The sequence below is a fragment of the Neopsephotus bourkii genome, unplaced genomic scaffold, assembly GCF_033783945.1.
Source record: "Neopsephotus bourkii isolate Nb327-2 ecotype Australia unplaced genomic scaffold, CSIRO-AGI_Nbou_v1 NB_1036, whole genome shotgun sequence".
NCBI lineage: Eukaryota > Metazoa > Chordata > Aves > Psittaciformes > Psittacidae > Neopsephotus > Neopsephotus bourkii.
The window spans coordinates 2,979,831-3,223,623 of record NW_026901525.1 but is presented as its reverse complement, the minus strand read 5'-3'; the positions used below and the strand labels follow the sequence as shown (position 1 = coordinate 3,223,623).

Below are 243,793 nucleotides of genomic sequence, written 5' to 3'. Positions count from 1 at the left end.
TGCTGCCCCTTCACAGGACCCATCACTCAGGACATCCAAACCCTGACACCAAAGGGACTCCTTTGGACAAAATAAGGGACCAGGCAAGCTGTGCAGTGTCCAGATGATCCAATGCCCATTCAAAGAACCTGAACCAACAGCAGCAGCGCTCTCTTGCACCTTACACTCAGGCATAAATGTACAAAGGTGCTGGAGCTGCCAGCTCCTGTGGCCGTGGGGAAGAGCTATCAACTTCAAGCTCCTCTGTGGATCTGTGCCTTCATGCTATGTAAAGTGCTTTGAGAATGGAATGGCTGACTGCAGTTTCTGGCAGAGGAAGTTGATTTTCCAATACCTAACGGCACGTGGTGCGTGTATCTGACACAACAGCGGGTGCTACAGCCTGGCCTCGCTTGCCAATTCAAGGAACACAGGAAATTCTGTTGCAGCCTGAACATCTGTGAGCATACAGCCCAGCACCCCCTCCACACTGCAGTGTTTGTACACCCTAACAGCAGAACAGGCTCGGCTTGCTGGTGAACGAACTTCCAAGCCTTTAGCCCGAGTTTTGGTTTTCATCCTGTGGCCTTGCCCCTGGCTGGGAACACTGCTGGCATTTCTGGATTCCTTTTCTCCTATGAAAAGCTTACCCCTGTTGCAATTTAATGGTCATCCCCTTCCAAGAGGGGATCATGAGTCTGCTGGAGGAAGAGAAGCTGCAGAAAGGCCACATGAATCTGCCAGGACTGCATGATGCCACTGCTCTCTGACAAATGCCAGCCCCAAAACAGCTCTCCTGCATCACCCCTTTGCATCAAGCTTGTGTTTTACCAGTAGCTGCATTAACTGCAGGAGGCCAGTTAATTTGACAGCAATACTATGCACTTATCTCAGGCTGAATTTTAAACACCTCTTCTTAAGGACAGCATTTAACAGTAAATCAGTGGACTCCAATTCTGGTCATAAAAACATGGATTCAGATTTGAATAGACTGGAGCTTTTGTGGACTTTGAGCACAACCTAATGTCACACTTAGAAACTGAGTGTAGAAAGAGTCCCCAGGGGAATACGAAAGACATCACCTTATGAAAAAAGCCTCAGAATGAACCTGTGAAATCTAAAGCCACCAGACAATCGTCTTCTACAGGAAATGGAAGGAGCAGTAGAAGAATATAATAACATCTTAAACAGTCAGTGAGTCAGTCTGAATGTACAGGGGCACTAGATCCCTACAGATCTGCGATGAAAGCTAATGGCCAAAACCAGCTGGTCCCCTCCAGTCCCAAAGGGAGCCTGGGCTCTCGTTCACTCTTCACCAGCTGGAAGATTGTCTTCAATCCGCCTGATGAATTTCATCCTTATTTCTGTGACACTGTCACCCTTCAGTGTGTCCTGGACAAACTTGACATCCACAGCCATCTGGACCTAGGGGATGGAAGAGGAAAAGGAGCTGTTAACCCCCTTGCAACACCACCTGATCATGACACACCAGCTTAAGGACTGTGAGGACAAGACATGCAACACAGCTCTAAGATCACATTCTCCTTGTACATTGTGGCCTACATGGTGGACAGTGGGCACCTTTCCTCAGCAACATACCTCCTACAAAATTCAAGGAGATACTAGTGCTTGGACTTGGGCTGTGAGATGAAGGGGCTCTGGACTAAGAGCTGCCACATGTAACAGCAGCCGAGCACCCCTGTGGCTCTGCTCTTCTCTTGGGAATCAGTTTCAAGCCCAAAGCAAACATGGCAGTCATGAACACAGACTAGATATCGAAGTACCTGCTGGTACCTCAGCTATCCATCTATCTCACTGGAAAAGAGACCTTAGCTCACCATTTCCAGGGCACCTCGCAGCACTCCACACAGCAAGTTGGAATAGATGAGCGATGAGTGGTTGTCAGGGAGCTCAACAAAGTCCACCAAGGGGTTGTTTTCCAAGATGAGGGAGAACTCATCGCCTCCAGGACTCCAGTTGGTGATGCTCGGAGTGATGCCCAGGTACATTTTAAATGCTATCTGTTATGTCAGAGTATGAACAAGAACACATCCCATGAAGCAATAGCACAGCTTTGATCTTTATAAAATTACTAAAGGGTTTTGAAAACACCACCCATTTCTCCCAGTTCCTACCAGTCAGCACTAGTCTGGGATCTGATTCTCTTTCCTGCCTAGATTCTCAGTCAAACTCTCAGCAAAGTTCTGGGAATAGCAAATACCCTATCCTCACATGCAAAACCAGGAGCACACCTGACAAAGCCACGCTTTGACAATCACCTTTGCAATCACATCTGCAGTTTCACGGAAATCATGGCATCTTCCAACATTGGACCTGGCCAGGAAGTCTTCTATTAGCCGAACACCTATGTTGTAACCCCTGTGAATGCACCAAAGAGGAACAGGTAGAGTGGGCAGAGCACAGCTTTAGAAAGACAACCATTTATAAAAGAAGGCTGTGGAGGAAAAAATTCCATCTGAGGAATATCAGCATTAAATAACGTTTGATCTGCCGGGTTTTTACTCGCAGAGCAGCACATCAAGACGTTCCTGCTGTGATCCTGAGCTCTACAAGGCTCTGCTGCAGCAGACCCACTTACATTTTGTCCAGCTGCTTGTTGACATCCTCGTCGTTCTCGTAGTCCTTGCACAGCTGGGTGACCAGGGCGCCGTACGTCAGCGTGAAGAGCTCCGAGTTCTAGACAGAGGCAAAAGGGATTTAGCACAAGTCAAAGGGAAACCTGACTGAGCGCTGCTGCATCTGTGTCCAGCGCCGCTTCCGCTGGCCTGGAGAGGGGGAACAGAAACCTGCTGTCTCAAAGGAATTTGCTGCTTAATAAGGAGAGATCCCCGTCTGCATTTTGGCAAGGCGACCTCGGTTTCCTTGGAGAGAGAAATCCTCTTTGACTAGCAACGACTGCGTGCTTTCCCTCCCTCTCTCCATGCACACAGCATTTCCCATTAAAGTGTCTGGAATCTGACCTGCAGAGGCAAACCAGGAGCTGCTCACACTCTGGCCACTCTGAGACACCCATTAGCACCACTGTGCTTTAACGAGGGAGCCCACAGATAACTGGAGTGACACCTCCAGGTCATTTGGTGCTACCGGCACTCCCAGGTGGCTAAACCTGCACTGGAACTGGCTCTAACTGCTGCCTGCGCTCATACACGTGCTGCAAATGGGCAACATTTGTTAGGCTCCAATTTTGGTCCTTGAACAGGACAAGAAACGTTCATCCATTCATGGAATTACTGCATTCTGCTACCAAGAAAAGAGCCAAGACTCATCTGGTCCCTTGGAACTCCTCTAGGCACATAATTTGCTTTATACACTAAAATCAGCTCCTCAGACCTAGAAGAGGAACAGCAAGGATGGCTTCGGATCAGCTCAGCAGATCCACGGCGTGTATTTACTCTCTGTGCCTGGCTAAGATCAAAGTTACTTGGGTTTTCTTTGCACAGTGGCCAGGGAAGGGGTCTCCTCTCCCAGCCACCACCTTCACCCATCTCTGTCCAAGTGGAGCCATTAAGCCACACCAGTGACTAACAAAGTCGTTGAAAGCTGCAAAACAAAGAGCTGCAAGGGGCTTTAGCTTCTCACAGAACAAAGGAACCATCATACTTTATTTCTGCTTTCAGTTTTAGCATGCAGACCCATTAGTCTAATCTCAGATTAAAAGCCTATCACCTACCATGAGATGCATAGATGCAGAAGGTGAAATGAATGGCAAATACCAATACTACAGAATGAAAGCAGCAGGCAGGCAGAAAGGAAGGGAAAAGAGACAACAGAGTTAAGTGACAACACTGATCACACTTCATTCTAAACAAGTTTACACAAAGCCAAGGCAAACAGAAGGAAGAATCACTCCCAAACATTCAACAAGTAGAAATCAGGTTAGAAGACACCGGGAATTCCACCTTGTCACTGTAATTCATGAGGACAACAGCAATTAGTAGCCAAAAGGCTCCGAGCATCCAAAAAGCACCAGTTGTGCTCCCTGCTTCTTTTGCCCCATTCTAGAGCTAAAGAATGGATTCTTTTGGGGTTTTTTTTACTTACAACCCTGCTTTTGCCCTGGAGAGGAAAAGGCTGGGGAGCTCCCATGGCTCAGGAGGGCCTGACAAGGCGGAAATCTCCTAGAGCTCAACTGGCAGAGTCAGACGTTGGGCAGAGAATTTAACAAACATGCAGAAAAGGTTATGCTGGGTTTAAGGATTTCGGTCATTTTTAGTAGAGATGGGGCTTGGCAGCTGGGAAGAGAAGGGGTGAATGCATGAAGGAAATCCAGCTGTTACCAGTCCAAGATGCTGGCATTTACTGGGTAAAGCCACGATGCCTTCACCTACTGTTATGAGCCCCGCAGCGACCTGGTGTTGGCCACAGCGATGCTGCTATTGGGGTAACTTCAAACCCCAATATAACATGGGTTATAACTAGGTTATAACAAGGCAAACTTCTCATTTTGTATTTGCAACCGAACTCTTCATTTTCAATCCCTCTAATGGCATCGAAGTGCCTGAGACATGCTCCGTTCTTTATGTTATTTCATGTTTCAGATTAGTGCAGAGGCTCAACACTATATAACTGTTCTGTGCCTACAGAAAATGTCGGATTAATAGAACACCACCGATTCCTTCAATAAAAGTCACTGCATCGAAGGAGCTGAACCCCTATAATGGGAACCCCTTGTGGCGCTGAGCAGGCAGCCGCCTGACCCGCACGGCCGAAGAGGGGGCAAACCCGGACGTTACGGTTTATTCCCTGCTTTCAACCATCCATATTGCACCAAAAATGACCGAATTCGGTCTGCTCTGACCCGCAATGAGGCCCCGGCTCTGCGGGCTCGTTCTCCATCCCTCCCACCGCGCCTCAGCCGCGCCGGGAACACCGAGCGGGCTTGGGGAAGGGAAAAGCGAGAGAGACGCAGCCGGAACCGTATCGTGACCGCACCGGCCCTCCGGTAACGGGCTCTGGGGGAGGGCAGGGCCCGCCGAGCCCTCTCCGCCACCCGAGCGGGCAGCGCGGCCCAGCGGCAGCGGGAGGGCACAGCCGGGCGCTACTGCAGGCCTGGGCCTGGCAGCCGGGCCGGGCCTCCGCCCCCTCCGGGCTCCCCCACACCCCGCTCTGCCCCGGGCCCGCCAGGCCCCTCCGGTCACCACCGGGGTCCCTCCGGGGCCCGCCCGGCCCCTCCGGTTACCATTTTCTTGCTCTCGGTGCCGCGGCCGGCCTGGCGCGACATCCTGCCCGCTCCGCACCCGGCCCAGCGCCGCCGCCTGCCGCTGCGCGCCGCGGGGCACGCCGGAACCCGTAGTTCCGCCGCCGGACTACAACTCCCAGAGTGCACCGCGGCCCCGCGTGACCGACGGCAGCCTACAAATCCCGGCGTGCAGGGAGGGTCACCTGACTACGCGCTGGGGTGGGGCGCGCGCCGCCAGGGGGCGACTCCGAACACCGGCTCGGTCCCTCTGCTGCCGGGACCGGGATCGGGATCGGGATCGGGATCGGGATCGGGATCGGGATCGGGATCGGGATCGGGATCGGGATAGGGATGGGGATGGGGACCGGGATCGGGATCGGGATGGGGACCGGGACCGGGACCGGGATCGAAATCGGGACCCTCCGGTTGTTCCGGCCGGAGCAGCTTCCGCGGGCCTCACTTCCCCCGGTGCCTGCTGGGGGTGGTGCCTGCGGTGGCCGCTGTGTCCGGTCCCTGGACGGCGGCTGCCGGGGTGCCCCGGCCCCGGTGGCGGCGCTCCGAGGGGTTTCCGCTGGATGGGTCGCCTCTCGCAGAAGGGGCCGCTGCCAGAGCAAGGGCCTGTCCGTGGGGAAGCTTCTCCGGGTCTTGCCTCTGCTCGTCCCACCCTGGCCCCGGTGTTAGGCACAAACCGGGGTCCCCCGGGGCGGCTGGAGCTGGCCCTGGGCGCGCTGCAGTAACTGCTGGGACATCCGAGCTAGTCCTGAGCCTCGCAGCTGCCCGAGCACTGGCCTCTGCCCGCAGGCACTCACTGCCTGCACTTAGGTACTTCTCTGGGTACGTCTTCAGTGCAGGCACTGTCACTGCGCTGTGCCCCAGGGTGGCTCCGGGTGATGCAGGCTCTGCTCCCGGCGCAGAGGAAGCCGGACCCTGCTCAGGAATCCAGCAGCTGGGAGATCCCTTCCCGTCACCACGGAGCAGCGGTGCCGGGAGCGCAGGGGCCGGCGGGGCTCCCCACGGACACAGCCGCCCTGCTGGCATTGCCTTACATGGCTGCATCCCTGGAACGGCGCAGCCTGTGCTCACTGGGCTGCGAGCCCCTCGGCCTGGTACCAGCCTCACCCAGGCTGGGGAGCTGCCAGCATCGCCTCCGTCCCTCGCAGGAGTAGGTCACGGTGCCAGCAAGACGATGAGGTCTCTGTGCTGCCCCATCTCCCAGCCCTAAAGCACAGGGAGCAGCCTGGAAGTGCTGCTGTGCTCCTGGTCCTGGTCCCACCACTGTGCTGGTGGGCAGAGGGATCTTTTGTGCTCTTCTCTTGCCTGCTGTGCACCTCCCAGCTGGGGAGCTATGTCCAGGGGGTGGCAAGACACAGTGTCCAGTGCTACGGATGTGATGCTGGAGGTGGGCATGAGCCTCTTGAGGTGGGTGGCCACCAAACCCACATGGAGACACAGGGCTGCCCAGTGCCAAGCCAAAGCCTGCTGTGTGCTGAGAAACCAGCTCACTCTGACTGAGGTGTCAGGGTTTTAGAGAGGGACAAAGCCGATGAAACAAAAGCAACAGCACTGGGTGAGTGACCGTAGCCAGAGGTGTGCCAATTACCACTCTAATGCAAGTTTATATACCTTCATCATTGTGTCAGACACATACATATTCATGATCTCATTTACATATTCCTAGAACTAATTTACATTTTCCCTCCCTTATCCTGCCTTCTTAGAGCATGAGCTGTTTCTCTGAGTGGGGCTCTGAGGTGGCTCCTGGGATGAAGTCAGAACTGTTCCTCGAGGTGACCTTAACTGGTGGGTTCTGGGCGAGTTCCACCGTTGGTTTTCCCACTTTGTTCGTTAAATGTCACCTCGCCAAATGAACGATTTAGTTCCTGGTATTGCATTGCTCATCACATGATTACACCAGCATAGCAACACCCACAGCTGTGAAAGCCAATATTCTCCTATATGTCTATCACAGTGGGAAAGCCACAGAGCAGACATTGCCATGTGCTGCTCCTGGTGATGCCCTGCTGGCCCTTGCTGGCTGGGACATGTGCCAGGCCCAGCCACATCCCTGCTGGTGTGCCCGTGCCGGAGCCACCACCCGGCCCTGTGCTGTGTCCGCAGGCTGCAGGGGTGGGACGTGGTGGCATGGTCAGGAGGACCAGAAGCTTTGGCCTCCAGGCACCATGAGTGTGACCACGGCCACTGTGGCTGCTGGAGGTACCACGTCCCTGGTGACCGTGTGGGTCCCTGGCAGTGTCCCACCGTGGTGAGGTGAGCGGGCACTGTGGGTCGCGCACCAGCATCGCAGGCTGCGGCTCTCGTTAAAGCGCGGTGTCTGATGAACCCCATCCCATCACTGCTCAGGGCTGGGACTGGAGCAGCAGTGGCACAACCGGGAGCCGGTGTGGCCGCACCGGGCAGCTCTCCCGTTTCCCACTCACCGACGTGCCCGCGCCGGGAGGTGCTCGGGGGAGCGTGGGCACCAAAACACCTCGACCTGGCTGCTCGGAGCCCCGTGCTCCGGTGCCCCCGGCCGGGACTCCCGTTCGTTCGGGGGGAAGCGGCCGGAGCCCAGCAGCACCCCGGGACCCCCCGTCCCGTCCCGTCCCGCCGCGCTCCGCCCCATCCGGTGCGCACGGGACCGAGGTGCAGCGCGCCCCGCTCCGCCCCGGCGCGCCCATCGCCCGTGGGCTCGGCCGGGCTGATCCCGGGATCCGAGCCGGGCCATGCCGCGCAGAGCCGCTTCCCCTGCGCCCGGCCCTGGAGCGGCTGCAGCGGGGCTGGCGGGGCTCCGGGCCGCCGCCGCGCTGCTGTGCGCGGTGCTGTGCGCCCGGCCGGGCCGAGCGGAGCCTTTCCCATTCCCCTTTCCCTTCCAGGACCCGGCGCTGCCCTGGCACCGCCGCCTCGACGACCTCCTGGGCCGGCTGAGCCCCAGCGAGCTGGTGCTGCAGGTAGCGAGGGGGGGTGCGCTGGGGAACGGCCCCGCGCCCCCCATCCCGAGGCTGGGAATCGCGCCCTATAACTGGAACACCGAGTGTCTGCGCGGCGATGGGGAGGCACCCGGCTGGGCCACGGCCTTCCCCCAGGCACTGGGGCTCGCTGCTGCCTTCAGGTGCTGGCATCGGGGCACCGGGACCCCCTTGGGATGGGGCCCCTGGGGATCCATCCCCGAACACAGCCCCGTGAGGTGCCCCCGCGCTCTCCCCGCAGCCCGGAGCTCATCTACCGGGTGGCCAACGCCACTGCCACCGAGGTGAGAGCCAAGCACAACGCCTTCGCCGCCGCTGGCCGCTACGGGGACCACACAGGGCTCAGCTGCTTCAGCCCTGTCCTGAACATCATGAGGCACCCGCTGTGGGGCAGGAACCAGGTGCCAGCACAGCAGGGTGTGGGGACCGCAGGGCTCGGGCCACCCTGGACCATGTCTGTCCAGCCAGAGGGTGACAGCAGCTCCATGGGGTGGTGGTGGTGGTGTGTGGGGCTCGTGGGCATGGCCATGACCTGCCTGCACCTCAACCAGGAGACCTATGGGGAGGACCCGTTCCTGAGCGGGGAGCTGGCCCGCAGCTTCGTGCAGGGGCTGCAGGGCCCGCACCCCCGCTACATCAAGGCCAGCGCTGGCTGCAAGCACTTCAGCGTGCACGGGGGCCCCGAGAACATCCCCGTGTCCAGGCTCAGCTTCGATGCCAAGGTGAGGGCAGCGGAGCCAGGGGATGGCGAGCGGCTCCCCCCGGCACTGACCCCGCTCCACCGTGGTGCCTGCAGGTGCTGGAGCGGGACTTGCGCACCACCTTCCTGCCCCAGTTCCAGGCGTGCGTGCGTGCTGGCTCCTACAGCTTCATGTGCAGCTACAACAGGTACCGAGCATGGTGGCGGCCGCAGAGCCCAAGGGGTGGTGGTGCCTGCCTGTCCCTGCTGCCGCATCCCCTCTCCAACAGGATCAACGGCGTTCCTGCCTGCGCCAACAAGAAGCTGCTGACGGACATCCTGCGTGGCGAGTGGGGGTTCGAGGGCTATGTAGTGAGCGATGAGGGGGCCCTGGAGCTCATCATGCTGGGGCACCACTACACACGCACCTTCCTGGAGACGGCGGTCGGTGAGCTCACGGGACAGGGGGGCCCCGGGCACCGCGCAGCCATGATGGGTGATTTCCCTTCTCACTGGCACGGCAGCATCAATGAACGCTGGCTGCAACCTGGAGCTGTCCTATGGCGTGAGGAACAACGTCTTCATGCGCATCCCACAGGCTCTGGCCATGGGGAACATCACGCTGCAGGTGAGCTGGGGCTGGGAGCACAGGAGCCAGGGCTGTCCCCCCCCGAGCACAGCCACGGTTTTGGTGTTGGGGTCTTCACAGATGCTGCGTGACCGGGTCCGGCCCCTCTTCTACACCCGGATGCGGCTGGGGGAGTTCGACCCCCCGGCCATGAACCCCTACAGCGCCCTGGACCTGAGCGTCGTGCAGAGCCCCGAGCACCGAAACCTCTCGCTGGAAGCTGCCCTCAAGAGCTTTGTGCTGCTCAAGAACTCCCGGGGGACGCTGCCCCTCCGGGCCCAGGACCTGCCTGGCAAGCGCCTTGCGGTGAGCACCGAGCACAGCGGCGGGCAGGGGGATGCGGTCACCGTGGGGCTCTGGCTCCATCCGCCGGGCACGCAGGCAGGGAGCGCTGCGCAGGCTGCAGTGCTCACCCTCACCCCTCTGCCTTGCAGGTCGTGGGTCCCTTCGCTGACAACCCCCGGGTGCTGTTTGGGGACTACGCTCCGGTGCCGGAGCCGGGGTACATCTACACCCCGCGGTGAGACAGCGCGGCGCTGCCGTGCACCCTGCACTGGGCACGGGGCGGGGGGGGGTCCCCGCGGTGCCACCATCCTGCGCTCTGCCCTGGCCCAGGAGGGGGCTGCAGACGCTGCCGGTGAACGTCAGCTTTGCAGCGGGATGCCAAGAGCCGCGGTGCCAGCGCTACTCACGGGCAGAGGTGGTGGGGGCCGCGGGGGCCGCCGATGTGGTGGTGGTGTGCCTGGGGACAGGTAGGAGCCAGCCCCCCCCTCAGGCAGTGCCCCTCTGCCCTGCCCCGGGTGGGGTTAAGGGGCTGTCCCTTGGCTGTCCCCACGCAGGGACGGATGTGGAGACGGAGGCAAGGGACCGGAGTGACCTGTCCTTGCCAGGCCACCAGCTGGAGCTGCTGCAGGACGCAGTGCAGGCAGGTAGGGGCTCAATGCGGCTCTGCTTTGTGAAGAGGGACCGGGGGGTGGTGACGGGCTGTGGTGCGGGGACCCCAGGTCCGTCCAAGCAGCACCCATGTGGGGCTCTTGGTGACACCCATCTCCCTGCAGCCGCCGGGCGCCCTCTGATCCTGCTGCTGTTCAACGCGGGGCCCCTGGACGTGAGCTGGGCGCAGGCACACGAGGCCGTGGGGGCCATCCTGGCCTGCTTCTTCCCTGCCCAGGCCGCCGGCCTCGCCATCGCCAGGGTGCTGCTGGGGGAGGCTGGGGCCAACCCCGCTGCCAGGCTGCCGGCCACATGGCCCGCGGGCATGCACCAGGTAGGGGCAGGGCAGCACCCATAGCCCTTCCCTATCGCAGTGGCTGGGGGCCATGGGATGAAGGGCTGATGCTTGACCATGCCCTGCTGCACCATCGCCACGTCCTGCAGGTGCCACCGATGGAGAACTACACCATGGAGGGACGGACATACCGGTACTACGGGCAGGAGCCCCCTCTTTACCCCTTCGGTTATGGGTTGTCCTACACCACCTTCCGCTACCGGGACCTGGCGCTGATCCCCCCGGTGCTGCCCATCTGTGCCAACCTCTCCGTGTCCGTGGTGCTGGAGAACACGGGGCAGCGGGATGGCGAGGAGGTGAGCACGGCCGCTCCGCACGGATGCGGCTGGAGGGGGTCCGGATGCAGGGGGTCCCGCTGGCGCTGACCCCATGGCTCTGGTTAGGTGGTGCAGCTGTACCTGCGGTGGGAGCAGCCGTCCGTGCCCGTGCCGCGCTGGCAGCTGGTGGCTTTCCAGCGCGTGGCCGTGCGGGCGGGCCGGGACACCAAGCTGGCGCTGCGGGTGCTGGCGGAGCAGCGCGCTGTGTGGGCACAGGGCTGGCGCCTCGAGCCCGGCTCCTTCACCCTCTTCGCTGGTGGGCAGCAGCCGGGGCAGCAGCTGCGGGTGCCCTCGGAGGTGCTGAGTGCCCAGTTCACTGTCACCGGTGCAGCCCGGCCCCTGCGTGAGTGCTAGGGGTGGGGACAGCCATGGAGGCACAGAGGGGTTTGGGTTGGAAAGGAGCTCAAGGTCACCCGGTTCCAACCCACTGCCATGGGCACGGACACCTCACACTGGCCCGAGTCACCCAAGGCTCTGACCAGCCTGGCCTTGAACACTGCCAGGGATGGAGCATTCACAACCTCTCTGGGCACCCAGTGCCTCAGCACCCTCACAGTAAAGAACTTCTTCCTTATCTCCAATCTGAGCTTCCCCTGTTTCAGTCTGAACCCATCACCCCTTGTCCTATCACTACAGTCCCTGATGAAGGGTCCCCCTCCACCATCCTTGCAGCCCCCTTCAGACACTGGAAGCTGCTCTGCGGTCTCCATCAGCCTCTCTTCTCCAGCCTGAACAGCCCCAGTGTTCTCAGCCTGGCTCCATATGGAGGTGCTCCAGCCCCTCATCATCCATGGGGAAGGGCAGCCCTGGGTGCTGGTGTCTGTGTGCCGTGGGGAGCAGGGCTGGGTGCCTCCCTGCAACAGAACAACAGGGATCTTACCCTCCTGCCCCACACCCTGCCTGTGCCCCACACCGGCCATAGGGCAGCAGCCACTCAGACCCACATGTGTGCTCCATCCAGCACACGCCTGTGCTTCCCACTCTATTTATAGCTGCCAGGGCTGCTCCAGCACATTCCCTGTGCTGAGAGGGGGGCACTGGTGAAGCTGCCTTCACCTCCCCTTGGGGGCTCACTCGGGACTGGTTGCAGGCAGGATCTGTCCCCAGGAGGAGCAGGCAGGATGCTGGCAGCATGGAGGGAGCGGAGATGCAGCAGTGGGAGCTCCTAGAGGGCCAGATCCAGCCCTCCGGTGCTGCAGGACAGGATGGGATGGGGGTCCAGCAGCAATGGTGGGGAGCACTGGTAGCCAGGACAGGGCTGGAGCTCCTTGGGATGGTTTTGGGGGGCTGGGATCTTCAAGCATGGGGCCAGAGGCCAAGGTGGGGCTGGCAGGGAGCTGGTGGGACTGCCCAGGCCTGATACCATGACATCAGGACACTAATTACAGCTGCAGCTTGGGATAATTACAGAGCTGGGAAAGGCTGCGGCAAGGCAGGGCAGGGCTCAGCCCATCGCTGGCCCATTTGTCACCTGCGCCCACAGGGACCGTCCTGCAGCACTGGGGCTTTGTGGCTGGCTGCAATGCTGGCCCCGTGGCAAGATGCTCCAGGCTGGTGGCTAACCCAGCACACCGCCAGAGACAGGCTGGTACGGCAGCAGTGTGCTCCAGGGCAGGATGCGGGGACACCCGCACCCCTGGGCTCCTCCTGCGTCACTGCCCCATGGGTAGTGGGGGTCTGCTGGAGTTCACATCAGCCCTCATGGCCATGGTACTGGTGACCGGCATTGGCACCGAAACCACCCCACACAGCAGCAGGATGGGGGCAAAGTCCTGGGGCTGGAGGAGGGAGATGTGGGGCAGAGGGGTGGGAAGCGGGTGGGATTAGGAGGATATCCATGCAGTCCAGTGATGCCGGTGGGGTTTGTTTGCCATCCTCATCCCTGTTTGCACCCAGCCTCCTGCAGGGCCTGCTCCCGCTGGCCAAGCCATAACTGTAAGTGTTCATTGATTCTGCGGTGCTTGGCACCCCGTTGGCTCCCTGCAAGCAGCATCAGGGCAAGGCTCTGGGCATGCAGAGGGGCTAGAGCCATGGCTGCTCCCCAGCCCCTTGCATGCATCCCTCTCTGAGGGCCGGCCTGCGGGAGCTGTTCCACCCCACGCCGAGGGGCTGAGGAGCACGGGGAGCTCCGGGCATGCAGCTGCTGGGGCTGGGCAATGTGCTCGTCATGAGCTCATCGGATTTTCCATCACTGCGGGGCGGGCGGCTGCTCCCTCCCAGCGCTGCAGGGACCGGGGGGGGCGGCCCCAGGAGCCCTGGTGCAGCAGAGTGTGCAGCAGAGCGATCGATCCGGGCTCTCCTGCTTGTATAAGCCCATCGACTCGGGCTGGCATTGGCAGCCGGGAGCCATCCGCATCGCTGCCCGCACCAGGAGCATCGGCGGAGCATAGCCCTGTGCACCCATGGGTGCCCCTGCCTCACCGTGCCCCCAGCTCCAGGCTGGCCCCATGGTGTGAAGGACCATAAGCATGGCTGTACCCAACGCCGAGCTGTGCCAGGGTGTCACGAGGTTTGTCCTTTTGGGTGGTGCTGTGCCAGACCCCTCGCCCGCCCCGCTGGGACCCACAGGACCGTGGCAAAAGGCTTTTGAAGCCACCTCCCAACACCCTTGGGGCAAGGCATTGGGTTCCCCATTCTGCTCTGCCCAGTCCATGTGTGCCATGGAAATAAGCAGGGCTGTTCCCTGTGTCCCTGTGTCTGTGGGTCCAACAGGACACGCTCCTGCTCCACATCCGCTCCTGTCCCCCGGGGCTGCCCAGCTGCCACGGTGACGGTGGCTGAGCCATGCGGCATTCCCGGGCCCGGGAGTCAGGCAGTGGGTGAGGCCGGGGGGAGGATTTGGGAAGGCTCTGCTCTGGCTGAGCAGGGTGAGCAGGGCCGGGGCTGCGGGGAGGCGATGGCTCAGCCGCCGCAGTTGGGGCCTCTGGGGTGTTTGGGGTGTTTGGGAGGCAGGGTCACCCCTGCAGCAGCACAGAGCGGGGCCGCCCCGTCTGCAAGGAGCCCTCTGCCCGCTCCGCATCCCCTGAGTCAGAGCTTCCGGAGGAGAGGGCCGGGATTTCGGGAAACCTGTTTGCCGGGTAGGTGAGGCAGGAGGGGTGGCAGGGGATGTCCTGGCCCTGCGGTGACATCATCCCCAAAGCAGGCATCCCTGATGGGTGCTGCCAGGCTGCTCAGCAACACGTTCCGGGAACCCAGAGATGGGCACTTTGTGGGATGCCTGGACCGGGCCGGCTGCACGGGGAATGGGGACACGTCCTTGGCTCCTGCTGCCCCTACAAAGCCCTAAGTGGTGTTTCCCAGGCCTGTTCCTGCTGCTGACACCCATGTGCCCCTTGACTTGGATGTGCTGCTGCAGTGGGCAGCCCCCATACCCTGGTGCCTTTGCTCCAGGATGCTGCCTGGGGCAGGGACTGGCTCTGTGCTCCTCTTCTTGCGAGGCCAAGAGGAGTTTCAGCCCGGAGCAGGGTTGAGCCAAGCCCTCTGCTCCTGTCCCGGGAGGCCTCTCGTTATCTGCCTGTTATCGAGGCAGGGTGGGATGTGTGGGGTGAAACCCTCACCCTGGGAGCTGCTGCTGGCAGTGACTAAAGCTCACGTGTGACGGGTGGGTGCTGGGGAAGAAGCTTCAAGGCCTCACAAGGAGCCACGGTGGGGATTGGGGGTGGGGAATCAACGCTTCTTTGGGGTGCTTGGCAACTGGGGTGATCCGAGTGGCACTGGCTGTGCATTGTGGCAGTGACCAGAGATGTAGGGGCTACGGGGGGTGTCTGCTGCAGGGCCAGTGCTTACAGATGATGGGAAGGAGCACGGTGAAATGAGGGTGGTGGGGAGGGTGGGTGCAGCCCCAACATTTGGGAGAGAAGGGGTTGTGCATGGCCCGAGGGAAGCTGGGGGGATGCTGGGAGCAGGCCTGAGGCTGGGGTGATGGGCGGGGGGGTCCCGGCTGAGGGAGGGTGGCTGAGAGCGGGGTCGGGGCCGTGCTGTGGGTAGGGGAGAGGCAGAGCATCCCCTGCCCGCCCGCTCCCCCCCCCCCCGCACAGCCCGGGGCCGCGGGGCCGGGCGGGATGCGCGGCCGGGGCGGGGAGCGCTGAGCGTCCTCCCCCGCCGGGCCGGGGGGAGCGGGGCGGCGCGGCTCGGCTCGGCTCGGCTGGGCCAGCCCCCTGCGCCTCCCCGCCACGCCATGGAGAGGAGCCGCGCTGGGCGGGAGCCGCAGCCCCAGCCCCAGCCCCAGCCCCAGCCGGCCCAGGGTAAGGCTTCGCGGCGGGGACCGGCTCCGGCAGCGATGGGCGCCGGGGACCCTGCCCGAGCCGGGGTTGGGATGCCGGATGCGGGATGCGGGATGCGGGATGCGGCCGAGGGGGAGCCGGGAGCGGTGGGGAGCGGGATCCGGCCGGGGGATGCGGCGGTGCCGGGGGATGCGGCGGGGCCGCCCGCGGAGCCGCTCTGGCGGGGGCCCGGAGGCGGTGGAGGAGCCCGGGGCCGGGGCGGCTTCCCGGGAGGGACAAAGCCCGAGCGCGGCCCCTCCATCTTGGGGCGGGCCGGAGCGGCGCCGACCCCGGCCCCGTCGAGGGAGCTGCCCTTGGGGAGCCCTCCCGGGCGCGGCCCCGCCATGGTGGGGGGGGGGGAACCGGGGCGGCGGCGCTTGCCCGTGCTCGGGCTCGTCCTCGCCAACCGGAGGGCGATGCCGGCCTGGTCCTGAGCCCCCCCCCCCCGCCCCGAGCCTCTCTGCCGGGGGTCCCGACGGGCAGGGCCCCGCTGCTCCCTATGGTGCCGGTCCCGCATCCCCGCTTGCAGCGCTCGTGTTGGGGGGTGTTGGTGGCCGGGGTCGCCTCTTGGGCGAGCGGAGGTGCTGGTGGGTTGGGGGGTTCCGGTTTTGCGCCCCGTTTGCCCGCGCTCGCCCCCGCCATGGGCATGTCCTGGCCCATCCAGTGCCGGCGCTGCTCCGGGATGAACTCCAGCACCGGCCCCGGCTCGGCGAACCGGGGCGGGCGGCAGCCGGCAGGGCCGAGTCCTGGGGCTCGGGTTTGTTTTGGCTCTTGCCCGCTGCAGGGCTCCAGCCAAGCGCTCTTCGGTCCCACTGGGCCACTCGCTCTGGGCTGTGACTAAGCACAGCTCGGTGCTGGAGCCGCTTCCCACCGATGGAGGAAGAGGAGAGGCAGTTCCCTTCCCCCTCGTCCCCGGTGCCCGCCGCCGCGCCGTGATTCACCGCCCATGGCCGCCCGGGCCCCGGCATCGCCGCTCGCCCTTTATCCGATCGCTGCAGACATGTTGTGTGTGCAGCCCGGCCCGGCCTGGCCTGCCCCCTCCATGCCGCCGCTGCCCGGGGGTTTGGTTCCCATGTACCGGGGGGCCTTGGCTGCTCCACCATGAGAGGATGGTGCTGGGATGTGCGTGCACCGCATCCTGCCCTAGGGACCACATCCCGCTCCAGGGACCACATCCCACCCCAGGGACCATCCCTGATCCCTCTCATTTGGGCAGCCTGCATGGAGGCTGCTCCCTATTCTGCTTCCCAGCATGGGTTGAAGCCCCCACACTCCCCAGTGTGCTGTATCCTGGCTGCCAGCAGGGATGGGGTTTCACTCCAGGGACTGGGACCCACAGCAGTGTGGGGCAGCTGGTGGCATTGGGGGGGCAGGAGCAGAGTGTGGCCCCATGGAGCTGCATGGCTGGGATGCTGCCCTGTGGATGGGCACAGGGGGGAGGACCAAGGCAGGGAGCAGGTTTGCCCTTGTCCATGTTTCCCCTGGCTTCTCCAGCCCCATTCCCTCCTGCACAGCGGAGAGGGAGGGTGCAGGGTGAGCTGGGTGCCAGCCAGCTCCTGTGTTTGGGAGCAGGCGGCTCGGGAGCTCTTGCAGCACAGGGATGCCAGCAGAGCCGCTGCTGTGAAGCCATGAGAGCAACGTGATGCGACGTGCGGAGGGAGCGGGGATGTGACAGTCCCGTGGTGCCGTGTCCAAAATAGTTAGCACAGCTCTCGCCTGTCGCAGGGCTCCGAGCAGGGACGGACACCACGGAGCCGGATCCTGCACGGCCCCGGCCCTGGTAGGTGCCTGCATCCGCGTTGCGGGGCTCAGGACGTGGTTCTGGCGGTGCGGAGCTTGCCCCGTGCCCTGCCTCGGGGCCAGGTTTCTGTTGGGATGCTGGCAGATGGGATCTGGGGAGCGCGGCTCCGCGCAGGTCGCCCCAAGGACGCGGGCACCTCTTGTCGCACTGGTGCTGCCCAGATGGATGAGGGGCAGGTGCTGCCCTCGCTCTGTGTGTGCTGCGGGGGTGCTGGGGGGCAGCAGCAGCCCCGGCCCTTCCCTCCGTGTGTATTTTAAACCCTGGAAACCCCCCAGCTCCGGCTCCGCTCTGCCCACGAGATCCCATCTCCCAGGTTCCCCTTGTTGCTCCCTGGCTTGGCACATCCACTGCTGGCGCCGGGCTGGGCCACATGAGCTTGGTGGCCTCTGCCACGGCCTGGAGCCTGGCGCGGTTCCCCCAGGGCTGCCTCCGTGTGCCCTTGGAAGGGTCTGGGACCCCCATGCAGTGCTGCGTGGAGCACTGGGTGCAGCCCTGAGCCAAGCCAGTGCTGCCAGGAGCGGGTGCAAAGGCAGCGCGGTCCCAGCCAGGCGGGCAATGCCCCATCGTGCCCCTTCCTCCTGCCTGGTACCCACTGTGGGCATCTGGCTGTGGCATCCCTTGTGCCCCTCCTGCCCTGCCCATGTCTGTCCCTGGAGCTGAGGGCAGTGCATGCAGAGCCATGGGATGATGCCTGACGTGCCCCGGCTGCCTTCTGCTGGCTCTGAGCCTGAGCCCAGCCTCAGGATACAGCACTCACGCTGCCTGGGGCCAGGGTGCTGCCCGGGGCCAGGGTGCGGGTGGCTGTGGGCAGCACCCCCACAGGACCCCCTCCATGGGGAATGGGGTGTCAGTGCTGTTGGTGGCTGACAGGGGGGCCCTGACCACCCCTGTGGTGCAGGCTGCTGGTGCATGCTTGCTCGGAGCATTGCCCATGTCTCCCTGCCCATGCATGTGAGGCAAGGCTTGGACGTGCTGGGGATGTGCCAGGGGTGCTTGCTCACCATCCCTGTCATCAGGTGCTGCAGTGCCCGGGAATCCCAGAATTCGGGTGGGACCAGGTAGGGCTCGGCTCTGAAGCACATCTGAGACATGGTGAGGTGGGGTGGGATGGTGGACAGCACTGGGAAGGGCCCAAGGGTGCACCACGGGCTATGGTGAGCAGCCCTGCAGAGCCAGTGGTGGGTCTCAGGGCTGTGGCTCCCCTTGGGATCTTGTCCCTGGGCATGGCCATGGCCAGGGTGGGCCGGGCGCAGTGACACCAGCCCCAGTGGGTGGATTTGCAGTGGCCACACGGCACCCACCAGCCCCTCTCTCCTCTCCTCCTGGGGTAACGATGGGCCACATCCGATGCCCACATCCCCGGGCAGGTTCCGCACGTGGAGCAGCCCCAATCGTGCCACAGAGCAGGGACCTGAGGTTACGGTGGATGGGGGGAGCTGAGGTTAAAGCAGGCGGGTGCCCCCCCCGTCCTCATGGGGAGCACCCCGCGGGGATGCGCAGCGGATGGATGGGTATCGGAGGCTGCTCGGCCACAGCGCCCTGCAGGGCCTCGATGTGCTCTCGCTTCACGGCACCAGGGATTTGCCTCTGCCTGGCTGAGCATCCCCAGCCATGTGCTGGCCACGGGGTGCTGGTGGTGCTCGGTGGCGCTGGTGCCACAGGGACCCATGGGATGGGCTGGGATGCGCTGGGTGACGGGCATCGAGGGGCAGCCCCATGGTTGGTTCCAGTGGGACCAGCGCTGCGCAGGCTCGGCCGGGCTGGGGGCTGCAGGGGAGCCGTGCCTGCACGTCTGGGGGGCCGGGAGCTAATCCCTGTGGAATGCCGCGGCCAGGGGACAGGGGACGCCCGCGCCGGCCGGGTGCAGGCAGCGTTGGGTTTCAGGGCAGCTGCCGTGCTGGAGCAGCGACAGGGACAGATGGAGCGGGGCTGGCCCCAGCCTGTGCAGGCAGCCCTGCCCTGGCCATGGGCACTGCTGTCCCCCCGGGTGGATCCTGCCCTGGCCATGGGCACTGCTGTCCCTCGGATGGATCCTGCCCTGGCCATGGGCACTGCTGTCCCTCGGATGGATCCTGCCCTGGCCATGGGCACTGCTATCCCCCCGGGTGGATCCTGCCCTGGCCATGGGCACTGCTGTCCCTCGGATGGATCCTGCCCTGGCCATGGGCACTGCTGTCCCTCGGATGGATCCTGCCCTGGCCATGGGCACTGCTGTCCCCCCGGATGGATCCTGCCCTGGCCATGGGCACTGCTGTCCCCCCGGATGGATCCTGCCCTGGCCATGGGCACTGCTATCCCCCCGGGTGGATCCTGCCCTGGCCATGGGCACTGCTATCCCCCCGGGTGGATCCTGCCCTGGCCATGGGCACTGCTATCCCCCCGGATGGGTCCTGCCCAGGGCTCTGTGTGTGCCCCATGGCGCAGGGTGGCCGGAGGCTGCCGCCATCCCCCACCATTGCTCCCTACACATCCAGGGCTCCAGAGACATTTCCCTCTGCTCAGGGCACCAGGCACCCATGGGCAGCACTCAGAGGGTCACCTCTCCCAGCTGGGACACGTGTGGTGCCACCACGGGTATTGTCCTTAGAGCTGGTCCCTGTCCTGTGGGTGATGATTGGGGCTGGCCCTGGCGGGTCGGGGCAGGGGAGCCCCGAACTGCAGCCCCGGCACCTCCCCAGGCACACATGAGCTGATGTCTGCGTCGAGGGGTGCAGAGATGGGGATGTGGAGGGTGCAGCAAGGGGGATATGGGGGGTGCAGCAATGGGGATGTGGGGGATGCAGCGATGGGGATGTGGAGGGTGCAGCAATGGGGATATGGGGGGTGCAGCAATGGGGATGTGGGGGGTGCAGAGATGGGGATGTGGGGGGTGCAGCAATGGGGATATGGGGGGTGCAGTGATGGGGATATGGGGGGTGCAGCAATGGGGATATGGGGGGTGCAGCAATGGGATATGGGGGGGTGCAGCAATGGGGATATGGGATGTGCAGGACCAGGGCCAGGGGATGGGCTGGCTTCCTGCAGCAGAAAATACCCGGAAGGCTGCCGGGGTCTGCGGGGGGGCCGGGGCTGGATGAGTCCCCTGCAGAGCATGGAGAAGGGTGAACCCTGCAGGCAGGAGCCCCCCCAGCGTGCCATGGGGCTGCAGCAGGACCCCAGCCCCTCCGTGGGCAGGCGGGTGCTGCTGTGGGTGCTGTGTCCAGGGGACCTGGGGTGCAGCCGTGCCTATGGCAGGGAGCGGGGCTGTGCAGCGGGGTGAGGAGCGGCGCCGGGCCCTGTTTGCGGAGCCCACACTTTGCCCCTCGCTGATGACTGTGGAGAGCTCTGCAAACACGGCCCAGCCCCGTGTCTGATATCGCCCTGCGGTCACCACTGTGGTCACCGCGCACCAGCGGAGATGGGGCCAGGCACTGCAGTGCTGCCCGGGGGGGCTGGAGTGCATTGGGCATCATTCCCTGCAGGAATGCCGATGGGGCGTGCGGCTGGGGTCTTGGTACGTGCTCCAAGGTGTGTTTGCAGAGGGCTGGTTGATGGGGTCGGGGCATCACCACGTGCATCACGTCCTGTGGCACGCAGGGCGGTTGGCACCAGGTCTCCATCCCTAGCACCGGTTGCGTGCAGCGGTCCCCGGTGTCCCCATGGGCTGGCGGCGATGGGGAGCGATCCCGGTGCTGCTCCCTTGGGGTGCCCCTCACCTGCCCCACGCCAGGGGGGGCTGTTCTGCCCCGTGTCCTCGCGTGCATTCCTGGGCCATGAGTTCATGGCTGCAGGCGGGGGGGACCATGGGCGCTGCGGTGACGTCAGGGCACGGAGCCCGCGCCCATCCTGCCCCATCCACGAAGCCAGCGGCGGCGGAAGCGGTTCCGCATCCCCCGGGGCCGGCGGCCGTGGGTCCGCAGCCCCGTGGGGCCGGGCTGGCAGCTGGCAGAGGAAGAAGGGCGGCTTTGTGGCAGCGGTGCCTGGTGCAGCGCCGGCCGGTCCGGTCCCTCTGTGCATTGTGCATCCGGAGCCTGGCACCCCGCGGGGGTGCCCCCCAAAACCAGGGCAGCGGCAGGGCTCGTTGCAGGGACAGCCTGGCTCCCGAGGGCCGGGTCTGGGGGCACAGGGCTGCCCCCGGCTCTGCCATTGACTGTTTGCTCTGCTCTGCTGTGTTCCAGGGAAGCCACCGTCCCCGATGGGAGACAGCGTTCCCCTCCCGGCCTCGCCTGCGGGTGCCCTGCAGGGGGAGCGCACCCCCCCGCACCATGACCTGCCCGTCCCTGCGGCCGTGGTCCCCTCGGCGCAGCCCCTGTCTCCCATCCCTGTATCCATCACCCCTTCGGAAGAGCCCGTCTCAGCCGCCCCTGCAGCCCTGACCCCCCCCCAGCACCCCATCGGTCCCCACACCGTCGGGAGCACCCCCCCGCAGCGTGACCACCCCGTTCCTGCAGCCGCTGCACTGCCAGGGCAGCCCGGGCCCCCCAGCCCTGCAGCCTCCTCAGCAGAGAGTGCCCCCCCTCGGCCCCTGCCCGCACCCCCCCTGCCCATGACGGAGCACCCCAAGGCAGAGGCATCACCCCCCGCCCCCAGCCAGCCGGTCCCCATCCACGCTGCTGCCCCTTGCCCAGCAGAGACCCTGCCCCATGGGAGCGAACCCCCAGCCCCCGCTGCCAGTGAAGGGCCCCCCCCCAGTGCCAAGACCCCCGTGTGTGGCACAGCCGGGCCCTCGAAGGATGCCCCCCCCCGGAGCGACCGCCCCACTGCGGCTGCAGCCTCACCAGCAAGTGCCGCCAGCCCCAGGCCCAAGCAAGGTGGGTGCTGGGGGGGTCAAGGGGGCTGTGGTGATGCTGGCACCCCATGGGCGCTGCTCTGATGCTGTCTCCCCACTGCAGATGCCCAGAAAGCACAGGCGAGGCACAAGCAGGCAAAGGAGCGGCGCGAGGAGCGAGCCAAGTACCTGGGTATGGGGCTGGGAGCGGGGTGGGAAGCGGGGCTGGCAGATCCTGGGTGCGTGCCGGGAGGGAAAGTGGATGCCGGAGGAAGGCAAGAGCTAAGCAGCTTTGCTGGGTCACGGGCAATCCCATTAACTGCAATGAGCTGAGCCCGGGCAGCTCTGCACCCCCAGCACATCGCTGTGTTGCTGCTGCTGCTCCCCATGGTGCGGGCATGGGTGCCCTCAGGTCCATGGGTGCCCCCCGATCTGTTCATGTCCCCCCAGCGCAGCGCCCAGCTCTGCTGTGTGCAGGCAGCAGCAGCTCGGGGTGCCAGGCCCCTGCACTGCACATGGGGCCTCCTCGTCCCCGCGCTCTTTCCACCCTCATTCCCCCATTGTTCGCTCCGCGGGCTCCCGGCCTCCCTTTTGTCCTTGCCCAAACCCCTCCCTCGCCGGCCCCGGTGCCGCCTGCCCCGCGTGCTCCGGGTGCTCCGGGCGCAGGCAGCGCTCAGCCCCACGCTGCCGCCATGGGCACGGGTGCCCAGTGCGGGGATCAGCGGGGCTGCACCCCCGGTGTGACCCCGCCGCCACGGCTCCATCCTGCAGCTGCCAAGCGGGCGCTGTGGCTGGAGAAGGAGGAGAAGGCCAGGCTGCTGCGGGAGAAGCAGCTGGAGGAGCGCCGCAAGCGCCTGGAGGAGCAGCGGCTGAAGGCAGAGAAGCGCCGCGCGGTGCTGGAGGAGCGGCAGAGGCAGAAGATGGAGAAGAACAAGGTGGGGATGGGGAAGTGCGGGTGCGGTGGGGATGGGGACGGGGATGCGCTCCCCGGGGTCACCCTGTGGCTCCAGCAGCCGCTTTGGGAGCTTCCCACTGTGCCCATCCTCTGTGCATCCTTTATGGTGCTGAGCCTCTGTGGTACCTGGCTCCCTGGGCACAGCTTCCCACCGTGGCCATCCTCCGTGCATCCTTTATAGTGCAGAGCCTCCTTGGTACCCAGGTCCTTGGGCACAGCTTCCCACCATGCCTGTCCTCTGTGCATCCTTTATAGTGCAAACCCTCTGTGGTACCTGGCTCCCTGGGCACAGTCTCCCACTGTGCCCATCCTCTGTGCATCCTTTATAGTACAGAGTCTCCGTGGTACCCGGCTCCCTGGGCACAGTTTCCCACTGTGCTCATCCTCCTTTCATCCTTTATAGTGCAGAGCCTCCTCGGTACCCAGGCCCTTGGGCACAGCTTCTCACTGTGCCCATCCTCCGTGCATCCTTTATAGTACAGAGCCTCCGTGGTACCCGGCTCCCTGGGCACAGCTTCCCACCATGCCTGTCCTCTGTGCATCCTTTATAGTGCAAACCCTCTGTGGTACCCGGCTCCCTGGGCACAGCTTCCCACCGTGCCCATCCTCCGTGCATCCTTTATGGTGCGGAGCCCCTGTGGTACCCAGCTCCTTGGGCACATGTGCCCTGGCTGGGCCAGGCATCACTTCCACATCTCCTCCAAGCATCCCATCACTGCGGTAGCCTCACGGCACGAGGCTCCAGCCAGTGCCAGCCCCGTGCTCCAAGCCCTTGGCCTCACCCTGTCCTTCTCCCTCGGGCAGGAGCGCTACGAGGCAGCGATCCAGCGCTCGGCCAAGAAGACGTGGGCAGAGATCCGGCAGCAGCGGTGGTCCTGGGCTGGAGCCCTGCACCACGGTTCTCCTGCACACAAGGATGGTGAGTGCCGGGCTGGGTGCGGGCACCGGGGCTCTGTGCCGGCTGGGCATGGCTCTGCGGTGCTCTGTGCAAGGAGGGTGAGACCCCAAAGCCCAGCTCAGCCCCGTGCTGCTGTGGGCCGTGCTGCTGTCACCCTGGGCTGTGCCAGGGCCTGATGGGGACCCTTGGTGTCCCTTGGCTTTTCCCTGCTGTCACAGGGGGGGTGAGCTGAAGGCCGTGCGTGGTCACTGCTGTGTGCGAGGGGATGTGCCTGGGGATGCTGTGGCCATGCTGCCCGGGTCTCCAGCTGTGGAGATGTGGAGGCTGTGGCCATCTCCCACTGGGGTCTGTGCTGCAGCTGGTCCCCTGTTCCCTGCCTGGGCAGGGGCTGGGGCAGTGCTTGGCCCCTCCAGCTCTGGCACCGGGGTGCCCGTGCCTGCGTTGTGCCCGGCTGTGCGTGGCTGTGCCATGCCCTGGGGTGGCTGCTGGAGGCTCAGCAGAGCCAGTGTCCCACAGCCGACACTGAGCCCTTCCGGGGGGTGTCTGGGGGACACCCTGTGGGGTTCGGCACCGGGGTTGGGCATGGGGAGGTCTCCTTTGACCGCCGAGGGGACAGGGACATGCAGGTGGGTGCTGGTGCTGCCTGGTGTGTGCGAGGCATAGAGGGGAGCGGGATCTGCCCCACTTGTGCCATGGGGCTGCTGTGGCAGCCTTGGTTGTGCCTGCCTGGCCAGGTTGTGTGTACCAGCACCACGTGTGTACAGGTGTTGTGTGCCAGGCTGTGTGTATCAGCACCACGTGTGTACAGGTGTTGTGTGCCAGGCTGTGTGTATCAGCACCACGTGTGTACAGGTGTTGCGTGCTGGGCTATATGTACCAGCATCACATGTGTACAGGTGTTGTGTGCCAGGCTATATGTACCAGCATCACATGTGTACAGGTGTTGTGTGCCAGGCTATATGTACCAGCATCACATGTGTACAGGTGTTGTGTGCCCAGCTGTATGTGCCGGCACCACATGTGTACAGATGTGTGCCGGGCTGTGTGTACCAGCACCACGTGTGTACAGATGTTGTGTGCCGGGCTCTATGTACCGGCATCACATGTGTACAGGTGTTGCGTGCCCAGCTGTATGTGCCGGCACCACGTGTACAGATGTGTACCGGGCTGTGTGTACGAGCACCATGTGTGTACAGGTGTTGTGTGCCGGGCTCTATGTACCGGCATCACATGTGTACAGGTGTTGCGTGCCCAGCTGTGTGTACTGGCACATGCGTACAGATGTGTGCCGGGCTGTATCAGCACCACATGTGTACAGGCGTGTACCCAGCTGTATGTACCAGCACCACGTGTGTACAGACATGTGCCGGGCTGTGTGTATCAGCACCACATGTGTACAGGCGTGTACCCAGCTGTATGTACCAGCACCACGTGTACAGGTGTTGTGTGCCCGGCTGTACCTGGCCAAGCTGAGTGTACAGGCGCTGTGTTCTGGTTGTGCCTGTCTGGGCTGCGTGTCCTGGTGCCGTGTGTCCGGCTGTGGCACACTCTGGGGCAGGCCTGTGTGTCCATGGTGCAGCGCATGGCACGGTCCGGCAAGGGGACCCCTTCCCCTGCCTGCTCTCTCTGGGATGTGCTCCAGCACTGGCCCTCACTGGGGTCCTGCTGCCACCTGCACCAGCAGGGAGCTGCCTGGGGCATTTTCTCCAGAGGAGCCCATGGAGCTGGTGCCGGCACTGCCCCAGTGACCCAGCACCGGTGTCAGCGCTGGCCTGTGTGCGTCTGGACCTGCTGCCCTCAATCCACTCGCGCGGTGCTGCCGAGGTCCTCGGCCTCCCAGCTCCCAGGACTGCTCCTGGGGACACCCTTTCAGCAGGGCCCAGAAGCCACCCTGGCTCCCAAAGGATGAGATCCCTGCATGATCCCAGCATGACCGCCCTGGGGCTCGCTCGGGCACCGCGCCATGCCGGATGCCAGTGCCATGGGTCGTGTTCCTGGACACCAGCATCTCCTGATCCCACTCTCCGTGCTGCATCCTCCTGCCCCGGTGCCCCGGCACGGCCGTGCATGCTGCATGTGGGGGGCCCAGCCCCAGCCCCAGCCCCGGGACCTTAATGCCCTTGTGTCTTTTCCCTTCTCCAGGTGCGAGCCGGTGCTCGGTGTCCGCTGTAAACCTCCCCAAACACGTCGACTCTATAATCAACAAGCGGCTCTCCAAATCCTCCGCCACCCTCTGGAACTCTCCCAGTAGAAGTAAGAGCCCTTTGTGTTTGCCCCAGCGCAGCGCTGGGGACCCCCGAGGCCAGGGTCCCCCCGTCCCCAGGCCCTGCCTTGCAGCACGGTGCCCGCGGAGAGAGGAGAAGCCGTTTGCTGTTTGCAGGAGGAGGCTCCTTGAGGATGTGTGCAGGGAGGAGGAGGTGTTGGCACCCCGAGGGGCACCAGGATGGGGACGGGAGCCCTGGCTCCCTGCCCCAGGGCAGCTCTGTGGGTGCAGGTGCAGCTGCACTTGGTCACCAGACCCTCCTTGGGGCTGGTGCCACCGCGTCGCCCGCGGGTGCGATCCTGCGTCGGGTGCTGCGAGGTCGTCCCGGCCCTTGTGAGCGGCCGGGGGCTGACGTCCGCGCCGAGGGGATGCGTCCAGCGCCGGCGCTGCTGTTGTGTTTCGGAGTTGCCTGGTGATGGCTGGTTATAAATAGCCCGAGCAGCTGACGCGCGCGGCTGCGGGCGCTGGTGACGCAGGCGGCTCCCAGTGTCCCCATACTGGGGGCTCAGCCCAGGGACAGGCACCCAGGGGCTGTCAGCACCGCACGGGTGGGAGCAGCAGCTCCTTGGACCGGTGCTGGACCTGGCGTCCTGTCCCGCTGCACCCATGGCTCTGTTTGCTCCCCTCCTGGCACCAGGACCCCTAAGCGGGGGCTGCGATGGAAAGGGGCAGAGGGGTCTTGTCAATGTGGGTGCTTCCTGAGGTGTTTGGTGCTGGTGATGCTCAGTGGATGTGTCCTGCTGGGCCAGCATCGTGGCTGGGGACCACTGTCCGTTGGGTGCCCTGAGCCTGGCCCGGCTCCTGCGGCATGTTTGGTGACTTTGGCACAGCTCCCTTGGGGTGAGGGTGTGCTGGGGGCTTGATCACACCAGGATGAAGGGACACGTCAGCAAGGAGAGGGCCAGAGTGGACAGGGCTGCTCTCAGTGGGGTTGCACCCCGTGGGTACCGCTCGCTGCGGGTGCATGGTGGCTGGGGTGACCGTGGGGCATGGGGACACCGTCGTTGTCACGCAGCTGCGCCGTGCCGTGGGTGCTCAGGCACCCCCCTACTCCTGCGCCCGCATGGCCCCGTGTCCTGCGCAGCCGAGAGCTTCGGGCACTCCGGGGGCTGTGCATGCGCCCCGGCCTTGCTGCAACCGCATGGCTGCTCCCTCGCAGCGGGCAGGGGCCGGTGCTGTGGGCTCCGAGCTGTGCTAACGGCTCCTCTCCTTCCACAGACCGGAGCCTGCAGCTCAGCCCGTGGGAGAGCAGCATCGTGGACCGGCTGATGACACCCACCCTGTCCTTCCTCGCACGCAGCCGCAGCGCCGTGACGCTGGCTGGGAACGGCAAGGAGCAGGGTGAGCACCCACGGCCACGTGGATCCCGGCACAAGGGAGCCTGGTGACCAGCCCTGACCCGGTGGTTTCTCCTGCCCCCAGTGCCCGTGTGCCCGCGCTCGGCCTCCGCCAGCCCCCTCAGCCCCTGCCACAACCACCGCCTGCAGCACCGCTGCTGGGACAGGCGGAAGGGGACCACGGTCAGCCCCGATGTGACGCCGCGCCGCAGGACCGAGGCCTCGCCGGTGAGTGCCATCCATCCATCCCCTGCGCGGCCATGGGGCACGGCCTGGCTCTGGGTTGGGCCTTGCACCCGGTGCTGACGCTGTCTCTGTCTCTGTCCCTGTCTCTGTCTCTGTCTCTGTCTCTGTCTCTGTCTCTGTCTCTGTCTCTGCCCGACCGGAGCAGAAGAAGAAGGAGAAGAAGGAGAAGGATCGGGAGAACGCCAAGGAGCGCAGCGCCCTGTCCCGCGAGCGCAGCTTCAAGAAGCGGCAGACGCTGCCGGCGGCACAGCCCCGGCTCCTGCCCGCTGCCGACAGCAGGTAGGGACCCAGCACCACCGGCCCCTCGCCCCGCTGCCATGGGGGCAGCCCCAGCCCCACTAACACCGTCTCTTGCTCCTTTCGCAGCCCCGGCCCCAAGAACCGCCCCTCATCCCCTGCCACCCCCAAAACCCGTCCGGCGTCCCCCAGCCCGGCCCTCGGCTCTCCCCACAAGCCGCCCCTGCCCCGCAGCACCCACTCCTCTCCCAAGGTGCGGGCCAGGGCTCGGGAGGAGCGGGGGGAGCAGGAGAACCAGGTGAAGGTGCGGGACAGGAAGGAGGAGGAGCGGGGCCCGGCCCCCCCGGCCCTCCCCGAGCCCCCCAAGGCTCCGGCAGAGCCAGCAGCAGGTGGGTACCGGTGGCTGGGGGGCAGCGGGGAGCAGGGGCAGCACTGATGCTGTGTGCACCCCACAGCCCCCCCGGCCCCTGCAGCCCCCAGCCCCGCTCCAGCCACCCCCCCGGGCAGAGCCCCCGCCGGCACCACGGACCGGGAGGAGGCTGCGCGGCTGCTGGCGGAGAAGCGGCGCCAGGCGCGGGAGCAGCGGGAGCGGGAGGAGCGGGAGCGCCGGGAGCAGGAGGAGCAGCAGAGGTGGGTGCTGGCCCCATCCCCTGCGCCCACTCCCCCCGCTCTGTGCTGAGGGCCCCGTCCCCGCAGGCGGCTGCAGGAGGAGCGGGCGCAGCGGGCGGCCGAGGAGCAGGCGCGCAGGGAGGCCCTGGCGCGGCAGCGGGAGGAGGAGCGGCGGCTGCAGGAGGAGCGGGAGGCCCAGGAGAGAGCACGGGCGGAGCGGGAGGAGACGGAGCGGCTGCAGAGACAGGTGAGGGGTGCGGGATGGGGAGGAAGAGGTGGGATTGGGAGGAAGGCAGGGATGGGCGAGCGCGGGCTGGAACAGCTCCATATGGAGCCAGGCTGGGAACATTGGGGAAGAGAGGCTGATGGAGACCTCAGAGCAGCTTCCAGTGTCTGAAGGGGGCTGCAAGGATGCTGGAGGGGGACCCTTCATCAGGGACTGTAGCGACAGGACAAGGGGTGATGGGTTCAGAATGAAACAGGGGAAGCTCAGATTGGAGATAAGGAAGAAGTTCTTTACTGTGAGGGTGCTGAGGCGCTGGGTGCCCAGAGAGGTTGTGAATGCTCCATCCCTGGCAGTGTTCAAGGCCAGGTTGGTCAGAGCCTTGGGTGACTCGGGCTAGTGTGAGGCTTCCCTGCCTCAACGCCCAGGGTGGAGGAAGGGGACACGGGGCACGGCTGTGCTGAGCTGCCTGGGCACTGTGTCCCCACCGCCCCTGCCCCATCCCATCCGTCCCTGCCACCCTGCTGTGCCGCAGAGGGAAGAGGCCGAGGCCAGAGCACGCGAAGAGGCCGAGCGGCAGCGGCTGGAGCGCGAGAAGCACTTCCAGCGCGAGGAGCAGGAGCGGCTCGAGAGGAAGAAGGTGAGGGCTGGGGACACAGCAGGGGCGTCCCTGCAGGGGTCCTGCCCAGCGCCCAGCGCGGCTCTGGCTGCTGAGGGCTGTGCATGAGCCCCTCTCTGCCCCGCAGCGCCTGGAGGAGATCATGAAGAGGACGCGCAAGTCCGACGCAGCAGATGCCAAGGTGGGTGCTTGTCCCTTGTGTGGATGCACCTCAGGACATGGGGGACTATGCAGAGCCCTCCTGGCCCGAGCCACCCCTGCCCCTCACGGCTCTCCTCTCCCTGCAGAAGAAGGAGGACAAGAAGGCGGTGAATGGCAAAGCAGCCGAGCAGGATGATGCCTCAGGTGCGCGGCCCCTTCCACCCCCTGCTGCCCCTTGTGGTGCCTGCTCCTGTCCCAGCCATGCTCCTGCCCAGGGCCATGGCTGAGCTGGGCTCTGCTGACATCCCCAGGCCGCGAGAAGCACGCGGGGCCCATGTCAAAGCAGGAGGAGCTCCCCGAGATGGAGACACCGAGCGCAGGGACCCCGGGGGGGCTGAAGGGCCTGGTGGGTGAAGGGCTGCAGCCAAGGTGAGCACAGGATGGCCTGAAGGGATGGGGGGGGGCAGCAGGGTCCTGGCTGACCCCAGCCCCCCTGCCCCACAGCTCCCCAGCCAAGGAGGTGGCGGCCCCGGCTGCCCTGGTGAATGGCGTGCAGCCCGGCAAGCACGAGAACGGCTTCTCGGGCCCGGAGGGCTCCAAGGAGCTGCTGGAGCTCTCCCACCACAGCAGCAGCCCCGGCAGCATCATCCCCTTCGGTGACAAGGAGCCCTTCCTCAAGCAGGCCGTGGTGAAGCCCCCCCAGGTCACAGGTGAGAGAGGGGAGGCTTGTGGGGCTGGGGCTGTGCTGCGCCCACCCCAGGCTCAACACCTCCCCTTTGCCCGCAGAGGTGCTGTGAGGCCGGGGCTGGGGTCTGTCCCCGCTGGGCCACCCAGCCGGACCCGTGGCTGTTGTCAGAAGAAACCGCCTCGCTCCCGGCCCTGCCGTGCTGCGGGGGGGGCCCGGGCGCTGCGGGGCCGCCTGGGTTCTCGTTGTTCTTTGTTCCTCTTTCAGTTTTGTTTCATTTGTTAAATATGCACCTTATCAGACACCCTCCTCCCCCCCGCCGGAGCCGCCCCAGACGTGTGCTGTAATAATGTAGTTATTTAACTTGCTGGGTACAATGTATGTGAATACTGTAAATAGAGCTCGGCCACACACGGGGGACGCCGCCTGGCCCGGCCCTGCGTGGGCCAGGGGGGTTTGGGGTGCGCAGCTCAGGCAGGAAGGCTCAGCCCGGCCCGGGGATGACGCGGGGCGGGGGGGGATTGTTCCCTATGCCCATGTCCCCACGCATGCCCCCGGAGCACCAGCACCGGGCCCGGGCGGTGCCGCGCTGCTCTCCGTGCCGTTGTGACAGTGTTATGCATCCAGACAACCTCTGCGAACAATAAAGTGGACAACTGCCCTCGCCTCGCCTCGTTATGTCCTGGGGGGGGACCGCGCTGCCGGCGGGCGGGTGGCCGGGCTCAGCGTGGGGCCGGTTAACCCCCGGCAGGGACCAGCCGCCCTGCACCCCCCTATGGCAGCGGGGAACCGGACGGGGCGGAGGAAGAAAAACAACCTCCAACTCCGGCACCGCTGTCGCCACCGCCGCCATTTTCCACCTCAGCGGAAGCCGCACCCTCCGCGTGGCGTGAGGGGCGGAGTGAGCAGTGACGTACCCCCGTGCGCTGTGCCCGCTGGGAGTTGTAGTCCAGCCTGTATACCCAGACAATCGGTTAACGCCGGCATTGGACTACAGCTCCCGGCAGCCTCCAGGGCGGGCGGCGGGCGGGCGCGAAGCGGAAGTGCGTGAGAGGGAGGTGGTAGGCGCCTGGTTGCTGAGGAGGCCGCGGGCGGAGCGGGGCCCGGTGAGTACGGGTAGGCCCAGTTCGTCCCGTCCCGTCCCGTCCCGTCCCGTCCCGTCCCGTCCCGTCCCGTGCCGTCCCGTCCCTCCGCCGCCGGGCTCTTCTTCTCTTCCCTTCTCCTGCCTCTCACCGAGCGCCCTCCGCGGCAGCTCTTCACAGCCCGGCCGCGCTTTGCCCCCCCCGCCATCTCCTCCCGGGCCTCAGCGCTGCCCACCTTGCTCACCCGTCCCCCGGCGGCCGCCATGTGCCGGGCGCGGCCCCGCGTGTCCCCCACCCCCCGGGCGCTGCTCCATCGCGGCGCTCCCGGCACCGCCCTCGGCTTGGCCTTGTGGCAGGGCCGGGCCTCACACCGCGGCCTGTCCCGGGGACTCACCCTCTCCTCCCGGCCCAGCCTCTTCCCGCAGGTTCCCGCTCTCCGCCAAGGCCTCTGCACCCGTTCCTGGAGGTTCTTCGTTCCCTTCGGGCCGTCCCCAAGGGTTTCCTTCCGTCGCGGGGTCAGGGCTGTGTCCGCTGGCGGCGTCCTCCCTGGGCCCCGGCGGTCTGTGGTTCTCGCAGGGCGCACGCCCCGGCGCTCAGCACCGTGCGCCGCACGGTGCAGCGGGACGGGTTCATCCACTCGCGTTTCCCACTCTGCATCTTGTGTGGAAGTGGAGTTGGGCAGGACCTGGGGGAGGCGGTGGAATGGGCTTTGCAGTGGCACAGAGGCACTCGTGAGCCTTGAATCCTTTTCACCAGGCTCATGAGGGTTTGTTTCCTTCAGTCTTGTTTAGGGGAGTTAAATGCGTTTGAAGGCTCTGTAAGTATAATCCAGAGTGTCCACTAGGTAATGGTCACTGTAATTGCCTCACGAGTTACTTTCTGGGTGCATTTATGTGCCAGAAGGTGACGCGGTAAGTTTGGAATAAGCCGCGTAGCAGCTTTGGGAGGCGCAGCTTAACTTCTGTTTCCTTGTGTGTGTGAGTGAGTGAGGATGCCCTAGACGTGGAGTGGGTGGTGGTGTGTGTGCAACAGCATTTCCTTGGGACTAGGCAGAGGTGGGATACTCATTTCTTAAGTATACCGTAATGTGGCAGATGCGGCGGCATAAGAACAGAGTTGGTCATTGAAATAATCTGTAAAACCGTTTGGAAAACCTTAGAAGTTGCCTCACAGCTGACAGAGAGCAGCCTTTATCTGCTGCGTCTGCTGCAGTGGCAGCACAGAGCTCCTGTAAGAGGCTGCAGGGTCACATCAGCAAATGGACGTTTTCAGGATGCTCATCCCTAAGAGCTCAATTAAATCATCCAATTACTCTCTGCAAAGGGCGCTTGCAGTATTCCTTCCCGCTAGGAGCACAGGCAGGTGGTTATGTCAGTGGTTGTGGCATGGCCAACGTGATGTTTTGGGTGTGTTTTTAATGTGCCTTTTGTGTGGCCGCTGCCCTGGAGTGCTGCGGCTGAAGAGGAGATCTGTTCCTTGGGTTTCTGTTGCATAACCTGCATTCATTTGAAAAGAGATGTTCCAAAGCTGAGCCTCTCAGGTTGCCTTTAAGGGAGCGTGTTGTAGAGACGGGATAAAAGAGTGTTTAAGCACGACAGTGCTTTCTCCTGGAGCATTTGGCCGTTCATCCTCTTGCTCTGGCACTTTGTAGGTGCTCAGCACATGGCTGACCTTGTGACACAATCAAACAGCAGATAAGAGGATAAACTGATGCAGTTACAGCAGAGACCTGTCTAAAACACATGGCTTAGTGACATGGGATCCTCTGTAGAGCCTGGGACCTTATGATTACATCTACCTTCAGTTTAGATCCTGCTTTATGGTTTTGTTTTATATCCTCTGCACTATGAATTACTTGTTCGTGGTTTAGCGGGCCCAGGGAGGGGCACACATGACAAGTTAGTTTGAAGCCTTTCAAACTTGGTTGAGCCTGAAGATGCTTTGAATTGTGAAACTGTGGTGTTCCCTTCGTAGTTGTATCACTGGCTCCCTAAAAAAACAGTGCAATTTTGCCAGAAGCTTGATTATTTGTATTTTTTTTTTTAGCTCTCTGGCCTTTGTCTTTGCAAAATGACAATTTGCCATATCAGACTTAATAGTTTAAGCAGCTCTGTAGCTGTTGAACTGTTTTCCATATCTGGAAAAGTTTACAGTATACTGAGCTGGATGTGCCAGTACAGTAACGTGGGGTTTAGGTCGTATGGTTTCCTCTGAATTTCAATGGTACAGGGAGTTCTTCTGTGTGGCAGGATTCCTGCTGTATATTTAGCCATATCATTTAGGCCCCAGGCATTGAAAGAGGGCAGAAACTGCCCTGGCTCCCTGGGGAGCTTGTGCAAGGTAATCCTGCAGTGCTGAGTAAACAGCGAAGGGTAGGCACCAAGGTCTAACCTTGTGCATAACAGCTCTGATTTGTGCTTTGAGCTGACCCCTGTTCCTGGCCTGATAGGCTCTGGTTCAGCAAACATTCCCTGGGAGCATGGCTTAAAATGGCTGTGTGGGTTTCTGTAATGGGTCCCAAGATGAGGAGAAGGCGTTAGGTTCAGCACAAGAACTCATCTTGTCTCCTCTGTTCCTGCTAGAGTCAAAGTGATGCCTGGGAACAAGTTGGTGCCATTTTGTTTGTGGATGGCAGTCTGGTTCCTGGCTCCGGAGTCTCTCTTGCCGTAAAGGAAAATATCCTTCCCCTCTTCCCAGTGAAATGAGAGTATTGGCAAGGGCTAAACAGGGGAGGTAGTCACTGCTATTAGGTTTGAGAAAGTGAAGAGGTCCTGCTTAATTTAGCTTTATCATGTCAGCGCTATGAATAGTAAAATCATGGGATTCCGTTTCATGCCAGCTGGGAATGGTGTTTGCGCTGTTGCACTCCATGGTAACCGGAAGCTCTGGTGTCCATTAAAAGAAGGACTCATGCTGGCACCCAGAGGTGACACCCAGCCCTGCTGCGGGGGGCCTGGCAGGGGGTGGTGGTGGTGGTGTGTGTGTGTGTCCTTTCCTAAGGAAGTTTTCAGTCAGTGTCCTTTTTTCCTATCCTATATGCAAATACTTTGTACATCTCTCCCCTGTCCTCTGTTGCAGGAGAGCATGGCCTCTTTGCAAAGCCCTGCTCACAGCTACTACTCCTTTAATACAAGAGCAAAGGGACTGCTCATAATTTCATCTTCAGATTTGTCACCCAGCCATTTTTAGCCTGCCATGATTTACAGTGTGAGGTGGCTGTACAAACCCCCCCAAAGTCCCTGCTGTAACACAGGGTTTGCACAGTCCTCCCTGCTGCTGCCTGCCTTTCACTTGAGTGAAAGGAAGAAGGGAAAGCTTGGCAAGGAACCCCAGGTGTTTCTGTGCTCTGAGAGCACAAAAGGTGATGGCTTGAGGGTATGGGGGGTATTGAGCCAAAATCCTGTTTTCAGGGGAATTAAGCTCTGTATTAATGATGTTAAGTTCACAGAAGGCTGCGCACATGATATCTTGTGGGCATTGTGTACCTGATTATTTCAGGCCCTTTGTATCTGTGTAGATTATCACAGTTAGTTGCTCCTATAAGGCTGTGGATGAGATCGGTTTTCTGAGCTAAGGATCTGTGCATGCACTATCTGATTAGATTAAGTAATTTTGTCAGCCTTATTTTACTGAGAAGTGATGCTGGGGTGAATGGCTAAAACCAGAATGCTTCCCTATGCTTGTAAAATGGGAGGATTTGCCAGTATCTTGGTTGTCTTAAATTTGTTTTTCTCTTTTTTTACTTAGGTGAGAGTTCAGTCGCTTCTAATAAAGCAGATTCAGAAACATCATTGATGGGAGACTTATTCAAGGTATGTGAACACAGCACTGAAAACTTTGAATAAGATTATTCCATACATACAGGATTTCCATATGCAGGCACTTACCTCTGTTTCATAGCTCAGCAGAGTGTAGGGGTAGCCTGTTCTGATGGCTTGTGCTTATAATAGCTCTGTGATTTTAAAAGCTTTTAAAGAACTTTTAATGTTATACCAAGTTATGGAAGTAATTTTCCTTATTTTCCCCTGAGGTTACAGGATTCAAGTTAAGGTAGACAGAAATCAAGCACTGTCTTGAGAATAAACATGGGAATGATTTCACTTTTTGCACCTTACAAATGCAACTTGCTGGAGTTCGTCTTTTCATAGGTTAAATGTGTGAGGAGCAGTAATTCTTTAGGACAGATTCAGTTTTGGCTGCAACTACGCTGTGTATTTCAGAAGACATTCCAAAGAGCTCCAGCTTCAGTTGTTTTTTACATTATTTCCATGTTTTTGGAAGTGCATTGCAGGCACTGTAATAAAGGAGATGTTGGTGTGCAGAACCTGCTGGGTTCTTTGGAGAAAGATCTGATTTTTCTCTTCCTCTGTTCCCAGGTTGGATAGGTTTGAAAGCAGAAAGGTGATGAAATAGGTTTTTCTTTTTGTTTTTTTTTCCTCTTGTTATTATGGATGTTTTTCTTCTGTGTTTAACAGAAGATCCAAGTGCCCGACTCGTAACAAAATCATCCAGGTTTCTAAGCAGCTTTTTCTTACATTTGTATTCTCTGAGCTCCCTGTCACTAAGCTGAATGTCAACACAAGACATTTTAAGCTCAAAGATACAGAAAATACTTTTTTATCCGGTAACTAGGATCAAAATTCAAGTAGTAATTGGTGTCTAGAGCTGGCCAGACTTTGGGAAGGATTGTTGAGCACTGCATTCTGTACAGTCAGTCCTTTTGGGAAGATCCTGTAGCTAAGTCTTCCAACCCCTCTATAGAACCTGCTTCTAAGCAGAACCCAGCACTGGAGCTCAGTGTTAAACTTCTTTAGGGATTAGTTTAATTGTGTGAAGGAAAGTAATCTTAATTTTAAAGGCATACAGACTAGAGAGAAGTTGGAAGTGCTGTTGACAAGTTAGTACCTCTCTTGCTGTGGCAGAGTAATCAGAATGTTTCCCCACGGCATGTTTGGCATGTGTTAAAATAGAACACACTGGTTTGCGTTTATTTAATTGTTTCTTTGGTTTTAGCAGTGTTGTCCAGGAAAAGTTTTGTTGAGGAGGTTGGTAGGTGTAGTTGTAGGCTTTAGTGGAACTTGTGTCCTTAATCTGCTGAAAACATACATTGGATACTTGATCTAGAAAGGGAAATCGTTCTGGTTTTTGTTACCCGAAGGAAATTTGAACTGCTTGATGTAGAAATAGCATTTTAATTTGCAAGCCAATGGGCTGGCAAGGGGAGCTATGCAGATGGCTCTTTTTTCTTCCTCTGAAGTGCTCTGTTGCTATCAAGACCATTCAGGTTTGATCTTGCACCAGAAAATAGCTTGAAAAGGAAGTATTCAGTAGAAAGTGCGATGATTAGACTTTGATTTCTAAACTTGCAAAGCCACCATGTGCTTTTTGTACTCTCTGCGTTGCTGCTGGCACTCCCAGTGTGCTCTGACATGTAGATAGCAGCAACTTTTTTTCCACTTCAAGTAAGTTCACAGTAAACCCTCGTGCAGCTGCAGTCCAAAGCTTGTTGGGAAATAGATTTTACATAGCTGTCATGCATGGCAAGGTTCGTTTGTCATGCTCCTGGGCTGCTCTTTTAGAGCAGGAGCTTTAGTTCACTGCAGTGTATCAGTGGTTGTCAAACTTCACGGATGTAGGAATACCCTTTTCAACTTTTAAGCTAATGTAGGAATTTGTGGTTATTTGATTTGCTTTTTGATAAAGGCAATAGGTCTGGGACCTGCAAGGGGAGAGCAGGTGCCGTGTGCCTTTGTGCTCACCATGGGTGGGTTGGAGCGAGGCAGGTTTTGGGGCTTGCTCTGCATGAGCTGCCAGTGGCAGCCTCAACAGGTGTAAGTGCTGCAGTTCCTTCCAGGGAATTCATGTGTGCTATGAGAAATATCCTTCTGCAGGAGGAGAAAGAACAGCTCTTCTGTTCTTTGCCAGATCCATGTCTAGAAAACAAAGCTCGCTCTGATCTGACACCAGTGTCTGGCTGCTCTTGCTAAATGTATTATTAAGCCTGAGTGCAAGAGGAAGTACTATGTTAGATCAGACTTATTGCATGTATTCTTCACATGAGCCCAGTAGTTCACATTTGGCTTTTTTAACCATTTTTGCCATATTGCTGGTGTTTGGTGTTCAGGTAGCAGTTTGGTGCTGGGCACAGTGCAACTCCTGTGCTGTAGGGAGTTACTCAAACCAGATCGTGCTGGAATTAGTTTTAGAAGATGCTGACAGTTACTCTTGTGTTTTATTTGACATGTTTTAGTTCCTATAGTTTGTTATTGTATCTTAACTATTATACTACTGATAATATTACAGGTGTCACTTACCTCCTCTACTGCTCTGGGGGGCAGGAGAATTAAAATGCACAATAACAGTGACTTTTACAGGGTTGTGAGTTACAAGATCACATATAGGACTGGGTTTTGAAGTGCTTTTGATTTCCTGCCTCTGCTAGGCCTGGGTTTAGGCGATTTCTACTGTTTAAGTTTATCAGTAGCTAATTTTCTTACTTTCAGTGCTTTCTAAAAGAGCACAGTGCTGACACTTCTGTTTGAGTCACCATTTTGCAGTATCTTTGATATCTTTGTCAAGTATGAATCGGGATGTAGGGTGAATCAGCAATAAATAATTTTTATCTTCTGAGGGTTTAAGTTGTAAGGAGGCAGTTTTTTGATAGGACAAAGGCTGCCACTGTTTAAATTGATGTAAGGCTTTTAGGTGTCTTATCCAAGCATTGAAAAGCTTGTTTTGTGGGAAAGAAACTGTTTCTACTATGTATTTCTGTGACTTTTTTCTAAGTGTACTTTTGTAGTGGTCGCTGCTGCCTCATTATGCAGCGTAAGATGTTCTGTGGGATTTTTTTTTCCTCTTCTTTAGAATGAACTAATCTTGTTTGGGTTTTGGAGCTCAGGATTAGGAAGTGTAGGGCCAGCTGAAGGAGAATTAATAGTTTTGTTCCCTGATAATGAAAGCTGTCAGGAGCAAATACTGCAGCACTTGGGCTGCTTCTCCCAAACCGCATGCTTAAATGCATGCAGCTCTAAATGGGTGCCACGGTGCCCAGGCAGGAATGTTTTCTGTACCAAGGTGCTATCTTGTTTGCTTTGGGTCTTACAGCAAAACAAACTGCAGCAGTTTCATTAAATGCTGGCCAGAAAGAAACAAGATCATTGTTGTTTTCCTACCACAATTACACAGAGCTTTCTAGAGATGCTTTTACAAAACCAGTTAATATTTGCAAGTGTCTGGTTTATAAACACTGATAAAGTGAAACTACTGTAATAGGTTTCACAGTGCTGGACACGCTTCTGAGGTATGCACATAGACCATTCAACTTGTTTCCAAATGTTCCTAGTGTTTATGCTCAGGGTATTATAGGCAGATAAGAAGACAAATCAACTGCTACTTGTGGCAGGGACACCTCTCGTGTTTGTCTCTAAGCTGGCAAGTTGTGGTGTTACGTGGTGTAGCAGTCCTCAATGACATGCGGGAGATGGAGTGATTTCAGCTGTAACGTTCTGTGAGGTGGCTTTTCTGTACATGGCTGTGGTGGTTCTGTTCTGCTTTAACATCTGAGAGGTCTGAAATAATGGTGAGTCCTGCTTGAAAGACTTCAAGCAAAGGAGTGGAAGATGGAAAGAGACAGTCACAGAGCAACAGAGGCCAGCTGGAAACAGGAAACAAATTCCTGGAAAAAGGAATTGTGAAAACTAGAAATGTTCTGCATTTGACCCAAGTCTTGGCATATAGAAATGTTCTTTACAGTGTTCTGGAATAAGAAACTCTTGGACTATATCTGCTCCATCAGAGAGCGTTGAGCACGTTTCCTGCTTTTCTTTCCATATCTGGAAGAAAGGTTAGCTCTTCTTGCTTGTTGTCAGTTGTCTTGGGTCACTATTTTTTGTAGTGGTGCTCTAAACATGGGAAGGGAATTGTTCTACAAAAGAGAATTCGGCTGTTTATCTGGATGTCACCTGTGTGCAGTGGGAATGTTGGCGCTTGGGGAAGAGGCAAAAAAACCCATACAAACACCAAGTGTTTTACCACAAAGCAGGACGTGATGGTTCTGGCAGTTTCGTTTTCCTGGTAGCCATTGTGAAAGGCTGAATGTCAAGGGTCTTGTTAAAGTAAAAGACAGGATTTCTCTCTTCTGTGGAGGTTTAGATGGATGGATGCGACAACAGCAAAATCAAATCTGTGGTATGGTGTTCTTTATTTGGCTATTTCCAAAGGTTGGTAAGTGTGATTTAGAGCACACTAAACATCTTGGGTGAGAATAGGATGAAATCACCATTCCAGAGAAAGTCTGATCTTCAGGTAGCCTTGAAACCTTCTTCAGTGAAGTAAATGAAGAAATCAATGGCTTTAAAGAAGTTTATATTATGGTTGAACCAGAGTAAATGACATTCTTGCTCTTAGGGCAGAGGTTTAATAACATGAAGTGGGTTATGAGTGTTTACTGTTGTTTTCTCTTTTAAAACTTTCAACCCTCTCACAGTGTGTGGAAGGACACTGAAATATAATTGCAGACCTGTCAAAACAGCTCTCAGTGGACTGGTGACCCCTGGAAGATGGAGATATGCTGTTGCATGAATTTATTAGGAAAACAATTGTTTCTCTTGGCTTGTGGATTCTCTTTACAATATGGGGAAATCCTTAGTCCCAAATCCAGTAAGACTGTGTAAATGAGCTAAGAGAAGTTAACTTCCATACGGCTGTACAGATGTAATGATAGCAATTAGCATGTATGTAACAGGAAAGGGGATGGGAGGAGGAGGAGGAAGGAACAAGTAGACTTAAAATTGTGAAAGCTTGAATAACCATTTAAAAACCTCTGTTCTTCGTAAAAGCACATGAATATTCATGGTAAAGTGGGTGATGAACCTTTGCAACGTATGTGCTCTGTTGAAATACTTCAGCTCCGATGGACATTTTGGGTACAGCACTGGGTGCCAGCTTAAGGAAGCTCGACTCCTGTTGATTGGGGTGGCAGCAGGTACAGCATTGTATGTACAAAGATGCTTCAGTGCATTTTCTTCTCATTTCAGGTTTGCTTCTGGATTTCATAACTGACAGAGCTGAGACGGTGAAACCTGACTGTTGCAGGGTGCAAGGTGTGAACCTGCTCAAGCAGGTAGGGACACAACGGAAAAGAACACCTTCAAAAGTGCTAGAACTGCCTGTTTTGGAATATGCCTTCTTATATCCCTTCTATCCTGGCCATACAGCAAGTTGACCTGTATCAGTTGAATTCTTTTTTGATTGTTAATGTTGCTGTGTAAAAAAGACTTAAACAGGTTGGAATTGTAGAATCATAGCATAGTTAGGGTTGGAAAGGACCTTAAGATCATCTAGTTCCAACCCCCCTGCCGTTTCTTCTGAAGAAGAAACTCATCTTCACTTCTAGAATGTTTTTGGCTTCTCTTTCCAAATAGCTGGTAAATATAAGGGTAAAATAGATCAACTTTGTGAAATAATGTGGGATTCCTGGAAAAAGTGACCATAAAAATTCTCCATAACTATTCTGAATAATAAATTTCTGAAGCTGTGGTAGCTGTGGAAGTATCCAGCAGTAAGAGACTCTTGACAGTGACTTCTTTTCATTGCTGTGGAGCAGAGTTGGGTTCTGTTGGGAGACTTCAAACAGGTAAAACATTAACTTCCCTGGCAGTGCTTCATGAGAAAAGTTTGTTCTCTGGGCAAAGTCCATTCTGGTGGCTTCCTAGGAGCATTTGCTCTTGTATCATTTTCAACTTTGAGTGGTGTGATGATTGCCATGAGGATTTAGAAACAGAGAAGGCAAACTTTGCTGCTTGGAATTGACTCCAAATTTTGGGAAACACTTCTTGTGAGGGGCTTCCAGGCTGCTGGTTCTCCATTTCACGCCCCCTTGTTTATCAGCAGGGCTTGTAAGAATGGGGTCACAGGATTAACCTGGATTAAGAGTATTCTTGTAAAACAGAACATTAGTAACCTCTGTCATGGCATGGAGTAAGTTTAGGTTGTAGATGATTAATTCATTGTACTGGCAAGTTGGGAACTTTCTACATGGGCCTTATTGCTAAGGTAGTAATTATTCAAACTACATATTGACAGAAATATCCTGAGAGACATCTGTGTTAATTTTCATTCTAGTTCTTTTAAGGAGTAGAAGTGGATCTGCAGAAATCATCCACAAAGGTTACTGTTAAACATCAAAGAGGGCTGACTTTGGCCATTGTCTCCAGTTGTTAGATGACTTTTGTTGCTTACAATTAGCAGCATGGGTCCTGTTTGGATGAGATCCTTAGAAACCAGGACTTTATTGCTTTTTCTCTGTAGATTTTAAAGAGTCACAACAGTTTTGTAATGACAAAAGTCTTTTAGTTCTGGAACAGAACTCATTCTCTACTGTATTGCCACCTCTGTAAGAGTCTTCCCTCTCTGAATGGCACCATTTGTAGCATGGCAAAAAAAAGTTCTTTTAAAGCAGCTCAAGAACTTCCAGAATGAAGTAGGTTCTATTAGAAGTGCTGGTAAAACACCATGCAGGACTGCTCAGCTTGTGTTGCCTGCTTTACTTGACAAGAAAGAGGTTTGAAGAGTTTGTATGCCTTTGGGATCAGGGTGGGAAGTCTTTGATGATCAGAAGGGGGATAGCAGCAATGTGGCAATGTGAGAAGTGAAATTCACTTCAGTTACTGATTGCTGTCAAAGACTTTCATAGCTCAAGAAATCCTCTTCCTTTATTTTCCCTAATCTTTGGAAGAAGGACTCAAAACAGTTGAATCATAGAATCGTTAGGGTTGGAAAGGACCTTAAGATCATCTAGAGATGTTTCCCAGTTTGAGTCTTGCTGTTCAGTGCACTGGCAATGCACTTTGAGCAGACTAACCAGCTGGTTGTTAGATTGACTCTTTGCTCCACTGACCAGCTTCAGTGGTTTCAGATCTGACTTGTAGTAAATGCAGCTGCTTTTAAAGCTGTGTCATAGGAGTGCATTTAGCAAACTAATTTGGAATACAAATTGTTTCTTCAGGCTTGGTGTGTGTTGAATTACGAGGTATGTTACACAGTCTAGTTTTATGGCAGATAAACAAGCTGTCAAGTGTCTGGTTTCCAGTAGGGTAGTGCTTTACCAGCAGTTTTAAACTCGACACACTTAGGATCAGTGCTGGTATTTCGGGATGTGAGACTGCAGTGCTTGGGAAGATCTACTGGACAGCTTGGAAGTGGCACTTCAGAAAAGACAAACTGTAAGAGCCCCCATTCTGAAAACTCCTGGCAGTGTTTCCAGGAGTCCTGGATCAGGCAGCAGGGATCACCAGTGTCCTTCCTAAGGTAGAGGTGGAGTCGGTGTCATGGGAAGGCAGTTGTGTAGCTGTAGGCAGGAAGAAAATACGACTTCTAGCAGAGGAGACTGCTAACCACAAGTCTCTGTAGCACTGTGAATGCTTCTGCTGCAGTCCCCACTCAGGAGCAGACACATTCTACTTTCTAGAGTTTCAAAAAGCAGCATCGTCCCCTGTGAGCTCTGTGGGGCTGGATGCAGTTGTGATCTGGGGGCACAGCATCATGGTGGGTGGAAGATCTAAATGGGGAGGTGATCACAGCTGCCATTGCTTTCAGAGTTTGCTGCATTTAAAATCAGAGCACTCCTTGGGGTGTTTCATAAGAACAGATTCTTTCAGCACAGTTGGGCTTTTTCTGCTTACCAGCTGAACACGTTTTATCCGAGTCAGTCATTAATTCTTAGAACAACTAGATGTGTATCACAGTGCCTTTACAAGTGCAGTGTTGACACAGGGGAGCTGAAATGACTCCAACATTGAGTTTGTTTAACCTTTTGAGTGCTGATAGAGCATAGCAACTCGGTTTCTATTCTAGTAGGAGTTACCTCAGCTGGTAGGAATGAATCAGCTTTAAAAATATTGACAAAGATAAACCCTTCCATGACAAGAGAGCTTTTGGCCCACGTCACACATTCCAAACTCGTGTTTGGCCAGTAAGTGCTGGGGATCAAAGTAAAATACAAAGACTTCAACAGCCCAAAGCAAGTGATACTTTAAAGTCTTTTTTTGGGCCTTCTCAGGATTTACTGAGAGTTGTGGCCACTTTTGCACTGCTCGGTCAGCTCTGAGAATGTGATTTTTCTTGGAAAAATGAGTTATTTCAGAGAGATGCAGCAGAGGGGAGCTGTGGTGAAAGCTCTAACCGTATTAGTCTAGTAAGGTATTCCAAGCAGTACAGTGTCAATAAAGGTATTACAGATGATAGTACGTTGCAGTGTAGTTTGTTCTTGAATTCCAGGGTTCTCAGTAGAGAGCTGTCCTGAAATTACACAGTTTATGGGGTATATTTCTAATATCTTTACAGAATATAGTGCTTTTTTCCTCCCCTTGGTTTTAATGTATCAATAATACTGACTCAGAGAGGCAATTCAGATCCTTTCATCCATTCTTTCCCTGGAAAAAGGACCATGCGTTTGATTTTAATCCCTGGTGCAATTTATTTTTTCCTAGTAGAACAACCGTTAGGACACATATTTCTTCCCCTGCATGCTTTCTAGTGTGGAATATATTAAACTACTTCAGTTGGATTGATAGAGCACCTTAGGACAGTGAAAGGGAAGAACAGGAGCATGTAACATGGTCTTTATAATAAAAGCCAGCTTCCTGTTTCTGTTCCTGAAAGTGCCCTGGCAGTAGCTGGAATATTTGCTCACCATATATGTCATTTGGCTTTGGGGAGTGACTCAAAGTGAAGACGTTGCAAGTCAGGCCACTGGAATGTGCTTAAAATGGATGCAGCAGCAGCAGAACTTGATGGGGTTCTTTACCTCAATGTCTCTATTGTAATCAGTAGTTGGAAAAAAAAAGGATTAAATTGTCCTAATAGAGTTCCTTTTTTCTTTCTGGATTCATTAGTCACTTCTGCTGCAAAGTTTATTGTAACCTTTATGCAATGCTGAGTTAATGCAAATCTTGTCTTTACAAACCTTTACCTAATTCCCAGAACAGTCTCAAGTTTTTTCCCTCTTTTGGAGTGTGGGCGATGAGCATTGCAGAGCATTTGTTTCACAGATGCTCAGGTTTTGGCAGTTTGCTGTCAAAATGCCTCTTTGTTCATTTCATTGTTTGAGATGCTTTTTAGCCATTGAAATAAGTAATTAAAGTAACTTCCAGTGCCTGATCTCTGGACCCGTACAGCAACTACAGCTTTGCTGTTGAACATGCACAGATAGAAGCAGAACTGTAGATCTACCAGTACACTGGTGTTTTTTTCCTCTGCCCAAATTACTTGCAGTTATGCAATATTTTACTAAGTTTGAGGGAGAGAAAATGTAATTTCTTATAGAAATTCTGAAGGAATTCTGTTAAATGCTAAATAAATTGCTTCTGATACTGTGAATGAAACTTAGCTATTGTGTAAAGAGAGCAGATTTTCTTCTCAGCTTCAGCAGCTATCTCTGGAGTTGCAGAGATCTTGATACCAACTGCTAGTATGGAATACTCGACGATCCAGACACGACTCAAACTACCACTTAGTCCCTTTCCCAACCCACTACTGAAACATCCCATTTCTAGGAATGGAAGTAGGAAGGAGTCTGGGACCTTAATCTAAGAAGTGGAGTCCCTTCCTCCTTGCCAAATCAGTGCCCAAAGCATTTTCCATTTAAGCTGAAGAATTATACTGGAACCAACAGGGATTCCAAAGCTGGAGCACATTTTGCAGCATGATCAACCTTTAAATTGTAAGGAATTTTGTTTGTGGCTGGATCCAGTGCTGAAGTAGGTCAGCTATTAACTACGGCTGAGAAGCACTGTAATGGCTGGGTGGAAGAGGCTCTACAGCTCTCCCAGCCCATCTCCAGCATGCTGGGTTTGCTTCCACAGCCACTGCTGGGTGGGGAGGTTGCAGAAGGAGGTTGTTGGTAGCAGGAAGGGGAAGGCTTGGGAAGGTCCCTGTCAGAAGCTGCAGAACTGTGTTATGAATTTCATTCTTTTGGATGCTGACAGGAAAATCTGGCTGAAAGAATGAAGCAGCTTGGATTTCATCAATATTTGTACCAGCCTTTGGATGTAAACCCTGTGACACACACAGCCCCCTCTTAGTAGTCCTCAATATTTTTCTTCCCCTGGAGGTAAGGTAATGAAAATCCATTAGGAAGTCTTGCTCATTGATACAAAGTCGATGTTTACAAGCAAGCAGATCAGGTAGGATGTAACTGAAGCAATTACATGCTCAAACTATTCCCTGAAACATCTTTTAAGGGTCTCTTTACCTGGACACGTGCCTGAACTCATAATTATAGCTATTCAGAGTCATTTAATGCTACAGCGTAATCTCTTTGGTGTCTGTGAATACTTGGAAGGACCTCTGAATTATTTTGGCTGCAACAGAACTCCTCCCTGGATGATACACGCTGGTAACTGATCATAGCAACTGCATAAACTCCACAGGCAGACAGGACACGTACGGCCAGGGTTTAACCTGGGTGTTCAGTGCGAGGCAGACCTGTGCAAACAGGATTATATTCCTGAATCTTGGATTATCATTTGTGTTCATGATTCCCTCCTGAAAAATTATAGAAGACTTTGGGGTTGGGTTTTTAGTTTTTTGACGGTAAGCCTTTGGGTTTCCTCACTGTTCTTTAACCCAGCTTTGCTCTCTTGACAGTGATGCGACTGAAATGAAATGGGTTGTCTGTGTAAAGGTGTTCCTGCTTGAGTGAGCAGCATGGCCTCTGCCTGTTCCTGGGCTTTGCACTAACTTGCTGCTGTCAACTCTAGCACTTGTGTTTGTAATTACTCTGAGGTGAAAGCCTGTTATCCTTTTGCAGATTTCCTCCTGAAGTACTCCTTCTATTCTGAGCCTGACACCATTCATCTGTTATTTAGGCAGCCACTTCCACCATTTGCATTTCCAGCCTTACCCAGTTTCATTTCACTCTGGAGTTGGTCAGGCTGCCCATGTCCCCTCAAATCTGACTTCATTTTTCACGTACTTTCTCATTCAGGTACAGCTGACGGGTGCTTGCAAAGATGTCTAAAACTAACAAGTCCAAATCTGGATCCCGCTCTTCCCGTTCGAGGTCGGGATCGAGATCCCGCTCACGATCCTTCTCCAAATCCCGCTCCCGTTCTCGTTCTGTCTCACGGTCAAGAAAGCGCAGACTTAGGTAAGTGCCTGCAGCTCTGGAGCCAAAGGGTGTAACTGCTGTTCCTTTCTGTCCTGTTCAGATGGTTTGTCACTTAATTCTTTCCCAGGGAAAGGCTTTAATTAGATTCTAGGACAGATAGCATCCTGTTTCCTGCCAGCCTGTACTGTTCTGAAGTGTTTTCAATGAGCTAGGAGAATGAATTGTTAAGATACTTCTTTTGAGCTCTTAATCTGGTCTCTGTAGCGTGTTTTTAGTGAGCAATAACTTTTTCCCTGATGTAAATACGAAGAGATACTCTAATGCACAGTTTAATCAGAAGGCGGTTTGGTTAATATAGTTCATTTTGTTGGGGGGGGGGTGTTGTTAAAGACCTTTTTAGACTGGTCCCTTAGAGAAGACTTCTGTACTTTGTTTCTCCTCAAAAGTATTAATAGAAGCCTATGTCAAAACGCATGTGGGTTTCTTCCCACATTCTTCTGCAGTTCTGAACTGCTGTGTGTAACAGGATAGCCTGTTGGGCTTTCCCTAATGCGAAGTAGAGACAATCTCTGAGCTCCAGTTGCCTGTGTTAAAAGTATTCATGGCTAATGATGATGTCTGAAATTACCAAAACAGGACACAGTGCAGAAAATGCTAGCTTTTTATCCTGGCTTGAGATCATTTTGAGATTTTGCTTTTGATCAGATGTTTGCTTTAGTGCTGTGAGAGAGTTTAAGTGCGTGTTTCACAGTCAAAGTAGGCAAGAAGAGTTGGGAAGGTCCATAGCAAAACATGCTCCTTTGTGGTGTTAAACATCTCTGGCTGTTTTTTTTTAATCTGTTAATGTAATTGATCCCAGACTTTGCAGCTATTGCGTGTTTTCCCCCTCTTTCTAAAACCTGATTGAAATGAGTTTTAATGTCCATTTAATATACTGCTGTTACTTGACAGCTGTGATTGTTCTGGATGGATAAAGTAGATAAATTTCACTACAGTTGATTTGGAGAACTCATTAATGTTTGTAATAGTTGTTCTTGCCTCCTGGAATTGCTTCTGATCAGGCTCATGTCTTCTCTGGATATCAGGATATCTGTGTTTTCCTTTTCTTTTGGCTAAGCATTATGTAGCTGGCAGAGGCGTTCCAGTTGGACTGGGTATGATGGTGTTCAGCTGCTCTCTCACTGATCTTTAATTAATAACACATATCATTAGACTGCAAACACATGCAACTGCTAACAGTTAAAGAGAGGTTTAAAACGCAGAGGCTGTAATAAATGTAAAGTTGGAGGGAGAAGGACATGGCAAAAGTGAATTAGAGGCGGAGTCTTGAGTCAAACCAAGTTCTTGCAGAAGGAAGCTGGAATGCTGGAAGAGACACAGTCATTTGGGACTATCTGCCTAGCTGTGAAGGAGCTTTGACAGTTGAAAACAAGGGCACCCTGTGCAAGCGTGATTGTTTCCTCTGTGCTGCTCCTGAATCCACTTGTGCTTTGTAAATAAGAACCAAAATGGAAGGGGTTAGTACAGACAAGTCACCCTGTATGGCGTTAGGATATCTTCTGAGGTAGGTCTTGTGGTATTTTGGCATGAAAGTCCATTATCATGTACTTCAGCATACACCACAACATGTTTGACTCTTCCTTTGGTAGGTTTGCTGTTTGTTCTAAGTCGTATTGCCATGTTGGAGGCTGCCTAATATTTCTTGTTTTCTTTCTGGCTTTATTTTACCTGTTGTAAGATCGGGGGTGCTTCACAACTGGAGCTGTGTGCGTTGGCTGTGGCTGGCAGAGTGAAATCTCCCTGCTGCAGCCTCTCTAAAACCATAGAGCAGATTTGGGAAGCTGTGTTCAACGCGTCCCTTGCTGGTAATTGATCACAAATGCAGCAGTTGTCTGAAAATAGGAGTGTGTGTGGTGTTAGTGCTTTTGACTGGGGCTCATTACAGTTGTTTTCCCATCTGCCTCTATGCTTTTCCTTCTTATTGTTGCTCAAGCGATGAAGTGTCTCAGAGAGGTTGTTTAGCTCGTTTGGTTGTTTCAAGCAGAGGATGAAGCATATGTTAAAATTACCATTAAGCTATTTGCTAGCAATAACTACGGTGTGAACAGACAGCTTCCTGCTAAACTGTAATGTGTATTTGATAGGTGGAAGAAATAAACACAGAACTGAAGTCCCTCTCTGCATGCATTTATGCTCATCTGGTAGGAATTCTAACAGCAGCGTTGTATTCCCTCACATTATGGGGGTTTGGGGTGTGAGCAGAGAGGGGGCAGCAGTGAGTTGTGCATTGCCAATCTGTGAAAGAGCCAATACACATGTGTTGGAGTATGACCAATGAGACCAAGAAGTGAAAATGGAAAGTGGGAATAGTTTCAGTGAATATTAGTTACTCAGATTCCATTTGGAAAAATGTCTTTCTCTGTTTAACTGTACTAGTTTGGGCACTTCCTCTGTTTTACCAAGGCAAGTTTGCTAAAATCTCAGGCTTTCAGCAGGTTTGTTTTTCCAACAGCTGTGAAATGCTGTAAGGCTGGCATTTAATCCTGAGCTACAGTGGGGCTTTGAAACAGTCCCACAGCTGCAGCTCTGAAACTTGCATGGGAGGGACTACTGGAACGATGAGCCTTTGACGTTTTGCCACTTGACTCCATTCTCACAGGTTTTGGGTTCAGTTTTGTTCTCCGAGTGTTCTCGTTTGGGGCCCAGGCGAGGAGTGGGACACTGAGCAGTGCCATCTTGCGGCCTCAGCCTGGAAATGAGTGCATCCATCTGCTGTCCCGCTTCTTTGGAGTTCCAGCTTCTGAACTGGGGCAAGGGCTGCACCTTTTGAATCTTAAAACTATAGAGCAGTGTGCTGTTTGCTGCAGTGCTGCTCCCCTCATGTTGAGATGTTGTGATTTATATAACTCACCTGGCAAAGAAGTGGGATTTCATCCTGATTGTCGGGATTTCAAAAGCACATGAGAACTTGGGACACAAGAAGATGATCTTGGATCATGTCTCATAGCATGACATCCACAAAGAAAGAGAGAGGTCTATGGCGGGGTATAACCTTGACTTTGAGCTGTAAAGGGCTGGAAGTTTGCGACATGTCACTTTTTCCTGAAGCTGGTTGACAGCCATGTTCATCCTAGAAAAGCTAAGCAGTAGTTATCGTGTCTCTGCAGTGATCCTGAATGTTTGTTTGGTGGTATCACAGATATGAGTTATTTCCACAGCAGTTTATTGAGGGCAAAGTGTAATACCTCAACTGGACGAGGCCAAACCAAAGAAATCAGTGTTAAACCTTGAGAAATGCCATTTTCAGCTACTTTTCTAGAAAACTTCCAATAAAAAGTTGTGACAGAAGAAGAAACCTTGAAGTATTTGTGTAATTTTTTTCTTTTTCTCAGTTCTAGGTCCCGTTCAAGATCGTATTCTCCATCTCATAACAGGGAGAGGAACCATCCGAGAGTCTATCAGAGCCGGGATTTCCGAGGTCATAATAGAGGCTACAGGAGACCATATTATTTTCGAGGCCGAAATCGAGGGTTTTATCCCTGGGGCCAGTATAATCGAGGAGGATATGGGAATTACCGGTCAAACTGGCAAAACTACCGCCAAGCGTATAGCCCTCGTAGAGGGAGGTCGCGCTCTCGTTCCCCCAAGAGAAGGTCTCCTTCGCCCAGGTCTAGAAGTCGGTCTAGGAATTCTGATAAGTCATCTTCTGACCGGTCCAGGAGGTCTTCCTCTTCCCGGTCTTCCTCAAACCACAGCCGGGTGGAGTCTTCTAAGCGTAAATCCGGAAAGGAGAAGAAGTCATCTTCCAAGGATAACCGGGCATCTCAGCCTGCAGGAGATAATCAAGGAGATGAGTCTAAGGAGCAGCCGTTTTCAGGAGCAGTGGCTCAAGATGTCAAGGCATCTGAGGGATCGAAACCATGGCAGGAGATGACCACCTATGGTACAAGTTCAGCATCGAGAGCTTCTGTGTCTGAGCTTAGCCCAAGGGAACGCAGTCCTGCCCTAAAAAGCCCTCTCCAGTCAGTTGTGGTGAGGCGGCGTTCTCCTCGGCCGAGTCCATTGCAAAAGTCGAGCCCTCCACTATCCAACCCATCCCAGATGAGCTCTGCTTTACAGAGCAGCAGCAGCAGCACCTCCTTTCAGGCAGGCTCACATCAGAGTCCCTTTGACCACGGCTCGGCAGGTTTGAGCCCAACAAGGAAGAGTCCTGTGTGTAAAAGTCCAACACCAGTCAGTTCCATGTACAGTACATCTCAGAAGGAGGAAGCCACAGCTCCTGGAGGAGGAGCCTTCTCAAAAAGGCAAGTGATGTGTGTGTTGTGCTGTGATGGTTCTGTGTAGACACTCTCCAGGAGCACTGCAGGGGTTCTCCCTGTGCAGGCCCCAGCTGGAATGAGCCCCAGGGTGTGCAGGGTGCCATCCTAGCAGGCTGCCAGCTCTTTGGCCCTCGTATTGTCTGAATTACAGAATGAAATACAGACCTTGCCCTGTGTTGTAGAAAGCTGGAGTTACTTTTGTGTCCTGGATAGTTGCTAAAGTGTTCGTAGCTTGTGAACACTTGAAGATGTGCTGGATGAGGTTTTCTGGCAATTTAACAGTGCCTACTGGAAGCTTGCATTTCTGTGTTACTTTCCACTTATAGTATTGCATTCTTGAATTGCATTAGATACTATAAAGTAGAAAAAATGTAATGAAATCTCACTGCATGTCCTGGTGCAAAGCAACCTAAGGCATTTGTAGTTGCAGTGTTTGTGCCTGTGGTTGTGGGTTAAAGCACCAAGCTTATTATTAAATTTAAGGCATCTTTCCATAGGGAAGCTTCCCATGTTGGTTCGCCTGGTGAGTCCACTGCAGATTCATGTGTAGCACTTTGTTTTAAAAGGTGTGGTAACATTCACAAGTGCTTTTAAAGCTTTTACTATTTTTAAAGTTATTTTGAACTGATTCTATATCAAAGATGCCTGAAACTGAAAAAGAAAGGGGGGGAAAAAGCTGTAACTCTTGTTTGGACTTTCCAAAGCACTGAACTAATGTCTGAGGGCTTTACTTCTGTTTCTTCATGAATGCTTTAAAACACAGTTCTGATGCTTTAACCTGTTCTCACTACAAGTGTTTTGTCTTCTCCAAGCAGAATAAATATTCTCCTCTGTTAACCTTTTTGCTTTTATTTGTATTTACAGTCTGTCAGGAAATATTTAGCTTACCTATGAAACTTGCATCCAAAATTTGAAGTAGCTTTTGAGGCTTTTATTTCCAGTGTGTTGTTTAAAGCAGAACAGCCCAGTTTGAAAGTTTTGATGTGTTGTTCTCCTGAACCAGGTTTGTAAGTAAATAAACCGAGTGGGTAAGATGTTACTATTTTCCTTCAAATGACTCTGTGGGTAAGCTGTTTGTTATTTGTTCTTAAGCCTCATCTCACCAGTTCTGCATATCCATTTTCTTCTACATTTGCTGAATTTATTGAGAACTAGAAGTCTAAATCCAGGATGTGTAAATCTGTGTTATCTTTTAACTGTTTTAGGGCCTAGACACAGCTTTCTGTCCATGCGTAGCTTGGTGTGCTCTAAAATTTGACTGCTTTCAACTGATGAGTGAACCCTTTGATTTTTTTAATAAGAGATCTACTTAAATGTCTGTTTTATGAACAGGTATCTGGAAGAGCAGAAGCCTGAGAATGGGAAAGACAAAGAACAGAAAGTAACAAATGTTGAAAAAGAAAAAAATAAAGAAAAAGGGAATTTCTCTGAGGTGGGATCAGCAGATGGAAAGGCAAAATCTGACTCCTATACATCCAAAGCCGACTCGGAGAAGGGATATCGCGGCAGCCAGTCGCCCAAGCGTTACAAGTTCCGGGATGACTTTGACAAGCCAAAGGCCCCAGAGTTCCACAAGGAAGGCCATTATGGCAAAGAGGAAACAGATGATCAGGAAAAGAAAGACAAGGCAAAGGGCCGAAAAGATTCGGAATTTGAGGAAGAGCCCAAATTTATGTCTAAAGTTGTAGCAACTTCAAGTAAAAATCAAGAGGAGGAGAGATCAGGAAAATGGGAAGGTGTGGTGTTCTTGCCACCGGGAAAAGAGAAGCAGAGGAAACCTGATGAAATGGAGGAGGAAAGCTATTCAGAAAGATCAAAGAAAGAGGAGAGACCAGCATCCAAGAGAGCTGAACCAGGTCACAGGGGCTTTGTTCCTGAGAAGAATTTCAGAGTGACCACTTACAAATCAAGCCAGGAGAAAAGTTCTTCCCCCCCACCAAGGAAGACTTCTGAGGTGAAGGAGAAACCAGGCACCAAAGTAGAAGGGCTAACTCCTAGCAAATCTTCCTTTTCTATTACCCGTGAGGCCCAGGTCAATATTCGAATGGATTCCTTTGATGAAGACCTTGCACGGTAAGTACAAATACAAATAGTGGTGTTTTCCTGTTTCTCTTCCTGAGATCCTCATAGACTTGCCAAGTGTGAGGGAGGCTGAATAATATTGTGTCACAATTTACACGTTTTAGAGATAGAGATGAATTTTTTTCTGGCATTATACTACTTGTGTGACCCTTTTATTTTGTGGTGGGAGGTTACAGGGGTTACCAGTTTGCAGATGGTGAAAGTATAGCATGGGGGTTAAGGAACTTTTCCTCATGTCTTCTACAACTAGATGTAGGATTGTTTCAGAATGTAAATGCTTCTGTGTCAGGTTCAGGGAAGAGTTAGGTACTCGGTGTCTTCTTGCTGCTAGAAGCTTAGTGGTACACTAAAGATACAGTGCTGCTTCACTGGTATTTGATTCTCTGGAGTGTGTTTAGCTGCTCGCATTCTCCATGAAACTCTGAACACTGAAACTCTGAGACACACTTTAGCATTGCTTCAAGAAATCTTAAGACAGGAATGTTAGATGGGATGTTAGAGGTAAATCTAGAATTCATGAAGTGTTTCCCAGGATGTCAGGGGTTCATACCTGCACTCCATACAGAGTAACAAGTGACCTGAATTATCCCAGTAACCCAGACCAGTGTATTTTAGAGATGTTTAAATAAGTCCTGCACGTGCTGTTTTAAGGCCTGAGATGCCTTCATAAGACAACATAAAGTAATGCAGTCAGCTTCCAACTTGGGGAACATTAATCATCTTACACTGCTTCCCTTTTACCCTGTTCTTGTATTTCATGTGGTCTGTTCTTTTTCTAGTCCAAGTGGCATATTGGCTCAGGAACGCAAGCTGTGTCGTGACCTTGTGCACAGCAACAAAAAAGAGCAGGAATTCCGTTCGATTTTCCATCATATTCAGTCTGCTCAGTCTCAGCGAAGTCTTTCTGAACTGTTTGCTCAGCATATAGTGACTATAGTCCATCATGTAAGAGGTAGGTGAGAAGTCCGTGTGACCTCAGCTGAACGTTTGCTCCTCCTTTGTTCAAATGAATGAGTTTTGTGCACTCTAGTTAATGCTCAAAGAGTTGTTTTCCAGCAGATATGCCATAGATGAGAATAGCAGCCTGATGGTACAATTTTCTTCTGAAGAGGCGTTCTTGGTTTTACCTGAGCAATGTTCAGAGAGGCTATGACTTAAAATCTGTGTATTCTAGTGAAATTGTGAGTCAAGGAAATGGTTAATTCCGAGACTGAGATTTGCCAGCAACGTTAGTTAGAGCTCCTCAGCAGTGCTTCATGTTACCTGCCTTGAGTTTAACCAAGCTGTAGGACCAATGTGCTTTGTCTTTTTACCAAAATGGGACTAATATTTTGGCGTTGTTCACTCAAACCCCCAACAGAGCATCACTTTGGGTCTTCAGGAATGACACTGAATGAACGCTTTACCAAATATCTAAAGAAAGGAATGGAACAAGATGCAGCTAAAAACAAAAAGAGCCCTGAAATCCACAGGTTGGTGCGGTCTTAACATTTTGGGGGCATTTCAGATTTTGTTTTCTTAAACTCTGGAATAATTCCAGAATAATTCAAGTATGTAACGAGCTTCAGGGGGAAAAGGGAAAAATATGGGCAGTTTCATGTACCTCTGGAAACACTGGTCTGGTTTAAATGCCATTTGCTTTAAAAGCTTCAGATTCTTCCTGTGATCAAGATTATATCTGTGTACTTTCTTTACATTTTAGGAGGATAGATATATCTCCCAGTACTTTTAGAAAACATGGATTCTCTCAAGAGGAATCGAAAAGCTCCCGAGATCCTGGCTTCAAGGTGAACTGTTACTCTGACTAGTTTAATTCAACAAAATGAGTGCATTGGGCATGAACTTAACAGTGTTGTTTTTGTTTAAATTACTCTCTACTTAAGTTTGTGTTTTTCTTTTAAGGATGGGCATAATTCTAAAAATGAACTACAAAGGGTTAATTTTTAATAAAAATGTATCAACAACCTTTGTGAAGTGGTTAGACTATGGTAAATGACCCCAAAGTCAATTGAGGTGAGCTTGAGAGAAAAAAAGAGAGGATTTTTGGAACAAGTGCCCATGATGAGAGAAGAAACTTTTTGTGATATTTTTCTGCTTGTAAGTATGATTAAATCAATTGTATACATGCAATATTTCCAACCATGTTTTCAAACAGACATGCATGTCAAAAAGAGGAAAGTAAAACTAAATACTTATCTAAACCAAATACACTATTAAGCAGATGATGAATTTTGTTCTAACAACTTACTGTATCGTTGCTGTTGATTGCTGTTACTTTAACATTCAGCACTTGTTTGAGTAGAGCCAGACCATTTGGAATTGAGTGTATTAGCTTTTCTGAATAGATGAATGTTAAACCATTGCACTCACTGTAAACGATCATAAAAATGGCTTCACATGAAATGTTTGGGATTTTAACCTTTGTTTATTCACCTTCATACATATTTACATTGAAGAGATTTTAACCAGTCCTGCTGAAACCTTACTTGTTTCATATTTGTTTCATATTTTTTTCCAAACACACTTATGGCTTGACATGGACGATGGTGAGATGGATTTGATGGGCCTGAACTCTGAGCATCAGCTTGGCAGAGTGTATTATAAACGTGGTTTCCAAACAGCTCGCCAGCCTTCCGTGAAACAGACGTGCCCTCACAAACCCAAATAGGTGTTTGCTGTACCACATAAGGGAGCTGCTGCTGATTTTGTCACTTATCTGTCATCCATCGTGTTGGGAGCAGTTTTATTCTCAGAGTAGAAATAAAAGTTCTTTGCCTGGGGAAAGTAGAAGAGCAAAATACCAAAACAAAACGCCTGCTCTCACTCCTGCGTTATTTGACATATTTATTTAAACAAAAAAGTGTTTAGAAACTCATGTAAGTAAAAAAATTTCATAGCTAGAGAATTACTAATCCTTTTGTATTTAATTCAAGACAATTAATATGATGTATGTTGCATATAAAGTCATACAGTTCCCGAGATTAGCATTGTGTGAATGAGGTAGCAAACCCTGGAGGCTCTATGTTGTTGATAGCAATGTCTGTACAGGCTTCCTGCAGACACACTGCTACTGTTAAATGTTTGTCAGAACCACAGCCACTGTCAGTTTGCCGCTCTTGTGTGTGCAATCAGCAGAACCACATCCAGGTGCCACTGGTCTTAAGTGTATGCAGGTAACACACCCTCTCACTTTGCAAAGAAACTATCTTAATCCATTACTTAAGTGGGAATTTCAACAGAACTCGAAGCAAATGTTACCAGATCTTTTTTAAATTGACACTAAAGAAAAAGCTGTTTGTGGAGTGTTTTTCATACACCTGATTGGTTTTTGCTTTGTGGAACACCAGGGTCAGCTCGCATTAGCAGACTTGCTAGGATTGCGTGGAGGAATGCATGCCTCCGTCTGCGGTGACTTCTTGGCACCTTTTCACATGGTGCCTTCCAGTCAGGGGGGAAGGAGGGCTCTAGGTGACATCTGCCACACACTAAATCTTGATAGATATATTAAAGGCTACATCCCAGTGGGATGTTGGCGTTTTCCCACATGCACCTGGCTGCTGCATTTCAGTGGCCTCCATCTCTTACACTTTGATCAGTAATCATGATTTTTGATGTCTCCAAGCAGCAGACAGCTGCTTCTTAAGGATTGCCTCCAGATATGGCTTTTAAAGTCCCTTCCACCCCACTAGGTGATGTCTGTCAGCAGGACAGGGAGCATGCTGCTGTTCAGTAACACCCACAGGCTGTTAGACACTTTCCACATGCTGTAGTTCTGATGCATAGTCAGTTGAATTTCCAAGTTCTCATCTCCCACTGGCTGTGGTGTACAATAAGTGTCAGCTTTGTGTTTCTCCCTTCCCTATTATCAGGCTGTTTGTTCTAATGCTGTTTAAAGAGGAGAATGAAAGTTGAAATACTTAGCAGTAGGAAAATTGCAGTCTGACAAATGAGAATCCAGTAGTGCATTATTTTACATTTTAAGATGGAATATTGATTAGTACTCAGATAAACTCCTGTTCTCCAGAAGTCTGTGCAGTCAATAGCAAAGTAATGGTGCTGAACTGGGACGCTGTAAACCTTTGTATTAAACTCCCCTCTTCCCTGCATTTGTAGGCTGAAGGGAAGTATAAGGATGACCCTGTTGACCTGCGCCTTGATATTGAGCGCCGTAAAAAACATAAGGAAAGAGATCTTAAACGTGATAAATCCAGAGAATCGGTGGACTCGAGGGATTCAAGTCACTCAAGGGAAAGATCAACTGAGAAAACGGAGAAAAGTCACAAAGGCTCAAAGAAAAAGTATGTATGAAACCTAAGCCATTTCCTTCTGCCTTTCATGTTTCTGCTGTTAAGGTTGGAGATGACATCGTGCACATACATTTGTGCACCTATTGACATAACTTCTCCAGTGGCATGAATTATCCCTCTGTGTGTCTTCTTGATAGCATTATAGCTATCTGAAACACTAAATAATTGTTAAAGGTAAATGAGAAGGCTCCATGTGTTGGAATGGGTGAGTCACTTCCTTCTTGTTCCTGTTGTAGAGAACAGCCACATTTAAATGACTTTGCTCTAATGTTAATTTAATTCTTATCTATTCACTTAATTGTTCGGTTTTACTAAAACTGAAGATGCACGCTTTATCTCATAGTAGATCACGTAAACACCTTCCAAGCAACAAGTTCTTTATGGGGAAAACTTGGGCTCTGTTAGAGCTGTATGGTTTAGCTGATCCTGAGCTCTTACTGTAGCTTTTCCTTTTCGGAGTAGGAAAAGGAGAGCACTGCACTGATAGAGAGTGATAAAGAAACGGTTCTACAGCAAGCAAGACACAACTGAGTTACTAACCTTGTCGGTGTCCCACTCACCTCCATTTCCTATCACTGAAACAGGAAGCACCGAAGGGTACGTGAGAGATCCAGATCCAGTTCATCATCTTCGTGGTCCTCTCATTCAGTCAAAGCGGAGGAATATCCTGAGGAGACTGAGGAGAGAGAGGAAAGCAGCACAGGCTTTGACAAGTCCCGACTTGGGACTAAAGAATTTCCTGGTCCCAATGAACGAGGAAGAGCTAGAGGGACCTTTGTAAGTGATCTCCACTCCCCCACACCCTGGTATCGATTCCCAAAGTGATCAAACAGTCGCTTTTGTGCTTTGCTCTTTCACAGTCAAAGCATACCATGAAGGAGAAACCCCAAAGACATTGTCTGGTTGTGGATGCTGAGCCAAATATGATTGCTCTGGGTCTGGAGCACAAACCAGGGTGCTGAGAATATAGTCTGGGCAGTTGAACTCAAGATGTGTGGAGCAAAATGAAGCCTGGAAGCTTTTGTGGATTAGGAATTGCTGAGCGCTCTGGAAATGCCTCTACATGATCTTAATCAGCTTTATAGCAACTGTGATGCACTGTGTGATCAGATGATGTAGAAAACCCTAAAATATACTGACCTCTTACTTTAATGATGGGTTAAAGTTGCTCTTGGATGGTAGAGAAGTGACGAGGTATCTTCTGGTAGCCCTGGAAGCTCTCTGGGGGTGGGAGGGCATTGCCACTGCAACCGTTTGACTTTTCTTTTGTGTTTTGCTGTTGCAGCAATTCAGAGCAAGAGGGAGAGGATGGGGCAGAGGCAACTTTTCAGGCAACAATAACAGCAACAGTGGTGGCAATAATGACTTCCAGAAGAGAAGCAGAGATGAGGAGTGGGATCCAGAGTACACACCGAAGAGCAAGAAGTACTACTTGGTATGTATCTGTCTTTAGTACTGAAACACATGCGTATGCTTGAGGTATATCTGGTCTTAAATGTTTGAGAGGTGGAAGTGCCAGCTGTCCTTAAACTGTCTAGTCCACCAGGTGAAGGCTTCATGAGGCACTTCATAAGAAGCTTCTGGCTTATGATGACTAAAGAGGACTTCTTTCTGTTCATTGTAGACTGGTTTGCCATAAGTGAAATGCTAAAGGCCAGTTAGAGAGCATGTGTTTCACAAGGTTGTGGGAAATGCAGCTTAAATGTTAGTCTGTGTTGCAGATGGCCTCTGTTTCTTGGTGGCTTTATCCCCATCCAGTGTCCACCTTCCCGGATGGGTTAGTACTGTTCCTTTTTCTTTCTGGTGACAGCAGTCTGCCTTGCTAAGGGGCTTTAGTCTGGGGGAGTTCTGTGTGACCGTGTTCTTTGAAAGAAGGGTAGTTTCAAACAGACACAAACTCCTTTTGTCTCTTCCTGATTTGGGGTTCTTGAGATCCCCAATCTTCTCATTAAATAATGCAGTATTTCAGCCTTGTACTTCAAACAAGAAAACCTTCATGGTTTTTACTGCATTTTTCTTCAGTCTTATTGAAGGCAGAACTGTATACTAAACTAAATACTCTATAGAGAGCTTCCTGCCAGCAAGGAGAGGCTGCCATGCACAGAGCCTGGGTGGTGATGGGTTCATCTGCTGTGTTTCTTCCCCGGAGCAGCCAGTGTTTCTCTTTAGATGAGAGGCTGGTCCGTGCTGCAGGGTTCTGTGTCACCAGCCAGGGTTCTCCCACCCTCACACAGCGAGCAGTCAGTGTTTTGTTTGAGCTGGTCTCCTTGGCTTCCTCCTGTGCAGCACGATGACCGGGAGGGCGAAGGCGCGGACAAGTGGGTGAACCGCGGCCGTGGTCGAGGTGCCTTCCCCCGGGGCAGAGGCCGCTTCATGTTCCGGAAGTCGAGCACCAGCCCCAAGTGGGCTCATGACAAATTCAGTGGAGAAGAAGGAGAAATCGAAGACGATGAAAGTGGAGCAGAAACCAGAGAGGAAAAGGACAACCTGCAGACGACGGCTGAGTAGGCGCAGGGCCCGCGTGTTTCCGAGAGCCCTGGCAGCAGGGAAGGGGTTCGGTGCTGGGTTGTCAGGGTGCTCCTGACGTGCTGAGCAGAGCCCTGGAGAGGAGCTCGGAAACAATCCCGATGTTAACTGCATTGCCAGAGTTCAGCCTCCCTTAAGCGTGGACTAGAACTGACCAATCATTTATGCTCGGATCCACTCACGGAGTTTATCTTCCCAAAGACTTCCCTGCTGGACTGAGTAAGGTCAAGTACTGGGTGAGACCAGAGGATTTTCTCTCATCTGTGACCTTATTGAATGGTCGGTTATTTTTTTGGTAACAGGCTTTGAAGGCAGCGTGGAGTTTGGTTTGTGCCCATCTTGCCCCGGTAGTCTTGACGTTTTTGGTTCTCTTTTATAAATTGCAATGGCTCTGGTTGGGGTTGATTCACCCCTGCAAGGTTTTTTTTTTCCCCCTGTTGTGTATTCAGTTTTTTAAATCCGTACTTTCCTTTAGGCCTTTCTGTAGTAACACCAAGTAAATGATAATTTTGGAAACTCTTTTTGGTTCTTACCCCTAAGAAAACAATGAAGCATGTGAATAAACATCTAAATGTTAACTCCTTGGGACCAAACTCCGATGACTTCTGTTCTTTTTTAAACATTTTTTTTTATGTAACTGTTGAGTTTTAGGGCCTTTAAAAAAAAAGAAAGAAAATGTTTTCCTTTTGTGTTGAAAGTTAACAAAATTAGCATGGTTTAAAGAGAAAAAACATGACACCCTACTTCTCACCACTGTTTGTGTACACTGTTAGGCCTGGTGTGTGCTGGAGCCCCAAACCGCTTGTAGGCATTTTGTGTATCCTCTTTGCAGCTGGTTGTGAACTCGAGTGCTCTTTCCAAGGTACCATAGTTTTCTAAGAAACTTTGGAATTCTACTGGGTTAAAAATACAAAAGGAGATGAGAATTTTTTCAATATTTTTTATTAATCTTTTTATATAAAACGAAAAAAAAAAAGAAGCCAAACCCCGAAGTCCCTCCTGTGCTGGCTGAGGATGGCTGGGACCGTGGTGTTCTTATCCTCCACTTCCCTGTACTCTGAAGGGGTTTGCGAGCAGCTCTCGGGCCGGGTGAGTCCCTCGTAGCAGGAGAGGCATGGCCATGCACCCACCCTGCGTGTGCACGTGCTGCAGGCACCGCTCTCCCTCCCTGCCTTCCCTCCCCATGGATTGCTGTGCTGTTTTCCCCGCACACACCAACTAGCGTTTGGTTTGGTTTGACTTGAACAGTTCCTGTTTAGCAAAGCCCTCCAGTTTGTTTATGCAAATAAAACCCAATAAATGAAGTAGTAGGTGTAACTCTTTGTTCTGTGTGCTGAGTCCGGGGCTCCTGGTGGCTTCTGTGGTCAGGGGTGAGGCCACAAGAACCAAATGGCCTTGGACAGCCCTGCTGTGGCCACCAACGAGCTGCTGGGAGGGGAAGCTTTGAGCTGGAAGCATCCTGCAAGAGCAAATGGGCCAGGGAGTAGCCTGGAAGAGGAAGCTCAGCCCCTGCTGTCAGAAAGCATCGTGGGCAAGGGGTGACTCCTGGAGCAGGGCCCAAGGTGATTCCTGGTTCATGTGGGTATCCAGGCAGGGAATGCAGGCAGCAAAACTGCCCTCACAGCACAGGCATTACTGAGGTTCAAAGAGACCTTTGAGATCGTTGAATCCAGCTGTTAACCGTGTCCTGTCCACCACTGAACCATGGCCATAGGTGCCACATCTACATGGGTAAATGCCTCCAGGGATGGTGACTCAACCCTGTCCTGGGCACCTGGGGTGTGTGTTCTACCCTTGGCCTCTTGTGCTCTTAAATTAGTGGCTAAAACCAGCTTAGTCCTGGCTTTCAAACACTTAATAGAGCTTTTAGCCTGTGGTGATGATTGCATGGGGGGAAGAGGAGGTGACAGCCACAGCTCCCATGCCCAGGCCATGCAGGGACTGTATCACCCCGGAACAGCAAGGACAGCTCCATCCATGCTCTGAAAGTGGAGAGCATGGCTATAGGTGCATGGTTTTATACCAGCACTAAACCCTATTTAGGGTAAATCAGCCATTGCCTTTGCTGGCACCGGGCAGCAGATGCTTTTCCATTGCTGCTCCCTCAAAGGAAGCTTGATCCTTGCTGCCTGAGAGCTATGGGCCTTGCTGAGCCTGCAGCCCCCATGGTGAATGCAGGGGGCTGCCTGCGTGCTAGGGAAGAGCTCCTGCCCGCCATTGGTCAATGCTGTTGGCCAAGAGCAGTTGAGACAGCGATGTGGGGTAACGGCTCGTGCTTCCCTTCATGGTTCATGTTCCCCTTCGTGTGAGGTCATTGAATCAAGTGGGTTGGAAGAGACCTTTAAGATCATCGAGCGCACCCATTCCCCCCGGGCTGCCAAGTCACCACTACATCGTGTCACTGAGAGCCTTGTGGCTGCTGCCACTCAAACCCAGGTTCTAGACTGTGAAGGCCACGTTACTAAAAGAGGTTGATTCCGTACAAACCCTGCCTTACCGGACCCGTTCTAATTTAGAGAGTAAGTATGAAAGCAGCAAGACCTATATAGTCCATTCTGAGACCTTTAAGCTAAACCTCAGCATATTGGAGCCCTTGAGCCAGCTGGAGAGGAGCCTGGGGCTGGGTGCCTGGGGCTGGACCGGCTGAACCCAGGGATGAGCAGTGCTGCTCCCCGGTGCTGGTCCCCTTGGGGTCAAACGCACCTGACCCAAGGGAGCGCTGGTGCTGAGCGCCTGCACTGGGCATGGACCAGCACCGCAGGTACCGACCGCAGGCACTCAGCGGCGCGGGCGCGCTCGGGGGATGCGGTTGGGGTTTCACTTCCCCCTCGCCACCGAGGAGACCTGAGGGTGCTCCGAGTCCTGCCCGGCGGCTCCGCTCCCGCAGCCCTGCCCCTGCTGCCTGCTCCCGAGCACGGCCCAGGTAGGGATGCGCTGTGTGAGCGGTGGGGAGCACTGGGCACCGGGAGCTGCCTCTGGGTGCTGCCCCGCGGCTCAGTGCTCAGCACCCGTCCTGCAGCCAGGGCTGGGGGAGGCTCCATTGCCATGGGCTGGGGGGGCCCCGTGAGCTCCATCCTGCCCTTCCCGCACAGAGCCGGGCCCTGTTTGCGTTCAGCCCGGAGCTGCATCCAGGGGGATGTCACTGGGGTCCTGAGCGAGGGGAGGGCACACGGGGACAGGGGCACCAGAGAGGGCTCTTCCCCTGCAGCTTCATGGAGCTCCTGCTGGAGCCCACAGTAAGCGGGGGCTGCACCAAGGCCATGCAGGACTCGTGTGGATGGACCCTGCCCGCGCCTTGGTGGGCTCCACGGTGCCAAAGCCCGGTGCCTGTGGGGCTGTGCCACGGCCCCATCCTCACCCAGCCCCTCTCCATCAGCTGAAGCCATTGATGCCCTCCTGGGATGCGGAGCCCGTTCAGCCCGGCCAAGCTGGGCACCCAGCCCCGGCGGCCTCAGTGCCCCAGCGGGCAGCCCCACGGCCCGGTGTGAGGTGGGTTGGGGCAGCCCAGGAGCCGGCCGTGCCGGGGGGCAGGAGGAGCCCCGTGGGGAGCGAGGATGCGGCGTGGACCGGCCCCGAGATGCTCTCGGCTTCGACTTCCTTCCCAGCGCGGTTTCCTCCGGCATCACGTGCGTGGTGCGGGGCCGCAGCAGCCGGGGGAGCCGGGCACAGCACCACGGTGCTCGGCCTCGGGGGCAGCCCCGCACCAGCAGGTAGGATGGAGCCGGGGTCCTGCGCTCAGTCCCCAGCCCAGGGCAGCAGCAGTGTGGGGCCGCACAGTCCTGGGCTGTGCCCAAGGGCAGCTCTGGGTACCACCAACCTCGCGCTTTGAGAGCGATGGAGCCCTGGGGCCTGCGGAGCAGCTCCCTGCACCCCTGGGGCCGGGTGCCCTCATCCCTGCCCTCATCCCCCATGGCTGCAGCCGTCTCTTTGGGAGGACAAAACCCACTGGGAGTTTTGGGGCCTGAGAGGCTGCCACAGTGAGGGCCCTGCTGGTGGCGGCAGGGACCAGAGAGCATCAGGGATGCTGGTGGCACTGGGGACAGCGTGGCCCATCACAGGGACAGGATGGTTCATGGGCACATACCTGTGGTTGGATGCCCCATATTCTCTGCCAGAGGGCTCCATCCTGGTGGGACCTCAAGGCTCGGTGGCAGAGGGAGGGATGCTGCTGCGCCATAGGGACAGCATCCTGCCCGTGCCGTGCTGCTGGTGCTCCGGGGGAGGTTTGCAGCCGCCTGCTCCGCCACACACAGAGGAAACACGACCACAGTGGGGCTGCCATGGGGCTGGGTGTGGGGCTGGCAGGAGGGGCGGCTGTTCCTGGGCACACGGTGCTGGGGTGATGATGGGGCAGAGCCGCCATGGGGCTGGTTGGGTACCACTGAGCATCGCTACGGCCATGGAGGGAGCCATGAGCCCAGGAGCACCACAGGACCTTGTGCTCCACTGGTCCTGCCTGTGGGTGCCTCCTTCCCCAGCAGGGAAGGGGCGAGCCAGGGATGGAGCCCACGTCTGGGGGGTGGCCCCGAGAGGGGCTGTAACAAGGGTCCTTCCTGCAGCACCTGAGCCCCTTTCTCCCTGCAGCCTGGAAGAGAGCAAAGGACGAGGAGGGGGAGCATCCGGGTGAGTCCTGGGCCAGGGCAGGAAGGAGGAATGGCGATGGGGATGGGAATGGGAATGGGGATGGTGATGGGGATGGGAATGGGAATGGCGATGGGAATGGGGATGGGAATGGGGATGGCGATGGGAATGGGGATGGGGATGGGGATGGGGATGGGGATGGGGATGGGGATGGGGATGGGAATGGGGATGGGGATGGGAATGGGGATGGGGATGGGGATGGGAATGGGGATGGGGATGGGGATGGGAATGGGGATGGGAATGGGGATGGGGATGGGATGGGGATGGGGATGGGGATGGGAATGGGGATGGGGATGGGGATGGGAATGGGGATGGGGATGGGGATGGGAATGGGGATGGGAATGGGGATGGGGATGGGGATGGGGATGGGATGGGATGGGAATGGGGATGGGGATGGGAATGGGGATGGGGATGGGAATGGGGATGGGAATGGGGATGGGGATGGGATGGGGATGGGGGATGGGATGGGAATGGGGATGGGGAGGGGATGGGAATGAATGGGAATGGGAATTGGGTGGATGGGAATGGGGATGGGAATGAATGGGATGGGAATGGGGATAGAATTGGAATGGGAATAGGATGGGGATGGGATGGGAATGGGAATGAATGGGAATGGGATGGGATCGGAATGAATGGGAATGAATGAGATGGGAATGGGGATGGGAATGGGAATGGGATGGGGATAGGATGGGAATGGGGATGGGAATGGGAATGAATGGGAATGGGAATGGGGATGAATGGGGATGGGAATGGGGATGGGGATAGGGATGGGAATGGGAATGTGGGAATGGGGATGGGGATGGGATGGGGATGGGGATGGGAATGGGGATGGGGATGGGGATGGGAATGGGGATGGGAATGGGGATGGGGATGGGAATGGGGATGGGGATGGATGGAATGGGGATGGGAATGGGAATGGGGATGGGGATGGGGATGGGAATGGGAATGGGGATGGGAATGGGAATGGGGATGGAAATGGAGATAGAATGGGGATGGGGATGGGGATGGGAATGGGGATGGGGATGGAAATGGGAATGGGAATGGGGATGGGAATGGGAATGGGGATGGGAATGGGGATGGGGATGGGGATGGGATGGATGGGGATGGGAATGGGAATGGGGATGGGAATGGGAATGGGATGGAATGGGAATGGGGGGATGGGGATGGGAATGGGGATGGGGATGGGAATGGGGATGGGAATGGGGATGGGGATGGGAATGGGAATGGGATGGGGATGGGGATGGGGATGGGGATGGGAATGGGGATGGCGATGGGAATGGGAATGGCGATGGGAATGGGAATGGGGATGGGAATGGGAATGGGGATGGGGATGGGAATGGGGATGGGGATGGGAATGGGGATGGGAATGGGAATGGGGATGGGAATGGGGATGGGGATGGGAATGGGGATAGGGATGGGAATGGGATGGGGATGGGAATGGGGATGGGAATGGGAATGGGGATGGGGATGGGAATGGGGATGGGGATGGGAATGGGGATGGGAATGGGAATGGGGATGGGAATGGGAATGGGGATGGGAATGGGAATGGGGATGGGGATGGGAATGGGGATGGGGATGGGAATGGGGATGGGAATGGGGATGGGGATGGGAATGGGAATGGGGATGGGAATGGGAATGGGGATGGGGATGGGGATGGGAATGGGGATGGGATGGGAATGGGAATGGGATGGGAATGGGAATGGGGATGGGAATGGGAATGGGGATGGGGATGGGAATGGGGATGGGGATGGGAATGGGGATGGGAATGGGGATGGCGATGGGAATGGGAATGGCGATGGGAATGGGAATGGTGATGGGAATGGGGATGGGGATGGGAATGGGGATGGCGATGGGAATGGGAATGGCGATGGGAATGGGAATGGTGATGGGAATGGGGATGGGGATGGGGATGGTGATGGGAATGGGATGGGCCATGCCCAGGACAGGAGCCCCATTGCTCTGGGCAGGTCCCGGTGCAGGGCCATGGCCATGGCTGCGGTTCCCCGGCAGGAAGCGCTTCCTGCCCCGCTCTCACCGCCTGTGCTGCTCGGCCCCGGCCCCGGCCCCAGCCCTGCTCCTGCTTCTCTGCCCCAGAGCTCCCAGCACCGCTGAGGATGGAGCCGGCCAAGCAGCCCCATAGCAAGAGGATGGCTCCTGCTCCCCCCGTCCCTGGCAAGGCCAAACCAGTCCCCCCAGTGACAAGCAAGTAAGACTCACACGGGGGCTCCGGGGCATCGGAGCTGCAGTGATGCCCCCAGCACCGGGGCGGAGCTGATGCAGAACATCCCCGCTTGGTCCATTCTGGGCCACTTCACCGCCTCTGCTGTCCCCAGGCCTGGTGGTCCCCAGCCCAGCGCCTCAGACACAGAGCGGGGCAGAGCCGGTGATCCAGGTAGGAGCTGCAGCCACGCGGGGCCATGCCTTGTGCCAACAACACCAGGCACTGAGATCTTTGCCACCTCTTTGGCATCCCTTTGGCATCTCTTTGGTACCTCTTTGCCATCTCTTTTTCAGCTCTTTGCCATCTCTTTGCCATCCCTTTGCCATCTCTTTGCCATCTCTTTGCCATCCCTTTGGCGTCGCTTTGGTACCTCTTTTCCATCCCTTTGCCATCCCTTTGCCACCTCTTTGGCAGATGCTGACTGCTTCAACGCTGTGCCGGTCACCACAGCCCGGCTCAGCCACCCCACAGCCACCCGCCCGCGGGTGCCGGGCCAGCGGCCTCCCAGCCTCAGCCCGGGGGGTCCCTGTGTTGGGGAGCACCCCCCGGGGCCACCGCTCAGCGGCGCGGGGCAGGCGCCGGCCCCGGCCCCACCGTGGAGCCCGGAGGTGCCGGTGGCTCCGTGCCCGGTGGCCCTGGGGGACCTGAAGGCGGAGGTGCGGTCCCTGCACATCCTGGTGGACCTGATGCGGGTGCAGCACCTGTGAGTGGGGCCGGGGGGGGGCCAGGGGGGGTCCCCATGGTTCAGCAGCACCCTGAGCCCCCCCCCCTGCGCTGCAGGCGGGACCTGCAGGACCTGAGGCTGGAGCTGGGGCAGGAGCGGGCCGAGCGCCGGGCGCTGCAGGTGAGTCCCGGTGCGGGGCTGCCCCGTGCAGGGCCCCCGGTGCCCCCCCCGCTGCTCACAGCATCTCCCCGCAGGCAGAGATCGAGCGGGTGCGGAAGGCGCTGCCCTGCTGAGCGCGGCGGGGGGGGGCTGCGGGGCTGGGGCTGGGGCTGTGCCCGGCAGGATGCTCCCCCCGCAGCCCAGCACCGCCTCCTGCGGCCCGGACAGCGGCACTGGGATGGGGTCTGGAATAAACGGGTTTGGGTACCCCCAGAGGGGCTCTGCTGTGCGCTGCCGGGTCCCTGTGGGGTGGGCAGAGCTGGGCTGGGGTCCCCAGGCACGGGACAGCCATCAGAGCACAAAGATCCCACCATGGCCCACGGGTCCCGTCAGGCTGGGCAGCGCCTTCTCTTCCTCCTCCTCCTCCCGCACCATTTCCCATCCCAGCCCCATCGCATCCTGGCCTCCAGCCACCGGCGTGGGGCTGGGAGAACATCTGGAAAACATCTGGATCCTGGCGGGACCGGCCTGGGAAGGAGCTATTTATACAGGGGGCTGGGGAGGGGGCAGCGGGGCCCCCGCGGGGCTGGGATCGCGCCGGGAGCAGGGGGCAGGAAGTGACCCAGCCCCGCGGGGAGCAGCCCCACATCCCTGGGGGGGGGGGGGGAGCATCCGGCAGGGTCCGGCCCAGGGCGGTGCCGGAAAGGATCCGGATCGGTTGAGCGGGGTCACGGGAAAGGCTTCGGCTTGGGAAAGCGGCGGCTGAACCCCCCCCCCCCCAGCACCACCACACTGAGCCCCGGGGTGGGGGGGTGGGGGTAGAACAGCACCATGTTTGTGGGGCAGGACCCCCAAAGCTTACATGGGAACAGCCGGATGTGACCCATGGGGACGGCCAGCGATGGCCCTGTCCTTGTCCTGGTCCTGGTCCCTGTCCCGTAGGTCCCGGTGCCCGCAGTCGTACCAATGGCTCAAAGTGCATGGGGGGTCCAGCAGGGAGCGGCCCCTCCTCACCCTCCTGGGTGACTCCCGGGCTCAGTAGTAGCGGACGCGGCCCAGGGTGCCGGTGCCGGTGCCGGTGCCCAGCAGGTCGGGCTGCCCGTTGCGCCAGATCTCGCGGATGATGCGCTCCCGCTCCTCCAGCCGCTGCGCCTGCTCCAGCTCCTCCGCAGATGTGAACACGTTGATGGCCGCAGCTCCATCACCGGGGCCGTGGGGCTCCAGCGGGATCTCGGTCACCGGCAGCAGCGACTCGGACGCTGCGCGGTCAACGGTGTCCTCCTCCTCCTCATCCTCGTCTTCATCCTCATCCTCATCCTCGTCCTCATCGCTGGGGTGCCTGGGGCGGCGCGGGGGGGGCCCGCAGGACAGGCGCAGCACCAGCAGGCACAGGGTCAGCACCAGCCCGAAGCAGACGCCCAGCACAAAGTAGAGCCCGAAGCTCTCGGGGTTGGCTGTGGGGAGAGCAGAGGGGATGTGGAACTGGTCCACGATGGCCCCAGTGCCCCCCAGGACGTGTCCGCGCTGGGCCGGGCTCACCTCGGATGTGTGCGTACGCGGCCATGCTGTTGCTCAGCAGCTCCATGTCCCGCCGGCGGCTCTCCATCCTGTCCCGGGCTCTCAGGCTCTCAGGGGATGGCTCTTGCTCGGCATCTGCGGACACAGGGGCTGAGCGGGGGCTGCTGGGGACCCCCCGAGTTCCTTGTCCCGCTCAGGCCCATGCCAGGGGGTGACCATGCCCCAGGGGACCCCGCTTGGCATCACCCAGGGGATGGTGCCGGGTCCAGGCTGCTCCATCCAAGGCTGCGCCCCAGCGGTGCCAAACCGGAGCCATCCCACCCCGCTGCCCTCGGCCTTCCTGCGGGGCCGGGACGGACGTGGCTCCTCCAGGACGCTCGGATCCGCATCCCCTGCCCATGGGCACAGGGCTCAGGGCTGGGCCGCGGGGCGGAGCTCTCGGGGTCCCAGCGCATCCCCCGGTGCCCATCGCTCCCCTCGCAGTGCACTGGGGGCTCCCCATGGCGCGGGGCAGGGCAGGAGCTGGAGCAGCCGCAGCCGGGCCCGGCCCGAGCTCAGCTCCCAGGACCGCTGCTGGAGGGGCGCAGGGCAGGGGCTGACACAGCAGCAGCGCCGGGCCCAGCCGCGGGGCCGCTCCCAGCCGGGCCGTCAGGGTCCAGCAGCGGCACCCCCAGGGGCTCCGGGTGCCCCCCCCATGGGGCGGTTTCGCCTCCAGCCCCTGCAATGGGGCCCGCGGAGCCCTGCTCTGGGGCTGGAGGGGCAGAGCCCCCCGGTGGGGATCCCCCAGAGCCCCTCTAAGGGCAGAGCTGGCCCTAGGGCCATGGGGTGCCCTTGGCCACGGGCCGGGGGGGTCCGGGGCTGTGGCTGGCACAGGGTGCGAGGGAACCCGGGGGCAGGCGGCCGGAGCTGGGCAGGAGAGCGCCGGGATCCCCCCTGGAGCCTGCTCCGGACCCCTGCAATGGGATCACCCCGGGATGTGGCCGTGGGCACAGCCCCAGAGCGCTCAGCCCCGAGCCCTGCGCTCCCCAAGCCCCCATCCCTGCATCCCGAGCCCCGCGCTCCCCAAGCCCCCATCCCCGCATCCCGAGCCCTGCGCCCTCCGCCCCGGACCCCGCGTTCCCCACCCCAGCCCTGGAGCGCCCCGAGCAAGGGTCAGGGCAGAGCCGGGGCACCCGGAGGTGGCCCCCGTGGCGCCGGGACCCCTCGGGCCGCCCCATGCGCCCCTCGCCGGGGCCGGTACTCACCGGAGCGCGCTGCGGAGAGCGGAGAGGGAGCGGGGTCTGCTCCGCGTTAACGCCGCAGCAACAGGAAATGGTTCGGAGGCCGCTGGCGGTCAGCGCTCCCCGCCGGAGCCAATGGCAGCCCCGGGCCGGCTGCGCGGGGCCGGGAGCCGGGAGCGTCCCGCTCCCCCGGGGCACCGCGCTCGGAGCCGCCCCGGCTGGGAAGCGCCAAACCCGGCCCGGCCCCCGCAGCGCAGGGAGGTGCGGGACCGGCAGCGGTGCCCGGGCTGGACCCGGCCTTGGAGGTCTTGTACGGCCGCGCTGGTGCTGCTGTGGGGCAGCCCAGGAGGGCGGCAGCATCCCGGGGCCACCGGAGCCTTCACCGCGTTGGAGCAGCAGAGGGCAAGGGCTCTACCCCACTCCTGTCAGCCTTGGACGCAGCCGAGCTGGTGGGGCCGTGTCCCAGTGGTGATGCTGGGTTCAGCCCCATGGCCAAGCAAAGGTCCCCATGGGCCCCCTCTGAACTGCGCTGCTGCATCCCCTACACCCCAGTCCCCACCCCGGTCCCCATGGGCCCCCTCTGAACTGCGCTGCTGCATCCCCTACACCCCAGTTCCCCCCCTCCGGTCCCCATGGGCCCCCTCTGAACTGCGCTGCTGCATCCCCTACACCCCAGTCCCCATGGGCCCCCTCTGAACTGCGCTGCTGCATCCCCTACACCCCAGTCCCCCCGCCCCGGTCCCCACGGGCGCTCAGGGCTCCGGTCTGAAGTTTTATTGCCGCCATGCAGGGGTCGGGTCGATGTTGTACAAAAATAACGGCTTTATACAAAGAGCTTTTCCTCGATTTTTTTTTTTCTTTCTCTTTTTTTAACTCTTACAACAGGCTCCGCCCCCCCCGCGGCCCCTCCACCCCCCCAGCCCCTCCTGCCTCCCCTCTTCCAGTTCAATACACGCGAGTTACCGGTGCGCAGGAACACTGGGCATGGTTGAGCCCTGCAGAGCCCCAATATTGCTTTAACTCTGGGGGAAAACCCAACAAGAACACCAGAGGTGGGAGCGGGATGGGAGAAACCAGATTGGAGAGAGCAGGACCCCAAGGGGGGAGTCCCTGCGCTGCTGCTGGTGGCACAGGGGGGGCGATGGGCACCCATTGGGGTGTGCTGGGCCAGACCCATGGGTACAATAAATAAGGCTAAGACTTGAGGCTACTGGCTCAGCTGGCCGGGGCTGGGGCCACTGGTGGAGTCTGTATTAGTGTTCACGAGTCCCTGCCCGCCCGCTGCCGCGTGGCTCCGGCCAGGGCGCAGGCAGGATGTAATGCCCGATGCTGCCAAGGGGGTTCAGGTCAATCCCTCTATCCCCACAAGGACACCTGCAGCTGGCCCAGGCTTAGACACAGTCCCCATCACCAGCCCGGGGCAAGAGAAGGCAACAACACGCTACAAAGAGATCTGCTACTCGCTCCCTGGTGGGGCTGGCCCCACAGAGCAGGGTCAGCCCCACAGCCGAGGCCAAAGCAGCTTCCTCCCCCCCCCACTGCTCACCCAGATCCTGGTGCTGGGGGTGATGCTGGAGCTGGGAGCAGGCAGGGAAGCGCTGCCTTGAGCAAGGAGCCCTGGCTGGGCACTGCGAGGGCCTCTGTGTGAGAACAGTTTGTCTGGCAAGACAGGCATCCAGTTCACAGAATGAGGCTCAGAAACAATCGCTCCTGTTCTCAGCACAGGCCCACGCTCTCCCAGTGGCAGCAGGTGACAAACTGGGACATCCTTCCCCCGCCTCAGCGCCGTGCGGGGTGAGGCTGGGATGGCAAGATGAGCTGGGCAACAAATACAGCAGAGACTTCAGCCAGCCCCTTCCTAATTCTAGGCAGATTATTTTGGGAAGCCTTTTCACATTATAACTCATATATTATATCTGTACCACAACTGAAGTGTGAAAACGCTAAATCAGAATTAATGCAATTTTAACTGCACCTTAGGTAAGCTACTGAAAAATAAGATTAAATCAGATAATCCTTATGAAACTAAAGAATCAGTGAAAGGGGGAAAGGGGCCACAGCCGGCCAAGTCCTGGGGAACCTCTGAGGACAGGAGCCGATCTCTGCCTCGTGCCCGAGGCAGCCCTGGTGACACCAGGGAACACGAAGGCCTTGGCGTGGTGCGGGGTCAGACAACCCGGCTGAGGCAGGTGGCACGATGGGGACAGGAGGGAGATTTGATGCAGATGAAGGGGAGGGGAGGTTTCAAGGAGCTCTTCCTCTCGAGAAACCCCGGTAAATGTGAGCTTATTCAAACCATTGGGAGCGAACGCCACCGCGCCGACTCTCCGCGCCACGGAGCCGCGACAGGGGCCGGCAAACCAGCTTCACCCTCGGTCGTCTTCTCCTTTCCCACAGGCTTTGCTCGATCCAGAGAACAGCATGGTTAAAAAGACAAGAGAGGTAGATTACAGTCATGATTAAAAGCAGATTAGTCATCTAGGCGTCGATTTAAAAAACAGATTCCAGAAGATGCCAAGAGGTTGCTGCTTCCAAAACTAGCTTTTCCCAAGAGTCTTCTCCCTCCAGAGTGAGTGTGAGTGTCCCTGAACAGAGCTCAGAAGAATTGCTACATTACTCTCCATCACGGGACACGGGTATTGCTGTTGAGCTGTAGTAGGCGACGTGAAAGGCAGTCTGCAGGATGGTGCTTGTGCTCTCGGATGGGCAGGAAGCTACTTCCGAAGGTACCTCTGGGCCAGGATCGCCGCGTCCAAAGGGTTCATGGGCTGAGCATCGTGGCCCAGGCGTCGCACTGGGGGGATGTTCCCAAACTGCCGCTTCTGGAGGAAGCTCTTGGCCTCATGCAGTGTGTTCTTCTCCTCAGCCAAGAGCAGCTGCTGCCTCATGTAGTTCTCAAACTCGTACTGCGAGCACTCCTCCGTCACCTTCACCTGCAGAGAGCCACCGTCAGAGCCACAGCAACGGGCCCACAACTCCCCTCCGGTGGCCCTGAGGACAACTGGAGTGCTAATGCAGGAACAGGACCTGCTGCCTCACCCACAGTCAGTAGTGCCACCAGGAGCAGAGGTTTGGGAACAGCTCATCCCAATCCTGCCGGCCATACAGAGGCTGCAGCTGCCTGACCCCAGCGCTCGCATCCCCCCAAGCCCAGCGGAGGGATTGCTGGTGGCAACCCTGCAGCATCAGAGGCAAAAGCTCCTCCACGGCTGTCCCCAGGCAGTGAGGTCACCAGAGCTGTCCCTTCCAGCAGAGAACATGCTGGCAGTAAAGCAGGATGTTTGCTCCCATCTCAGAGCTCACCAGGGAGCCTGAGCCAACCCTGCTGCCTCTTCCCAGCTCTCCCTGCACATGCGAGCTCTCAGCTGTGTGTGAGGGAGTGAGTGCTGCTTGCAGAGGAGCAAACTGCCCCTCAACCAGCGCTGGTGCCAGCGAGCTCGCTGCCAGGCAGCACGGATGTGACTCTGGCCCCAGCAGCATGAGCCTTTCCTTCCAGTGCACAAGGTGGTGCTGGACTCGGCTGCCCCACAGAGCAGCAGTCACATCTGGGTCCTCACCCCCTCACCACAGCTCAGGGGCCACACGGTGCTGCCACCTCTTGCCATTACAGACAGACTTGGCACGGAAAAGCAGTTCCATGGAAAGGGAAAGAGGAAAACCTACCTCTTGAGGGTTTTCTGGGTTAGCCACTTGGTCGTCGATGTCTGGCACCACTTGCAAAGGGCCACTCAGCGAGGACATTGACTGCCTGGGGGGAGAGCACAGTGTCAGGGACATAGAGTATGGAACCCAGCACCCCAGCCAGGGCAATCCCTCCTGGCTGCCCCATAGCTGGACACCAGAGTGTGGCACAGCCCTGCCTGGCTGCCACACCAGCTACTGCTGGTACTGCCCTAGGACTGCCCCCCACTCCCCTTTACTGCTTTGTTTTAAACAGGATGTGGAACTCGAACTCCTGCATAGGTAGGAGAGAAAACAGCCACAGCTCCAGAAATCACAGACCTCACCTGCTGACTCAACAGGCAGCGCAAGAACCTTGCCTGGGCATGCTGAGCAGCAGACAGAAGGTCACAGGGCTGACAAGGGAGAGCTGCACCAAGCAAACACCACCAGGATTGGTTTATGCTGGAGCGTGCTACTGGGATCTCATCCCGGTTGGTCCATGCCAGTCCTGGAGTCAGATTTACCCTCAAAAGCATCTGCTGCTGCATGTGTAGTGTTCCCACCTGCAATGGCATCTCCTGCTCTTCCACTCTGGATACCTCATGCTTGCTTTTACTTAGCAGAGAACACAGTACTAATTACTTGCAGGAAGCGTGTGTATTTGGCTGCATGTTTCTATATGGAAGTTATCCCTGCCCATTGCACTTCCTTTAAAAAATCAGATCTGGGGAGCAAAGGGGGGCCCAGCACCAAAGGGCTCCTGTACCCCAGCCCTTCTCTGTAGTGCTCCTGCTTTACAGACTCCAGCCTTGGTCACAATGGCAAGCATTTTGTACAGCCAGGGGCTGAGACACAAGATCTAAAGAGTTCCTCTGCAGTTCTCACAGCCTCTCCTCTGGTGTCCTCTTGGCAGCAGTCTGCTGGCCACAGCTGGAATAACACCGCCTGTGGCCAGAGACACCATGTTCCTGTCTCTCTGCTCTAGCACATACCAGGATGCTATGATGGAGCTGAGGGAATCCAGCACTTCAGAAGCTGTCAGACGCTGCTGCGGATCCAAGACCAGCAGCTTTCGGATCAAGCACACAGTGTTTTCTGAGACCCGTCCATCCCTGCAAGACAGAACCCATGAGGAGCCTGAGAGCCCGACAGCGGCAGAGGCAGCAGGAGCATGGACATGCTGAGAGCACAGGTAAAACAGCCTCCATCACTCTGACCAACAGATCCCAGAATTAACCAGGAGCTTGATTCCCTCTCCCTGCACCACCCAGCGCCTTCCTCACCATTGCACGAGACGTCCCAGGCTCCTTGGTGTCTACTGCATGCAGTCTGTTCTCATCACTGCTGTGACCCTCAGGGGCTTTGCGTGAAGCCCCCACCAGCTCTGGCTGTCCCAGAGCACCTCCTGCACAGGGACCAGGCTGTACTCACTCAGGGATGTTGTACTCGGCAGCCTTGATTTTGCGGAAGAGCTCCTGAGGTATGCTGTCGTAGAAGGGGAACTGGCCATAGAGCATGGTGAAGAGCACCACTCCCAAAGCCCACATGTCACTGGGTTTTCCACGGTATGGCCGTCCTGCAGGGAGCAAGGAGACACAGAGCAAGAGGCTTCACAACGCTGCTCACCTCTGAGGCCCTCCACCACCAGCAAAGGCTCTCAAGTAACCTCTCGTGATCCTTTTCCCTAAGCATTCATTGAAACGCTCAAGAACTCCTATTACAACACACCACAAAATCTTCCTAAGCTGCATCCTTTGGGAATCAGCAAACTGTTCACCTCCACACGGGTCTCTTTCCCCTTTCCACACAGAGCAGGGCTATTCCTGCTGAATCCAAGAGCATCAAATAATGGGAGCCAGCACAGTATGCAGAGGAATTCCCACTTCACTCCGCCTCACCATCCCTGCAGACTGGCACTGCCAGGAGCCCCTGAGGCTCCACAGATGCATCCTGATGAGAGCCTGGGTCCAAGGAGAAGGGAATTTAAGAGCCAGTGAGTACAAGGCAAGGCGAGGCAGGAAAGAAAGCCCAAGGACAAGTGGACTTTTAGTGAAGAGTAGTCCAAGCTTAATGCCAGCGTCACTGCATGGGAGGCTGGTGTGAAGTGCAGACTAAGACCCCCTGATTGAGCCCATCAAGGTGGGACTCTGCCTCTGGGATGGATCCAGCAAGTGGCCACTGGAGCCTGCTGTGGAGCCATGGAGAGTGCAGGAAGCTGCCTCCTCCAGAGGCATTCCCAAAAGCTGCTGCAGCCCCAGCACGCCCTGGGGCTCACTCAATGGAAACACTGGTTTAAAACCCCTTCAATCACACCGCAAGCCAGCGAATGGCAGCATGCACAAGGGTCAGAAATTAAACTCCAGTGCTGTGCCCCAGCCCAGGACTGAGGGAATGACTTCCTCTGAGTCACTCAGTGAGTCACTGCTGCAGCATTTGTTATTTGTACTAATTATTCTTTGCTTTATATGCTCAAAAAAAGGCACCTCTCCCTCCTCCTCCAGCTTTTCCTGCTGTAACATTTCAGCAGCCACAGAATGCAAACCATCTCCTAGCAGAAGACAGATTCTCGTGAAGACTTCAAACAATGATTAATTCTTCAGGTGTTTTAGCTTCCTCTTGCACAGAAGCATTAGCAACAGAAACAGAGGGTTTCAGAGTCTGAAGGTGGTGGTGAAGCCTGGAATGTCCTCACGTTAACTCTTCCCTCGGTGCTTGGAGAACTGCAGACTGAGCCATTCTGGAACAATGTTTGCAAGAGCAGAGGATGTGGCTGTAGATGCCCTGCAAGGAAGATCTCAGACCAGGTGGTGCTGGATCAGGATGCAGTCCTGTAACTAAGGCTGTACCATGCAGGGTCGTGAACAGCCTCAGCTGTCAGAGGAGTCAGCAAAGAGCCTGCTCAGTTCCTTGTGCTTCATGGCCCAGAGACAGGCCAGTCAATCCACCAACAAGAGAGCTGTGAGAACAAAGTGGGTGCTTGCAGGCAAGCTGTGCTGGCAGGGGGGGTGGAAGGGATGCAGTCCAGGACAGAAGAGTACCCTGGATGAGCAGGAAGGAGCAGCCTTTACCAGCCACCAGCCACATGAGCTGCAAGTGCTCCAAGCTCCTGCAGAGCAGTTGGCTCGTGTCATCCCTCTGGTTACAGGGGCCTCAGGATATCCTGCAGAACAGGAAAGGCCTGCAAAAAGCACATGTTCCACCTCCCCGCCTGCCTCTGCTCCCTTCCTGGCTCGGTCCTGCCCAGGAGGGAAGCAGCTTCAGACCTGCCTGGCAGATGAGGACGGAAGAGCTCAGCAGTGCTTGGTGCTGCTGCCTGTAAACCTGACAACAAACTCACACAGGGGAGTCCATTGGGTGTGGAGATTCCAGGACTACCTCCCTCCGAGGGCACTGCTGAAATACAAGAGCTTGGGATGCACAAATGAACAGCTCAAGTCTTCAGAGTGTTTTCAGTACTCCAGATGCCATCCTTGCATAGATAAATGCACTGGCAAGGATTCTTCACTTCACTGGCAAGGGCTTTCACACTACATGCACACCAGTGGGTGCTGCCCAATGCACTGCTTGTCCAGAAAGCGGTTGATGCTGATAAGCTACTGTCCAGAGTTTCAGGTATCATCCAAACACTGGCTGGGCACTTTGGATGGATAACCCTTGGTGGGATGCACTGGACATGATTTTGGACCGCAATGTGTGGTTCAGCTTCATCAAAGGGAATTTTATCTGAACAATATGAGACAATGCACCATAACTGGAGTGTACAGAGATGCTTTATAGGCACAGTCCCAGCTGTAAATACACCCTTCAACACTAGTCCAGCTCACCTGGATGAGAAGAAACTTCCCCTCAGTTACACTGCCAAACAGCACCACGACTTGGCTACTACCAGCACAAAAGCTATTACAGTAGCAGACCTTAAAGCTCATGTAAAAGCAACCTCCTGAAGCAACCACATCTGTTTCTTAAAGTCTCCTGCACTGGAAACAGTTAAAAGGTGGGAGGACATTAAGGAAAACCGTTCTTTGCCAGACTCCTGCTTAAGGCCTCTACTGGAGACAAGACACAGCCCAAACAGAACTGCTGGGCTGGCCTGGTGTCATCATCCCTTTACTTTTAAGTAACTCCTTTCCATCGGGTCAATAGTTCCCTTTGGAAACAAGCAGCAGCTGCAGCAACTGCTCCTCTTAGCGTAAGGCCTGAAATAAGCTGACACTGTGGTGGGATTTGGACTGAATGCCTCTTAGGCCCAGGGATTTACCTGCAGCTTAAGCAAAGCCTCAGGAACAAGACAGAGACATGGGAAACAGAACATCCTGTCTGCAGTCAGGCTCAGCAACAGGCAGGGAGCTTCTCATTAGCTCTGAAGCTCAGACTAGCCTTAAGAAAGAAGTTACACTCGCTCCTTCCCTCCATATACTTTCCCAGTTGGAAAAACAGAGCAAGTCTCATAACTGGACCCTAATTAAGAGGCTCTCACAGGAGGCAGGTTACATATGGGAACAGAACTAGGGTTTCTTTTATTGTCAAGAGCCACAGATAAGTGAACCAAGTGTGAAGTGTGGGGCTGAGGGCATTGCCTACCACTGAGCACATCTGGGCTGATGTAGGCAGGGCTCCCTCGCTGGTCCTTCAGCAGGTCATCCTCACTCACCAGGTGCTTCCCGAGACAGAAGTTTGTTATGGTTATCCGATGAGTCCTGCGGAGAATCAGAAGGCATCAGTGAACAAGGAGCATCCTGCACAAGCCAAACTGCACAGAGGAGCGTGTCTATGGGGCTTCTGGGGAAGCTTGAAGCCCTGGGAATAGGTAAAGGCTGCTGCAAGATCAGCTCCATCCCAAAGGGGAGGGATTCCACACTCATCCACATAGACTGCAAGGCTCTTACAGGGGGAATAAGAGAATCTCTTTTACAGCTGTGACAATGTCTACATCCAACCTGAGTGGCATGAGGCTGTAAGCACAGGGTGCTCCTGTAACTTGTTCACCTTGCAGCCACGCAACTGCCTCCACAGTACCCTGCAGGCAACCCCAGCACCAGGACCTGCACTCGTGTGCTTGCTGACCACTGCAGGGCAAGAGTGTTGAAGGAGAACTTTAACTGCTGTTTCTCTCCTCTGCTTACCAACCATCTCTAAAAGCATCTTCTCCACACAACACCTTCTGGGAGCTGAGGGAAAATCCCCTAAAGAAGGACTACCCACATCCTTTGCTTATGTGTCAGCAGCAGATGAGCTGCAGGACCTTTGATCAGACAGAGTACAACCACTTCTGTGTTACCCAACAGTCCTGCAGCAGGACTGTGCTGGCTGCTCTACCTGATCTGCAGGACCGTTCTTCACACCCAAGTATGCAGAGCAGAGAAAGTCTCATCAACACCCAAAAAACCTCCTACAGAAAAGGCGAGAACTGCAGGCACACACAATGTCTCTATTAAGATACCCCTGCTTCCCTAAGGTACTGCCAGCACCAGTTAATCAACGTGAGCTCATTACAAAACTATTACATCTTCCATGTCACTTGGATAATTTGGGTTTTAATGTACAACTGAAAGGACTGAGTAGCAAAACACTGTCTGGAAGATTTCTGTATTCTTCAGAAGTTGAAGAACACAACTAGAGCCTGAGAATGAATTAAACCCAGTCACAATAACCAAGAAGTATTTCCAGCAAGTCTACCAGACAAGTGAAATAAAACCAAGCGTGGGCTGGCAGGGGAGAGCTGATTATTAAGACAGACTTGTGTTTAAGAAGTGTTAGCTTCAACTGTCAAGAGACTTCCCTGGCTGAATAACAATCTGCAGGATTTAAAAGACTAAGTGTTCTAAAGGACACCAAAATGTTCAGGGCTGTTTGGTTGTATTTAGTCACTGAAATCTGAGCTAATCTGTAACCATCCAAGTGGCTAATGGAAAAACCTGTGAGGCTTTCACATCCCCATCTTGTGGGTGACAATGAATGAGGGACCTTCATTAGCTCAGGGTGTAACTGGCCTGGTTTGGATGTTGCAGTGATCTGTAGCTACCTTCCTCCCCCGCCAAGAGGAAAGACCTGCCTCTGTTGTGAGCACGGCTAGAACAGAACAAACACTTCTGATCGGCCCAAATGGCTGGTCCTCTCTCTCCATGGTGATCTATTCTTACGTCTCACCCACCCTTTCTTATGACTCACTGCTGTAGAGGCTACAGTTTTCCTCACCAAAGCTGATGGTCTTGCTAGTAAAAAGCCAAAATATAGTATGCAATGATAAGAGAATGCCTTTGAAAGTGTGTTCACAAAGCTTCGAATCCCTCCCCCTTCCTGGTAGTGGGGGCCCCGTGTGCAGTTCTCAGTGGGATGGATGCTCCACTGCACCCTTTGCCAAGAGAAGAAGGGAAGCCTCTTTTGTCTGCCTCTGCCTAGCAAGGAGAATCAAAGCAGCAAGCAGCAGATAACAAAAGCAGATCTACAGAAACAAAACTAGTTACAGGTGGCCCTGAGAAGCATTAGATGCTCTGCATGTGTGTATGGGGGGAACCAAGAAGTTCACCCCAGTAGATAAAATGTTTGCTTTCAAATAGTAGTAGAAAGAAGAAAGAAGCAAGCTGTGACCACAGTGAACCTGCTGCAGACCTACAGCCTTCCAGCTTTTTAGTTGTTCCACAAACCCAGACAGTGTGAAAAGACAACGAATTCCACTCATTCCTGAAGTTAGTGCAAAATATTTAGGCAGTAATGTAATACTGAAGGACACAGCGGAATATCTGAAATGGGACTTGCCAACTAAATCACTGCATAACCCAAGACAACCAAAAAACTCCAAGGAGCCACCAAGCAAAGCATCTGCTACCACCACACCTCTTACTTGTGTTAAACTCCTGCCCCACTGGGCTGGTCCCTCCTGTGCCTGCGCAGCACCCCAGACACCAGTGCGTTAGAAACTGAGGCTTGCATCAACCCCACTACTAGGAACAAGGAAGCTATTTCAAGCACAAATACAGACGAGACAGAAGCACTTTTGTTTAGATAAGTAAATATTTTACTGCTAGCAAAAACACAGCAGCGCAGGAGTCAAAGATCGAACACTGCTGTGATTCTAGTACAGGCTGCAGCGGTGGGAATTCCTTTAGCACGATGGAAAGTGAATTCTGGGAACAGAACCACTTACCACATTCGGATTTGTTTTAATAAGGATAAAATCCCTCTTGCAGATTTCTGAGTAAAGTTTAGTTTTCAGAAGCTAGAATCCTCAAAGAAGTGCTCACACGGGGTCACTAAGCTTGGTGGAAGAGTGAACTATCCTGGTTGGGCTCAATTCATTTTTGGAGATGAACTCCTGTAACACTGTGCTGGATTTCAGCTTGCTTCCATTTCCCTCACCTTTCACATGTGAGCACTCAAGCGCTGCCTTTGTGTTTGTAAGAAACAAAATTAGCACAGGGCAACTGCCAGCTCTGCAGACTTACCTTTTGTTTAGCACCATGTTTCCTAGTTTCAAGTCTCTGTGCACAATATTTTTCTGTAAAATACATAACAGCACAACATGAGCAAACCCATATTTGTCACAGAAGTACAAATTCAGTAGCTGATGAAAGCACTCGGTATCTTTTGAAATCACGTCATCTTCACTCTCAGAAATAACCCTGATCAAGGTTCCAAGTCAGGCTGCATCCCAGGTGCTTTGTGCACTTCATTTTGGATTCTGCTTAGAACAGAACAAGCAAATCTGCTGCTTTGAACACAAGGACAGACTTGACTGCAACCAAGAGACCTGAAACTGAAGTGCCCAGGCTCAGTAAGAGCAGTACCATGACCATTCCCTCAGATGACACGTGCTTTACTGCTCTGCCAAGGAAGGATGGGTGTCCCTTCTCAGAGGGTGAGAAGGCAAAAGGCAGCAGAGCCTATTTTTGTTACAGTACTTTCTAGTTCATTGATCTCATTCTGCCCTCAGAAATCAATTCTTACATTATGATTTATTTTGCTTCAAAAGGAAATAGCTTGAAGTGCTTCCTGCATTTGATTAGCCTCTGCTCTTCTCGTTGACCACCCCTTTCTGAGGTTAACAACACTGTAGTTCACCCGATCTGCATTCAGTCCAGCTGGCCCCTCTCCACTGTCAACACATGCTGTGTTATCATCCAGCAACTTGAAGGGAGGGGAAGGGAACGCTCTTTTATGGCTTGGGGCATGAGGTCTTTACGCAGAACACTCTTAGAGGGAAACAGCTGAAACATCCATCCCCTGTAACCTCACCACTGCCCGCACCAGGAAGTTTTACAACGTCTATTATACTAACGTGGGAAAGCACAAGGGGTAACAAGGACCTTACCTTATGTAATGCTTCTACCACTCGTACCACATCATAAAATATCACTACTGTCTCCCGCTCACTGAGTCTCTTCTCTTTAATGACATAATGCTGCAGATTGATCAGATCTGCTGTTTTGTCACTGAAATCATGGGCACAGAGACAGTCTAACACGAGACAAATGCGCTTCTTCATTTTCCTGACCATTCTGTTTGCTTCTAGATCTTCTATAATTTCACAAGCTCGGTCCTAAGTGAGGCAAACAAATGAGCAATAGTTCAGGGAAGCTCTCTGGGATTATGTACTTACATACAGAGCACTGGAGAATCAGTAACTATGTGGTGATCTCAAAACAAGCAAACGCAATCATACTGCTAGATCTTTGCCCTGAGTTGGGATTGCAAAGAGAAGATACATCATCTCTGCTTAAAAAAGACAGAGAAACTCTGACTGGCTTCTGTCAGCGCTGATACTGTTTATACACACAGAGCTTTTGATAAGACCTAAAATAACTGTATATTGGTGCACACTCTGAATACCAGGGATCCAACATGTTAGTAATGAGAACAGGAAGCTTAAGACACAGGAATTAGCAGTTCTTCCATAACATGAAGCAGGACACAGCAGAGTTGGACATTTGTCTGCTGAAGTTATAGTACAGATGACCTCAAGTGAAAAGTGTGTCGGTAAGATTTAACCAGCAAGCACAGCAACACCAACATCCAAACCAGGAATCCCTAGCAGCCCACTGCATCCATGAACAGCTCTGAAGGCATTATCAGCAACACAGCTCACTCACACGAGACCCTGATGGGCACATTGACTAGTTTAACCTGATGAAACAGTTTCTTGGCAGTTTCTCCCCTCTTCCAAGTCACCATAAGCCAGTACAAAAAAGCACAAATTCAGTTCCAAAGGGTGCTCTGTGGGCACAGATTAATTTGCCAGTGAAGCAGCTACTGCCCTCTTTGAAGAGGATGCTCCTGAGCACCCGCCCCATCTTTAAATGTCCTCACATTTCCCAAATCCCAAACCCTGTTACGTCCCATTTAACTCTCAAAAGCCCCTTCCACCCACTTGTTTGAAGCAGCAGTGATTAACCTCAGTGTGTGCTGGTAATTCTTTACACACAAGAATGGGGTCAGCACGAACTGTACATTAAACAAAAGCAACTCAAGCCTAAAGCAAGCACTGGCATTCCCCCAACGTGGATGGTGACCAGCTGTACCTGAAAGAGCCCGTGGTGATGAACCACTCCTTCCTGATTATGGAGCAGGGAAAGGAGAGAATACTCCGTGTGCAGCAGCATCTTGCCCTGTCGCTCCTCCTGGGTTTCTATTCCTTTATCACCCCTTTCTTCTAAAGTGAGAATCTTCAGGAAAAGGGAAAAGACCTTTACAGTTCCCAGAAAAAAACAAATGCCCCCAAACCACTCTCATTTTAGGTATTCCCATGTGTTTAACAGCTGATGCAGCTGCTCTCATGTTCGCATACTGGCCACACAACGTCTGAACTAACATCTGTGCAGAATGCACAGCACGAGCTTGATCTGGGGGATTGGTGCTAGATGATTTAAGGTCCCTGCCAACCCATCCCATTCCATGATTCTATGATTTAACACAGAGAAGCAGGTCAGGTGCTTTTTGCAAAGATCCCAGGTGATTTTTACTCCCCATTGGAGTCACTCCCATTTCAGGCCAGTGGAGCAGATCAGAGGAGAGCAGCACAGCAGCCACAGAGGCCTCATCTCAGGGCTAACCTTGACACCAGATCTAAGCTTGGCAGAACTGCAGCCGTTTCTGACAGCACCCTGGTGCAGCCTACACCACACACCACTGCAGTGCTTCTGCTGAAGAAAGCCCAAAAGATCTGGAAACCCCCCGTTTGCTTACCTTCAGCTGGTAAAAGTCATCTGTCCCATCCTTTCTTGCCAAACACTGAACAATACTTGGCACAGGGGAGTTACCTAAACGTGGACCTAACAGCACAAAGCAAAAACAGACTTGTTTTCCTTTAAGCAGCAATGACTAATTCAGGGTTACATCAGTAGGCAAGTGTCACGCACTTTAGGTTACTTTAAGTTCCTTTTTCTTTCCCCAGAGATCAAGCACATTTCCACAAATCGCTGTCTGAAGAAAAGAAACTGGTACTGAACTCAGAGCTTTCTGCACAAGGTTTCATTTGTTCACTGGAGAAACACTGAACAAGAGCCCACACAGGGCAGAGCTGCTTTCAGAAATTCAAATTTCTGCATGCCTGAACCATAAGGCTTCCCCATTTACCAGCAACACCCATGGCAACCGCTGTTACCACACCTCTGAACGCAACTGCCACCTCTGCACAGGGTGCAGATTACCCCAACTGCAAGTTAACACAGCCTCCACTCTTCAGTCTAGATCAATGAGCTTCCAGTTGATTATCCATTGGTTTCCGCTGTGAAGGCCATCAGGGTTTTGACAGCTCTTAAAAGCTAGCGGAGTGGTCTGGCCTTGGCACATACCACTTATAAGGACCACCAGGGCATTATTAAGACGCCCACATGCTGATCTGACAGCACATTCCAGGCAAGCAGGGTCAAACACCTCCATGGAGCTCTAATCAAAAAGTTCCCTCAATGAATTTACTCTCTGACAAAGTTTAAAGCCATGCCTGCCCTGTGGTGTTCATATTACAGATCTCCTCAGCATGACCAGAGCTGCAGAAGCTCCAAGGGCTGCTGCTCTTCTCCATCAAGTGAATTGTACTCTAAGATGCTACATTTCGCATCTGCTTTGCCTTTATCATCAGCCTTGGAATCAGTAGCTACACTGAAGAACCACCTCCCCTCCCTGCTTACCTAGTATAAAAGGGCCCGCTCTCTTGGCATTATTTCCAGAAATCCCTGTACAAAGAGCTTTTGCCTTAGTGGATGTTTCCCCAGCTCCTCTGTCTGATGCTCGCCGCTTCATCCTTGGCTCTTGGAAGAAAAAGAAGATCACATTTGATGAGCAACCGAGTCGGTATGTTCCACTACCCCTTATGTTGCACTGGAAGGCTTTCACCTCCTGACGCACTCGTGTCTCTGCCTACTTGTGTTTCTACAAAAAAGCTATGGCTCATTACTGATAGACCAGTTGTGGGCTGGAGGCTTAATGCATTTTGGAAGGTATAAACCAGCCTCGTCTCCTACAACACTTGTTTGAGACACATAGTGGGAACAAGTCAAAATAATTGAAGCTTGTTTTACAGCAAAAACAAGTTTGCAAATTAACATATGCCAAAAAAACTCTGGAAGAAAATGCCTAAGTTATCCTTCAGTGGGGACGCCTGCTTCTGACTCAGCCTATCGGCTTCTGGGGGGTCATTCGTGGAAGACTGCCTACCAGCATCGCCATCAGCTCACCGAGTAACTGAAGGCTCAAATCTGTTCCTCAAACAGCCAAGAATACACAAAACTGACCACAAAGAGAACACCTTTCACCTTTTCCAGCAAGGTGGTGGAAGACAAAAATGCCATTTACTGCGAGATTCAGTTCATTTAACAGGGATTTACCCACAGATGTATGCTGAGTCTTAAAATAAGTCCCCCCTCTCTATTTATCCCTCTTTAGGCTCTAACCCTTTTATCACATCTCCATCTATCTGCATCCAACACAGCTGAAACTTGGAATCCAGCATCCAAAACTATCCCTTCGGGCCCCATGTGCAGGAGTCAATGCAGACTATTACCTGCCTTCAATGAATATCCCAACGAAAGGAAACACTGTGGTGCCAACACATGTGCTCCCTCGCCCCACCACTGCATGCAAAGAACAATTTAACCTATTAAATGTGAATCTCATGATTTGCATCCAAGTATCCAAGGTCCACACATCACTACAACTCAATGCAAACAAGTACAAGCTTGACTCACTCCTACTTATGGCAGAAAACCTGATTTCCAACATGCATTTTGTGCTGCTTGGAAATCTAGAGTTTGTGGTGGCACTGCAGAACCAATACCTACTTGAACTTGACTACGGCACCTTTTCCCCAAAGGAAAGCCTTGTTTCAGTTCAGCAGGATAAAACCTGCCGGCCTGGCCTTCACACACTGCATCAACCAGCTCCATCAAACTCAAGTTTTGTTCCCAATACACCTCCTCTTCACCTTTATCTCTTGGAAAAGGGTTTCAAAGACTTTCACAAAGCTCTAGCCACTAAATGCTGCTGCTCCAACTGTTCAAAGGGATTTTTATTGGGGTGGGGGGGAGAGGAGGAACTGCGCACAGATCCATTTCCTTACTCTGAGCAAGTCAAAGCCAAGCCCCGGAGTCTTCCCTTAGAGGTTACTACAGCAGGCAGGGAAAATATTTTGGGGTTGCACTTAAGAGTCCCAGTGTTTCATCACGTAAGGGACTGATAAATCACTGTGCTTTGAATGAAGTTCACCCTCTGGCAGTCCCACCCTTTCTGTGGACACAAGCGTGATCTCATTGCATTAATTCATCTAGTACCTGTCACCCAGATCAGAGATAGCAACAGATAAGGTGAGAAGTCTTGCAGCAGACTTGGCATCTCTGCACTACAAGCTTCCACTGACAGAGGAGCACTGCCAGGCCCAGCCAGTTGAACAGAACAAAGTCCCGAGCCCCACATGCTCCTTGTTCTGTTCATTCCCCATCCCTGACCTCATATTTGATTATGCCTTATAAAATTCTCCACTCCTTGCAACATCACCAGCATCATCCCTGCTGGAAACGGATGAGTAATATCTCCACTGGAGAAACCCCACTGCACAGCAGCTCTGAGGTAATGACCCTTGTGCAATCCAAGCTGGATCGGGATCCCTGGTGCAAACGGCGTTATCGTAAACAACATAATCGGAGGACTCACGTAGTTCAGCATCAACTGTATCCTTATTCTTCTTCCAAACTAGGTTTTCCAACGCCTCAGGAGACTGGAGTCATCACCTTGGAGAAGGCTGGATGGTCGAGAGGTCCAGGACTCTGTAATGTGAAATGAGATACACTTGATGCTGCGGTTCTGGATTATTCTTGATTACGATAACGTGGGATGCACCAAAACTCCTCAGCTTGAACCATCTGTGTTTATTTGGGCTTAGAAAAGGCCTGAAGCTCCCAGTATCATGTGAGAGAGTAAAAGGGTTCCTCAGGTTCAGTCCCTGAAGAGTCACAGACGCATGGCCCTGCGCAGCAAGACAAATACAGCATCAGTGACCTCCAAAGGCATTTCGTGATGTGGGAGCATCAGCAACAGAGCAGAAGCAAGCACGCTCTCCTTTTTAACCTCCACCACATGGTACTTGCTTGCCTAGTTTTAACAGTATCTTCAATAGAGCCAGGTTAGCAACAGTGCCACAGCAGAACCTTCACCACTGGAAGCAGTTTTTAATCAGGGTAAAAGTTAATGCTTAGAGTCTCGAACAGAAGGATTTCTGCAAACGGCAGAGAATAATACACTGGATTTTATTCTTATCAAATCCCCACTGCAAGTTAATTCCTCTTCATAATTTATCTTTGGTCTCAAAAAAGATAACTCAAACTAATTCTACTTAAATTCAGTGCTGCTCAGGAGCTCCATCTGGCCCCACTGAAAAGGAGAAATTCAGGATTGCCATCAGACACCCTAGAACTGAATCCACACCACCTCTACCAAATGCTTAGTTTAACCCTCTGCTAAACCAAGCTCCTTTACTTCACGCTGTATCCAGTTAGATCAAATGTCAAAAGCACAAGGAACATTTGGGGCATGGGGACTGCATTCCCAACACTACCCCAAAGCAAACAGCACCATCACCTGGTGCTGGGGCAGCTACCAAAGGTCTTCCTGAGTTAAAGTACTGAGGCTACCTGTGTTTTGATGAACAACACTCCCAGGCTCTGCTGCTGGCAGCCCCGTGCCAGCTATCCAGTGCTTTCAGAATGAGTTGTCTTGGCACTGGGAGTGAGTGGAGGTGTCCCAGTCCCTTAAAGGGCATCCACCGACCGAAACATCCCAGCTCCCTCACACAATACTCCTAAGAGCAAGAAAAGCACCAACACAAACAAGTATTTGGCTATTGAAGAGAAACCCATGCCACTCACAGCACTGTCAACCCCATCTCCCTGCTCCCTACGTGGTTCCTGCTGCATCACAAGGGCGGCAGAGCCCCACAGAAGCCTCAGGGGCCCTCAGCAGCACCCAGAGGGTTTCAGCGAGCACTTCAGGATCCTCTTGAGACTGGAAAGAAGGGTGGCTGGGTAGAAGGAAGGTCCCAAAGGGAAGCAAACCAGGGCAGCTGCTGTGAAAAAGCAGGAAGACTGTTCCCTTTTCTGCACATTGTGTAACCCCAGGCAGAGCAAGGAAATTGGTTAAAAGGGCACAGGCTTCCCTGGGGCAGCCTCCTGCAGAGCAAGTGACCAGCCTCTAAGCACAGGATGGCCACTAGGAACAGGATCTTGAGGCTGGGCTTAAGGCAGATCTTAGAACAAGAACAGCAATGATGGAGGATGCCCCTCTGCAGCTGTGAGCAGAAGCATCACCCCTGAGCAGGACCTGTTGAGATGGGTCCTGTGCCATGAGCAGTGTGTGCTGAAGCCATCTGGCCATGCACCGCTCCCTGTCCCACCATCTGTAACAAAAATGATCTCTCACAGAGATAATGGAGTTACAAATCTAGCACTAAAATTCATTGCTTAACACACAACACATCCAGCATCTCACTGGAGAGGTGTCTAAGGCGCCTTGCTGTGCTAGCTCTGACTTTAATACAATTATTAATCAAACCATTTGGAAACCAAAGATGTCTTTTAATTCCATCGCTTAAGGAAACGGTCTCATTCCCAAATTACTGCAGGACATTCCAGCGCCCAGCAAAACAAAGGCTGAAAAGAGAAGAGGAAACTGACCTTTTCATCCCGGCTTAAAGAGCAAGCAGGTCCCGCAGCCCAGCAGGACAAAGAAAGCACCTTTGGGGCGTTCACAGGATTACTCAGAGCACAGGAACGAGTTAAGGCACTGGAACGGCTGATACAGAGGGTGAAACGTGGTGGTTGGGATCTACACTTCCAGTGTGATGACTGGCAACCCCAAAGCTGCAAGCGAGCTCACCTCTGCAAGGGAGGCAGTGGGAGGCCTGATCCAAAGGTTTCTGTCCCACTCTCCTCTCAGCCAGTGCAAGAATAAAGCCCAAACTATCCATTATTTAGCAGCATCAGGCTGCACCTTTTACAACGCAACCACCACACGAGGCAGGGTTTATCAGTGGTGCTGAACCAAAGTTCACCTTCAGCCTGGCTCACAGCACGCTCCTGCTCACAACATAGGCTGGCTATGACCTAAAAACCCACATGCTCGCTGCCATCAGATGAGTGTGATCCAGCTTCCCAGCACGGGAACACGCAGGTCGGTATCAATGCGAGAAGCAGCAATCCCAGAGTGTTGCCACCCGGCTTCTCCAGGCAAACCCGGCTCGGGACAGCTCAGAGCCGAGTCATCAGAGGCTCCATTCCCATTGGAAAGGCTTCCCAGAGAACAGGCGGAGCTGGGATCAGCCCGGCCTGCGGAGGAGTCACCGGCTGCGGGATGACAGGGGATGTTTGCCAGGCAGATCCCAAGCAAGGGGAAGGAGGAGCGGCTGCAGGCGGGCACAGGGCACCGGAGGGAGGCTGCACAGGAGCAGAGGCACCACCAGGAGTGCGGGGAGTTTTAACTGTTCTGTAAGAGAACAGCAACAGAGAGAGCCCATGAGATGACTCAGAGGCACCAGCACAACCCAGGCACCGCTGCGTGAGCCCTTCCAGGAAGGGAAACCTTCTCCAGGAACAGAGGAGCCCTGACTCAGAGACTTCTTGGAATCGCACGGACTCATTCAGGCTTCTTCCCCAAGCAAGAAGTTCACTCAAAACCAAGCACAGGGTTCCTCTGACCAAAGAAGAAGGAAAAATCCCAAGGGGCTGGGGCACCCCCATGCCCTTGGAAGGCACCTCATGAAATAGGAATTTGCTGGGAGGCAGGAGCACCTCCAGCAGCCCCTACAGACCCACCCCAGAGCCTCCTTCCTCAGCCCAACCTGGTCATTAGCTTAATCCCACTCTGTGAGCAAGGTACCACCAGCACTTCCGACGCTGTGGTGCTGAAGGGGTGCCCAGCACACCTTGCTTACCTCCCACATCTAGCTGTGGCCAGTTTCCATCTTCTCAGGGTCAAAACAGGCTTCCAAAGGGCAAGTCCACCATCAGGGAAAGCAAATCCCTTCCTGCCTCCCCCCAACAGGCAGCCAGGGAAACTCTGAAGCACAGGATTCCAGCGACGTAATTACAGTGCAAGCGAGCAACAAGCTGGGCTTTCTTTAAACCCTTCTGATGCATCAACACATGAGATAGCCAAGGACTCATCTCTGGGAGTTCCCTCTTTGGTTACATAAACACCAACTTCGGCTTAACCCCTTCCTGCTGAAGCACAGGCAACATCCACTGGGAACAATCCCTGCTCCAGCCCAACATCCTCATGGCAGGGGCACCACCAGCCAGGTCCAGCACAGGAGAGAGCCTGGAAACCCAACTGCAAGGCTTGGCCCTCACCTGAGGCTGCACAATTCACCCAACACACAGGCTCCCAATCCTGGGCTTCTCCTGGGCAGCCACTGCCCTTCCCACTAGCATCAGGTGAGGTGTGCTTTGTGTTACGAGCTTGTATTCGTCCTGCTTATAGCTTCTGTACCCTTAATATCCCACAGATGCACTGCAGCAGGACGTGCCTCATGCACACACAGATTATCGCATGACTCGCACACGTGCACACGCATTCTATACAGGGAGGTGGGGCTGCTGCTTTTAACAGTGATCTACTCATCCAGCCCTAGCTAGAGAGAAAGAGATGTATTTCAGCTACCTACATATACTGCCATGCTAATGTTACTACTATTGGTAGCAGGAAAGCACACAGATAGACACCATAATGTCACAAATGTGCACCTAAGAGTGTTTCACACAGACTGCAATGGGCACGGAGCCTCCTCTAGTCCAGCCAGAGCTCTCAAGCTGGACTGCTCCCAGGCAGGAGTGAGGAGCAAGCCCAGAGCACTGCCTGGTCTCCGCAGACAGATAGCACATCTCTTCCTTAGGCAGAGCACACGGGCCACTTCAGGCACAATCAACAGGGTTGTCTGTAAGCAAAGAGCAGCAAAGCACCCACAAGGCTTCCCTCTGCATAGCTCCAAAGGAGGTGGTTCTGTGATATCCTGGGGATAAAAGCAGCTGAACATGAGCGTGCTTTTAAGTAATGCGATTACGTGACCAAGCCATCAGTGCGGATGCCATGGAGGAACAATAAAAGGATGTAGCATAAGTGCTGCAGCATCAGGGAAGCATGAAACACGTCCTGCATCCCGTGGCACCAGCCTGGAGCCGCTTCCCAGCGGGCAAACATTCCCCTTCCCCTCCAAGGCACAGCTCAGCCGGGCTGCAGGCACCCCACGAGCCCTCCACGTGCACCCAACCCATGTCCCTTCTGCCCCAGAGGGTGCCCAGTGTCCGGCTCAGCCCTGCCACACAAGGCACTGGCTTCTGCTCCAACTTCACCACTCTCCAGACACAGTACTGCAGCCCGAGACAAGAGCTTGAGATGCCTGGCACACCTGCACGGTGCAATCTATGCTGAGCCTAAGACTCTAAACCAGCAAAGAACTGTCTCCCTAACAGGGCAGCACATTGCAGCCACGGCAGGAGGAGGGAGCAGCTGAGCAGGAGCAAGACAAGCCCCGAACTCCTCATGTCATGGAGGGGAATGTGCTCCCTCCAGCAGCACCAGACCTTTAACACACAGGGTGGCAGCGAAGCTCCCACAGCCACAAGGCGACAGAAGAGGTCCTGAAGCAGAAAACCCCCAAAGGAGCCTCCTCATCCTCCCCAGGTGAGCTCGCCGCGGCCAGTTCCGGCTGCAACACTTGATGGGCTTACTCATTCTCACTGGGAGTACAAGCCCCAGCTCCTCACTGCTGACACACGGGCGGCTCCTCCTCAGCGCACAGCTCCCCAGCTACTACAGCGAGAAACCCCTGCCCGGACCGAAAGCGAAATCAACACCGAACACACGGCGCTGGCTCCGGCTGAGCCCCAGCCCTCCAGAGCCACGGGGAGCTGCCCTCAGTGCGTTAACCCCGGCCGTGCACACACGCCCCGCTACGAACCTCCCCTTCAGCGGTGAGCGACCGGGGCACCGGCAGCAGAGCCGGCCGCGCCGCCCTCCCGACAGCACCTCCGGAGCAACGGCAGCAGCGCCGGCAGCCCCCGCGCACGCACCGGGAGCACCGGACACCGGCACACGGAGCCCGGCCCCTCTCTCCCGAGGCCTCAGCAGCGGGCGGGCTCCACGGGCCCGGCGCTGCCCGGAGACTCCGGGGAGCACGAAGCGGCCCCGCACAGCACCCGGTACCGGCCCCCGCCCAGCTCCCGGCCCCGCTCACCCATGGCCCCGGGGCCGGCGCGGCCTGCGCTCGGCTGCGCGGCGGCAGCCACCTGACAACGGAAGTGACGCACGAGCCACCGCCCCCCCCGCACGCTACTGCCCCGCCTCCTGGCGGCCACTGCGCCGCCGCACAGGGAGAAGGCGATGTTGATTGGTCAGATTCAGACAGCGCCCGCTGCCATTGGAATACGGCCTGGGCGGGGGGCGAGGATAGTTGCGGCAGATTTTGATTGGTCGAAGCGCGGACATGAAATGGAGGCAAGATTTGATTGGGTGGGGCGGTGCCACACCCGTCGCCGATTGGCTCCCGCGCACCGGGACCCCGCTGCACGCTCCCTGTCCCCGGCGGCGGCCCGGCCTTGCCCCGGGCAGGGCTCACAGCGGGGCTCCGACCCACGGGGAGCGGCGAGGGCAGCACCAGGCGGGCCGAGCTGCGCCAACGGTGATGGAGGAGCAGGGCCGGCAGCTCCGGCATCGCTCTCTGCGTGCCCTGGGCAAAGCCAGCCCCCTCCGCGCCAAGCTCAGCCCCTCTCCCGTGGCCCTCTGCCCGTGAAACTCTTAGACCACAACTGACCCCATCCCCAGCTCAGGGCCATCCTGCAGGGTACTGGACAAGGGGAAAGCCAACCATGGGCAGCAGGAAGGCTGCAGCCCAGCAGCATGTGGCTTTGGCTGGAAGAACTTTGCTTGGCCACCACGGGACACACAGGTAGCTGCCAGCAGAAAGAAAATGAGCTGAGAGATCAAAGACCCTTTTAAATGGGGTTATTTATCACAAAGAATAACCCTGCTTCCCTGTGGGCACTGGCCAGGGGAGCAGCAGAGTCCCGTGTGCCCAGCTGGGATGTCTGGAGTGAGATGCAGAGGTGGCTGGCAGTCCAAAAGGGCAGGTCCATGGGCTCACTTGTACTTGGCACGAGGGAACTCCTTCCTGCCCTTGTCACGGCCCCCGAAGTAGCGGACCCTGTGGATGGCCTGGAGCTGCTGCTCGATGGTGGCCCTGATGTCCACCTCGTCGGGGATATGGACGTAGCGGATGTTCCTGCCGGTCACAAAGAGCTCGTCCAGCTGGGACACGGTGCCCTGCCTGTCCGTGAAGGAAACCTCGGCCAGACGCACGTTCATGAAGGCGTCCACGCTGGTGATGCGCCCCGTGGCCGTGCTCTCGTCGCGGAGGTCCACGGTGGTGATGTGGCCGCACAGGCCCTGCAGCAGGATGACCAGGCTGTTCTCCGCGATGGTGCGCTCCTTGACTGAGTGGCTGACCTCCATCGCGTGCCTTCGGCTGGGAACAGGGAGACACCGAGCTGCATCCCGGCTGGATACCCCCACCACTGGCCAGAGCCACCTTCCTCAGCATCCCTACCACCCTCTGCACACTCACCTGCACACTGCCCCCTCTTAAACCACTCATACTCCTCACGGGCCCCCCTTGCAAGCTGGGACCCTCACTGCCTCCTCCCTTGCACACTCCCTCTCTCCCAAGTCACTCCCATTCTCCATGTGCCCCCCCTTGCACACCGCCCCTCTCCCACCGCTCCCGCTCTCCGTGTGCCCCCCTTTGCCCGCACACACAGACCCTGCTCCCCCCCTTGCACGCTCACCCCCGAGCCCCATCCCCTTGCACGCTCACCCGCCCGCCCGCCCGGCGGCAGGAAGGGGCGGCCGCGCCTGCGCTCTGCTCCCGCTCCCGGTCCCTCCCCGCTCCCGGTCCCGCCCCGGACCTTTACCGTGCTCAGAGCGCATCCATCAGCGCCAGGAGATCCTCGCCCTTCCCGGAGCTCTCCGGGCGCGGCTCCTCCGCCTCCAGCTCCCCCAGGATGCAGGAGAGCTCCTCCCGCCGGCGCGGCTCCTGCGGGGCGAGACAGCGCGGCTCAGACCGCGATCGGACAGGACGGGCCTGTTGCGGGGCTGCCCTGCCATGTGCCCGCCCCTGCTGCCACCAGCCTTGGCTGGGCTACCCGGGGATGTGCCCAGCTGCCTGCCGGTGCCGCTGAGTCCCTTCGAGAAGGGCTGCAGGCATCGGGCTGTAGCCATAAGCAGGCAAAGGAGCCAGTAACACTTCTCCATCTTAAGCAGCTAAAAGCTTAGAATATTTGTATTATAATACTGTTATTATAGTATTATGCACTTGTAATATTTGTCAGGTTTCAAGTTCTCTTATGAAACAGTCAACAAATGCACGGGCTCGGTAGAAAATAGTGCCATGATTTACTGATGAGCTTAAATGGGGGTAAAAGGTATATTTTAGGTTACTACTCGGGGTGCAGAGCAGTAAGAATCAAAGGTCTTAAGTGTGCTATACGTACCTGTGTGGCTTCTATGTTGATAACCTTGTATGATAACTCTTCAGGTCTAGTCAGTGCAGCGTGTCTTGATTGAAAACATGAAAAGAGTGCTTAATGTCATGATGACACACAAGTAAATGATAAAAATCAGATTTCATGAGGCTCCCATAAGCATGAAGTTTGGACCATGTCCCTGTTCCTACTGGGCAAATGAATATATCGACCTCAGTTTGGAGGCTTTTCCCTGCCTCAGATTTTTTTAAGCTCGATGTAGAAGACTGGGAATATCTCTGTCAGTGAGATTAAAAGTAGATTTCTGCAGAGATCATGTAACAAAAAGTCTCAGTGCCCTTGTGCTCCCCACCAGGAGAGGGCTACAGTGGTCAAGCCTTCGAGGCTCATCACCACCACCGGTTCCCAAATACACCTCCATATGTAGGTGTATCTGGGGAAAGGAGAGCTGAAAGGGCTGAAGGGATGGCTCTGTTCCATGGACAGAATGAAGCACAGCTCGTCACCCACTGCTGACCACCAGTGCTGCTCAGAGGGGACACCAGTAAAGGAAATGCTCTCCTTGCTGACAGCCGGAATAAACAAGCTGGGAAAAGCACCCCTCCTTCATCCTAAAGGGACCATTTGGACCAGGACAACAAAATGCTAACCCCTGCTATGTTGTCCCCTAAAGCTGTCCAGCTCTCCAGGGCTGTCCATACTGGCACCAGCTCCCAATCCCCAAATTAAGAAGGACCTGAGCATACTCTTCCTCCTCGTCGGTTGTGAACAAATTCAGTCGAAATCCTGTGTCACTGCCACTGGGATTCTTGATCTCCAGACCTCCTAGCAGCCTGGCCAGGAAGTTCAGTTCTTCTTTAGCAAGAGGGTTAGGAACTATATTCTCCTGCAGAAAACAGGTTCATTGGTGAGGTTACCCTGGAGATGAGGACTATAATCATTTTTGTGTTTTCTGATATTACATAAATGTTCTTCAGAGTGATATAAATACATTTCTGTATTGTTGATGGTACGGATTGTGCAGATAGCTAGTAATTACAAGCTATAAAATGATGCTCGAATTTATAGACCCAGGACAAGATAATTTTACAGCTAAATTGAATAGCTGAGAAATATGTAAAACTAGCTTTCTGTTTCTGTAGAGATTAAAATAGGCTGCAAGAAAGCCATTGCATAAGCCTGTGTGTGAGGTTCTTCAGGAAAACGTGCCTTTCCCCAGCTCAAAAGGGACCATGGACAACTGGATTCTCAATTCTCTTGAGAATCCCAGACTGGATTCCAGAGCAGCTTGCTCCAAGCCCTGTCCAACCTGGCCTTGAGCACTGCCAGGGATGGGGCAGCCACAGCTTCTCTGGGCACCCTGTGCCAGCACCTCAGCACCCTCACAGGGAAGAATTTGTGCCTAAGAGCTCATCTCAAGCTCCCCTCTGGCAGGGTAAAGCCATTCCCTCTTTTACTATCCCTACAGTAAAAAGTCCTTCTCCAGATTTCTTGTAGGCCCCCTTTAGGTATTGGAAGATTCTTATAAGGCCTCCCTAAGAAGAACAACAGAAGCAATTCCCCTGAGGTTATCCTGTAACTGCAGACTAAAATAATGGATTTTGTTTCCCTGAGAAATGAGATGAACAAAGGGGAAGGCAGTGAATGATTTGGAGGTGCCAGATGTGGGCATTTCAATGAGTGACCCCATCTATTGAGGGACAAGGGAAAACAATGTGAAATCTGAAAGGAAAATCTCCCACCACATGTGGCCAGCTCAGGACCCACTGACCCAGACTGGTCAGCCAGTTAACCAGTGACAGGAAGAGAACAACACTGACCTTTGCATGGGATGCCAAGTTTTTGGATGATCCTGACATGTGTGTCTCTACTGGCCGACTAACACTGTACCTAAAGGGAAAAAAAACACAAGAGAAAGATCACTGTTACCTGTATGAGATAAAGGAGTTGGAAGAAGCAGCACGGTATCTATGATTTTAGGGTATTTTTCTGAAGACTGTAAATAATTGAAATAAGAAGTTATAGTTCAAGCTGGTAACAGAAAAGAGGGAAAAAAACACAAGGCTGAAGATGTGCTTTTGAACAAATCCATAACCATCAGCATTTACTTCCTGTTTCTATGTAGGACTAAAGTTACTTACATATTTGTTCCGAGTTTGAGGACTCTGTCTCCATAAAGACCAAAAGATCCTTCCCTTTCTGGAGTAACATAATTTCCAGGAGTGGTGAACTCAGTTCTTTTAACTTCATCTCCATCGTGATTAAACATCCTTAAAAACAAGTCATTATTGAAACATAATTAATAGTTTTATACTGATTTTCAGTACTGAGTTCCTTTGCTAACAGCACAAGAAAAAGGGGAATAAAACCCTAATCTGTGTGTTAGTGAATGCCTATTTTACAGGATAAAGTACTAATAACTAATTTAATGGAGTAGGGAATGCCAGGAACAGCTTAACATTTCATTGCTGGCTGACTTAGTCCCAAATCCTTTAAATAGGACTTACTGGAGGTTCAGCTATCCATGCAACGTGAATGACAGCCTAAGCTCAATTCCTATTAGGCCTCTGGGACTGGCCACTCTCCATGAGCATCCATATGTGCAAGGCACTGCAAACAGGATGAGCAGTGGTTCAGAGCTCACCTGATGAGTCCTGGAACTTCTGTGCCCCAAGGAACAGGGCCTGATATTGGCAGCACGAAGCGACCATTAGAGTTTTGCACTTTGTCCTTCAGAAAGATAGAAACCTGTAAAAGAATATTCCACCTTTGAGAAAATCAATTGCATATCTTGTGATGTGAATCCTTTGAAGTCTGGCCTTGCAGCCTTCCTGCCTAGACTGGAGTAAGTTTCCTAGAGATTTAGGTTTATATTCTATATACTATACTGTATATATATGTGTATATATATATATGTACTATATTATACTAACAGTATGATACAGGCCAAAGCCAGTAATGTAGAACTGTGGTCCAGACCATGGGCACACCAATCTAATATTAAAATGAATAAATAAAAGATATGTACTGTTTATGCACTTGAGTATGATCCATTTATTTAGAGAATATAAAATCCCGTGACTTAAAGCTCAGGTTCTTTCATATTTAATTTTTATTAAAAGGAAAAACATATTTATGAACCAGCAGATCCATACTTGCAGAGATTCCTTTTTTCCATAGCATTTTAGAATTAGAGTGTTATTGTAGTAGATGTGCTCGGTTTGGGAAATGCTGAAGTTGAAATTACAAAGACATCACGATGACTGGAAAGTGTATGTAATAAAACCAAACCTACAGTGTAATTATACCAAGACACCTCCGTATTCTAGCCACAAACTCCCTTTTATACTTACTGAATGGTTGTATTGAGCTCTTACCCGTATGTGCATGTCCTGAAAAAAAATGAGGAGCGTTTGCCTGATGAGCTGAAATTCCCCATCAGAAAGACAGGTGTATGTCTGGAAAAGAAAAACCATCATGGAAGGCTTTGCAAGTGTACTATATCCAAGGTACAGGTGGAAACAAGGATACTGGAATACTGCTGGCAAGAACAGCATGTGTGTGGCAGGGGAAGGAGAAATGATGGGGGGGGGGGGTGTGTGTGAGGGGGCTTCTGGTCATTATCAGTAATTATTATCCATGAGTAAAGTCTGATTTAATTCCTGCAGAAGTCAGTGCAGATTTGATCAGGCTGAATAAGCAATGTATTGATTTAACCTGCACCAGGAGAAAAATAACACTTGACTTGTAGACATCTCCCTCTCCAGCAGCCTTTTAGAAACATTTCATGACTTCCCAGAACTTTCAACATGTTGTGAAACCAGTTCCCTTTCACTGGAATGCTCATATTCTTTGTCCAAAGAATTCCAGCAAAAGTTGGAAACTGGGAGGCCAATTTGTTTCCCTCAGGTAAAAAAGAAGTGAAGGTTATTGGGATGTTTCTCTGCGGAGATATCAATGTCCACACTTGATATGGCACTTGCTGATGTAGTATTTAGTCTTTATGATGAGCTTGAAAGAGAAAACAAAATCACCTCAAACCACAGTGTATCCCACCCTGTTCCAAAGGATTCTTACATCAATCAGCCGTCGGAAAGTTTCATCCACCTGATTCATAATCCCAGGGGAATCGTATATGAAATCCTTGATGGCATCCAGGTGATTGAAGGTGACCAGCAGAATGTCCCTGGGCCGGGGGCACAGCAGCACTTGGTATTTGAAAGCCATCGTCATCAGGTCATACAGCTGCAAGGGAACACGGGGAAACGTTGGTTCTGCCACAACACAGAGAGTGTGACACCACTCAGGGAGCTTTGTGCTGATGTAGGAAGGGATTTAGACATTGAGGTTAGCGCCTGCCCATGGGAAGAAGAATCTTTTCCGCTTTGTTTCTTGAGAAAATAAGAGCTCTGCAATCACTGTCAGTCCTCCTGCTGGGCTTTCCAACTGCCTTTGAAACTACTGCCAATTTCCATAACCCTGGCACCCAGGTAGAGGTCTCTCAGGTAACCCAGTTCTGCTGGATATACTGTCTGCAGGCAAGAATTCTGATTTCATTTCTGCTTAATTTGCAACTGCAAAACAGTGTCAATATAGAAATAGATATTTATACACACCCATGTATGTATGTATTTTAAATAGATATTAAAAAAAATCTGATAAAGAATGCTTCCTGAACTCTTAAAAATCCAACTTTTAGCTATTAAAGCAGAAATACAAGTTCTGAAGTATCTGACACTACCATGAATTTCCCCAAAACCTTGATGAGAACTTCTTTTACAAAGGAAGCGAATGGAATGAGGGCTGTCACAAAGCCCTTCAGAATTACAGTGATGTAAAGCAACGTGCTAATTATCCCAACCAGAAACCCATAAAGAGGAGCACAGAAGGACTGGGCAGGAGGTTCTTTACCTTGTCCATGCTTGCCTGGTTCAGTCTCATGATTGAAGCATGAGCCAGGCGGTCGTACACTGTTCGTAGCGCTTTCTTGGAATAGAGTTCCTGCGGTTTAAACAGCTCTTCCATGAATTTTTTATTGAACATGGTTGTGATGATGTCATTCATAACTGCAAAGACAAAGAGCCTCTGGGTTTTTGCTTCAGAAACAGCACAGGATTCGTTCCACACTGAGAACTTGGGACACTGACAGCTGTGAGGACTGACGTGAACGCTTACCTGTGGAAGGCGGTACATAGCCACAAAGGAAAAAGGAACATCACTTCCTAATGTCAACATTTCTCTCAATCCCACAGCAGCCCAAGCAAGATTCCTGCTGCAGAACGCAGCAAACCCTGTTTTCCAGTGGGAATAAGGTTGGGTTTGTTGCTGCTTTTACAGCTATGGCACTTTTCCCTTTTTAAATGACTTTGTCTATAGGCGACTCTGACACGTATCATCTATAAAAGCTGCAGTTCTGCTTCCTAAGAAGACTGTTTTGCAAACTACAGCCAACTGACTCTGCCTGTCCTCTCTTTAGCCTTTGACACTCTTAGTCTATTTTTCCTTCTAAACAGAAGCTCCTGAATGATTCAAGGCTCCTGGTAGTATTTGTTTCATAGGGATTAACACTGGCAAGTATTTAAGGAGGCATTTATAACACTGGGATCTGTGTCAGGCCATTCAGGGCTCTTACACAACCACCTCTGCAGATCGTAGAGCAGTTCAAAAGCAGAACTCTCAACTTCCTTACACATGCTTTGGGGTTTTTTAGGTGTAAATTTAGACATGGAATTGTCTACGTAAGGCAATTCCATGTCTAAATGTAACATGACTTACACAAGAGTACATGGAGATCAGGAGTGCTGAGTATAAGGGCTACACTCTGGTTATGGAGCTTTTAATGCAAAGAAGAGAGAAAACATTTTGCAGTGATCCAAGCAGACGCGTCATCTTAGCTTTTGTGCTGGATCTGATACTTTGATCATAATACCTGATACATTCTAGAGAGGTCTCATAAATAAGCATTTAGTTCTCTAACCAAAACAGGTTAAATCAATCTTCAAATCACACAGATTCCTACACAAGCCTGAGTTTTCCTGAGCAGGTGGCTGTTACTGAGGCTGATGCTTAGAAATCAGAAAAATCTCAGAGGAAAGAAAAGGAAAAAAGGATGAACTATGTGTAGTGGTAGTGATTAGCTGTTGGAAACACTCCTGGAATCATTAACTGCTGGGGTAGACACCTGGCTTCTCACAACCTACACAGACAGCCAAAGGAAAGTTAATGTCCCAGCCACTTCATCTTGTCTCAGATGAGTAAGTCTTAGTGAATGTGGTTAGGCATGCTGTAGGTGCTCAGAGCGAGTAACTTAGGAAAAGTACCTTCTGATGGGATTCTCTCTCCTTGCTTAAACCTGATGGGTTTGGGTTTTCTCCTACACTGCTGCACACCCCTGGTGAGACACACATTCCAGCACCCATTGCACTGCACTTCATGGGGCTCATGGATCCTGACAGACCTCAGCTCAGCTTCTGGGCAGTGTGGATTATAAATACACCTAATTACAAATGGGAGGAAAATCCCTCCTCTTCCTCCTGTCTTTTCAAACAAACTGTCCATAAACCAATCACCACTTGCAGCCTGAGGCAAACCCCCTCCCTTTTTTCAGTGGAGAAAGTCAAACATATTAGCATTAGTTTATATTTCACTTTGCAAGTAATCATTTATGACAGAAATGAGGAACTTTTGCCTTATGCTGCTGTCAAGAAAGATATTTTTAAGTTGCTTGCCCATGTTGCCCACACAAAGGCTGAGAAGCATCTTTGGAGGGTCACCAATAACCGAAACTGTCAGGAGACAGACAACATCCCAGTATGCTGACTGTGGCTGGCAGATATCCACACTGCAATTCCAAGCTCTGTGTTAACCACACACCCAGCCTGACATAAATTGTCTTCTGAGATTAAAAACTCTTGTATTTGCTATAAAAAGAACTGACAGAGACACAAAAAATGTCATGGTAAAGGGCAAATCTCACATGGTATGTTTGGTAATGACACAGCAGAGAGATCTGAGAGCACAGGTAGGCCCTAAGGAGATATTTACACCATTCTAACAATGGAAAATAACAAAGAAAGGAGCTCAGGGAAAATGATAGGCCAAGCAACATAGCATAAAAGCAACTCAGCAGAGAGGGGTTTCATCCACTGGGATGGGGAAAGGGAAACCAAGTATAGACAATGGATGGGCAGAAGAGAAGCTGAGGATTTACAGTGGTTTTCACTTCCACATGCCCTGTCACTGGTGCCAGAAACGTGCTAATGTCTAGTGCACTGCCACGTAACGTGGCTTGGATGCATGAGAAGAGACTGAAGCCTTTACACCTGGATTATGCTTGTGCTTCCTGGAGGACATTCAAGGCAGCAGAGGGAACGTTATGAGTTCAAAACTGCCACGCATTCTACTTGCAATAGGTTTATAGTTGGTAACAAGGTCAAAGGCATGTGAAGCTGCCTTGTCATGGCTTTATCATCTGGTTACTCTATGCAGCTCTTCAGAGCTCGCCCCAGGAGCAGTGTCCATAGGCAAACCTTTTTCTCCCACAAGAAAAGCTGATGGATTGGTCAATGTGGGATCTGCATCTGTGCTGCTACAATCTAAATATGCTCAAAAGGGCTTTTGTATGACTCATTATCAGTTTGGGTAGGATAAAAGAGGAATTTGGAGTCTTTTTAGACTTCTAAAATCTTAGATGCTGGAAAAGTAGTGTTCTTGGAAACAGGGTCTAATGGTAGCATAAAACAGCAGGGGCCGACTCCAGGATACCAGTATTTACCTTCAAAACCTACAAATGATGCTTATTTAAAACCCCAAGAATCATAACCCTGATTCCTCTTTAAAAAGGGCTGCTCAAAAAGCCACTGAAAGTTCTACCCATGTTCACCTACCAAAAATGAGATCGTTTAAGAGGTTTATTTGCCCACCCAGCTCCTTACCAGAGCCCTTTGCTGCCTGTTTCCAGGCAGAGTCTATAAGGAAACACACTCACTCTGCAGCTGCTCCAGCACAAACCCCAAGGTCTCAGTTCAAACCCATCCTCAGGGGTCATTTCAGTCAAGAGGAGCTCCCCTGTGATCACTCTGCAAGGAGCTCCCCAGATCACTAGCAGAGACAGATACGCAGCTAGGATGGAAGTGCCTTAAATCCTTCCTGGAGTTCACCTGTCAAAACCCTAAGCAATGAGTTAGAAATGGAATATATAAACTATTCCTGCAGTTCAGCTGAAAAACAGCCTTCACGATGGCCACCCAATTATATCATTGCATTGATACGATGCTAGAAGAAATACAAATCTCATTTTGGCTGGGAAGGCTGCTCTGATAAAAAGTTTTGATCTATTTATGGTCTTGATTAAATTAGCGACTTACTTTTGAAGCCAGACACTTGTGAGCTATTGCCTATTTTCAATACATTCTATATTTCAAGTGTATTTTATTGAACGGGTGAGTTGTTCGTCTTTGACACTATGACTAGAAGGCTGCAGGAACAGCACATGGTGTGTTCACATATGATGAGCCCCATGTGTGCATGTAGTGGTGTTTGTCTACTGCATGCAGCTAGAAGGTTACAGTACCTCGTTTCCTGTCCACATCTGTCCATTCATCTACACGAAGCATATAAAACAAAAACACCAGTTCAAGAAGTAAGAACAATAGTTTCAAGGAGAAGAAAAGAAATAATCTAAATAAAAGAGAGAAAATCTAACTAATGGACTTGGGTTTTTCTCACAGCATTCAGTGAACTCTTCCCTTAGTTGACATCTTTCACAAGCACACAGAAGGTGAAACCTTGCCCTCCCCTTGGAGACAACCCTATTGCTTCAATGGAGATAAAATCGTACCCTGGACTGACTTTTAGCATGTTTTGCATTGAGCTTGCAAAGTTTTCAGCTGGTTTTTCACACTTGCAAGTAAAGAATATTTGAGTTTAAAGCATTAACAAACACCTCAGTGTGGAGGAAACCACATCTCAATGAAATTAACCCTCCAGTTTTGGTGAGATAAAATACAAGTGTGGATAAACTGGTACAGAGCTAACTCTCCTGCTGAGATATTCCAAGTATGGAATATCTCAACTAATCCAGTCTAAGCTCTAAACTTAGACCTACGTGATCAGCAGTAAACTTTTGGCATTGATCATTCCCTAAGATACACAGGAATAACTCAGATTTGCACCACTGTAGCAAAACCTGTGCTACTGTTTAGCACTTCTTAATAGTGAATAGGCAGGAGAAGGAATCAGATCTTCCTGAAACAGTTCAGGCCCTGGACTGAGATGCCCAAGTCCTGAGTTATTTTGATTCCAAAATTACATTTCTGAATCTCTGAGCTCTGAAACAAATACAGAAACGCAGAAATGGGTTTCAGTTTATACCTTATCTGTGTGCATTTCACGAATTAGCTTCAATAAGACCTTCAGGCAGTTATTACCACAGAAGCTTCATGACAACTGATTAATTCAAGAGGCTTTACTTCGAAATTAAGATGAGAAAACACACACAATTAATTACTGCAGCGAAGAAACTACTTGCCCCAGAAGCTTTTCAACGACAGACACTCTTACGTTCTAAGCATCCTTCAGTGCTAAGTATATCCGTGTTTACTGCACTAGAGAACAGAGGCACGCAGGCCCTGGAGGAGTCCATCTCTTTAGCAGGTTTGGGGCCGGCACCGGCGGCTCCTCCCGACCAGACCCGGGGCAGCCTCAGGCCCCGGTCCCGCACTCGGGCCGGCAGCGGGCCGCAGGCTGAGGCCCCGCTCGGCACCCACAGGCCGCGGGAGCCCCGACCCCGCGCAGGACGGGCTCCGGGAGGTGCCCCGGCCCCGGGCGCTCACCTTTACGGGCTTTCTCGCCCGGGATGCTCTGGGCCCGGAGGCGCTGGTCCAGGATGTACAGCATCTCCCCGCCCAGGTTGAGGAACAGCAGCGGCAGCGTCCGCAGCGACATGGCGACCGCCGGTCCCGCCGCCGCCGCCGTTGCCGGGCAACCAAGGAGCCAATCGGGAGGCGCCGTCTTGGCCGGGAGGGGTCCCTCAGGAGAGGCTCTTCAGCCGGGTGCATGGGTTGTGGTGCAGGAGGAAGAGGCGGTTTGTGACAAAAAGCATGAAAGCAGCAAGTTTAATACGATAAAAGAGAGGTCAGCGCTCCCCGGTGTCCTGCTGGTGACCGCGGCTGAGACAAAGGGGGGACGTTTTGTGGGCATCAGCCAACAGGCATCACTGTGATCACATCAGCGATGCTCTTTTCATCACCAGCAGCAGCGTTTTGTGGTATAACAAAACCACCAACTTTGAGAATGACAGAGGGATGGCCGCAGAGAACAAAGGTAAGGTATAGGTCCACTGTGAAATCAGATGTGATTAACAGGGTTTGTGCAGCCATAAAGTTCCCCAGCAACCCGGGTGAGGAGGAGAGAGGCTTTGAGTCAGGGCTGCTGTTTTACCACGTTCTTTCTCCTCATTTATCACCCCACAGCTGCATGCAGCTGGGTCAGTGCCATGACAGCACGATCCCACAGGCTGGCTGGGTGAGGGCAGCGGATGGACACTGCTCCAAGGCATTCCCATCCCTGCCAGGGGTGAACAACCCCCAGGTCCTCCCCTCACACAGCCAGAACTGCTCACAACACAAGCCTTAAACTTCTAAAACTGCTTCAACTGCTCATTGCAGGTGCTCAGAACGGTGCAGGCCACGCACACGCGTAAGCAAAGAGGCTTTAGGTCTTCCAGTAGTTATTTATTGTTAGAGACTGCACCAGGTTCAACGTGCTGCTACACCGGTGTGCCCTCGGCCTGTGCCTGTGCCTCTGCCTCCTTCTCCTTCTGCGCAGCTCTGGCTCTGGCTCTTGCTTGCCGCTCCTGCCTCTGCTTCAGCCTCTCCGGTGCTTTCAGCTTCTGCACCTCCTCAAACACCTGCAGGAGAAGGTGAGAGGAAGGGAGTTGGACCCCGGTTCTGGAGCAGAGGGCAGGAGGCACGCTGTGCAGCGAGATATCCTCCTTCCCATGTGCCTCCTCCGGGATGCCAGCCAGCTCTGCACCCAGGGTTAGTGTTTGAGGCATCCTGTCCAGCTGTATTTTGGTTGTAATTGCATTGGGCTACAGTTTAGTATGTAGAGACTGAAGGTATGTCCTGCTTTTTGATTCTGCTCAGAGATACACTGCACACAGTGGTTACACCGATGTACTGAGATTAAATGAGAGCAGACAGTGGCTGTACCTGTACTTCTGTTCCAAAGCTGCCCCTAAATTGAATTGTCTCACATATTAGTTCCAATATCAGGCTTGGAAAACAAAGCTGGCTTGAATCCTAAATTTCAGAGCAAACCAGCAAAACAACCTGAAATTCTCCAGCACAGAACATCTGCAGCACGACTGCTGCTGCCCACTGCATAACTGTGGAGCTCTTTGCTGAGCTTACGCATTTCTCTAAAGACATTATCACTGTCTGCTCAAATTCAAAGCAGCATGGATTTTAAAAGGATTTAACTACCAGTCTTAATTGTGCCCTTCACTAAAAGGACTTTTTCCCACTCCAGCTACGTGGCCTGCTCTGCAGGCTGCTCCATACCCTGCGACAGAAAGCCTTCTTCACCAGCCAGCGCTTGGTGATCCGCCGGGAGTAGGCAGGGGGCAGGCTGTACTGGATGTTCAGCTGCTTGCAGGTGTTCTCAAAGGCATCATAGCGGACACGCCGAAGATAGCCCAGGAGTTTCTTCCGACGATCTATATCCATCAGCATGCGGCGGCGGTTACTTTTATCCTGCAAAGATTGCAGACAGATTACTCCTCTGTTCTAATAAATTACTTAGAATGGACCTGATTATGGCTGAAAGGAAACAATCAGGTTAAGGACAGTATCTTAGAACCATTTTTTTTGGCAGCTATTGCAGCACATTAGGTCACTACAAGGAGATCTGAGCAGATTTAATTTACTTTCCACTGAAATTGCTTTCTTCATTCTGTGCTTGCACCTTCCCCTTCCTCCCCCAGCCTTGAAGGCTGTTTCCAACTTGTACACAGCCGTGAAAGCCACAGTGGCTTGGAGGCACAGGCCAAAGGGAAGGTTTACTTGCTAAAAACTCTGCTTCCCCTGAAATGTGTTGTTCCAGAAACAACACAGAAGCATTTCCCTTTTAAATGTGAACATAAAACATGACTTGGCTCTGACCATTTGGGTGGTTCTTTGGAAGAGAGCACGTGTAGCTACAGCCATTCAGGGCAACCTCCCATGGGAGAAACTTCCTCAATCTGTGTAAGAAAGAGGCTTCATCCAAGTAATTTCTAAAGGTCTTTGCTACTGAAACATTTAGTACAAATGCTGCCTTCTTACTAAAACTGAATTCTATTTCATTCTACCCTTCAAGCTTTTATGATTAACAAACGCACTTTTTTCAAGCACAGCTGATTAATGCATTTCCCACCTTTTGCACTGGTTAAAGAATCTTTAATACATCTTGTTCCTAAATTTGCAGTTGTGCTGTTTCAAATTTGGGCTCTGAACCCAGGCAGCTTTAGGGAGGATTGTGGTTGTTACGACACTTAACACAGTCCTGCCTGCTCAACGTTCTCATAGGCAGAACTAAGAGAGATTACAGCTGCTGAAGTGAGAACATTAATTACACTGAAAACTAAGCAGCAAAGCCACACCTGCAGCAAGGAAAAATTTAGCTAAATTCCATTCAACAGTATCTGCTCAGCTGTTTCCACCAATCCAGTGACAAAAAAGAACAAGTTCTCCATCCCGGTTGGTGAGCATATAGCTGTGACTGAGCCAGCAGCTTCCCAAGCTGGCACCAGGGAACATTTATAACTATTTTATAACCTTCTTAGGAAAGCCACAATCCCCAGAATTAAAATCCTTTTGTTCCTGAACTGAGAAAACAACCCGAGCAGCTGCTGGCTCAGACGTGTGGGCTCAGACTTCTGACAGTTACCTTGGGATGCTTCTGAAGATGCTCCTCGTAACTGCGTATCCTGGCAGTCAACACAGCAACTGTAAAGAACGGATGCAACAAGCCGTGTGAGAGCAGCAGCAGCTTTCTGGGGTGAGACAAGTGTCATCTGCATTGACTCCAAATTGCCAGCTGAGGACCCACTGCACCACAGCAAATATCACCACACAGTCCTCCAAACGAGAGCAAAACAAACCGCACAATACAACCTATTCAACCCAAGTCAGAACTATTGCTATTATGAAGATGCTTAATTAGAGGATAAAAGCTTAACAACAGCTCAAATGACTTCATCTGTAAACTGCCTGTTGCACTCACTTAATTATGGGTGACTTTACATTCACTTCACTTGGCTTGGAGGAAGAGACACAAACTAAAGGCTCTTTCTAAAAGCAGCAGCCAGCTCTTTGTGATTTCAGGCATTGGATTAAGAGGCCAGTGGCATCCTGAGGAGCTAAAGGATGATAAATGAATGCATCTTGGTCAAAGGCAGTGCGGCCTCCATCACTGCACTGGCAGCTAGACCTCTCTGATGCAAAGGGAAATTTGGGTTCCATGGCTAAATCTAGTAGTTAATTTTGGTAATGAAGTGCAATGCTTCCTGTCACAGAAGCACTTCAAGCAGGATAATGCACTTGCCACTCCTGGAGGGTGGATACGGAGCAGGAATTTGGAAGGTGCCATAGCAGACATCTGCCAGCAAGCTCACGCACTGCTTCCACAATGTTCCCCAACCTTGAAGCTCCAGGGCATACTGCAGGTGCTCCCCTGAAGGAAACCTGAAGTGCTGGGGTGGGAATAGCTGAATAAAAGCAGAGATATATTGTCTGCCAACAATACCCTCCTGCTTTTTAACTTACCTTGCACCTCAAAAGAGCCATTGTCGCTGGGAGACCTCCTGACCTTCTCCACCAGCTGCTGTGTCTTTATTTTCATCTTTTCCTTCTGTGGATAACAGCAAAGAGTTTGTCACTTTCTCAGGAGCACTAAAGGTCTGAGACACCCCAGCTCTCTTCCCAAATACCCAGCTAAAGGCTTTGTAATTAACAGCTTTACTCCGTGTCCACCACAAAGCGTTAAAGAAGTGCTGCAAAAAAAATCCCTGCTGCTTGCAGGACAGAGGACAGCAGCAAAGCACACAAAAAGATCTCAGCAGAACACACAAGTCCCATTGTTCAAACCAAGAGTCCAGGCACACCTTTCACCCCAGGATTACAGAAGGAGGGTGTTGAAGAGGCCCTGCTGCTCTCACAAGTGTGGGAGAGAACTGGGGATGAGCTCACATGGCAGTAGCTTTTACTTTTCGCATCTTTTTAAGCTTAAGTGTTAAGCAGCAAGAAATGGCAAGATCTTTCTGCTGCCTTACAATTCACTTACTTTGTTTTCTGGGCACACAAAAAGTAGTTTGAAGCACATCTGCTGCCCAGTGCCCTGGTTTCTAGGGCACAGGCCTCAGCAGTAATGTAACACAGCTCATCTCCCCTGTGACAGCCTAATATTTTCTTCTAATTTTAGTATGTAATTATTATCATAAAGATTGCATGATCAATTTTAGGAGCACACAAAACTTTTCACTCACATATTTAATAGCCCCAGATTTGCAGTCACTGAGGAACACTTAAAGTGAAGGGCATCTGACAATACAGACAGGACTTACACACACATGCTCACTGGATCTGCCACATGTTTTGATGGAAGTAGAATGGAACTAACCTGGCTTGCCATTTCCAGTGACAACAGCCTTTTCACTACATCATCCACACTGCAAGAAGATTGCAGATTAGTTTATAAGCTAGAAAGGAAATACATTTAACTACAGAAATGAGGTTAGCTTTTCAGAACATGTTATCTTTTCTCAACCTTAATTTACTCTGCACATGTACAGCAGTTCTCCTCCCCTCCCAAACCTGTCAGGTATAAACTGGTTCTTGCATTCCTAGGGAAAACCACAGTGTGGATTACAGAACATGGAGGAGTTTTGCTGCTGAGGGAAGCACAGTTATTTCTGTTGAAGTCTTATCAGTTCCAGAAACCTGACGTGAAAATGGGTGCTGAAGATTAACCCCAAGTAAGCACACAAGGGCAAAATAAGATCAGCTCCTTCAAAGATCTGTGAAAGTCTCAGAAACGCCACTGGGGGCTCTCCCTGCACCACACATGACCAGAGCTGGAATCGAAGCTTAAGCCCTCTCAGCTCCAGGTCCAGATTTCAACAGCAGCCACTCCTTTTGAGCTGTTCCATCACACCCTCTCCAGCACCTGAGTTCAAGGCAGGCACAGGGTATTTCTAAGAAGATTATTTGTAGTATTTCAATATTGTTTCTCTTTTCTATGCTCTACAAAGTCCACAGAAGATGTGGGCAACCAGCACTTAAGCTTACATTAAGAAAACAACCCCCCTTAAACAACCATCATCAGCGATTGCTTTTGTAAATTCGACTTTCAAAATGACTCTGCAATTTCTGTGCTAAACTGCAAACCAATGATCACAGAGCATTGATTAATTACCAAGCAGGTGACAGCTTGCACACAGGGTGGTTGTGCCTGTGTAAGATACAAATCTCTGAAGAGAACAGTCCTTCCCTCTCCCTGCATCATACCTATTTACTACTGGGACATCGGTATAACCTTTCTTCAGCATTGTGGGAGGAAGGTCATCCAATTGGCTGGGGATGTCTACAAAGAAAAGATGAGCATTTGAGGAAAAGCAGTACAAAGTCAGGGCTCTGAACATACCTGCAAACTAGACCAGAGGAAACAAGCTGCAAAGAAAAGAGACTGTATGCTCCAAGTAAGAAGGAAGAACTTAAAAGAGATCGACCTGAGATGGAAGGAACTGAGTGAATAAAATTGGGTGCAACCTCTTGCCTTCAGCACCCTGGATTTACAACCTGGTGTACAGCCCACTGAGATCAGTGGTCTCTTGCTGATGGCAAGTACTGATTTCCCACACATTATGAGCAGCTGAATTTTGGCTAACTTTTAATCTTGACATACCTTTCATTCTTTTTCTCACAGGTCTGGCGTACCATCTGGCTGTCTGAATAAGGGGGCTGCAAGCTTGACGGAAGAAAACAAAAACTGATCAGACTCATATGCTTTTTTAAGCTATGCACACATTAAATACTACTCAGTATGTACTGGAAAACTGGTCAGAGTATTTAAGATTTCAAGGGGATCAGTGGCCAGCCAGGTCTTTTATCCCAAAGGAGTGTAAACAGTTCAGTGTGGTTCTCACATGGGTGCTAAAAGAAATGGGTGAAGCTGTGCTGCTTCTGGGTGATCTGCACCCAAATAATGAGAACAGAGCAGCAGGAAGAGATTACAGACACCAAGCAGAGTGTGATGGCTTCCCTGCTACACTGTGTCCATCTGGAGGGTTTAAACTGATGAACTAAATCAAGTAATTCCTTGTGTGAGTTAGGGGCTGCTCTGCACTATCCCAACGGCAGAGCGCAGAGGCAGTGAGACCTAGAGACAACCTTTGAGCAGCACGGCTTGCTAAGGGTGAGAATACTCATCCACAGCCTCAACTGAGACATTCTTTGACCTTCCAAGGACAAACTCCTCCAGCTGCTCCTTCAAGGCTCCTGCAATCAATGCCTGCTCCTGTGCCTCCAACGTGTCTTCAAGTACAGACTATACCAGCACCCGGCCCTGCCTGCAAACGGGACAGGCAGACGAGCCCAGGAGCGCCGCGCTGGCCCCGCAGGGCACCGGTGCTGAGTGCAGGCTGCCAGCACCTGCACTGCGCGCAGGGCTCCGCACGCCACCCGCGCTCTCGGTGCGGTCACAGCAAGCGCGGAAGCCCCGCAGGGTTCCACCCCGCACCGTGGCCCCGCTCGCAGCAGCTTCGCCTTGGGGAGCTGCAGCCTTGGGACTGCCTGGGCTGCTCCGGCAGGTCCCCGTTGTACCGGGCAGGGTCAGCGGGCAGCCCCCAGCCCTCGGTACGGGCTTCTCCACTCGTACCTGCCCACAGCCTCCCCTCGCCTCTTAGAGCTTCCTCAGGCTCCTTCCCCTCCACCCTTGGCCACCCCGAGACCTCCCCTTCCCGCCTGTCCCCAACCTCCTCTTCCCCCGCGCTCCTCACCGGCTCCGCCGCGGGCCGGCCCCGCCAGGCAGCGGCCCAGCACCGTCCGCAGCGCCAGCATGGCCCTCCCGTCACCGGCCGGCCGCAGTGGGCGCCGCCATCTTGTACAGGCGCCACGGCCGAGCGCCGACGCAGGGCGAAGGGGCCGAGCGCCGAGCGCGTCGATGGGCGGGGCAGGCGGATCGCGCACCCCCGAGCGCCGAGCGCGTCGATGGGCGGGGCAGCGGATCGAGCACCCCCGAGCGCCGGGGCTGATCCTGCTCGCACCGGGATGCTCGGGGCCGTTCTCAGCGCGTCCCGTTTATTGCAGGAGGGAGGGCACAGTAAGGGACGCGCACAGCAATGGCGGAGCGAGCCGGGCCCCGTATACCCCGGTGCAGCCCCGGCCGCCCGCACTAAGCCGCCCGGCAGTCGGGCAGCTCCTCGGCGCCGCCGATGCGGAGCCCCTGCAGCAGCGGGAAGGTGGCGGGCAGCTCCTCGGGGCAGCCGCCGTCCTCCGGGCAGCCCAGCCACAGGTTCTCGTAGGGCAGCGGGCTGGGGCTGGGGCTGGGGCTGGGGTCGAGGAGCAGCGGCTGCGTGGAGCTGGAGCGCAGGTAGAGGCGGGGGGGGCCGTGCTGCTGCCCCTTGTACCCGCTGCCCATCACCCGCGCGTACTGCACGGGCTCCCCGCTCCCGCACGGGTCCCGGCACGGCTCCGCTGCGGTCCAGCCCCGGGCCGGGCTGCCCGGACCCTCCTGCGGCACGGCGCGGGGGATGGAGGGCTCCGCGGAACACGGTGGCTTCCCTGCTGTCCTTTCCAGCACTGTGACGGTAGAAATGGTGGCGGGGCCGGGCTCCTTCACACCGGGCACCTGCAGAGGCTCCTGCGGCACAGACAGGGCCTGCTCAGAGCCTGGGCGCAGGCTGCAGCCCCTCCGCTGCCCCCCTGTTCCCCTCAAGCAGTGCCCGGTGGGGAGCAGGGCACAGGGGCAGCAGTGGCCCAGGTCTCACCTGCTGCAGCTCCACTGGAACCCACTTGCCCAGGCTGCTGTTGGCGGGGTCGGGGACGCTGGGCCAGAACTGCTGCTTCACCCTGGGGACCACAGGACCAGGGGATCATCGGAGGGCCTGGGATTGGTGGCCGCACTGCTGCCAAGCTCATGGAGGGATGCTGCTGCTCCTCACATCCACCCTGTCCCTCCAAGGACAAGGACTGGGCACAGGGACCCCCAGTGTGGGGCTGATCCAGCCCATGGCAGCTCTCAGTACTCACCGCCCATTCTTCTGGAAGCAGATGAGCAAAAGGATGAGCAGGACAAAGACCAGCCCAAGGGTCAGGAAGAGGAACTGGATTTCAGCATCATCTGGAAGGCAGGCAGGGACAGGGTCACAGGAGGAGCTGTGCGGGGCACCTCCGGCCATGCTGTGCCATGAGCTGTGCCATGAGGCTGGGGCAGGACCCAGGTTCTGCCCATGCAACCCTCACCCAGCACTGTGGTCACCAGGGTCAGGCTGGTGCCGTTGGTGCCACCAGCAGCCGTGGATGCCATGATGTGCACTTTGTACAGCGTTGATGGCTTCAGCTCTTGGATGATGAAGGAGCTGAGAGAGGGATTCAGGGTGGAACCTGGGGAAATGGGGGGCTGTTGGCAGGGTGGGGGCTGCGTGGTCCTCACCTGCATGGTCCCTTGGTGGTGTGTGGGGGACCTGTGCACACCCCAGCCCTCTCTGACAAGGGCAGAGTCTGCTCTTGTCCCCAGCCAGCACATAGAGGAGGGATGGAGGGCAGGGCAGGGGTGACAGGCAGGACTCACTGGACACATCTGTGGTGCTGTTGGCCCAGAAGATGGTGTAACCGGTGAGAAAGCCATTCTGCATCTCCACAGGCACCGGCTCCCAGCACAGCTCGGCGCTGGACTTGCTGATGCTCTTCAAGTGGAGCTTTGGGGCATAGGATGGTGCTGAAACAGAGCAGGGCAAGAGACCGGTGTGGGAACTGAGGGGGGATGCTCTGAGTGGTGAATCCCACTCTTGAGGTGTGGGCACCAGGCCCTGCCCCACACCGTGCCCCTGTGGGCCTCTGGGCAGCAGAGAGCAGCTTCAGGGACAAGCCAAGATCCAGCCCCATGGGCTGAGCTCTGCTGCAGAGCTCCTGAATTAGGGGGACTTGGGTCTCTCCCTTTTGAAAGGCAAAGGCTCGGTGGTGTGGGGTGAGCCCTCTGTGGTCCCAAGGGTGGCTGCTGGAAGCACACGTACCCTTCTGCTTGGAGTAGGCTACAGCGTGGACAGGCACCCCTATGGCATCCTTGTAGAGGGGGTACACGGAGATGTTGTACCGCTGGAAAGGCTCAATGCCATCTGCAACAGAGAGCACAGGGGGGGAGCGTGAATGTGGGGCTCTGGCTCTGCCCCATAGCATCGGCCTTCAAGCTGCCAGGAGGGCAGGGACCCCCCGCCTTACCCTGGATGAGGGCTGCGGTGGCAGCCCCATCACGCTCCATGTGCCAGCAGGCGCTGCAGCGCCCGGGCTCCGAGGACACCCGCAGCCACTCCAGGATGTAGGCGGCCACCGGGACCCGCGGCGGCTCCCAGTGCACCCAGAGGCTGTGCTCCCCCCCGGGCACAGCCCGGAGCCCGGCCAGGGGCTGTCCTGCATGGGGACAGGCAGCAGGGGTGATGGGAGAGGGGAGCATCCCTGCTGCCTCCTTGGGAGCCCTCCCGGTTGCTCAAACCCAGTCTGAGAGCTCAGGGAGCTGCCGGGGAGCAGCAGAGCCCCAGGAGGGTGAGGTTTGGGTGCTCTGCTCTCACCTTTCCTCTCCAGCAGGACAACCTCGGTCACTGCGCCCTCACCGGCAGCGTTGTAGGCTGACACATAGACCCTCCTGGTCCCCGCGGGTGCTGAGAAGTTGCAGTGGGTGTGGGTGGTGTTGCAGACCATGGGGGGATCCCTGCCCCTCCTCCTGGGGCTCAGAGTGACGTGGTACCCCAGCACTTTCCCATTAGCCTCCTGCCGCCGTGGGGCCTGGACACAGGGAGGGAGTGTGGGGATGGTCAGTGGGGGTGCTTGGAACCCATGGGGATGCTCAGTACCTGCGGGGATGCTCGGTCCCCATGGTGATGCCCCAGTTGCCCAATGGACCACTCCCCCAGTGCTCACCTTCCAGCAGAGCTGCACCTCCATCCCCTTGCCCCCCCTGGCCGGCCGAGTGCTCCACCATGCATCCAGCTTCCCTGTGGGGGCTGCACCAGGAGGAGGACAGGCAGGGAGCTGAGGGCCGAGCAGGGCCGTGCCACCGGGGCTGTGCTGCGTGGCCAGGCAGCGGGCACCCCCTGCTCACCGCGCACCCACCTTTCTCATGGGTGGTGTAGTTCCTGCCCGGGCTCCAGTCGCTCCAGTAGCCCCGTGCCAGGCTCCGCCGGCAGCGCATCTGGAAGCGGTACTGCGTGCCGAAGAGGAAGCCGCAGCACTGCGCGCTGCCAGCGTGGCCGGCGATGTTGGTGACCTGGCGGCACGCACAGAAAGAGCCGTGGTGGCTCCTGCCCTGGGCACAGACCGGTTGTGGAGCAGAGGGGAGGTCCTGGCTCGGGTCCCTTCCCCGCCGTCGTCCTGATGCCCCCAGCATCACTCACCAGAGCCCATGCGGTGTCCTGGGGTGTCCGGTAGCGCAGCTCACACTGCAGCTCCATGTGCGCGTTGCTCCGGGCCACGTCCCAGGTCAGGGCGATGCAGTCGGTCTGGAAGGGGATGGACTGGATGCTCCGCAGGGCTGGGGGGTCCAGCTTGGCTGGAGGAAGAGCAGAGGGGAGAGCTGGACACACTGGGACCATGGCCTTGCATGTGGCTGTTGTCAATGGCACAAGCTACAACCTTGGTGCCACCTGCCCAAGGTGAGGGATGGGGAGAAACAGCAGCCCCAAATCTTCATGAGGATGGCTCACCGCAGGGGATGTGCCCCTGCCCAGGCCATGGGGTGATGCTGGGGAGCACAGCACTGCCCCTGCTCTGCAGCCCTAATGCCTACACAGGAATAACAGACCCTGTGGGACCCAGGCTCTGGTTCAAGGCCATGAGAATTGCACATTTGGGTCTACCCCAGGCCAAGAGGCCAGCGCAGCCATGGGAGGGCTCAGCTGGTTCATGGGCAGCCCTTGCCCTGGTCCAGAGCAGGGAGGACGGGTCACACCGCCTGGGAAGGTTCCTTTTATGAATAGTTTATAGGAACTGCTGCATTATTAATAGAGCTCCTCAATGAATGGGTAGTCAATTGTTGGAGAGAGCTGTAGAGCGCAGCAGGTCAACCGATGGCTCAGAACCCATCAGCACGTGCTGCTCGCTCTGTACTGCAGCTCTGGCACCTATTCATCCCAGCAAGGCATTTATCATGGGAACCTGCCCATAAAGGCGACCTGGGAGCCTGGTGTGTTTAATGACACCCTAATAGCCCTGTCTCAGTGCTGATGGGCTCCCCTGGCCCCTCACCTGTGCCGGGGCGCCTGGGGCTGCACTCACCCACATCCATGGGGTCCATGCAGAGATGCTCCGACTCGGCCGTGCCCAGGGCGTTGGTGGCGGACACCCAGATCTCCATGTGCCGGTAGAGCTGGAGCAGCCGGCGCGGCACCGTGCAGCGGCTGCGGCCGCCCTGCGGGGTGCACCCGGTGACTGCCGGGGCTCTGCTCCTGCCGCAGTGAATGGAGAGGGCTTGGGGATGAGGCCTTGCCATGGGGTGAGGGAGCAGGCACTGGGGCTGTGTCCCCCCGAGGCTCACCCGGCACACTTCAGAGCAACGCTGGTGGGGAGGTGGCTGTCGGCCCCTGGCTCCCATTGGCACGTCAGCCCATAGTCACTGAGGTTCAGGATGCAGCTGAGGTTGGAGGGCTTTGAGGGTGGATCTGGGAGAGAGGGGCCAGGAAAGAGCCTGAGCAAAGCCCCCATCTGGGGATGCAGCCCCCTCTGTGCCCGGCACCGCCACAGCACCGCTCCCCAAACCTCCCCTGGCACAGCCCCTGTCAGCATCAGCCCCAGCAGCTCTGCCCTGCTCACTCACAGCCCGCCCTGATCTCGGCCATGCCAACGCGCTGCTTGGTCCCATTCCACTCCACCCAGCACCACAGCTTGGCCTGCGTGCGGTTGAACTGGGGCAGGGTGAGGTTGGAGACCTCCGTGTCCCCTGCGCCCCGGCTCTGCCTCCCAGCCATGGCCTCGTTGTCCAGCATCCATGAGATCCGGACCTTCTCCTGCTCCAAGCCGCGGCACAGCTTGCTCTGGATGGTGCAGGATGCAGTGACAGCCGAGCCCAGGGGCACAACGGGTGAGTCCACGGCCACCAGGGCACAGCCCATGGTCCCTGAAAGCAGGAAAAGCACATCACATCCGGGGCAGGAGGGATGCTCAGCCCCCCAGCACCCAGCCAGGACAGAGGGGTGAGCACCTCTTCCCTTAGATGGGCCCCCAGCCACTGGAGAGGAAGAGCCGGGCGTTGGGCAAGCCTCATGGCACACACCGGGCCCCATCCTGCCTGCACCCACTGTGCCGCTGGCGTTCCTGCCCCTCGGAGCAGCCCCTGTGTGCCACGGCCCTGGCCATGCAGCGTGGGCACTGGGTGCATGGGATGGAGCAGGTCCCACTCACCCCTCAGGTGCAGGAGCAGGAGCAGGGAGAGCTGCAGCAGGAAGAGCATCCCAGCACCGCGCCTCGCCATGGCCTCCATGGCTTTGGCATCACCTGGGATGGAGACAGCAGCTTGTTGGGATGAGGGGGGCTGGAGGAGCCGTGCTGCCAATGTCACTGAGACCAACCACCATCACCAGCACAATCCTTTGCTGTCAGAGCCCTTGTGCAGCGCTGACACCGCTGCCCTTGGGCTTGATGCTTGGAAAGGTGCAGGAGTGAGGAGCTCCAGTGGGATCCATCCGGCACAGCCAGCTCCTGGCGCTGCGCACCCCAACCCCGGGCTGCAACACCCCATTGCGGCTGCAGCTGGGCTGATTTTATCTCAGGTATCTTCAGCCTCTGCCGGGCAGAGATTTGTGGTTGCAGGGGTTGATAAACTGAGCTGATAAACTGATAGATAAACTGAGCTGATAAACTGAGCTGATAAACTGATAGATAAACTGATAGATAAACTGAGCTGATAAACTGATAGATAAACTGATAGATAAACTGAGCTGATAAACTGATAGAGGGAAACGGACGAGCGGGGTGGCCGGAGCTGCAGGGTCCAGTCTGTGCCCCCGCCGGCTCATCCTCTGCCGCACACCGGTCCTGGCTGTGTCCTTGCTGGTGCTGAGCACCGGCCCCGGGAGGTGCTGCCCACACTGAGCCCATCTCTGGGTGCTCCCAGCTCCTTCCCCTCCCCAAGCCAAGATCCAGAGGCAGATGAAAGGAACGGAGCATGAGGAATGGGGGAGAGCACCCAGCACGTGTGGCTGGGACAGGGCAGAGCAGTGCTCACAGCCACAGACAGCGCGGTCACAGCACCAAACAACCGATCCCCACCTCACTGCCATCCCACCTCACCACCATTGCCACCACCATCCCCACCTCACCACTATCCCCACCTCACCACCATTGCCACTACCATCCCCACCTCACCACTATCCCACCTCACCACCATTGCCACCACCATCCCCACCTCACCACCATTGCCACCACCATCCCCACCTCACCACTATCCCCACCACACCACCATTGCCACCATCATCCCCACCTCACCACCATTCCCACCACACCACCATTGCCACCATCATCTCCACCACACCACCATTACCACCATTATCCCCACCACACCACCATTGCGAGCACCATCCCCACCTCGCCACTATCCCCACCACACCACCACTGCCACCATCATCTCCACCACACCACCATTACCACCATCATCCCCACCACACCACCACTGCCAGCACCATCCCCACCTCACCACTATCCCCACCATCATCTCCACCACACCACCATTGCCACCACCATCCCCACCAAACCACCATTACCACCACCATCCCCACCTCACCACTATCCCCCCCACACCACCATTACCACCACCATCCCTACCTTGCCTCCATCTCTACCTCTCCTCCGTACCCGGCTGCTCCTCAGCGGCCGTTCCGAGCCCCTGCCGCTGGCTCCCGGCTCCCGGCCGCGCTCAGCCTGTTTGCTAACATGCTGCTTCACCGTTAGTTCCTCAAACCCAGCGCCGTTAATTGCTGTGACTGGAGGAGGCGATTGCAAAACACTTCCCTGAAGGCTGTGACCGCCTCGCTCGCTCGCTCCCCGCAGGAAGGAAAGCCCAGCAGCACGCACGCATCCAGCGCTGGGGGCCAGCGCCCGGCCTCCAGCACCGCAGGGCTCTGTGCTCTGACTCCCTTTGAGGGGGATGTGGGACTCAGAAGGCAGGAGGCAAACCTGGTGCCACCGCGGCAGGGGACTGGGCTCATCCCTGCATCCTCATCCCTGCCGTCGTCAGCGCTCTCCTGGGACAAGCCTGCGGGTCCCTGGGGTCGGCACTGCTGTCCCTTGCAGCAAGCCTGGCTTGTCCCCTAAAGCCTTGCCCTGGGGAGAGCTGCCCTGCAAACCCCTTTGAACCAAGCTGTCCATGTTCACACCATGCAGTCCGGCTTGCCCCCAGTGAGGCAACCCCCAGGGCAACCCAAGACCTGACCTTCCCATTAACACATCCCTGTGCCAACCAGTAACGCATCCCTGTACCAACCATGAACCCATCCCTGTGCCAACCATTAACTCATCCCTGTGCCAGCCATTAACACATCCCTGTACCAACCATTAACACATCCTTGTGCCAACCATTAAAACATCCCTGTACCAACCCCTAACATCCCTGTACCAAACATTAACACATCCCTGTACCAACCATTAACCCAGGCTTTTCCAGCAGCATCTTGCCCAAGGTCCTGCCCATCCATCCCAGTGGGCACCAGGCAGCTCTATCCCCTCTATCCCCCCATGCTGGGGAGCCCCATGTCCGGTGGGATGGGCCTGGAACAGGAGGATAAACAGGGGATTGCCCAACCCTGCTCACACTCGCAGCCTTCGCAACGGGGCTGTTGTGCAAAGAGCTGTTTACTACAGACTTGGAGCCCGCGTTACTCAGCGCTCACTCAACCCCACGCTGGGACCAGCACGGTCCCCACCCCATAGGAGAGCAGACACGCTCCCAGCATCACTTCCCATGGAGCTGTATCCAGCCACCCCACAGCCCAAGGAAAGGGGTTTCCCCCCCAAATCTCCCCTGCCCAGGACACCCTGAGCTGCTCGCAGGGATGCTGAGGGGGCAGCTCCCTGGGATGGGGTACGGGGCCGATTCCCACAGCCGCTGCCCTTGCAACACTTCCCTGCAGTGGAGCAACCGGGGGTGTTTCGGGGCTTGCAGGCTGTTTACCAGCCGGAGCAGGGATACCCGTGGGTAGCCATGGTGATGTGGGCATCTCTGTGGGAACCGAGGGCAGGAGGAGCTGAGACCACCAGCAGGACACAAACAAGCGCTTGCCCATGGGGTACAGGCGGTGGGACCCCCATCCTGTACGGCGGGGACCGGGAATCCCATCCCTATGCTCCGCAGGGATCGGTTTGCCCCATGGAGGCTCTGAGGGTGCCAACCCTTGGCACAGCTCCCGGGGCAGCGGCCGCTTACCAAGATCAGGGATGGAGCAGATGCACCCCTATGACAGTGCTCTTGGCTCCCCTTTGGCTCTGAGTCACCCTCAGGGCCCCACAGATCCCGTCCTTGGGGTGGGACAGGGGGACAAGAGGCTGGGTTCCATCCCTGTGGGGCACCCACACCCAGAGCCATGGGGCCCAGCCAGCCCAGTGGACAGGCCGGGACAGGAGGCTGCTGGAGCCGGCTGGGGGGCTCCCATGGGATGAGGCAGTGGCAGTGCAGACACAGGGAATGGTGCTGGGGAGGGTGGGAAGCGCAGCATGGAGGAGGGTGGGTGCTCATGGCCCGGACAAGGCACGTTTCAGGGGGAGCAGTGGGAGCAGTGGGTCCCCAGCCCATGGCCCCCTTGCCTGGGGCCGCCTGGCGAGGGGGAAGGTGGAAAGGGGAAGTGGCTGCAGGGCTTTTCCCGGGTTGCAGTGTGTGGGATGGGGACTGGAGGCAGCCCAGCAGGGAGGCCAGACCCCTCGGGCAGCTCCGGCCACAACCCGGAGGCAGCAGTGGGACAGGGATGGAGCTGGACCATTCCCAGAGGCACCCCTGGCACTGCCACCACCCCTTGGGCAGAGCCGATCCTACCCCAGTGTGAAGTGGCTCCATTCCCTGCTGGGCTCTGAGTGCAATGTGGGGGGCAGCAGGACCCCAATGTGCCCCACTGCAGCCAAACCAACGCTTGCATCCATGGCCCAGGGGCCAGCACTGCTCTCCCACCGCTCCCCACGTCAGCTGCCTCCATTGCTCAGGCGTGGTATCAGCGCCTCTGGTTTAATCCCTGCTGGGCAGATCACTGCTATTAAGCAGAATAAAGTACATTACCAGCCTGTATCAGCTCAGCTGTCAGCCAGAACCAGCCTCCCGAAAGAGATTTTCCCTTTCTTCTTTTCCTTCCCTAAAAAGAAAGGCAACATTGCCAGCTGTGTAAGATGCAGGATGGAAGTGCAAAACCTGCTGTGGTCTCTAATGGATCAGGAACGCTGTTTAATTGCTGCCCAACACGCTTAATTCAAACAAAGCACCCACTGCAGCCATCAGCAATAGGGAGAGAGCAGCGGGCTCCTGGCCAAGCCACCCTGGGATGCAGGGTGATGGGGAGGAGACCCTTGGCAATGGTGCAGGATTGATTACAGGGGCCTGAGCGGGGCCCTGGAACAAGGCTCCTGGCACATTAACGAGCAGGAGGATTCATGTCCCTGCTGGTAGGGACTGGGGAGTCCCTGCTGGGCATGGAGGGGGAAGGACAGGGTGAGCAATGTTGCCTGCCATTACTCATCTCTAAGTGCAAGATGCCAAAAGGATGCTGAGGGGCTGCAGCTCCAGCACAGGAGAGCGCTGAGCAGATGGGTGAGGGCTTCCACATAAACCCTGCCTGACCCAAAATCAGTGCCTCTGCAGTCCAGTGCCTGGTCATTGAGGCACGAGTACCCCAACACTCCATCTTCTTCCAACCCTTTTCTGACAAGGGATCACCCTGCGATGATGCTCTGCATGAGACCATCGGGGCAGGGGGATATTTGTGTCCCCCCACCACACACACACCCCCTCACTTCTCTGTGACCATGGTGCCAAGCAACACGTTAGATCCCAGCCGACTTGTGCCTCTTCCCAGCAGTCAGCAGGCTATGAGCGCAGCACGGGGATGCTTCTGCTCTAATAAACACCCCTGACAATAATAGAAAACCCATCAGCTTCTATCGGGAGACAAAATACATCTGGACATTATTTACCCGCAGTCAATAGCTGCAAAGGGAGCTGTTAGCCCAGGCTGGCGCTGACAGCAGGGACCTGACCGCAGCATGGGAACAGGCGAAGCCTCCCAGCACATCCCTGCTTGCTCCCACTGTATGAACACATCTGAGCCGTGCTCAGAAGGAGGACCCCCCGCAGCCCCCATCCCTTTGACCTGGGGTAAGCTGCAAGGGCCATGCTCTGGAAGGGCTCAAAGGATTTGGGTGCTCAGGCAATGGAGCCCTGCTTGGAGCCGTTTGCATCTCATCTGCTAAAGGCTCAGGTCTGCAAGGGCAAGAAATTCACGGTCAATTGAGTTGCAGCTAATCACAAAAGGCAATTAAGTGACTGCTTCTTGAGGGCTATAAACATCTCCGATTGAAATCCAGTGACACACGGAAATAGGAACCCAACCAAGCAGCCTCCCAAAGTGCTTTATTCCCCATTATTTTCATTAGCTGCCTTGTAATTTGATTTGTCCCTCTCCTGCTGCTGCCTTCTTCCGTGGCCAGGAGGAGAGGCAAATTAAGCAGCCTCAAGCTCCCAAAGCCCAGCGGTGTCCGTGTGGGTCAGGAATGACGCAGATCCTCCAGCTTACACAAACTGACCACGTTTGTGCCCTGCAAGAGGGGACCGAGGGGTTGGGATGCCCAAACTGTGAGCCCCTGGCACCGCATCCCATGAATCCCACCGGGGGTGCTGCTGGAACCACTGCAGCCGAATGCTCCAGGCATGGGGGCAGAGCCCAAAGCTACAACCATCACTGCAGTGGTTTGTACCCCAGGAGCAGCACGCTGGGGATGGCACCAGTGCTGCTGTCACACACCCGGGCTGGCTGGTGTCTAAGTTCCAATTCATCTCTCCAGGCTTCTCTGACAAAGCACATTAAGGTCTTTCCCTGCAACCCACTCTGCTGTGAGCCTGCAGCAGAGGCAGCCAGAGGCGATGCCAGGCCCACCTCCTGCACAGCTCTGGTTTATCTCCCTTGGTTTGCCTCCTTCTGCCTGTTTTCCCAGTGGGATTCTCCCCACTGTTTGCCCCAAAGAGTCAGCCAGCACTGATCCCCGCTCCGGGCTGCTGGATGGAGCTGCCTCCCTGGACACCATGGGGGTCCCATGGGTTGTGTTGGGGATGCTACAGGCACCCGCAATGGTCCTGCTGCAAACTGGAGCCTGCTCAGTGCTTGGCTCGGGGGCAGGGTGCTGCAGCGGGGGCAGGATGCTGCAGCGGGGGCAGGATGCTGCAGCATCATCCCCCTCTGGGTGCTCTTGCACCACGCTGCCATCCTCCCCCCATTACCTGCAGTTTCCTTGGAAGCTGCCAGGCTTCGCTGGGGCACCTTTGCAAATGAAGAGAGCAGAAAACATCCAGGTCTGCATTTATTCCACTAGGAATTAATTCCCCCCTTCTTATTTAAAGGTATCGGTGAATGAGGCCAAGTTGTTAAGTGACAAAAGAAAAATGATTCTTGCCTTCCAGGGTTATTAAAATCATGTCCTACAATTTTAGCAGCCACAAGGAAACCCAGATAATGACAGATGATGATAATACATCTCCGGCACAGCCTGGTCTGTAATGATACTGCCCATATCTCTTGTATTACCACCAATTACTCAGCGCATAATGAAAACGCACATCCATTCTGGAGAACTGCATTTGCTGCCTCTGAATCCAATTTCTCCTTCTCCCAGCCAGTGAAGGAGGTGGCTGCAGCTCGATGCTGGCCAGAGCCACCACCATGGCCAGGTTGGATGGGGCTTGGAGCAAGCTGCTCCAGTGGAAGGGGTCCCTGTCTGTGGCAGGGGTTGGAGCTGGAGGAGCTTTAAGGTCCCTTCAGCACAAACCAGTTTATGACTGTATGAAAACGCACCCTTGAGGTTCTTCACCATCATACGTGGATGGGGGATGCGGTCCCTGCTCCAGTGGGCTCTGCATCCCACAGCAGCACCTAATCCTGGTAAAGCGGAGTGGAAATGGCTCAGCTAAAGGTGCCCATCTGATTACACACAGGATCCACTCCTGCTGCAGCACCTGGAAGCTCAGAGGAGGCTCTCCCTATGTCACATTATATGTGTTTCATCTGGGTTCTATTATCTTTCACTTTACTCAGGTCAAAAAGCAGGAAACAATGTCTTTTAAGATGAAAACATCATCTTTTTGGAAAAATGAAAGTACAGAATATTGTTTGGGGAGAAATACACGTGTGTGCTCGCTGTTGGTGCCTCCAGCTCAGCACTCCATGGCTCCAGATAGGACAGCTGCGAGCGGGTCGCTAGAATAAAGGAGCATCTAAGTGAGCATCCCGTATCGATGGAGAGGAGCTGGTGTTGGAAGAGGTCCCAGAAAGCCCCAAAGCCAGCCAGCTCTGTCCAGCAGGGCCCCAGGCAGCAGAATTTGCCTCATTATGTCTTAAATTAAATGCCTTTGTTTCCCCATAACTCTGTGTAATCCATTCGTGTGTTTCAGACATAATTACCAGCCCCTCGTGCTCCAAGCCACTCCATTGTGGAAGGCCCGTTCCCTCCTCTGAACAGATTGCGCCTCGCAGCACAGATTTAAATGAGTTATTAAAGAACATAGGTGCATCTATTAATTATTGCATAAATATTAACGAGCCCTTAACGGCTGCAACCCTGAAATAACAGGCTCCCAGGGAGTTAATGCTTCCAAAGGCTGTTAACTCCACTGACCACTGCGCTGGTGGGAGCTGACGTGATGGCACAACACAGCGGGGGGCTGATGGAGATTAGGAGCAGTGCCAGGGCTTGCTGGGAAGCACACATGGAGCAGGACCGGTGCTTGCTGCTGGGCTCGATCCCATGGCAAAATCCCTGCATGGAAACTACTCTATATCATGAACAGGGCAGGATGTGGATGAGGGATTCTGCAGCAGCAATTGTAGGAGGAGGTTCCCTTAAATCTGTATCTTGGTGAATCCTGCTTCCATCACCCGTGTTGGGAATAGAGAGCAAAATCCATAGCTGCACCGGAGCTCACAGGGAACTCATTGAGGCTTCCCATTGAGAGCTGCATGTGTGTGTCTGGAAGCCAGTGTGCTGCATCACACACAGGTTATCAACCAAAATAGATCCCCAGAACTGGCACTGACCTGGAGGGAGGCTGGCACAGAGAGAGACACGCAGGGAGAACCCCTTCCTTCATCCTTTGCAGGTCAGACCTAAGGCGAGGATGGAGCTGGGATGCCCTCGGAGATGGGTGATGCTTTAGATGGGTTGCAGCACCCACGAGCATGAAGCAGGGTCGGCACTTCCCACCCAGCTTCTTGCAAACAAGAGCCGCCCCTTCACAGCTCCTTAAATCACCCTGGGCCTGTTCTCACTTCGTTAACCAGCCCGGCTGCAGCAGCAAGCGGTGTTATGGGATAATTACCTGGCATTAGCAGCGCTCCAGCAGCTGGGAATGCCGGCAGTAGCTCTGCCGTGTCCCTGGGGTGTATTTAGTCTTCGCTTTCCTTTCATGCAGATACAGAGATGCTGCTATTAGGGCCAGGAGAAGTTATGGCCTTGAACTGTGCACAATGGGGGCAAAATGCTAAGCCAGGGCTGGGATGTAAAGAGGGACCCTGGGGGCTTGCAGGGCTGGACACTGAGAGGTGGATCTGGAACCATGGATTTATGAACCCCTTTAGAAGAGCAAAGCCCAGCCCGTGCTGCCTGTGATGTGCTACACAGGATGCATCCTGCACCCACTGCTGCTTTGCCTTGGTGCATGGGCACCCCTGGGCCCAAAGGGCTGCCAAAGGGGCTGGTGTTCAGGGGATGGAGAAGCCGGGATGCCTTTGGAAACCTGGGATGACACTGATCCATTGGGGCAATTAAACCCTTTCTGGCCTTTCCTTAGCAGCCTTTTGGCATTTGAGACTTCCTGAGTTACAGCATCCTCTTCCCTGGGAGAAATTTATAGCTATGAGTTTTACACAGTAGAGCACAATTATCTCCTTAGAGAAAGCAGGAGACCTGAATGGCAGCTCCCATCTGCAGGGGAGCTCCAGGCAGGGAGGTTCCAGCCCAGGAGGTCTGATGAATCCCCTTTGCCTGGGGTTTTGGTAATGAGGAACACCGTGGGGCTTGGCATGTTTTCATTCCACCCTGCAAACTGTCATGGACAGAGCAGGATTCCTCTGCGGAGCATCCCTGCCCTGCACGAGTCCCGAGGCTGGACCATGGGATGCTCCATCCCAAATCTGCTCCTCCCGCATCCCGTAGCTGAGGCTGCTTCATCTCCTAGCGGTGCTTTATCACCGTGCTCAGAGCCTTGGCCTGGCAGCGCACCCCAGGGGCGGCTCCACATGAATATTGATGGGGCGGTGGGATGCAGGGGGGGAAGCACCCGCTAATTCAATCAGGGTGACAGGAACGGGGCTCCCTGGAGGCGCGGCGCTGCCGTTCCCGCACATTAACATCACTTTGTGTCACAAAGCGTGCTTCTGATGGCGCTTGCCAGTAAAATAATCAGCATCTCCGGGGGTGAAGAGGAATTTGTTGCTCATCTATTATGATACAGATGTCGCTCCTCAGCTGTCGTTAGCGCACAGGAGGGAAGTCTGGTATCGTCACAACTGTGGCACGGATGAGGAACACATTCTTGCCTTTCAAAGGCAATATCCAGCCTCTGACATGGGGGTGATGGGCGCTGCAGAGCCCACCCAGCGGCATGGGATGCGATGGGCTCAGTCATTGCTCTTCCCTGGGTGAGCAGGGGCTGATCCTGGCCTCCCAGCTCAGTGCTGGGGCAATACAGCTTTAATGATAACACCCGTCCTCAAGGAGTGCAGTAATTAGAGGTAATGGATTGGTTTGTGTTAATGGGATTAAGACATCTCCACAGCCAGGCGGGAGCCAATGGCAGCAGCAGGAGCTGGGTCCTTGGCCAAGCTTAGGAGAAGGTGCCAGGGCACAAGGAGACACCAAACCCCTCACGTCTGAGTGATAGGGGGGGTGATGGTCAGTGCTCCGGGTAAAGGGGCCTGGCAGGATGAGGAGCAGCAGCTCGGGAGCAGCGTGTGCATGGGGCACCCAAAGGATGGGATGTCCCAATCTATCCCCTGCTTTGTGTGTTGGGAGTGGGTCCTGGGCTCATCCCTCAGGAAAGGTGCAAGGAGAACCCCAAGGGAGTTGCGGGAGGGCACAACAGGAGCCATTGGATGGGATGGGATGTCTTGGACCAGAGTGGACCCAGCAGCATCTTGGGGTACCGGATGCCTGCCCATCGCAGGGGTTGACACTGGGCCGGGGGCAGCTCAATGCACCCCCAGATGTAGTGAGTTTGGAAGCTGTCTGTGCTGCTCTTGCTGTGGTTTGTCAATATAGAGCTCTGCAGCTCACCTTCAAAGCCTCTGGTGAGCAGCCCGCTCGATTCTGCTCATGCATCTTTAATCAAGGGAGAAGATGAGGCTGTTGTCTCCTTTCCACTGCCTGGTTGCAGAGACCAGGGGTAACAAACCCAAATCTCCTCCTCAAGTGGACACAGAGGGGCAGCTGCTGCTCTTCTTCCCCAAAGGCCCCATGGACCAGCACTGAGGGGCACACAGGGCAAAGCCAAGGGAGCAGGAGCCAGGCTGTACCTGTGCAGCAGCAGCAATGGTCTCTCCATCACCATCATTTAGGCATCAAGCACTAAGAGGAGGCAGACAAGCGCTTGCAGGGGGTTACATCTGACCTGTCAAAATGCAGCTCCATCACCTGCTCTAACAGGGTTTGGATGAGGAAACGGGGGACAGGAGGGAAAGCACCAGCACTGGGGTGGGAGCACAGGGGATGCGCTGGGCTGGTTTTGGCTTTATGATCAGGTAAAAATTGCTATGGCAACTCCTGCAACATCCTTGCTCCTGGGAGGTGGCGTGAGTGGAACTTGCCACTCATCAGCTGACAGTGTTAATCTGCTGGATTTACATCGTAATTAATGTCAAGAGGCAATCACACCTTGAGCAATCAGAGCTTCTGTGCAGAAAGCCAGGCTCCACAGACAGCAGTGTGTCCCTAAGGAAGGCGTTTAACCCCTTGTGGGTTTCCCCCTGGGAGCAGAAGCACGCAACATCCAGAGCTCCCACACCCCAATGGGGTGCACAGGAAACCCCAAGCACCAGCACCCACTGCAGCTCCCATTGCTCTCATGGCCTCCAGCTCCCCAGTGCCTCTTTGCCCATCATCAGCTCTTCCCTGAGCAGAAAACCCTGCTCAGGTCTGGCCTTCGGTACCCAAGGGACATCCCACCCTGATCGAATCCTAAGCACAGCACATCGCAGGTTCTGGTCTAACAAAGCCATTACCCCCGCTGCTGTGGTGGGGTTCACTGTGCCTCCCCCAGCATCACCCCAGCTTCTGAGGCAGGAGCTGCTCCAGCGCCAGGGCAGCCCCTGCTCATGCTGCTCCCACCTTGTCCCCCTGCCCCAGCCATTCCCATCCCGCATCCACTGGGAAAGCCACAGGCAGTTTAGAGGAGGTGGTTTTGGGAAAGGGACCTGGAATCTGGTCCTGGGGCAGAGAATGGGGGGAAGCAAGGGAGGATGGAACAGCTTTCCACCAGTGCCAAAGAGCTGCTCCTATCCTCTGCTGCACCCTGGGACAGGGATCAGTGTCTGCCTCCCAGGAAAGCCTGCAAATCCCAGCATTAAGCCATTCCTGCAGCCTCCTCTGTAAAGAATAAAGCTTGGCTGAAGCCAGCCTCAGTTCTTGCCTTTCTTCCTCCATCCTTTCGGCTGGAGCCAAAAACTTCAGAGGAAGAGGAAAAAAACCCATCTAATTGATTTCTTCCATATTAACAAGTCAATCACCAGGGTGGGTGTTTTAATGGCTCATAAGCAAGCTTGACGTGTCTGTTAATTAAATAGCCATCCCAGCTCTAATCCACTGCAAGTTAATCATTTGGGGAATTAAAAGGTGTCAGTGCTGAATACCTCATTACTGTAAGTGCTCCCTGCCCTTGCTCCACGGAGCTGAGCTCTGGAGCTCTGGGCTCTTGGCACATCCAAGCCATGAACACCCCGAGCCCACCCTGGACCACTCACACCCTGCTCCCCCCGAGCATCCTCCTGCGAGGGCTGGGGCAGATGGAACAGGACAGATTTGGGGTAACAAACGGGTGTTTTGGGGTTTTTGCTGGCCTGTTCAGTGCCTCTGCCCAGGCTCCCCTTGTCACACTGACCCATATGTGGCAGGGTGCACTGGGCACCAGTTCGCATTGGGCAAAGGGCTTGGGTTGCTCCTCAAAGGCACAGCCGTGCCCTGAGCTGCAGGTGATGGAGCAAAGCCCATTTGACCGCAGCAGCGTGGGGCAGCCGCGGTGCCCCATGGCGATGGTGTGGCTGAACCAGGAACCCCAGAGCAGCACGTGAGCAGTCAGGAATCCTTCCCCCACCTCCGTGTGCTCTGGCATGAGGGCCGCAGGGAGCCCTCGGTGCTTGTCCCTCGTAGGGACAATGGATGTGGGCAGAAAACAGCCGCTGCCACCCGGAGCGCGATGCAGAGGCCAACTCCATTAAAGCTGCTGGAACTGGTACACTTGACACAACCGTGGCTGTAACTTACCGCCACAGGATGAATAATAGAGCTCTGTGCTCAGACCCACAAGTGAAATCCATCTGGTTGGTGTATGGCTTTCTGCACAGGAACGCAATCCACAGTCAACTCCCTGGCCAGGCTCAGCCTCTGCTCAAGCAGCTCCTACCCCTGGATAAACAGCCCCCAGCTCCCATCACCGAGGTGCTGAGCCTCTGACTGATTGCAGTGTCCTGAGGGAATCAGCTCCTCATCACAAATAACAGCTGAGGAGCTGGGGGCAGAGCTGGGGGCTGCAGGAAGGTGCTACCCGAGGTGGTGGGGATGGCAATGGCTGCGCAGTGCAGGGGGACAGAGATGCTGAGGGCACCAGGCCTCTGAAGGAGCCCATGGGCACTGGCTGGGGATGGAGACGTGTTCAGGGACATCCTGATGGGGACCAGGGATTGGGGGCTTTGTCTGAGGGCTTTGTGTGTGGGTAGTCTGTGGCTTTGGTTATGAAGAGCTTCCACTTGTCCTGCAGAAGCGCTGAGCAGAGATGCCCTGCCCAGGGATGCTCCTGTGCTGCCTCCATCCATCACCACCACACAGGGCTTAGTGGAGATGGGTACCGCAGGGCTGCTGAGTAACAGAGGCTCAGGCTGCGCACATCCCCGGGCTGGAGCACAGTGGGACCTGTGGAGCATCCTCACAGGGGCGAGGAGGACGAGGAAAAGCCCCTTGGTGGGGAGGGGTGGGCAGGGAGAGGCGGGAGGGCACCACAATTCCTGCCAACATGAGGGGAGTTTTCAGGCTCAGCCACTGCTCTGCGAGCAGAGGAGCCCCAGGTAACCCCCCCATTGCCGAGGTGCTCAAGGAGGGATCACCGGCTCGGGTTTGTGATGGGCCTGGGCCTGTGGCACCAGCGCAGGGTCCGGCTGCCCTCCAGCAGCGTGCGCTGCCCTCCATCATCCTCACCGCCGCGCTGTTTGTACAGCAGGAGACAGCGCTTATCCATCTTGTGAAACGCCTTTGTCGGAGGAGCCGGGGAGCGCATTAGGAGGTGGAAGGGGTGGAATCAGAAAGCACCAAGCACAGGGCATTTAATAACTGTAGGGAGAAGTTAAGCTTGACACCCATCCCCTCCACTTAGGCTCAGGGAGTCCCTGGGGAGCACAAACACTTCCATCACATCCCAGCCTCTTGCTTGTGGCATTCCTGAAGGCAGGGGGATAAGCACAGGTTGATGTGGGATTAACACTGCTTGGAAAGGGAATTCCAACCCCCTCAAGCACCAGACTGCTCAGGTTAGCAGGGGAAATGGCTCCCGGATTCCTGGTCCCTGGCCTTGGGGACTGGGAGCCTGCCAGGGGCACTCGGTTTCCAGCAGGGCTGGCAGCGCTCTGCAAACTGAAGGTGGTTTATTTGTTCATGGAGCTGTCTGTTTGGCGTTACCTGCTCTGTTCACTGACATTCAGCTGTTCATTTATGGGGGCTTTATGCTCATTTATGGCATGGTCTCTGCTGGGACAGCCCAGGGGTGCAGGATGCGCTGGGGACCCGCAGCACAGCTTCACCTCCCTCCTGCCCTGTTTGCAGTCAAAGTCAGCCCCTCCTTGGTCTGTTCACGTCCATGGAGCTGGCAGGCGAGACCCGGCTTGGCAGGCAGGTGCTGGTGAAGGGGACGGAGCAGAGGAGGGAAGGTCAGCGTGTCCTGGGATGCTGTGGTGGGGGTGAGGAGGAACCTGGAGAGGGACAGGCCAAGGGGAATGGCTTGAACCTGCCCGAGGGGAGACTGAGCTGAGCTCTTAGGCAGAAGCTCTTCCCTGTGAGGGTGCTGAGGCGCTGGCACAGGGTGCCCAGAAAAGCTGTGGCTGCCCCATCCCTGGCATTGCTCAAGGCCAGGTTGGACACAGGGGCTTGGAGCAAGCTGCTCCAGTGGAAGGGGTCCCTGCCTGTGGCAGGGGTTGGAGCTGGAGGAGCTTTAAGGTCCCTTCCTCCCAAACCATCACATTTCTGCCTTTAACACTCCCTCCTTGCACTGCCTGGAGCCAGGACCCCTCTGAGGTGTGGGGGTCCCTCTGACCACATCAGCTGCATACGGAGCTCCTGCAGCCTGGGGCAATCAGACCCGAACCGGGGAGCTCGGGACAAAGCCTCCCTGCATCCTCCTGCCTGGATGCGCATCCCGAGCTCTCCCTCAGCTGCTCGTGCCCCAGGAGGTCCAGCTCCATCCCGGCCGTGGTGCTCCTTTGCACTGCAAAGCCCCAGCCCGGAGCACAGCGGCTCCGCCCCCCCCCCAGCTCCCCTTGAGCTGCGCAGGGTCTGTGCCAAACCCCTCCATGGTCTCAGAGCTGCAGGGCTCGGTGCTGCAGCCAGGGAGCACGATTGCGACGTGGAACTGCTCATCCCAGCGCTCCGTTAGCGACAGAGCACAGGAGCTCATCCTTGAGCTGCGCAGAGCGCACCCAGCCCCTGTGCAGGTCCGCCTGCAGGGTCCCATAGGGCAAGGGCCATGGTGACATTGCAATGCATGAGGTATCCGCATCCCCTGTGCCCTCCCAGCTCCTTCCCTGGGGGGGAAATTCCTCAGGGGTAATTGCAACCCGTTCTGGTGCACCCAAGGCAGGATGCTGTGGTATTAACTTGCAAGAGCTGGCACAAAAGCAATTGTGGCTGCTTCCCCAAGACTGAGTCAGGGATAATTGATTTGAATGGGAAGGAATTGCTGCTCTTTATTGTCTGTTAGGAGATGATCTTCCAGGCCTTCCATAGTGATCTCATTTTGAGCTGTCCAAACAGACTTTGGAATTAAGAGATAAAGTTGTTTAAAAAGACTCCAAAGCTCTTTGAAAACACCTTTATAACTCCTTCTATTTAAATGTGATTCTTCTCTGTGCTATGAACGCTTTGAGTGGGGAGATGCACAAGGAGTCAGATTTGACATCCCCAAGGTCCCGGTCCCAGCACCCATCACCAGTGCTCAGTGGGGTGCAGGCACTGAGGGTGATGAGACCTCAGACCCCGTCAGCCAGGGCAGGGGGAGCTCATTGAAGCTCCCATTATAGCAAGCACAGCATCTAGGCACAGAATGGGTGCTGAAATGAAGCAGCTTTCCTTCCCCCTTTAAATAGCCCTTTTATGAGTGTTTTCAGGTGAAATTATTCAAGGTCAAGGAGTATTATGGGGTGTGATGCTGTTTGAGCGGTTGTGCTCCCAATAACAGAGCCTCCTCCCCGGTGCTGGTCTTGCCCTGTGAATCACCTCACTCTATATGCAGGCAAATCCAGTTCTGCCTCTGTACCCGAGCTCTGAGATGTGAAATGAGACACAAAGAGCTGCAACACTTGCAGTAAACCCACGAGAGGTGGCAGTGCTGGCGGCAGGATTTTGGCCCACGCTTCACAGGAGCAAATACATCAACTGGGTAGAAACAATAATGTTATCAAAACACAGGCTTTGCTTCATAAATACGTCCAGGCTGGAGTGAAAAACGCCGCTGCAGGAGGAGGGAGAGCAGTCAGCACAATACTTCTATTGATTGAGATGCCAATCACAGCAGGGCTGCCGTCAGCTCACCGAGCACCAACAGCAACAGGTCCCAGCTCCTGCCAGTGCAAATGAAAACCCTTCAGCAGTAATGGCTGTGGATGCTGAATGCCTCCGATGCTCTCGTTGTTGCCCATCATCAGCTGTGATTGGTGTTTTCCTCACGCTCATTTGCTCCAGGTTCATTGGTACGGGTTTTATCTCTAATTAAAGATAAGGAAAACTTTTGCAATGACACACACAAATCTCATGAGAGAGAACTATCAGTCCCTGAACTGGTGCAGAGCCCGATGTGCCCAACCTGCTCCCAAAGCCCATTTGCCTTCTGGACATCCAGCACCATTTCTCCCACCCTGCAGTTAATGGAGAAGTTGCTGGTGTTCACAGCCACTCCTCCCAGACCAGCACTCACTCCTGAGGCCATCCCAGTTCCCATCTCTGTCTGTCCTGGTCCCCATCATGGTCTCCACCCCTGTCCATCATGGTCCTCAGGACTGTGCCAGTCGCCACCATGGTCCCCCACTATGTCCACCCCTATCCATCCCAGTCCCTGTTCACATCCCCATCCTATGGAGCCTGGGACTCTGGGAGCAGCTGAGTGATGCTGTGGGACTGGGTTGTGGTATGGGAGCCCTGGCACCCCCTGGACACGGCTCTTCCTCCGGTGCTCACGATGCTTTGCTGTTGGGAAGCGCCTTGCTGGGGATTACACTGGTGAACGTGCTCAATGCTCTCTTCCCAGTGGAGCCCAGCTCCGCCTGGCCTGCATGCCTGCCTGGAGAGCACACATATTTCCCTGATTAGTTTTCAATTAATGGCCTCAAAGTCTTTCTGCCTGAGCAGTGTAGAACACTTCTGGTGCATGTATCAGCATGACAAATAAGACCGAATGAGAATCTCTGCTTAAGCCCTGGTACGTAATTAGACTGGAAACTGCTGCCCAGGAGCTTGGGGTGGGGAGGAAAATCCCTCATGTTGAACTCATCCAGCAGTGGGAGGAGATGGATCTCCCATCAGTGCAGAGCCAGCGGGACCCCGGCTCCCCTGGCTCAGAGGACAAGGCTCTTTATCCCCAAACTGCCTCACTCTGTAACCCCAGCGGGGCTCTGAGCTGCTCCGGGACCTCCCTCCTGCAAAGTCAACGACAACAAAGCCCAGGCCTTGGTTGAATTAATTTTGCTTCAAACCCAACAGAAACTTGCAAGGAAAAGAATCAATTATTCATTAGGCGCTAAAGATAATAAAGATAAAAATTAAGCTTGGATTTCGAGACAGAAAATAGTTCCTCTGCTGTTCAAATATAAATTAGGAGTGCACATAAATGCTACGCGACTCAAAATTCATTTTAATTTCTAAGCAGCCATGCAATATTCATAGTCACATAAGTGATTTCACATCTCACCCCTGAGATGACTGGAGGTAAATAGCTCCAGTGTAAGACACCTGGAACACAGAGGAGCTTCCCAGCCTCTTCTTGAATGGATGGCTCTTGCTGAAAGGGTAAATCATAGAATCATGGAATTGTAATTGGGTTGGAAAAGACCTTTAAGATCATTGAGTTCAACCATTAACCTGGCACTGCCGCTTCCACTACTAAACCATGCCCCCAAGCACCCCATCCTGCAAATCCCTCTTGGATTGTGTGACTCCACCACTTCCACAACTCCAACATCAAGTTGATGGGATGGTCTGGGGGGAGATGCTCATTGCAGGAGTCAGTTCAAAAGCACAGAGGGAAATCCATGCAGGCAAACGGACCTGCCCACAGTGATGGATCCCGCCTCCAGCCTCCAGTTGGCTCCAGTCTGGTCTCTGTAACTGCCCCTGTCACTGCTGCTGGCACCCAGACATCAAGCCTTTGGAAAAGCAGAAAGAATTATTAGCATGCTAGAGATTTATGTTACTTGAGAGCGATTGCCTCCCTTGGCATTTACTGCGCTCAACCCCAAGCTGTCCCTCTCCATGACCAGGACTTTGTCCTGCCTGTGGAGACTCCAGTGTCTGCCCCTGGTTCAATGCTCCATCACACAGGCACAGTTTTACCTGCTTACTGCAGCAGTTGTCCTCTGAAACGGGATGGACTCATTGACTTCTATCACCACACAGGTTTTCCCATTGCAGCCTGAGAGGGATGGGAGATGGTGGGAGATGAAAGATGATGAGAGATGGGAGATTATGGGAGATAGGAAATGGAGCTGGGGGCACTGGGAGCGCTTCCCTCCTCACTCATTCTCCTGGGCCCGGATACGGAGCTGTCCATGGCCCCAGATGGCAGCTCCAGGGGGATTTCTGTTGGGATTTTCAGCTCTGGCTGGTCTGGCTGTTGGTGGGATCGGTGCAGGGCAGGCGCCTTGGGATGCACATCTGTGTGTGGGGGTACCACTGAGCGCTGATGCCATTTGTCTGTGGAACAGCACGAAAACAAGAGGGGAAAAAACATTATCTGCATTTTTGCCACGTATTTGTGCAAGTGTTGTGCAGGGAGAAAATAAAACGTGGGCAGAACAAATGAGTTTGTCGTGAAGAAGCTCGCTGCTGGAGCGCTGAGATGCAGATAACGCAGGGGAGGCTTTGGGACCGAATGCCCAGCTGCACTGACAAGGCCGTTTTCATGAATGCTGCTCAGAACAATTTAAACAATTAATGTTTGCATTTAATGGATGCTTGCACTATCTGCTGGAGCAGAAATGAGGACGTGCCTTCCATTACCTGCCACCTTTCTCCCATTCCTCATCTTCTCACCACCATTCCCCGCGGGCGAGACAAGGCGGATGTTAATCGAAACTGCAGCAGAGCTGAAAAAAAAGAGGGGAAAAGGGAAAAAAAAAAGGTGGATTTCATGTTTTTGTTGGCCCTGTTTCCCACAGAGGGAATGTGATACTTGACTATTTACAAGTAGAAAACTGTCAGGGGATACAACAGCTATCCGAGAATGAAAACAAACCAGCTGCAGCCGCGTGTTGTACAAATGGAGGTGGACAGTGAACCTGCTTTATTTTTGCCCGTTAATCCATGTAAATTGGTCACTTGTCCGTGGAGAGAAGAGGAGCATGGCTCACAAAGCTCCAGCCCCTGAGAGCAGGAATCTGTCACCAGCTCCTCAAGGACGAACACCGCCAGGCTTTGCTGCCCTGGTTGTGTCCTATGCGGATGGTGGAGCATTCTCCACATCCCACCTGCAGCTTCAGGCAGGTGATGTCCAGAGGGTGTGGGATGCTCTAGCAAAGATTCAGGGCTGCATCACCACCTCCTGCTCTCATATGTCCACTGCTCCCAGCAATGGTGCACAATTAATTCTGTTGCTCACTCCTGCAGCACACTGATTACTGTGGGAGCATCCTCCCATGCAGGTGGATGTGCCCTCCATCCTTGCTGGTCTCCACCATCCTGTCCAATCCCCACCATCCCTGCCTGATCCCCCCCATCCCTGCCTGATCCCCTCATCCCTGCCTGGTCCCCCCATCCCCGTTGACCTCTCTCCGTAGATGGCAGCAGCATCCCATGGTGTGCACAGTGCACGGTGCCTCAGTGGTGCTGTTTGAGTGAACACTGCAGTCACCCTGAGGATGCTAAACATGGGCTGCAGAATGGCTCCTGGCACTGGGCAAGGAGGTCTGAGAGGGTTTTGGGGAGAAAGAGGGCGACTGAGAGGGGAAGAAGCCAACCATTGACCATGTTCAACCGCAACTGCCTTAATTTGCTTCTTTGGGTAATGAGGGGCAGGCTCAGGAGTCCTCCTGCTCCTGCCATTTGCTCGCTATCAAGCCTGCGAACCTCCTTGATCTGAAAATGACTATTTTTCTTGACAAATCCTCCTGTCGCCTCTTTTCCTATTAATCTCCCTCTGTCTCGTCAGAGCAAAGAGAATTACAGAGGCTGCTCAGAAGCCCACTTGCTCGTCTCTCCTTGAACCCGAATGGCAACCTGTTGGTAGCAGAATTGAGCAAATAGCAGAGAATATTTCTGCAAATATTCGCTCGAATTTGAAAGCAAATTTTCATCCCGCAGCACTCGCAGCTCCTTTGTGCTCCCTTCCCGGGAATGCTGCAGCGTTTGCCCTAGGCAAGCAGAAATACTGGGAGCGTAACTGGCGCTTCTGTCAACTCCGAAAGGAGCATTATTTCTGACTAAAAATATGCAGTTTGAACAATGATTTACTGGTGATTAATTCCAGGGTTAGAGGAAGAGGGGTGGAGGTGGCTGAGTCCTATGGAGCCGAGCCCATGTGCTTCCGTTTCTGCCCCAGCATCAGCCTCTGATGCTCAGAGCAGCGTGAGGTCCCCAGCATCAGGTCGGCTGCAGGACAGACATGGGGCATCCCTGTCATCGTGCTGCTGGATGCAGTGCTGTATAAGAGCCTTAAAGAATGGAGTTGTTTGGCAATTCAGATAGAACAGGCATCCAGAGTTTGGGATCCAGGATTAAAACCCCTATTACTTTCTGCTGAACGCTTAGGAGAGCCTAATCCAATTGGCCATATGGTTGTGGGCTCCCTCCAATCTAATTCACTCATCCCTTGGGCATATTGAAGGGAAACGGGGGGGGGGGGGGGGGATTGAAAAAATGTAAATCACATTTTAATAGACTCATAAAAATACACAAAGTGATGACCGAGAAAACTGATCAGATTTTATGGGCACGTGGGCTGCTCAACAGAATATGGAAATGCCACTCAAAGAGCAGAGCTGCGCTCACGGAGACCATCACAACACAATCCAATTGATGCCGCTCGCTAGACTGAGCAGAGGAGTAATTCGCGCCGTCTGCATCACTGTCACCTCTGCTTCCCTCGAGTGCCATTCAGCCTGGCTGGCACGGCACAGCCCTTCCCTGAGGACAAGAGAGCCCCAGGGGCAGCCCGGCCCCATTGCAAGGCAGGAGGGATGTTGGGAATGGTGTCAGAGCGGTGGCTTTCCCAGCTGTGGCGATGGCATCATGGTGGTCACCATCCAAATCCTGCTCCTTCCAACGGGAGGGCAGGAAGGTGTTGAAGTAAACATAGAGGAGGTTTATCTCAGGTCTACAGGGCCCCTGATCAGCACAGTGTGATGGAGGGGAAAGAGTATTTACTGTTCCCATTGACACGCACTGATACACCTGAAGCCCATGGGGATGGGGGCTCCTGGCAGATGAAATCCAGCTCCTCAGTGAGACACAGCCCCAGTCGGGATGCTCTCCCCACTGGCACAGTGGTGCTGCAGAGCCAAATGGAGACTTTATAAAGAGGCAGCAAAATGCCCAATGCCCAGAGGTGCAAATCCCTTCTCCTTGGGCAGCCTGTGTGGATGATGACCGCCCCGAAGGGCAAAGAGTGCAGGATTCAGCCAGAAATGAGCACTCAGGAGTAGCTGGCAAATGCTTTGAGACCCCATTCCCCAGATTTCTGGCGGCTGTGCAGCTGTAGAGTGCTCTCACCCATGGTAATTTAGCCAGTGACTGTTGTTGGGAACAAAGGAAATATCTGAAGCTTTGACAGAGGATTGTGGAAGAGAAAATAGATGTTGTGCAGGTGAGTTGGTAAAGTTCACCCCTCTAATTGCTCTGTAATTGCTCTGCCTTAGAGTGGAGCTCTCTCTCGAGCCTGTTTTTGCTTGAACAAAGAGCTGTTTTGTTGGAAGGATTTAATTTTTGCCATTATGTGGCCCAGCACAGTCCAGCTCTGGGTACTTGCCACCAATTATCCGTCTGCTATAAAGCTAATGTTGACACAGAGGTCCTCAATGCATCGACTCTGGGAATCTGCCAGGAGGGCTGGTTTCAAGCAGAATAATTAGTGGGCATGGATATACATGTAAGATGCCCTTGAACTGATGGACTGTCTTTATTCACTGGGATGTGATCAATTCTGAGGTTTTTCTGTTAGATGAGCCCTTGAATTTAATTCCATTCTGTACAGTAAGGATTTCTTGTCTGAAATTCACTTTGCATCACGAGAGCCCTGTCTGAGCTCCCCCATTAGCTATTCTTTCCCCTCATCTGAGAGTCTTAAAGCACTTTACATGGATTAACTAATTAGCTCTCTTCATAACCCAGGCTTTAAGTTAATTTCCCCATGTGCATTATAAGGGCAACGTCGATGAACAAATCACGCTTCCCCTATCGCTGCTGCAGGTAGCACTGGGGCTGGTGAGATTAGAGAGGAAGGAGCCCCAGATCTCATGGGAGGGTGACACAAGATCCAAGCAGACACAAACCTCAGCGATGCACCTGTGCTCGCTGTTGTGCCTTCCCTACCTCCTGTGCTCCCAGTGCTCTCGGCTGCAGCAGCACTCCACACTGGAGAGCCGGCACAACTGGGATGGGGAGCACTGGGAAGCACCTCTAGTGATTTAGGCAACAGACACATGGTGCAAAGCACATGGCAAGAGAGCAGCAGGAAACGACCAAGAGCAGTGTGAGAATCGAGGGGAGAGGAGGGCAGGGAGGAAGATGCAGCACAAGGACCGCGGGGGAATTGATCTGGAAATAAAGGTGATGCAGGGGCTGGCCAGGGTGAGGGTTATTTAATTTGCAGCAGAGCACCCGGAGTCTCAGCTTGGGAGGAGTTTTAGAGGCTTTTAAATCCTTTCTGTGCCCTTTGGTCCTGCTGCGGCCTCAGGGCTTGCTCTGGGCACTGGGTAGCAGAGCTCGTGCATCCCAGTGATGCTCCATCAGCACCCTCCCAGCACTTGGTGGTCGCGATGTGCAGAGGTTTCCATTTGGGCTATAGATTCAAAACTTACCTTGGAGCTGAGCTGTGGAGGTGGAGGCTGAGTGGGAAGAAACCTCCTTTTCCTCCTGTCTCTTGGTGAGAGAATGGCAATTCTGAGCATTCAACTGAACGACAGAAATAACCCCCCTTACAGAAGGGATGTCCTCCTCTCTTGAATTCTGCTGTTTCAAAAGAGATTACTACAGGCTTTTATAGTTCTATCCAGGCCTGCTGATTTCATCACTGTTATTGTGTCTGCAGGTCCTTTCCAGAAGGATGTGATTGGAGTTACTCAGTCCAAGCCAGGCAGCGCTGCCTGAGTGGGGCTCTTTGCTCTGCATGGAGGTGTTTGGGCAGGTCCAGTGTTCAGCCCCTGGCCCTCTCCTGCTGAAGGACCTGGCAGGGCAGGCACGATCCTGACAGCAGGAATGACCAAGAGACCAAGAAACCCAGTTCTTCCTGAATTACCTCATCTAGAAATAACAGCCCCCCCTTCCTCTGCCCCCATCCCTCTGGCTTCATGCACCTGGGAATTACTGTAATATAAAGGCTACACTCTAATAGCTGCCCACCTGCAGGGATGAATATACCCATTTAATATCTGGCTGTGCAGCCTGCCTGCTTTCTGTTGAAAATGTGCCTTAAATGTCTGCAGGAGCAGGGCACGGCGGCACGCTGCGATGGGTAATCTCCTTCTGTAGGCAGCAGTGGGGTGGCCACGTCCCTGTGTGTGCACAGTGAGCGCTGACATCCCAACCTGTGGTTTTCGGAGGGGAGATGCTGCAGGCAGGCCTGGTCCAGTGGGCTCATCACAGGGCTGCACTTTTATGTCCTAATCACTCCTGCTGCCGTTCACCTGGAGCAGCACAAGCAGAGGGATGGAAGCTCGGTGTTTGTCCCTGTCTCACCTCTCTCCTGCTATTCCCAAGGGCTGTGATTTTATGTTTGTTTAGAGACAATTCCACTGCCCCCGAGTTTGCAGCCACTCCAGCTCACTTGTACGGACAGTTCAATCCGCTGTGTACATGCAAGGGTAGTTTACTACTGCTTACATACTCTCGAGGCAACAGGAATAACTGCTGCTATATATTAAATGCCACAGTATAAAATAGAAGAAGGACATTCATTTTTTATCCCTTCCCTTTTCTAAACTCCTACTCATGTTCAATTGCTGCTCTTGTAAGTTATGGAAAGGTTTATTTTCTGGTAAGCATGTTCTGCCTCAGCATCCAAAAAAAGAGCAGCGTGTAAAGGGAGGATACAATACCTCTTGGCAGAGCCTGGAAAGGAGTGGGCATGAAGGAGGGGAAGAGATTCATCTGAAGGAGGAAGGGAGTGAAATGAAGGGATGGGATTTACATTGAACAGCAGGGAAATGTGCTAACAGGGAGAGCCATTAGGCACAGAAGAGTTTCTAAAGAGGAAGGTTGTTGTGCTGGGGCTGTAATAGTTGGGGAGAATTAATCACTGTAGGAAGCTGGCAGGGATTCTGGACCTGGAATCTTTGGCCACCCAAGGGCTGGCTGTACCAGGGCCACATCCGCATGGGATGGGTTGGGGATAGCCTGCAGCTCCAGTGGGAGATGCAGAGGTCCCCATCACCCTTCCCATGGCCCATCCTCTGGGTGCTGTGTGGCAGCAATGAGCATCAGGGTGCGTATCTGAGTGTTGGGAATCCCTGCTCTTGTTGGGACAGGCAGACCCATGGGAGGGGAATCGCCTGCTTTCAGAGGATGCTTCTGTGCTGCTTGCAGTGACTTGCTCCTCCCTGGGTGCCAAAGCAGAGCCTCATTCTGTTCATTCTGCTTTTCCTCTTGCCTGTGGGAGCTGTGAGCAGTGACACAGACCCCCTGCACTGCTGGCGAGCCCTCACAGGCCACAGGGAAGTCAATTCCCTGCTCTGATGAAGCCATTGGTGATGCTGCTCCACCGGGGCCAGAGGCTAAATGCAGGGCTGGTGGCCAAGAGCCCTTCTGGGATGGGAGCAGGTGGTTTGTTCACAGCCTTATCATTTCTGTCTCTAAAAAGTGACCTTTCCGCACCTGGTCGAAGGTGCTGACTGATGGCACGGGGCTGATGGCAGCTGTAAATCTCAGTCTGAGAGTGAGTTAGAGATAGGGATTTATCGCTGCACCTCCGGCAGGTGGTAAAACCCATTGTAAATCTCTGCAAAGCTCGTCAGGATGCTAATGGATTGAGCTCCCCGTGCTTAAATTTCACAGCTTCCAGTTCTCCTGAAATGTCACTTGGAGGACTCTGTGCAGGAGGACATGGGGGTAGAGACAGCCTCCCTCAAGAGCCTTTGGTGAGCTCTGACCGCAGGGACAGCCCCAAGGTCTAGCACCAGAGGGGAAGAAAAGTGGTATTATAACTGAACCCCAGCCTGGGGCTTAGCTCCTGCTCATCACCAGCCAGCCCATGGTCCCATCAACAGGCTGATGCCTTGGGATGCAGGACTTCATCCGCATGGTCCAGGGGATGTCACTGCCTGGATGGACACACACCCCACTGGTACCGCTCTGTTACCTCCCTCCTGTGATGCCTTTGGGCACCAAGGCATCCCCCAGCTCCAGCCTCACATCTGGGGTGCAGGGGGTGGTCAGACCTCACCAACCCCTCTCCCATCCTTCATCCCCACCACACTCACAGGCTGAGGAGTGAAGAGCAAGGCCTTTGGTGAGGCTGCCTGCGACACAGGGAAGGTGCTGGGTCTGAGCCTGGAGCCTGGGCAGCAGGAGACAAATGGGACACAATGAGTGGCATTAATGTGCCCACAACCAGCATTGATTTCACCTCTGCCTTCAGCAGGTGAGCAGCGCTCGGCAGCAGCCTCCCTTGGAGAAGGAATGATGATCCCTATTTGTCTCGTCTGGCGTCACAGCTCTGGAAGCATTTTTAATTCAGTTTCTCCATTTCCCCCCTCTTTTTGTCTTCTGGTTGTAAGTCCTATTAGAATCTGTCTTGTTGCTGCTTTGTGAGGAGCTGGCACCAGCAGGCAGGGGAGAAGTATTTCAGGTATTCCTCTTCTGAAGGTCTATCCTGGCTGAAAGCAAGTGAACCCCTTGCTCTTTCTAAGCTACTTCCATCATATTTGCTGTGATTGATTTGGGTGAATGAAAGGAAAAGAGATCCCCGTTCTAGGTACAGGCCTGGGATCAGATTTGCAGACTCACGTGACTGCACAGGTGGGTTCACCCTAAGCTAATCCACGGCCCAGCTCAGCCAACCTCACCTGACACCATTTCATAACTCATCTGTCACAAACATTTACTCCTTACATGCAGCAACATCCCCAGACTGCGGGTTGTGGACTCCAGACGGAGCAGAGCCCATAGATGTAAAGGAAACAGGTAAAAGAGTGCAGGGGGCATCACAGCTCTTGCAGCCCTGTGGGTACAAACCCAAACTGGGAATCTCCCAGGTTTTCTCTATAGGAATAAACAACTTCCTCAAAGGACCTTAGGCAGAAGCTGTTCCCTGTGAGGGTGCTGAGGCGCTGGCACAGGGTGCCCAGAGAAGCTGTGGCTGCCCCATCCCTGGCAGTGCTCAAGGCCAGGTTGGACACAGGGGCTTGGAGCAAGCTGCTCCAGTGGAAGGGGTCCCCGTCCATGGTAGGGATTGGAGCTGGAGGAGCTTTAAGGTCCCTTCAACCCAAACCATTCCCTGGTTCTATGAAACACCAGAAGTTGTTGCTCCAGGGCAGTGGGAGCCCTGAGCTCGGCTCCCAGACACCTGCCAGTGAAGGCAGTGGGAGCAAGCCGAGCACAAGACCATCAACCTGGATGACTTCGAACCCAGTTTTGCGTTCCATGCTGGGCCTGTCGGGATCGTTCCCACCAGAGCTCCTGCCACCGCTTGAAAAGAAGGGAACTTTTGTCCTAAATCTGGTTCTAATAAAGCAGCCTGACTTTCTGCTCACCTCCCCAGTGGCTTGTAACGCTGACAGACACTGACCTAATGATGCATTTTACGGTGGTAATGCTATTACCAAACTGCTGTTGGCTCACAGCTTTTAGTGCATTAACTGGCTTTCGCTCTGGCGGGACTGTCTGCATCCTCAGTGAGCAAATAATAAGAGGCAAAATATTTCACCAAGTCCTGTGGAATTCCAATAGCATGTCATTGATTTCTGAGTTCCTGGGACTCCAAGAGCTTAAACATTATCGGTTTCTGTCATTAAGGACTGAAGCAGTGGGGCTGTGAAAATCTGCAAGGCAAATGAGTAAATATTAGGGCTGGTTATTTCCCTTGTTGTGCCGGCTCTGCCTTGCTCCCAGTGAGCTGCGACACCGCAGGAGAGGCCAATCAATTGAAATGAAGTGAAAGAAGAGTGGAAAAATATGAAGAAGAAAGACATAAATTGAAGAGATTTGTCCATGCCGCAGGCTCGCAGCAGGGAACCGCAGAGCTGGTGCTGAAGGCTCAGCCCCACCAGGCATCCCCAGTGGTCTGGGACAGGACGGACCCAGCCTTGATGCTGGGCATCACCACCATGACCATAGCCACTATGCGCTGTCCCCTTAAGGTGTCCCTAAACCATCACAAGGGGCCTCAGTATCATCCCCTTTTCCAGAGGGATGGACCTAAGGGGCAGCGGGGCTCAGGTCTGCTGGGCTGGGAAATCATTTTCAGATGAGGGAAAGAAGCTGTCAGGGATGACTCCACGTTAGCATGCAGCTCATCCTCTCCACAAAAGGAACATCAAATGTCATTTGTATTGTGATCATTAACTTGAGCTGTGGGAGGTGCCTTCTATCAGTTCAGTTCTTCCAGGGGCTCCCGCAGAGAAGAGGAGAACTTCTTAAGTGCACAGTGGCATTTAAGAGGTTGCTGCCTGCTCCAAGCAGATGCTCCAAGGATTTGAGAGCTCGGTTTGCGAGACAGCTTCAAATGAAAGTAAAAGAAGCTGCAATATTTATGGGCTGCTCTGCGTGCGAGAGGAGCACACGATGCCTGAGAGCTGAAGGTACAACCAGAAACACACCGGTAGATGAGGTCAGATCTACATTCAGTGCTAAAGGAGGGGTTGGAGAGGAGAAGGAGCAAAGCCTCCTTCTCTGTGCTCCCTGGAAGATCCTCTCCAGAGGCTCTGCAGGTGCCTTTGGCCCTTGATGGAGAAATCCCTGCTTTGCCCCTGCACACGGGCGCTGCTGCGCAGTCTGTCTTGCTGCAGAGCCCGCTATAGATGGCAGCATTGATGAGCCAGAGGCTCCAGCTCCTCAGCTGGCATTCCTGAGATAATTAATACACAAAATACAACGGGAAAGGTGATGCAGAGAATCCTGAGCACAAACCCTTCCCCTGTCGTACCTGCACCTCAGAGCTCTCCATCGGGAGCGGCTGAGAGCCCTTGCACAGTGCGAGGCTCCTGGAACCATCCATCTCCTCCATCCTGCTTTGGGTCACTGTCACCCTCCCATATGGGCTCTGCTCCTCAGGGAGGTTTTATCACCCAGATTCCTGCCCCTGCTTCCACAGGCTCTTTGGGAGTGCTGGCCAGAGAAAGAGACAAGACAGGGATGGGGAGCTCTCATGGATAGGTTTTCCCAGCCCTATAATATTCATAGTGACTGGTGGTAAGTCAAACGCAGTTTGTGATTCAGCCCGATGAACCCGGAGCCCTAAATCACACCAGGCTGCCAAGTGAAGTGCTTCAGCCTCCTGCCCTCGCTGCTGTAAACAGAACATCTCCAGGCTCCTGGGAGCACTTTAATGAACTGCCTGATGCTGCCAACAGGCTTTGGCGGGTTTCATGTCCCTCCTGTGGAAGTCCCTTCCCCTTTCCCCGTGCTTTCTGCAATGTGTTCTTGTAATTGCTGCCCTTCTGCGCGGGAAAACGACCGGGAAGAGCAGCTGGGCAGCAATGGGCTTGTTAAGTGCTGCTCTTCTGCAGTTATGGCAGTGATGCAGGGCTGGGATGTGCCTCAGCGGTGGCTGTGGTGGAGAGGAGGGGAAGGGAAGCTTCCCAGCTCCACAGGCTGCTTGGGAGGGAAAAGGGGCAGAGGGAATGTTATCTGGGGACCAGGGCCTCTAATCCCTGCCCCAAAGGGGAACGCTGTTGAGCATCAATGGGCTGGGGCAGCTTCCCATATTGGTTAAGGGAGGAAAATGCCTGCTTAGGACGCAGACAGCAAGAATAAAGGTGCACAAGATCCCATCCAAAGCCTCTCAACAAGTCTCCTATTTGTTTTCCAGGCACAATACACTCGTAGCAGCCTCTTGTTTTACTCATAAGGGAAACCCTCTTTGTTTCTTTATTTACCTAACTGAAAACCCTGGTGGAAAACAAGCTTTGCTTCCAGAAGCGATTACATCCCATCTCTTAACTGGATTAGGTAACTTGATAAAACTCCAGTGGAGAAATATTTGCTCATATTTAATCATTTGTTGACTTGGCACCTCACGAAATAAAGCCAAATGAAATCAAAACGTGTAAAGGGCAACCCGCTCGCTGCTAAATCCTCCCCACTCTGAGCACTTTATTATGGGAGCAACGATCCATTAGCTCTCGCCATAAATTAGAATCATGCCTTCAGTTTATGGAGATGCAAATCATCGGCTGCTGCCGTTACGTCAAAAATACCCCGTGCCAAGAGTGAACCGTGATTATTGTGTGGGTTGTCTGCCCCCAGAGGAGGGCCAGGCTCTTTGGGATCAGGCAGTAAGGAAAGCAGAAGGAATTCAAGCCCTTTCTCTCTCCTTTTTGGGCTGCTTGTAAAAACAAAGCGATCAGCATCCTTGCATGTGAGCATAGTCTGAAGACACAGAATGAATACTCTATTAGTGCCCTGAAAACCACCCCCCTGCATCTATCGATCATAACCTTTTTGTTACCTGTGTCCAAGTGAAGGAATACAGCCCTTGAGATGAGACCAGGCCATCAATATTCTCCCTGGGTGTACATGCTGCTGGAGGTCTGGATTGCAGGTTGGATCACCACACCAGGAGCTTGCCATTATTTCTTAGTCCAAAAAAGAGGGAGCACTGTGTTCCTGCTTGCCACTGCTCCGTATATGCTGGTAATGGGGAAATAAAAGGCTGTAGTGTTACTTATAGTTCACAGGTAATCATTATTCTGCTATAATGACAGGAAAACAACAGGTCTAGGGGAAATTACAGCAGGAATCAGTTCAGCAAAGTATTGACATCATTAGCCCTGGTAAGTCTTGCTTATTGCTGCCCTGGATGGGGCTTCCAAGTGCACTGACATCAGCAGCAGACCCCATTCCAGAGCGATGAGCTTGGCCAGCCTGTGCCCCATACAAAACCTGCCCTGTGCAGATGATGATGCACAAAGCCAGGCCAAAGCATGGCCAGAATCTCCTCTCAGCCATCCCCACCACTGAAGGCTGCTGCCATGGTTTGAGGGGTGCAGTCTGGGGCAGCAGATCCCCAGGATCACAGTTTGGAGCGATCCCCGAAGCTGGTGGTGTGAGCAGAGTGATGCCTCATGATGCTGTCAGAGCAAACAGGGATGCTGCCAGAGCACACTGCATGGAGGCTTTGACAGGGAGCTGGAAGGTGCTGCTGTGCTTTTATTTAGCAATTAATAAAGCCACAGAGGGAATCTAATCCTGAGGAGATGATTTCTGCTTGGCTGGGAGGGAGAATATGCCTGGAGACATCCTGGGTTTCCCCAGCACCCAGACCGCGCATCGCGCTCTGCAGCAGGCACAAGATGCTGTGTGGGATGGGGCCACAGGGTCAGATCCTGCCCTTGGCCCTGACCCTGGGCTCCCTTGGGCTCTTGAAGCTTTCCTGATGCCCTGGTGTGGGGGACATTACTTCTGGCCCACCAATGGCTTTATGCCACAGCAGCCTGGGAGGGTATGGCTGTCGCAGGGATGCAGGACTGTTGTGTGGAAGGTGACAGGAGAGGCCATGGGGAGATGACAGCATCTCCCCTGTACAACCCCCCTGGGGGGGGGCAGTCAGCAGGGGATGAACACTGATTGAGCGTTAAACCTCCAAGCAGCAGCAGGAAGTCATCTTAGTAGTCAAAAAGGGTTCTAAACACAAATGTAATCCTATAGGAGCAATGTGCCCTGATAAAAACCCATAAATACCTTTAGTAGGTGCTAGGACGCTGCACACTTTATCTGGGATAAATCTGTTTACACAGGAAACCTCCCTGTCACGAGGAGCGTGGTGCTTTGCTTATTAGAGGATTCAATTCCAATTTAGTTCAGCTCTCACTGAATATACTTAGTCATGAGGGGGCCAGGTAACACAACAGGGCTGGGTTTAGTATGTTAAACCATTCACCGAGAGGCAGCTTTGAGCCATTCATTTGTTCCATGGAGGTTTATTTTCGGTGTTATTACACATTTCAGTTGCACCACAGGAGATGCATGCCCAGATGCCCCTGTATGCACACACACAAACCTGCTCATGTGTACACTGTCAGGTGTAGCATCAGTAGCACAGCAGTTGCACACAGTGTTTTCAGTGCTTATATGATGCTCAGCCTGAGAAGTATCACAAAGAAAACTCTGATGTCTCAGAAAAGGGCTGGAGTAGGCTTTGGGCAGTATTTTTGCAGTTATTAAGATGCTCTAAAGGACCATTTTACTCCTTTTGTGGGATCTTAGCTCAAAATGAGGTCATTGCCTGGGATTCATCGGAAAAGCCTATGGTGCCCCTAAAGCGATGACTGAAAAACAGCTTTTGGAGAACTTTTACACCTTTTCCTATTTCCTGAAGGTCTGCACAGGGTCTGAGGATTTACACTCAATCCTCTGATGGTGCATTGGGTCTGCCCTGTGTCGGTGCAACGGCCAATGCACTGCAGGAGTGATGCCGGGATCAAACACTTGGTGCAATGTGGTGTGGGCTCACTTGGCTGGCTCCCATCGCTCAAGCCAACGGGAAGGATTATACAAGTGATTTCCTCTTCTTCGGACCACAATGCAATGTTTAAAGCTCCCCTCCAAGGCCAAACACCCTCAGTTCCAAGGGTTTGGCTGTCCTGTGTGCTGGAGGCTGCTCAGGGGCTGTGCAGAGCCAGGGCTGGGTGACCCTCTCCTTCCAGATGTGCTAATTTAAAATGCTGGTTAATAACCCCCATATCACCTGCATGGGCAGAAGGAATAAAATAGAAAGAGGTTCTGCTTTATTTATTCTTCTTAATATGAAATTCATGCCCTGATTGCCTTTGCTTTCGCCAGCCGGCCTTCTGGGAGGTAAGAGATTCAGTTCATGAATCTGAATTTGGGGAAGCTTCATCTTTTGAGCTTTCTGTTCAGGGAAAGTTACTTGATAGCTGGGGAGCCAAGGGGGAAATACATTATTGAAAGAAAAGCTTCCTTTTTAATCTAAAATTCAGCAGGATCTTTGAGATGAAAAAGGTTATTTCCAAGAGCCTGTCCAGCATATCTTGAGGGCTTCTCCTTCCCATACAATAGCGAGTGGGAGGGAGGCAGGAGGGAGGAAGGAGCCTCGGTCAGAAACAGAGGCTGCTGCTTCTCTCTCAATTACACGAGCATCCCATCTCCTGACAAGGGAATAGCAATTCCCCTCGCAAAGGAGTGCTGGGAGGCTGATAGCAGAAAGAGGAGAAAGTAATTATGGCTTAAATGTGCAAGCAGTGACCCCTGGGAGCAGCCTGGCAGAGCACAGGGGGCTGCTCACATGAGTAATGGGTGAGTTAGCGCTCTGCCACCCAGGAAAGCTCTTCCACAGGAGCCCTGGTCCCTCTGAACTCAATTTATTGAATGCTTTTTAAGAGCATATTGGAGCCCAGAAAGCAGAATGCCAGGACCTCTGGGGATGGGTGGATGCAGGCGAGTTTGCACTCAGGGGGCTCGTGGTTTGCTGCCAAGACATCCCTGAAGCCCTGCACGAGGCACACATTTACAAGGGCTTGTTTTCTCCTGCTGCCTCCCCACCAGAAAGCTTTGGAGCAAGGTAAGGACAAGATGCCTTTTTCTGGAGAGACAGTAAACCAGGTAGTGCCGCATTCTGTGCTGCTGGACCAATACCTGTGCCTTAGCGTCAGCCGAGCCTACACGGATGCTGCCCTCCCTCAGCCTGGGGCTCCGCTTCACAGGGGATGCTGCTGCTTTCACCATGGGTGACCATGGGGAGGATGGAGATGAAACCCTGTTCCCATGGCCCCATGTGGCTGAGTGGAGGAGCTGGGCCGTTCGGGGGTCAGAGGGTCAGAGCCATGCTTGGGAGGAGCCTGGTTTTCTCTCAGACCTGGAAATAACCCACGTTTGTCTCTGCTCCCAATTTAAAAGCATTCTCTTGCCACGGTCGATTATTTTAAATCCTCTCTGTGGAGTGTGCTGTGCTCAAGGAGCTGGCAAGAGCAGCTTGGGACCAGGGAGCGACAGGCTCCGACAGCTCTCTGGGGATGCCATTAGGTGAGATCTATGCGCAGGGATGGAAATGCAGCAGTTCTGGTCTGCTGTCAGCACTTTTCCCCACTAACACTCATGTAGGACGCTCCTCTCCACACATGGACATAGACTTTAGGGGCTCGCTGTATTAAAAGGAGGTTTGTGATCCTGCCACTTAGGTGACAAACACTAAGACATTCCTGCTCCAAAGGATGCATTTACTTTCCTCTTGGCTGCTGTGTTGGTGACAGCTTGACAGACCCACAGCATCCTCATGGGTCTGTCAGCCTGCAGATCCAGTCCTGGCCACTGGACCCAATCCTGGCCAGATTGCATCCAGGGTCTGCCATGTCCGGTGCTGAGCGGGGACATCCCGACTTCAGGGAGTTTCACACTTATGGCAATGCAGGCTCAATGTCTTCCATTTAGTTTTGACTCACTGAAATGCCATTAAGCTGGAAGGAAATGTAAAAACCTCTGCGGGCATTCAGAGAAACGGAATTACGCTAATATGGTATTCAGAACAAATTATCTCTTCTACCTGGTTTTACAAGGAACAAACCCTCAAGTCCTGGGATTCAGGCTCCCTGGCAAAACTAATTATAAGATATTCATAGCTTTAAAGTATTAGCGATGCAAAGAAGTCTTCTTTCTTTCCTCATTGATCAGAAGTCTTTAAATTAGTTCAATTTCGCTTTGCAGGTATTTGAATGTGCTGATGGAAAGAGGCAGCCTGGAGAGCTGGGGGCATTCAGGGATGGGGGAGTGGAAACTGGAGAGGTCAGACCTTATAACAAGAGCAGAAGAGGTGGGAGGATGGAACTCCTCACTGCTGGGCACCCGTGGCCCCAGTGGTGAGGTGTGGGGACAGACAGCATCCACACTGATACGGAGAGCACCAGCACTGCCATAGGAAATGAAAGATAAATGAGGAGCTTTGTACAGCATGGGGGTTTAGGTCTCTTTTTCCTTCACCAGTGGGCAAACACCACAATGACTTCTAAATGGTCATTTTTGGCTTGCTTTTAGAAAGGCAGAACAAGGGCAGATCTCAGGGAGCACCTCCCAGGACATTGCCTTCCTCTTGTGGGTTTCAACAGCAGAAAAATCCATCTCCTGTTATCCAATAGAAATAAAAGGGCTCCTTAAGGGATATGAGGTGGATCCAGGGCAGAGCTCAGGCGCACACCTTGTGCAGTTGCCTCAGTTACTGCTGCAGTGCTGTTTCGGATGTGTCTCATTACACGGAGCAGAGGGAGTTGCTGGTGGTTTCCCTCACCATCCATCCTGCTTTCTGCACCTTCTCCTGGTTCTGCCGCGTGGAGCTCTTGTGAGTGGAGCCATATGGTCTTGAGCAATGAAGGCTCCTTTCTGCCTCATTTCCTTTGCAACCTGCACAGTGATTCCGGCATTAAGTTTAGAGCTGCCCATCATTATCCATTTCGATAGGGCAGACAGTGTGTGAGCTTGTAGTAATTCAGCAGAGTTCCTCCACGTTCACTCCGATGGCAGGTCAGGTGCAGCTGTATGGGAATACGGGTACTCCAGGGAATCTGTGCACAGCTCCTGCCTGCCTGTGCTCCTTTCCTGTGCAGCAAAGGCACAGGACATCCTCAGCCATAGGGTCTGCCTGAAGTCCGGGGCTGAAAGATGGGATCCCTGCATGCAGAGATCACGTATTCCCTTGCTTCCTCCCTGGCTCCTTCCCCCTTTGCTTATCCAAAAAGGAATCACCTTCCAAACCTGCAGAAACCCTTATCTGAGGGGAGGTACTGGTTAATATGAGCTAAAATAGATTTTTCTGAGCACAGAGTGTTGCTTCCTTTCTTTTTTTTACACCTAAGCAACAAAGTGATGCCTTGAAGATGAGCTTAGTTCATTATTTATAAAAGCAAAATCCCTCCGAATGTATTAAATGTGAAAACATTGTATCGGGGTGTACGATTTGGGAGGATTAGGCTCTGAAGTCTAGACATTTATCTCTGAACGCATTCCATTTGCATTCATTACATACCCCGCTGTACCTCTAAACATGAAAACTGATCTGCAGAACAGATGATCAAAGCAGGGAAATGCAGATCAGAAAACATGCTGTGTTCACTTAGGAACGAAAAATGGTGTTCAAAACCATAATTGTCTGATATTCCAGTACATGAAGCTATAATGCAGCTATGGGGAAACCTCAGAAGCTGCTGACATTTGGTTTGGAGACGCTGCTGAGGGTTCTGATGTGTTAACAAAGCTTCTCAGAGCCTTGTGGCAAAGGAAGGGTGCAAGGACAGCAGGATGCTGAGCCCTGAGCCTATCTCCCTATGGGATCCATCCACAGGAACACCATCAACGCACAAAGTTCCCCATCATGCTGTTCCTGTGGGCAATGCAACAGTGTGCAGAGACTGCTCCAGCCCAGCCCATGATATTGGGTGCCACAATATCATGGATGGGGCTTGGAGCAAGCTGCTCTAGTGGAAGGTGTCCCTGCCCATGACAGGGATTGGAACTGGATGGGCTTTAAGGTCCCTCTCAAACCAAACTTGTCAAATCACTGCTTGATTTCCTACTAACCAAGACCCTTCCATTCTTTGCACTGCTTGGATGTTGCATTAACAGATGCGCTACTACTGCATCCCCACAGCTTCCCTTTTCCAACACAAAGACAGCATCCTCCCGATTGTGAGCCTCTGAACTTTATTCAGTGTTTTAAGAGTCATGAAAAACAAAATCAATGTTAATGATCTAGAGACCACATTAGCTCCTCTCCAAATTTGTACCATTTAGCATTATTTTTAGCATTAATAATTGCTGTTTAACATCGCCCCGAATTCCTGTGGGAGTGGAGGTCTACCAGCATCCTGATATGAAATGCCTGTTCTGGTACATCCCCCTCCTAAGCAGAAACCTGAAATCCATATTGAGTATTTCTGCCTTTTCCATTGAATGCTGTCTCGCATTAGAAGTGCTCAACAAGTCTGTAGCTAAAGCCTTGAAAACCGGTGAATTTTTGGGTGAAATTTCTCTAATTTTATGGAACTTCTGATCTACACGGGCACTAACGCCAGGTCCGCTGGAAACATTCCCAAGTTTCACGAAGCATTCCAGCGCGTTTGGAATCACTTTAGGATGATTTATATGTTTGGAAAGAAACCAGGCTCCCAGGCTGCCTCTGGCTTTGACCTAGCCCGAGCTCCATCACTTGATTTATACCATGATTTATACCATGCATCTTTTGCATAACTTCAAATCAAGAAGAAACTTCAGCCCACAAAACCATGTGAAGTGAGGCTGACAGAATGGTTTGCAGAAATCCCTTCTGTATTATTAATCTGCCTTATCTCTTCAGTGTGCTCATTTCCTAGCCCAAACGCATCCAAATCCCAGATCAGAGGGTACTATTGTTTCCCGTCTCTCTCTGTTCCTACAAAGGGAAGCTAATTACATTGAAAGTCTCAGTAGCTGTTTAGGACAACAACAGAACCGCTGAAGCACTGTCAAAGCTTGTGCCAACCGGTCCAAAACTCTCCTGCTTTTAACACAGAACTCCCTGTCTTAATAGAAATGTTAAGTGACAAATCCACAGAATGAATCTGGTATTTGTTATTTGCAAGAGAGAAGAGGGGGGATTTAAATGAAGCATGTATTCCGTGAGGAGCCTCAGGAAATCATTTAGCAGCTCAAGAGAGAGGGAAGCTGCGTTATCATTAGAATTTGCATGATACATTAGCCAGGAGTAGAAATGTTAATCTTTCTATCCGAAATCTGTTTGCAAAATTAGTGGCTTTAATGCCCTTTTCTTGTCAGCAGAAGTGGAAATCCTTTCACCTCTGCATGCAGCTGGAGAAATTAATTTGGTGAACTATTGTCCTCTCCCTAGAACATCACCGCAACAAGAGCAGGGAGCGATGTCAAGGTCAGAAAGGCTGCAAGTTACAAAAGGAATGAGGCATTTTTAGCCTTAAAGAACTGCTTGTTTAGTCTGTGTCAGATAAACAAGCACTTGTTTCATCCTGCTGCCTGCTCCATCTGGATCTGCTGAGAAATCTGAGGTTTGACTCCCTCTGTTTCCACCTGAAATGATGTAGATCTAGTGATGGACAAACCAAGGTTTTTTTTGTGCTTCTTGCACCCACACATACCTTTTTCTGTAACCAAGATTCAAACCAAACTGGTAAATATGTGGAAATACTTCCTCCCATCGTTCACATTAAAAACCTTCTTACTTTTAACTCCTCTGGCCCAAAAGCAAACTGCCATGATCCACACATAGACCTGAGCATGTGAGCATCATCATGAAAGTCAGTGTAGCTAAACATGTTCCTGTGTTTAAGACGCACTTGAATACCTCATTGGATTACAGCCTAGTTGCCAAGATTTGTCATAGTCAAAAATCTCATTGTAAATTTCCACTTAATAGAAAAAAAGGGAAATTAAACCCTACTTTTCTCTGCTCAGACCATTCCTTCCGCACAGTAAAGCTCTGATCAGCAAAGCAGGATCACACAGCACTGCTGGGAAGGACTGGATGTCCATGCGCACACAGCCAAAATTCTTCTTGAAAGACACTAAGTATTTCTCTTATATGCTTTAGCCTAAAATAGTCTTGATCCCTATATAACAAAGCATCTGGAATTAAGAGAGCCAGGAGTCGGACCACAGTGAGGGAACACTGGAGCTCCCAGTGTGCCTGGGGGGTGATGAGACACTGTAATGTCACGGGTAGTGTAATGTGATTTGGAAGAGCTTTATGCTTAGATGAAAAGGGCCTAATTGAGTGCCCTGGTAGGATAAGACGTAGCTCCTTATACTCTGGAGGACAGGCAAATATATGCGTACTTCTGGTCAACGATACGCTCAAACCCCATTTTCCTCTGTAGCAAACCATTGCCCTGCCACCTCTTTATTAATTCTCACAAAGGCTGAAAGCTATTTTCTGGCACCAGATCCCCCAAATTTCCAGTTAATAAGCAGGCTTTGTGCTGTTGACCTTACACACGCTGGCACAGCCGGATTTTCCAGCAGAAAGGAGAGGCCAGCAGCCAAGTCCTATTACATTTTAAAGCACTGCAGCTTGGAGAGGAAAGGGAAATTATACAGCAGTGCCGTGGTCACGGCGCGGTGACTGGCACCCTCGGCAGAGAGCCGTGGCACTGGTACACGCTGTTGAAATTACTTTTGGATGCTCTGTCAAGCACAAGATATAAATTGCACAATGTTTTTAAATGTTTTGGAGAGATTGTCTTTTGAGTGGCACCCTCCATTTCCCCCACGTCCAGTAAGGTGGAGAGAATTCATTTGCATTTCTCATTTTTATCGGCGCCTTTTAGCCAGCCTGGACCAGGAGAGTGAATCCAGCTGCGTGGATGATGCCAGGAACAGCTCAGGCTCCATCTGCTCCAAGATACAAATTTGATTTCCCCTCGTCTTGATTTTGATGTCAGAAATTTTCTTCTGTTTTTCAATATCCTTTTTTTTCTCTCCCTCTTTTGTCCCTGGTGTAAATCGGATGCTATGAAATGAAATGAAACGGAAGGGAATGGACTGCCTGAAGCTATTCACTGCATGGGAACTAAATACACCTCCTAATAAGACATTCCCTATTTATTTTTAGCTGTGTACTCTTCATATCTTCCCTGTTATTGTTGAATACTCAAGTGATGCTGCTGCTAAACATTACGACTTTCTTCCCTTTGCTTAATTACGTGCCAATCAGTGTAGAGCAGAGCGTGCTATCAGCTGGTTGCTGGATAAATATTGAGTGCAATGAAATTGCAGACATTACTAAGTAAATGGGCATTTCCTAACTTGAAGTTATTTAACTCTCAATGGAAATGCATGCAGCTGTGTTTCTGTGGAGCCAGGGAAGCAGCTTACGGCCTCCCATGTCCAATTAGGATATTGCCAGCTTAGACAAAACTGCCCACAAGGCTTAGAAGAGGCGGTGGTGATTTTTGGACTTAATAACAAGAAACCCCACTTTTTGGGATGCAGATGTCTTGTTTTCAGCTTGCCCATGTATTTTTACACTGTGCAGGCAGGAAGGTGAATGTGCCCTGAATAACCTAAGCTGCCCTTGTCTTCTTGCTGTACATAAATTACAGGCTCCAAGAGGCATGGAATTTGTAAAGGCTGGCCTCTCCCCCATGCAGGTGAGCTGCCAAGGGATCCAACCGGGATCAGCAAATCTTAGCCTTTCCCTTGCATGTGGATTTTAGTTTTTCTTCTGGTGTCTTCACTCCGCTCTTTGTTGTTGTTTTAACATAGCTGAAGATATACTGCCTGCTTCTAATGAAGAGCAGGAAAAACATACGCTTCCAAGACTCTTGGGTCTTGCCGAGTAGGCTGTTGCTCCCCATATACTGCTGGGATATATTTGCCAGCATTTCAATTAGATCATCAATAACCTTGTGCAGCTGCTGAGAGAAGAACTCAGATGTTCATAAATGTTATAGTCCATTAAGTTCAGATACTTCAAAGGCAGTTTGGAAAGAAAGTCATTTGTTAGGCTGAGTGTCAGGATAGCGGAATGCAAATCATACTGGGTGCCGAAGCAAGGGATTAAAAAATGGAGTTTAAAGGTCAAATTAGCTTAATTTGACCACTTTTGACACATAACACAGATCTCTGACTTTTAAAATACTGCAGTCTTTCGCCAGGGTAAGGATTCTTCCAGAGGGCTGCAAGCCCTGGTGTGCAGGATGCTCAGAGCCAACACCAGTTTCAGTAGTTGGGGGGTACTTGGGGTGCATGCATCTCTTCTCCTTAGTCCAAATCCTTGTGATAGTTCCTCTAGGATTTGGAAAACGAGTTAATGCTTCAAGTACAGCAAATATTTAAACCCTGATCAACATCATGAGAGAGCTTTTCCCATCTAAAAATTATCTCCTTCTGAAGGCAGAGAACTAAAGGCAGAGAATTAAAGGCAGAGAACTAAAACTCCATTTCCAGGTTGTTTTCCTCCTCCCTTGGGAGGCTGATATTGGCAGGAAGGAGAAGCAGCATGATTTGTGGTGCTTTGGAAGGAGACAGGAATGCAAACATCAGGGTGAATTAGCAGCTGATGGAAAATGTGGCCAGCTCACCTGAGAGGAGGGATGGCATGACAGAGAGAAGGAGAAAAACACTACATCAATGTGGAACTGCCAAACTACAGCTGAGATTCAACAGCAGAAGAAATCTGGGCATGGCATCTGCTTTCAGCAAGCAGAGCTGCATCCAAGCAACTGAGCAGATTGGCACCTACCGGGGGTAGCAACATGACAGATCCTACCCCAGAAATAGAGTCAGGACTTTCACCCTCTGCCCAACATGCCCGAGGATTGGAATGACTTTTCTGCAAAGGTGGGAGCTTCAGGAGGTTTAACAAATGCTTTCTCCACCTGGCAAGGGCAGGAACGTGCAGCTCAGCAGAGGAATCTGTCCTTTTCTGCATAACCTTCATGACTACGCACATACGGCTGGGCCTGTCCCCTGCTGACTCCCATCCTATTGTTCTTTCTCAGAGGCTCAAGGTTTGGGCTGGCTAAAACATTTCTGTGACTGCTTCACTAAAAATATAGGGTTTTGTTTGACGGAGTCTGTGACGGACACCAAAGTTCAACCTCCTGCCTGCAAAATACCTGGGGAAGATGAATAAGAAGGAGGTAGGGGGAATTCAAGAGAGGAGGAAGGCAACGGTTCTTCTCGTGGGAACAATCAAAGTCTTCCCCTCAAATCAGCTTCTTCAGCACAGAAGGAAGGTCCAAGTTGTGTTTACACTGGGAGAGCCTCCCTTCCTCCTCACTCCACTGTGGTACGAGCCCCTGACATCCCCAAGGATACCTTGGGGCAAGCAGGATGAGAAGCAGCCTCCAGCTCACCCTGCAACAGCAGTGGAGAAGCTGGATACTCAGCCAGCTCATGGGATGGCTGCATCTCTGCCTGGGCAGGTGGTAAGGTCACAGTGAAGGCAAATTGAGGTCGGTTTGGTCCCTGCAGAGCTCCCTGCAGCAGCCAGTGTGCAGGGCTCAGTGGAGCTGAGGGTCCCCCCGCTCCTCCCCTTACACTCACTCATGTTTTGAAGCCAGGAGAAGGCCCTCCTGGAAAGTGATGATGGAAATACCTGGCCCATCATTGTCACTGGTGAGACATCTGTGAGTGCTTAGGGGAAAGGAGGAGCAGGCAAGGAGGAAGCTTTGGAAATCACTCATTAGCAGTGTGTTAACGAAGCTCTCAGCCACGTTATGCAGGGAGCTGAGGCAGACCCCGGCTGGTTCCCCTCACCATCACTGCGCCCTGTGACAGCTCAGAGAAGGGCAATGGGCTCAGCTCGGCACCGCTGCAGATTGCGGGGATTTGGGAAAATCCCAGGTGGAATGGGGTAGGATCAGAGACGATGCAAGAGGTAAATGAAGCAAAGGCAGAAACTTCTGAGCACTGAAGCATCCAAATTTCACATGGCTCTTGCAATGACTTGGCTTTCTGTGCAGATGTCAGCAGCTGGGGCTCTTGCCCTTGCTTCTGGATCCAGTTTATGGCTTGAGGGAAACGGAGACACAGCTCAAATGAATCCCATCACCTTCCTTTGCATGATCTATCCTTATGCAAAACAGGGAGGAGAGAACTTTGTGGAGCCTCTTGTAGCTCTCCTGCTTTGTTACAGCTCAGCCACTTGCTGGCTTTAGGATGTGCTTCATTTTTAATGTAAAGGTTTCATTAATTCATGCCTTCTTTTATTTTCTTAGGTGTTTTCACTGTATGTGCTGGGGGAGATGCTGTGTTTGGGGGGAAGCGAGCTGGGAGTTGGATGTCAAGGCTGTGACTGCAGGGGGGCATTAGCAGCAATTCTTGCAGAGGGATGGGTGCTGAGCCCACCTCTTGTTCCCTGGAAGCTGAGCCATAGTGATGCTGTGGATCCACAGGCTGCTCCCCTGTTTCAATGGGCTTCACACTCTAGCTCCAAAATCTTCCTTCTGGGGAAGGGGAAGACACCACAGGGCTGAGTTGGGAAGGGAGGGAGGGACAGAGATGGAACACAAAGCAGAGCTGCTCATAGAACAGAAAGGAAGCCAGCTGAGCCCTGGCTCTGAGGGTCAGAGGCAGGCAGAGAGCTAGCACTGTATGTACCTGCTCCACCAGAGCATCCCTCCTGCCTGGCATCACCCTGCTCCGTCTCACATTGATCTTCCATCAGTGAAGCTTTGGGAGAATTCAGATCAGCTTCATCAGAGTCGGGAAACGAGTGAGATTTGATAAGCCTATGCAATAGCTGATTAAGATGGAGAGAAGAGGAGCCTCCAGTTTAACTCCCATCTGACCTTTCGAAAGGGAGGTTGAAAAATGCCATTTGGAGCTCTCTTAAAGGTTTTATGCCCCTGAACAGCTCAGAGCTGTTTAAGGGGAATGATATTGAGCTTGCTCATGTCCTGCCAGCTCTTGCTTTCGCTCCCAGCAGCAGCAGCCTCAGTGGGAGGCTGAGAAGGATTTATGAAAGGTCAATATTTGAATGTGCAAAACTTACTAAGTCTGTCGGAGCATGGGGAGAGATTCTTCATCAGCTCCCTGGAAAGTCAGCCTGAGTTTGCGCTCGAGTAGGACAGCAGCTGAAAAGGCTCGACGTGGCTCCATTGACGTTGGGTCTGGTCAGCTGTGCCCATGCAGCTCCATCACTGTCCATCCTGGCACGCAGGGTGTGTAGAGGGAATGGGTGAAAACAGAGTACCCAACATCCCTGCAATCCCTTTGTCAGGCTCTATAGCTTAACAGGGCAAGTTCCTACTGGGGGCTGATGTGAGCGGCTGCAGCCTTCTGAAGAGGCAGGACATTCCCAGTGGAAAGGGAGAAGCATTCCCTGTCTGGCCAGGCTGGGAAGCCCCAGCTGACCATTTGTACTGGCCAAGTGACATCTCAGTATTACCTCTACCAAAGTGCAGGCCTGTAAAGTAAAGCCTGGAAGCAGACTTAGCTCTGAATCGAAACGCCAGGGAATGTTATTGCTTGTTTGCAGGATCACAGCACCTGCAGCTTGCATGGATTTTGTGGAAAGAGAAAGAAATTCCCCTGGAACAGAGGAATGAACCCGGAGCAGAGGAGCTGCTGCAGCCATTGACATCTGCTGCAAAGCTCCTATGAATATTTCATATCATACAATATGAGAAGTTTGCACATGTCTCACAGACTTGCTAGCGTGGTGATGTGTAACTGAGGGGTAGCAGTGTTTCGGCAGGAACATATGACAGGAATTTGTTCCAGGATTTCAGGATCCTTCACTGTAATTTTATTCTCATTCAGCAGTCCTGACAAGCAGCCAGTTAAATTTCAACATAGGAAGGTTAGAAACAGCTCCCAGTTCTTGGAATGGGCCAAATGCCAAGATGCTTCCCGTTCTGGTTGCCCTTCTGGTCCCACATTAGGATCATGCACCAGGACAAGCAGGGTTCTGAACCAGCCTCTATAAACAGGGCTTTTGGAGTCACCAAATTGAATACAAATGGTTTTGCATGTGGTTTCCATCAGGGCCTGAGTCCATGTGCAGGGCAATAGGCACATGCGAAGGAGCACAGCGAGGCTGAGCAGACACTGGGAAGCCCATCTGTGCGATGTGTGAGTGCTGGGGCTTCCTCACCACTTCCCAACACCTAGAAATATTAGCAAACTCCTCGGTATTTAAATCCCTTCCAAGAGCTGAGTGTCATTAAGTTTCCCATTCAGCCACGATTTACAATTAGTTTACCTCATTAAGCGCTGTAAAAGCTGCCGGTGCAGCGCCGTGGAGGTGATCCATCACCCGTTATTGCCTCACGTGCTGGATTACTGCATAGGCAAAGCAGGAGGCTCCGTGGGGACCAGGGGCTTGGCCTTGGAGCCTGGAATACCAGGAGACAACGGCAGCAGGGTGCCCAGTTTGAGCAGCAGAGCAGAGGGGTGGCAGTCACCATCACCGGCTCTCCCATCAGGACATGTGGGCAGTCCCACTATTGGGAGCCACCGAGCCAAGGCCAGGACTGTGGCCAGTGGGCAAGGGTCTGCAAAACCCCTCTGCAGTCCTGAAGCATCCAGAAAGGGCAGAATGATTCTTGTTCCTTGGCATAGACAATTAGAGGCGGCAGAGTGAATCGATGCATTCTGCACGGCGCAAATGGATGAAGTAGAAGTGAAAAAGCTGCTTTTTATCAAATCTTCTATGCTATAAGCATAATATCAGCATGAGACCATAACTGCGTTTTAAGAGAACAGTCTTTGACCGTTCTGCATGTAAGGAGCTCTCATCCCTTCCAGCAATCCTGGATCTCTTCTGGTACTTTTCCTCTTTGTCTTTCCCCAGTGCTTGCAATTTATAGTGAGGAGTTAACTTTGACCAAAAGAGAGCAGCTCTCATTTTGCCAGCCCTGTGCCTGAGGATGGTGTTTAAATCCAGAGACAGGCTCCTGGCATAACTGCCTGATGTGACTTGAGCAGCAGCAATTCTCACTGGAGCTGATGTGATCCTCAGCGCTGGTAATGATGACACTTCAACTTAGTCACTTGTGTTTGAAAAGAGGAGTTTCATTTTAAATAACTGAACTAGAATGATCTGAATCGTATGAACCAAAGCACAACTCGCACATATCTGATGGCAACAGGAAGGATTAAACCCAACAGAGCACTTCTCTCTTTGTCCCCTAAGGACCACTCTATATTAACAGGTATTCTTCTCATTTCTAGCAGTGATGCTAAAACTGAGTCTCCAGGTTGTGTTCTACTCAGGCTTCACAAGGGGAACGTTAGACAGGCACCAGAGCTGCCTGGTGACATTTTTACCCTGATTCATGTAATGAACCCGCATACCAACAAGGGTATTTGGGCTTTTAATTGTTTTGATAAGCACAGGGCATTTTGCCAAAGAGTCAATTGAACAAAACTGGCAATTAGCAAGAAGTTCTCTCTGCAGAATTGTGCTCCTTAAGCTCCATTCAGATTTACAAATGAGATTGCTTCCATGAGGATGTACGTACTAATCTCTGTGTACACACACACACCTGCACGATGGCCTGGCTCAGGCTCAGCACTGCTGTGTGATCTGCTTCTCCATGTGCTCCGTACTCTGGAGGAGCCTTTCTGCCTTCCTCCTAAGGGGTAATGAAGTACCACTATGGAGGAATGGAATAACAGCAAACTGGTGGCGGGGATGGAGCTCGGGGGAGCAGGGCACAGCCCTGAGCATTAATCACAGCTGCTCCCTGGGGCTGCAGCTAATGAAAGGCTCAACTTTGTCACCAGTCAGCCCTCAAGGACCTAACTCAAAGGCCACTGAGGTCTTTGGAGAGCATCCCTTGTCCCCAGGCTACGGGCTCAGTTAATGACTGGGGTTGAGATAAAAGAGATCCTCCCAAGTGGAGGAGATCACCGGCTGGACTGAGGGGAGATTGTCCCTTACTGCACTTTCTTATGGAGACAAACCCTTGTGTGACACCAGGGCCGCTGCAGGAACAGTCACAGTCACTGGTACCCCTTGCCATGCCCACTGTACTGGCTGGCTGCATGCACACATGCCTGGAAATGGGATTCAAGCCTCACTGGAAGCTTTCACCTCCAGTTTAATCACTGTTTAGTGACTCATATGTCCCTGATGCCACGTCCTGAGATACAGGTGCTTTGGGAACAGCTATCTGCTTGGGCTGACTGCAACACAAACCCAGGGCTTCCCCATAGCCCTCCTCTGGCTGGGTATCTGCAGCTCTGCTCCACAGCCTTTGGTTTTAGATGTAGTCTCTTTGACTATTAAAGTTTATGACTTATATGTCAATAAAGCCCAAACAAGCAAACAATCTTGGAAGATAAAACATGACCTGTGAAGTATGGGAGGCTGCTTATACCTAACTCAAGAGGACAGTTAGTCAATGAACAGGGAGATACACCGGAGTGAGCTGCCAAAGGGAAAGAGGGAATGAGCCTGCTTCATTTTGCGAAGCCACTTTTCTTGGCTCAGGGTCCATCTACCCGTTTTTGTTGCTTATTACACACACACAGAAACCAGAAGGTGATTTACCTAGCCAAGTAAGGCAGCTCCCATTGCACGTATAGCTCAGACTGTCTCCAGTGTGGAATTTCAACCTCATCTTTTCATTATGAGAAATACATTTAAGGAGTCACCTTGCCTCCTGCCATAGCAAAGGGATGAGCTCACTTGCTCAGAATCTACCTGTCCTGTATCTCTGCATGGGAAGCTTTTCTCTCAGCCAAATCACATCTACAGGAAAATAGAAACCAAGAAGCTGATCCTTCTGGTTTATTGTCTCTGCACTTGGAAAGGAAGATGCTTTGTTTCTTCCAAGAGGAGCTGTGATTATCAGGGATCTGTCTGTGTTAATTTCAATGGTCTTCTCACACCGGCTTTGGTGTGACCAGGTTAGTGATGAATGGTCTGACAGCAAATCGATGTGAGGCTGCTGTGGCAGAGCACTGAGATTAATGAATGGGAATCACAGGCAGGGCCCCTGCCCCTGCTTCAGTTCTGCATTATTGCACTGACTTGAGACCTAGAGAGCCACGCTGGCCTGCCAGAGTGAAAAGCTTTGTCTGCAAGCACTTGTTGGCATCCTACAAGCCAGCATGAGTCTTACTGACAGGTACTGGGCATGGAGTGACTCGTGGTGCTGCCTGTGAACACACAAGGGAACAGTCCCCTTTGCCAGGTAACTTCCCTGAACTGGTTTTAAACCAGCTGGAGATGGGAAACATCTTCTTGAACACAGATTTTTGCCCCAGGAGCCTGGGTCATTGTGGAGCATGGATGGATGAGGAGTGAGGGGAGAGAGCAAGGAGGCTGCTCTAATTCATCTGTGGTGTTAATGTGAGTTCAGGATGCAAGCAGAGCCCTGTATTTGCTAATTCACTTGACTGGCAGGCGTGTGTTAGTGGGAAAATCACCATTTCAATAACCTGACGGCTCCATCACGCAGAACCCTGACATGGAAACAATTGCATCTGTCACATCCCCTGTGATACCTATAGCAGGAAGCAGGTCCCTCTTTGTCCCATTGCTGACGTGTAATATACTGGCCCAGTCAAACCAGCTTGAGGATTGTCTCTTGCTCTGCTAATTTCATCTTCTACTCAAACCCAGGCAACCCTAAGCCTTGCAGAAGTGATCTCAGGGCAAAGGAGGGGGAGATGCTGCTTACAAACCAACTGCGGTTCCACACGTGAAGCGCTTGCCCTCTGCTCGCTTGCATCAGCGTGTTCTAAAGTAGGACACAGCACTTGCAAGATTTCTATTTCAGTACCTTACAATGTATTTTTATAATGTGTTTTTCCTCCCCCTCCCTTCTTTTCCTTTTATTGGAGACAAACAACAGCTGTGCTGTTGGCACAGTGCTGAGAAAGGGAAGCGAGAGGTTAGCAATGGCACAGAGATAAGCAGTTCTGCTGTAAATCAGATCCTTGGCAAAGCTGAGATTAGAAGCTGCCGCTTGTCTACAAGCAAATGATGATTTTTTTGCCCTGCCCTACGTGCAAGGTGCTTTAATATTCCATTCAAATGGTTTCTGAACACTTCACTTTGGAGTGGGAAAGGCAAGGGTCAAGTCGCCATTCATACTGTGGAAGGATGGAACCCGATTCCGCTCTCTGTACATGCACAATACACAGAAAACCCGCTGTGATGCCACTGTAAAAGCAAGGAGCAAATCTCAGCGGTGAATCTGGCTCTGTGTTGGCCACCAAAAGTCTCCAGGTGGGTGCTTAGCCAAGCCTGAGGATGGGAAAGCCATAAGACAGGGAAGTTACTATCGTTATCACTAAACACGCCTCCTTGCTGCAGTACGTGATCAACTAAACCAGGCTTAACCCAGGAGACAGGGCAGTTGGGATTAGGCTACAGGACTTCAGAGTCACACCTTCAGTCCATGTGGCACTCACACCTCCCAGGAGAGGCTGAGCAGGGTGTTTAATCTCTATACCCAGAGGTTTCTGACAGGGAGAGCTCAGTGCACTACAATCACACGCTTGGCTTCTCGGAAAGCTGAAGTATGATCAATAGTTGATTAATCTAGTGAAGAAATTAATGTATTAAAAGCAGTGACCGATGTCAAATACATTCTCTCTTGCTCATCGATTTCCTTATTTTTTAACCTGCATGTGCCAAAGTTATGAAGCCCAGTCCCAGTGTGCAGCTACCACATTCATCTCTTTAATTTCATACAGGTATAATTTACTAAGCAATGAATTTGATTGAGTAAACGTGGCACCATTGATTTTGTGGCTGAATTATCTGATTTGATTGGCACTGTGTCCCATTTAATAGAGAAAGCAACCAATCCAATCAGGAATGTTAGTAATTGGGTAGTTGTTTTCTAAAGAAAGATTACTTGAGTTTAAAGAACTAATGTTTCTCGGTTGCAGTGTAAACCGGATAAATTTCTCCAATAGATGAACACGATAACATTTATCTGATGTAATAGCAAACTGCTGGGCTCTCTAATGCAGCATTAAGGGATCTCAGGCAGCGTTCACAGGGCAGCTTACACGCAGTTTATACACTAAGACAAAGCTCGAGCATCAGATCCATTCATTAATGAGCCCTTAGAGGATACTGAGAAATGCCATCCACACTGATGGATTCACACAGGCACAGCAAAGAGTTGTCCTGCCAGCCCCACTGAGCTCTCCTGCTCCTCTGCATTCCCCAGGGCTCCAATCCAGCCCCTCGGAGGGACAACATTCCAGGTGGCAGCTCACCACTCCTGCTCTCATGGCTGTTCTGGACTGCACAGCAGTAAGACTGCTCCTGGGCTTGGAGCAGCCACCTCCGGCTGCAAATCAGTAGTGTTCACATAAGGGAGCAGGAGCAGCCTTCACACCAATGTGACTGCACAATTAAGGACCTATTCCCTCCTGAGAGCACCTCCCAAGCCCGAATCCGAGGCAAGTAATTCTATTCAAGGTGATGCTCAATACTGCCAAGAGGAAGGATATTTAATTAAATGCTTTACTCCACAAATTTGATACCAACAATCATCTGTCAAGTTCATGTAGAACTGATAGCAATAAAACTGGAATGACTCATATACTGATTTTCCTTGCCTCTGCTGTATTGCTTTGCAACACAAACCAGCACACACCGTTTGAATTCCATGCTTATATATTATAAAATACAATCTAGTCGTAATGCTGATGTGACAGCCAAAAGGAGCTCAGATATTAGCAGAAGAAAGTGATTTTTTTATTACACTATTTTATCACTGGATGGAAATTTCGGGACTTAAATTTACCATCACATCCACATCTGAACCTGAATATCTGGGAGGTCATTTACTCCAGTGCACAATAAAAGGGAGTCAGACAAGGTAATGCAGAATGGAAATCGAAGCAGAACTTCCATTTACAACTATGCCATACATAACACTATCTAAATGATGAGGAGATGTGACTCTCTGATGATGAATACAGAACATAATGAGCAGGGAAGGACAGACCCCGAGGGAGGGGGAATGTGCCACTTGTAGAGGGGTTTATCAAAACAGAGATGCTCCTGTATCTTCCAATGTGATTTTTCTCAGGATTCCTTGCAGATCCTGATAAGCAAGACCTGTTTGTTTACATCACAGCAATTACAGGGCTGCTCAGAACTGTCTATTCAGACAGATTTTCCCCACAGAAAAGGCTTTTTGCTGAGCATTTCAGGGTGTTGCTGTGAAAAAAATCAGAACTTCAAAAACATTCTCAAATGTAGAAATATTCACACTTTTCTGTTCTGGAGGCCTAAACTTCATCTTTCAAATCCCTAACTTCTTAAGGAAGGAAGGATGCTTCAGGCTCCAGAATAACAAGGGGCATTTCCTTTGCCTCAGAGCACTGCAGGGAAGGAGCCCATGGGGGGGGGACCCAGGGTGGTGGGACAGGGCAGGAGCCCCTCACCCTGGCACCCACCACCCAGCTCCTCCTGCTGCCACCAGCATACAACCAATGATGCTCTATTTGATCCGTGATGTGCTGACCCCTTCATTTGCCGTGCTGGATTTACCAAACAAATAGTTCTTCTATAAAATAAAGTGGGAAAAACAGCTTAAAAAAGGAGAAAAAGCTTTGTGCTAGGTTGCCTCAGCTCTTCAGAGCTCTCCTGCCTCTCCTAAGCCAGCTTTGTGTGAAAACTGGAATGGAAAATGGCAAAGATACCAGTTGATCCACCCTTAATTAAACACCGAAGCTCTCCTGTGTAGAGGCAGAGATGGTGTTGTGGTGCACTGTGAAACACAAAGCACACAACCAGTGGTAATTAGAAGTGAAGGGATTTTGCTAATACCACACTTTAAGTTGTTTTCCCCTCAGTAATTACAGCACAGCAAATAAATCAGTTGATTTAAATGAGCTGCCTCTAGAAGAATTATTTGCTGATGACTTTTCTTGCAGATCACATATCTATGGTTTCTACATATCAGAGATATCAGCTTTGTTTCTTCAGCATTCTGTATTTGATAGAGATGCTAGGTTCCCATTCCTGCTTGGTCTCAGACAGGAACAGGAGCATTGTTGGAGTGATGTGCAAGACAGAAGTTGCTTTGAGTCCTGGTGCTCAAATCAAAGCACGCTGCTGAGAAGGGTAAACGCATGTATATGAGTGAAATTCAGATTGGATTCATCTGTTCGAAAACAAGATGATATTGTTGGCCAAGTGACTGGCAGAGTGATGTCTCCACAATGAAAACCCCAGAAACAGAAGTCTCTGTCTCATTTCTGGCCAGGAGGACCAGATACTCTTCAGGGGCCTGTGACACACATCAGCTCTCCCAGACCAGTTTAAGGCATCGATGTAAGCCTATCCTCCCTATGAGACAAATAATCTGGATTGGTGGAGTTTGTAGAGCTAGGGAAGCCGAGGAGACCTTACAACATATAATCTGGAGGCATAAATAACCAGGGTACCTGCCATCTGGTTGCAAGAGATGCAGTAGGTCCGCGACATCCCGATGCCATCCCTGGGAGTCTGATCTCTCTGGACATCAGAGGGAAGCAGGGTCAAGCTCTCCAAGGGCTGGTGACATGGCAGCTCAGCTTCAGTACCGTGAGGCACGCTTGGACCATTCTGCAGGCAAACCCTCAGCTCCTTATTAAAGTGGCAATTTTCCCGAGCACGGCGCGTATGCCGAGGCGATAAAAGCACCAGCGATGTGTAGCAGAAGCAGGATCTTTGTTTACCAGATGTCAGCTAATAATAAGAGGTATTATACCAGCACTGAGACCCATTGTGAAAGCCATGTACAAGCTCACGAGCTAAGCTAGCTGATTTACTGACTGCTTCATGCCCGCATTGCTTGAGTTGGTTTGAATGTAATCTACTAAAAACACCCCGATGGGACCCATAAACTTTATATAAGGAGCCTTAACTCAAACAGTAAGAGACTCAGAGGAGCCATGGAGAACGGCTCAAACGCTGCAGTGGATGGAGTTTTTTATGCACTTTGTTTTCTCCTTTGTAGTCACAAGGGCTGTTTTCTGTTTATTCTGCACAACAAAAGCAGCCCCCCCTCAAGACTGTCCCCAGGACTCCTCAGCCGCAAGCACAGGTGAGGGAGGATGGCTCTGCCAGCACACTGTAACCCAGCCAGACTTGTATGGGCTGCACATTGCATGGGAAAACACCTGGGCCACCTTTCCAGGTGTATGTCTTCACTGGGAACATGTAAAGAGAACAGCCAATATTATCTGGTAGAATACGAGCCCTCTTGCTACAGCAGGCGGATTTAGCAGGAATGTAAAAGCACAATTCTACTGTAGAAAAGATGCTTCATGCTGGACAAAAGCCATTCCTTTGGAAGAGCAGGGCTACTCTGCTCAGATCACAGGTCGCCAGCCTGAGGATGCGCGTGGACTGATGATGTGTTTGGGGTGCACTGGTACAGCAAAGATCAGAATTAGCCCCTGGACGACTGTAGCAGCAGCAGGGATGGTTTCCTCAGCACCGTGCTGGCACTGCAGAAGGGCTATGGAATGGATGCTCTCCCTGGGCCACGTTTCCAGGCAGTGCTTCTCATGCGGCTGTGTTTGCCGATGGCTGCCAGGCAGATGGTGACTTGTATCACAGGTTATGGAGCTGAGCAGTGGGAGGCAACACCAAATCATCGCTTTACTCCTCCGCACTAATGAGAAGCGCATCACCCGCTTGTTTCGGCACGGGAGGAGTTTGGTTTATGCACTTCTGAGCTGGTCACTGTTGTAAGAACAGACAATAAATCAGAAACCCCAGGCCAGCGATCTCTGATGGTCTGGTGAATTCCTTCCGCCCACATCTCTGCCCCTCGCTTACTCCTGTCTGTAGCGGAGGACTGACAACAACCAGAACATGATGGAGTTTATCCCACAATGTGCCTCCTCCTCTCCATCATGTTTAGAGGTTGGTGCCCATCAGATCTGCCTCAGTATCCCCCAAAGATCAGTTCTTCTAAGGAAAGTTTCTGGCCTCACCTTTTCTCCTGGGTTTTTCTCATGACAACAATAATAAGGTATTGCTCTACCTTAAGACAACGAAGTCTCTTGAATTAGTTCATTAGCCCTTAGCTCATCAAGACCTGAACAAATGCTCCATTGAATCCTGGTTAATCACAGGAGTAGGTTTCAAAAGGCTTAGAGGATGCACAAGGGTCTGAGGGCAGGAGGTGGTGGTGTCCTGACCAGGGTGCACACTGGGTTTGGTCAAAGATTACAGTTTTCTCTATGGAGGGAACACTCCTGCTTGATGAACCAGGCCCAGGGCTCTGTATTAAAGAGGATGAAACTTAACAGTGTAAATTTGAAGAGCTGAAAGGGTCTTTTACTGAGTCAAACTACGATACAGCAATATATTCCCGAGGCTGTTGGCAAGTTTGGGCCAGGAAGAAGGTTTTTCCAGTTCTAAATGCGTGTTTCAAAGTCAGTATGAAGATAGGATGACTACAGAATTACACACATGTAATTGAGTTTTTGTTAGGGGACGGTTTATGCCCAAGCTTCCAGAGATCCAGTGGAAACTTTCCCCTACAGAATACACAAGACCTGCACTGAAACATCAGCTCCTCTGAGCAGCAGCACAGGCCAAATCAGAGCAATGGCTGCAACACCCCCATCCAAAGGGTCTCGGCTCTGCCTGTAGCTCCTTTCCCATTCCATGACAATGCTGCCATCTGAACTCCATTCCTTCCAGCTCTGCAGCATGTGGCTGCCAGGCTCATCCCGGTACCGTACTCTGAATACTCATTGCAAACCCTGGGATGCATTCTCTATTCCCAGCTTGATCAAATCCCTGTGGAGCAGGGTCAAGGAAATTGCAGGTAGCATTGTGTTGGTGGAAGTTTAATGGTGACTCAGTGCTCTCCTGCCCTGACCTCAGGTATCAATCAGAGCCATAATCCAGCAGGTGAACGCTAAGCAAAGGGTGATGGGGAGAATTTAGACCAAAGATGCTCCTCAGTGTAAACCAGAAGCGTTTTCCCTTCTGTTTCAACACAGATCATTCAGTGGAGAGCCCCAGCGGCCAGATCCCTGATGGGAGGGTGCAATGGTGCTGCACCATCCTGTCCATCTCATCCCAGCACCACAGGCCACCACTGACAGTGCTCCTGCCCCAACCAGAACATTCAAATCAACACAGCAACAGCACAAACCAACTGCCCTTCTGAGCCCATCTTTACGCTTGTTTGTTCCCAGAGGAACAAATCTCTATTAAAAAGTGTCATTTGAATGTTCACAAACCATGGAGAGAAGCTGGAAACGCATTATCTCCCTGAACCTGAGCAAAATAAGGATTTGGCTGCTGGTGCCACTTTGAGATAATTATTTCAAAGGATTTGAATGTAGCAAATACTTTAAAACAACTGCAGAATCAATAGCTATTTTAATTTGCAACTTGCAGCTCACTTTGACAAATAACCCCAAAAAGGCGGATAAATAATACAGCTTCAATTAAATTCCTGTACAATATTTATCTTGTTTTGTGTTGTATGCTGCTGAGCTAATTCAATTTTCTGCTGCCAGCCCATGCCTGTTCCCCTTTCACTTGTAATATATAACTTTATGAAGAGGGACTAAATCTTCCTGTGTGAATAGTGCTTTATCCCCAGATGTGACTGGTTCTGGAAAATGAACTAAACCCAATACTCTACAAACCCAACAACAATACTCTTGGTAAAGCTAAGAATGAAAGCCACGCAGCTGAGCTATTCCTCAGCAGGGACAAATGATACTCAATGAAGGAAATGCAGGTGGCAGCTGGGTAGCATCCAAAAACCCCCAAAGGCTTCTGGCTCCACAGCTGGGAACCAGGACCTGATATCCTTTGCTTGAACATTACCCTTCTTTGCATTCCCAAGCCGGAGGGGGTGGTGGAAGATCGCTCCCTGCTACCTCTATGAAGGTCATGGAGCCCTCCTGGGTCACACAAGGAGTAGCATAGGCAGAAAAGGGGGCTCCTGGCCCCTAAATAACAACATTTAGATTGATTTCAGAGCATGGGGATTGATGTTTCAAGTTAAATCTACCTAACAATGAAGATAGAAGCTCACTGGGGCATTGCAACATGCCCAGGGAGGTCAGATGAGTGCTGGGGAGCACTCACCCTGTGCTCACACATGAGGAGCAATGCCCTCTTTAGCTGCTTACTGCCTCTGCACTGATGCTGGTGGCTGGCACAGCTCCGGGGAGGGATTCTCTCCCCTTTGCCAAGCACTGCAGCTCCCTCTGGAACACAGGAAGGGGCACGTGTGGTGGTGATGCCCACAGTAACCTCCTGGAGCAGGACACCAAGGGGACAGATGAAAACCATTGGTACAGTGCTCACTTTATGACACTTCTCCAACTTTTCTGTTCTGCATCTCATTTTCCTAAGTTGCTGCTGGAGCTATTTCTGCTCCTATCCCAACACCTTTCAATCTCTTCCTTCCCTAAACTGCTGCCTCTGCAGGTGGAAAACAAGCCATGAGCACTTGTTTCATGTATCAAGGCAAAATGTCACTGAGCTTCTGCCTGTGGGTACCTGCGGTGGTGCCAGCCAGCTTCAGCTATACCCAGTGCAACCAGGAAGGCTGCTGGGAAAAGGTAAAGGAATAGAGGAGGCCATTCAGCTGGAGGTTGGGAATTGCTTGCAGCAAAGTGACAGATGTTTGTGGTTCATAAGCACATTCCCAAAAGGACAATGTTAGGAGCTTGGGAAAAAAAAACAGGAGGGAGGAAGGATGGAGGAATTGATTTAACATCTGTGTTTTTCTTGAAAATGTTTCCTCTTAGGAATACCAGGGAAGCTGACATTTTCACAAGGCAGAAGAAGTGGGATTGTGGTCCTGATGGTGCAACAAAGCAGGGGATCTGAAGGAAAGCTCTGTGGGCTGCAGCATCTCCTTCACTGCTGCTCCGCCACCTGCAATATTCACAAGGAGAAAAGGATGGGCTTGATGAAACTTTGGCCCCTTGGCTTGTTTCACACCTTGCTTGAAAACCGGGAGCTTTGGAGCCTGTCCTTTGCCTCAGCCCTACCCACAACCCAGAGAGAGCAGGAGTACTGAGTTGGGAGAGAAATCCACCATCAAACCCTGCCTCTGCTGGCAGCCGGCCCCGCTGGTTACAGACTCTCCCATGCAAACAGTTTGGGTTACAAGTGTTTGGTTATTATAGCTTCCCCCTAAACTGGCACTGCTCTAGTGCAAGTGTCACCTCACAGGCAAGTGCAGGAGCTGTGCAAGCAGAAAGCAAAGCAGCAACGAAGCAGCATGCTTTCTATTCTCCCACACTTAGTGACAAGATCCATATCACACTTCCCTTCCTTTCAGCCTGCTTCATGTCAATTTTAGCATTTAACCTATTTTAGAGCTGCAAACGCAGCTGATAACATGGTTACCAACTGTTGCTGCAGGCTCCCTTGGCAGCAAGGCATTTGCATCCTCCAGAGCATATTGTGCTCAGCTGCACTTCCAGGTTTCAGTCTCTCAGCTTGTCCCCAAAGATGTGATGGGTGCTGCAGAGCAGTGGTCACAGTCACAGCCCAGCACTTGGTGCTGATTTAACTGCCTTACTAAACAAAAGCTGGGGTACTTTTGTCACTGCTAGTATCAGCTCTTATGTGATGGATGAGCTCGCACCCTATTCCTGTGTCTCTATTATTCATTTCTACTGTACACTGTCAGAGCACAAGGTTCTGAGTCCACTGTGCTGGCAAGTTTAGGGTTTGGGAGCAGGGAAGCATATGCAGGGCCTGTGCTGAGTACACACAAGGTACCTTTGCTCACTTTGCTGGTGCTTTGTGTTCTCTCCTCGTGCAAATTGGTCTCTTTTGCCCAATAGATCAGGCTGGGGCTCCTCATAGAGCTGATGCTCCAGCCATGGGGCTCACTGAGGTCTGTAACTACAACAGCTTCTAAGACTGCTCAAGCTTTGGGGGATCTGCAGCAAACCCCAGCAGCTCCAAGGTCACTTCTGAGCCAGGCCATGGAGGGGTAAAGCTGCAGAGCCCAAACCAGCATTTCAGTGAAGCATGCACAGCTCTCCGGTACACAGCAATGCCGCACGTCTCAGATCAACCATGAGCAGATGCAGCTGAAGATGTGGAGTTTGTATTTCTTTTCAGTGTGATGTACTCTTTAATTAACCTGAGCTTAATAAGTCATCAATCTTGTGCAAAAAAAGGAATAATGAATCAACCAGGAAGCATTCTCCCAGTGTAGCCGATCAATGCCTTATCTTAGTATCAGGGGAAGGAGGGGAGGTTGGAAACAATTACAGAAACTAAATATTGAGAGAGAATGCTGGTTTGGTTTTCCCCAAAATGAGAAAGAGATGAAGAGACAAACCCCTGTGTTTGAAACCCAGCTTGCTTAGCTCCCATTTTACTTAGAGAAAATACAGACTAGGAACTATCTAAATCATTGTATTCTAAACCATCGTATTCTCTGAGTAACTGGTTGATACCAAACCCCCTTTTAATCACCCTCCCTCCCCTCATGTCTAAAGAGATGTAAATCTACCATTACAGATTCAGTGCCTTGAAAAAGAGGGAGTCTGCATCTCTAGGAGATTCTAGAATGTGTCCTTCTCATCTTCCCATCTCATATATTTATTCCCTTTGCTTCCTCTTGTCAGCCTAAAGTTAATTCAAGTCATTTTATACTCTAAAAGCAAGCCTTTTCTGGGATGTTTAAAATACAGTTTGAGCCTCTCCCAGTGCAATTGAGTCACTTGGGTTTAAGTGGTGTTGCTTCTGCTCAAGAATGCTGCTTCTTCCCTCAAGAATATTACATTCTCTGTTGCTCACAACAAAGATATCAAGAGTGTTAATATTGTTGTCATGGTGACTGACAGCTGCTGCAAACATGGCTGCTATAGAAGGTAAATTACTGCACTTTGGAAGCAGTGCAAAGCTTTCAATGGAGGTGAGGTGATGGGTTCCATCCTCCTGGGGAAAGCTGGGAGCTCAAAGCATCCACCAATTCCATCACAAGAGCGCTCAGAAAGCCTCGTACACACCTCATCTCCAAGGCAGGCATGAAAGGGACTGGCTTTTTGTCTCGTCGTCTAGGCTAAGAAAGTCACAAGGCAGAGAAGAAAGGGCATCCTCCAGCCCTTCTTTGGGCACCGTGTGGCAGACACCTCACAAAGAGGAGGGGAAGACCTCTCTCAGTAAGAGCTGGCTCATGAAGGACCAAAAAGGCTCTCACACTTGCCCTGGTGTCCACAACACACCTACAGATGGGTTTAGGCAGCCTGGTACAATGAGTGAGCTGAGCTGCTCCAGTGAAGTGCATACACCAGGGGGCACAGCACAAGCCAAGGTATGTATCAGGGTGCCTCTGGAGGAGAGACCTTTGCTTATTGCCTTCTCTTCTACAACACCATTTCCTTCCTGCTTCTGATCCGCAGGTGTGAGATGCGCTCAACACATGGTGTCACACAGCAAGTAAATGGCATGCAGTACAATGAAACCAGACCTGTAGGATGAGCTTCTATGAGCACCATCACCCCTGGGAGCATGGGTGAGTTGTTTAATCCATCACATTCAAGCCCTGTTCCTTTACCAAGCCATCCACTGAAGCAACTGGAGGAAGAAGTCCTGAGTAAATGCACATAACAATGGACAGACATAACCTTGGCTGAGTAATGCTCTCTCACCATATCTCTGAAGGGCTCAAAAGCTCCATCAAGGAATGAAAACCATGGTGGAGCTAGCAGTAAAATCAACTCAAACAGATGGAGTGTGGGAGTGGAGCTTGGGTCAAGAAAGGCCCATTTCAAACCATATTTTTAATTAAATTGGTGAAGTTTTTAACTGATAAACACATCTTTAGTCGGATTTAATGGCTTTTAGCTGCTTTAATTGGGATGTCTATATTTGGAGGCTGCAGACAGAAACAGATAATAAGGCGACAAAAACAGATCGCAGGGGCTTAAAATCCTGGCATTTGCATAACCCAATTGTTCACATTATGAAACGGAAACCCTGTTATCAGCTTGCATAAAACAGCTTGTTTTGGTAGATTGCAAATACTGTGTTTAATTAACCAAGCTTCAGGGACAGTGAATCTTATTGTTACAAGATACAACCCGGTGGAAATAAAGGCATTTTCATTTAAATCAAACAAAAAGGGATGTTTATCAGGATGTTCTTTAATTGTCAGCATTCCTAAAGAGTTTTGTTTCTGCTACAGTTTATGAAGTGGAATTGATCACTGAGGCAGGGAACCAGGCGCTTCGTCCTGTACAATTAAGACTCTATCATCTTAAATCCAGGCATTAATGAAGCCAGCAGCAGGAAAGGAGAAAAGGATGTGCAAGTGCATTGGAGATCCTGGGTTATGAATGAAATCCAGTTTTACCTCATTAGTTCCCTCAAAGCATCTTGGTAATATCTACCTCTGGCACTACCAGAAACTCCATTACAACAACACAAGCAGGCGGAGGAGGAGGAAACAGGGCAAGCATCCTTCTATGCCATCAATACATCCTTTGCCATCCCCTCCCTCAGCATCCCAGCAGATCTTTATGTGAAAAAGCAGGAATTGTCCAGCGAACAAGATGGAAAATAACTGAGCTGCTGGGGAGGAATTATTAGGTTTTCCTTGCAGAAAACCCTGCTGGGAATAGAACATTCTTGTTTTGAGGCAAAACTCAAGCACTTCTGTTTCTAGATGCTTTTTTGCCAACGTTTCCTGCGTGTCAGACAGCATTTTTCACCGAGGGGGAAGGAAAACCCCTCCAAGCACCCCCAGGAACACTGTTTGCTGTTTTGCATCCTCCCTGGGAGCCAGCCCCAGGAGTGGTGCTAGAGGCCACACAGGCATGGGACTGTGCTGAGCTTTGAGGGATGCAGAAGGGAGGACAAAAGGATGCTGTGCACAGGGAGGACAGGCCCTGTCCGCACCACCACTAATGCAAAGGACAAATCACAGGATGCTGCTCTGAAATATGTAATTGCATTTGAAAAGGACATAAAAGCTGCAGTTGCTGAGCTGCTTCCAGGAACAAAATGTATGCCATGGCCTGAAACAAAGTCTTATTTATATGCTGTGCTTTCCCTGTGATTGCTTAAATATGCTTATCACATTGGTCTTGCAGTGCAGCACCGCTGGATGCCTTCTGCTCAGAGGACAACGTGCAATGTAAGATCTCTGGCCACAGTGAAACCCCTCACCAGAGCACCCAGGGGCAGGAGCAGGGAGGCTGCATGGGGGTTCGGCTGCTGCTGAACTCAGGAAACATCAAAGAAATCTGCTGGGGTAATGGGAGGGGAGAGCAGATGCTGCTGGCAATAAAAGCCTATGCACAATCCAGCTGAGAAGCCTACTGTGATAGCAACGGGGGCAAATTTCCCTGTGGAAGGACAAAAGGCACCCAGCAAGTGAACAGCATAAAAATCCATCACAAGGTACCCATCATCAAGCAGCAGCGAAGATGCGAAAAAGAGGGGATTGACTGTGAGGAGGGAAGGGAAGCAGGCACCCTGCGGGCACAATTACAGAGGCATTGCAGAGATCACTGGGTGTGTAAATGCAGGAACAGGAGATGGGAAAGGTGCGAGGATGGAAGGGTAGAAGTGGTCTCCTCACATGTGCCAGGGCCAGCTCCCTCACTTGCCATGGTCTTCACCCCTCCAAACTCCAACACTGCTGACAAAGGCTCTACCCCCTTCCTATCAGCACATGGGGACCCTTTTCCTTGCTGTTCTGGGCCCTATGGATGTTTTCCCCTCCCTGCACAGCCTCTCCTTTGGCACATGGTGCCTGGACCAGCCTGGTCCAGGACTGCAACCCCCATCTCCTTGTTATAAGCCTGGGGCTGTGCCCCAGTGATGGAGAGGCCCCACAGCAGCAGCAGGGCACCATGACCTTGGGAACCTGCTCCCAGTCCAGCTCTGCTCAGCCTTGTGCTACCCCAGCCCTGCAGAGAAGCGTCCCAGGAGCCAGGATGCTCTCAGAGAAGGTGAACCTGGTGCTTGAAAGGCATCAAATCCTTTAATCCCTGCAGCCACTTTAACCCTTGGCCTCCTGAGCCTCACTGAAGGATCTGAAAGCTTGCTGAAATCCCAGAGTATCACAAGGATCATTGTACATCCTTAAATAAACCTCTTTTCTGCAGCCCTCTTCCCTTTGTGAGGATTTACGCTCTGAGAGACACAGCTGCTCCTAAGGAAACAACTTGGGGTTCAAAAACCACCTCCTGCTTTTCACCTCTTGCCTCTCGAGGGTTAACATCGTCTGGAGAGCAGAGCAGCCTGTCTATCCACTTCAGTAATTGAAATCAATTTCTCTACCTTATCTTTAGGAAACCTATATAGTCAAGACACTAATCTGCTGGCTCTGGCATCTTTCAAATGAAACCTATTAAATAAGAAGGAAAAAGGTTCTTTCCCTGCCTGCTGATGCTCTTTGCTCAGCTTCCAGGGGGGGAGACAGACAAACTCCAGGCCCTAGACTTGTTCTGGGAGCAAGCATCTGTTGCTGCTCAGCCCTAGAGCCTCCTGGGCAGGAAGCATGGGTGAGCTCCATTCCCCTTTTCCCCTGATCCCAGCATTTCCGACACCCTCGGGCAAAGCAGGGGCTCTGCTGTACCCAGCACAGTGATGGGAGGGGAAACCTGCTGCCTACTCATGGACCAGGGATGCCAACGCACTGACTGAGGTGAGATGCAGTGAGGAGGATGGATGGCAAAGACCCCACACAGAAAGAGGAGGGGGGGAGATACCTCCTTGGTGCATGTGGGAGGGTGAGTGCCCCCCTTTGCAAACCTCTCAAGCCTCAGTTACCTGAAGTGAAGCCTGCAGAGACCCAAACCATGTTCTCTCCTAATCCTACTCATTAGGAACCCGGCCAAGCCAATAGATTTCTAATTTGCAGCCAATCAGGCTTGAAATCCCTGTGGTTTTGATTGTAATTACATGGATTGAGGAATCAATAGGGAATCATAGCACCCTGACCCTAAAGAAAAGGGAAGCAAGAAGCCACAGGCAGTCCTCTGGTTCCTTGGGCACCAAGCAGGGCAGCACCAGTGCTCTGCACCACCATCACACACCAATGCAAGGCTGCCAGCTCCAGTCTGCTCAGGGCAGGATGTGAAGCATTTTCAACAGGTTCCTGTGGTGGGAAGGAGACAGGACAGGGAATGACAAAGTAAGCCCAGTAACCGATGGGCAGGAGGTGTGAAGTTGGGACTCCCATATGAAGCGGGCTAAATGGACCCAAGCGGTTGCTGGCCCAACAGTAACACACAATCCATTTCTGACACCTCTCCTACTGCTGTCAGCAGAGGGAACCATCAGTTCTCCTGCAGGAAATGTACATTTACCAAAAGTTAACAATTTGTAGTTTCCTTCAAACTAAGTGCACTTCTTGAGCAAGACAATATAATTAAATGAGGCACATTAATATGAGATAAGCATCACTGACCACGTTTATGACAATATAAAAGGAATTCATAGGGAAAAAGAACGTATACCCTATAAATCAAAGCATTTTGGTGCATAAAATTCAGGAACACAAGTCTATGAATTGTAATAGAGCATGACAAAGTCTCATCAACAGAAGTAAATATTAAGCCCCCAATGACAAACAGATCCCAAGCATCCCAGCTGAATGTTTTTCAATTTAAAGCAGTTCCCTGATTCTTATTTCCTTAATCGAGGTAATTTGCTTTAAGTGCTCCTTGCAGCTGAGAAATTACAATTGCCCCTTTAATATTCTGATAATAAACCCATCTTTTTTCCTCTGATGCTAATCATTGTGTGCTCCACTGAGGAGGAATCCTCTCTGGGTGAAAAAAGCTTGATAAGAGACCAACACACATCAGAGAATGAAATGTACAACAGCGATTTGACTGGGTAAGGGCAGAGCAGGGAACAGCCATTTCACTAGCCTGGCTTCCCCATCCAGTTATTCATTATGTTAAATTGTCATTATATTCCTTTCAGCTCCCTGAGAAGTCAATATAACATAATGAAGTTATCACAAGATGAAGCTTGCTGAGCTGATTTGGTGAGGGCAATACAAAGCAGTTCTGGCTGAAGGTTGGGCACACAGCTTTGCTTGCAGACCTCAGCACAAGGCAGCAGTTTCTTCCACCATCTTCACCCTTTCAGACAAGGGTTTTCTATCTTTTGATTGTTAAATGTCAAATGAGTCTTGATACTCAATGTCACAGCAATAGCAATCCGCAAGAGTCATACAGCCACGAGCTGCTCTCACCCCTGACCACTCAGTGCTGCTGAACAGAAAAGCTTGCTTGATTTCTCCAGCAGCACAGCACTTGAATGAAGTTTCTAAGGAAAGCCTGACACACACGCGTTCTTTTCTTCAGCAGAAGTAGTACCAAAGGAATAGCAATGCTGGGCTCATCAGCAAATAACCCTTCTTGAGCACATCTCAGCTTGTTTTCCTCAAACACTGTTGACAAATGATGCATGAGAGGGTAGCAGCGAGGAAGCAGATCCACTGCCTCGGCGCGTACCAATTGCTCAGTACTTACAGTCTACCCTAATTTGGAAATCCATCTACACACATCTCACTAACTGTATTTGACAATGGAAGCACCAGTTGTTTCTGATGGCAAAATCCATTTTGAAGCCAGGGCATGTTCTCTGGCTTCATGACAAACTGCAACAAGCATATTTCAGCTGCAGGTCTCCTCCCTCCTGCTCACCAGGACACTTGGGACCAGGCACGGCCCTCCAAACGAAGCAACTTGGTTCCTTATTTCCATTCAGCTGAAGCCACCCTTTGCAACCACACAGTTTTGCAGCCATTCATCAACACAGTTTAGGAACAAGAGGTAGCTTGGAGCTGCACTCATTAATCCTGCTCATTGTAGGAATATGTACCTTGTCAACCAGTTCTATGGTTTACAGCTGTTCCTGCACCAATATTAAGTATATCAAACAAGCTCACTATTGGTGGGAACAATGAAGAACCCACTGCAAACCTCATACAGGAATACCCCTCATTTTGCATTAATGGGCACTGCCACACTAAAGGGGCAGCTACAACCTAGAAAGAGAGCACCACCAGCTGCTGATGGCAGAGACAGACAAAGAGTGAAGGTATTAGAGGAAACTAAATGTATTGCTCCAGGGCTGCCTCATCATGGGATGTTTTTATGTTACCCACTGCTGAGGAGCAGAGCAGCAAGGCTGCTCCAGCAGGCACAGCATCCCGTCCCCAGGGAATGCCAGGCCCATGCTCCCCAGGAGCTGGAAGCGATGGGGATGCTGCAGAGTCCAGGATGGATGGGCAGCTGAGCAAGGAGTGAATTAAGACAAAGCTTTCCAGAGTGGAAATTCAGACCACAAGTCCTTCCAGCCAAGGATGCCCTCTCCACACAGCCTGTGCCATTTAGGTTATCACTCAGATCTACACACAAGCACTACTAGGACAGTTTTGTTGCTTGCTGCTTACCAGCTCATTGAGGAAAGACAGTGACATTTTAGTTTCTGCTAGAAGAATTAACAGGATGAAGGTCAAGGAGCAGATCTGGCTGATCTATAAATATCTGGCATTTTTACTCCTGTCTCAAAGCACTATGATAAACTGCTCCCAATGCAAACCTGGCTCTAAATGAATCGCTGAGTACACAGAGGGGGTAACTGGAAGAAGACACTCTGGGATCAGGATACAAAGAAAACAGTTGTCCTTACAGTGCTTCTACCCCTTTTCCTTCCCCCTCAAGTTTCAACAGGCCACATTTAATTATTGACTGGCACATATTCCCCCTTACACTGGGTTATTATCAGACCATAGCACACGTGTCAGTCCACAGAATTAGCAGCTATAATTGGACCCTTTTAACAAGGTACACAACACACTTTAATTTAAATTGCATTCCATAAATCAGGTTAACCTTTTCAACATCCCTGTAAGAAAATTAATTACTCACAGCAACGCAGATGACCTTTTCACAGTGCTTGGGATTAGCTTCCACATCTCTTTCGTTTTCCCTTTTCCTTGCTCCTTTTTCCTCTAGGCCAGGCTTCTTTCTTCATTTACAGCCTCCAGAGCCCAAACAGTTCCAGCACTGAACACTCTGATGCAGCTCTCACAGCTTCAACCAAGTGCAACCAAATCACTGCTCTTTTCTAGTCCCCTTCTAAGCAAGCTGCCCTTCTGCCCCCTCCCCTCCATTTCTGGTGGGTGAAACCAAGGCTGCCCAGGTGCTGACACTCAGCTTTATCACCCTGATAAGGCAACTCCTAGTTTTGGTTTGATGGCTGCTTGAAACACCTGGGAGTCCTATGGCTACACAAAGGTCTCCATTTCCATGAGCAGCAGCTGGCAATTCCTACTTTATTAGCCTTAGAATCATAAATAAAGCATGGCTGAGTACCCTGAAAGCTCACAAGGAAGAAAAAGGGAAAGGCTTTGTGTTAAAGCTTGCCAGAACCTTCTACAAGAGCTCTGCAGGGTTCATAGAAATAAATAGCAGCAGAGCCCCAGTGCTGGTTGGGGAACATCAGGAGAGAAGGAATCCTATTGAAGCCAGCATCAAAGCAAGGAGGGCAACCTTAACCAAAACCAGGAGGGAAAAGCCCAGGTGCAATCTCATCTCTCTCCACTCGGGCCTGCTTGTAGCTTCCATGTAAGTTAGGTTTTATGAGCTTCCTTATAGCCTTCCACAGGGAGTTCAAAAACTGGATTAGGAATATCTACAAAGAGCAAATCTTGGTTCTAACTGAGAGGTGAAAGCAGAAAAAGCTTTGTAGCTCCTTCCCCAGGGAGCAGAGTGAACTCAGGTGAACTCACTTCATCCACAGCAGTTTCCAATCAGTGATATTACCAGCAGCTGTGTCTGCCCCATTAACCCACCCACACCCACCCTTTATTACAGCCATCCCCAGTAGGACCAGCTTCCAGTAAGAGAGAAGCAAGCCCCATCACCACTCTGCAGCATGAACAAGCTTTGGGACCTCTTCTTGGAGCCCTTCCTGAAGAAGCTCTCAGGTTTGTCCTATGTTTTCAATTCCATATTGGTTGGAGACTTTGAATTCATGGTCCTGTGTCTTCCTAAGTGCTGTGCCCAAGCATGAGGGTACTTGGTTTGGTTTGTGGTGTGATATATGAAGGTATTGATGGGTTGTCCCTGGATGTAGCCAGAGATTTCATACTAGCAGCTGGACAAAGCTGTTTGTTGCGGTGTTTATTGGTAGGCACTGCTTGGCTTTTAATGCTGTTTCTGTGTGTATAAAGCACGTGAAATGAGTGATGTGTTGTTGTAAATGAGCTCAGTGCAGTAACACATAAGGAGTAGGCTGGGGATTGTTGGCAGGTTGGCCTAAGAACAAGCTGGTTTTGTGCTGAGTGGTACAAGGTGATTGCCTGTCTTAGGCATTGAGGGAGAACTGTGCAAGGTTTAGAGCTTTTGGAATCTAAAAACCCACAAAGAAACCTTGCCATAATTGCTGATAATGTACCTGCATCAAATGGAGTCAGGTCTGAGTGGCCTCTGCTGGTCCTTTCTGAAGGTTCTGATTTCAGTGGTGGCCCTGGATTTGAGAAAGATGAGTGGTAAATGACCTAAGATCACAGGAGCAGGCATGGGCTTGAGGTTTGGGCTCTTTCCATGATATCAAGAGACTGACACCCATGTTAAGAGCATACAGTCCTCATAAGCATGTGTTTCATGTTCTTAGTACTGTGACAGACTAAGGCCTCACCTTTCTCTGTCCTCAGGCTGAGGGATCAGCAGTGTGCTAAGTGGGTCAGACAACACCAAGTGAAGATCTCAGCACTTTTGGGTTCTGGTTACAGCAGCTGCAGCTTTTCAGCACACGCTGCACCAGTGTCAGGTGTATTTGTTGCAGTGAAAGACTCATTTCTCTTCCCTCTGGGGGCTTGTTCCATGTGTGGCTGAGTCCTTGGTATCAGTGTTTCTTTATGATGTGCTGACTGCCTGGACCCACAGCAGTGGGCATTGGGGTTGTCAAGCCCCCATACAAAGGTGTGATTTATGGAAGTCTTCTCAGAAGTCAAGAACATCTGTTGTTTCTTCCCTCGGATGGGATAATCTGTGTAGTTTCACTATAGCCTCTATTTCCCAGCTCTTTGTTTCCTTAAATTGGTCTATAAGTTGCTGAAGTCATCAGTGGAAATGCTGGAGTCAGCTAGAATTTAAACACTGGAAATGATACAAACCCGTTCTCCTTCAGAATGAATCTTTAAGAAATTCTTGTTCTTATTTCTCTTTTTTTTTAATGCTGTGGTTGTTGAAACCTCCCATTAAGAATCCCATAAAATAAACCAGAGACATAAAAAAAGCTTAGAGCAGAATGTGACAAAGATTTCTTGAGCATCTTGCTGCTGATCTATTGCTTTTCCTTATATTGGGGAAGGAAATGAGGAGGAATGGGTTGCTTGGGGGTGGCTCCTGTGCTTTATGCTCAAATTAATGCCTTGTAACCAGCATTGCAGCGGGATACCTGCTCTTTGGAAAGCAGATTCCATGTTTTTGTGGTGGGATATATGAACATTAGTAACTGAAGTACTATTAAACTACTCTAGCTTGTGTCAGATGCAAATACAGCTTCAAGGTGAGGGTGGTGGGTACTCTAAGCATGTGTAAACCAGGGGATAGTGATACAGGACTAAATCCTGGCCTTCTTAAACTTATTGGGAAAGATATCAAGCTTTGTCTTCTGTCATTTCACAATTAAGCAGCTTGTTTCAGGTAAGTTGATTTTGGAGTGCTAAGTTTGAAGCATCAGTGTCAGAACTTGGTAAGGGCTCATTTTACAAGAGGAAACCAATGTAACTCTCTTCCCCTTCTAATGTGCTTAAGCTCTGTTTGTGTTTTAATTTCTGTGTACCCAGACACACATTAAAAAGATTGAACATAATAAGGTAATTGTGTACCTAATCCTTAATGAAGATTGCTGTTTCCTCTTCAAAATTGCTGCTTGAAGTAAGATGCATTAAAGCTCTGAATTGGTGGTGCTGGGAGCACATGTTGCTCAGAGGGAGGTTTCTGCCTTGCTGCTGGGGTCCCCTACCAACACATGGATCCTATCACTGCTCTGTTCTTCAAAGGCAGCTTCCCCATACCAAGATATAAGCAAAATTCAGACCAGGTTGTCCCCAGCCGCAGTGTCCTCTGCCAGGGATCCAAGGGATCACCCGGACACCTTGGTTGAATACTGCAGGGCTCAAGGATATTTGTCGTCTGGTTTCTCCTTGCCTTGGGTTTTGCTGGCCTTGGTCTTGCCATGAGACTGCTGTGGCCTCCTGTATTGTAGTTGTATGGAAGAAGGTTTCTTAGTACAGGGCAAATGCCTGCTGGTTGGTTGTAGTTGTTGGGAGCTGGTGTGGGCTTCTTGTGGCTCTTTTCTGCCCCTTGTTTCTATGAAAGCACTTAAGCTTTTGCAGGTGTTCTGAAGGCTGTGCTCTGCTGTTGAGTCTTCTCTATGGCAAAGCTGCTGGCTCTGGCTACCCTGAGCTTCCTGTCATTTATAATTATGACAGTTTTTGGTCAAGTGATTTTTGCATCAGTCCACCCAGCCTTGCCCTCCAGTTGCAATTATGCTCTTTGATGCCATTGAATTGCAAAGATCTGGGGAAAATGCTTTCAACATCTTTGATACCAAAATGTGATGCATCATTCAGTTCATTTGGGGCAATGACTCCTCTGGCTTGCTCCAAGCATTAAATCAGATGTGCTGATTGGGAGTGACAGAGCCATGAAATTGTCTTGTTTACCAGATTAGCTGGAGTCCCTCAAAGCTAGCAGTTACTACACAAACAAAGCCAGGATCCCCATCCATCTACTCCTGACAGTGGTGCAGATGACTGAGCAAAGAGTGTTAACTCAAAAAAAAAACCCCTACTTAACTGCTATCAAACCCAACAGTGCAGATGAGCTTGTAACAGACTTCTTTTGCCTTAAAGTTTTATTTGTCTCATTCATCTTATTTGAGATGTTGCCCCAGTAACTCATTTATTATAGAAAACCAAATAAACAAGTGAAAAATTAAAGCTATTGTTATCCAGCTATTCCAGCAGAGTCTTCCTGGAGTTCCCTGTGTATGTATCATGTTTCTTTAGGCTGCGTGTCCAACTAGAGCAGATGGCTGAGAGGTTGCACTGACTTACCTGCTCCAGCCAACTGGGCAAGGGTCCATCCCTGCAGCAAGCGAAACCCCACACAGCAGACTTGGAAAGAAAAATACATTGAAGCTATTGAAAACTTATTTCCAATTGCTTTATTATTTTTTTTCTTGTGGTCTCTTCTCCTGTGCTGTTCATTATCCCTTCTGGAATTTAAATGGTGCTTTTTATGTATGAGAGTTAATTCCGTTTGCTAGATAGTATTGACACATTCCCATCCCTTATATGCGTGAATATAGAGATGGAGAGAGGAATGCAAGTCACTCAAGATATTCTGAATGCTAGACTATTTCTTTTCCTCCTTTATTTAATTCTGCTGTTCAGAGTGAAAGGAACACATTTAAATAATAAAATGAACCTCAATGTGTGTTCTGATCTATTCATGGAGATTTCCTAATTTCAGTTCTTTCTGCAGAACTGCTATAAATACTTTCACATGAGACTGCCTGAGAAATAGGTCATAGCAAAAACTGCTAATGTGTACATTTGTTAGAAGTCCTTCCAAAGTTGTTCTTTGTTTCAGAAAGCAAATAATGTGGAGATTAAACTGGAATTCTCAGGAATACCTATTTGAGAGTGGAAGCCGGAGGAAAGTTCCTGTTCCTTTTCACCCCCAGACTTGCTCTGATCAGAGTGCAGATCTCTTGGGTAAAAGAGCCTGAAGGCCTGAGTCCTGTGACAGCAGCAGCATCAGTGAAAAGATGGTACTGGAACAGTTTGGGTTTTGAAACTACCATAATTTCACAGGGGCTGCTCTTCCAACAAGAGCTGGGTTTCTGCAGCATGCAGTGAGGACAGCAAAGGCAGAGCCCTCTTCACCTACAGAAAGTCTACTTGCATCTTGGATAGTTTGTTCTGTGCCTAAATCTGCTTAACTGTCAGTGTAAGGAACTGTGTCTGATCCCTTGGGATGCTGGTCATGGTCAACCCTAACCCTTAGAGATGACCATTTGTTGTTGCAGGGTGGTGTCAGTCTTCTGCAGGGTTCCCAGGTTGCCTGCTGGGCATCTTGCAGGAAGCTCTTGGTGGTTTGCACTCAGATTCCTCTTCGGTGCATGCTTTCGGTCAGCCCAGTTATGCAAGAAGTGCGCTGCTAATAGAGTGGGAAAGGACTTTTGGTGTTTAATTACCCCTCTGCCTGCTGCTGATTCTTAAGACTCTGATAATAATGCAATAAATGCAGGGTCTACTCCTGCGAGGCTCCCAGTGTTTATCATTAATAGAGAATGAAGTGACATAAAAGCTTAAGATCTTTTCCCCCTTTGGTAGTGAGTAAAAGCTTGATTTCTTTAATAGATCCCTGTCATTGGTAATAGAATGAAGTTTCCAGCCTGCAGTTAAAATCACTTGCTCTGTTTACATCATCTAGCTGCAAAGCTGAGCAGCTTGTGCTTTGTGTGTGAAGCAATGCTGCAGTTTGGAGGCAGAGGTGAAATTAGCATTCCAAAGGTGGCGGTTTAAGTGTAATCAGTATATTGCAGGTGTTCAACAGATTCGGTGCATGGAGTGTTCCTCGTCTGAAGGTGAAATCGGCTGCCTTGTTTCTGCTCTGATTCACTTTGTTTGCTCGTGTTTTACATTAGCGACCTGTGACCATCGTATTAATACTTAGGACAAAAGCCTTTAAGTACTGTTAGTTTTAGAGTAAAATATACTGACTCAAACTAGAGGAATCTGTGACTCTTCTGATGAAATGGGGATGTTGGTGATGTCCTGTGTGCCATTTTGTAGCTATCAAAGTCTGAACAAGGATCAGAACTCGTAAGAAACCTGAGATGCAAACCTTGGGATCGGCTGGACAAACCCAGGAAAATACTCCTCTTTCCCTCCTCAGTCAAATCCAGGACCACATTAGCAAAGTGGTGGTTCCCAGCTGAAGCTGGCACAAGTGAAGTACCCAGTGCAGTAACCTGTTGGACTTGAGGCAGATGGATAAATGGTTTACCAGTGATTCTGATCATATTTGTACTTTGAAGCTCTTTTGCTTTGGACATTTGTGGCCTTATTTCTGTGGGTGTTAGTTCCTTTATCCCACTCTGTTAATACAAATGGGTGTTAGAGCAAATGAAATCCAGATTTTAAAGATGGTCATGTAGACTTTGGGGTCTGGTCCAAAGGAGCACGTTGCAGTCAAGGGAATGGATGTGTTCTTCTCAACCTGATAGTCTCTGTGGACCTGGAGAAAAAGAAAGTAATCTCATTGTAAAATATTCACAGACAGCTGCTCTATAGCATTTATCCCAGTGTTACTTAAATCTTGAGCTAGTCTATAATTAAAGCATTTATGTTTCAGATGCTTAACAGGGTGTTTTAAATGTTTAGGTCTTGTAAATGATGCTTATTTATGGTTAGCTGGTTAAACCAGCAGAGTTCAGCTTGGTCTCAAATCTATCCATGAGATGAGCAATGACATTCCCTATTACTTGGAAAGGAGCTGATGCAAACTGGATCCCCACTTGCTTCTCCCCTGGGCAGATAACTGCCATGTGTTGGCCACCCTGGGGAGGGTGTTCCCATCCCTCCTGGCTGGAGAATGGGTTGCACAGAAATCAATTGGCAATGAAATGAAGCTGCTTGTCCTGCTGTCACGGTCACTGCCCTGGGCTGTTCGGAGCCTTTGGTGTCATCCACCCCTGCAGCCCTCTTGGTGATTTATTTGCCTCTGTTTATTGGCCGCATCCATGAGCAGAGGGCATTTTGGTAGCAGCGTTGCTGCTGTGAATGGGGTCTCAGTTCTGCTCCTTCCTAGGAGGGGAGAGGAAAAACCCCAGGTGAATGCTGGCTGCTCACCAGCAGACTGGAGAGGGTTGTGGTGCCAGCCCTGAACTGGATGTTGGTTGATTCAAGCTCAGCCTCCAAACCCCACAGCTGATGTTTCTCTGGGAAGAAGTTCATTATCTTTCCTCTTGCTGTAAGTGTGAACTCCGAGGATTTCAGGGTAGGAATTATCTATTTCTGCTGCTTGTATAATGCTGAGCACAATGGCATGCTGACTTGTGTTGCAGTGTCTCAGTGCTATTGTGATGCAAATACTAATAATACAAAGGAAGAGGAAGGTAAAGAGCTGTTGGCACCATCTAGCAAGCTTTGATGCATTTTGTTCCACAAGGTAATCTTGCAAGGCTGTGATACCCTTTCACCTTTTCCCCATTTCTTTCTGTACATCACTAAATGTATTTGCACGATGTCTTCCGCATCCTTAAGTTTCAATTCTTGGTTTTAATATTATTTGACTTAATGTGTTAATGTAACTATTCCCATCCTTTCTCTCCCCTGCAAAATAGTAGCACCTACTTTCAGAAGGATTTTACCTGAAAAGCAGCAACTAAATGAGGGCAGCAGAAGTGCATATATGGAAAGAGTATCTGCTGTCTGGAGCTGTCCTTCATGGCTCTTCATTTCCTCAAGCGCTGCTTCCCAGTGCATCCATTGCCTCAAACTCGCTGCAGACATGAGGCCTTTAGAGGCAGCTGGGTCTGGTGAATGGGAAGAGCTGGATGTTGGGGGCTGTGTGCTCCCTGCATTGCTGTGACCTCATTGGAGAGCTTGGGAGGCTTCTCACAAAGCTGTTAGTGTCAAGGGACTGCCTTACTACATTTGCACTGGTGATGGAGCCTGGGCTTTGTAGCTGGGTTCTGGCTTTATTCCCTGAAGGCAAAGCATGAAGAGTTCCTTGTATAAGTGTTTAAGTGATGGTTCATTACTCTCTTGGTTGTGTTCAAAAGGGTATTACTAATAGCATGTGTAACCTCCCATTGTTTTGCTATCTGTTTTTTTACCATATGCTTTACAGTCCAACGCAAAAGCCTCGCTCAGTGAGATTTGATGGACTGGTCCTATGAAACTGCCGATGGTGATCAGTGTGGTTCAGTGAGCATTCCCCCTGTGAGGCTCTGACGCCCTGTATGCACTTTACAGGGGCCAGATGGTTAGTCCATTTGTGAAACGTCTCTCAAATTCATGGCATCTCTGCTCCCAACCAGCACATTTTGGGTGGTGTAAATCAAAACACAACCCCAAATTACTTTTTACAATAATTTGAATAATGTAACTGTTCCCAGTCTGGCTCAAGTAGGGTTTGTTTTTGTTCATTTTGGGAACCATCTGTGCTTTTAAAGCATGGCTTCAGAGCAATAAAAACAGCTCTGGAAGGCAGCATGAGCAAACAAGATGGGCTAAATTGGGTTAAATTGGGTTCACAATATGAAAATGGGGAGAATCTCTCTTTCCAAATCTGCCTTACAGTGGAATATGGTGCCATCCATCCACCCAAACCCTTTGTTTCCTTCAGTTAGGTGTACAGGGACCTGTGGCGGGGCTGAGCCACAGAGTGCAGTTTCACCTCTGCACTTTGAATTGCCCTGGTGGGTGACATGGGTCCAGATACGCACCTTAGCAAGGCAGCACAGAAGTACCTCAGGGTCATTAATTGGGGCTATATTCTGCAGTGCTTTACAGGAGAGGGGATGCTGGGAGCAATGCAATTCAGTTTTGAGATGTGATTTGGCTCCTGAAATTCATTGAAGCAGCCTGTTGAAATCTGAACAATTTTACCTGGATCTATGCAAATTTATGGCATAATATGACATGGAAATATATGTAAATGTTGTCAATTATTGTAAAGCAAAGGAGCACATAGATAGAATCTTCCATAAAATGTTTTATACAGCATTTTTTGAATTCCTAAAAAGAAAAACTTGAGAAATAGGAAATGAACTGGAATTGGGTTCAGATGTTCCAAGCCCATTACATTGGGACATTTTCTTTAAACTGCTTATTAATCTAACCTTGCCACGCAGGTTTTCAAGAGCACACTTTGCTTCACAGTAACATTATACCTTTACAAATCAGGAAAATGTCAACTCTTGATTTACTGACAAAGCAGACAACCGTCATCATTTATCTTGCTGGAGATCAGTTCATCAAACTTAGGAACATCTTGGCTGCTGTAAAATCCAGCATTTGATACGACCGTGTCTGCTTAAAATGCAAAGGGTAACCTACATTTTTTTAAATGCTGTAAAAAGAACAAGAAGTGATGCCAGGATGAAAATTCATGAGGCATGGAGCTGGGATCTGAATTTAGCATTTGCTGCATAGTGGAGTGTTGTTACTATCTTGTTTGCACAGTTGAAAACTAGTGTTAATAGAAAGACAGAGCAGGAGGGTTAAGCTGTTGGCATTCCAGTGCGGTGCCTGCTCTGACCTGGTGCTATATAGGAATTTTTAATGTTCATCTTTGATTTAATATAACACTGTTTGATACCACTGGCTCCTTGTTAGGAAAACTCTGATTAGAGCAGCACATGGGTTTGCAGTGCAAGTGTTGAGTGCTTGTCGCATTCAAATGCGGAATTAAACCTATGAAAACAGAGCTGGAAGTACAAGAATATTGATTAATAGGAACTACACTAATAGTATTAAAATGGAATTAAAGCATCTTTTGATAGATGGTGAAAAAGCAATTTAATGGACCAGGATTCTAAGTTGGTTTTGGGGCAGAAGGTTGGTTTTGTGTGTTCTCATGGTGCTTGGCACAATGCATAGGATGGGGATGAGTGCTCTGACAAACAATAGCTTCTGCATTCCATCACCAGTGTCAGCACCAGAAGTAAGAAGCCTCTCAGAATGTTAAAACACAAATAGATGTAAAACAGAGCCTTTCTCTCCACCTGATAGCCCTGTTATCTGCAGGTACCCGTGTAACAGCCATCTTGATCTGATTTCTCCTTGCCAATTTGTAGTGTTGTGTAGGCTGAGAGCAAAACAACTGCCATGTGAGACGAGTGTTCTTGTATCATAAAACAACTTTTGTGAACACTCTGCTCTTAAATATTCATGGTGAAGCTATCGACTGATGTGACAGAAAACCTGATCCAAGGGTAAAGCAAGCCTCAGTCTTGACACATAGCTCAAACCTTCCTTGAGTTTGAACCCCAAATGTTTCTGATCTCTTTGGCAGCCAGTGGTGAACCTGGAAAGTGCAGGGGATGGGAGTACCTGGAGGCTTTGTCAGTGATGTTTGCAGTGGTGACACAAAGAAAGGCTCTGCAGGTTCTGAGGAAAAGCATAACTCAGGTTAACGTTTATCTTGGCTGTCATCGTTGTTTGTAGCGCTAAATCTTGCTCATAAATAAGTGGCAAAATCTGTGCTTCAAAGTGAAAAATTCCTGCTCTGGCTAAGCCTCAATTATATTTCCAAACGATATTTATCAGATTTTTCTAATGTGTGCTTAGTGCAGTTCAATTTTGTGCTATCAGTCAAAGGAGGCAGAGCTGGGGAGTGGGGCTGGAAGGGGTTTGTTGGGGGGAAACGGAGCATGCAGCACTGAGGCTGTGCTGCTGTGGCCAGGGGATGGGATGGGGGGACCATGGCTTGGGTCTGTTGTTAATGAAATAGCAGTGCTTTCACAATCACTGCCTTGCTGCTCCCTGCAGAACAAGGGAGGCTGCTGCGAGTCCTTCAAGGCTGTATTTGGGAGGCCTGAAATATGAAGCTGTAGTTTTCATTCTGTAATACTGGGTAGGAAAAACTGAGTGCCTTTGTAATTTCACGAGTCTCTGAATTTATTTCACCTCATATTTTTTTCTCCAGCAGTTTTCCACATTAATTTAGTAAGAAACCTGACAAATGTGCATATGCAGGATTTAAGCATGTCCTTAGGTACACATTAAGTAAAGATTTAAGGTTTGAAATACAAGATTAATTCAACTCCTGCTTACAGTTGCATTGCAAAAATCTTGGTTATCCAGAAATTCATGCTTCTCGTTCATATAAATTTGATCATGTGTAACACTATCTATGTGTAATGCTAACACTTATGATTAGAACAGTAAAATTCTTGAGCTGAATGGGGATAAAGTGTGTGCTTAAGGCTACAGCCTGAAGTGTGGAACATTCCTCACAAAGTTTCCAAAGGAAACTTGTAGACACCCGGCTCTGCAAGCCGGTGTCAGTGATCTGATGGGTCCCAAGTGATGCTTCAAGGCAAGTCTCTGGGTCTTGTGCCCCCCTGAGAAGCTGAGTGCTCCTCTTCCTATCGAACCAAGTGTTTAGACCTAGAGTTGCTGCTTTGAAGTCATTTGTGCTTCTTACATTGATGCAGTAGAACTGGAGTGTTCCCTTTGTTCTCCAAAGAAGGCATATCCTTCCATCAAGGAACTGAGTACTTGTTTCAGTGCTAGGTAAAGGGAACTTAATTTCAGCAGGGATTTGCTCCAGGCCTTGGTAAATCTTATTCTTGGTGTCACTTTTACTTTAGGTTTATGTGAGCACAAATTACAGCTCACTGAAAGGATAAATGATAGGACATTTATGAAAGTATATGGGCACGCAAGGCACAGTATTGTTATTTATCTCCCATCCGTGCTTCAGAAAGATGCATTTTATAGAAAAGGAGGGACTAAGACAAGCATTGGAAGAAACAAACGGTACCCAGAGAATGGATTCCAAGATTCCCATTTCAGATACATGTAAAGAGGGAAGCTATAGCAGTATCATTCAAATGTGACAGCAGTCACTCCAACCTTTGCTATTACGGCACAAAATTACATGTTCCTGCCAGTGAAATAGGAAGGGCTGATAGGGAAGGCAGCTGGGATTTGCTTTCTTATCTATATTTTACACACACACTCTTTCATTTCCCTCCCACTCCTCACTGTTTCCAGGATCCAGGTTGGCTTTTCAGAGCTGCTGTTTAGTTTGCATACAATGGAGTAGCTTTGTACCTTTGTAGTTTCTAAACCCCATAGATACAGGCTGAACTGAAATTACTTAATTCTTGTGCTTTGTTATTGGCAACATTCAGGATGAAGTTCTGCCTGCAGAGGTCTGTTGATCCTACAAATGTTACTGGAGATCCTTTCCAGAGCTGTGGATGGAGGATCCAGCTCTGGGGGAATCAATGTGTAATAACTGTGACTTTCCTGCAGGTAAATCAAGTGTTCTGTTTAAGAATGAGAAGCTATTGGGTTTTAAGCATGGAGGAGGAGAAATCCATCAAACAGTTGTAGTATGGCCCTAAAGCCATGAAATCCCCCATTTACCCCACCCTCCAGGAGGAGTTAGGATGCTCAAATGCATGTTCAAATGGTCAATAATTCATGCTATTAAATTAAGGTATCATCAAAGCTGGGGATTAAAAGCTCTCCCTGCCCCATTTCAGCTTATTACGAGGACACTAAGGGTGAGAAGGGAAATATTTTGCCTTGCAGGGTCTGGTTTGAGACATGTTCTTTCTGTTACGCAGTGTCAAAATGCAGATATCCCTGTTTCCTTTGTGTCACACTGGGAACGCAGTCTCACAAGGCACTGTTTCCCAGGATCCGGAGAGAAAATGCTGAGCTGAAAATGGAGTAGAACAGATCCTCTAGAGTTTGCATGACCTTGCTGTTCTGGAGTTAATGGCAGCTATTACTTGCTGCTTAATAGCTAATCAAAAGCCCTTTAAAGCTGTAAGATTTGTAGTACCCTGTCTCTGCTTTTTGGCTCTCTTGGAATATTTGCTGCCGGGCTCACCCACCAACACCGCTGTTGCTTGGGGAATCCTGTTTTATTTCCCTCTAGGTGTTGCAGAGGATATCTGAGGGTTTTCCACTACAGATGGCAGAGGGACTTCTGCAGTGGGAGGCTTGCTTGTCAGGGCCATGCGAACTGAAGACTGGATGCTTGGAGGAAGGCGGATCTAGTAATCAGCTCTTTCAGAGGCTGCAATCACAGCAGTCACTAGTGAAGAGTGATTCTGATCTGTATCGGGTTTAAAACTAAAGCAAGGTGTGGGACTGACTTGATGGATGAAGAGACAAGATAATTGGCCTTCCCCAAAATGATCATCATTAACAGAATACATCTGCTACCCTGCCAGAACCAATCTGGGAAGGCAGTGTTTGGGGCTGCTTGTTCGGTTGTTTTTTATTCTGCTCATGACTACTTAGAAAGAAAGATACTTTTCTCAGTCTTTATGGTCTCTCCTGATTTAGCTTGGCATGGGCTTTATCCTGGTGTCTCTGCAGCCAGGAGCGTGGGATGGCTGAACTCCAGTTCAGAGGATGGCTGTGCAAATCAAATACTGCCCATGGTTAAGGGAACCTGAACTGACAGGCATTGTGGGCTGGCTGTGCAAACGAAGGGAAGTTTTTCTGTGCCAAGTCAGTTCCATTAATCTTGGGACTGTGACATGTCTGTGCTCTTATTGATTTCCCAGCAGGCTATTCATCACCGGGCTCATCATGTTATGAGCCAATATGGAGAAGGCACAGGGGGGAAATGGGGCTGGTGTGTTTATCTCTAGGGCACAGGATGCTCGTAATCAATGCAACTTGGAGAAGAAGCCAGATGGGTTGAGATAATTGATGAAGAGTGCCTCAGAGTAGGAGATGTTCTACATATCTTACAGGGAGAGGGGGGAAATGTTATTTTTAAGGCCAGCAGACACCTTACCTAGCCCTGATGCTCTCAGTTGGTATGGGATGGCGTGGCTGGGAGAGCACTGAGCTTGTCTTGTCACAGGCTGTGTCCATGCAGGACCCAGCAGCCTGGTCTGCTACTGAGGGTGGTTCTGCCTGAGTTACACCTATTCCTGCTCTCAAGGTGATGTCTGAACAGACCAGGACATAGAGCTTACTCCTTTCACTTATTTACCCTTTGCAGCTCGTTTTGTACCTGCTAATGCTCGAATCACCCTGGAGATGAAGATCTTGACTTCCTCAAAGTCAGGTGCAATTCCTTTGCTGTGCCAAGATGCCCAGACTGGCCCCAGATTCCCCTGTCTGCTCTTGGAAACGTCTCACAAAGTATTCCCAAAACGCATTTCTCAGCAACCGAATTACTTCTTGTCTCCTCAAGTCAATAATGAGCCATCCCAGCCAAGCCCTCCACATTAAGTTGTTTTCTTGTTGTTCTCCAAGACAGCTGCTTAGGATTAAAATAGCTCTTAGGCAGAACTTGGAGAAACAATTAAAGCCTGGTGCTCGGGAGGCTTTTGCAATTATGAACTGATCATGTTTTGGTCCTGTGCAGATTCATGCCTGTGGCACTGGTGGGTGAGAGCAGCGTGTAGAGATAAGGACAGGAATCTTCCTTTGCTTGACTGAAGCCTGAGTTCAGACTTTGAGTTGCTCTTTGTTTACTACCACTTAATTTACCTCCTTGTGCTTTGCACTTCATGGGGTGGCTTTTGGCCAGGGGATGGAGGCTGGGAGAGGTCCACGTCTGACAGAGCTGCTGTGGGATGGAGCATGCCCTGGGGTTGGTTCAGAGCCTCTTGGCTCATCCTGGATTTCCCCTGCAGAGCAATTTCACCCCAGATGCACTCTGAAGAGCTTGGTCAAGGCACAGGATTGTGTCTGGGGCGGCTGCTGCTGCAGAAACAGTGCCTTTGGGTGAGCCAGTGGTAGGAGAAGAACCTGGTCTAGTGGATGCTGTCCTTGCCCATGGCAAGGGGGCTGGAACTGGATAATCCAAACCATTCAATGGTTCAGAGGTGGATTTATCTGCAAATCTGGCATTTAAACCTTGTTGCTGCTGAGAGCCAGAAATGTGAAATGGCAAAACAGGTTCTGTTTTTTTCATTAATTTAGGTGTCTGTTTTTATGGCCGTTTCTTGTTCTGTGTCTCTGGATATCAAAGAGCTTTTTCTACCTACAAAGTGTGGAGAAAATCTAATTTATTTTCTGTAGCTCATAAAAGGAAAGCCCTTTCCCCATGGCAGGACTTGAAGCCAGTTAATAAGCTGCTGCACCAGCCCTATTATGAGTGCTTTTAAATGCTTGCCAGCATGGTTTAATTTGGAGTCCCTGTGTTTTATCCTACCCTCTGTCAACTGCAGGTTGAAAGGATTGTTATGCCTTTAACTTGCAAATAATTACAATACAATCCCAAGCTGTGTCTGGGGCACAGGGTTATACACCATTGGTATCAAACCAGAGATGCAGCAATAGCTACATGGAGGTCAGGCTACACTGGCTGCAGGGATGTCTTTGGTCAGAGCTTTTGAGCATCACCAAGAGGTGGTCAATGGCAGGATAACTAGTAGGACAGACGGATGGTGCTTGGATACTGGACCAGATGTGCTGCTCTTTTGAGTTAGCATCACACATTCTGCAAGCCTTATGCCTCTGTATTTCTGAGCATGGCAGGTATCCAGAGAGGTTTGTGGCTTTAGTGGGCTGCCTCTCCACAACTTGTTTTGCAGGGTGTTGTGTTGGGATATACATGAAATTGGGAAGTTCATGATGTGTTCTTGGCTTGTTGCATGGAAGCGTTAACCTCTTGAGTGCTTGTGGAGTATGGGGCAGTCCTCACTGCAGACCTGTTCCTCCCCAAGCTGAGAACTTACAAACCATTTTCTGCCCATTGGAAAGAACCCTGTAAAGTGTCATCCCCAACCAGTGCCAGAACTGCAACAGACTGTGGTGTTGTTGATGTGTCTCTTTAACTGTCTATAGAAGAATGTCATTCACAAGGTGGGCCCAGCAAAAGTGGGCTTCTAGAAGGCTTTTGACCTTGTGTCTTACAAGGTGTTATTACTGTTCAGTGTGATAGAACAGATGCTATTTTACTGAAAAGGCAAAACTGCATTAAATTGACAGCACTTTAATTTTTCTTGATAGTTGCAAGTATTCTTATTTCCTATTTTATTTGCATTTTGATTACTGAGAAGCACAGTGACAAAGTTACCTGGTGGTTTTATGTCACTGCTGCTCATCTATTCAGCCTCTGATGGTCCAAATAGCAGCTGGACTATGAATATGTATCACTTCATTCAAATGACAAACTTTTGGCATAGGATGCTGAATAAATGGAGGCTTCCTGCAGTCAGTGACCTGGATAGTAGCTTGTGAAATGAAGTGTCTTGAAGTGGAACACTCCATCAACACACACACATTATCACCTAGAAGTGATTCTTTATTGTCCAAATTCTTTCCTGGACCACAATACTTTGTGATTCGAAGCATAAGGATTAGGCTGGGTTAGAAGAGCTACTGACCTGTAGAGGTATGGGTTATACAAATCAAAGATGCTATATCTCTGAAAGATGACAAGATGTGGCATTCTTCAGCCCAGCTGTCCTGGTGGGCTTCAGGAAGCTTGTGGATTTGATTTCTTTCTTTTTAGAGTTACTTTACATTAAAAAGTTACCAGGGTATTTGCCTTCTGACCCAGTTCCTAATATTATGGGGACATAATGATGATCCATGCAAAAAAGGTTGAGGAAATTGGAATTGCTCAGTCTAGAAATAGATTTAAATATCAAAGTTTAAATAATATGAAAACCTTTCCAGTGATGAACCTGGTGAAGCCTGGGATTCTCACACCTGGGAAGCACTGGGTGTCTGCCACTGGAAGTTTTGGAAGAAGTATGGACAGGGCTCTGTTTGGGTGAGATGAACCGATCCAGCCCCAGGTGATGGATGCTGTTTGCTCCTGGGTCCCCTCTGGCTTGTACTGCTAGGTCTGATGTGCTCTGCAAGGCAGTTCCAGCTGAATGGAGCTCCTGGCTGGGAGCAATGCTGTCAGGTGCCCCACACCACACTGTTTGAAGTGTGCAGTGACCCATCATCAGTCTGGTTGTTGGAAGCAGCACTGTCTGGTCACCTTGTGAAGGTGTCTTCTCATTTGTCTTGAATGCTTTCCTACATGAGTCTATAGAGTTGTGTTGTTATTTATAGTCAATGTCTGCCCTACTGTGAAATTCTGATAGCAGTCAGTAAAAATAGGAACCTGTGATGCTTCAGGGCTATGACAAGAAAAGCTGAGAAGCAGTGAGGGCAATCCCTTGCTTGGATGAGCACCTTGTGGATGGGGTGAATCCCACTTCTCCCAATAGCGTTTGACACAAGACAGGATGCTCTTCAGGAAGGCCACTGCAGCTCCACACTAGCTATGCTGCATGCACAAATGCACTGGTTTTGGTTTCAGTAAAGGGGCAAGGGGGTGAGATGCAGCAGACTGCGGTGCACAAGAGTTTAGCCTAACTGATTGTGCTGTCTCCTATGGCCTTAAACTCTGTGAACCTGTGGATGATTGGATTCATTGCTGATGGGAGCAGTAGTGCTCTGATGATGCTCATCCTTGTGCCTCGAGCATGCCCAGACCCCTCCAACCCCTTGCTCTCTGTGCTGCAATGATTTATATTGATAAAAAAAGTGAAAAGGGCCTGCAGCATTTTGCCTAAAATGGAAATAACCCTCCTCACCAATGCAGAATGCTTTCTTTTGATAAGATCATTTTAAAAGGTAACTGCTTATGATAATACAATTTATTCTTTATGGCTTGGGGGCAAGCTAAGATCTAAATGAAGCATGTCTTCCATTAGAACCCTACAGAAACAAACTAATAGGCTGCAAAGAGAACCATTTGTAATGTTACTGTAATTCACATGATTCATTAAACAGAAATGGAAAATGATAGCATTTTCCCCTGGAAAAAAAATCCTTATGGAATTACATGCGGCGATCACTTAGTTGAACTATTTTATTGACTAAGCATCTTGTTGTGCTGATGTGTAGATTATATAGGCCTGCAGCCATTTATTTTTGCTTTCTAAAATTGGAACTCCTTTTTATTATGGGAATGTTATCGTGTATTTCCCCTCCAGCTGCAGCTGGCAGCCATGGCTGGGGCTGCTCTTGGGCTGTCTTCTAGCAGCAGGCATTACTGGAGTGCTTGGAAGTGTATTGCTGGTGTTTGCTCTCCCAAGTCATTAGACAGTGAAGAAGGATTGAAGAGCTGAGAGGCAATGGCAGTTTTTAGCAGCTAAAAATGACATGAACACCCTTTTCTGGTTAAGGAAGGAAAAAAGGAAAGGCCAAACCAGTGTGTTTTGTCCCTCTATGTGCCAGCACTGAAACCTCACTGTAGGGTAAAGAGGGTATTGCCTAAACAAGTCAAGGCACCTTTCAGCAGCACAAGGGATGGAGGAGAAGCATGCAAATAGGAACAAGAGCAAGAGATGTTGTTCTCTTTGCAAGCTTATAGGTTCCTGCTGTGTGTTTGGACCTTGCTGTGTGGTTGATGGGTCCTGGGTCAGGTGTAGGGAAGGGTTAATGGATGCAGTGATTGGAGGCCTGCAGAGCCTCATTGGTTTAGAACTCGGGAGCTTCATTTTGTGCCCTGTTTCTTGTCATCAAAACCGGAGCTCAGTTTGGTTTAAAAGCAAGGATGAAGCAGTCAGAGCTTCTGGTGTGTCCTTTCCTAAGGTTTGGATCCCACCTGCTTGAAAGATTAATTACAGGAAGAAAACCAGCCCCCTGTGTTGACAGGCACAGGACAGGAGTACGGGTACAGCATTCCCAGCTGCCAATCCTCAACATGGAGAGGGGAGATTTGGTATCAGAAAAGCAATGTGAAAAGCCAGCAGGATCGCAGTCCCATCTGCTAGAGACTGCTTCAAGGCAGGGCGAGCCAGCTGCTTGCAGCAGAGCTGCTGTCCCAGCTGGGCCCTGCTGCAGGAATAAGGGCTCAGAAGAGGGGCACTTGTCCAGCCCTGCAGCAGGAGGGCAGCCAGGCTTGCTCCCTATCCCCCAGCTGGAGCAGAGCTGCTTCACTGCGCAGCAGGCACTGGCAGAACCTTACCCATCAGAGCACTGCGCCTGTGCTGCTTTCCAGGTGATTTGTGTCTTCGGGATGCGGGAAGTTTCTCTTGACGCGCACACTCAGCCTCCAAAGGATGTCATCCCTGATCAATGTCAGGAAGCAGAGTGTGCCATTTGAAAGACTTGAGGAAAACGGCACACGGCGCAGGTTTTTTGACAGCCTTCGTGTTTGGCCTTGACAATCTGCAGGGTGGGCTCCATCTTCCACTGGCCATTTATCACAGGTAACACAGGACAGAAAAAGATCTTAGAAACGATTTTAAATGAGTCCAGGATGACCTGAGACTGGATTTAATGTATTTGGGAGGACTGAGAAAGCTGCCAATCTCACATTCAGCAGCGTGAAATCAATCTGAAAGGTACAATGGGTTGCAGCTACGTTAATGCTGATGGAGGATGCTGGAATTGACAGAATAACCTGGCACTTGCTATTTATTGTGTAGGGAAAGAGAATACTTTGTTTGTATAGACATCTCTTCCCTCTTCTGTAGCATGTTGTATGGCAAGAAGAGTAGGATAACAGGGCATTTTCTGGCAGACTCACTCCTACATCTCTTGAGTCGTCTGGGAATTCCAGGGCAGCGCTTATTTCCATGCAGCGCAGCAGAGGAAAGCTCACACTCTCAGCGATGTAATGGAGCTCTTTTGCCAGTGTCATTTACATTCTGCTTTATTAGATAAAAGTCAAGTAATTAATCAGTTGATTGCTTAATTCAGGACTCAGTCAACTGCAATTTGGGCTTCATCACTGTGCTTTCCACATGAGGAAATCTGTTTGAGGAATTGCGTTCTTTTTTGCTTGCCTGGCTATGAATAAATAAAGGAAGTTTGGGTAAAGACAAGCCAGAGGCTTCTGTTTTCTGGGAGCAGGAATGGAGCCCTTGGCCTGTGAGTGGGGAGATTTTCAGACACCCCAGGGTTGCTTTCAGCAATACTGTGCCTTTATTTCCCATGTATTTCAGCCGAGTTTGGGTGGGTTTAACCTTGGCATCCTGTAAAGCTTCCCTGGTCTGGGTACCGCCTGCAAATGATAGAACACATCAGAGAGCAACTTCAGTCTTGCTGTGAGAGTGTAGTGGTGTTTCATGGTGCAATGGGGAGCGCTGGTACAGAGCATTCGCTGCTGTGCCAACACCCGTGCTCAATACAGGAAAACCCTGCACAAGCCTCGTGCCATAAAGGAGATGGAGCAAATGGGCTGACAGACAAATGTGAGTGATGAGAGAAGGTGCTGCAGGGTCCCTAACCCAAAGAGGAGGCTGTTAGCTGTGCATAGCAGGTACCGTGTCTCTGAGCAGCCCTGAAGCAGGAGCTATAGAGGAGAGATTAAACTCTGCTTTCAAGCGAACTGAAGTGAGTGCAAACAAAGAATACAGGGTTTGAGATGCCTGCTTCCCTAGGAAGAATATGCACTCAGCACTGTCTTCCACCTGCAGGATAATCAATCTGTGCTCCATGCTGGATTTCCCAGTGTAAGCTATAAAAGAAGCTGTCATTTCCTGTTGTCTAAACAATTTAGAGCTGCCTTATAGAGGGTGTCTCTCATCAATCTTGACATCTCCACCTGATCATAAATTCACTGCTATTGTTGGGGAAAGGTTTTTCCCTTTAGCTACACACACAAATGAAAAGCTCCCCTGTTAAAGAGCCCTGGGAAGGTTCTGTGTGCTGCATGAGTACCCCAAAAGCGGGCTCTGCAGTGCCAGGGAGGCAGGATCCTGGTCATCTTCCCCTTGTATTGCCCACTGCTGGGGGCACTTGGAATCATGCTGCTTTTACCAGTGAGTGTTTTCTTCTTGGCTTGTATGACTTTAACAAACTCTCTGCAGTGGAATTGTAATCTGGTAAACTTGGAGCCCATGAAATGAGATTTTCAGTTCTGTGAGTTAGCAATAGGTGCGATGCATTAAAGCAGATTTATTCCCCACACGAGGGAGATTTTGAGAAGCCTGATAAATTAAGCACAAAGTTTGCTGGTAGAGAGCGCAGCTCGCCTGCTGACCCACTGTCCTCATGGCACGTTTTCATCTGCCTGCTGGGTTTGAATGGATGCTCCTCAAATGAAATGATGCACACTGTTATGTCTTCTCTGCAGTGGAAAGGCCAGGGGACTTCTTTCTGAAGGGGACATGGGAGGCTGTGAGAAGGTGAAACTGCGTGGATTGGGTCATGGCTTGGTCCAGGGATAGAAAACGGGTCTGGAGTGGAGCATCTCACTGATGCCAGGCACATCTGCTGGGGCCGGGCTGCTTGGCACTGGTGCTGCAATTCCTGCTGGGTGCTCAGTGCCTCTGCAGACCTGCGCCTGCCTTCCCTAGAGCCCTCCTGTGCCCAGGGGTGAGGTGTGCCAGAGGTGCCATTGGCAGTGCCGGTTCTGCAAGGAGCAGGTCTGACCTCCTCTGAAGCTGCACCCGGTGTCTTGGCATGGTGCTGGCTGATGTGCTGCCAGGTATGGAGGCCTACACCCTGCTGCCAGACCCTGTAAGGTGCTGCTGGGTGCTGCATGTGGAAGAGCCCCTTCTCTGCTGTGACTGACAGCTATGCTTGGCACCAGCACCGACACATGATGGGGCAGCCATGAACCCAGAAGAGATCAGTGTCTGTGCCCTTGGGCACTGTAAAGGGTTAATGACAGCAGTGAATGTCTGCTCATCTTCCTAAAAGTCATCGTGCTTTTGGATTCCTCTCTTTGTGTTTTCCTGTATCCCTTTGTAATAGAAACCTTTCTGCTGTGCCTGTCTCCTGGGAGCCTTGCTCTCTTCCCCAGGTTCAGCTCCCCAGTGTGTTACAGATGAGCTCTCCGACAGCCCTGCTGCAGAGCTGGCCTCAGCCTGGGGACCAGAGGGTTCATGGAATGGGGCAGTGTCTGACAGCCCAGTGTCAGGGCAAGTCCATTACTGCTGTACCTGCTGCCTGGGCAGCGTGGCCCTGATCTCTGGTGTGATGCTATCGAGGCATCGCTGGTGCTTACCTGCCAGGCTGCTCAGCCCCGCAGTCACCCTCAACAGTAGGTCAGGAAGCAAAAGCAGCTGTTTCCCTGTTATCTGTGCTGCCACACATGCCTGCAGGAAGGCTGCCATCCCTGCTGTGCTGACCGCAGTGCTGGGAGGGCAGACCTTTGCTGTGGAAGTGCTCTGTGTGGGCATAGAGCTTGTGCAGAGCTGTACGGGCAGCAGTGTAGGAGCTGTCCTTGTGTGCTGCTCCCAACACTTACAAGTGGTCAATATTCACATTAAGAAAGGTTCTTCTGCCTTCCAGCTGAGGGCTGACCTGTGGCTCTATGTGAGGGGGTTATCTCATAGTGGATGGTGAGCAGAAGCCCTGAAGCTTTGATGGTTGTAGGACCATGAGTGGGATGGGCAGGAGCCTTGGGATGCTGGTCTTGCACCCGCACAGGAGCTATGCGTGTGCTGGGGGTTGTTGTTTGTTCTGCTTCATACATTTGTGACCAAAGGAGTTGCAGGAAATGGCCAGGGGCAATGGTTAAATATAGATTCTTACCCAAGTGAAACCCTTCAGACATCTCAGCAGAACATTACGGGATCAAAAGCAGTCAACAGCTCTGCTTATTCAGAAGAGAGTAGCTGGAAGTGAATGCTCTGAACTCTGCTTAGAGCTGAGCAATGCGTTTTGCTTTCAATTCATCTCAAAAGGGTAACTTTCCAGGCTAAAAACAAAGTTGGATTTGACTGAAAGTTGACCTCAAATATGTGGAAGTTCTTAAAGGTCCTTGAATCAAAATGTGAATAGCATTTCAGTGTTCAAAGACCCTCCTTGACCTTAGGATGGATGCTCTGATGTCGTGTTAACCAATAGGTCTGATTAACCACCACCATCCTTGACCCTGGAGTCGAGGAGCGTGTACAAGAAGAGGAAAGCAAACCTAGAGAATGTAGGGCTGCAATTCATAATAACAATATAAGTTCTAAGTCTCAGTGCAGTGCATTCAATGAGTAAGTGAGCTAAAATGCATTGCAATGAATTGCTGACTGCCTGATGTTGTTCCCATAGAGCTCATTAAATCTTTTCATGTAACGCTGCTGCAGTCACACATTCCAAAAGCACCTCTCAGTGAATTTCAGTTGTCATGGATTTTAATAATTCCTCTTTTTGCCTTTAAATTTAAGAATGGGAAAATCATGGTTCAACAACCGAAACATCTTAATAAACGGGATGAGGCCTTGGGTGATACGGTTTGGTGTGAGGCGTCCCTGCCCATGGCAGGAGGGTTGGAACTTGAGGATCTTAAGGTCCTTTCCAACCCTAACTCTTCTATGATTCTAAGTGAAAGATCTTGTTCCTTTCCAAGACTGGCTCCGGTGTTTCATGTTTTAGCAGGTTCAATTTCACTCTGGAAAGAACCAATATGGTTTGTTCTGAGCTTTGAGAACCTGAGCAACAGAGAGCACTGCCCACCCAGCGAGTCAATCAGAGCAGCCACAGCCTGATGGAAACAAATGGGTTTGCTTTGGAGGCTCTTTAGGGGGGGGAGTTTGAATGCATAGTTAAACCAGTGCAGTGTTAATGCCCGATGCCCCCTGGTAGGTTGGAGATGGAGAGGGTGCAGTGTCATGCTGGGTCAACACTTCTCATAGTGCTTCTGTGCTACTGGCACAGGTTTCTTCATCACTTCCTGGTGAATACTGTTAAGCATCGTTAATGCAAATTACTTCAATGAGTTCTTGTTGCAGAATCTCAGCCTCATTGCATGAACTTCCGTGATACAGCAATGTTAGGAAGAGCTATGTTCAGTCCTTACAACAGATGGATTTGTGGGGTTGTCTGCTGAGCCCTGACCCAGCTGTGTGTTCCTCCTCACTGCTGGGGCAGGAGGTGAGGCTGGTACTAGGAACACTTCCATAGAATCAGTCTTGAGATTCTTCTGAGGAGGTGCATAAGGTCTGATGTACAAACAGTGAAGTATTTGTAGTGACCACTTTTAAGTGCTGCTCATTCCCTTCTTGGCAGTGCTAGAGTAAAACTGCACATTGAGTCCTTGGGTTACATCCCACCACTGCCTGTCAAGGGGCTGCCTTGGGGTGTGTGGCAGGGCTGAAGGGCTCAAAGATGTCTGCTTGTGGTGGTGATGATCACAGGGGACAGGGACATGAATCTGGCAGCCAAATCCAGGGTATATCTTAGAGTGAATTTCAATGTAGAGGATGACAACAGGCACGTCTGAGGGGCTGGGAATCACAATCACTATAGAATGGCATGGTCTCCTGGGCTCTGGCCAAGTCATTCTGTTCCAAACTTGATGTGAAATGTCTGTCTGGAAATGAGAATTTGAATGAATCAGCTTATATCTACCAGCAGGCACTGAAGGGGCTGTTTTAATTGAAAAGCCAGGTGTAATCCTGGCTTGGCACATACAGCTTAATTACAGTCAGGTTTAACAATAAACACAAACACAAGGGGAGAGCAGAGCCTGGCCCTGGCAGCTTTGGGATTTCACGTTTCTTACAAGTATAGAAATTGCTTTCTAATTAATTTACTCTACCCTAATGGTGCATCAGTGGAAGGGCCTTCGCTTGATGGCTCAGCTGAGTTGCCATCTAACATCTGAATTTGACACATGCAGCAAGAGGTCAGCCCCTGAGCTCGCAGCTCTTTAGGAGGGTGCCCCTTTACTGTTCTGCAGTCTGGCTTTCCCTATGGCAAGAGGCTGTTTGGGGGAGCAGCACCCTTGGAAGCAGGGTGCTGGTCAGGGTAGCTGGATGGAGCCTGGTGCTGATGGTGCTCAGTGTGGCTGGGGGCAGCTGCTGGTGTCGCTGATTTAGTGACTGCATAGTGGGAGTCAGCGTGAAAGTGAGCTGGAATATTCTATTGGTGCAGTGTCATGTAGGGACAGGACAAAGGGGAATGGATTTATGCTAAAAGAGGGTAGTTTTAGATTGGATATTAGGAAGTTCTTCCCTGTGAGGGTGCTGAGGCGCTGGCACAGGGTGCCCAGAGAAGCCCCATCCCTGGCAGTGCTCAAGGCCAGGTTGGACACAGGGGCTTGGAGCAAGATGCTCCAGTGGAAGGGGTCCCTGCCTGTGATAGGGGATTGGGACTGGCTGAGCTTCAAGGTCCCTTCTAAGTGTTCTATGGTTCTAATTGTACTGAATCCCTAAATGAAAGGGATGTAGATTATATCACTAGTGGGAAAAAGCTTAAGAACAATTTCAGTTTTCTACAACTAATTTTGAAATCAATGGAGAAGTGCAAAGGAATGGCCTGAAGAGAGCTCTCTCTGCTGATGATGAGGGTGTATGTTGATAAACCTGCTAATTCTGCATCCAGTACTTAGTAGCCAAAAATGGTTTTGTCATGTTTTCCAAACCACATCATTAGCTCTGTTATTTGTCCTGTTAACATAGCTCATCATGCATCGAGCTTGCCAGTCATTGTGGAGTTAGCACATAGCTTAGAGCACAGGCTATGATGTGAAGACAGATGTGTATCTCAGGCCTGATTATAAGCTGTAGCTGGCAAAACAGGGAGTGATTTAATGAAGTTTTGATACAGCTCATCAGATACTGAAATGGGAAGATGTAATATTAATTTAGAAAGACATTATCATTTCAATTGTTGCAATTCTGGAGAGTATTAATGATAGGGGAGCTTGTGGCACTTTGGGAAGATGACGTATTATTCTAAAGGCAAAAATATTCTTCAGAATTATGTTTCATTTGACACCTAAACATGTAGCATATTGCATATTCCTATTATCATGGGGTAATCAATTAGCTTTGCATCTTGCATGCTCATAACAGTGACTTGAGGCATTTCACATGCTGTACCGGAGGCTCCTGAACTGCTGAGGCTTAAAACACTGGCTTGAGAACTTTTATCTTTTAATCCTCAGTTCTATGGATTTCAATGACTTGAAACTGTGTTTGACAGCAGGACCTCCTTTTGGTGTCATCAGCTAAAGAAAGATGCAAATGTCATCTAAAACTTGTTCCATCCATGTCAGGTGATGACATTTAATACAAATGGTCCTGACCACGGTTAGTGTGAAGGCTTTAATCCCTTTTACACTAAAGTTAGTGCACCCTGGGAAAATAGAGTGGCATCCTGTTCTGCTTAGGGAGCAGTGTAGTTCTCAGCCAATATCTGAGCACCATCTCTGATAGAAGATCCTGACTTGTCTTAGTCTCTGAAGGGCTAAGAAAGGGATGCACTTCCTCTTAAGAAGTGTATTTGGGGACACTGCTGCTGCTGTGTCTGTCTCTGTAGGATCTCCCCATTCCTCAGCTTTGAGATGAGATAAAAAAACAATGTTATGGAAAGCAGACTCTTGAATAATGCTCTGGAGTAATCATTGTGTGGTTGAAGCATGCAAACACACTGGAGATTCCTTTACATATTTATCATGAGTAAAAGTCCTGTGATCCTGCATTTGAATTGCCAAACCCTGTGATGTGGGTATGGGACCAAGTTTCTGGTGTTACCTTTTCCTTCTCCCTCTCCTACCTGCTGCAGAGGAGCAGCTCCTGAGCCTATGTCCTGTGTGCCCTGGGGCTGGTACCAAGGCGTATGTGCCTCATGGTAGAGCTCTGCTAAAAGAGGCAGTTTCCCCTCTGGATACTACTCAGAACATGAGCAAGCTCCAGCCTGAACAACCACTTCATTACCACAGTCCCCTGGCAATGGAGCACGGGCAGATTTCCTATCTCAGAGCAGAATCAAGGCAGTATTTTGTGTCTATTCTTAGCCACATCCACTTAATCTGTAGATACTTGAAATCCTCAAACGAGCTGACTGCAGGCCATGTCATTCCTAATGCTTTAGAGTGAATTCCAGCCCAGTGTTGTCTTGTGCCATGCTGCCAGGATGCTCCTGACCTGCTGAGCGGTTCCCAGGGCTGTATCCTAGGAAGTGTTTGTAGCCTTTCACTCAATCTCTGCGCTGCAGCTCTTCTGTGTGACTGTTCATAAACCATTACTGCTTCCTAGCTGGATGCTTGGCAGATCTGCTGGGCTCCAGCTGTTCAGTGCTTCCCAGAGTTCCTGACACAGGCAGCAGAGCCACCTTGGCTGGCTTTTCCCTGCCTCTGGGACCTGTTATTCCCCTAGGAATGCTTACAGAGCCTGCTGGGATTCTCAGCAAAACACTGTGCTGGTGAGGACAAGCAGGGGATCAGTGAACAGTGCTGCAAGGGCATCATCTCTGCTGTATGGGATGCAGGTCCCCGTTTAGCAGCATACTCAACTTTAAAACAACGTGTTTCTGGGATATGTGGAAATAGAATGGAGCTTTTCTTAGGCAAGTGAGTCCACTCCTGCAAGCAGAAATACTCCTTACTGGGACTGGATTGGGGTTTAAATAGAAGTTTAGTGGCCTGATGGAAATAGCATCCAGTGATGATTTGGTCCTTCTGTTACATCTTGGCTTCACTCCTTCCCCCAGTGCCTGGCAGGGTGAGCACTGGTGTGGCAGGCTTTTGGGCTCCATAGAATACAGGCATGGAAAGTATCTGTGTCCTCAGCTCTATGTGATCCTGAAGGACAAAGTCAACTCTGGGTTGGGGTAAGAAACAAGGCAAGGCGTGAGCATGGTTGGGAGATCTCGCACTGCCTCTTCTGGGTGGAAAACAGCTGGTTTGAGGCTTTTCTGCAAGATTTTAGAGAGGAAACAGCTCGAGACAGATGTCCCTGCCTCTGCCATCCCAGGAATGAGAGTACCAGCCCATTATAGATGGCCAGATGCTCTGTCAGCTGCCAGCAGACACCTCAGCCTTCCCTTATGGTGTATTTATACCACGAACAAAGACTTTACCCTTTTGTGTGAGTGTGTGTGTATATATATATATATATATATATATATATATATATGTAAAAAGTAACAAAGGATGAGCAAAACCAGAACTACCACTTCAAATGGAAGTAACAGAACTCGTTTAAGGAAAGTGGATACTTGGAAAAGTAATTCCCTCCTGAATTCCTTTGGTCCCAAAGTGGAGCACAAAAGTGTGCTCAAACCTCAGCTTTCACACCAGTTTATCCTTCAGGGGAATGTGTTACCTCTGTCCTCTGAGTTATGCTTTGCCCCTTCCTTGAAATACAAGTCGTGTATTTGGTTGCCCTGAGTGGAAGTTCTGGAGCTGTGCTGTGCCATAGGAGGCACTGTGGGACACTGGGGATAGGCTCCACCTTAGGTTTTGACATGTTCTCCTTGTATAAAACCCATAACAATGAATCTTTGTATTAGACTGGCAGCTCCACAATAATTTAAAGCAACAAAGGCTTCAGCTACCCCTGCCGTGCTCACTGCTCTTGCCATGTGATGGAGACAGATAAATAATGAGGCAGTATTTTACTCTTCAGGCTCTGCCATTGGCAAATGCTTCTAAATGTGTTGTATGAATTTATGCTGCTGGTGGCAGACTTCCATGGAATCCCTGTAATTAATCACTGGCTTTAAGGATGAGGAATGTTTTGTTGGTCTGATCAGCACCAGGTGAAGCGATGAGCACAATGAATCAGTGCAGGGAAGGACTGGCTTGAATTCAGGCAGAGCAACTTCTGTTTGAAACCCAAGTTCTACCTGTTCCTTGGTGTGAAAACAGCCTCAGCATCATGTGCTGGGTGCATGAATAAAGTGGGTTTGTAAAAAGATCCCAAATATGCAACCAGGTCCATCACTTTGGGAATCTGAGATGGCTGAGTGACTCAGGTGAGCTACTTGCATGTACCCATGGGGAAACCACAGGAAGTTCTTAAAGTCCCCAAATACTTCCTAAATATGTATTATTTAAAGAGGTTTTTCCTATGTTGCTCTTTATATTGGCTTTCGACTGCCTCCTGCTTGACTAGGAGGACTCCAATGTGAATGCTACGTGGATCCATTCGTGGTAGTTCTGATCAACCTTGCTGAAGGTGGCTGTACCCAGTGCCAGGTGAATGTGCCAGTCCCTGCTGCAGAGCTCTGCAGTCAGCACTGGAGCTCTTTGTTCTCTCCTCCCCTTCAGAATTTGGCCCATAGCTGTGTATTACTACACAGGAACGGGCCTTCAGCTGCATCATGCACACACATTTAGGATTTGAGTGATGGCAGTTTGCTGCACTGTAATTGGGCAGCCTTGGGACATCACGGCTGGAACTGATGGCTCCCAGCAAGTTTTCTCTCTTGGTGTTTGCCATGTACACCTGCTCAGCTGTTTGTGGTTTTTATACATGTCTTTGGAGAAATGTTCTGATAAATCACCATTGCAAACAATGGAAAGAGACATGTTTCCTTTAAACAAGGTGACGTGTGCAGCCTTCAGAATTGCTGAAAAGAGCAATAAGGCAACTTGAGAACAGTGAGGAACACCTTGATCTGTACTGATTGTCTTACACTGTGCCATTAGGAGGGCTTGTTACGTGTTCCCACATCTGGGAAGGCAGCAGTGGTGCCTGGCAGTGAACATTTGGAGGTCCCTGCAGCCCAGGCTCCACCGGGATTCCCTGCTGTCGAGCAAGGGCTCTTTTACCCTCCGAGTGATCAAGGTGGGAGAAGACTTCCCTAGTTATGCTCTACTGCATAGACACTCCCGTGTCACCTCTCCCATCTTGTGTCCAGTGTTTCCCAAGGGCAGTGGGTGAGCATGCAGAGCGCATTAACACAAGCATCAGTTTCTCAAGGTTGACTTCCCATTATCAATGCTTTCCCTTTGTACTCACAGCTACTGGTTGTTACTGGTCCCCTCCGGAGCAGGAGGGAGGCTCTTTCAGGAGCAGGCAGCAGCTGCAGAGCTGTGGTGTCTCTGTCACCAAATTAGAGGATATGAACAGGGTCATTCATGCAGATTAAGTTGTTTTCCTGGTGCATCAGATCCATCTCCAGCAGAATTCAGTGACTCCTGTGCTCAAATGAACCAGTCCAGTGACAGAAGGGATGCAGGCAATAGATTCTATTCCCTTTAGCTGCTCGGGTTCCTTGTTTACTCCATGTATTTGGCTTTTCCAAAGGTAAGGCCAAGCATTAATTCAGTGATCTGTGGGTCCAGCAGCCTTGGAAGCCTTCAAAGGTTATTGCTCATGCAGGCTTCGGAGAGGCGCAGTGTGAAGTGGTGGAAATGGTGCATGATGAGGGAATGCCCTTTGGAAAAGGTTAAGCCTGCCGGCAGTTTATCACACAGCCCTGGAGCAGGGGAGAGCCCCGGTGGGAAATCAGGGAAGCAGCCGAGCTCTGCTGGCCTGGGATCATCGCCTGTGTGCAGGGAGATGGATGTGTGGAATGAGGATGAGCCCTGCCTTGCACCACGGGCAGGCTGCTCTCCTCTGCCAGAGCAGGCAGAGGCTGCAATGGTTTTGTTTTATCTCCTTACATCTCTTGGAATGATGATGCTAAATCCCCTCCTGTGGTGCTGTTGTGGAAGGAACTGCTCTTAAAATCAAACCGGGTCCATACTTCATTTAGTTCTGGCCTATTAGTAAGCAACAATGAAAGGCTTTTCCTGTTGCCAGTGGCTATGCTCGGTTTGTGTTTTCTTGCAGTATGCATAATTCTGCATTTGGAAGGAAAAGTGGGGCAAGCATAGTCTGGACAAGGAGAAGGAATGATAACAGAGACTGATTTAACTATGAGGAGCTTATACCCTTCCACTGTAATGAACTGGGGTGTGTACTCAGTGCCTCCCAGCAATGCAAGTAGGTGCTCTTGTTTGTGCAGCTCCTGCAGCTGGGGATGGGGAAGCAGCCTGATGGGACTGGTTCTCTGCCAGCATCTACAGGGCAGCAAGATGCTGCAGACAGCTCCATGTGCTTTTCTGGCTCATTCTTCCCTGCACACAGGTTGGGCAAATGCTTTTGCAAGGACCTCGTGCAGTGCAGGGGCAGTCCCTGGGCAGTGGGAGTGCTCCTGGTGGGAAGCCCATGGCTTCTCCTTCCTTCCTTGTGCACTGTGCTGGTGAGCATCTCATAGGGCAGAGCTCAGCCTGCTGCTTTATGCTACACAAAGGTTTACTCTGCAGACTATGTTTGACCTTAGTATTCTCATTATTACCTGCTTCAAGTGCCTCAGTTATGGCAGCACTGTGAAACTGGTTTTAGTGAGTACTTTGGGATTCCTTCTGTTTGTTCCTGTTCCCATGTGGTTGCCCTTGGTCTTCCTGCTAACCAAGAGAACTCACTCCCAGCTGATACAAGGAGAAAGGGAAATCTAACCAGGAAACCCAGGAACGTGCATCCTCCGAAGCAGAAGATGAGCTGGGTTCTCACCTGCATTCCCTGCCCCTGGGTGAGCTGCTCCTGCAGCAGGAAGCTCTGCAGGTTCCCTCTCCCCAGCACTGCAAGGAGCATTCATGCAGCTTTTTGGAGCTCCATTAAACAGCACAGCTGCCCAAGCAGCTAAATGGATGAGGCTAATGAACATGTGCACAAGCTTGCTGGTTCAGGAGCTAAATTGCCTGGGAGCAAGCAAAACAGAATTAGGCAAGTAAAGAACCTGATTGTTTTTCAAGTGATAAAAGATTGGCATGAATTACAGGAGGCACTGGAAATCTGGAAGATATGGAGATTTAAATGGCTGCATTTATTTCAATTAAATAAAGAGGAGGGAATGAAATGCCTGTTCAGAAGCATTACAGACTGATGCTTCCATCTTATTTACTCTGATCCTGGGCTGAGACTTAATCCCTCTGCATTTGGGGATCAGGAATTCTCTTTTTGTTGTGGGGGAGCCCTCCTAAACCAGAGCAAGGGCAGAAGAGCTCATTGGAGCCAGAATAAGGCTGACCGGTTGGTGCTCAGGAGATGTGGGCTCAGGAGTGCAGCACTGGAGCTGCCTCGCTGCTTGATGATGCACTTTAAGGCAGATCTTGGGTTAGCACCATTTGCAGATGGGCTGCTGCCAGCATTCCAGCTTGGAAGTGGCCTTTGGCTCAGCTCAGATGTGGAGTTTGGAGGGCTTGAGTACCCAGTGAAGTGTGTGTGAGGAATCCAGATGTGATAGGGAATGGTTCTGTATCTGTAACACCTCAATGTGCTGGTCCCAGGCACCCTCCTGTATCCTCAGCATGCCTGGGAGAAGGGAAGTGATGGAAAACCTCACCCTTCCAATGCAGTTATTTCTCAGTGGATCCAAACCTTTCCTTTTCCCTTTTTGGTTTCCTCTCTGAACTTTTGCTTGTGTTTTAAACCCAAATGTGAAGTTTTATCAGGTCAGCTTCCAAAGCTGCTGTTGCTTCTTTTCCCCCTCCAATCACACGTTTTCTTCCTGCAGCCTTTGGAAAACACAATTTCACTGCAAAGTCTTTGGGAAGCCTCTCAAAGCAGATCTTGATTAAAGCTGCAAGGCCTGGTGCAAGTGAAGTGTGCTCTTAGAGGCAGCCTCCCCAGAGCCATGCGGTGTTATGAGAAGCGTGAGCCTGTTCATCTACACCCACTGCCCTCTGGGGCACGGGGCTCTCCTGGGCGCAAGGATGTTCAACTGGCTTTGACAGGCACATAAGCTCCTAACCCCAGATTTCCCTTCCTTATGTCCCATCCCAAAGCTCTGCTGGTCCCTACCAGCCTCTGTCCCATGAGGCTTGCCCTGCAGAGTGTATATGTGGGGCTTCTGCAGCCCCAGAGAAGAATCTGCTGTCAGGTTCATCCAGTTCCTGCTTGGTGGCTTCCTTCCCATTCCGGTGTCAGGATGGCTGTGGCATTGATTGAGCAGGAGATTCACAGAGGGAAATCAAGGCTCCAGAAGATACAATAATTTAAATAATTGGTAATTTTTTATTGTGTGTGAGAACATGAGGAATACAGAGCGTTCATTCACTGCAAACTCCTCCGGGACCCTGCTACAGAAGCAGATGAATTCTTACGAAACAAAGATTCTATTCTCATGCAAATATCCCTCAATAATAAAATACCCAGGGAATAAAACTGACAGCAAAATGTATGATGTACAAGCAGAATTGCTTCCAGGAGCTCTTTATCCTGGAGGCCACGTTAGCAGCCGTGCTCAGCACAAGATCAGGCTTTGTGGGAGCAGTGTGATGGCGAAAGCCAAGGAAAAGCCTTTCCCCTTCTTCAAGGCAGGAGGAGAGAATGGCTTTGGGGAGCACTGGGGAGGAGACCAAAAGCCCCGATCCTGGTTTTGAGTTGTCCAAATCTGAAGTCTGAGCTTCACAGTTGCCCTTTGGGGCTGTGTTGCAGGTGTGGGTATAGGCTCTGCTTCAGACAGCTCTACCTTGTTAGTCAAGGCCTTGAAGAGGAGGATGGGTCCTGCATGTGGGACACATTTAACGCTGACTTGGACCATCCTTTGTCAGCAGTAACCAGTGAGAAGGACAGCAACTGCCTCACCATCACAGCCCCACATCTGTGCCAGCAGGGCTTCAACACCAGGGCATTACCCCTCCCTTATCTATTCCATTGTATACACATTAATGAACACCAGGAGCTGCCAGTGATGGGAACGCAGCCCATGCTCAGCAATCTTCCTTGCTGGGGGGAAACACCCTCTGTGTTTCAAGCCCTTCCATCAAAGGCCATTCACTTCTCTCCAGGCAGCTGAGAAATGGCTGGAGTGTGAAGCATTCCCTGCTGCCTGTGCTAATGACTGCTTGCCAAATGGCATGTGTATGGGGTATAGGGGACAGCACACCATGGGGAAGGGGAATAATCGCACTAAATTCCATCTTGCCAAGTGCTCTGGGCATAGATCACTTTTATTGCAGGGAAGATGAATAGATGCTGTGGTGCATTTGGTTTTGTTTCAGCAGAAGGAGTGTTTAAGATGCTGGTGTATTTCAAACTGTTTGGGTAATCGGGGATTAATAATGTTGGAGCTGAGGGAAGCTTCAAAGGCTCCTCTGGCCGGCTGATGAGGGATGTCTGAAGCCTGAAGCATCACCCAGCACATGAGCGGGACAAGGATTTCTGCTGCTTGGTTCCTTTCTTTTGTTCAATGCACAATGAAACTCCTTTGAGTTCCTCTAGTGTGCAGTAATTGTGCTCACCTCTTTGTCTCCTTCATCAGGACCCAGCCTGCCTGAAACTGGGCCAGTTCACAGCCATCCCCATCTGTGGTTTATGGCTTTGCTGCTATCTCGTGCTCAGAGTCACATTTTCAATTGAAGGGATTTCAAATCCTTTTCTAATAGGGATGTGCCTGAAATGAACAGTGCTTTTGCACACAATTGTATTTCTTTGGGGGGGGAAGAAGTTTTCTGGTGTTGATTTTCTTGCTTTGCTTGAAAAACAGAACCACTTCGTATAGGTTTGATAAGGAATTTCCCCCTAACTGGTGCAAAGCGGGAAGTTTTTGATAGCTCAACTGGAAGCTTTTCTTCCTTCTAGTTTAAAATCATTTCAAGTTAAAGCAAAAATACTTTGTTCAGAATGACTAAATGTTCCTAATTCCCTTCTTTGAGATGGAGGGGGAAGGATGTGCTTGGAATGGCAGCAGGATGGATGTGGGATAGATCCATCCAAGTGTTTCCAGTGCTTCCCTCCTTGCACATGCCATAGGTTGAGACTCTTCCCTTGGTTATCCAGGTCTGTTGCTTGTGCTGCTGCTGGTACATGAACCAACGCTTCTGTTGTATCTTGGGCCTTCCAAGCACGGTTTTAAACATTAGATGAAACTAAATTAATCAATGTATAAATTAATTACCCCAACTGCCTTTGCCTCAGAGGCTGTGGCGGGGCTGTGTGAGAGGAACCCGAATGCCAACAGGAAAATCTCGATTAAATTTTACAAATAATGGATAATTACAGGGCTTTTTTTTTTTTTTCCTTTTTTTTTAATGTTCCTATTAAATTGTAAGGAATTATTAGATATTTAACTGACATTTATTCAGATAGCCCACAGCGAGTGAGGTACCAGTTACATGCTGTAATAAATGTCAGCATTTAGAAATTAATTGCTGTGCTATCTAACTTGCTGTGGGCTGTCTCGTTAAATATTAATGGCTGTCTAAAAACATGGTAGGAGCTGAAAGGATTATTTGGATATGGGAAGGCAGAGTTATAAGGTCTGGGAGCGGGGGAAGCTCTGTTTGAGCATCATTGGGATCACTGCTTGGTGAGGCAGCCTTGAGATGCGTGCGGTCTCCAGCAGGGATGGGCAGTGCTGCTCTGCATCCAGGTGGAGCCTTCTGCACCTCTGATAATGGATTAAAGGAATTATTTGTTTGGAGCCACGTGTGCTAAGTGCTTTGCAGGGAATGCACGTGCTCGGAGGTTCGAAAGGGAGGGAAAAGTGGCTTGCAGCTCTGCTACAAACTGAAGGGATATTCCAGTTGCAACTCAGTCTGCCCCTATGAATAATGCATCCCGGTCTCCCAGAAACACACTGTGTCCACAACAAACACAGTGCACATTACTGTAACAGAGCTCGAAGACAGTTCCCATTGACTCTTGCTGTTTAAAGCTAAGAAATATGCAGCGTGTTCTCCCAGTGAGGCACCACTTTAATGCTTTGCTATTCCCTGTACGCTAATAAAGCGTTCGGTGTGAGCAGGAGCTTTTGTGCATGATCTGACTGCGGGATGGGTTATCCCTGGGGCTGGAGCGTTTGGAGCCAGTGCAGGTGTCTCCTGGGGTTTCCCTGGGGAACTCCCCTGCAGCAGGGCCACTGCCATAGCTGCCTGACTTGGAGCAAAGGAAATCCCTGTCCCCAAGCCCTCCACACTCAGCCGGGCTGATGAGGTGAGGATGTCCCCCAATAAGAGGACCTGCAGAACCCTCTGCCTGCCTTGCTCAGGAGGCAGCATGTGTCCTCATGCCCATTTTCTGTCCTTCCCAGCCTTGATCTGTTCCCAGTATGCTCTGAAATACCCATATGAACCAAAACACCCTCTGTGAACACCGAGCCTGGTGTGATGCTTGTCCAGTGAGCTGACTTGGATTCGACAGAAAGTAAGACAGAACTGGTTTGAAGATGCTTTGGAGGAATTCTCACTTCCTTTTCCCCTAAGCAGGCCAAGGAATGGGACTTCATTCATCATGTACTCGGTTCAAAGCACCATTTACTGCTGAAGGATTGAGCAAATATAATTTAAGGTTCCACTGTGCATGTGACAGATTTAATTAGTGTACATGGGAGCTCAAAGTTGTTCAGAAAGTATTTGTTTGCATAAAAACAGGCAATGTCTGCAATTTAAACCGGAATAAAGCGCTGCAGTTATGGGGAATTTAATGAGTTGTTGTGTAATGTTCTTTATAAACACCATCCTAGATGGAAAACCATACTAGGAAATAGAAACAGGGTTAGTAAATGCAAACGAATCCAGCCTTCCATATCCTCTTGCTTACAGTGACTGTAATCGGTTGGTAATGCCATTCACTTGTTCTGAATGGGAATTGGCTCTGCAGTGGTGGTGTGAGGAGCTGGAGTGAAAATCCCTCCTGCTTATTGTGGTGTTTCTGCACTGGAGCATCGCTCCCAGAGCCAGCTGTGAGACAGGGTCAGGGCTGGCTCCTTCACATGCCTTTTGGAGAGAGCCCTTGCGGATAACCTGCTCTCTTACGGTGTCTATGGAGAGCTTGTCCTAAACCACTGCAACTTCTTGTGCAGAGCTGATGGAAGGCTATTGATCTGCCAGCTGGGAGGCTGGTGCGGAGATAGGAGCTGGGGTTTTGTTGTTGCCTTGTCCAAGTCTGGTTACCACAAACAGGCGCTGTATGCTAATTGTAGATGGCTGGCAGCCTGCTGCTTATGTGACAGTGAGGCTGGGGAGGATTGGGGCTGGAGTGAAATGTAATGACACAGCACAGATTTATCTGAGGAAAAGAGGATATGGCTTAAAGGCAAGGATCAGAGGATTCACAAGCAAACTGCAGCACTGGTGCTCATGGGAAGGCTGAGCAATGCTCCATCTCCCCAAGTGCAGTAACTTTATCTCTCAATTAAAGCCAGTGCCCTTCAACAGGGAGATGGCTTTTCCCCCCTTCTTCTCTTTGGGTTTCTGCTGTGATGCGCAGCGAGACACAGCTTGGCCCCATTGACAGGGGTTCTCAGTGGGGAGCGTTTCAAGGGGCACTCTGCTCTGTATCAGGTTTGGAGCATCCCTGAGTGCTGCCAGGTTGTTTGCTACTTAAAGGGCACCCAAACCTCCCAGTGCTGGAAGCTGAGCATCTGCACTCAAAGCCTTTTATGGTCTAAAGCAGAAAACCCAAAGGAGAAGGAAAGGAAGGATTCTGTTCCTGCTTATTCAGTGCTGCACAAAGCAGCCAGGCTGTTTCCCCCGAGCTGGGCTGCAGAGCTGTTCTGATGGAACACTGAGATCCCTAAGGAAGACCCTGCATAATGCCACTGGAAACTTGTTCCTGGTGCAACTCAAATGGTAAGAATTACGTTCCTTCTTTAAACCGCAGTAACCTGCGCAGTGCTGGGCTGCAGTGAGGATCTGGAGTGAACCCTGTACAGTTTCCTACTTGGGAACTTCAGTTGTTCCCTCGTACCTCTGGAGGTCACTATAGCAAAGACAAAAATACAGATACTGGAGGCTTTAGAGTTTCTTTGGCTCTTTGGGTTGTTTTCTGTTACAGGGCATCCCTGTGTGAACCTGAGCAATTCATGCAGATGTTCTAATTGATTGCTTCATGGAAAGCTCTCGAGCCTTCAGTCCATCCTCATGAGCTGCAGTTAACAACTACCAGGCCTGCCTGGTTTGGAGCTTTTCCCACTTCCACTAGGAATGGAACATCTAACCTGGCACCTCACACCCTGCCCTTAATGCTTTGCTATGGGCTGATACCAGTGACACCCCTGAAAGTTCCATCTCTCCCTGCAGAGTGAGGAGGTTTAGGTAGAATTTAGTGCTTTCTACCCTTCTGCAGAGCTGCAGCACTGCTTTCTTAAGAGACAGTTTTAAATGGGAGACATTTGAAGGCAAGTTAACTCCAGGTAGCACTCCGTGGCCTCTCCAGTGTGTAGTGTTACCCACCGAAGTAGCAGCTCGGTGCTTAATAAAGCAAAGAGGTGCTGCCAAACTGCAGTGTAACTTAACAGCTGTAGGATGCAGGGAACCAAGAAGGGGCCTTATTCTCTCACCGTTTATTCCTTAATGCTGTTTTTACACTGCAGAGTGGTGTAAAAGAGCTTTAGAGACCAGAGGGGCAGGAGCCACCCAGTGCCCATCAGCCAGGTGTCAACACTGGTTTTCAAACTACTCAGGTCTTCATCTTATTGCCAACGTTCCTTGAGCTTTTGGGATAATTGCATTTCAAAACCTCCCCTCTTACCCTCACTGGGCTGCTGTGTAAGAGAAGACAATCCCAATTCATGGCTCTAATGAACGCATGTTGTTCCATGAGCAGCTGAATTAACAAGGCCTCTGTATTGATTCTGGTTTATAGATGTACATCTTGTATTTGGCTTCTCTGCTGTCTAATGAGGCCTGAGCTCTGCTTTGCAGCCTGGAGCTTTCAAAGCACCTCTCCTTCCTCTGTCCTTTGCCCCTGAAGGTTCTGTGGTGGTTGATAAAAGCTTGGAGCACAAGCTAAGGGCTTTCTTACCTCTCTCCTTCCCACAAACGCCTCTTCTCATGAAGGAGCAGAAGTTTGATGCCTCTGCTCTATGCCAGATGTGGCTGAGACAGGCAGGCGAATTACAGAGTCACTGGGGCATGGTTGAATGGAAACAGACTGCATTGCCCTATTCCCCTGGCTGGAAAAAATAGCCCAGAAGACATGAGTGTCTTTTAATGCAGTGCAGACAATTGCAGCATCCCTCAGAAGGTGTTATTGTAGGACCTTTCTTGAGAAATCAGCGTTTTTCACTCCGGTGACGCGCAGCATGACCTTCAGCTCTTAACACCCTGAAATAAAGTTTGTCTGAACTTTCCAATCGCTGTAACCAGGCTTGCAGGAGAAGGCACGAAGGCTTCCAATGATCTGAGGCTTTCGCTCTCTAGCTGTTTATCACCTGCAAGTACAACATCTATTCCCTGATATGTCAGGATATAGGTGCTGTGTTTTTGTTTGATGGCTCAGCTCGACTTTCCAATGACTAAAATTTACATCCTTGGGTTTTCAATCATCTAAGTTAGTTCGTAGCTGAACTTCCGATGCCTTTGATGGAGCCCATGGGTTAACTGCCTTGAGGAGGCTCAGAATTGTTGGGATTGTTAAACAGACAACATTTTTCTTTTGATGAGACACGGGGCTAGGAAACTGCTTTTAGAGTTATCGGGCAGCTTTCTCAAGTGTGGAAGTTTACCCTTGAATAGGAGGGGTATAAAACATGTTTTATGTGTATTTTTCAGTCAAGTGATTGATCTGCTCCATTAGTGCAAGCTTCAGATTTGTCACCTTGGCACTTGCAGGCTGAGCTGTGTGCTCTGCAAGGGATTACCAAGGACGCTCCTAGGATGGAGTAATCACCAGTGGAAACCTCTGCATCATTTGCAAATACATGAATTTGGATTATGTATTAATGAGCACAGAATTGTCCATAACAGACACTGTTTTCAAGGACAACCGCAGAGGAAGAACTCTTGCAGCTTCCAACCCGAATCATGTCACTCAATGGCTTCTCTTCAGTGTGTATTCACTTTTCAGAGGTGCTATCAATCAGCTGCTTAAAAATCTCTGCTAATATTATTTTAACAGGTCCATAAGGATGTACAGCAAATACACGAGGAATGTGGTATGACCTGTGCTTAGTCATTTTTCCTTTAAGTTTTGAAAATAGATATGAAAATGATGAAGATATATTGCAGAAGCAGGACAGAGCATGGCATACTCATTTTATCCAGGAGAGTGATAATTCCTAGTGAAAGTATGTTTGCCTAAGGAGGGAATTAGCAATGTCCGAGTTGGTTCTGCAGGTGAAGCAATTGCTGTGGGATTCCCTATGCCATGGCTATGGCATCCCTGCGGCACTGTGCTTTGTGTTGGGCACTCTATTGGGTACCAGTCAGAGCCAATTCATACTGATACCAGAGCTTTACACTATTACTTATTCCCCCAAATGCACAAATCAACTGCTGTTAGCTCCTGTATCTGGTTAGTAATGTAAGAGACTGAATGTTAAAGCTTTAATCACTCAAAGCATGCAGTAACCTCCTTTAGTAAGAGCAGTCCCAGTTCAGAGTGAGCAGCATACATTCAGTGGGGGGAGATTCTCCTTTGTTTTGCTTTGCAGTCACTACATGCTAAAAAGATGAGGAGAAAACCCCTTCACCAAGAGTTAACCAATAGTCTTAATACCTGCAAAGTTAAGAAATGGTGAACAGCAATTCTAACTTCAAATGGATTAATTTTTTCTGCGGCTTTTGGAAGTGCTTTATTTGGAAATGAACATTTAAAGAGAAACAACTTCTGTGTAGGTATGGGAAGGGTATTTTACACACAAGACAGCACTGTGGTACCTGTGATGCTGAGGAGCGAGGCAGGAGCAGTGTGGTGTGTGCTTCCCTCACCATCCTGCTGATGAGGTGCCTGGTCTCAGTGTGACTCTGACATGAATTCAGGCTTTGGGACCTTTCTTCTCCAGGTCTATGGTGCTGCAGAGGGAGGTGGCAGCATCCTGCTGGGAACTGGGCAGGAACTGCCGGATGAAAAGGGGGGGAAAGCGCTCTTGGAAGCTTGAGTGGCAGCTGTCAACTGTGCAGCTGAGACCGATCTCTGCTTAATTTGCCTCAAGAGAGGAGAGATTCCTTGGTGACATTTAGTTATGTCTCCAAAGGTGATGGAGGTTTGGTGCTCTGGAGACCACTTCTCTCAAGTGCCATAGAATAAGTAGTCGATTCTCTTTTCTCCCGAGAGTTTCAGGGCATCTTGTTGAAATACCAAGGAGAGAAAGGTAGAAAGACATAAAAAGGTTGTTAGAAATGCTGAAGCAAGTGGCATTTAATGCGTGTCAGGGCCCTGCCTCAGATGAGAGTCTTCTTTACACTAATTGGGTAAGAGCACCAGGGATGTGTCTTCAGAGGACATCTCAGATGTTGTAATTCTCATTTGTCAACAGGCTTTACTAAGGGGCAGCTCACGGAGTAAAACCCAGGGTGCAACACATCCCTCTTATGCTGCAAGGATGCTGGATAAAGGAATTCCTTGAAATTACATTGGGAATTGCAGACACTGACAGACAGTATTTCCCAGTTTAAGTGCCAGAAGTGGCCATAGGCTGCTGTGTTGAGCTAGTGCTTCAGCTCCCTGTGGGCATGGGCCCTCCGTTGTGCTCCCACCCCGCTTCCAAAGCAGCAGACAGAAAGCTGCACGTTGCCTTTAGTGGAGGTTTGATGGTTCCTGGGTGGTTTTTTTGCTTTCAGAATAACCTTATTGGTGAACTTTGGTGGCTTTTTGGAAAGAAAACAGGGATTTAATTGTTTTAGTAAGTGCTTTACTGTAACTGCCCCCCAAATCTCATACATGCAGAATCCAGGCTCTTTATCAAGGGAGGAATATTCCTGTACAGGATTATTCCCTGATGCTAGGATGCTGCCTGGCTGAGAGCAAAGCTTGTTAAGAAGCTGCTTCCCAAGTTCCTCCAGCTCTCCTCATTACCCCTATTTGGTGCAGGCAGATCTGGTATGAAGACAAATGCACCTTCAGTGCTCAGGAAGTGCCAGTACCTGCTGCAATAATGAATTACATTACTGCCATGAAGCTTGTTTCACCTTGTGATGTGCATGTTTAATTATTTGACAGGTTTTGATAGAAAGCACAGCATTTAAATGTCTGTATAGTCATAGCATATGGTTCAATGAACTAATCTTTATGTATTCATGCTTATAAATGGCTTTGAATGAACATCTAACAAGGGACTGTATTAGGCATAATAACACAGGTACAGCAAAAAGGAGCGTGTTTCAATTGGCATCTAAAAGTCATCAGCTCCTGTATGGGGTGAGAGCGTGAAAAGTGCCTCTCAGAACAGCCCATGGAAAATGCAAGAGATAAGTTAATGTGCACCCAGGAGGAAGGGCTTGAAGAGTGTGCTTGCAGCAAAGCTGTGATCAGGGGAGAACAGAAAGTGAAAGGAGGGGAAAGCAGAGCAGTGAAGTAGGTCAGCAGTGAACAAGAGGCGACTCACACAGAGGGGGGGTTAATTCTTAAACACCAAATCCTGACTCTGCTCAAAATCAAACGCCTGCATAAACTTAGCAGCTGGTCAAATAAGACCAAAGGTATTTATATTTCACTCTACTGTGTGTATTTACTTACACAATGCTTTACCTTTAAACACTGAAGCCTTGATTGTATGTGAGTTCTTTGTGTCGCTGCTGCTCTATGTACCCGGCTCAGGGCGCGCGTGAAGCAGGAGCTGTTTGAACAATGAGCTTGTTCCAGGTGGTGTATAGCCAGAGAAAGCGGCTGCCCTATGGATTTAATTAGTAATCCTTTATGGAGCTTAAAGGCTGTGCAAAGTATAACTAAGGTGGCATAATTCAGACCAGTGCTTCCCTAGCACATTCATTAGATAGGAGCAGTCAATATTTCTGAGCAGTGCTTTTTCCCTAAGAACAGCTCTGTGTTGAACCCCAGTTAAAGTCTTTCTGTGGCTATGAGTATTATATCTTACTGATTAATGGAGGAAGCTCTAGAAGACCCATCTTAAAATCGTTTAGCAATAAACCACTTTGTAATAATAGTGTCTTTGTAATAGTTTTAATCATGGCATGAGGAACTCGCTCTTCCTTCTCTGATGCCAACACTGGATTTATGCTAACGAGAGGGAAATTCATTGTAGTTCCTCTTGCCACACTCTGCATTTCTGGTGTGCCCTGACCTGAGCATCTGAGCTGCTTGCTACTGAGGGTTTACTCATGAAAGGATGTGCTTAATAATGGTAAATCACTAACATGTGGTACCTGCCCCACTGTTTCCTTTCATTTGCCCACAATTTTGTTAGTGGGAAACAATAATGCAGATTTTATGTCTGTAACTTCCTTCTCAGAGCAAATTTGTTCTATAGTGTGAATAATGGTTATTATTGTGCTATTAGTGTATACTGTACTATTAATGATTGTATCTGCTGGCTAGCAGGGGTCTGAAACAGCCCCGCAGTGTGGAGATGAGGGTGACAAATGGGCTAGAAATAGGCAGGGAGGGAAGTCTCCATGCAAGTCCAGAGGCAAATGCCCTGGTGCCCTTTGCCAGGGTGCTCTGGTTCAAAGCTAAGTGCACTAATAGGGGATGCAGCTCTTCTGGGCTACAGAATAATGTATCTTGTTATTTTTTGGTCCGAAGCTGAGCTGAGTTAATCCTACATCATCCCTCTTAAGCGGAATATAAAGTGCCCATGTGAAGCTGTGCACCGATTTAATGGGAAGAGCTCTTCCGAGCTGTGGAATTCTAAATTGCAGCCAGAGACTAAAGGTGAAATTCCTGCCATTGTACTTGTTCTGCATTATCCAGACCAGCTCGTTCTCATGAGGCTTTAAAAAGCATCTGTGAGAGATGAAGGCAAATTCTGGACAGTGAAAGGAATTCAACCAGCAGGAAACCTGTATGTCTGGAAAACATTTACAATGAGATATGAACCCTCTCTATGCTTTGTTAGGGGCTGGCAAAAGAGGGATCTGAAGGGAAGGAAGGGAACAGGAACTGGGCGTTTGTTTTAAAAGCAGAGTAATCTTTGTGAGAAATGTCAACCAATTCTGCATGCAAACAGCTTCTCACTTGCGCCTTTCCAACCCAAACCATCCCTCCTGTGTTGGCCAGTCCATGGGCAGGCCCTTCATTTGCCTTCCCAGCACATGGCAAAGCCAGGCTTCTGGAAATGGCAGGTTTCTTTGTCAGTGATCCTCGACTGCGTTTTCTCCATCACGCCTCCACTACTTGAAGGCAGCTCATGTCTGACACCAGTTTAGTCTGTGAGCTTGGCAGCGAGGGCACAGCGCTGCTTCTTTCACACTGTGGCGTGCAGCTCCATGGAGCAGTCCCTGCCCTGGGTCTCCATCATCATCCATCTCCATCACTGGAAGATGATGCTCCTTTGGACCATGGCAAAGGTGAAGATGGGAGTTAGGAAGAAGCCATGGAGGGATAACTGTGTGCTCACATCTGGTAGATGGTTTTGCAACTCTGCTTCTAGCATTGGTCTACAATAATGAAATGCGTATGTATTTTTAGAGATCATGTGAATTTTGGACTAATTATGAATGTAAGTTCCAGGCTCTTTAGATGTGAGCTCTTATTAATATTTATAAAAACTATTACATATTAATTCATTCATAATAGAGAAGAGATGTGGCACTATCAGTTTTAATATGTTTCTTTAGAACATCATTGTGACTGTGAGGATGTTCTCCTCTGTCCTTCTTAGAGCGGAAAGAGTAATTACATGGATTTATTCTCCCACTGTTTAGACAAGACTTTTTTGGAAAAGCCTCCTTTTTAATTACCTTGCCAGTCTCTCAGGAAGGGCTGCATGGGATTTCAGAGGGAATAGGTGTATAAACTGCAGTGAGAACAGTCAAGAAGCAGGATGGCTGTAGGTGTGAATCTGAATCTGGGATGTGGCTCTAGAGCTGGAGAATGGGAGTGAGTGGGAGGCTTGGGCTGCTCTGGAGGTTTGGAAGCTGTGGCCTCACCTCTTCCCTGCCTGTGATGGACCTGCGAAGGGTCTGCTCTGGTTCAGCTATAGGAGTACTACAGGGGAGTACTGAGGAGTCCCTGCCTTGCTGGGTGATGATGAGCACCCCTTGTAGACCTTGGAGCAAGGACTGTGCCACAAGAGGGGTGTCTGACTTTTAACTCCATTTCCTCCATTCCAGAAATGACTTTAGACTTGAGCTGGAAGTCTGAAGTTTTCCTGGAGGAAAAAGCAGCTTCTGTGTTAAAGTCCTTCAGCAAGTGCCTGTGTTAAAACATGAAGCCACCAAGGTCTGGCCTCTCGCAGTGCTGTTTCCATGCATCTCCTTCCTCTGCAGTAATGAGGAGTCCATATTTTTTGGAAGTCTCTTTAGCATTCCTCATTTCCCAGTTAATTTGCTTCCAGCATTCCCCCATTAGCTGTGAATCACTCCTTATATGTGCAATTCTGCACTAATTGTTTTCTTTGATCATTTTATATTTATAAGGTAAATGCCTTATTTTCGTTAGGCGGGAGCTATCATTGCCTCCCACCTCTTGCATCTCAAGGTCTTTCCCATTTCCTGGCTGGCTATTAGCAATAAAGAATAATGTTATTACACAGAATTATGTCATTTGCAAAAGAATCACGCTAAGAAGCCATCGTGTGCTGTTGGATGGGAGGCTGCAGAGGGCACGGGAGAGCTGAGCTTGTCCTGGTTTGGTGGTGCAGGACAGGAGCTTGGATCCTGCTGCTGGATCCAAATCCTGGCCAGGAGCTGAGGAAAAGAGCTCGGTAACTTCAGACTTGTCTGTGGATCTGAAACCTTTTCCTTCCAGGCCAGGTTGGACACAGGGGCTTGGAGCAAGCTGCTCCAGTGGAAGGGGTCCCTGCCCGTGGCAGGGGTTGGAGCTGGAGGAGCTTTAAGGTCCCTTCAACCCAAACCAGTCTGGGATTCTATCCCTAACTGCTCATAGTGTTCATGCTAAACTTCAGCTGCACACATGATCCCATATCCTGCACTGCATTATTTCTCCAGATCGAAATACATCTCCTAGTTCTGCAGTAAAGATACAGAAATATCAGCCTCTTTTTTCTGTGTTTTGTTACATGAGTTCAGGATTAATTCTGCTTTGGTCCAGAGTGATCTTCACATAAAAAATGGCTTTAAAACATCTTGCTATTAGCAAATGTTGGTAAGAATAAGCATGAAACCAGGCCTGGTTTTCAGTGAGCCTCCCAGTGTGACAGCTCCAGCTCTAAATGTTCACAGCATGTTCTTTCGGCTGTGTTAATACACATCAATTCTCACAGAGAAATTAACCCGAGCATTTGCAGTCAGGATGTTTATGAGCTGGGGGAGATGCAGGGATCTTATTGTGTGATTCTACCCAAACCCTTGGGTCCAAGTCCTGGTTTTCTCTTTGGAGGGGTCGTTCTGACCATGTACCCCCATCTTCCTTCTGAATCTCTCACAGCAGAACAGAGGGAGCAGGCTTTTAGTCCAGACCTAGGAAGAGAGAAAATCTAAACCTAAAATGTTGAGCAATGGGGGTAAAAGTGAAGCAGAGAGTGGGTAAAATGCCCGAGTGATGGGTGGCAGCAGCTAATGAACCAGCCCTGGCAAGGCTCAGATGGATATGTGAATCTGCATTAATGAGGCATTCAAAACCAACGTGATAAAAGATGATACCATGTTTTGTAGCCTGTAGCACATTTCCATGGATGAGAAATTCACCTCCATTTGAAATGAATAGATCAATATTTAGGGGAGGTTTTGGGTGCTGTTTAAACCATTGGCACTTGAACTTTTGGTTTCTTTATAATTTCAAGGGTGCTGCAGCCAAACCAGTAATAGGCAAATTGCTGCTTTGTAACGTCTCAAAGCTGCTCTACCCATCTTGAGCAGAGCATCGTCTGACAAGCCAGCAGCAAGAAAAGAAGCTGGCACGAATTCATTCCGGCTGGAAACAAGCTTGAGAAATAGCATCACCTTAATTCATTATTACAGTCACTATGCAAGCTGTAATCTTGTCATTATCCCTTATGCCATCCTTGAGAGAACTCTGTTCTCTGGGGATTTTCAAATGCTCCTTGCCAGGAAGCAGTGCTGGAAATAGATGTTTCATCCCCGCACCCTGAGCGCTGTGTGGTAATTACAGGGGACACAGGATCTCATTTAAACCTGTATAACAAGGGAAAGTGCTGTGCGTGTTATGCCACATGGTAGCTGCTAATGTGGTTATACAGGTGTATATTAGATCAAACTCCGCGCTCATTCCATTGTGCATTTCCCTGCTAATCATAACTACAGGCACTGAAAGCTCCCGGGATACTAGCAGGCCATAAGAAAGTATGGGAATGCGCATCCTCATCACCAGCTGTGTTTGAAATAGAAGCTTTTGTGAGCAATTTCCAAACGCACTGGACCACACAGCCCAACGGTGAGACCCCGCAGCCTGCGGAACAGGGAAAGCTCCAGAAAGGCCTTGGAAACTCCTGTTCTTCAGGTCTTGACCCAGCAGAGCAGTGTGGGTTCAAAGGAGAGGCTGGTTGGGTCCCTGCGGTGGGATAAGAGCCGGGACTGTTCCCTTTGGTGCTGGGGTATTGGGGATCGCGGACCCTGGGCAAGGAGGGGGGATTGTTAAAGCAGTGCAGGTTGTTGGGTTAGAGGGGACTGGGGAAGGAGATGGGCTGTGAAGGGTTGTTGGTGGGTTGTTGGGTTGGGGGTGGGGGGTGGGTGTGGGGCCCATAGAGTCATAGAATAGTTAGGGTTAGCTCCTGGCACCAAATATTCCTCATAGGTGAGGGCAGCCAACCAACCCCTGTCCTAATCCTGTCTGCAGATACAGATGAACCTTCCTTCTTGGGGACCAAAGCAAACCAAGCTTAAAGCAGCTTCCAGTACCTAAAGGGGCCAAGAAGAAACCTGGAGAGGGGCTTTTGTAAAGGACATATAGGGCCAGGCCAAGGGGAATGGCTTGAACCTGCCCGAGGGGAGACTGAGCTGAGCTCTTAGGCAGAAGCTCTTCCCTGTGAGGGTGCTGAGGCGCTGGCACAGGGTGCACAGAGAAGCTGTGGCTGCCCCATCCCTGGCAGTGCTTCTGTCAGCCTGGGGTGAATGTTTCAGCAGTGGTGGAAGGGCCCCAGGCACTGAGCACTGATTCTGTCCTGGCTTCTTGTCGGAGCTTGGTCCCCTTCCTTTACCTCCCTTACAGCCACCAGAAAGCAAAGCCCGGGGAGCAGGAGCTGGTGCAGTGCTGGGGATGGGTGTCTGTCTGTCTGTCTGCCCACCCTAGGTTTATTGTGTCTGATGGTTTAGTCCTGGCTTAGTAATCAGAGGTACTGGGCTGAGGCAAAGCTTGACAGCATGCTAAAGAACACGTGCTGACGTGCAGGGTAAGAGCTTGTAATCAGAGGGAGAATAAACCAGAACCCCCTGGAAGGTGCAGGCAGGATGGGTGCTCCTGCAGCCATGGGTGATACCCTGTGGGTGCTGCTCCCAGGGCTGCCCTCAGCCCCTACAGCAGCCCTGCCCCTGGTAAACACACTCCTGGATGAAGTAAGCTATAAAAATACATGATGGGGAATATCAGTGAGAGCATCAATCTTCATGAGTGAGGAGAGGATGGAGTAGGGGAGTCACAAGTGAGTTATCCTGTCACTGCTGACAAATGAAGACAAATTGTGTGACACCGGCTATTTATTTATACACTTTACTGGGTATGCATATGGGCATGAGCAGGAGGAACAGCAGCATGTCCCCTGTGGAACTGTGTGCTGCAAAGGGAGCACAAACAGGAGGGAGAGGAGGCTCTGGAGAGGACTTAAACTGGTGTAAAATAGCAGTGCTGCCACAGCCGGCCTGGGGATGCTCAGTGGATCTTTATCCATCAATTGAAACGAGAGCAAACAATAATAATCCTTATTTTGATGAACTGGCTATTTGGAATCATTTGCGCCGCATTTGTTTGGATGGAAAACATAGTATAATAGATGATTTCCTGTACAAACTTGGATGTTCTCTGAAGTAATAGTAATGTAACTAAAATATTCACCCTTCAACTCTCCTTAGTATCTTTGTCACTCAGTTATGTGCATTTGCATGGGCTCAGCTTCCTCGGGCAAGCAAAACACCCAACTTAGCGCTGTATCATTGCTGTCAGTGAAGAAACTAAAATGAAATGGAAGCAAAACTATTCCAGCTCCCTGATAATGCTAATGCAGAGCCAGCTCGCAGGGCAGGAATGATGCGAGATGAAAAATGAGACACAAGAATCAGCCTGTCAGAGGAGACAACCCGAACCAGCCTTCCCAAAGAGATGCAGGGGAATATAAAAAGCACCGGCAATTACCAAGTGTATCTTCACTTTCCATGTTAGATGTCAGGATTCTGTGGCAGGTCTGAAAGATCATAGGAGACTTTTTCTAGCTGATGCTTTCTGGGCTGGAGCTCTTTGTTTCCTGGAGCCCGCAGCACTGTGAAGACTGAAATCTGTCAGTTGGAGCAATGTGGATTGTTGGAATAAAGCACCGATGGAGCGCAATCCCTGCCGTTCTGCAGTGCTTGCTGCATGTCTGATCCAGGGAATCATGAGGATGAGGATGTGGAGCCTTGGGGAGCGCCGTGCACTTTGCACTGTGCATCTCTAGAGGTGCGGATTTGTTTCCACATTAACCCTCAGCTCAGTGCAGTCCCACTCATCCTTTTACAAAGGCCTGAACTTGAGCATCCAAGCAGTGCTCTGGGCCAGCAGCGCTTTGAGCAGTTATCTAGATTAGCTTTCATCTTTCAAATGAAATCTGTATTGTCTGTATCAAGAGCACAGCTTAAACTGGGGTGACTTTGGTACTCTGGAGAAAGCTGGGGTGATACCTTTGCTTCCAAGTTGCTTTCTGGAATAGAAAGCTGTAGGAGATGAGCATGTCCTTAAGTGTCCTGGGGTGTGGATTACAGGAATTCCCACTTATGGCACAGTACAAAGGTGGTGTGCTCATACAGCATCGTGCCTTGTGCCTGTGGCAGATAGTGCAGATGGGGATCAAAATAAGGGAGACAGACTAATGTGGTGTGGGCCTGGAATGGTGAAGCAGGATGCAGCAGAGGAGGTGTGCACATACCCTGGGCTGTGTCTGGTGGCCCCCATCATCTTCAATCAGTATGTTGCTAAGTTGTTGTCACTGAGTTAGCCTCAGCCTCCTAAAGCTTCCCATCAGACAGGTATGGGGTCCATTACTGTCTCACACTGCTTGGCTAATGGAAGGAGACCCTCATTTTCCCATTACGCTGGGGTTGGAGCCCTTTATCTGGCTGTTACTTCTCCTGTGAACTCCTCCTAATGGAATCGGTGTAATACAGAATGAGAGAGTCAGAAAAGGTGACACTGCAGCTGGGGGAGCTGCAGTAGCTGTATAGCCCCTGCGTGGCCTTGGTAAGGAGCATGGAGTCTGAATTCAAGATTTGCTCATTCAGCAACTGAGTCCATGGGCTTCTCCTGCTTAGAAAATCAGAAGTAATTGGTTGGTTTACATTGAATTCATGACACAGAAAACATATTTACTGTGATTAGTGCAATGGCTTCCCTGACCCCCTTGTCTTTATAAGAAGCACCCAGCATGGCTGCCTTATAATTGACTATTGTTTTATTAACCCAATCCTGCTCTTCCCGCAATCTTCTCTGACAAAAGCCAGAATTTAGGATCCAAAGCAGCCAAAACCTGTGTGCAAACACAAACGGGAACATGACTAAACCAAGTGTAACGCACGTGTCTGCGCCTGCCAGCCCCATGCTTTGGGGCTGAGGGGTCCCCCCGCGCTGAGCAGGACAAGGGAGCAGGGATGCTGTGGATCGCTAAGGGAGGTCTGAAAGCTGCCTTGCTGCGGGAGCTCCATGGGTGCAGCGCTGGCTACGGGTGTGCACGGGCACTGAACACTGGGTGCAGGAGCTGCGGCTGCCGCCCGGAGGAGGCGCTGATCTCAGAGCATCGAGGATGCTCATCCCGGAGGGCTTGCTGCGCGGCCCTGCCTTTAGCTTAATAGCACAGGGCGAGAAATGCACTGCAGGCAGGGTACGCCCCACCAGCTCATCGCTCAGCGGCAGCAGAGCCTCTGATTTACAGCGAGCAGAGCGGAAAGGGTGAGGGAATGCTGCCTTTGGGGGAAGAGCGGGGAAGGAGCCCTGCTGTCTGCTTAACAAAAGTGCTGCTTCCCCGGCAATCCTTGCCTCGGAGTTGAGTATTTTTATAACGTTTCCGGCTGGGGATTTTAAAGCTTTATTTTCTTTTAATATTCCATGGACACGGGAGATGAAACCAGGCTGGATAATTTTCCTCTCCCTCCCTGTGTGCAGTCACTGGGTTTGTCTTAATTTCCTGCACCAGTACCCATGGACTGGGAGCTGGTTTCCGCCACCTGTGAAGTCAATGGTGCTGTTCACAAGCTCAGGTGATTAAAATGGTCACACTCCAGCTAGGCACAGAAAAAACACATTTCCTCATCTATATTCTCAAGTATAACGCAGCAAAAACGTGGGATTGTGGATTGATGAAGGGGGATGGAGAACGCCTTCAGATGCCATCGCCATGTTGGAGACATGGCAAAGCGGAGTCTGGGAGAGCAGGGATTAGGGTGCAGGCTGGCTGGTCAATGCCTGTCCTCCTGCACCTTGGTCACTGTGGTCTCCAACCCCATGCTCTGCTCAACTGCCTAAAGGAAGACTTTAGGTCCTGGTTTACTGCTGTTGTCACTATTTTACTGCAGTGGATGGAAGCTGTGAAGCCTGAGGGTACTTGAATCTGCCATGAGTCCTCCAGGTTCCTTGTCCCTGTCCTTCCCTGCTCCAGCCCCAGCACTGTGGCTCTTCTCCAAGTGCCTGACTGCTGTCCTTGGAAGCTCTTTGTCCTCCAGTTCCTGCAGGTTTCTTGAAGTTCTCTCTCTGGTTTTCGCTTCTTGCAGGAAAAAGAAGCAAAAGGACTTGGCCAAATCCCAAACACAATTGGATGTGGGAAGAGCTCTTGCTTTCCAAGCTGCAGTGCTAACCCTAGGAGGTTTTCTGGTGCTCCCACTGATTCACACCCCGACTTTAATCTCTGAAGTTTGTCTACATGCTGGCTCTGAACCGGTTGCTTTTTCTCTTGTGAATCTTTAACAAGCTCTTGCTTCTTTAGCAAAAAGGTAATCCAGATCAAAGCTCCCATCTTTCCCACTTGATTAGAAGCAAAAAAAAGCCTGTCCTGACAACCCACAGCATCCCTTTTTGCACATACCAGAGTTCTTCATTTCACAAAGCTTTTCCTCCTGCTCTGGTTGCACGTTTGCAAGACTCTCATGGGTGCTTTGTGGAGGAATTCAGAGCAAGGCTGGAGCAGTTGAACACTGTTTAAATAGGTGTTGATATACCCATGTTCGGGTGGAACATGTCCTGTTCCCACTGACGGAGGAGCTCTGCTTCCCTCTTCACCCTCAGGCTCCTCCTGCACTGAGCAGAGCCCCATGGAACGCCTGGGCTCTTGGAGACTGAGCCACTGTCTCCTGAGGAGGTTAGGATCTAACAGACACAAACAAGGTAAATGAAGAGTGTTTCATGGCAACTGGGAGGTCAGCACAGGTCACACTGCATCAGTCACTGATCTTCGACATCCTTTTCGGGCTGCTTGTTAATCCCCAGGCAGACAAGCTGCAAGCGCATCCGTTGTGTCTCTGCCCGTTCCCCCCTCCAGGACTGTCACTGCTGTAACCAGCTGAACGCTCCCCCTTGCTGCAGATATTAATTTCTAGTTTATAGAAAAATCCATGAGGTTTGAGTTCTCGAAAGCTGGGGAAAGACACAAAATCAATGCTGAAATATTGCCTTATTTAATGCCTGCTGTAAATAGCTCTGTTATGATTCTTTAGTAGAGGTAAATTATGGAAGCACAGGAGAGGTCAGCGGAATATACTTGTTTGCAGCCCGTGCCCCAGCAAAGCCCATTCAGCTTACCCTGCCCTGGCAGGCCTTAGGTGACAGAACCTGGGGATACCCAGCTCATGGGTTTGCCCTGGGAGTGAATTCCATCTCCCCTTTCTTCCCACTTTCTCTTTAAGGCACAGAATCCCAGCCTGGTTTGGGTTGGAGGGAGCTTAAAGCTTCTCCAGCTCCAACCCTTGCCACAGGCAGGGACCCCTTCCACTGGAGCAGCTTGCTCCAAGCCCCTGTGTCCAACCTGGCCTTGAGCACTGCCAGGGATGGGGATGTTTTTAGAAACATCATTAAGGCTCATAAATGAGGCCTCTAAAAGGCTTTAAATACCTGTCATTTGTAATGGTTTATTTCGATCGTTGAATGTAATTCTCCAGCAGAAGTTTTCTAGGACATATTTAGGTACTTTCTAGGATATATTTAGGTACTTTCTAGGATATATTTAGGTATGTTGGAAAACACTGACATTTCCCTCACGTTTCTGGAATGCCATGGCCTGGATTTGGGTTGCTGTGGGTAACTCGGATGTTCCCACCAGCTACAATAATCACCGCAGAGGAGAAACCCCCCTGTATTGGAGGATGCATTGCTCGGAAGTCAGAAGGAATTAGGGGATCCTGCTGTGCACAGCTCCTTGAAGGTCAGGCTGGAGCAGCATTGCTCAGTCCAATCACACGTGCACACTCCGGTGGGTGAAGGGCTCACAGGAGCTGATAAGAGCTTTCCCTGAAGCACTGCTGCACCGGTTGCATGGTGCCTGCATCATTATTGAGCTCTGGGTCAATCCAGCTTGATGCTGGCCTTAACAGAACTTCACATCTAATGTCAGCTAAGTCCTAGTTGCTGCTCCATGCACTGCCTCATCCCTGTGGGGAAGGGGCTCGGGGCCAAGGAGCCCTGGAATTGGTGGGGCTGCCTCTCACTGCTTACAAACAAGGGCTGTGATGACTCCCTCTCCAGTTCACCCCACACACCAGGGATGCAAACCCAGGTTCAAGCCATTCCCCCTTGTCCAAAGCCCTCTGCAGGTTTCTTGTTGGCCCCTTTAGGCACTGGAGCTGCTCCAAGGTCTCCCTGGAGCTTTCTCTTTTCCAGGCTGAAAAAGCCCAGCTCTCTCAGCCTGTCCTCATAGGAGAGGTGCTCCTATGTATGTATTTATATCTTATGTGTGTGTATATATGTATATATAGTCCTCATGAGGATTTCCCTTCTCTGACCTGCACTGAGCCTGATGCAAGCTGCTGGCACCTGCAGCAATGGCATGCATCACTGATGTTGACTCCATCCTCCCTTTGAGCTCCATGTCTTTCCTTCTTCCCTGCCCACAGGGTCTTTGGGCAGCAGTTAACCAGTGAAAGTGTTTTGTTTCTGTTATGGTTTTAATATTAATGCAAATTAGGAAAAAAGGTAATTGTCCCAATTAACACTAAATAGGTTTTTCTCACACATCTTGAGTAACTTGATGCTTCTGCTTATCTCCTAAAAAGTCTCCTAGTGGAACTGCCTCAGTGTTCATACAAGAGCCTGCTGAGCTCCTGTAATTAAGTTGTGATTAGCCAGCTCTGAATACATGGGTTTGGATACAACACTGTACTCGTAGGGCAACTGCAGATAATAAAGCGATCAGATCAGCGAGCACCAAAGGTACATCAGTAGTGGTAAGATAAAGCTTTTGCTGCTCACGGCAGGTCAGCTGCAGTGGTTCAGTTCCCATGGACTCTCTCTAAGCCATGCTGGAGTGCTGGCTGGAGGCTGTTTCTGCTGGAGATGATGCTCATGGCTCTCCAGGCAGGTGTTGAGGGATCCTGCCTGTGTGTGGTGCATGGAATCACCTCTGCTCAGCTCCTCTGACAGGTTGATTGATCCCTTATAATGGTTTTCCATTAGGATAACGGGCTCCTTTCTCAGCCAGCATCCCTGGCTGTTGCCTTGGGTGAGCTCTGATGGAGCTCCTGCAGAGCAGGAAACGCAGAAACCCCCATCCTGGAGCTCTGTGGGGTAACCCTATGCTGGGAGCACCAGGGCTCAGGCTGGAAGCACACAGCAGGTTTCCACTGCAGATTGCTTCCCTGTGTGCTTGGCCCCTGTCCCACCAGCACCCTGGTATCGGAGACTGGTATTGGTATCTGTATCGGAGGCTGGTACTGGTTATCTGTATCGGAGACTGGTATTGGTATCTGTATCGGAGACTGGTATTGGTATCTGTATCGGAGACTGGTATTGGTATCTGTATCGGAGACTGGTACTGGTTATCTGTATCGGAGACTGGTGTTGGTATCTGTATTGGAGACTGGTGGCAAACTTGCTTTGTGAGGGGAGTAGCTCAGTGGGGCCCCTCTGTCCCCCCACTGTGATTTGGGCTCTGGAGGTGTGTGATGAGAGACCCAAGAAGCCAGGTCCTGCTTTCCACCCAGAACAGAGCATGTGCCCTGGGCTGGAAACCAAGGGCTGTAAGGTTGTGTTCAGCCAGCCAGAGACATGATGTATCTCGTGGCCTCTGGGCCCAAGTGCTGCCATCTGTAATGTCAGGGAACTGCTCTCCAATGAATTACAGCTGATATTTCATCACACACACGTTATCTGGCTGAAGAATGAAGTGGAGGAAGCCAGGACAACCCAGTGAAGCATCAGGCTGACAGCTCCTGAGTCAGTGATTTGTTATTCACTCAGTTCTGGCTCTTTAGTGCACTTGCCCTGACTCCTGCAAGGAAAGTCAGCTCCGTTCAGACCCTGCTGCATTCCCATTGCTCTGCTGTGCTCTGAGCTGACAGCTGCAGTGTCCGTGAACTTATGTCCATGCAATGTCCATGCTTATCTCTTGAATTAGAAGTTCTGTCAAATCCCATCCTCGGAACCACTCACAAACAATTTCTATCAGCTGCTGGTTTTCATCCCTTACATCTCAACCACCATCAGTGAGCTCTCGAGCTCAGTGTTATTGAAAAGCACTTCAGGAAGAACAACATAGGATTATTTGGCAAGAGGTGGTTGTATAAAGCACTATCAGAACAAGCACGCTCTTTATAGCAGCCTCTTTCCTCCCTGCAGGGGTTGTTCCTGACTGAGCCCTTTGGGTCAGATGCATGAGATCCTGATGTGCCTGAGCTTGGGGGTTCCCTTTGAGTTTAGCTGGGTGATTCCGGTCAGGCCACTTGAAAGCAGATGCCCTTTCAGTGCGCAAGGGGCTGAAATCCATGGTCAAGGCAAGGTCTGATTTCTCAAGCTCCCAAATGGGATCTGCAGCTCAGGCCCACAATGGGAAATGTGTGCTTCCTACTGGGAGAAGTGGCTGCGTGCCTTTAGGACACGTACGTACCATGCCAAGTCCCTGCTGTTGAGCTGAAGGCAGTTCTCAAGGGGTTGGGAAGTGTCAGGGATCTTGTGGAGTTTGACACTGTCATGGGAGTGTTCCAGTGGCTGTGAATGAGGAAGCAAATGGGAAATGGAGCGTTTCACAGGATCGTGGAAGAGCAAAGAGCTGCATGTAAAGAAGTTGCAGCACCAGAGAGGGAATGGCAAAGCCGAGGTGGAAGAGAGAACCTTGAGGTGGTTTTAGCACAGAGATACTGCACAGGGTGCCCAGAGAAGCTGTGGCTGCCCCATCCCTGGCAGTGCTCAAGGCCAGGTTGGACACAGGGGCTTGGAGCAAGCTGCTCCAGTGGAAGGGGTCCCTGCCCATGGCAGGGGTTGGAGCTGGAGGAGCTTTGAGGTCCCTTCAACCCAACCCAGGCTGGGATTCTGTGAAAGCAGGAAAAGATCTATGGCAGATCAGAGCTGTGCAGAAAATCCAAGCACAGGAGATGCCAAACAGCCTCCAGAGAAAGGGGAGGGCTCCGCACGCTGAGCTGCGCTGTGTGGGCAAAGGCAGCTCTGGGAAACTGGACAAAATACCTGTGAGCAGTTAGACCCAAGCTGCCGGGAGGAAACCTCACCCGGAGCGCTGCGAACGCATCCTCCTCCTTGCGGCATCATTCGCTCGCTGCTCTAGCCCCAGGCAGCGTCAGAATAACCACAGCAAGCGCTGCTAGCTTCGGGTTTGGTTGTTCTGCTCAAAGAGCTGTGCCCGGGGACTTGTGTATTCAGACCGGGAGGAAACCCCCTGCCGGGATGGAGAACGTCCCTCTCACGGCTCATTTCTCCATCTGTTTGCGCTCCCTGCTTTGTTCCCTGGCAGTGCTGCGTGGGTGCTGTCGGAACAAGGGTGCTGGGGAGGTGCTGCACAGCTTTCCTTGTGAACGTGGTTTGATGGTGCTTCGAGTGGGTCTTTTGCAGGAGTTCTCACACTGCATCCCTTTATGCTCCGCCGATCCAGCTGAGTCCTGCTGCTCCCCTTTGTCCCGCTGCTATTCCAGTGCACCTATGTCCCCCGCATGAGTACATGCAGAAGCAGTTTTGCCCATTGAAAGCTGAGCGGTTTGTATTTGTAGCTGTAAGTGGGTCCATTAATGCCAGCCAGAGGAAAGCTGAAGGACATTTGGCAGATAATTGGGCCTGGGTCCATCAGAAGGTCTCGATGCTGAGTCTGCTGCACTCAGTGCTGGGAAAACATCTGTGTAAATAGCTCTGCAGCTGAGGTTTCATTAGAACTGCCCATCACGGCAGCCTTCTTAAAGCTCTAAATACATCAGGGACTCCTCTGTGTCTACCCAAAATAGTAAACCCTCCATTTAAGCAGCCCTGTGCTAAAGCTGGGGTCTCTTCTAAATGGGCCCATAACCTGCGATCCTTTCCTGTAATGTGCTGAGCCATCAAAGCCTCACTCTTCAGAGCCTCTCATTAGTCTTGGAAGAGGTGAGACTGGGGATGGCATCCAGCTGTGTCCCAGAGCTGAGTATATGATTTTCCAGCCACATCTGGAACAGGGAGATACGTAATTGGATGTAAATGGTCATTTGTCACAGTGAAAAATGTCTTTTCCGGTAGGATTTTCTTTGAAAGAAAGCTTATACTTGTGGATGAGAGGAGGTAATTGCAGTGTTGTGGAACCGTGCAACAAAGTCTGGTATCAGCTCAGGCTCTTCCTCAGCTCTGTCCGAATTCTGCTCTTTCTTAGCCTGACCCTGTTTTTCTGGGGCACCTCATTACAGCCTTGGGCCTGATGTGGTTTCTCCACACCTTTACCATGCCCAGCTCTGCTGCTCACCCTGCTCTGAGCTTGTGCCTGCTGCTGGCTTGGGATGCTTCTGCATCTTGATGATAACGCTTACTGCAGCTCAGGGCTTGCTTCTGGAAACCTCTTTATCGAAGTGACTGTCTGGGGACCACAGCCTTCTTCAAATCATGAATATGAACCTTCCTGTGTAATCTTTTAAAAGCATTTAACACTGAGAGAAGGTACAAAGCAGAACAGAGCTGATGCATCTCTGTATCTTGTGCCCAGTGCCTCCTGGCTCTCCATCACCACTCTGTTACAGCCTGAGCACACCAGACTGTCCTCTGATCTTTCAAACGCAGCAGCTCTTTGGCATTCACCCATCCGGCTGGGTTGTTCTGCTCTTGATACTGTCCATATGCCCTCTGTAAAGAACAGGAGTTTCCCTGTTCATCACAACACACTGCACTGATCACAGCGTGAGCCGGGGCTGTGGGGCTCATCCTCGCTGGTTCATCAGCAGGGGATGTTCTTTAAGGTTTTGGTTGCATCGCTGAGATCAGATCAGAGGCCTTGCTGTTTGCTGGTGCTGTGCAGGGTGAATACTAGCCGAGAAAGGAGTTTTCAGACAGGCAGATTTGTTTTGAGGATTGTCATCCCTTCTTTCTTTGTGCCACTTAAACTGCCTGTTGTGATGCAAATCCCATAATGTATTTATGAGTGCTCTCCAGAGATTTTAAATGGCATCTAATCTGGTTAGGAGATCCATTCTGCAATAGACCTGTGTAATGTATTCAGCTAAAGATGAGATATTTAATGCATTTGACTAGAGACAGAAGCTCTTTCATCCCATTAACCAAGCATTACAACGATCTTACTGACCTGAAACCCATGTAACTGCCAGGAAGAGGAATAAACACACAAACAAATGTGAGCAAGCATGTACAACATATTTACAGCTCCTGACAGTGGCTGCATCAGTCACTGCAAACTGTGAACTCATCTGCTCTTGTGAATGGAGCCAGGCTGGGTTGAGGCTGTACCTGGGTGAGGAGCTCTAGGGCCAATCCTTCCTGACATCCTCCTGTTTGTCTGCTGCCTTCTCCTCAGGTTGCAGGTTCTCTAATAGGAAAACGATTGACTTCATTCTGTGTTTGATTAATAACTTTATTTTCCTGCAAATAAGTATTTCTGCTTTATTGGCTGAGCTTCAAACTCACACATCCTCTCGCAATGTGCCATTGCAAGAGCTTATTTTTAGCCGGAGCGAGAAATGACAACACAGACTTGATCAAACGGCACTTTTATTCTGTTGGTTGATATAAATGTTTCTGATTTATATTTTTTTTAAATGCTGCATTAGAATTAGATTGAGGGGAAATTAACTCAGAAGCATCTTCTTGAAATAAAAATGTTAATTTAGAAAGTTTGCTTTGACTCTAAATTGAAAAGGCTTCAACAAAGCAGCACCAGTCTTTGAAGGATTTTGATATACACGAAGCACTTTCCCAAATTAATCTTTTATTTGAAGATTATAAATAGAATCAACTTTATAATGGGAATTTCTCCCCAGTCATCGTGTACTCTGGAAGAGCAGTCTGGCACAGCCCTTGTCTGCTGCTCCGCATGGCTTCGGGATGGAGAGGCAGAGGAAGCACCCCCACAACACCCTTATTCCCTTCCCTGGAATCTGGTCCTTGTCCCTCCTACCCCACTAATGTTCCATGTCAGATGGCAGGCTTCAGGGCAGCATTAGCAAGGAGGAGCTCCACTCTCATCAAGGCAAATGATGAGTGGGATGCATGCAGCTTACAAAGCAGCTTCATTAAAGAGAGTAACAAGCTTTTACAGCAACAAAGGAGGGACTAAGTAGAGCTCAAGTGAGTAAATAAAGCTGTAACCGCTGTGATTAATTTACAGTCTGGGGAAGGCAGGAACTGGATTGCTATTGCAGAAGACTAATGTGTATCACAGGATCTTAAAAGGAATCATTCCATATTTTAGGGAGAATATGAGCCTCATTAATTGTGAACAACAAGCAGAAAACAGACAAATGTTATTTAGCTCTAAATTTCTTCAGAAACACAGATTTTGAGTTGTGTTTTTATGAGGCTCATGCAAAAATCTCTGCCTGTTGCTCAGCTAAAATGGACTCTTAGAAAGGGATTGGCTGGCATTTTAACCCAGTTCCTTAAAACCTCCTTGCGCAGTGGGGAGCTGAGGGGATCTTTATTGTGGGTGAGGCTGAGCAGTGATGGTTTATGGCAGAAAAGGGGCCATACAAAGTGATCAGGAGTTGCGTTGCCACAGTGGGAACATGCAGAAGTATCAGGATCAATTCTACATCTGAAATCTTTCCTTCATAATCTTGGGGTATAACAAACCCTAAACAGCTGGACAAGAGCTTGGGCTGTAAATTGTAACCAGCTTTAATTCAGTTCATTTCCCACAGGTGACTGATGGCTTTATGGCGCTTTACTGCGCTTCATAAGACTTTAAAGGAGATATTTAGTACATCTATAAAATCTCTTTTACAATGGACTGTGGAAGGAAAGAGGTATAAATATTCTTCTGGCTTTTGGTTGAGTTACAAACTGTTAAGTTGTTCCTGGGGGCAGAGGAGGTGATGGTGGGTTCCTGCCGACACCTTTGTGCATTCAGTGCTGACAAGCATAAAGCATCGCAGGGGAAGAACAGGTCCCTTGTTCCATGTCCTACTGCTAGGCAAGCACAGGTCTTCCTCTCAAACACCTTGTGCAGAACTGGGCATTGCTTTAACTGTGGCTTTAGGTGGCAGAGCCCCAGCTGCCTGTAAAGACAAGGCAGCAGGAAATTACCATGCTTGAAACAGCCCCTCCGTTCTCAGGGATGCTTTTCTCTCTATCTCAACCTTCCCCTCAGTCTTTACCCGTTCATCCTTAAATCCTCTGCCTCTTTCTCTCACTCTACTGCTTGACATGAAAATGCCCCATTTCCTTCTAAATCCTGGTGTATTTGCTGCTTTGGGACCACAAGAGGGGCCTTGCCCTGCAGGCTTGCTTTGCTTAGTGGAAAGAAGAATGGCCAAATCTGGATCAACGCCTCTACAGAAGTGTTTTGAGGTCTTGCCTTCAGAGGGGTTTTGCTGAGCTCCTCATTACTGAAGCCCTTTGCTTGCAGGGAACCTTTGTTTATGGGGATTTCTCCATTTTCTCTGATTAGATCCAGCCAGGCTTAAGGCTGAAATCTGTCTTTGAAGCTAGGGAACATCTTGATAACGTTTCAGTCTGGAAATGTCATATCTGTCCTAAGACAGACAATTCTTGGGTCTGCTTTAGCTGCAGAACACAGGGATTTAATAACTTACTTTGAGCAGTAGTTTTCATTCTTTCTCCCTTTTTTCCAGCGTGTTCAACTTTCCTGCTCTGTGTTTTTCAGTGGAAAAAGAAAAATCATTTGAGTGCCTTAAAACTGACAACTTGCACAACAGTGATCACTGAATAAGCACCTTTCGCTTCAGACAAGGCAACATGTCACAAAGAGGTTCTGAGCAGTTAAGTGCTCAAATACGGCAGCCCGCATCGCTCCCCTCATCTCACCAAGCAGCAAAACCTTGCCTTGCATCCAGGGGGTTCAATAGGCAAACCCTCCTTCTTGGAAAGACAAGTTGGTTTCTTCCAATTCAATTATATTCCTCAAGGTTTCCTCTTACTGAAGAAAACAAATACTCCAGCGCTGCATGCTGTGTATCAAGCTCTTGTGGTACCCCAGAGAGAGATGTGGTATTTAGAGCAGGCATCTGAACAGGCAAAAGCAAAGCACAGCCCAAGTAAAACTGCAGCTGCATAAAGAGAGTCCTGGTGGGGTCTGGCAGCCACGCAGTGCATGGAAACCTGGTGGGGAGGTGGTTGCATGAGCACAGGGTAGACACATGCAGGAGTGATGCTGAGAGCGCTTGTGTCAGTGCTGCTGGAGAGGCTCCAGCCATCCTGGATCAGACAAAGGCCAGTCTCCAAGTGGGAAACCTGCTGTGAACTCATAGGAGAAGCATCATTCTAATTCTAATTAAGTATATGAAGTTGTTCCCTTGCTGGTGTTGTTTGGGCTGGACATGGATCTTGGAAACAACCTACCCATGTAACCCCATTGGTCTCTGTAAGATATGAGCACATGGCATCTGCCATGGCCAGAGATGGGGCAGGCTGTGACTGACTCCCATCAAGTACTGAAGCAGCAGGAGAGGGGATTTTGCTTTGCAGCTTTTATTGGGATTACTTCCCCCTGGTCCCCTATAGAATTATGAATGAGTTTTCAAATATAAGCTTACTGCTTCTGTGAACCTTGCTGTGAACTCTGCAGTGGTTTGTGCCATAACGTGAGGGGCAGCAGGAAAAGAGCCTTGCCGTCAATAAACACTGAACTCTGGGGAGCACCTGCAGCATGAATGAAAAATCAGAGGCAATGGGGCTATTTCAGCAGGTTCAAATTCCAAGCAGCCTCCCTGCAGCAGAGGAAAAAGCTGTATCAATGTCTCCCCACACTGTTCATTTGTGCTGGAGAAGGTTCAGCGTTCGCATTAAGTTCTCCAAAGTTCTGATAACCTTATTTCCCCCCCGGGAGTTTTCAGGCAGGATAATGTATAGCCTGTGGTTGTATGTTCCAAATTCCATTTGTGAGAAATCAGTATTTTATTGCCAGACCAGCATTTAAAAATTGCTCTCTATTTTCTTAGCTTTGTGGGAATTTACGGCCCCCAGAGTGGAAAGAAAAGGATTTTTTTTAATAAGATTTAGGCTTGACTTTTATTTGTGTTGATGGGAATCGTTACCCCATGGATTAATCTTGCTGGTTACAAGAAGTAGTTACTGCAAATGCCTGACTCCTTTGTGCAGCGGCGGTGGAGCTACGCTTGTGGCGTGTGTGTGACCCCATTCCCCAGGCATGGGATAGCTTTTGACTAGTCCAGGCACACGTCTTCAGGGGCGCCTGGTGGTTTGAGTGCCACCAGCACTGTGAGGCACTTCCTAAAGCTCAGCTCTTCCTAAAAATAGGACCTAAAAAGAGATGCTTCAATTGTCTTCCTTTGTTCCTCTC

At 51.2% G+C, this 243,793-nt stretch overlaps 11 protein-coding genes across 18 annotated transcripts; 4 read left to right on the top strand and 7 right to left on the bottom strand.

Moving 5' to 3' along the window:
- Positions 1-1,070: 1,070 nt before the first annotated feature.
- TRAPPC3 (trafficking protein particle complex subunit 3) lies at positions 1,071-5,278 on the bottom strand. Of its 2 annotated transcripts, XM_061360783.1 has the most exons (6): positions 5,180-5,246; positions 3,671-3,718; positions 2,579-2,676; positions 2,259-2,358; positions 1,818-2,000; positions 1,071-1,404 (listed from the first exon to the last, which is right to left on the bottom strand). In XM_061360783.1, exons 1-6 carry the CDS (start codon positions 5,219-5,221, stop codon positions 1,285-1,287), a joined length of 591 nt encoding a protein of 196 aa, XP_061216767.1. In that variant the 5' UTR covers positions 5,222-5,246; the 3' UTR covers positions 1,071-1,284. The 2 variants fall into 2 exon arrangements, with proteins under 2 accessions (XP_061216767.1, XP_061216768.1); XM_061360784.1 differs by lacking the exon at positions 3,671-3,718 and having other exon boundaries at positions 5,180-5,278.
- A 2,609-nt stretch (positions 5,279-7,887) lies between these two features.
- LOC133216229 (uncharacterized) lies at positions 7,888-11,454 on the top strand. The gene is made up of 13 exons (XM_061360782.1): positions 7,888-8,288; positions 8,387-8,546; positions 8,697-8,867; positions 8,942-9,033; positions 9,115-9,272; positions 9,349-9,452; positions 9,534-9,758; positions 9,887-9,972; positions 10,068-10,204; positions 10,292-10,381; positions 10,511-10,719; positions 10,830-11,036; positions 11,124-11,454. Exons 1-13 carry the CDS (start codon positions 7,903-7,905, stop codon positions 11,409-11,411), a joined length of 2,313 nt encoding a protein of 770 aa, XP_061216766.1. The 5' UTR covers positions 7,888-7,902; the 3' UTR covers positions 11,412-11,454.
- A 3,727-nt stretch (positions 11,455-15,181) lies between these two features.
- On the top strand, positions 15,182-30,266 carry MAP7D1 (MAP7 domain containing 1). The gene is made up of 18 exons (XM_061360781.1): positions 15,182-15,301; positions 21,278-21,910; positions 21,992-22,060; positions 22,639-22,802; positions 23,627-23,741; positions 25,863-25,973; positions 27,202-27,324; positions 27,406-27,548; positions 27,712-27,845; positions 27,933-28,192; positions 28,259-28,433; positions 28,500-28,659; positions 29,171-29,275; positions 29,382-29,435; positions 29,542-29,599; positions 29,707-29,824; positions 29,900-30,105; positions 30,182-30,266. Exons 1-18 carry the CDS (start codon positions 15,235-15,237, stop codon positions 30,190-30,192), a joined length of 2,706 nt encoding a protein of 901 aa, XP_061216765.1. The 5' UTR covers positions 15,182-15,234; the 3' UTR covers positions 30,193-30,266.
- An 805-nt stretch (positions 30,267-31,071) lies between these two features.
- Positions 31,072-60,809, top strand: THRAP3 (thyroid hormone receptor associated protein 3). 2 transcript variants are annotated; one of them, XR_009726580.1, is made up of 13 exons: positions 31,072-31,186; positions 34,910-34,974; positions 40,198-40,283; positions 46,149-46,310; positions 49,664-50,575; positions 51,923-52,663; positions 53,452-53,624; positions 54,033-54,144; positions 54,375-54,459; positions 56,786-56,970; positions 57,564-57,756; positions 57,840-58,173; positions 58,265-58,414. XR_009726580.1 is itself a non-coding variant. In XM_061360779.1 (13 exons), exons 4-13 carry the CDS (start codon positions 46,174-46,176, stop codon positions 59,485-59,487), a joined length of 2,910 nt encoding a protein of 969 aa, XP_061216763.1. In that variant the 5' UTR covers positions 31,081-31,186; positions 34,910-34,974; positions 40,198-40,283; positions 46,149-46,173; the 3' UTR covers positions 59,488-60,809. The 2 variants fall into 2 exon arrangements, 1 of the variants encoding a protein (XP_061216763.1); XM_061360779.1 differs by lacking the exon at positions 57,840-58,173 and adding an exon at positions 59,266-60,809 and having other exon boundaries at positions 31,081-31,186.
- A 5,258-nt stretch (positions 60,810-66,067) lies between these two features.
- On the top strand, positions 66,068-67,337 carry LOC133216226 (basic proline-rich protein-like). The gene is made up of 5 exons (XM_061360778.1): positions 66,068-66,352; positions 66,480-66,538; positions 66,782-67,070; positions 67,148-67,211; positions 67,286-67,337. Exons 1-5 carry the CDS (start codon positions 66,261-66,263, stop codon positions 67,322-67,324), a joined length of 543 nt encoding a protein of 180 aa, XP_061216762.1. The 5' UTR covers positions 66,068-66,260; the 3' UTR covers positions 67,325-67,337.
- An 854-nt stretch (positions 67,338-68,191) lies between these two features.
- EVA1B (eva-1 homolog B) lies at positions 68,192-68,983 on the bottom strand. Its single transcript, XM_061360883.1, has 2 exons — positions 68,730-68,983; positions 68,192-68,644 (listed from the first exon to the last, which is right to left on the bottom strand). The coding sequence occupies exons 1-2, from the start codon at positions 68,794-68,796 to the stop codon at positions 68,226-68,228; spliced, it is 486 nt and encodes a 161-aa protein (XP_061216867.1). The 5' UTR covers positions 68,797-68,983; the 3' UTR covers positions 68,192-68,225.
- A 2,833-nt stretch (positions 68,984-71,816) lies between these two features.
- STK40 (serine/threonine kinase 40) lies at positions 71,817-92,330 on the bottom strand. 3 transcript variants are annotated; one of them, XM_061360765.1, is made up of 12 exons: positions 92,304-92,330; positions 86,732-86,844; positions 84,715-84,834; positions 83,771-83,856; positions 83,107-83,250; positions 81,900-82,127; positions 81,034-81,086; positions 78,173-78,288; positions 75,023-75,167; positions 74,584-74,703; positions 73,592-73,676; positions 71,817-72,861 (listed from the first exon to the last, which is right to left on the bottom strand). In XM_061360765.1, the coding sequence occupies exons 3-12, from the start codon at positions 84,824-84,826 to the stop codon at positions 72,643-72,645; spliced, it is 1,308 nt and encodes a 435-aa protein (XP_061216749.1). In that variant the 5' UTR covers positions 84,827-84,834; positions 86,732-86,844; positions 92,304-92,330; the 3' UTR covers positions 71,817-72,642. The 3 variants fall into 3 exon arrangements, with proteins under 3 accessions (XP_061216749.1, XP_061216750.1, XP_061216748.1); XM_061360766.1 differs by lacking the exon at positions 92,304-92,330 and adding an exon at positions 90,003-90,771; XM_061360764.1 differs by lacking the exon at positions 86,732-86,844 and having other exon boundaries at positions 92,304-92,322.
- A 725-nt stretch (positions 92,331-93,055) lies between these two features.
- Positions 93,056-93,577, bottom strand: LSM10 (LSM10, U7 small nuclear RNA associated). Its single transcript, XM_061360763.1, has one exon. It carries the CDS (start codon positions 93,575-93,577, stop codon positions 93,206-93,208), a length of 372 nt encoding a protein of 123 aa, XP_061216747.1. The 3' UTR covers positions 93,056-93,205.
- Positions 93,452-104,602, bottom strand: OSCP1 (organic solute carrier partner 1). 2 transcript variants are annotated; one of them, XM_061360759.1, is made up of 12 exons: positions 104,439-104,602; positions 103,178-103,207; positions 99,517-99,671; positions 98,683-98,850; positions 97,983-98,063; positions 97,250-97,353; positions 96,747-96,875; positions 96,426-96,495; positions 95,352-95,491; positions 94,615-94,678; positions 93,939-94,157; positions 93,452-93,590 (listed from the first exon to the last, which is right to left on the bottom strand). In XM_061360759.1, exons 1-11 carry the CDS (start codon positions 104,548-104,550, stop codon positions 94,041-94,043), a joined length of 1,170 nt encoding a protein of 389 aa, XP_061216743.1. In that variant the 5' UTR covers positions 104,551-104,602; the 3' UTR covers positions 93,452-93,590; positions 93,939-94,040. The 2 variants fall into 2 exon arrangements, with proteins under 2 accessions (XP_061216743.1, XP_061216744.1); XM_061360760.1 differs by lacking the exons at positions 93,452-93,590; positions 103,178-103,207 and having other exon boundaries at positions 94,041-94,157; positions 104,439-104,593.
- Positions 104,603-105,236: 634 nt separating this feature from the next.
- Positions 105,237-111,796, bottom strand: MRPS15 (mitochondrial ribosomal protein S15). Of its 2 annotated transcripts, XM_061360757.1 has the most exons (8): positions 111,644-111,796; positions 110,551-110,613; positions 110,154-110,229; positions 109,267-109,315; positions 108,414-108,498; positions 107,536-107,594; positions 106,170-106,361; positions 105,237-105,514 (listed from the first exon to the last, which is right to left on the bottom strand). In XM_061360757.1, exons 1-8 carry the CDS (start codon positions 111,702-111,704, stop codon positions 105,374-105,376), a joined length of 726 nt encoding a protein of 241 aa, XP_061216741.1. In that variant the 5' UTR covers positions 111,705-111,796; the 3' UTR covers positions 105,237-105,373. The 2 variants fall into 2 exon arrangements, with proteins under 2 accessions (XP_061216741.1, XP_061216742.1); XM_061360758.1 differs by lacking the exon at positions 110,551-110,613 and having other exon boundaries at positions 111,644-111,750.
- Positions 111,797-111,919: 123 nt separating this feature from the next.
- Positions 111,920-118,942, bottom strand: CSF3R (colony stimulating factor 3 receptor). 2 transcript variants are annotated; one of them, XM_061360756.1, is made up of 16 exons: positions 118,691-118,942; positions 117,255-117,347; positions 116,671-116,970; positions 116,392-116,515; positions 116,133-116,302; positions 115,253-115,407; positions 114,972-115,125; positions 114,780-114,862; positions 114,431-114,644; positions 114,084-114,272; positions 113,879-113,980; positions 113,437-113,583; positions 113,109-113,249; positions 112,896-112,986; positions 112,634-112,715; positions 111,920-112,506 (listed from the first exon to the last, which is right to left on the bottom strand). In XM_061360756.1, exons 2-16 carry the CDS (start codon positions 117,331-117,333, stop codon positions 112,039-112,041), a joined length of 2,499 nt encoding a protein of 832 aa, XP_061216740.1. In that variant the 5' UTR covers positions 117,334-117,347; positions 118,691-118,942; the 3' UTR covers positions 111,920-112,038. The 2 variants fall into 2 exon arrangements, with proteins under 2 accessions (XP_061216740.1, XP_061216739.1); XM_061360755.1 differs by having other exon boundaries at positions 111,921-112,506; positions 118,674-118,941.
- Positions 118,943-243,793: the final 124,851 nt, after the last annotated feature.

Excerpts from the sequence above, each read along its gene's own strand:
- TRAPPC3 (XM_061360783.1), bottom strand. The coding sequence starts at position 5,221 with ATGTCGCGCCAGGCCGGCCGCGGCACCGAGAGCAAGAAAATG. Across the intron at positions 2,677-3,670 it reads CTGCATCTATGCATCTCATG|AACTCGGAGCTCTTCACGCT; the intron begins GTAGGTGATAGG and ends GCCTCTGTCTAG. Across the intron at positions 2,359-2,578 it reads AACAAGCAGCTGGACAAAAT|GGGTTACAACATAGGTGTTC; the intron begins GTAAGTGGGTCT and ends GTGCATTCACAG.
- LOC133216229 (XM_061360782.1), top strand. The coding sequence starts at position 7,903 with ATGCCGCGCAGAGCCGCTTCCCCTGCGCCCGGCCCTGGAGCGGCTGCA. Across the intron at positions 9,453-9,533 it reads TGGGGAACATCACGCTGCAG|ATGCTGCGTGACCGGGTCCG; the intron begins GTGAGCTGGGGC and ends GGGTCTTCACAG. Across the intron at positions 9,973-10,067 it reads GGGTACATCTACACCCCGCG|GAGGGGGCTGCAGACGCTGC; the intron begins GTGAGACAGCGC and ends GCCCTGGCCCAG.
- MAP7D1 (XM_061360781.1), top strand. The coding sequence starts at position 15,235 with ATGGAGAGGAGCCGCGCTGGGCGGGAGCCGCAGCCCCAGCCCCAGCCC. Across the intron at positions 27,549-27,711 it reads GCAGGACCGAGGCCTCGCCG|AAGAAGAAGGAGAAGAAGGA; the intron begins GTGAGTGCCATC and ends CGACCGGAGCAG. Across the intron at positions 28,660-29,170 it reads CGGAGCGGCTGCAGAGACAG|AGGGAAGAGGCCGAGGCCAG; the intron begins GTGAGGGGTGCG and ends GCTGTGCCGCAG.
- THRAP3 (XM_061360779.1), top strand. The coding sequence starts at position 46,174 with ATGTCTAAAACTAACAAGTCCAAATCTGGATCCCGCTCTTCCCGTTCG. Across the intron at positions 46,311-49,663 it reads TCAAGAAAGCGCAGACTTAG|TTCTAGGTCCCGTTCAAGAT; the intron begins GTAAGTGCCTGC and ends TCTTTTTCTCAG. Across the intron at positions 53,625-54,032 it reads TATAGTCCATCATGTAAGAG|AGCATCACTTTGGGTCTTCA; the intron begins GTAGGTGAGAAG and ends AACCCCCAACAG.
- LOC133216226 (XM_061360778.1), top strand. The coding sequence starts at position 66,261 with ATGGAGCCGGCCAAGCAGCCCCATAGCAAGAGGATGGCTCCTGCTCCC. Across the intron at positions 66,353-66,479 it reads GTCCCCCCAGTGACAAGCAA|GCCTGGTGGTCCCCAGCCCA; the intron begins GTAAGACTCACA and ends TGCTGTCCCCAG. Across the intron at positions 67,071-67,147 it reads CTGATGCGGGTGCAGCACCT|GCGGGACCTGCAGGACCTGA; the intron begins GTGAGTGGGGCC and ends CCTGCGCTGCAG.
- EVA1B (XM_061360883.1), bottom strand. The coding sequence starts at position 68,796 with ATGGAGAGCCGCCGGCGGGACATGGAGCTGCTGAGCAACAGCATGGCC. Across the intron at positions 68,645-68,729 it reads CGCGTACGCACACATCCGAG|CCAACCCCGAGAGCTTCGGG; the intron begins GTGAGCCCGGCC and ends CTCTCCCCACAG.
- STK40 (XM_061360764.1), bottom strand. Across the intron at positions 82,128-83,106 it reads ATCACCACGGGCTCTTTCAG|GACCGAGCTTGTGAAATTAT; the intron begins GTACAGCTGGTC and ends TGCCTCACTTAG. Across the intron at positions 81,087-81,899 it reads TGGTAGAAGCATTACATAAG|AAAAATATTGTGCACAGAGA; the intron begins GTAAGGTCCTTG and ends TGTATTTTACAG.
- LSM10 (XM_061360763.1), bottom strand. The coding sequence starts at position 93,577 with ATGGAGGTCAGCCACTCAGTCAAGGAGCGCACCATCGCGGAGAACAGC.
- OSCP1 (XM_061360759.1), bottom strand. The coding sequence starts at position 104,550 with ATGTCGCTGCGGACGCTGCCGCTGCTGTTCCTCAACCTGGGCGGGGAG. Across the intron at positions 97,354-97,982 it reads TTCAGGACATGCACATACGG|GTTTCTATCTTTCTGAAGGA; the intron begins GTAAGAGCTCAA and ends ATTCTTTTACAG. Across the intron at positions 94,158-94,614 it reads TCAACATAGAAGCCACACAG|GAGCCGCGCCGGCGGGAGGA; the intron begins GTACGTATAGCA and ends CTCGCCCCGCAG.
- MRPS15 (XM_061360757.1), bottom strand. The coding sequence starts at position 111,704 with ATGCTGGCGCTGCGGACGGTGCTGGGCCGCTGCCTGGCGGGGCCGGCC. Across the intron at positions 110,614-111,643 it reads GCCGGCCCGCGGCGGAGCCG|CTTGCAGCCCCCTTATTCAG; the intron begins GTGAGGAGCGCG and ends TCTTCCGTCAAG. Across the intron at positions 105,515-106,169 it reads AGAAGGCTTTCTGTCGCAGG|GTGTTTGAGGAGGTGCAGAA; the intron begins GTATGGAGCAGC and ends CTTCTCCTGCAG.
- CSF3R (XM_061360756.1), bottom strand. The coding sequence starts at position 117,333 with ATGGAGGCCATGGCGAGGCGCGGTGCTGGGATGCTCTTCCTGCTGCAG. Across the intron at positions 115,408-116,132 it reads CATGGACCCCATGGATGTGG|CCAAGCTGGACCCCCCAGCC; the intron begins GTGAGTGCAGCC and ends CTCTTCCTCCAG. Across the intron at positions 113,250-113,436 it reads CAGCACCACAGATGTGTCCA|GTTCCACCCTGAATCCCTCT; the intron begins GTGAGTCCTGCC and ends CCATTTCCCCAG.